The sequence below is a fragment of the Diabrotica virgifera genome, chromosome 6 (genome assembly GCF_917563875.1).
Source record: "Diabrotica virgifera virgifera chromosome 6, PGI_DIABVI_V3a".
Taxonomy (NCBI): Eukaryota; Metazoa; Arthropoda; class Insecta; order Coleoptera; family Chrysomelidae; genus Diabrotica; species Diabrotica virgifera.
In genome coordinates this window covers 185,928,260-186,216,617 of record NC_065448.1, presented here as the reverse complement: position 1 = coordinate 186,216,617, position 288,358 = coordinate 185,928,260, and the positions used below count along the sequence as shown (strand labels likewise).

General features: G+C 33.8%; 1 protein-coding gene across 1 annotated transcript; it reads left to right on the top strand.

Moving 5' to 3' along the window:
• The first annotated feature begins 46,238 nt into the window (after positions 1–46,238).
• On the top strand, positions 46,239–283,929 carry LOC114324586 (uncharacterized). The gene is made up of 6 exons (XM_028272452.2): positions 46,239–46,923; positions 175,750–176,218; positions 196,579–196,723; positions 215,523–215,976; positions 226,169–226,550; positions 276,580–283,929. The coding sequence occupies exons 1-6, from the start codon at positions 46,374–46,376 to the stop codon at positions 276,722–276,724; spliced, it is 2,145 nt and encodes a 714-aa protein (XP_028128253.2). The 5' UTR covers positions 46,239–46,373; the 3' UTR covers positions 276,725–283,929.
• Positions 283,930–288,358: the final 4,429 nt, after the last annotated feature.

Sequence of the window (288,358 nt, the reverse complement as noted above, 5' to 3'; positions counted from 1 at the left end):
CATCAATAAAGGCCATCAAAATAAATACCACCTCAAACGCAAATAGAGCCTCCGCCAAATGCAGATGTAGGTATTCTATAATGTTCATTATACCACTCTCTCCTCGTGTCTTCGAAACCAAAATTTTACCATCGAAATTTTTTATACGATATTTAGACTCATCTATATATAAACAGTTTCTCCATTCATTGATTGTTCAGTTGCGGTGCTCTTCAGTCCATAGATAGTCTTCTCAATTTGCGATTTTTCCTAGTTAGTCATGGATGAGATGAACATTTTGTAACGTTACAAACGTCACATCTTTGATATTTTATTTTTAAATAATTATTTTACTTACGTTAATATGAAATGGACGCATAAGGAGAGAAAATCTCGGTCAGCTCGCCAGAGGAAAAGACATACAGAGAAATATGATCACCGCTCGTATAAGGATAAATAAAAGGAAAAACCGTCGGATTCGTTCAGCATACCAAAACGACGGCGGAAAATGGTCGTGATAACTCACCTCTTATACCTCGTTGTTGTTTATTATTCTTCGATCAACGCTCCAAGAATAACAATCAACTAGGCTTTTCGTTCCGACTTCTATATCGTCCGAGACGGTACAAAAACACGTTTTACTTAATTCATTGGCGTACTCTAGACGATAAAATTATATTATCGTATCGTCACAAATTATAACTATCTTGGTTGGTTGAAATATTATTTTCGAATATTATTTCAATTAGCTGGGCTAGTCAATCGCGGTTTTCGCTTCAATGCTTTTTGCCCTTGAGGCCGTTATATGAAACCTTCTTCTAACGGTTTGTTTTGAAATTATTCTTCCAGTTACGCGATGTTCTGTTGATGCATGCGAGGAGCAGTAGGTACCTATACGATAAGGCTACACCGTTTTTGACATCCAAACTGTATGTACAGCTTTGTGAAAGCTCCAAACCTTGAGCCACTTCACGTTGTATTAACCCTTCGTTGAACCACCTCAAAATCTGTTATTTGGACAATATCTAAACGTCTTCGAGGCATAGTTGTTTATAACTAATTTATAAAAATACCCCACTAATTAAAAAAACTGAACCCAAACTATGTTAATATCAAAAATGAAAATATACGACTTTAATATTCAACTTTTTGCTGACCAGATAGTAAAAAAGGAAAAAAGAACGGATGACAACAATAACAAAATTTATTTTATTTCGTTTAAAATTGATAACAAAGTCGCGGTATTAAGGGGAACGGAGCAAAATGCAAAATTTTGACGCATGTCAAAATTTTTAATGTATTTTAAATGTATTCATTTTTTTTTCGAATCCTGAGAAAAATGATAAGTATTTTTTAAAAATCTAAACGCAGAATGAGAAACTACTGTATTACCGAGGGCTGAAAGTCCCCTAGAATAAATAAAAAATGTCTTTTGAATGAAACATTTGCAATTAAAAAATTAAAAATCACACTAAATTTTCTGTTTTAGTTTCACCTGTGTAACTTATATAAATAAACATTATAGAAGTTTTCAGGGACTTTCGGCCATCGGTAATAATGTAATATTTCATTCAGCGTTTAAATGTTTCAATAATATTTATTAGTTTTCTCAGGATTCGAAAAAATGAATAGATTTAAGACACATTGAACATGCATCAAATTTGACATGCGTCAAAATTTTGCATTTTGCTCCGTTCCTCTTAAATTAATATTTTTGTAATTACCTTTGTTAAATTTTTATAAACTTCGACTATCTTTAGAGTAAAATAGTAGGTAGATACCTACTTTGATCCTTATAAATTGTTGAGCACTGTATTTCATTAATATTATTATGATTAGTATTAAAAATTTTAAAGTCACTTAAAATCCTAGATTTTATCTGTTGATGTCAATTTTGTTAACAAAATGAAGCTTTTTAAAAAACTAGACTAAATCTTAACCCTCCGTTACTCGCACACGGTGCATGAGACCGGCCCTCTAAATAGCTTCCTATAACTTTGATTGTAGTGGAGATTTTGAATTGCTGCTGCATATACCTCTTCAGTCATCAGTCAACTGTGTGTGAAGTCCACGTGCAGTGTAAAAAAGAGTATTGTTCTTTTATTATTAGGCAACACCTATATTAATTAGTAATGTAATTAAAAGTAGTAAGTTTTAATTAGTAAGGTAATATAAGATCTTTTTCTTATTTTTAATGTTTATATATTTGTTTACTAAACGCTTTTCTTTAGTTCAATCGTTTGTGTTAAATCTTTAGACGTTAATTTGACTGCCTTTTCTTCAATACAAATGAATGAAAATTTGCAGACATGTGCATTCGCGGGAACAATACACGAATAGTAAATAAAATTTTTTTATGTTTATTAATAATTGTTTAAATAAAAAAACGATTTTAACGGAAAATGCTTAAAATCTCTTGATATCTTGAAACTTTTACAGATTGTAGCTAATTATATGAACTATACATAATTTCACTTTTTACGTCACTTGTTTACGTTATGCTTCATAAATAAACAATAAAGTTTCAAATTGTTTGCCGATTCCGACTACTGTTCATGTTTGTACATCATATGTTTTATACTTATTTTAATAAACATGACGATATATTTCGAAAAGTGTAAGACTAAAAAGAAAAAAGAAAAAAATATAAAAAAAGTATTTTTAAGAAATGCTTTTCTTTAGTTACGAGTGACTAAAATTAAACATATTATAAAAAATCAACTAAAAATCAAAAAATAAAAAAAATTGAAAAATCTAACACATTCGTTAAAGAAAAGCGTGGTGCGAAAATCGTTTATTCGATGAAGACGCGCCCCGCTTTTCTTTGATTAATGTGTTAGATTTTTTAAATTTTTTTTATTTTTTGCTTTTTAGTTTGATTTTATTATAATATGTTTAATTTTAGCCACTCGTAACTAAAGAAAAGCATTTCTTAAAAATATTTTTTTAGTTATATTTAGATATGGATTACGAGAAGGAGACGCAAAGATTATTAAAATTATTTGAGGAAGTATCGACTGACGAGGAAACGTATGAAGATGATGATGAACAAAGTTCCTTTTTGTTAAAGTAATATAATGTTGACACATTTATTAAATAATATAATTGTACACAATTTGGAAAAAAATATTTTTTTTCAAATTTTGCTGACCCATATTTTTGGAACCGGTCTTTTGTACCGTGCGCGAGTATTTGATCACAAAAAATTTTATTTTAATATTTAAAAAATTTAAAAATAATACAGGCAACACGCACATTCCTTAGTTCTTCCCACCTGTAGGTAAGTACACTACGGTTTCCAGGTCGGAGGTTAGCGGTCTGCTTTTACATATTGTTCTAAAACTCGTTAAAACTTAAAAATTCTTTGAATGTAAAATTTAAGGTTTTGTGTCAAAATTTATAGATAATTAATAAATTGGTAAATTTGTATTTAATTGCTAAAGAAAGCGTGTTCTTATGACTCCATCTATTGGTCTGTCTATATAAATGAAAACGAAAAAATTGTGAAATGTTGTGTAGAGTTCCAACAATAACCTTATGAACGTCTATTATAATCTCACAGATGCCGTAAGAAAGCACACACTCATTTATAGAATTTTATTGACTCAAAATTATAAAAAAATAAATTAATCACAAAGGACAACTGGATTTGTCATTGCTACCCCTAACATAAAGTGAAAAAATAATTGAAAAGTACAATAATTATTATTATTAGTTTAGGTATAGATGTTACCGGCCAAACCCGATTTCAGGAAAAACTAGTTTGGCCTAGGCCAAACTAGTTTGTCCTAAGCGCGTTAGGATAAACTAGTATGGCCTATGCCAAACTAGTTTGTTCTATCGCCCGTAGGCCAAACTAGTTTGTCCTCGGCCAAACTAGTTTATCTTGATACACACTTCAGGCCAAACTAGCTTGGCCTAGACCAAACTAGTTTATCCTGATATAATAAGGACTCACACTTCAGGATAAACTAGTACGCCCTAGTCTAAATCAATTTAACCAAATCAAATTAATTTAGCGAACATGTAAGGACTTTTAGATGCGTTGAATTCCCAAATCACGTCCCAAAACAGGGATGGCAAAAAGATTTATACATCAATATATTGTATCTTAAGATACATCGAATGAAGATTTTGATACATGCTATAAATCAATATATTCTTGTATAATTAAATAATATAAAAAATAATAAATAAAAGGATGAGGTTTTCTCCAAAAATTAAAAGAAAAGATACACTTACGAATAAAATCGAGTAATAATTTATATTGTTTTCACCAATGTTGAAAACATGTAAAAAAGTTGAATTATCCACTTCGGTCTGCCCGTCCGTTCGTCCGTCTGTCTTACTGTCCGTGAACTCAACTCCTCCGTCATTATACCAGGTATAATGACAAATGAGTTGTCAAATGAAAGCTTATAATACAAGGATGGTACTAAAGGTGAGAAATTTGACCCAGGCTGTCTGTCCGTCTATCCGTCCGACCGCGAGTATAACTCAATATTATTGTTTGTTTGTTACGAATAATTAAAATTTTAATAAAAATGATTATTTTTCCAAGAACAAAGTATTTTATTCAATTTATTATTTATATTAAGCCGTACTATTTCGCTGAATAACTTTCTTCTTGGCTTTTTCCCATTATGAGTTTGCGTTTCCGTCTTCCGTAGCACTCTATTCTCCCAGTCGCCATCTCTGAGGTCTCTATCTATCATAGCATTTCCTATGTGAGTTTTCCATCTCACAGCAGGTCTTTGTCTCCGTCTTATTCCCCGCGGATCCCAGTCCAGTAATCTGTTCGGCCACTTGTGCTCCGGCATTTTTTATACATGCCCGTACCATTTCAGGGCTCTACTTTTACTACCACAACTTTTTGTAATTGAGCATTCTACTTCTATTCTGTTTCATATTTCCTCTGTTTTTATTCTATCCTACCTGGTGATTTTTAGACACCTTCTCATAAACTCCAATTCAGCTGTTCGTATTTTATTTCGAATTATTGTTGTCACTGGCCATTCTCCCCCTCAGCACTAAGGTTATAAAGTAAATAATTCTTTTTCTCCTAGTTGCCGCAAACGTGTCACACCTCTAGAACAACACAAGGGTCGTGACGTGACAGATAACTACTCAACTACAACTACAGAGTCGGCCAGGGCGTAAATTAGTTTAGCATTATAACATTTTTAACTCGTTGTGATTGTTGAAAAAACTGAACCACACTGAACTGTGATATTATGTAGTTGTCACAATCATTGTGACACAATGGTAATAAATTAGTTGCCCGTATAACTAAAGGTTGTAACATCGTAATGTCAGTCGGGGTAGGGGACGTTGGCCGAAACAACTGAAAATGCTCTCAGGCAACGTTGTATACAGTGCATTTGTTTGTACTGACAACCAATGCGTCGAAAAATTGCTACTTGGGTATGCCCTGAAAAATCCTCTTTTGTTTTCTTTAGTTAGAGTGTTCTTCCATATCATTCCCTGGAGTGCTTTCGTGGCTGGTTTTCCACGTACTATTTTCATTTATATATCTTTCATAAAAGTGCCATCTCGGTTTATCATTTACCCTAAATACTTAAAAGTCTTACAACTCTTAATACGGGATGTGCTCATTTTAAAAAATACTTTGAGAGAAGGAGAAGGATAATAATAATTATTATAAATAGTGCAAACAAAAGCAATAACCACTAAAAGCAAAAGGTTGTTTAACGGTAAAAAAATAAAGTTCCTGTAATATTCTATCTTAGGTCTAATTTTAGAATTTTCAGGTCGCGCGACTTACGTAGTCAGAACCGACGGCTTTTTGGGTCGAAGCACGGTGGCGCCTCAGTTAATACGTTGACTTGTAACGGGTAGTTCTTTCGGACAATAGACTCGGTAAAACGCAGGTTTAATTAAAATGAAAATAAATTCTTTTATCCCAGTATGCAATAAAATCAAAATAACAACAATATTCTAGTCTTCGTTCAGAGCCACCATGGCGGTCATCTGTAAAAGAAAAACAAAATTGTTATTACTAAAACATAATATTATCAAAACACGGTACCAATGTTAGTACAAGAAGCAATCATTGAATACATAATTACACGCGATTCCTCAATTCGGAATTAAGTTATTTAGGCGAAGCAACGAGGCACTAAAAGGCCCAAAACCTAGGAATTTTGTGCAGTACGATTAATTGTCATGCAACTCTTCGCATTTGATTCAAGAGAGTGTCAGGCAATTTTTTGAACTAAATTGATCTCCGGCAAAAATTTTTGTGAATGAGAAAAGGCATTTTCAAAGTGCATCTCGAAGACATGGAAAATGAAAAATTTAGAACTCCGGAAATATTGACGGAAATGAGTTCAATTTTTATATTTGGGGATTTTGGAGGTAACTGAAAACGATGACGGTCATGACGGCGATGGTCTCCGAGGTATCTGGTGCCCAGGGTGGAACTCGTCGCCTGGGACGATCGAATAATTCGCGAAATGAAGATTGGATCGAAAAACTGAAAAATACGTGTTCAATATTTTTCAAAGATCTATCGAATGACACTAAATACGACCCCCCCCCCTTCCTAACCTGGAGGTGGGGTGGGGGTAACTTTAAAATCTTAAATGAAAACCCCCAATTTTTATTTTAGATTTGGATTTCTTACGTAAAAATAAGCAACATTTATTCGAGACATTTTTTCGAATTGTGGATAGATGGCGCTATAATCGAAAAAAACGATTTATCGTGATACCATAGGTAAATTATAGAAACGGTCTAATATCTCGAGAAACACACTTCCAAATCAAAAACCAAAAAATAAGTGTTTAATTTTTCAAAAACTATCGAATAACATCAAACACGACCCTCCTCTCCACACGCTGCCTGGAGGTGGGTGGGAAGTAACTTTAAAATCTTAAATAGGAATCTCCATGTTTTATTGTAGATCTGGATTCTTCATGAAAAAATAGGTAACATTTATTCGAAACATTTTTTAGAATTGTTGATAGATGGCGCTAATAAATAGTGTTTTTCCGAGTATAGCGCCATCTATCCATAGTTGGAAAAAATGTCTGGAATAAAAGTTACTTATTTTTACGTGAGGAATCCAAATCTGCAATAAAAATGGGGGCTCCTATTTAATATTTATTTTAAAGCTACCCTCACCCCACCTCTAGGGGGTGGAGTGGAGGGTCGTGTTTTATGTTATTCGATAGGGTTTTGAAAAATATTAAACACGTATTTTTTGATTTTTTATTTGAAAGTGTATTTCTCAAGATATTAGACCGTTTCTAGAATTTACCTATGGTATCACGAAAAAATTGTTTTTTCCGATTATATCGCCATCTATCCACAATTTGAAAAAATGTCTCGAATAAAAGTTGCTTATTTTTACATAAGCAATCCAAATAGGCAATAACAAATGGGATTTCCATTTAAGATTTTAAAGTTACGCCCACCCTATCTCCAGGGGGTGGAGTGGGGGGTTCGTGTTTAGTGTCATTCGATAGATTTTTAAAAAATATTGAACATTTCATTTCCGTCAATATTTCCTGAGTTCTAAATTTTTCATTGCCCATCTCTTCGAAATGCACTGTGAAAATGCATTTTCTCATGCACAACAATTTTTGCCGGAGATAAATTTAGTTCACAAAATTGCCTGACACTCTATCGAATCGAATGCAAAAAGTTGCATGACGATTCATCTTACTGCACAAAATTCCTAGGTTTAATGCTTCGTTGCCTCGTCTAATTATATTATATACACATACATCGACTAGCCCCTAAACTAGAGTTGGAAGCAAGCGCTTACTGCACGATTACAAACGTCACGAGCAATTATTCAATTCAGAATCGCTCCGCGGCTGGCTTCGACTCACTTCGTCTCAGGCCAATGGGTTTTTCACTAGCTCAGTTCGGTATCTTAAACCGGTGAGTCGCAAGGATTCCGGTTGGTTCCAACTCAATTCGTTGGAACCCGGTTGGAGACCGGCTAGAGACCATTGTAGCTCAATTCTCTAGCTGGAACTAACTTTGTCATCCCGATCGTTGTTTTATACCATTTCGGGCGAACCCATCTCTTAACACTCGCCCATGGTGGTGGAAGCCTAGTGGGCCGGCGCGCGTTAGATGCGCGTTCGGTATCTGCTGGCAAGCTGAATGCCGAGCTAAAGGCCCATCCTTACAAACTGCCAATTACGAGATAACTCGTAGATTCTGTTCTTCTTAAGGAGACCAACTACGAGTTATCTCGTCCTGTGTTTTCTTGCCATTTTTGTTTAGATACGATTAAACTTGCAGCCTAGTTACCCCAGCGAGCTACCCCAAATTTTTCTAATCTTTAGGGAGGATCAATAGTAGTGTAAATTTAAAATCTCGACTGAATTCCGCAGTTGAGTTAGCCGCCACTTTGGATTTAAACGAGAAATGTTCTTGCTCAATATCTCCGCCATTTTCAACTTTTCGACAAAAAGTGTTGGAACTCATATTGTTGAAAATGCGATTTTCTATAATTTCGTTTATTATAATTTTTTTCGTGCGGTCGATATTTTCCGAGATATGGGGGAAAATAGTGACAGCATAATTATTGAATTACCTCGTTTACTATTAGTTTTACAACAACAATGTACCTATACAAAAATGAAGATTTATACGACTTTGATCTCCTTCATTTTTATGCTAAAATTAGTAGTTAAGATATATCCGGTATATATGTATCCGGTAAAGGCGCGAGCGTAAGACCTGCATGATTGGTTTTATAGCAATCGTTTTTGTTCAATAACTCCGCCATTTTCAACTTTTCGAGAAAAAGTGTCAGGATAGAAATTGTTGCAATAAAGATTTACTACAATTCTTCGGGAGAACCAGCGATGGATCTACAAGGGGGGAACGGGGAAATTCCCACAACAGGCTCCAAAATTAAAAAAATAATTATGGAAACAAAAATATATTAGCTGACATGAAACTTAAAATATCGACAGAGACATTCAACCAATAAACCCCTTTGGTAAATAAATTAAGTGAACTTTATGTACGTAAGTTGTTATTTATGTCTTTTATGTAATTTGGTTGGTGTTTCATTGGAAGTTTCAAAAATTGTATAAAATATAATTTTCCTTATTTTTGTTTATGTACAAATATGTCGTAAAGTTAATAAAAAACGAGACAATTCAATAATTATACCTCCCCTCCGTTTCCACTATTTTCCCCTTTACTCGAAAATATTGATGATTGAGAAAAGTGCCAAGCTTCTACACCATTGTTGCCTTCAGGTTTTGATGGGACTAGAGGCTGAATTGAATCTATAATAAGTACTCTTCGACATTTGCATTTTGTTAGACATAGAATTGTCAATGTAGTAATCAGCAACATTGCTGGATTTCCAGCCCCTATGGCGTTTAAGAGTTAAAAGGTCTACTCCTGCATTTACTAAAACTGTAGCCGATGACCTTCGAAAACAGTGGCCCGTATATAATTCTGGATACGGTATTTGCAAGAATTTCGCTATATCTTTTGCCATGGTGCCAAATTTATTTATCCCCACGGGCTGTTTCGCGCAATTACCATTTTGGTAATAAAAAAAACGTGTTTCGTCAATTCATGGTCGAAGCTTCGCACATGTTTTATAAATATGGTACAATTTCCCTGTCACTGTAAAATTTCTTTTAGTATCAGGCAATTTTACTAAAAGGGCTGAATTAAGATCTTCCATGTCATTAGTTTTTAATTTGCGAAGTTCATCGCAGCGGCATGCTCCTGTACATCCAATAGGTAACGCAGCCTATAAAATCAAAACAAAAAATTTAATCTTGATAAAAATTGAAACATTTTTTGAACATACCTTTATTAGCAAATACTTTTCATCTGGTGTGTTTTTAATGAATTGCTGAATTTCTTCAGGGGTTAAAGTTTTGGTTTATTTCCAGTCCAGATTTTTCAGAGTTTAGGAAATCCAGATATCCGTTATAAAAAGGCTCGTAGTTTCGCATATTTTAATATGTCCACAGAGTTTTTAATAGTTATTGTACTAGCTATTGTACTGCATGGAGTACTGGGACCATAATGTTGAAGATTTTAATTTTCTTGACAACTCTTCGAAGTACACAAGCAAGGTATTTTTAGAAAATGAATTAACTTTCTCTTTTATTCTCCAGTCCATGAAATTCCAGTAAACGATTTCGTAATTTTCTCTTGAAATGCTTGGAAACAAATGATTGCAAACATCGGATACTTTCTCCACAATATTTTGGGGGTGTAATTTCAAATTCAAAATCTTCGTCATATTCCATTATTATTAACACAAATAATGAGAACTGCTTTTAGTAGGTATGAAATATTTTAAGACACGCTTGGAAAGTTGACAACAATAATTGTGTTTGTATTGGGCATGTTACCGTGGAAACGGCGATATGTTTTTCTATGGATGCTATACAATGTGCAACTTCTCTCACTACTTACATACATTCAAAACGAAAAATTTATCACGCAGTGAGAAAAGTCGGCCATTGCAGTGAGAAATATTTTTTCTCACGGGTTCTCCTACGGTTTTAAAAACATATGATCGCCGTTTCCATGGTAACTTGCACACTACAAACACAATTACTGTTGTCAAACAAAAAGTGTTGCAGCAAAACTTACCAGGAACTACGTTTCAAAACTGTTCAAAAATAACTGATAATTAGAATTTTAAATAAATAACGTACCTATATAAATTCTAAGAATATTAAATACCTACTATAAATTAAATACTTTAGTTGCAATGTGGGGATAAGCTTTCATGGTTGGTCACTTCGAGTATGGAGCAGCAGGCCTACGCCTTTCCGAAGATGACTCCAATAAGAGCGAAAATCGTCGGTTCAGAGTGCTGGACTGCGTTCCGTATTCTAAGTGAAAAATAAGATTGTTTTGCCTTCACATTACAACTGAATAAAAATGGTATACATTTTTATTTTTATTAGTATTGCTCCTATAGAGTAACTAGGTCCATTTTCCGTTGGAACTTTACCAAGCTGCAGACGGGGGTTGTGAATTGCATAGTGTAGAATTCCTTTCCCACTGTCTTCACTGCAGCATCCATCTGGCTTGCGGATCTCCAATTTGTGCCACATGAAGGTCGTGGTAGAGGACCTACGCAAAGCAACAGGACCAACGTAGCGTTTCAACTGCCAAGGCTACCACCATGCCCAGAACGCGTGCCACAAGGAGCCCAAGTGTGTGAAATGCGGCGAGGATCACCCTACAAAGCTGTATAAACGAGCTAGAGAAGTAAAGGCGACATGTGCAAACTGCAATAGAAGCCACCCAGCCAACTACAGAGGATGCCCTAGATGCCCAATATGGGAAAGACCACCACCACGAAGGCCACAACAACAGACGCCCAGAAGACAACAGGCAACCGGGGTATCCTACGCCCAAGCCACGCAAGCAAACACGCAACACACACAAACGCAAAACACCCAGCGATCCCCCAAGACGAAGACTACCTAGTCAGAATGGTAACCAACATAGTGACTAAGGTAGTCCAAGAAGTTATCCTAGACACTAGGCAGACACAGAACTAATGCAGGCAGACAGGGGATACTTGAGGATAGGCTCCTGGAATTCGGGCGGCATATCAACAAACCAGAACATCATGGATGAACTCGCCAACAGATACGAGACGGACATCGTAGCAATACAGGAGACTAAGCTTACCAACAACTTTAACCTAAAGTTCCCTGGGTACGATGTATACACGAACGACCTCACAAGAAGATCAGGAGGAACGGCCATCCTAGTCAAGAAGGGAATTAAACACACCAGATTCACGACTCCACCACTGGTAAACATGGAGGCAACAACAATAGAAGTGAAAATGAGTCAAGGCGCCGTCAGAATAACATCAGCCTACGTAAGACCGCAAGACCCATTAATGGACGATGACCTAGATGCGTTCCTAAACATCGCCGAAATATCGATAATAATAGGAGACCTAAATGCGAGATCCCCAACTGGAACGATATAGCTACGAACAGAAATTGTCGACTATTAAATAGCTACATAGAAAATAACGATGAAACAGTGGCAATGGGCCCAGAAGAACCAACAAACTTCCCAGGAAATGGACTTCCATCCCACATCGACATAGTGGTGGTAAAAAACCTAGGACTACAAGCAGAACTAATCACCCTAAACTAAGGAACTACAGACTACAGACCACAACCCCATTCTACTAGAACTAGGAACATAGGAAGAAACAAACCCGCAGAAAAGAATAAAATAGAAAATTAAGTGGACAAATTATAAAAGGTTAGTGAGTGAAGGAATAAATACCGTGCCAGTTATAAATAACCCACAACAAATTGAAGAAAAAGTCCTAGAGCTAGAAAACATCATCCAAGATGCAATTAGAAACAGCACAACAGAGAAAGAACTCGAGATCCACACGGGAAGGTTCAAAGACATACCACAAGAAGTACAAGACCTGATAAGGGAAAAAACAGAGCGAAACAAATAGCCAGAAGAACAAGAAACCGAGTAGACAAAACCTGGGCAAACACATTAAACAGAGAGGTCAAAACGGCTCTTCGACAACACCGCAGCGAAAAATGGGACAACTTTGTACAAGAGATGGAAGAACTAGACTCAAACATGAAAAATGTTTGGAAGCTCCAGAAAATGAAAAGAAGCGGCAGAAAACTCATCCCCCCATTACATGGAGAAAACGACATGGTATATACCACAGAAGAAAAAGCAGAGGTGATGAGGTCCACACTCGAAAGAGAATGCAGGTTATACTACCACCCAGACGAGGACGTAGACTTCATGGAAGAAGTCGAAGAGCAAGAAGAAAGACCAGAGGATCCAGAGAACATCATCCCCTCAACATCACCGGAAGAAATAAGCGAACATACAAAAAACAGTTCACCGAGAAAAGCGCTTGGTCTAGACGAAATAACAAATAGAGCCCTAAAGTACTTGCCTATAAGAGCTATAGTGTATTTTACAAACATACTGAACGCGATACTAAGATATAAAATATTCCCGAATAGATGGAAAGAGGCCCATGTCATTATGATTCCAAAACCTGGCAAGAACCACACATTCCTGTAGAACTACATGCCAATCAGCTTACTCCCAGCGATCAGCAAGATAATGGAAAGAATTATTCTCAGCAGACTGCAAGCGGAAACAAACAGATTAGAGATAATCCCAGAAGCTCAATTCGGCTTCAGAGCAGAGCACTGCAACGAGCTACAAGTACTCAGGTTAACTGAGTACATAGCAGCTGGATTCAACGATAAGCAGTACACTGGAGCAGCATTCCTGGACGTAAGCAAAGCTTTCGACAGATTATGGCATAAGGGGCTCATATATAAAATGCGAGGTTATGGGTACAGCGGGGCGATGACGAGGCTGATCTCCTCGTACTTAGGCGGCCGGAGTTTAAGAGTTCGAATAGGAAAAGTCCTGTCCAGGCTCGGAAGCCCGGAGGCTGGAGTACCACAGGGAGCGGTCCTGTCACCTCTGCTGTACACAATATACACCGCTGACACATAAAGTGGAAGATAGACATCAACTCCGAAAAGACGCAAGCGTTACTATGTAAGAAAGGAAGACAACAGCCAGAAGAACAACTGACGATGCAGAACAACCCCATCGACTGAAAAAATGAAGCTAAATACCTGGGAGTCATCATGGATTAACCTTCCAAAAACACGTAGAAGCCACAGTCCAGAAGGCCAACATGGCAAGAGCAACATTAAGAGGACTCACAGGCAGAAAAAGTAAACTAAGACTAAAAACGAGGTTAAGACTAATAAATAGCATAGTATTACCGGTATTAACATACTCATCTGTCGCATGGGGACAAGTATGTAAAACTCACAAAAAGAAGATACAAGCGGTTCACAACAGCAGCCTAAGAGAAGCAGCCTGAGTCTCGAAATATGTCGCTGAAAGATTCCTGTTCAGAGAACTACAACAAGTGAGAGTCACCGAAATGATGACAGACAAGGCGAGGATCAAATTCGGGGAACTAGAGCACCACCCAAGTCCCATACTGCGAGAGATGTTAGGGTATGACGCTTTTCACCGATGCAAGCACAAACGTCCTAAACAACAAATAGTGGAATAAAGCAAAGTAAATAAAGTAAATAAAGAGAGACATAAAGAGAAAGAGAAATCAAAGTGACTAAGAATATAAATAAGTAATAGTAGATAGTTCGTAGCTCGAAAACACCAAGTGCTGAAGAAACACGTAACCAAAGCGTAGGTCCAACATCACGATCAGGTAAAGTCAGCCCTTAGAAAAATAGAAGGCGCAAGCCCCAAAAAAAATATAAAAAACAAAAAAAGGCGCAAGCCACCAAAAAACATAAAAAAAAAATAAAAACAAAAAATACTTGAGCACCAAGCCATTGGACTGAGCTCAGTGGGGCTTGGTACAATGACTGGAAGCCCAAGCAAGCAATTTTAGTTCCGCGGATAAGTAATCAGAAGATAAAGGAATAGAGCGCTTCACGCTGGCCTAGTTTTGAAATCGATTAGGGCACCACATTGGTTTCTTATTACCCAGGATTCCATTGTGAAGAGCATTTGGCTACGATAGTTGTACCCCATCGCGCATCAGCCTGCTATGGAAGGGGGGGAGGGATGGCCTGGGGCATTGGAGCGAGGTGGGGTGATCCCTGTTTTCACTCGGGTCAAAACACCTCGCCCCAATGAATTGTTACACCCGAATGTACTCTTTTCGATAGGGTAAACATCTCCAACAGGTCGGGTATCAAATTACTTGCTTGCTTGCCATCTGGCTTGCATATTGTAGAAGCCTTGGAGGTGTCACCAGGGAAATGGATCAATAAGTTTTCAATTTAAAAATTTTTTAGTAATATTTTTAATATTTTTCAATATTATTAATGTTGCTATTAGGATTGAAAACTTTACCTACCCATCAGTATTTAATTCTTGGTGCTTTTGAATATGATAAGCGTGCATCTTGTTTTTAGATAGAATGTTTGGAACAAAGTAGTAACTAAGTTCTTGTTCATTGGAAATACTTCTTATACTTGTATGTGGGTTTTCTGTAACTGCCATCAACACACTCATTTCGTTTTCCTCTGTCACACTAGTTTTTTTTCGTTCATGTTTTTCATAATTCACTGAACCAGTGCGGTTAAATCGATCTTTCAATTTTTCAAATGTATCTTGTCTAGGTTGCCGCCTATCTGGAAACCGTTCTTGATAAATTTTAGCTGATAGTAATGAATTTTTATTGCATTCTCCCAAAATCCAGATCATATCTACCATTTCGTAAGTAGTAAAATTCATTATTGCTAATTTAAATTGAATTAATTACTAAATTACTAAATAATAATTGTTACTAATTTACGGTGTACCCTAATACTGAATTAATTAACAATAATGTCAAACTGTCAGTTCCTGACAAAACAATCATGGCCAACTCACAATAATTATTGGTAAACGTTAAAATATCTGCCAAATTAATACTTTGATGGAAAAATAAAAATATCTAGAAAACTGATAACTTTAGTTATAGGACGTACTTTATAAAATTTAAAGTACAATAGTATGTAGTACTTTTCGATAGATATATAAAATACAGGGTGTTCTATTCAAAATTACCAAGAAAATAATGTACTTGCATTTTAACTTACCCTGTATTTGATTTAACGAATATTATGAAAACGAATATGTTTTTAATTTTTAACAAGTATTAAAAAACTACGGTTGCAATAGATCGATATTCCTATACTCCTTTTTAATTATACAGGCAGTTAAACTTGATACGATTTTCAGGTAATATTGGTTATAGCTTTTTAAATACCCGGTATAACATAATCAAACTTTACATTGCTGTGATGTGGAAGTGAAGCAAATTTCAAATTTAAAATAAAATACAGGGTGTTCCATTTAAAAAAAAATAAATTTAGTCTGCCACCATCTTATGGAACATCCTGTAAGATTGTAACTAATTTTAAAATGTGGAGTTTAAAGCTGCCTATAATCTTTTACGTCTTTTTTAAACTGCAATAAAGTTTTTTTGTAATTTTAACTATAACAGATATACTGAGCTTCCTCACACTAATCAATTACCCTGTATTACAATTTTCTTTAGTAGATTTTCTTGTTATTTCTGCTACTTTATTTCTTTTCCACATTATTCTTGTTTAAAGTAATTACAATTATTTTTAATAAAATAGGGGATTTGCACATTTTTTTATTACATAACAATGTTCAGTTTTGTTTAAAAAATACGATTTCCAAAATTTCACGCCTTAAAAACTCATAATAACTTAGAAGTACAAATTTAAAATCTTCTGTGTATTTAAACCATTTCAAATGACCCAAAAAGCGTGCATACACTTGGGACGTCACATCATTATATTTTATAATGACGTTTATCTTATGTCATTGTAATAATAAATATATATGTCTTAACAAAAACGCTCAAATATTAGTCAGAAATAGCAACTATCAAAATATTTATAAAACTGAGTGTCATAACGAATGCCAAACCTAATGAATTAATGGCGAGGACATCAAATACTATAATGATATGACGTCACGACCAATAAGGGCGCGTTTTGAGCTGCCTGCTATAATTTGAATTTTTTCTCGATTTTACTCGTCTTTAGGAAAACAACGAAAGACAAAAAAACTTTTTTTTTCGTTTGATAATATTTTAAATTATGTTCTGTTGTGATTTATAGCATTTTTTTCGAATTTAAAATTTTATGCAAGTTCCCTATTGTTTTAAAGCATTTAACCAAACTTTACCTTAATACAATATTTAAGTGAATTTATTGTCCTGCTTTCCTAAAAACCGTTAGTCCTTTTATTGGACCTACTTCATGTGCTGAGTTGATATTTTATTCAGAAAATGTCACTAAGAATGTTGTACGAATAACAATTACTGTCGTCTTTATGTGATGAATTATCTTGACATTCTTAGAGTAAATACGTGTGAAGTATAATCAAATAAGTTTACATACATAAAAATGTATTAGTCAGCCAATGTCTTTAGTTGTTTGATAAAATCCGCTAATCGAAGTAAAATACATACAGTATTTCTCATGATCATCTTTCAGTGCATCACAGTTTTTCGATTTCTTTCTAACGCATTAAATTGTATGTGACAGAAAAAAAGGCACGTCGGTGATTACATTTCGTCGGTGACATTTTTATAACATTTATTCTAGTTATTCTAGTTGTCGATAGATGGCGCCCTAATAAAAAAATATTTTTTTAATTAGATAATAATATTACAAATATAATCTGTATAATTTATAAGACTATACAAATCAAAGAAAATACCATTTTATAAATGCAAGAAACACTTTTGATTTGTTTTTATTCCAAATTGAAAATAAAATGTGACAACTGTCAGATTTAACTAAAATGTCATGTTAGAATAAATGTCATAAATGTGTATTATCACGGACTTACCCTTTTTCCTATCATTTGTTACGCACTGAAAAATGATCATGAGAAATACTGTAACACTTACATATTCGTATTTTCTTAAGACCTGCACTTTTGGAGTAATATTTTGTTGTATTCCGAAACACTTCATAAGATTAACGAGTCAAGCAATTTTACCGGGCCCCTTCTTCTTATTAACATGCCTTATCAAGTTCACTTGACTTTAGCGATTAAGACCGATGTCAGATTATGCGTTTTGACCGGATGCGGTGGAGACGCATCCGTTTCCAACGCAACCGGACCGACCTGTCACACTATGAGTTTGCCTGGTGCAGTTAGTAAGCGCGTAACGATGTCTCAAAACGCATCCGTTTCCAACGCAACCGTACCGATCTGTCACACTATGCGTTTTGACCGGATGCGGCGGAAACGCATCCGGTCAAAACGCATAATCTGACATCGGCCTAACATGGCAAGATTCCGTTTTCTCCGCATTTTATACGTCACACGTATATGACGCTGAAGATCATGCTTGCAATCATTTGAAGAGTTGCTTCTGCTCTGTAGATAGAGTTGGACAAGTTTGACTTAATTTTAAGTCAAACTTAAGTCAATCCTTCTGACAAACAAATCAAGTCAAATCAAGCTGGACAACGGTTACAGGTTTGAAAATAGGGCTTTTCATCGACTGTCATTTGTTTCGAGCTTCTGTCATGTGTCACATAATATTAATATATCTACGCCATACGTCTTTGGTTTGTATCATTCCAGATACCAATAACGTATGACGTAGATATATTAATATTATGTGACACATGACAGAAGCTCGAAACAAATGACTGTGAATGAAAAGCCCTATTCAAACGATTTGTCAAAATTTATCAAATATACTGTTGGTGGCCCGTTTTACTTCAAATTTATCAAATACTATGGAAACATATTTCAAAATAAAACTATTAATTTATTTTAAGTCAAAATAAAAATACATTGCGCCGCGTAAAATTCATATCAGCTCTTTTGTAGCTGTAATATTGGATGCGCCACTCATTTACTGCGTTTGGCGGATTTTTAGCAGTGTCTATCGAATGTCCACTAGATTTTTTTCTATTTAGAACAGATTGAACACAAATATTGGGATAGCTGGAAAACGAACTCAGATTGCCCGATCAAGTTTAGTGTCGTAACCACTGGACCATTTCGGGAATAATGGTTAAATGGATTATACTTTTGGAGCTCGTTAACTTCTAAATGGTTTAACCGATTTTGATCACTAAACATGAGTTTCAAACGTATTGACAAGAAGTGTTTGGTGCACTCAAGGTGCACCAAAGAAATTTTATATTGGAAGCTGTTATCGGATTTAGTGAGCTTAAAAAATAATTTTTCCCATTGAAAATGGATTTGTTCATACTTATGAGTCTCCAACTTAAAACTTCGAATTTTCCCTGATATAAGGTATATACCAATAGACGCTCCTGGAGTTTTCCTTCAAACGCTCGGATATTGGCGCAATTTGTATGTGGAAATTTTAAGTAATTGTCGAAACACCAAAATTTTCCAAAGTTCAATTTTTCAGTTTTTCGGCTATGCTGAGCAGTGTGGATGTCCGCTCCTGACATAGGCGCCATTAAAAAGCTGAACTCAAGCTCTATCTATTTGCTGGATTTGCGGTTTTCCTATATCTATTTGAACCTGAGATACAATTACCCAAAAAATATGACCTGTTGTACCTACCCAGTTGTATAGCTGGCTTATGAGTGGTCAAAAGTCACAAACTACAGCGGATCTGAATCGACCCCACCCCCTGTTGAAACATAGAAAAAAATTCAGATCGGTGTAACTTTTCCACACACATACATACATACATATCCACAAACATTTTCCCCTTTTTAAATAAAAATTCAGTGAAATTTTTGAGCTCGGTAACTTTTGAATGGTATAACCATTTTTCAAAATTAGACATGCGTTGTAAAGGTAATGATAAATACGAAATTAGAAAGTCGCAGATGTTGGACTTAAATTTTCGAAATGTTTGAGAGTTTTGGGGACGAGATCGAAAAACAGACCCCAAATCGGAGAGCCGTAAAACCCCCACCTGTGAACCAAAATTGATGGTTGACATATGGATTGACGAGTCTTTTTCTAAACTTTCAATTAGGATTTTGTCCATTTTTCAGTTCAGTCAGGTTGACAAAATCGAAAACTTCACGTAGGTATAATATAGTGTCGCATGTAGGGGAGGTGCGTCTCACAGGCGAGAACTACCGTTCTCTGGCATAGCGTGGCTGCATGATATTCCCGACGTAAAACCTTGTTGTTCTGCTGCTAGTGTTAATTAATTTCATTCAGTTTATTTGTTATCACTTTGGTTATTGATTTTAGTGTTATGTGTGAAAGACATATTTAAAGACCTTTTGAATGTTCCTTAGCTCACAGTTCAAGGACAGAACAACGCCAGGGGCCTTATGCCATACGTGTATCAAAGAGGCAAATACATGCGTCAAATGCAGTAAGTATATTATGTACCTAAACCAATATGCGTAACCAGGGGGGTTTTGGGGTTATAAACCCCCCCCCCCCCCCATTTGGATGTACTGTGAGCTCTATACTCTTAACACCATTATGAGTATTCAAAGGTGTTGCTGACAAATCAAGCCAGTTAGTTTGATGTTGTAACTCATCCCCCTTAGGATCATCCTAGTTACGCCGTTGCCTAAACCACGCGAAATCTGAGACAGTTTGCGTAAATTCTACAAACCATATTATGTAGTTGTTCCGACACACAGTGATTCCAAATGCTGAAAACGTGGTCATGAGGCGAAAAAAGGAGTCCCTATTTAGGGATTTTCATGTTTACAGTTGTTTTCTCATACTATCGTAAAGTCCTAATACGCAGGTATGGGAATCAGACTGGATATATTATGGTTCACAACTCAAGGAGTGAGGAACTGCAGGAACTTCAGGAATAAGTGGGCCATGTCCGGGGTTATTTTGGTCGGTAGAGAAAGTGAAAAAGAACGCGTATATTGAACACGCTGTAAAACGTTTTGTAGTTTATCAATTTTATCGCTGTAAAGCAGATTCTTCCTTTTTAAGTATGTAGTAATGTAAGATATAACTTAAATCAGCATTTATTAACAATAAATAGCATAAATTTGTCAATGCATAAATAGTAAATATACTTAAAATAATTAAAATTTTGTAAAGGTGCATTCAAAAAGTACAAAAATCTGCATAATTCTGCTACTGATGTTTATTAATCTTAAAATATGTATTAAGACGATACAGAATCACTTTGGCTTAGCTACCTATAACTATCTATGCATTGCTGGCAGTTGTTTGAATACAAAAGTGGGAAATGACGCATATTACATGATTCTGGCGATTGTTGAGTATGTATGGGCAGTTGTATTTACATAAGTAATAGGTTTTGAATATTGTACTTCATAAAGAAAATATATTGGTAATCAGCAGTTTCAAAAGTCCCTTATAATATAAAATTTTAAACAAAAATGCTGCTAAAATAAAATTTTCGAATTTCTTTCGTCCATATTGGATCCGCCATTTTGTTTAAAAAAGAAGTAAAGTTAGATTTATAATCAGCGACCTTAACCTACCAAACTTGATAAAAAATTTTACTTTTTGATTGATATTTTCAATTTCTTTCCGCCATTTTGTTTTTCAGAAAAAATAATGCCAGATTCGTAATCAGCGATGCCAAAAACCCTTAAAAACTAAAGTAATTCCAAAATGTATATACGATATACGCTTTTAAAGGTTCATGTCCACGTTTTCGGTATTTGGAACCACTGTGTGACAGAATAAATCAGTAGGCGTATTTTGTAGTTCTGTTTATGCTTTAAGGCACGTATCCAATGCCTAAGTACTCCAATGGATACAGCATGTGCTCTTCTACATATAAACCGCCACTGATTGGATCGCCGAGGGTGAGCGCCGAGCGGGAGCACCAAGCAACGTATCCACTATGTGGAGCAGCTACACAGAGCACGGAGTAATAACGTAACGGACACGTGCCTTTAGATTAAACACAGGATCCACTTAACCCCGGTCAGCCTTTTTCGTAATATTTAAGGTCAGTCTCACGATGAATATACATAATCAATCAATAAACTTTACAGGGGACACATTTAATTAATGTTTTTTTTATCAACAGTTCAGACATAAGTAGGTTTCCGTAGAAAAATCGTCTGCGTTAAAACAAGTTTAACCACCAGTGATTTTCAAAAACATGGAAAAAAATTAGCATGCGTATTTAAAAAATTGATTAATATTTATAATAATACGTTTATGACGTCTTAAATCGGTCGTTAAGAAATTTCTAACATTAATTTATTAAAAAAATCTTTGAAATGACGTATGGGGTCTACATACCTAATCAAACATCTGCCTTACGGTTTTTGAAATATTTGTAGTCAATGGCAGTGAGAAAAATCAAACAATAAGTTCGCGACTGCATTTGTTACATCATTATGTTACTAAGTTACAAAATCGAATGAACGATTGAATCATGTTCGATCGTGACATAGAAAGCGACCGACTGACCATCAACAAAGTGTCACATAAAATTAAACCTATCCAATATTTGAATAGGTAAATGTTTTTATAGACCATAACTTAACACTTTTTAAGAGAGTTTTATTGTTCTAGGTGCTAAAATTTTAATTGATCTATTGTGATCAGAAATTTATATGGATTGGTCCGGGGGACAAGTATAATAGACCAGGGCATTTAAGAAAAAATAAATCGGTTTTTAGTACGTGCTTTAAAGGTAAAATATTGTAAAACTTCTAAATTTTAAAAGAACCGCTTGAATTGACATGATATTTGGCATACACATAGCTAACAAGTCAAAGAAAAAAAGTGATATTGTGCCGATGTGTGCTTTTGCCCTAGGGGAGAGTTTCACCCCATTTTGGGAGGGAAAATTATATGTTCGAAATAAGTCCGGAAATGGATAAAATGACTAATTCTAAGCAACTTTTGTTCTATAAAGTTTTTTCACCAAGTTAATACTTTTCGAGTTATTTGCGAGTGAATATGTTAATATTTCTACAAAATAACCACGTTTTCTGACGGTTTTTCGCAAATAACTCGAAAAGTAAGTATTCGGTCAAAAAAAAATCTTATCAAAAATATGGCACGTAAAAAAGTGAAAAACATGGTGTATATATTAGGTCACTATACCTAGTAGAAGCAGAGTTATACCTAATGATAAATATGTTCATATTCGTCAAATTCCAAATCGAATATTTTAACGTGCCATAACCAAAAAACGAAGCACTTTTTTGGGGAAAACTCATTTTAACTTTTTTATAGTGTTTAAAAAATGCTTATTTTTAATGTTGTTCTGAAGCTATTTTCTTGTGGCATTTTTATAATCAAGTATATTCAAATGGGAAATAAGCCTCAATTTTATCTAAAAATGATTTTATTAACGTTTCGACGCCCAAGTCGTGTGTCGTTGTCAAAATACAAAATAATACTAAATAAACAAAAATGTTGTTGCTTAGTAAAAAATTCTTCTAATAATTTATTATTCTGACTCATTTATATCGGCAATTCAGACACGTATTATACATTTTAAAGTAGACGACTTTAAAATGATATTGCCAATATTGATGAGTTGCGTTCCTGGGACGACTTTACTAAAAGATAGTTCATTCGATTACATGAAATCAATCCCAACTCAAGAATATCCGCCACAAAAAATCATAGCATGTGATCTGTCTTTAAAAAGACAACCAAATGCAACGGTGGCACTGAAATTCTCGCGTTAGAGATTTCATAGTAAATCACGAGGGAAAACCAGGAAAAACCTCGTGATACTATCCCGACATCGTAAGTATTTGGGTTACATTTAGTTTACTCTCAAAACTAATACCAAACTCTGACTTGATATTTTAAATTTTAAATAATACTAAAATACTAAATATGTACTAACTCGATATGTTACTGATTTACTATTTTATTAACGTCGAAACGTTAATAAAATCATTTTTAGATAAAATTGTGGCTTATTTCCCATTCGAATATACTTGATTATGCTTATTTTTGTTTAAAAAAAAATTTTTTAGCATCAAACGTAAACAAGTTTCGCTCAAAATAAAGATGGTCCCTTTTTTTGGTAAGAAATCGGAAAAATCACCCCCTAATTAGTATTTCAAATGAACTTAATTGTTACCATTTCACAAGTTTTTTACTCGCGTATGTATTGATCATATTATGATCTGTAAGTTTCATCGGTTCAAAGTCCTTATTTTTGAAAGAGGGCTTGATCGAGTCACTTATCACGAGTGTATGCAAATTTAGAAACACCGGATCTTAACCAAATTTGTCTTACAGAAAAACAAAAAAATACAAAATATTTAGAAAAGTAAAGCCCACTTTTATTATTGTATAAGATTTTTGGTATCTCTAACAATTTTTAAGTTATTTTGAAAAAAAAGCATTTTTTTCAAAATTAAAATTCTTAAAAATTTTATTTTAAAACCAAATTTTTTTAAAAATAAGCACTTTGAATCGATAAAACTTACATATCATATAAACACAACATAAGTAAAGTAACTTTTGAAGCGGTAACGACTAATTTCATTAATTACTAATTGGGGGGCGATCTTCCTGATTTTTTTTTTGCCAAAACAAAAGGGACCAACATTATTTTGAGCGTAACGTTACATTTGATGCTAAAAATTTTTTTTATAAAAACGGAAATAAAGCTATTTTAAACACTTTAAAACAGTTTTAATCTCTTTTCCCCAAGAATGCTTTATTATTTGGATATTTCACATGGAGTTATTCTATTTGGAATTTTTCGAATATGAACCTATTTTTCATTAGCTATAACTCTGCTTTTGCTAGGTATAGAGACCTAATATATACACCGTTTTTTTCACTTTTTTATAGGCTTCACTTTTTTACTTTCGACAAAATGCTTACGTTTTGAGTTATTTCCGAAAAACCGTCTAAAAACGTGGTTATTTTGTTAAAAAATTAACATATTGACTTGCAAATAACTCGAAAAGTGTTGATTTGGTGAAAATACTCTATAGAACAAAAATTACTTAAAATTAGTCAGTTTATCCATTTCGGGACTTATCTTGGACATATATTTTTTCACCCTCGAGATGGGATGAAAGTCACCCCCAGGGCAAAAGCACACATCGGCACCATGTCACATTTTTTCTCTGACCTGTTAGCTATGCGTCTGCCAAATTTCATGTCAATCCAAGTGGTTCTTTAAAATTTACAGCAAAACCGTGAAAAAATGTACTATCGATTTGAAATGTTTTGAATTGTGTTCGGCATGACGTCAGCTAAAAAGTCTATAATGGCGGATATTCATAATTGCATGTACAGTGCATAAAATGCATAGAAAAGTGCATGTCAGGGGCAAGGGCCACATTTTGTTAGACGGAGGTTTTTGGAGTCGTTGAACATGAATGTGCCATCAGAATCGACCCTCAGAGCACCTGGTGTCCAGTGCTGCTGCCAAGGCACGTCATCTTCTGGAGTTTTGAGGCTTTTCAGAATTAAATTTATACAAATGGATTACCCGGGCGGTTTTTGATGTTGCTTAAAACGAATACGCCCTTAGAACCGACACCTGGAGCACCTAGTGTCTAGGGTTACGTTATCTTCTGGAGTTTCGAGGGATTTCGGCTCTAAATTGATGCAAACAGATTACACGAGGGGTTTTTGGGGTTACTGAACACGAATACGTCATCAGAACCGACACTTAGAGCACCTAGTCCCCAGGGTGATTGCTATGCTCGTCATCTTTTGGAATTTCGAGACTTTTCGACACTAAATTGATACAAGCAGAGTACTCGGGGTACACTCTTGACCCCCGGAGTACCGGGTGCCCACAGTCACTGATAAGGTACCTTATCTTTTGGCATTTCAAAGGTTTTCGGCCTTTAATGGATCCAAATAGATCACTAGATGGTTTTTGGATTCGTTGAATACGAATACGTCATCAAAACCGGCCCCAGACCACCCATTGCCCAAAATCACTGCTAAAGCATGTTATCTTCTAGAACTTGGAGAAATGTTGGGCACCAGGTCCACCTCGGGTCATTTCTGATGGCGTATTCTTGTTCGGCGACCTCAAAATCCCGAGTAATCTTTTTGAATTAATTTGTTGCCAAAAACCCTCGAAACTTCGGATGACGTGTCTTAGCAGTGAACCTGGGGACTAGGTGCTCTGGTGGTCGCTTCTGATGGCGTATTCGTCTTCAGCGACTCCGAAAACCCCCGAGTAACAAAATTTGGCCCTTATTATACTTATTTTGACATGTTGATGCACTTTTCGATGCATTATATTAACTTTAAAGTGCAACTATATATATTTCCACTCATTTTTCTAATAGTAATTCTTCTTCTAGTAATTTTTTTCCTGGCATCATCCTGAACACAATGCAAAAAGTTTCTAGGTTCTGTATTTAAAAATTGATTTATTTTGTGCTAAATTGTCTTTGAAATAGAAGAAATACCAGATGGTTAGCTGACTTCTATTTTAATTGCATTTAAATAATAAGAAATAATTATAACATTAAGAAAAAACGCAAAACAATGTATAGATCATAAAACAATAAGATAAGTGAGCCCTAAACTCAACTTATTTATAAAAATTATACACAATAATTATTGTGACAGTAGAACCCCGCAAATTCGAACCCCGCTAATCCGAACGTTCGGCAAATTCGAACCAACAGAAAGTGATAAAAATTAAAAAATTAAAGACAACAACTTAAATACTATGTTGTACAACAAGAGAGAAATATGTTGTTTTCTCACGTGTCTCTATACTGCACTTTTTCTATGGATGCGTTTTTGTCAAGAGTTCAAACTTCAAAATTAAATAATTTAGGTGCTTTTATGTAGATTATATGCCAAAATTGAAATAAAATACATAATATACATACACATATGTAGGTATTTAATATTCTTAATTTTTATATATACTTTTATTCATTTAAAATTATAGTTACTAGTTATATTTGAACAGTTCTGAAAGGTAATTCCTGGTAAGTTTTGATTTGACAAAAATATTTGTGTTTGTATTGTGCATGTTACCATGAAAACCGCGATTCTACATATGGAATCCCTGAGAAAAAATATTTCTCACTGCAATGGCCGACTTTTCTCACTGCCTGAGACATTGTTTGTTTTGAATGTTTGTAAGTAGTGAGAGAAGTTGCACATTGTATAGCATCCGTAGAAAAAAGATGTTTATCATACAGACACAGTATAAAGAGGAACAGTAGAACTACTCTCCGAAACATTGGAACTAAAATCTTTTAACGTGCATGGCGACCGCGCAAGGTTCCCAGTCGCTAGACTACCACTCTTACATTGCTAGTCGCGTAGAAACGTACGGGTTTTAACAGGGAAAACCCCACCACTGGTGAATTACCAATTACATACTGCCTATATTACTTCTTGAGATCAAAGTGCCAACATAGAAGAGGTTTTACTGTCCCTCTTTATACTGTGATACAGAGTAAACCTAGAGAAATGAACAATGTAGGATTAATAGGACTTTGACATTTAAAATGTTTTAAAATGAATACGTTTTTATAAGTAGTGCTTATAAAGGCTAAACATAAACTTAGGTGTTGGTCGGTTCTCTTGTAGTCAACTTAAGTTCAAAAATCTTGCCCTCACTGTTACGAGAACGTTTGCAGCCCTAAAGCACATTCTTAAAGAAGACAGTCACTTTCTTCTGATGCATGGAGATGTAGCGACTTGACGCAGCGATGTTGAACCATTTACGCATGAACATTACATCGACCAGTAACGCAGCAGTGTTATGCTTCACGTGACGTAGAGACACATCCAGAGCTTTACTAGCATCTGCGTGTGTCACTCGATCTGGCATTGAAACTTCTTTCTCCCTTTCTTCATTTTCATTAGGGTTTCCTTGAGGTTGAACTAAGTCTACAATGTCTTCATCTGTAAATTCTTTTGGTCACCAATTGTCACCAGCGTCAATACATTCTGTAATTGCACTTTTTTCTTCGTTTTCACATCCTGGAAGTTGTTGTAAGACTTCTAGGAGATCATCTTGTAATGGAGATTGGAAAAATAAACCTTTTTCAAATTATAAATCTGGCCACAATTTCCTCCATAATTTTCTAATTAAAGTCTCAGGGCAGTTGTCCCAGGCCTCAGCCACCAAATAAATGACATCTTTAAGATGATTTTTTTTATCAAGTTGTCAGTAATGAACTTTCCTCACCTTTCAATAGTAGGGCTCTTTTGCGAAGCCCCACTTTCTTAATGAATTTCGAAACGGATGGAACAACTTATTTTTAAAACCATTCCTTAAAAAGTGCTATATTCATCCATGCTATCCTTTGGGCCCTATAATAAACAGGCAAAGCGTTTATGTTATTCAAAGCTCGTGGTTTTTTAGATTTGCCAATTGACCGTTAACAGTGACATTAATCTGAGATGAGTTGGAGAGGGATAGAGTGACACAGGTGCACCGACTCAAAATTAACGACAACGAAAGCTTTGAATTATTATAAGTCAACTTTAGGATAATCCGAACTTTTTGGAATCCGAACAGTCTGTCCCCCCAATTAGGTCGGATTTGCGGGGTTCTACAGTATTTACAAAAAATGGATCCTAGCAACACACATTTCGGATTTCGCAATGGAGTGCGAACTAGATAGACTTTATTCTGTTTAAATTGTATTAACGCAACGCTGTTTGAATGTGAATAAAGATGTGTCTGCCTGTTTTATCGATTATGAAAATGTGTTTGACAGAGTAGGGCACGGCCATTTCATGATAATTTTTTGAATAATAGAAAACTTATAATTAATATAATCAGACAGCGCACATAAAAATTGATAACACACAATCTGGGAACAATAAAATTAAAGGAAGTACGGTAAGGTAGCATTCACCATTGCTATTAGTTAGCTTAAATTTGGTAGGTTACCTACCTAGATAATATGCAAGAGGTACTAGAAAACGAAACTGCTGGCGTTGGAGTAAACAGAATCCATATTATTACCTTGTGCTATGTAGATGACACCCTGATAATAGAGAAATACCGCAAAGGCATTTTTATCGCACGTTAATAGCGGAATACGCTATTTTGACATGTACTCAAGCGCAGAGGGAATGATACGCTAATACCGGATAACGTATCAAGCTATTTAGGTCAAAATAATGGACAGTAATAACGTTAACGCTAATTTGACATTATTTGGGATGAAACATAAAAATAGTTTATAGAATACAAATTTTATAAACTAAAAACTGTGAATCATCTTGTTTCCTATGTTGAGAAACACGTTGCCTTCTTATTTTGTATACAATAGTAAATACTTTTTGTGGTTAGGATATTAGTCATTCAGATATTTTATATTATTTTAATACTAATTATTTATATTTATTGTTGTTATCATTAAAATTAAAATGCAAGTCAACCTGCTCAATATTGAAATTCAATTTTCAATAAAAACATTACAGTATTCCTCAACGTTAATTTCTAATTTCCATTTTAATCCCAATAGTCGGTTGTCATAATAACGTTAAGCCCCACGCCCAGAACATTTGCGATAACTCTTGATGCCTGTGTTGAAATAGACCATTATCCGTTATTTACGTCTTGACACGCTATTAACGTTTGCCTTTGCGATATCTCACTAATGGCAGAGGAGGTTGAAGATTTGCAGAGAATAGTCTAAAAAGTTTGCACGATATACGGCTTAAATATGAACTTGCACAAAAACAAGTTTCTAATATTTACCAAAAAACCAAATAATAATGCCCAACTTATTACAGATGGCTAAAATATCGGGCGTTTATACAGTGAGCACGTAAAAGTTGGAATAAATTAATTTTTTCGTGAATAGGCAATTATGGAAATTAATCCCGGAACAGGTCGATTTTATTTTTAAATTATCATTTTTTGGCATATATATCATACTAGTGACGTCAACCATCTGGGCGTGATGACGCATCGATGATTTTTTAAATGGGAATAGGGGCCGTGTGATAGCTCATTTAAAAGCTTATTAAATTATCTACTCAGTAATATAAACATAAATATAATTATATATACAGGGTGTCCAGATTTTTTTTTAATAAAATATTAATTGAGACAAAAAGAAGAATGCATGTAATTAATCTAATATAAATTTTACTGCTGTCATAAAACAGAAAAAAATGTTTATTTGACAAATAAATATTGTTCTTCGCATAAATTCAATAATAAAGCTGCCACCACCTGCCTCTTGGTAATTTGAACATTTAATTTAAGTGAAAAACAATGTATATTTGTAAAATAAATATTTTTTCCTGTGTTCTGACAGCAGTAGAATGTTATTTTGCATTAAACAAATTACATACATTCTTCTTTTTGTCTCAATTAATATTTAATTCAAACAATTTTTTGGTCACTCTGCATAAATAATTATGTCAATGTTTATATTAGTGAATAGAGAATTGAATAACCTTTCAAATGAGCTATTACACGACCCTTATTCTCATAAAAAATTATCGATTACGTCATCACGCCGATGTATGGCGTCGATGGCAAAAAATCGTAATTTAAAAATATAAATCGTCCTGTTTCGGGATTTATTTCCAAAATCGCTAAATCATAAAAAAATGAATGTATTCCAACTTTTACGTGCTCACTGTATAAAAAATATAAATATCTTGGAACTTTGATAAATAAGTCATTCCGAATGCTTGTGTGGTAGTTCATGAAAAATATAAATAAGTCAATGAATTGGCTGCACTACTACTGGAAGTAGGTACTACTTCCTGTGTGAAACAGAAGGCTTCCAGATAAGAAGAAAATAAATGGTTCTATTCCTTCGTTGCTCCGATTTCACACAAAAATATATTTACTAAAAAACGGCTCATTTCAAATGTAGATTAATTAACTACATTTAAGTGGCATAAAGGATATTCATGTTTCAGCACCAAAATGGTTATAAAAAGGTTTTAATTTGTAATAAAATTCATCTTTCAGTAATGAGATTTATAGAACTGGACACTATAATTTTGTTACTAATAAAATTATTACCATTTATTTTATTATAAATTATAATATTTATGTCTCTTTTAAATTTTTATTCTAAGTAAGCTGTTTTTTTAATTATTTATTGAAAGTATAAATTTATGTATAACTGTAAACCAGTCACCTTTACTAAATTTGTTTGTGGTTTCTTACCACTAACTGTAGTGTGTTGCTGTTATTAGTAATAATAATTTCAAATTAAGCATATGAAAAATTAAATTCGGTCAAAGTAAAATAATACTATATTTATTAAAGATTAGTTTATTAGTCCAGCAGTTTTAAAACTGATGGGTTTGTTTTTTAATATATCCATGACATTAACAAATAAATGTAATCCTCCGTTTTGTTTGTTTCAGTTTTGTGTTAGTGTAGAGTCTAGATCAGAGGTTCTCAATCTGTGGTACATGTACCACTGGTGGTATATATCATTATTGGCGGTGGTACACAAAACAAAGAAAAAATTAAAATAGTAGTACTTTGTAAGTATTGATAATACAATTTAAAAATATGGGTGGTACCAAAAATAATAAAGATAACTGTAGGTGGTACATCACTCAAAAAGGTTGAGAACCGCTGGTCTAGATGATTCATGAGTCTCTTAAATCAGTATTTTATTGTGACTATAGCTCAGATGATGATTTAAAGCCATAAGACCAGGCGCGGATCTAGAAATTCATAATAGGGGGGGGACAGACTTACCTCAAATACAGTGAATCCACAGCTACCGATGTTTCGGTACATCTACCGAATACCTGTCAAAGCTACCGATCTACCTAATTCTCCTTTTTTTTCTACCGAAAAATCAAAATTCCTAATTTTCAAATTAATCTGCCTAATTTTTTTTTCTACCGAAAAATCAAAATTATTAGAAACTTTTTTTAGCGGATAGATTTGGCAACAGAGTTTAGTCAATTTTCAAGAATTGTTGAATTGCTTTTACTAGCTTATGACACAATGTGCTAACCAGCAGATACGGATTTATCGATATCAATTTTATGATCAGTCATTTGTCCTTTTATATCATGATTTTGGGAGTAAAATGTATCTACCTGAATCTGAATAGTGAATACTGAAGGATTGTGGCTTATTTTGATATAGAAGATAACTGCAAACTAAAAATGGTATTTATATTAAAATCTTAAAACAGGAGAAATTTATTTTGCACCTTTTTAACTTACAGTAGTTCGACATAACTAAAGAATATTAAAAATTTTTCTCGTTCTCAATTGCTTCAATATCCGACATTGTTTTGTGTTAAACGATTATAAAGTGTAAAAAATCATGTTTTTGTCTATAAAACATTCCTTATAGATTTTAGAGAAAAATGTTTCAAATAAAAAATATTCTAGATATGTAAATATGTAGTTTTTAATTTGAAATACATAAACAATTGGAGATAATTGCAAAAAACCCTTATTTTTGCAGTAATTTATAAATGTTAATAACTTATAAATATTAACAAAAATTTTTTAACTTATTTAAACAATTATACAGCATTCAAATAAGAATATTTGTATTGTGAATGTTAATAGTTAATACACGTGTGGTAAGTTTTTTAAAAATTTACAACAGGAAAAAATATGTAGTTATATTTTATTATAAATAAATTAATTCCTAATGACAAAACTAAAGCATCCTTGATATTTAGTATTGCGTTAGTTAGACGGCTCTACTCGAGTTACCTTGAATTAAAAAAAATTAAGAAAATTGCTCTATGATACCTAGAAAGCCGAGAAAATAGATTTTTTTTAAGGTATACCGATTTTGAACTTTGAATGATTTTTCTGATGAATGGTGATTATTGATCAATGCATGATGACGAATATAGTTTATTGAAGATATTCTTCTTTAGCGGCGAATCGATTGAGGGTAAAATTTGATTGATCCGCGCGCATGCGCACACCAACAGTATGGTATTAGTTGTTATACGGGCTCTGATTGGGTGTTGAAATTTTGAAATGATCTGTCAATAATTGTTCAATATGGATGTTATCGGTAAACAAAAGAAAGAAGAAGAAGAAGAATGTCGTGGATGCGGAATTTGAGAGAGTGGTTTGGCTGCACCACTAATGAACTTTTTAGGTCAGCTGTAAACAAAGTCAAGGTAGCCTTGATGATTTCCAATCTCCGATAGGAGTGGCACAAGAAGAAGAAGAAGGTAAACAAAAATATTGTATAATATTAGTTTTTATTGATGTGTGGACAGAAATAAAATCAAATTTATAATTATAGTCACTTTTTAAACAGTTTTGAAAAGCCGCAGGTACGTAATTCTAAATGTTTCAGTTGGAAATACCTAATAGTTTCAATACCTATCTATTTGGAAAATGTAAACAAAATAATGTAGTTACCTATTAGTAGGCAATGCTTTAATTTACATAATCTGATTACGAACAAACTTTCTACAAATCTTCATCTCATATATCGTTTTCTTACTCTATATTTTGTTGTATTTTATTTCGACAAAAATCAAACTAATAATTTTATTAAGTTCATATACATTTATGGTGTAAACGATTAGTTTGTGTATATTCCCACATGACGTATACGAGAGTTTGGTGCAGTTTGAAATGGCGTCAACTTTCGTACGGCGCGGTAGACGTGAAGTGGGTTCAAGCCCCAAGCAAGTTATTATTTTTTAATTTTTTTTTATAGATTTTATGATTGTAAGTATATTATTATATAATTTTTGAAGATATTCTTCTTTTTTGAAAGTGGTAGATAAGAAAGTTAGTTTGATTTTTAACTAAAATAAGTACAAATAACCTTTTAAATATATTTACTTCGTTTAAATTACCTATTATATAATAGAAAAATATCTTCTTAGGTGCGTACAAAGTACACACACATTCTTTTTTTTTTAATACTGGTACCTAAAGTATCATTTTTTTGCAATGTGATAGCAAAAGAAGCAAAAATGAAATCTAAAGAAATTTGACGATTTCTACAGAAAAAAATAGGAGCAGTCTCCCGAAATTTTGTCCACGACCTGTGGAAACACTGCTCAAATATTATATTTTCCAGATTTAGCCATACGACTCACACTTACTCTAAGTATAAAATACACTTTATAATCCCAGGTACCTACAGTATCAAAAGGATTGATAGACAATTCACGACTATCAATCTCACTGGTCATTCTTTACCATAAAGATTAACCTTTCTATCATCAATGGGTAGGTACGCATGGGTTATCTAGTAAAATACAAATTTTTATACCTTTATTGTATCGCAAATTTGAAACGTGACTTTTCATGAGATAAGGTTTATACCTAGTGTAATGTATTTGCATTTTAAAATATTATTTTTGTTATTCTTAGAATTGAGAAAAATATTTCCGTTGTTTATGGTTCCACCGGTACCCAAACAAATGCGCTTGCGATTATTTTTCAGAGAAGGGTATTTTATTAGGTTTTATGCTTTTTTCAATTCTTTGGAAGCGGTTGTCGTGTAATTTAGTGTTGTACTGATGGCTTAAAGCTTAGAGTTTACAGAAAAAAATAATAAATAATAAAATAATACTTATAGACTAAATAAAATAGGGGGTCCATGGACCCGTTGACCCCCCTGTATCCTCGCCTGTATAAGACTAATATATTTATTAAACATGTTTTTGTTCTTTAAGTGCCTTCTCCCAATCTGAGGTTGGATATCATCATCATTATCTTTGTTCTATCTACCGTTGCTCTGAAAAGTTCTATAGAACTGCTTTTACACAAGTCCTTTAAATTCTTTAACCATGAATCACTCCTTCTTTCTATACTTCTTCCTCAACTTATCTTCCCTTTATTATCAGTCTTAGCATTTCATTTCTCTCTCCTCTCATTACATGTCCCAGACGTTGTAACTTTCTTATAATTATTATTCTCTTTATTATTTCGCATTCTTTTCCCATTTCTCACAATATTTTCGTTTTCTTCTGTGTCCATGCTACTATAAACATCCAGCTCTAACACTACATTTCAAATGACTGTAGCTTATTGATGTGTTCTTGCTTCAATGTTCAGCTTTCACGTCCATACTGCAGTATCGAAAATACTAAACAAGTACTATTTGAGAGATCTTCCTCGCAGTTCTAATCTAAAATCTTTGTTGCCGAGAATTATTTTCATTTTTACAAACGCATTTCATGCTATTTCTATCCTGGCTCTTATTTCTGTTGTTTGACCATTATTGTCTGAAATTCAGGTTCCAGTATTTGTATTTATCAACCCTGTTTATCGGTACATTTCCCAAATGTATGTTTGTTTGTATACCTACATATTTATAAGTTTGTATATAGAACAGGCGGGTCTGTTTTGAGGTGGATGTGAGAGGTGGCATTCGGATTTTTGTAGATAAAGTTAGATATCAACTTCAATAATTATAATTGATTTATGCTCCTTCTCAAATATGCCCGGACCGTTAATAAAAAATTTAAATATTTAAAAATTTCGAAAAATATCGATTTTCTTCTACTTTCATTGCTTATAACTTTAAAACGATTCATTTTGGAACAAAGCCGTAGGGAAAGAAAATAAAGATAATTGAATTTTATATAATATACGACTGGCTTAAAATGTCTTAAATTTTTACCCTTTCTGCGAAATAGCAATAAATAGAAAAAAGGGGGCAAAAAATACTATTTTATTCAATGTTTTTCAACCACTTTGGTTGCAGTTAAAACCTTCATAATTCGCTTAAAAAATTCTTTCCACATGCTTAAACCGTCCATCAAATTTCATTAAAATCGACGTAATAGATTTTGCATAATAATTTTGCAATCTAAATTTTTTTTTAATTTTTTAAAAACTTTTTAACAAAAAGTTGAACAACTTAGAACTTTGCTAATTTTTTTACATATAAAGAGGTTCTCCACCTATCTAATACACTTTACAGAATTAAAATCGGTTTATTTAAGCGGCCTCAGCACTGTTTTAAAGTTATAAACAATATTTTGGCTTATTAAAAAATATAGTGAGGAGGTTTGAGTTGGAATAAATTCATTTTCTTGAGAATGGATGACTCTGGAGATAAATCCCGAAACAGTTCGATTGTTATTTTTAACTTATAATTTTTTGGCATAAATATCATACTAGTGACGTCGTCTATCTTGTTGTGATGACGTTATCTAAATATTTGAATTAATTTTAAAAAAAAAATAATTCAAACCCTGTATAAATAATTATGTTAATGTTTATATTAGTGAATACAAAATTGAATAGCCTTTCGATTGTGCTATCACACGGCACCTATTCTCATTAAAAAAAATCATTGATTACTTCATCACGCCCAGACGGATGACGTCACTAGTATGATATATATACCAAAAAATTAGAATTTAAAAATAAAAATCGACCTGTTTCGGGATTTATCTCCAGAGACGCCTATTCTCGAGAAAATTAATTTATGCTAACTCTGCCAACTGTTTATAAGCCAAAAAATTGTTTATAACCTTAAAACAATGCTGAGGCCGCTTAAATAATCAGATTTTATATCTGTAAAGTGTATTAGGTAGGTAGATAACTTCTTTATATGTAAAAAAATTTGCGCCAACTTCTAAATAGCCTACTTGTTCTTCAGAAAGTTTTTAAAAAATTTGAACTTTAAATAAAAATTGATTAAAAATTTAGTATGCAAAATCTATTAGGTCGATTTTAATAAAATTTGGTAGACGGCTTAAATATGCTATAAGAATTTTCTTAGCGAATTAAGAAAGTTCTAAGTGCAATTAAAGTGGTTGAAAAACGTTGAATAAAAACAGGCTTATTTTGCCCCCTTATTTTGTATTTATTGCTATTTTACAGAAAGGGTAATAATTTTAAGACATTTTGAACCAGTCGTTTATCATGCACAATTCAATTATCTTTATTTTCTTTCCCTACGACTTTGTTCCAAAATGAATCGTTTTAAAATTATAAGCAAAGAAAATAGAAAAAAATTGATGTTTTTTGAAATTTTTAAATATTTAAATTTTTTTAATAATGTTCCGGGCATATTTGAGATGGAGCATAAGTCAATTATTATTGTTGAAGTTGTCACCTAACTTTATCTGCAAAAATCCGGATACCACCTCGCACATCCAAAAATAGACATTTTTTCACAGATCCGCCCTGGTCTAATATTATTATCATGTATTTGGTCTTTTTTTACTCATTCTTGGTCCATAATTTTCACAGAATCTGTTTTCTTTGTTTAGCAGTAATTAGAGCTGTTCACCAGAGCTTGCCATAATCACGGTGTTATTTACATATCTTATGTCGTTAATAGATCTTCCGTTATTTATTATTCCTTTACTTTAAAATAGTAATGATTCTTGAAAAATGGCTTCACTACATACATCAAATAGTAATAAAGACATAATACATCCCTACCTAAGTCGTTTCCTGATTTCAGTTTCTGGAGTGGGCTCATTATCTATGTAGTACAATTTTGCTCCTTGATTCCAGTGAAGGTTTGTTATTATTTGTAAGCCTCTTTTGTCTATATTTTATGTCTTTAGAATTTTGACTAACTTTTTATGTGTTACTTTGTCAAATGCTTTTTCAAAATCAACGTAACTAACATGCACATCCACATTAATATCCATGCATCTTTGAGCTAGCACGTTAAATGTAAATAACGCCTCTCTGGTTCCTAGTCCGTTCCTGAACCCAAACTGACTATCATCTATTCTTTCTTTCAGTTTTTTTATTCATACGACCATGTATTATTTTCAGGAATAAGTTGAGAACATGCCTTATTAATGATATTATTCTGTATTCACTACAATCTTTAGCGTTTGTATTTTTAGGGGTAGCACAAAGGTGGAGAGTAACCATTGTTTCCGTATGTGTCATGTTTTGTAAACTGTGCTAAACAAGTCTACCCTGCATAATGCCTAAGGTTTTATCATTTATGCATTTTAAGCTTTCTACTGGGATTTGATCTGGACCTACTGCTTTACCATTTTTGCTGTTTTAATTTCGTCTTTTAATATCTTTAAAACCATATCATTTTCTACTTCTACTTCCATCTGTTCTGTTCTATTGTCTTTAAACAATTCATTGGGGTATTCTGTCCATTCCTTTAATTTTTCGTTACTATTCAACAAAAGTTTTCCATTCGTATCTTTCAGTATTCTCAGTTTACTTTTTCTATTATTTTGAGTTAATTCTATAATTTTTTTATGTGTGTTAAAACTACCATGTCTTTTCTGGTAATCTTCTATTTCTGCGCATCGTTCTTTAAACCATTGTTATATCGATTGCTGAATCGTAAAGATATATCCATTAAATGTTTTCTGTTTTCTGTGACTATGCCAAAACCTTTGATTGTGTAAATCATGACATTTTGATTTAAAAACTAAATTTCTATCGAATTCGAGGTATTTCTTTGAATTGGTTTAAATCTTACTTAAATAATAGGAAACAACTGGTTAGAGCAAATGATACTGACTCTAGTCTCAAAAATATTGTATGTGGAGTACCACAAGGTTCAGTATTGGGTCCTCTACTTTTTCTTATCTTTATAAATGACATCACTAAGTTAAAAATCGATGGAAAAATTTTTCTTTTTGCTGATGATACCAGTATCACTTGGAGCAACCCAAATATTGCAACTCTTCATGCAACTATAACTTGTGATTTTCTTACAATAAAAACCTCGTCTGACTCTAATTTACTCTCCTTTAACGTGGATAAAACGGTAGCATTATCATATAAAGGTGCTCTTCAACCCCTGCTTGCGAATAACAGCCAGATCTCTACCGTTGATTCTGTAAAATTTCTTGGTATGCCATAAGATCTGTTTCGAAGGAACTCAATTTAGCATCTTCTAAAATACCATATTTTTCTTTGTTCGAGTCTCATCTTCGATATGGTCTTCCTTTTTGGGGGTCTAGTACAGATTAGAATAGAATAGAAATATGCTTTATTGTCATGAAAAATTTAACAATTTTATAGACAACGCTTACAAGAATCATAAATAAAAACAATAACAAATACAATTTACTAAAATTATACAAATCGTCAATATAAATAAAACATAATAAAGTCAAATAAAAATCAGTAACAATCTATTGCAAAATTAAAAAAAATTGCAAATTGCGTAATCTACCTTAAGAAATTTAATAAGTAATTTAATAAGTTATGCTGCTGCATATGACACTCAAATATAGATTAAGATTCTACTTATACATAACAATACTGTAATTTCTTAGTTATTGGTTAAGAAACTCTGCTATTGAATAATATGGTCTTTCAGATAAATAGGCTTTAGTCATTTTACGGAACTTGGGGAAAGATGTTGCAGATTTAAGTTGTAGAGGGAGATGGTTGTATAGTTTTTTTGCAGAATATAATATAGATTTCTTTACTAACTCACTGGACGGGATCGGTAAATAGATGTCAAAAGTAGAATTTCTGGTGGAATAGTCATGTCTAGGTCTTTCTGGAAAAACATGTAGATGTTTACGAATTAAGCAAACAGTTTCTAAAATATATAAAGAAGGTAATGTTAGAATTCTGTGATCTTTGAAGTAGCTTCTGCAATGTGTTGTTCTTCTGAGGCCAAACAGATATCTGATTGCTCTTTTTTGCAATTTAAAAATAACATCGGATTGGGCAGCTGTACCAAAACCCCAAAAAGGCAGACCATATCGAAGATGGGACTCGAACAATGAAAAGTATGTTATTTTGGAAGAGGCTAAATCCATTTCCCTAGAGACAGATCTTATTGCAAAGCAAGCTGAGGATAGTTTCTTGCTTAACACATCGATATGAAGGGACCATTTAAGGTTGCTATCTAAAAAAATACCAAGAAACTTTACAGAATCAACGATACTGATCTGGCTGTTATGACGAGGTAAGGGTTGAAGAGTTTCTTTATAGGGTAATGCTACTGTTTTATCTACGTTAAAAGAGAGTAAATTAGAATCTGACCAGGATTTTATTGTGAGTAGATCAGAAGTTATAGTAGCATGAAGAGTTGCGATATTTGAGTTGCTCCAAGTGATACTGGTATCGTCAGCAAAAAGAAAAACTTTTCCATCGATTTTTAAACTAGTGATGTCATTAATAAAGATAAGGAAAAGTAGAGGACCCAATACTGAACCCTGCGGTACCCCACATACAACATTTCTGAGACTAGAGTCTGTATCATTTGCTCTAACCAGTTGTTTCCTATTTTCCAAGTAAGCTTGAAACCAGTTCAAAGAAATACCTCGAATTCCATAGAAATCTAGTTTTTTTATCAAAATGTCGTGGCATCAAAAACAGTGGCAGCGTGGAGATTATTGTTTAATGCTTGATAAACCTCATGTAGTACAGAAAACATGGCATCGGTGGTACATTTATTATTTAAAAATCCAAACTGATTTTGTGATAAAATCTTGTTATCAACGAGAAAGGACATAAGTCGGGCTTTTAGGAGTCTTTCAATAATTTTGGAGAGTACCGGTAGTAATGCAATAGGTCTATAATTGCAGGCAATAGATTTTTCACCACCCTTATGAAGAGGAATAATGATGGCCGTCTTTAGGCACTCTGGAAATTTACCTTTCTCAAAAGAATCATTTATTAGAGAGATGAGGACTCCCAACACATTGTCTGGGAGATTTGAGAAAATTTTTATGGATAGTCCATCGGTACTACAGGAAGATTTGCTTTTGATACTATTGATTGTTTGGATCAGTTCAAATTTACCAACCGGTCTTATAAAGAATGAATTCGAAACCTTTCCTGAATTAGGGAGATAGGAAATGGGATCTTGTTGTGACACAACTGGGTCATAATTTCTGGGTCTAGAAGGGAAAATGTTTGAGCTGTGTGAATTTTATTTCGAAGATCGTTTATTATGGATCAAGTTTCTTTTGCAACACTTTGGGAGCTTCTGAGACGATTTTGATAATACAATTTTTTAGCCGATTTTATAAGTTTTAAATAGATTGCCCTGTACTTGGTGATATATTCAGTAACAGAGACGTTGGTAGTAAATTTCTTGATATACAGTAGTGAACGCATGTTTTTGGCTGATATGCGGACACCTTTGGTAGTCCAGGGTTTGCGATGTTTTTGCTTAATTGTGATTAAAGGAAATGCTTTATTGAAGATACAGACTAGCTTATTCAAAAAATCACTGAAATTATAATCGACGTCCATGGAAGGAAAGTGCCACTCAGAGGTTAAGCATAAATTTTGGAATTTACGAAAGTTCCGACCGGAAAAAATCCTGCCTAAACGTCGAGTTTTCGAGGAGGACTTGCTAAAGATGTTAAACTTCGTATAAACCGCTTCATGATCAGATAGTCCCACATTAACAGTTGTAGCGCAGACATCAAGGGGTGAGAAATCTGAGACAATATAATCAATTATGGTAGATGAAGTTTTTGTAATCCTTGTAGGAAAATCAATGTGCATTGATAGACCATATGATTCAAATATGTTGACTAGGGATATTTGTGTAGCACAAGCAGCAGCATAATTAATGTTGAAGTACCCGCATAAAATTTTTCTGCTTTTATGGGGCAGGTCATCTAACAAATTAAGCAGGTTCTGAAAAAATAGTTCCCCGGAAGAGTCAGGTGATCTATAAATGCAAATAATATAAAGATTAAGGTTCTTACTGTAAACTAAGGAAAACTCAAAGAATGCTTCACTTAATAGAAAGTCATATTTTGTTACCAGAGAAAAATCATTATTTGTAGAAAGAATTAGGGTGCCTCCATGAGCTGAACTTGGACGGTCATACCTAGCAATAGTGGAATATTTTTCTACAAAAAAAGGCTCGTTGACTTCAAGCCAGTGCTCAGTAACCGCAACTATCGGTGGAAACCCTAATTCCTCTAGAAACAGAAATAATTCATCAGTTTTATATCTTATAGAACGAATATTAATCAGAACCATGCTAAAGTTGTTATCACTAAAATAATTTGAGGATTCTAGTCCCTCAGAACACGTCGTGATGTTTAAAAATTTCGTCTTGGAGAGGCAGCGGAATAGTAGTTTCGGTGGCATTCCCTTGATTTTTGCAGGTGAATAATTCTTTCCGAAGTTAGAAAAGACCTAAAAGCAGCAAGATCAGCGTCTACCTCATCTGCACCAATTCCATAAGCATCATTAAAATCTAGAAGAATTTTTCGTAGATCTTCACTCTTTGTAGGAAGTCCTTCGGAAGCCAGAAACAATTTAACACTTGTGTTGGTATACCCATCATAAAATACTGATGCAGGTTGGTCGTATAAATAAGCAAGATGAAGTTTAATGGCCTTTAAGATATCCGGTTCCCTTAATCTGGCTAAAAGATATCGACTATTAGAGTTATTGGTTAATCTAACTCTTGGTGGGGTCAATGGATCGAGATTAGTCGATGGTTCTATAGTATCTTTCTTAATGAAATTAATATGGGTATGGAACGGATTCTTAGTTTTGCAAATTTCGATGGCCTGTTTGTCTGTTTGTATGTTTGTGCTCTGAACTTCATCTTTGTTGTTGCATAAACTGCTATGTGAATTTTCCAGGCTAATAGGACTTCTGATATTCTTCGGATTCTTATGTGACTCAGATGAAAGCGTTGGTTCGGAATATGAAGATTCGATAGACCATTTAATGTTTACACCAGGTGGCCAAATGATTCGATGTGTTGTATTGTCGAAGTCTAAAGTAGATGAGTCGGGTAAGGAGATATTGTGAGGACTAACGTGTATTTGTCTTCTGAAGCTCAAAATATAATTGTATTCAGGAAGATTTGAACTGATTTTTTAAAAAGTGACTCGGGAGAGAAGATTAAGTCCTATTTTTTGTAAATAATCAATTAACAAACTGTGTGGTATAGTGGGACATACGTTTGATAAAACGATACGTTCGGTTGGAGAAATCAGTCTTCTAGCTTGTACAATATTATTCTCGATTTTTATTTGTCCGTGCTTTTGCATAAATTAGTCCACCAGTGAATTGCTTGAAAGGTACATACATATCCCATTGTTCGATAATCGAGACGAAAATATAATATTTTTTGTTTGAATTAGATTGCCCAACGGATTAAATAATTTTGCAGCTTCGTATTTTCTAAGGCGCTGAAGACAATCGCTTGAAACTTGGACGGGAAAGGTGTAGAAGTGGCCGATGAATAGGTCTTATTGGTATTTGTCTGCAGTTGTTGTACATGTTGCGAGTCAGAGGGACTCCGAATGTTAGGTTCCTTTTTTAATTTTAACACGAGACATGTGTTCAAAACTAATACGGACCTTCTTCTTTTTCACGTGCCATCTCCGCGACGGAGGTTGGAAATCAATACGGACCTGACCAGTATTTAATCAGTAACAAAACTGGAGTAAATTGTACCTTTATATCGTACTTTATTGATGTTAGTAAATAAGAATTAGCCAAAACTGGTTTATTACCTTATATTAAACAAAAATAATACGATCAATTCACTTACTGGTGTTGTTCTGAAGCTATTTTCTTGTGGCATTTTTACAATTTTAACTATTTATAATGGGAAATAAGCCACAATATTATTAAAAAATGATTTTTATTAACGTTTCGACGCCCAAATCGGCTGCCGTTGTCAAAATACAAAATACTATTAACATAAACAAAAATGTCGCTGCTTAGTAAAAAAATTCTTCTAATAATTTATTTAATTTGACTCATTTATATCGGCAATTCAGATACATAATATGATACATTTTAAAGTAGAAGACTTTAAAATGATATTGCCAATATTTATGAGTTGCTTTCCTGGGACGACTTTACTGAAAGATAGTTCATTCGATTGCATGAAATCAACCCCAACACAAGAATATCCGTCACAAAAAAATCATAGCATGTGATGTCTTTAAAAAGACAACCACATGCAACGGTGACATTAAAATTCTCGCGTTAGAGATCTCATAGTAAATCACGAGGGAAAACCAGGAAAAACCTCGTGATACTATCCCGACATCGTAAGTATTTGGTCTTACATTTAATTTACTCTCAAAATTAATACCAAATTCTGACTTTACTATAATTTTGTTTAAATTATAAATAATATCAATGATACATGGATATATCAGTAATACTAAAATATAAAATATGTACTAACTTGACTATTGACTTACTAATTGTGGTATTTTCTTTCTATTGACTTCCTCTTTCAGTATGAGTATCCACATCCTACTGCATTCCACCGAGGAATTTGCGACACAATTGGTTTCGTTTAGCATAATTAGAGCCGTTTCTTTGATTTTTCTCTTTTTACTATCTGTTTCTTTCAGGACTATACTTGAATCTCTCCACTGAACTCTATGTTCATTATCCCATGCGTGTTGACATATTTGAGATCTATCAAATTCTCTATTTTTAATATAAGAGTGATGTTCACTTATTCTAACGTTTAATGGTCTTGATGTTTCACCTATATAAAACTGTTCGCATTCACAAGGTATTTTATAAATACAATTATTTGTCCTTTCTTGTTCATTGTTAGGTTTAGTTTTAGATAGAATAGATCTCAATGTTTTGGTTGTTTTGAATGTTGTTGAAATGTTGAATTTATTTCCTATTGTTTTAAGTTTCTCGGATAGTCCTTTTATGTATGGTATTGATATTTTCCTCGTATTATCTCTTGTGAATGTTGTAGGATCCCGTTCTATGTTGTTCTGTTCCATTCGATCCAATCTTGACAATTCCTTATTTATTAACGATAAAGGATAATCATTTTTTAATAAAACAGATGTTAAGAATTGTTTTTCTTCTAAAAATGAATTTTCGTTAGAACAAGTAATTTTGGCCGTATCATATAAGGATTTTATGATTCCCTTTTTAACGTTGATGTTGTGATTTGATTTTGTAATTGAGATATCTGTTGGTATGTGTTGGTTTTCTATACACTTGAGTCTCATATCCAGTATCCTTCTTTGAGACTAAAACATCGAGGAAAGGTAGGGTGTTATTATATTCCTTTTCCATTGTAAATTTTATTTATGAATGAACTATCTTTCAGTAAAGTCGTCCCAGGAACGCAACTCATAAATATTAGCAATATCATTTTAAAGTCTTCTACTTTAACTTTACATATTATGTATCTGAATTGCCGATATAAATGAGTCAAATTAAATAAATTATTAGAAGAATTTTTTTACTAAGCAACAACATTTTTGTTTATGTTAATAGTATTTTGTATTTTGACAACGGCACCCGATTTGGACGTCGAAACGTTAATAAAAATCATTTTTTAATCACTATTTAATCATAAATAGTTAAAATATCACTTACTGGTATCTACTAAAATTGTCACTAAACTATTTATAAATGAACTATTACTTTTTCTATACAAAATTTGCAATTTTGTTAAGACCAGAAATAAACACGCCATTCGGTAGGTCGTTCAGGGCCGGACTCCCACAATCTTGTATTGTTCGCTTCCGTTTGCTTATTTTTTGTGTTTACGTGTTTTTAGTAATTTAGATGTGTACTGTGCATATATATTTCATGTTATTTTAATTATAACGGAGTTTATCTGTAAGTATACCGTATTTTATTAATTTTTACCATATTCTTCGGCTAACCCGGATTTGCGATAACCCGGATCGACCGCGGTCCCGATTAATCCGAGTTCTCGAGGTTCCACTGTACTTGAGTATATTAAATGAAAGTCAACGTACCGGTGAAGAAAATATGGGAAGCTAGGATACAAAAGAACAGAAATAGAGGAAGACATAGAGAAGATTGGAATACAGTAGTCGCTAAAATCATTCAAAGGAAAGGGAAAGTAATAGCAGCAGCAAGCAGATTAGCATACAACAAGAAACAATGATTAATATTTGTACACACGTGAAAAGACGGGGTCTCATATATACACCAGGGTCTCATATATACACCACACAACTAACATGACTATTCTCCAGAGGCTAAGAAAAGACAAAGAAATTATTAACACCGTAAAGAACACAAAATTGGATTACTTTGGCCACATTATGCGCAGTGATAAATTTCGACTACTACACTTGATTATACAAGGCAAGATTGAGGGCAAGACAGGCCCTGGACGTAGACGTATATCCTGGCTGGTCAATCTTAGGAAGTGGACTGGTCTAACGTCAACTAATCTATTTCGAGATGTTCTAAATAGAATAAGATGGGTCAATGTGGTCGTCAACATCTCCAGAAGATAGGTACCTTTAGAAGAAGAAAAGACGTGTCAGTCCCGACAATGAAAACTAAAAGGGACTCAAGAGACTTATAAAATATATATACTTGCATCATACTTATGTAAGTACATAATTTTGATCAACCCTGTAGAAATAAATATTCGAATAATACATCGTTGCAAAGCCGATTAGAAGATCTTTCAAATGAGGTATAACTTGACCACGGTTTGTATTTAAAAAAATATATATTTCGGAATTAAGCCTGATAACGTAATTTCCAACACATAATATATGTTGAACATTACATCGCCATCAAATATTGCTATAGCAATTATTATGGATGGCGATTTAAAAACTAAAATTGATGTAGGTATAAGATTTTTCTTAGTCATTTGTTTCTGAAATAATTAATTCATTCCACACATTTGCATCATACTGTATACGCGATAACATTTTAACATGGACAGGAAGACGGATAAAAATCGCGGTTTACTTCACACAAAAATTCACTCAGACAAAGCTTCCAATGAATGATTAGCCTCGCCTAAGTGCAAATTTTATTAGCAAATAATCGGCCAGACAATATTGAATTCCAAGAACAACACTTCACATCTTCAGCCAGTACTCAGATAGAAAAAGAGGGGTATCACACTGGGTAAGTGTGTCAAGAAATGATAAAGTAAATAGCCTCTCTTACTTCAGTTCTCGAAGCGAACCGGTCGGTGAAAGAGCGCGCCAAAGCGTGCCCTGAATATCATGCGGCGATCGTCTGCAACGCTGTGAAGCGAAAGTGGTCATTCAAAGTTTAAGTACTCTACAATCAAAGACAGCATGTTAAGCTACCTCATAATTATTGCAATAGTGTCAAATGCTCAAGTTTTCGGATCTAATAGTACTTTTAACAATGTTACTGCGCTTACGGCCGGCAATGACTTGTGGTTCGGATTGGTACGGGACTGTCAAGAACCGACGGTATCTTGCATTAAGAACAGTATTTATAATTTTCTTAAAAATACCTTCGACTACGACCGTGACTTGAATTTTACTAGTTTTATGAAATTTTCGAAAAACAACATCATATACAAGACCCCCATTAACCAATCTATAACAACGGGTATCGAAAACAACTTCCTAATTGGAGACGAATCACCTTTTGAAGAAATATCTAGATCATTAAAAGATCATTCCAAAAAGTTCTTGATGACGCATGATCTGGAACTTCAATTGCCAGATCCCTTTTTTCTTGGCGCCACATTAAAAATTTCACCAAGAAATGTTGACGAAAGTGGTACTATGCTCAATCTACAGTTGATTCCCAAGGATCTGAAGAGATCAATAGGAGAAGGACGAATATTGGGAAATCTCATTGGAAAAATCATCAGTAAGTATTTTGTTTTTAAAGCATGATATTTGCGCGCCATATTTGGTGGGGGTAAACGTTTGTTTATAGTCTTCTCGATAGAGGGCAATATAGAAAGTAGTTTAAAATAAATTGGGTTGTCTGATGACATCTTGTCTTGTTTTAAAACAACTTTTATGTCCATTTGTTTTTTTTTGGACAATAAAGTAATTCAGTTTTACACTTTTCAGCGATGTATTGCCTTTTACTGCTTGTTTTTAGAGATAAGCTATTATTATCAGATACAATAAAACTGTCAAATACATTTGACTATCCCCAAAAAAAATTATTATTTAATGACATTTTTGGAATAAAACGAGTTGAAATGTGCGTACAAGGTACCATAATAGTACCCAGGAGCGTCATTTGAAATTTTGATAGGGGGGGGGGCAAGCATTATATATACAATACATTTATATGCTAACATAATACAAAATTGATCTATTTTTTGTAAATTTCAGTCATTTTCAGGGTCGGGGGTGGGGGGCAAATGCCCCCCTGACCCTATCAAATGACGCCCCTGATAGTACCTTTTGAAGTGAATATTTTGATTATCCCTAGGTATTATTTCTTCTTCATATGCCTAATCCTTTAAGGACATTATTGGCATTGGCGATCATCATGGCCCATTTAACTCTGTCTGCAGTGGTTCTGAAGAGATATATTGTTGTTTTTCCTCTCCACTGCTTTAAATTTTTCAACCAGGACGTATGTCGTCCTCCTGGTACTCTTTCCACTTTCGCCTTCCTTTGTATACACAATCGCATCAACTCATATTTTTTATTTCGTATTATAGTAGGGGAGCAAAGTATGCTAAATGTGCAGTCACTCGAACTTTATGGGGACCTGAAGAGTAGGTCCTAAAACCAAAAAAAGTTAAGTAAAGTTTTCAATTTTAGTGGGCGCTTGCCATTTTTTAATTTAATTTTCCATTTCCAGCAATCGTTTTTTCCGATTATAACGCCATCTATACATAATTCGAAAACATGTTTCGAATAAAAGTTACTTATTTTTGCGTAAGAAATCCAAATCTGCAATAAAAAAATGGGGGCTCCTACTTAAGATTTTAAAGTAACCCCCACCTCACCTACGTGGAGGTCGTGTTTGGTGCCATTAGATAGATTTTTCAAAAATATTGAATAATTGTATTTTACAGTTTTTCGATCTGATGTTCATTTCGCGAAATATCGCGGGATTCGTATTTAAAATATTAAATTTACCCCCACTCCTCTCTGTGGGAAGTCGTGTTTGATATCATTCGATAGATTTTAAAAAAATATTGAGCATAAATGTTTTAGTTTTTCGATCTGTCATTCAGTTCGCGAAATATTCGCTTTTTTCTTGTGAAATTTTGGGACTCACCCATTTCCTTACGCCCGGCCCAAAACGTCAGATTTTTTAAATATACACTCTTTTGGATGGACTTATCTTATCTTAATCTGACAATTTCGAGTTTTTTTAAGGATAGATTTTTTCTTTCGGGCCCCCCTTAACGAACAGCCCTGTGTTAAGAGCCAATATATGGTAGAGGTACATCTGCAGGGTACCAGGCTTCTCCCCATATGCTAATCTGATGCGCTCGAGTAACTGCAAAAATTCCCACTTGGGCTCCACTACCATTAGGTATGTGACCAAACTAGCTTATTTTTCTTTACTTCATAGTTTTGAGAATTTAATTTTTTTTCATCCTTCTTAATGTTTTCGTGTTTGTTACGCGTTGTGTCCATATTTTCCATATTCTTCGATAACACCGCATCTCAAAGCTGGCAAGTCTTTTTTCAGTCGGGTCCGTAATTGTCCAGGCTCCAATTCCATCATATAAAAGGAGAGAAATACGTAACATCTACATACTCTAATTCTAATTTCTATTCCTAGTATTCCATTGCATAATACTGTTTTCATCTTATTGAAAGCGCTTCCGGCCATCTCAATGCGTAATTTTATTTCAACGCTGCTTTTCCAATTGTTCACGTAGCTCACATCTAATGTAATTGTGTTTGGGTAAGTCAGGGCCGCGTTTAGGTCAATTGACGCCCTAGGCAATTCTCTAGTAGCCGCCCTTCAAGCATGTACCATTTTTGCTAGAAAAAAATTGCAAGAAGATTTTTTTATTTAAATAAGAATACATAAAAACTTTCATTTCAGTTCGATCACATCAGATTTCTTTCTTGATTTTTCTTTGGAAAAATCATCATAATGTCGTCATAATTTATCGCCATTGTTACGTCACTTTCTATGGACAAAATCGACAAACTGTTAAGAGGTTCTTGCGTCATACTTGATCGGAAATTATTTTCATGACTTATTTTAAATTCTTGACATTTTCGAAAATGACCTTTCATCGGACACGTTGGTTGGCAACTTGGAGGCACAAATAAATGCGCAAAGCAATATCAAAGTTAGGGAAAATATCTTTCAATCCACTCTTCTTTAAATATTTAGATATGTCAATTATTGGTGATTGTATGATTGTAGGTATCTGATGATCAATGATGTAGGTATCTAATATTAGTGCAGTGAGTGAGGGTATTAGGCTCCGAATTCCATCCTACTGCTTCAATTTACTTGATATTTTCACTGTAAGTAGGGAATAGCTCCAGAAACAAAGTCTACGCTATATCCTATGACGCTTTTAACTTAGGGGTGGTTTCCACCCGTTCTCGGTGGTGGTTTCCACCCGTTCTCGGGGGTGGAAATTTTTTTTATCAAACTAACACCGGAAGTGGCCATAGAACCTAATTCTAAGCAATAACTGTTTTATAAATTTTTTTGAAAACTCAAGACTTTTTGAGTTATTCGTGATAAAAAATTTGCCATTTTCATTGAAAAATGACACTTTTCGGAGACGGTTTTTTTGGGAATACCATAAAAATTGTGCATCTAACGAAAAAAGTATATAAAACATTTTTGTAGTTTATGAAAAATCAGAGAGATTCATTTTTTCATAAATCTTCTAGTTTTAATAAAAAAAGAGATGGTAGGTGAAAAAAGATTTCATTTGTGCATGCTCAAATCGGCTCAAATTGTCGATTTTAGGGGTACGAAAACTGTTAAATGTCGGTTACATTCAAACTAAGCGATATATGGTACAAAAATAACTTATGCCTAATGTATTTTAAGTAAGGAAAAATGAGAAGTGTATTTAACCCCTCATCCACCAGAATTTAAATGCATCGTTTTTCTTCTACAATACCTTCTACTCTCGTGTTATTTCTATATTCAGAAAGTTATACGGTTTTAAAATGAATGGTTTTTGAAAAGAATAAGTTCAAATTATAGAGCGTATTTTTAATTTTTTTTTTTTTAATCTTCCTTTTTCTCCATGTCATTCGAAAGTGATAAGAGACACAGTTTTCTTACATAAGTAGGTTTTCTTAGTACTTACAAAAGATACTGATAGCATTATACCCTTAAAATCGAGCATTTATCTGTTATTAAGTTGAACACACCCATTTGAGCATGCACAAAAAAAATTTCTTTTCACCTGCCATATTTCTTTTTATGTTATCACTAGAAGACTTATGAAGGAACGAATCTCTTTGATTTTTCATAAGCTACAAAAATGTTTTTTAAAGTTTTTTTCGTTAGATGCATAATTTTTAAGGTATTCGCAAAAAACTATCCGAAAAGGCGACATTTTTCAATGAAAATGGCAAATTTTCAACCAGGAATAACCCAAAAGGATTCAGTTTAAAACAATTATAGAACAGTGCCCCGCCGCCATTGCGGTGCTGCCGACGGCCCAATAATCCCTAAAATAATTTACGACTTTTGTCCTTTTTTAATGAATAATGTTAAGAAAATGCAATTTGTCTTCTAGAAATGAATGCCCACTTATATTCCATTGATGGATGTACTATGTAAGTACAATGTTATTCGATTTTAATTTTTATACACAAATATTTTTTGTACAGAATTTTTGCCGCCCTAGGCAACTGCCTATATTGCCTAATGGATAAAGCAGCCCTGCTTGCAGTACTTTCTGTAAAATTTTTCGTTTAACGTAGATTGTTTTGTCGTCAATCTTGTTCTTACTGACAATCATGATTTTTGTTTTTGTTACCTATGTTCAAAGCCATTCCATACCTCTCGCAGTACTGCATAGTGTAATCATCCAAAAATTTGGAACCTTTCTCTGCTATCCACAAGGAGTATTGTATTGTCTGCATATTTGAGTTAGTGATCCACTTGTCTCGTTAATTGATATGTCTTCGTTGATGTCTTCTAGTGTCTCTTTAAACAACTCTTCTGAGCACAAGTATAGAAGATAGTACACATCCTTCTCGTAGTCCTCTTCTTATTGGAATTTCATTAGATTTTTGTTGTCTACTCGAATAATGGCTTTATGATATCATTATTTTGTAATGATTCATACATCATGATCATCTATTTATGTGTTCCGTATTATGTTTGTAAGATTTCTGTGTTGAATTTTGTCGAAGGCTTTCTCAAAGTCAACCAGACATATCAATACGTCACAGTTTTCTGTTACGCTGTGAATCTAGGTCATTCAAATTTTAAGTACTCTTTAATCAAAGACAGCATGTTAAGATACCTCGTAATTATTGCAATAGTGTCAAATACTCCAGTTTTCGGATCTAATAGTACTTTTAACAATGTTACTGCGCTTACTGCCGGCAATGACTTGTGGTTCGGATTGGTACAGGACTGTCAAGAACGGACGGTTCATTAATAACAGTATTTATAATTTTCTTAAAAATACCTTCGACGACGACCATGACGTGAACTTACTAGTTTTATGAAATTTTCGAAAAACAATATTATATACAAGGCTCCCATTAACTAAGCTGTAACAACGAGTATCGAGAACAACTGCCTAATTGTTCAGTCATCCCAAAAAGTTCTTAATGACACATGTAGAATGATCTGGAACTTCAATTGCCCGATCCATTTTTTCTTGGCGCCACTTTAAAATTTTCTCCAAGAAATTTTGACGAAAGTGGTACCATGCTCAATCTACAGTTGATTCCCAAGGATCTGAAGAGAACAAGTAGGAGAATAACGAATACTAGGAAACCTTATTGGAAAAACCATCAGTAAATAAGTATTTTGTTTTCAAAACATGCGCGCTGTATTTGGTGGGGTCAAAGTTTGTTTATAGTCTTCTCGATAGAGGGCAATATAGAAAGTAGTTTAAATTGAATTCGGGTTGTCTGATGACATCTTGTTTTAAAACACGTTTTATGTTTATTTGTTTTAGACCATCAAGTAATTCAGTTTTACACTTTTCAGCGATTTATTGCCTTTTACTGCTTGTGTTTCGAGATTAGCCATTACAAGATACAATAAAACTGTCGAAAATGTTTGAATATCCTATTTATAAATTATTTAATGAAGTTTTTGGAATCAAACGAGTTGAAATGTACATACAAGTTACTATATTAGTATCTTTTGAAGTTATATTTTGATTATCCGTATTTCTTCTTCAGCTGCTTAATTCTTTAAGGGCATTGGCGATGTCTGCAGTGATTCTGAGAAGTTCTATTGTTGTTTTTTCACTCCACTGCTTTAAATTTTTCAACCAGGACGTCTTTCTGTTCTCTTTTTTCTTCCACTTTCCTTGTACCGATAACCAATCGCATTAACTCATATTTTTTATTTCGTATTAAGTGACCAAAGTAGCATATTTTTCTTTCCTCCATAATTTTTGAGAATTTAATTTTCTTTTTTCATCTTTTTTAATGTGTCCGTGATTTTTACTTGTTTTGTCCATGATATTTTTCACATTCTTTGATATCACCACATCTTCACAATTAAAGGCCGCGGTCCCATTGTTCATTTAGCGAAGACTTTTCGGTCTTTTGCAACATGGAACAATCAAACTAACTAAAACATACATTTTAGTAAATACATACATATTAACCATACCTGTTTATAGACCTAATACTATAACATAATAACTAAACCTAATGGGGAGTTATAAACGCTTCATTCTGTAATTTGTTATCTTGCAGTTCTTTAATTTTATTTAAACTACATTGCTCTCGTAGCATGAGTTATTCGCACTTTTTATTTTCACATATCTTTGGATTGAATACCCATTATGACATTTAAAAAGTTGAAAATATTAGGATTTGGGTAGTAAAAACTAGAATTTAAAACACACTGAAATGATTCGCATGCATTTCAAGTGCGGCACATACTATTTGTAGTACTAGCCCTTTCTGGGGAAAACCTAGATTCTTCCAAATAGTTTTTAACTATGAAATCAGTAAAATTCTTTACGCGTTTGTCATCCGGGATTTTCACAAATAATTCAACTTCCAACTTTCGTTGACTGTAAAAAATCAATCCAAAAAATGATTTTAAAAATTTCCCAGTATCGGAATTTTTGTCATTATATTCAGAAACTGAACCTAAATTTTGGATTTTGCGATACCAAGCTCTTGACACATTACAATCGACAACCAGTTATTTTTTATTCAGGCCATAATGCTTTCAGAACATTGTGAATCCATGTTCAAAATCTACATATTATGATATTTTTTGGTATTAATTTTAAATTTAACGACCCACATTTTTCCTCGAATATGCGAAAAGAATTGAAATAAGTGTCAGTATTTTTATTAGACAAAAAAGCGAAAACTACTGGTACATGAGAACCGTTTTTAATGGCATTTTTTTAAATGGATCACCCTATCTATAATTATATTTTTTTTTGTCTTATAAGTAATTTCAATTGTCCTTGAACTGTCGCCGTTTGAAAACTTGCCTTCTTAGTCCAGAGAAATAAGATTTTTCTCGTGACACTTTCCCCTCCAGGCCGAAACCAAATTTTTTGAGTAGTATGGACATCTATATTAATAACCTTTATGTTTCCTGCAGCCGATTGTGATGATATACAAAGTTATAAACAAATGAAAATCAATAAACGGTAAATTTTCGCTTTTTTCGTCTATAACCAAAAAGTTAAGCATCTTAAACAAATTTGAGAGTAAGAAAGTCATAAATAGTCTAAAAAATTTCAAAATGGCGTTTGCTGAATATGTCTATCCTTATTGGTTGCTTAGAAAATTGCAAAATAAATCATAAATTTTGAGTTTTTTTAAATGTTCATAACTTATGTAAAAATTAACCTAGAACCTTCTTGTTACACGAATTTCTGAGACTTCTGGTGCTTAAACTATATTTTAAATTTCAAAGCAATTGGTCAAATTAATATACTGACTTACAGTTTTTGCAACACTATAAGTCAGAAAATTATGAGGTTACAGTAAGACTTCTGACAGTTTATGGAAGAAAAACATTTATACTATTGACGTAATTAAAAAAAAATGACAAAAAGTAATTTTAAACAGTGTAAAATTATTTCGCAAAAACACGTCAATTTTTTTCTTACTTATAAACAATTAGAATAACTTTTTAACCGTTACCCGTAGAAAAATTATTTTTTCATATTTGGAAAGACTGAATTTTTATACACATTTTGAAAGAAAAACAATTGTCCTAGGACAATTAGGGACGAAGTTAGCCCACCCTTTTTTTAATTCACATGTTTTTGCAAGATAATTTTGCAGTATTTCGAATAATTTTTGTCATTTTTTTAATTAAATTAATAGTATCAATTTTCTTTTCTCATAAACTATCCAAAGTTTTAGTGTAACTTCATCATTTTCCGACTTATAGCGTTGCAAAAAAAATTAATTTGGGATAAACAAATTAAATACCTTTTAATCTATTTGACCAATTGCTTTGAAATTTAGGATATGATTTAAGCACCAGAAGTCTCAGCATTCCGTGTAATAAGAACGTTCTAAGTTAATTTTTACATAAGTTATGAATATTTATAGAAACTCAAAATTTATGATTTCTTTTGCAATTTTCTAAGCAACCAGTAAGGATAGACATATTCAGTGAACGCCATATTGTAGTTTTTTATACGGTTTATGCGTTTCTTACTCTCAAATTTGTTTAAAATACTTAACTTATTGGTTATAGACGAAAAAAGCGAAAATTTACCGTTTTTTGATCTTCATTTGTTTATAACTATGTATATCATCAAAATCGGCTGCAGGAAACATATAGGTTATTATTATAGATGTCCATACTACTCAAAAAACTTGGTTTCGGTCTAGAGGGGGTTGTGTCACCAACAGGATATTTTTATCCTTATTTCTCTGAGCTATCTGGACACTTTGAAGGTTGAGAAAATGCAAACCGTTTGACTTAATCAAAACGACTTAAAAATATAACTAAAATATTATGTATTTTAAAAATTCGATATTGTTTATGGTTTATTACAATGTCAGTATATATTATTGAACTAAATAAATAGAGTTAAATAATAAAAAAACCAATTTCGCAAAGAAGTGCAAGAGTCTTTCAGGTTGGTCTTGATCTTGCGTAGTCTTGCAAGGTTCGGTCTTGGTCTTGGTCTTGAATACCTGGTCTTGGTCTTGGTCTTGCAAACCAAAAGGCGGTCTTGGTCTTGGTCTTGCTGCAAGACCAAGACCAAGACCAGTCTCGCTCATCACTACTCTCCAAAGTGTCTCGGATAGGTCGAACGGTCGAGGAATTGTTTCATATAGCTTCCAACCGAGAAACATTTCATCAGTTAGTTAATACGACGATAGCCAACGCTTGAAAACAAGCACGGCACACAAAGAAGAAGATCTTCAGCATCCGTCCATGAATCCACATTTCCAATGCTTCAATTAGCTTCATGGTCGATATTTTGGTGTCCACATTTACACTTCTGCATCATACAAAAGTACAGACCAAACATAGCACTTAACCATTCTTTGTCTTAGTTCCAAGGTGAGATGTTTATTGGAAAGAAATTACGAGTTTTAAAAAAAAAAAAAGCATTTTCATAAACGTAGTTTTAGTGATTGCTATTCTGCGTTTTATTTCTATGTCTGGATCAACTTGGTCCATTATACAGTTCCGAAATTTATTTCTTTTTGTAAGTTACGACTAAGTATGTATTTTATATAATATACAAATATATTACTATTTGTACTAAAAATTGGCAATTCTTAACGGTCTCGGCAAAACCCATTTTTTATATTCCAAAACTTTATTTTTTATTAGAATGCTGTCATTTAATAAATTTTTCCTAGTTTTCTGTACAAATAATAAATGTTAGTTAATAGGTATGGTATGTCTCTTGTGACAGCTTCCATGAGTCCATTCCGTCCTAAGAGGCTGGGAATGTATCTGCTTTTCCCTTAGAGGCACAGAAGATCAGGCACAGATGGAGTCACAGTTTCAGTTGGTGTGAACATTTTCTTCGGATCTGTTATCTTGATTTCTGAAAAACCTTGAGGTTTTGTCTTTTTAAAATGAACTAGTTGAACAGTTCCCTGACTTCCATAATCCTCAGGCGCGGGTTTCTTTTTTATCCGAGGAATGGATTGCTTAGGAGCTACTGCATGTTTTGGTGCAATAAAAGAAATGCCACATATGACGTGAAAAGTGTAGTATTCGTCGATTGTATGTACGTTAAAATCAGCGTATTGCATTTTAATGCAATACTTACGTATGCACATTTTCCCAATCAGTGGAAAGTAGCAGAGATCATAATGTTACAAAAACCAGGAAAAGACCCCAAAGAACTGAACTCATATAGACCCATTAGTCTCTTACCTATAATATCTAAGCTATTTGAAAAAATGTTTCTACGTCGATTAGAACCAATAATAGAAGAAACAAGATTAATTCCAAAACACCAATTTGGTTTTCATAGCAAACATGGAACAATAGATCAAACACATCGTATAGTCAAACAAATCAGCAATGATCTAAAAAACAAGAGGTACTGTAGTGCAGCTTTTCTAGATATCAGCCAAGCATTCGACAAAGTGTGGCATACAGGACTCTTCCATAAGCTGAAGAAAAATCTTCCGTATCAATATTATTTAATTATAAAATCGTATCTGACAGATCGCTTTTCATTAGTAAAACAACAAGATGCTCGCTCAGAACTATTTAAAATAAAATCCGGTGTCCCACAAGGTAGTGTACTTGGTCCCTTACTATACCTGTTATTTACTGCTGACCTACCTACAACTAGATTGACAACAGTGGCAACATTCGCAGATGACACAGGTATTATCGCATCTCACACAGACCCCCAAGGAGCTTCGCATAACTTACAAGCCCACTTAAATAAAATAGAAAAATGGTTAAAAAATGGAAACTAAAAGCTAATGAAACAAAATCGACCCACATGACATTTACCATGCGAAGAGAGAGCTGTCCACCAGTATACATAAACAACAAGCAATTATTACAAGTAGATATAACCAAATACCTGGGCATACATCTAGATAAAAGGCTAACATGGAGAAAACACATTTTCACCAAAAGAAAGCAACTTGGACTCAAACTTCAACAAATGTACTGGATTCTGGGTAGACATTCAAGACTGTCAATTGAAAATAAATTAGTGGTATACAAAGCCATACTTAAACCCATATGGACCTATGGCATACAGCTATGGGGCTCAGCCAGCAAATCTAACTTGGAAATCATACCACGTTTTCAAAATAAGGCATTAAGAACCATAGTAAACGCTCCATGGTACGTCCCCAACGCAATAATAGAGAGAGACCTGAAAGTTCCCAACATCAAAGAAGAAATCAGAAAATACAGTGAAAAGTATGAAGAAAGACTTAGTGCGCATCCAAATAATTTCGCGAGTGAATTATTAAACACGGAGGGTGAAGTTCGCAGACTTAAGCGTTATAAACCAACTAACTTACCAAATAGATTTTAGATGAATTAGAACTATTTTAAGTTTTACTTTATTTTACCAGTAGTACTATCTATACATTTGTTGATAATTTAGAAAGGAAAGTTTTCATTGGAATTCTTACCTACATGTCATAGCGTAAGAAAATCATAACTTTAACTGATTGTTCCTAACGGAACAGATTGTTAAATAAATTGGAGTAATAAAAAAAAATCAGCGTTATTTTACACCTGCTGTGTAAAGCACGGCAGGTCAATTTTCTGCGGATCGCCTGCGAATGCTGACACTTCCAGGCGAACAGCTTCTGTATAGGGTGAACAAAACCCCAAAGAAGAAACTACATCAACCTATTTTCTTAAGCCGTACTTTTTGTAGAGAAAATGGCCAACCCTGCAAGGAATGGTGAAACCAACTATGTATCTGGGCCTTACTGCCGCTACAAGACTTTGAGCAAGCGCATTGCTTATCTGGAAGTGTCAGCAATCGCAGGCGATCCGCAGAAAATTGACCAGCCGTACTTTACACAACAGGTGTACGAAAACGCTGATTTTAACCCTTTCTATGCCAGGCCTTAATTTGCATGTTGGTCTCTAAACCCCAAAGGTTTTTCATGCTTATAGTCCCATTGCCTTATATATACGTCGCATATAAATAAACAAATAAATCACCGAAACATGTTTTTAAAGAGTTTTTTTTACCCAACTTAAACGTTTTTTTTTTTTTCAAAAGTACTCATCAGAGAGCAGAACCAACTTGAAAATATGTAACTAACTTAAAAGAAATAATGTAATGTAAATTAACATTAAAAGTTTTCTTTTGTGTGGTGATCCTCAAAACATGACACTACGCAAAGGCCGACTGCGCATCTTGCACACATGTATTTTGATTCGCTTTTTTTTTCTGGTCTTTTCTGTGGCTACAAACGCTTCACCTTCTAGCTGCTACCTATAAGCGTTGCCACCAGTGCTACAATATAGCATATATCTAAAATAAGTGAACAAATATATACGGCAATGGGTCTGCATGACCTGTCTTAGGTGCCAACATTTTGAGGCTTCGGGAACAATATCTAACATTTTCGGACATATTCCTACGGCATTGGGACATCAATGAGTCTAAAATTTTATAAGCAACGCATATTTTCGGCTTTGGTAAATTGAGACCATAACACCTTGAACGTATATATGTTACAGTTCAAGTTGATTATCCAGTTGGAGTTGACTCCAACTAGTTGGAGTCAACTCTAACGGCTGGTTTCAGTAAAAGTTGATTATAAATATAAAATGAAGATTTATATTCAACATTTACTAGTAAAAGTAGACTCCAACTAGGAAAAGTATACTCTTCCCAATGCAATTTATTAAAAGTTGATTCTGATTCACACAAACAGCCGATTCTAGAAATTAAATGTTACTGAATATGTTCAAATTAGTCTAGGCTGTATCGTCGCCCCCGTTAGGTAAATTACTCCGATTCGAATTTTTTGCACAAACTTACTAAAAAAGAGGTCCTTATACTTTATAACAAATCTACTGGGTGCCAGGCAGTACCTTTATCGATAAATTGTTTAAACCATTTTTTTTAGACAAATTCACAAAAATAATTTTTTCACTTCGAGTAATTTTTTTTAGATCATTTGGGTTATTCTGAGCAAAAAAAGGTATTTTGTGATTTTTCTCTAAAATTGATTGTTGTCGAGTTATACGCGATTTAAAATTTGAAAAATGCGAAAATAGCTATTTTCAAGGCTTAATAACTCGGATAAAATCCATTATTATGAAAGTCAGAAAGTGACCAAATCAAAGTTTATAGCCCCCTCTACAAGATCCAGCAGAAATTTTTTGTCACTATTTTATTACTAAGCTTTATCTATTAATTATTAACAATGAGCGCTAAGTGCGTATTGGGCGGCCGTCAATGGTGAGTGCTAAAGAGATGCACCATTCCGGCCGTCCAATGGTGCATCTCACTCGCACTCACATTGACGGCCGCCTCAATACACGCTTAGCGCTCATTGTTGATAATTAAAAATAATATCTTATTAATGAAATAATGACAAACATTTCTTCAGGATCTTATAGAGGTAGCTTTAATCTTTGATTTTTTTTAGTTTCTGTTGTATTGAACACTTTGTTGTATTGAAAGAAAAATGTTACTTTACCTGCCGCGATTATTAATCAAATTAACCGAGATTGAATGTAAGTGGTCAATGGCAGCAATCGATTATTTATTTTTTTTTTTTATTAAACTTTGCAAATTTACAATCTGCTATTAAAAGCTATTAGTAAATGTGAGTATTGCAAATACATGAGAGGAGAAGTTATCCACTGATAACACTCCCAATACTAACACTAACAAGTTTGATTATTATAATTTGAAAGTAAAATTGAAATGAAAATTAAAATTAAACAATAAAATCTGTTGGCCAATGTCTTTTCAATCTTCGTCTGACTTCTGGTTGGAGATGTAGTTGTCTTGCTTCCTCGTTGGGGTGGGCTGGCAGATGTTCTAAATAATTTCTTGTTAATCTGCTGATTTCGTCTTCAACGAACGGTATACCAGAGTCGTCATGCAGTGTTTTGTTACTAACGTACCACGGGGCGTTGAAAATCATTCTGAGTATTTTGGATTGGATTCTCTGAATGATTTTGGTATTAGAAGGCTTGGCACAGCCCCATAATTGCACTCCATATGCCCATATAGGTTTTATTATGCACTTATACAAGAGAAGTTTATTTTCTGTAGATAACTGCGACTTTCGGCCTATTAGCCAATTCATTTGACGTATTTTCATGTTGATTTGGATTTTTTTTGCCAAGATGTGTGCTTTCCAAGTGAGCTTTTGGTCAAGTGTCATTCCCAGGTATTTGACTTCTGTTTTTACTGGTAGTAATATGTTGTTCAGTGTGATTCTTGGACATACGATGTTCCTGTTGGTGAATGTAATTTGATTAGACTTCGTATGGTTAACTTTGATTTTCCATCTATTCATCCAGTCTTGTAGTAGATTCAGGTGTATTTGAAGGTTTCCTGATGCTACTTGGGGGTCATCATCGATGGATATTATGGCGGTGTCATCTGCGAACATGGCTACTGTGGTCGTATTTGTTGTTGGAATATCAGCAGTGTATATGAGGTACAGGAGGGGACCCAGGACACTTCCTTGAGGAACACCGGATTTTATGGGATAGTAATGAGAGGTTTCTGTAAGGAATTTGACTTGGAAGTGGCGTTCTGTGAGGTATGATTTTAAGAGTAGATAGTGAGGAGTGGGAAAGGATGACTTAAGTTTATACAGGAGGCCGTCATGCCAAACACCGTCGAATGCTTGTTCTATATCCAGGAAGGCAGCAGTGCAAATTTTTTTTTTCTTCGAGGCATACATTAATGTTTTTAACAATTCTATGACATTGTTGTAAAGTTGAATGGGCTTCGCGGAAACCAAACTGGTGTGTTGGGATCACTGAATCAATTTCGATGTCTTCTGAGATTCTTTGGAGCAAAAGTCTTTCTAAAATTTTTGACATTATTGGAAGTAAGCTGATTGGTCTATATGAGGTAGTAATATTTGGTGGTTTATTTGGTTTACTTATCATAATTATTTGTGCAAACTTCCAGTTAATCGGGTAGTAGGTTAATCTTATGATACTATTATATATCATTGTTAGTAGGACAATTGCTTTTCTGGGTAATTTTTTTAATATTAGCCCGGTGATCATGTCGAAGCCTGGTGCTTTGTAGTTATTGCATCTAGAAATTTGTTCTTTCACATTATTAGGAGTAAAGCATTTGATTGGTAGCATCATTGGACATGGAGTATCTAAGAAGTTTTTAACTTGTTCTTCGTTATTATTATTATTAACTTCAGGTGCACTAAAAACGTGTGAGAGATGTTCAGCAAAGATGGACGCCTTTTGTTGTTCAGTTTTTCCCCAGCTTCCATCGGCTTTCCTTAGAGGTGGTATGTGTTGTGTAGGCCTCTTGAATGATTTCGTTGCTTTCCAGATACTGTGGTCTTCTTTTGATAGGCTCTTAATGAATAGTTCAAATGTATCATTCCTCGCGTCTTGGAGAGCAGTTTTAAGTTGTCGTGTTAATCTATTGTATTTATTTTTATCTATAGGATTGCGACTTCTTTGCCATATGCGCCTGGCTCTTCTTTTTTGTGCAACAAGACGTTTTATATAAACGGGTATGTTGGTGTCACTTGGTTCTTTGTCATTCTGACGGGGGGTAGCTATTTCAGCGGCTGCATGTATAGTTTGGGTTAGAAGAAGCACAGCATTATCGATATCATCTGGTTGCTTTAATCTTATATTTAAATTTATATTTTCATTTATGTAAGACTCGAATACATTCCAGTTGGTCTTTGATGTTGTCAACTTAGGGATATTCGGACGTTTTATAATTTGCGTAGATAGTGTGACAATTATGGGGGTATGGTCAGTGGACAGATCCCAGGATGCTTGTATGTCAAAATAATTTAAGGCCATGTTATGGAGGATAAAGAAGTCTAGTAAATCTGGGATTTTGTTTAGATCTGTTGGCCAGTAGGTGGGTTGCCCTGTAGATACGTAAGAGCTGTTTGTGTTAGCTATGGCTTGTCTGAGATTTTTTCCCTTTGTTGTACATAGTCTTGAGCCCCAGTCTGTATGTTTGGCATTCCAGTCACCTCCAATTAAGAATTTTTTTGATAGTTGTTTAAAGAAGCCTTCATATTCTGCTGTGGTGATATTATGCCTTGGAGGGCTGTACATTGCCGCAATGTCAAAGGACCATGGTTGAGAACTGATACAGATTACTGCAGCTTGTATTTTTTCCGTCTGATACATTGTTTCCTCATAGTGTGGTATGGTGTTCCGTACAATAATAGCAGCGCCACCGTGTGCTGTGCCATCAGGATGGTTGGTGCTGTAAATAGAATAATGAGGGATCTTGAACATCGTTCTGTCAGTGAAGTGAGTTTCCGATACGAGTAGAACATCAATTTTGTTATGTTGAAGAAAGTTAATAACTTCTGTTTTGTGGTTGCCTAGGCCATTGGCATTCCATTGTGCAATTCGTAGTGACTTAATTTCCATTACTGAATTTATTTATTACTGTGGAAAGCATGTTTAAGATCACGCTATTTTGATTTATTAGTTGTGAAAACATAGTTTTGAATTCATTAAGGAAACTCTTCATCATCTCTCCAATGTCGTTGTTTGTATTGTTTACATGTGTTCCACTTGTTATTTGAGCGTAAGTTGCGTGATTTTGGTTGTATGAGGTCGTATTGTTATGTTCATTATTTACATTTGTTCCACCTGCTGTTTGTGTGTAAGTCGCGTGGTTTTGAATGCTATTATTCTGTACATTATATCTGTTACTCGTATATTGCAATTGATTGTTCGCTACAGTGTGCGATGATACTACTCTTGTCCTGTTTCTACTACTAATTAGCTCTTTATATACCGTGCATCCTTTGTAATTTGCGGTGTGTGCTCCATTGCAGAGAGCGCATATGGCAGGTGTGTCCCTAGGTTTTTTACAATCGGCTGACATATGGTTGCCTCCACATTTGACACAGTGATAAGGTCTATTGCAGTATGTCTTAGAGTGCCCATACAATTGGCATCTAGTACACTGGACAATATTATTCTTTTTATACGGTGGCTCGATAACTATTTTCGCGTTGTTTATAAATTCAATTTCATATATTTTTTTATTATTTTGATTAGGTTCTATATCGACGTAGAACATCATTAGAGGGTCCTTACTTACTCTGTGTTTTATATTTACAATATTGCGTACTAAATGTCCATGTTTTTCTATTTCACTTTTTATTATATTAATGGGAACTGTATGATGTAGATTACGAATTACAACTCTGTATGCTCTATCCTCTTTCATTTGGTATGTATGATGCACAATTTTTTTGCTGTTTAAATGTCTTACCAGTTTTCGGTATGTTTCACTGTCCCGGGAATTTAATTTTATTGTGTGGTTCTGTAATGCTGTGCAATAGTATGTCTCTGCTGTTGTTACTTCTGATAGATTATTAACCATTTTATTGTAGTCAGTAACACCATATATAAAAATTGGTGGGGGTTTCGAGACTGCTGGAGTTTCGTTGGTATTTTCTGTACTGTTATTGTTGTCTTTTTCGTTATAATTTTGTAGAACCTGAAATTTATTGCTGATTACTACCGTGTCTTCGTTTTCTGTTGGTGTCGGGGAATTTATTTTACGTTTTTTGTTATTATGTTGTACAGTTTGCCATTCGTGGATGTCCGATGACTCCATGTCGCTGATTTCCCCTGAAGATTCTTCGCTTTGTAATGTTTGTGTCATCTCAATAGAATCGGAAGCTTCATTTTGAGGTGTAGCTAATGTAGTATTTATTTTAGGATTATATTGACAGTTTGAGGAAGATTGTGATACTACTTGGTTAGGAACATAATATATAGTTGTTGGTGTGTTGTTTAAAATTTGTGTTGAATTTGGTTGTGAATTTTGTGGAAAAAGGACATTTGGGCATTCTGGTTGAATTTGCTGTTGCTGATATTGAACATGTATAGGTTGACCATTTACAGTAGTAGTATAAAAAGGAACACTCACCGATAAATCTGGTGGAGCACTCATTTTAACTGTTAAGTCCGAATATTTTAATTTTTAAATAGTTTATAAATAGTATATCCACTTAATACACGACAATGACGATAAAAACGAGGCCGGAGCCCGTTTCTTATCACACTATAAACTTTCGCCTAATTCGTATCGATGTTTATAGGTCGAGAGTCAAATGAATACTGATTATTTATTTGAGTGAAATTAAAATTTATTTATTTAATTATTAAAAATATTGAACAAAATTTATCTTATTATTAATAAAATTTATGTCAAAAAGTAAAATTCTGTAGTGTTTCGCAATTATATTCATACAAAATAGATTGTTACTTCAGACACACTTTAAACCCTTCATGCACTGCTATCTATATTTACAATTTTCACACAATAAAACCTTTACATAATATGAGATAGAGTAGATAAAAATTATTTTTGTGAATTTGGTTAACAAAAATTGGTTAAACAATTTTTCGACCGCGGTACCGCGTGACACCCTGTGTATTTGTTATAAGGATTGTTATACGGATGTATTTCTTTGAGTAAGTTTGTTCAAAAAATCGAATCAGAATAATTTACCTAACGGGGGCGACGTTACAGACTATACTAATAAATAGTTGAAACGGTCAAAACAAAGAAACGCACACTCATCAAAAATGCACTTGAGATTCTCGTATAATCAACATTTAATGAATCGATCCAGGAAGAGTCAACTAGTAAAAGTTGATTTAAATTTTTAAAATCAACTTTTACTGCTCGTTTCAGTTGGAGTTGACTCCAACTAGTTGGAGTCAACTCTAACTGAGAATCAACTTAAACTGTAACATATATACGGCGACTGGGAATACAGACCTTTTTTTTCAAAAACATATACATATATGCAGCGTTGGGACAGAAAGGATTAACGTACAGCTGGTTCCCAAAAAAACTGATACGACTCTTAGTAAGATTTGATCATTTTGAGCAGTGTATGATTGGTCTGACATTATATTATATTTATTATGACAGACAAATAATAAAATAAACAAACAAACAGCCATTTTTTGAGGTTGAAGTTATCTGACAAGAATGAATAACCATTTTCAATTTCGTTGCAAAACGAAAATACAGCCGAACCATATTCTAGTCCAATCAGAGAGTGCTGCAAGCACCTCTACCGGTTTCGAAACTTATTAGTCTCTCATCAGGATGCACATATGCTGCTCTCCCTGATCCAACCAAAACAAACCCCAACGTGCAGTCCCGGATTGCAACGAACGAAATGGCATAGATGCCCTAGCGGCAACTGCTAGCAAAAAGACTAAGTTTTCAATCTAATGGCATATAAAACAACATAATGCTATTCTACATCCCACCAGAATGAAAACAATGGGAACCTTCTCTGGTTACACCTCCGAGGCTTCTACAATTTGCAAGCCTTACGGATGCTGAGACTAAGGAAGATGAGGGAATTCTACAATTTACAATTCACGTCCCATCTGCTCAGCGCGGTAAAGTTCCAACGAGAATGGTTCCCTTCATACTCCACACAGAGTAAATGTAAATCAAAAATGAATAACCATTTTCAATTTCGTTGCAAAACGAAAATACAGCCGAACCATATTCTGGTCCAATCAGAGAGTGCTGCAAGCACCTCTACCGGTTTCAAAACTTATTAGTCTCTCATCAGGAGGCACATATGCTGCTCTCCCTGATCCAACCAAAACAAACCCCAGCGTGCAGTCCCGGATTGCAACGAACGAAATGGCATAGATGCCCTAGCGGCAACTGCTAGCAAAAAGACTAAGTTTTCACTCTCGTTGGAACTTAACCGCGCTGAGCAGATGGGACGTGAATTGTAAATTGTAGAATTCCCTTATCTTCCTTAGTCTCAGCATCCGTATGGCTTGCAAATTGTAGAAGCCTCGGAGGTGTAACCAGAGAAGGTTCCCATTGTTTTCATTCTGGTGGGATGTAGAATAGCATTATGTTGTTTTATATGCCATTAGAGTGAAAACTTAGTCTTTTTATCTGACAAATTTTAAGATTTGGCAGTGACAGTGACAGTATGTAAATAATAAGTTTATCCTTCAAAATATAATAAATTAAATATAATTAAACTCATATTCATTATATCACACCTCATCAAAAGCTTTTTACAAGAATATAGTCAGAGATTTTGATATGGCTTAGAGCCAGACTACATCAAGATCGCCTATAAATCGTGCTGGTAATTGCCTTTCAGCGAGACCAAAAACAAAAAGAAGAAGAAGAAGAAAATACACTGCTCAATTTTATACAAAATACGGTTTAAGAGTCGTATCAGTTTTTTTTGGAACCAGCTGTACATACAATCGACTGATACCACGCTTTTTACGTCATGGGTGGCATTGCACCAAAACATGCAATAGCTCCTAACCAATCCATTATCGGCTAAAAACTAAACCCGCACCTGAGGTTTATGGACTTCAAAGAGCTGTTCAACTAATACATTTTGAAAGGACAAAACCTCAAGGTTTATCAGAAATCAAGATCCGAAGGGAATGTTCACACAAACTGAAACTGTGAACTGTGACTCCATCTGTGCCTGATCTTCTGTGACTCTACGGGAAAAGCAGAGATATTCTCGGTATTTTAAGATGGAATGGATTCATGGAAGCTGTGAGAAGAGACATACCATATTCATATTATGAACTAACGTTTATTATTTGTACACAAAACTAGGAAAAATTTATCAAATGACGGCATTCTAATAAAAACTAAAGTTTTGGAATGTAAAAAGTGGGTTTTGCCGAGAGGGTTTTGCACTTTAGACCGAACGGTTTGTCTAAAAAAAAAAGTAAATAGTGATATTTGTAGATAATTTTAAGTACTTATATTCTGTTAACAGACCATTTACTAAAAGTTAATAGTTTTCGAGCATTTTTGTCCGCAAACCTCTTATTCGGATTCAGCAGCCCAAAATCCATATATATTGTTATATTTCTATTTGATATGAAAATTAAATTTTGATAATTATAAACAAAATTCAATTTAATATAAAATATTTTCAATTTTCTCAACCACGGGCATATAAATTTAGAACAACCTGTATACAACAAATTGTTATATTTAATTTTAAGAAGTGATTAGAAGAAGCATACGAAACTCGGGACAATGCGCTTAGAATAAACAAAGTGAATGGCGCGTACCATTATCGTTGTTCGCGGAAGGTTCGATCATTAGCCTATGCTAAATAAGACTAAAGTGAAATCGATAATAGGTCATTATCGTTGTTCGCGGAAGGTTCGATCATTAGCCTATGCTAAATAAGACTCAGTTGAAGTAGATAATAGGTCATTAAATTTTGTAAATAGTAGAAAGTAATTTTAGAATGGGAATTAACTATTTTTTTTGGTAATCCATTAAGCATATTTAGAAAGATTAAAAATTGGTTTTGAGGAAGACTGCGAATGAGAGTTGGTGGTGGAAGGTTGATTTGTGAATCTGGAAGGGATATTTTGAAAGTAGGTGAATGACTGAAAATAGAGGCAGAATGTTTTGAGCTGTCGAGAAGTGAAGTCCAGTAGTAGACGGTAGTGTACGGAGAGTGAGAAAGCCGGTGTAGTTCCGTGAGTGTGGAGTATCTATCGTGGAACGAGAGGTAGGCCAGGTTGAGAGTAAAAGAACCTCCTTGAGCCAAGAGTGTCCCGGTAGCTGATTGCAGATTCGAAAAAGGTAGAATACAGCATCACGACAGAAGCAGGAACGAGAGCTATACGAGCTAGTTTTCAAAGGAGAACATTACTGAAAGCCAGGACGAGGTTTTGATCGCAGCCAAGGATAGCAGGAAACGGGTCTTGTGTGAAGACATTCTCAGTTCACCAGAAAAAGGTCAGTCTCATTTGTTTGGACATGAATGTATGGGTTTTTCGTATTAAATACCACATTATAAATTGAAGAACATAATAAATAATATCAGAAAAGCTTCATCAAACTTAAATAGAATTGTTGCTAATAAATTCTAATAGTTAAATGTTAATAAAAACTTTCAATTGGAAACCAAAAGGAAATAAGATTCCCATTTGTAAATGTTATGTTTAAGAATAATAAGATCTAGCAAATATTAAGCAGTGATTGCCATTTAAATAAAATAAACAATATTTTGATTATAATTGTAACCCATATGTGTGTATTATTTTACTCTTTTCTTTCCTATCCCGATTAGGAACCATTGAGAAATACTTAGAAGCCACGAGAGTAAGTAATTAATTTTATAATTCGCCCTGAGATTGAAAACATATTGATATGTGATCTGGTTAATTAATTAAATTATTATTAATGCATTGATTAAATTAAATGACAAATAAGAATATTATCTCATATCAATAATCAAGATCACATCAATATATATAATGAAAGAAATCAGAACTACCCCAAAACTTTCCCACTAGCGAGCTCGTAGAGTACAAATTGACTAAATCATTTGTGTTTGGGTTTATTTTAATGCCCATTTATTCTCCTACGTCGTAAATAAGTTCAAGCAGAATTTGGAGATCTTTGCAACGTCTTTCTCAATAAAATGAATTATTTTATGCTTTTTAAATAGATTTGTTTGTGATTTTTCAAAAATTATAAGTTAATCTTTTAATATTCTCATAAACTCAGCCATTTATTTCTCGGCGGAGAAAATAAAAAAAAAAGAAAATATTCAAATACAACAATCCTATGTTTTTTATATACCTATAGGTACAAATAGAGAAAATAAATTCCGTGCACTTTCTTCTAACCGAGCACTTGCATTTTAAACAACCGTTAGCATGATTAAAATTCGTTTTTGTACTACTCCAATTCCAAAAAATGTGACTATACTATGGCTATGGACCATGAATTTAAATTAAAGAATTACTCTATATAAGCTCGCGGCAATATTTTAAATAAAAATGGAATTAGTTCCAGCAGGGAAATTCACCGTAGTGTGTCTACAAAACGTTATGGACCAAGTATGTGGTTTACTCATGCATCATAATGTTTATAAACTTGGATCTTGGATTACTTATTCTTAGACTTTTCTGATGGATATTACCATAAAGTTATGTATTTTATAGTGTTATTTTAAAATCCTTTTATGAAGGTATATAATAAAACAAAATACGCATTGAAAAAGAAACTTCTTCGTCATGTGCCGTGCTCAATTATCGAGCGTTGGCTATCTGCTCGATTATCGAGCGGTATCAACTTGGCTATAGCAATTTTGTTGACAGCAGCTCGAAAAAGGGATGCAGAGGATCTGTTAAACTATTCTCTCAGGTTTCTAAGTCATGCATGATGTTCTTCTTCAACCTGGCCCTCTTCTTGCGTCTACCTTGCCTTGTGTTATTAAATGGAGTATATTATATATCTCTGGGTGGCGAATAACATGGCCACAAAATATGCAAGCTTGCGATTTTTAACCGTTCTGACGACTTCCGTAACTTTTCCCATCAGATGCAAGACAACTCCGTTGTGATCTCTACCTATCCACCCCACTTATTAATGGAATTCTCCGATACGCCCAGATTTCAAAGGCTTTCAGATTCTTGAGACGTGTATCGGTTAAAATCCAACCTTCGACATCATACAAAAGAGTAGAGAACACATAACATCTCACTAATCTAATTTTTAGATTAAAAGTAATATTTTTTTTGCACAACAGTTTCTTCATCTTAAATAATACAGCTCTGGCCTTTTCTGTACGTCTTATAATTTCTTTGCTCATGTCCCAGTTCTCATTTAGATTACAACCAAGATAGGTGATACTGTTAGTTCTCTGAAGTTGTTCACCATAAGCTGTTACCACTTCCGGTTTTATTTTCGTTTTACTGACAACCATCACTTTTGTCTTTGCGGTGTTTAGCTTGAGTACATATTCATCACACGTTGTGGAAATCCTCCGAATCAGATGTTGAAGTTCTTCGTAATTACTTTCAATTAACACCGTGTCATCAGTGTATCTCAAATTATTAATATTTACACCACTCGTTTTGATAACACATTGAACGTTGTCCACTGCTTTAAACAAACTCAAATATATGTTAAGTATTCATCATCATCATCATCATCATTTGGCTCTACAACTATATGTGAGTCTTGGCCGCGTTTACTATTTTCCTCCATTGTTGTCTGTCCTAAGCAGCTATTTTCCATTGCTGTACTCCCATTTTGCGTAGATCACTGCCATCGGGCCTTTCCCAAAATGTGGCGTTCAGAAGTCTTTCGTCACTCGATCTTAGCACGTGACCCGCCCATCGTATTCGGTTTGCTTTAATGTAGCGTACTATGTTTTTATCTCCATATATTGTCTGGAGTTCATCATTGTGCCTTGTTCTCCATTCTACTGTTGTATCCTCTCTGCAAGGCCCATAGATAGTCCGCAGTATCTTTCTTTCAAGTACCAGTAATTTTGTCGTTTCCCGCTGGTGCAGAGTCCATGTTTCGCTTCCATACGTTATTGTGGGACGAATTATTGTCTTATATGCTCTTATTTTTACTGGCCTTGAGAGTATTTTTAATTTAAGTAGGGTCATTAATGAGTAATATGCCCTAATTCCTGCAATGATCCTGACTGTCACGTCCTTTTCGTATTTATTTTCAGATGTTATGATCGCTCCCAGGTACTTAAATTCTTTGACGACTTCAAAGTTGTATTCATTAATTGTTATGTTTTGTTTAACCCTTGGTCTTAGGTTCTTCGTAACCACCATGTACTTGGTCTTGTCCTCGTTGACCTTAAGACCAACTTCCTTCCCGTTCTCGAATAGGATGAAAACTTCTTTTGCATCTCTGGTGGATTGTGCAATCGTGTCCACGTCATCCGCAAAGGCCAATAGTATTTTTGATCCTTGGGTGGCAAATCCGTTTGTTAGTTGTGGCTGAGCTTTCCTTACTGCATGTTCCAGAGCAAAGTTAAACAGCAGGAGGCGAGAGGATCTCCTTGTCTAAGCCCGGTGTCAATGAGGAATTCCTCCGACGTGGTGCTGCCAATTCTGATTCGTGCAGAAGCGTTCTCCGTGCTCACCTGTGCTAATCGTACCAGCTTTCCAGGTACTCCCATTTCTACCATAGTCTCCCACAATGCTTCTCTGCTAACAGAATCGTAAGCTTGTTTACAGTCCACGAAGATTTGGCGTACATCGCGGTTGAATTCCCAGTTTTTTTCCAACACCTGGCGTAAAACGAAGATCTGGTCTATGGTCGACCTTCCCGGTCTGAATCCGCTTTGGTACTCGCCTATTATTTCCTCTGCGTATGAAGTTAGTCTTTTAAACAGTATTATGGATATAATTTTGTATGTTGTATTGATTAACGATATTCCTCTATAGTTCCGACTTATTTGTTTGTCTCCCTTCTTGTGAATAGGTATTAAATGTTAAATATTAGTGGGGACAAAATGCAGCCCTGCCTTACGCCTTTTCGTATTTGAAGCTCTTCAGAAGTGTCCCGGCCAATTCTGATGTTTGCACGTTGATGCCAGTAGAGATTTTTAATCAAGCGTAGGACTTTATCATCAATACCTACATCTTGAAGAACGTCAATCATTTTAGTATGTTTTACTCGATTAATGGCCTTCTCAGAGTCAATAAAACACATATAAACCGGATTTTCGACATCTCTGTACCACAATCTAAAATATTAAATAGTGCTTCCCTGGTTCTAAGGTTATTTCGGAGCCCAAATTGTGTGTCACCAAGTTATTTTTCTATTTTTATGGTACATCTTAAGTGCAAAATTCGTAGAAATGTTTTTAAAACATAACAAGAAACACAATAATTATTTATGCATACAACGCAGAAGAGGAATTTCTCTCAGAAATAGCACAAGAAACGAGATTAAGAGGAAATGAAGTCCAGGATATGGTGAGATGCACACGAGCACAATGCCGCGAATGAAGAGGACATATGGTTTTTTTATTTTAGAATGAAACTAGGAAGAATCGCAAAATGTACAAAAATACATAAACCCAATATAAAAAGACCACAAGGCAAGGAAGGCTCCCGAAGGGGATTATGACAACTGGGCACCAATAACAAAAAAGTTGGGATGATAAAATAAACAGGAGCAAGTCCTACAAGAAGAAGAAAAAGAAGAAGAAGCATATAATGCAAGATTAGCAATTGCGAGAAAAGTGATTTGGTAATGTCAGCCATATTTGTACTTAAGCTGTATAAATCTCGCTTCAACGTATTATTTTACGTGATCTGTCCTTCTATATTTGACTTTCCTATTTGTAGTTCTTAATTGGCTTCTATCTAATATACAGGGTGTTCATAAACTCTCCCGACAAACGAAGACCGGAGATTCCGCAGATAATTTTAAGATATTCGAACCCAATTCATCTAGTTCGAAAATGCTTCCTAAGGAGCTAAAGTTCTTTGAAGATGACGTCTTGTAATTAGTTTTTTTTTTAAATAACTCCAGAACGCTTTTATTTAGAAAAAAAACTGGTACGCCTATTTATCTTCCAGAGATAAATCGACTTTATCAATTGCGAATTTTTAGTACCGGTCATAGACATCTGTTTTAGGTAAGGAAACGGTTATTTTATTATTTTTTATTTTCAACTTTTAATTATTTTTGACACTGGATTATTAAATTCTAAGGTATTCCCATACTAAACGCAACTCCTGCTTTAAGTCGGTAGGATGCACCGTTTTCTAGACAAATCAATTTGAAAATTTTTCGTTTTTGAATTTGAAAAAAATTTGAAAAAAAAATTCTAAATAAAATGGTGTATTTTATCGACTTAAACAAGACTAACTTTTAGTACTAGAATACCCCATAATTTAATAATCTATTTTCAAAAATGCTTAAAAATTAAAATCGAAACCGATAAAGCGTTAAAATGACCTACCCAAAACGGACGCCTATGACTGGTACTAGAAATTCGCAATAGATGGAATCGATTTATTTGTGGAAGATAAATAGGTGTACCATTTTTCGTTTTTCTAAATTGAAGCTTTGTGGAGATATTTAAAAAAAAGCTAATTACAAGACGCCAAATTTAAAAAGGCCTAGCTCCCTTCATTTTCGGACTCGAGGAGTTGGGTTTAGAGTTGCACAAGTTTGACTTGACTGTTTAAACTTGACTTGAGTTTGACTTAATTTCAAGTCAAACTCAAGTCAATCCTTCTGACAAATATTTCAAGTCAAGTTAAACTGGTCCATCGTACAGGTTTGAAAATTCAAACTGTTTGTCAAACTAGTTTGAAAGAGTTTGAAAAATAATTTATTTAGTAGATACACTTTTTTGTCGAGATTGACATGTTAGTTGCCAATTAAGATAAGAAAATTAATAATACAATGAGTGCCACATAAAAGTAACTTAATACAGGAAGCGATTATAATCAAAATAGGGTCGTAAATTTAAATTTCTTGAAAATGATTCCTGAATGCTTAGAACTGCTTGCTGGCAAGTTTCGTTTTATCCATATAACTTTTTTATATTTGAGTGTTACTAGATTAAAACAAAGAATTCGTTGGATAGTTTTTTATCATACAAAGTGTAATTTAATCTACTTTGGTAGCGTTCAAGTATTACGTAACGCAAGTTGGGGGGCGGGGGTCATGTAAAACGTTACGGCGCGTTACACGGGGAGGGGGTAGGATGGTTCGAACAGCGCATTACGTAACATTGTTTTTCTAACTTAAATAAAAAAAACTACCGAATCACAATCTTCCACCTTTTCACCTTTCGTTTATATTTTACATAGAACCCCTGGATTGTAATATATTGCCCCCTCACGCTCCGCTCATGTTACAATAGGACAAAATTGTATTCAAGTGAAAAAATCTTAAAATTTGTATTTAGCAGATCAAGCACAGTAACATGTGTCTCAATGGACAGCTCAAAATAAAATGATTTGGAATTTTTATGACTTTCTTTTATTAAAAAAGGCATTTATTTATCTTAGGGCCAATTCGAAAAAACATGTGGTACCAAGCTGCTAGTTCACTCGAAAATACAATACAAAAGTATTGCTGTATTCTGTATATTCGTTGGTATTTCTTTAAAATTCAAAACTAACCATTGGGTTATTAGACCTGGATCCTGCGTACCAAAAAAAAGTTGATTAATAGCAAGCTGAAAATTTGTTAATAGCTTAACGGTGTCTATTTTAGTCGGACAAACTTGATGTACGGGAACACTGGAACGGTGGAAGTTTTAATTGTGGAACAGTTTGAAAATTTGGAACGTCAGACTACGAAAACGTCCCATATTTTTTGTCGGACATAACATCCAATTGATTTGTTACCCTTTCATTAAACTCTCATGCAAAAATCAGACTGCTATTACTAACCAACATGATTCCTGTCATTTGACATGTTCTTCATGTTCCACTCATTAAAATGCCCTGAAAGTTATCCTCCAACAACAAATTGTTCTATATGGTCCACATAATGTTAACAAAAAAGTCACACCATTTTGAGCGTCGGGTTTGGGGGGGAGAGGGGGAAGAAATCGGTGAATTCGGAGTTTTTTACGTTTTTCATCAATATTTCTAAAACTATGCGGTTTCTAAAGGATTCTACATGAAATTTAAAACAAAAAAGTCCTATACATATTTGATATAAAATCAACGGTTCCAGAGTTACGGAGGGTGAAAAGTGGAAGTTTTCGATACTTTTTATATTTTTTGGGCAATTTATAATATTATTACTGATGAAAGAAATTTTCTTTAACAGGATTGTGTTTTGTAAATAAAATTTGCTATGTCAGTGACATGTTAGTGATAAGCCCTTGAAAAAACGTCAACCTCACCACCCAAAATCATCATCAATTGCCCAAAAAATATAAAAAATATCGAACACCTCCACTTTTCACTCTCCGTAACTCTGGAATCGTTGATTTTATAATAATTATATATGGACCTTTTTTGTTTTAAATTTTATGTAGAATAATTTTGTATAGAACATTGTTTACGCTAAAGTATAGTTTTAGAAATATTGACGAAAAACGTAAAAATCTACTAATTTACCGATTTCTCCCCAATCTCCCCTCCAAACCAGACGCTCAAAATGGTGTAACTTTTTACTGAACAATATGTGGACCATATAGAACAATTTGGTGTTGGAGGAAGACTCTTACTTTGGATGTTTGGGTTAGGCCTTTTTTTGACCAGTTATACTATACTACCTCGGTAACTTTGGAACCGTTCATTTTAGAAGGATTATGCATTAGGCCTTTTTTATTTCAAATTGAATGTAGAACATTTTTGTATAAAAGGTTGTTTATGCTAAACCTCATAGTTTTAAAAATATTAACGAAAAACGTAAAAAACTACGAATTTACCGATTTCTCCCCCCTCACCCCTTCAAACCCGACGCTCAAAATGGTGTGACTTTTTTCTGAACATTATGTGGACCATATAGAAAAATTTGGTGTTGGATGATAACTTTCACTTTGGATGTCTGGTTTATGCCATTATTTGGATCAATTGTATCATACTATAAGTCGCTATAAGCTTTCTTAATAATTATTATCCTAACTGGCGCGTTTATTGCGTTTTATTTGTCTGTCTGCGGTTTAAATATTGTATCAGCCAATACATTTCTATGTTTATTGAAATTTGTCAAAAAAATTTTTTTGGACCTTGTTGGGAGGGGGGATTTCCCCTCCCCCTCCCCAACCCATTACTCCCCCCCGTTGATCCGCCACTGAACAAATAAACACGTTGCGTAATATTCAAACTTTTCAAACTGTTTGAAGATGTTTGAATTCAAGTCAAACCTAAAGATATCGAAATCAAGTCAAGTCAAACTTTTTTATACAAAAAGTTTGATTTTCAAGTCAAGTCAAGTTTGTTGAGTAAAATCAAACTAGTTTGACTTGATGCATCTCTAGTTGGGTTAAATTATCTTCAAATTATCTGAGGAATCTCCGGTCTTCGTTTGTTGGGAGAGTGTCTATACATCCTGCATAATTATTTTTTTCTATCTGTCGTCTTTCTGTCTTGGTGGTTGTATTTTTAAATTATAGAACTTTGACTGTTTTAGGGTGTTTTAATATTTTCTTTGATGTTATTTGTGTCTAACCCATCTTTATCTGGCTGAATGACTATAGTCCAAGCCAAAAAAAACCCATCTTTATACGTGTAAGCAAAGATAGCCTGGATAATCGCATTGATTAGGGATTTGATGAAAATATCTGAATTGGGGGGACACTGAATTAGAAATGTATTTGTTCCCGGTGAGTATTAGAGGGTTTTTAAGATAAATATGATGTTATAACGACTAGTGTTGTGACAAATCTGTATGTATTTAGGTGAAGCTAGTTTGCAGTAAACAGTATTTCAATTAGAAGGATGTATACCTGCTAACAAATTATTTGATAAAACTGTATCTTAATTCTATTATAAAGTCACTTGTATTTGAGTAGTAACGTTAAATTTCTTGAGGTGAAGATACTGAATAGCAGGTATAATATTTAAGAGTACAAAGGGATTAACAATACATAGATTACTTTCTATCTATATGGCAAAATTTAACCACACTATTCAAATACCGATGATTTTGCAATCAAGATACTGAATAGCATGTATAATATTTAAGGGTACAATAGATTAGAAATACATAGATTACTTTCTATCTATACCGCAAAATTTAACCACACTATTCAAATACCAATGATTTTGCAATAAGCTTAAGACTAAGGTTTTATCAAATATCTTGATAGGAACTAAAATTTCATATTGAAACATCGTTTCTAATTCTGAACAACTTCTCAGGTCATAAAAATTTGCAGTATTTTGATAAATAAAAGTACTTTGCTCTGGAGCAAAATTCATATTTTTTTACACACCTCGTATAAAATTGATAAAATTTGATATGATCGCCGCAACTCTAGAGCTAACATAGCATTTTATGAAGAACAACTTTTTTTCGTAAACTTGATAATAAATAAGTTTCCCATATGGTTCCAAGTTGCGCAGTCGTACCTACATACTGTATGAATCCAAAGTGAAACTTTTTATTTTCATTTTTATTATTATTGTAAAACTTATTTTTTCATTAAAAGAATAAACTTCGATATTTTTTATTGGATTCTACTTTTTTTCTTTTTCAAAATTGACCATTTTGGATCCGCCATTTTTAAATTTAAATTTTCAGTATTTAATTCAGATTCAGCAACCTCTTAAAAATAACTATTATAAATTAGTTAAAAATTGTTCTTTTTTTAGTTCTTTTAGAAAAAAATCCGTCATTTCGGATCCGCCATTTTAAAATTTAAATTGTGTCAGGTTCCGCAACCTCTCAAACATAAATATAATTTATATTTTGTAAAAAAATCGGATTTTTTTTGGAAGTATTTGTTCAATTTGTTTAGGCAAATGTCCATTTTGGAACTGCCATTTTGAATTTTCAAATTGTAATATCAGATTCGGATTCATCATAAATCATAATCAAACACAAAATAGCGAGGTTGAATCGGGTTTACGTCTTAGCGTAGTAAAAAAAAACAATTTATAAAAAATAACAATAAAAAAAAAATAATAAAAAAACAAGTTAACAATATAAAAAAAATGCAACAAAAATACAAAAAAAAATAAAAAATTACAAAAAAAATGAACAACCAAAACAGAGTATTATTTAGATAATAATTGTAGATCATAATGTTAGTTTGTTATGTATTTAGAGTTAGAAATACAGAAAAAATTCCTCTGATTGAAAAATCTTATTTGTTTGTTTTTAAAATAACAAAATGTCTGGCTAATTGGCTCGGCCAAGGCCATCAAATTCACACAAAAAAAAAGACAAAATAGAAACATTTTTGATCAAAGAAAAATTTACTTGTCTCTGATAGTTTCTTTATAAATAAGAAATATTATTAAAATAAACATATTTGATTGTTGAACATTAATAAACAATTAGCTGCTAAATCTGTGAGTATTGCTTTTTACTTTAACATAAATATTAACTAAACAAGTAATTGGACCTCGTAAGTCCTAGGTTTTCACCCAAAGTAATCGAAAGTAAAACTAGAAGTTGATATTTCAAATCTTCGTGTAACTTTACGTCGATTGATACACGATTTCACTAATTTTAAGTCATTTTTACTAAATTTTGGGTCATCATTGTTACAGTAGAAATGACTTCAAAACCAGAACTAAACATTCAAACTCAACTTTTCAATACGCTTCCAATATATGTGCTACATATAGGTACTATTTCCGTGACCATAATGGCACTTCTTATTAGAACATTTTAACCGAAAATTATATAAAATCCAAAGTTTTACATTTGTTCTCATCTTGCTAAGGCATGTCGAATTATATATCGCTTATACTATTTCGATGACTTTAAAACACTACTTACGGTTGCAACTCTAAAGCCGGAAGTCCAATGTCAAATTTCTCATCTTTTATACCATCCTTGGGTTATAAGCTTTCATTCGACACCTCCTTTGTTATTCTATCTGTATTAATAACGGAGGAGTTGTATTCGCGGACAGACAGATAGACGGACAAACAGTCATGAAACCGGAAGTACATATTTTTTCTCATCTTGCGAAGGCGCGTCGAATAATATATCAGTTGTACTATTCCGGTGACTTTAAAATAGTACTTCTGGTAGCATTTCTATAACCAGAAGTCCTAGGTCACATTTCTCACATTTAGTACCATCCTTGGATTATAAGTTTCCTTCGACACCTCATTTGTCATTCTATCTGGTATAGTGACGGAGGAGTTATATTCGCGGTCGGATAGACAGACAGGCAGACAGCTTAGGTCAAATTTCTCACCTTCAGTACCATCCTTGGATTATAAGCTTTCATTTGACACCGCATTTGTCATTCTACCTGGTATAATGATGGATGAGTTATATTCGCGGTCGGACGGACAGACAGCCTAGGTCAAATTTATCACCTTTAATACCATCCTTGGATTTATAAGCTTTCATTTGACAACTCATTTGTCATTCTACCTGGTATAATGATGGAAGAGTTATATTCGCGGTTGGTCGGACAGACAGCCTAGGTCAAATTTATCACCTTTAATACCATCCTTGGATTATAAGCTTCCATTTGACACCTCATTTGTCATTCTACCTGGTATAATGACAGAGGAGGTATATTCGCGGTCGGACGGACAGACAGACAGACATCATCATCATAAATGGCTCGATAATCCGTTGTGGATCTTGGCCTACTCACAAAGAAGTCGCCACTCCTGTCGATTCCTGGCAACTTCCCTCGATCTTCTGACTCCTACAATTTTTAGGTCTTCTTCCACATCATCAATCCATCTTCTTCGTGGTCGTCATCTACTTCTTGTGCCCTCTTGTTTTGAAAATGTTAATCTCTTAGTGTATTCGTGGTCTGACATCCTAGCAATGTGTCCAGTCCCATCTAAGTCTCTGCACTTTAACGAATTTCACAATATATGGATCGGTGTATAACTGATACAGTTCAAAGTTGTTTCTTCGACGCCATAGCCCATTTTCATTTACTGCCCCAAAAATATTTCCAAGGATTTTTCTCTCAAAAATACCAAGAAGACTTTCATCACTTTGAGATAGGGTCCACGTTTCAACTCCATATACCAAACCGGTCTTATTAAGGTATTTTATATATTGAGCTTTACTGCACGTTTTATATTTTTATTATTTAAATGTTTATGAAGACCGTGAACAGCTCTGTTTGAAATTGCTATGCGTCTTTTTATTTCATCGCTTGTCGTGTTTATTAAGTTTACTAGCGATCCAAGATATGTGAATTCCTTGACTTGCTCAAAGGTGTGATTGTTAATTTTAATTCTCTGTTGGATATTTCGTGAGTTTTTAGAACCCAACATATATTTGGTTTTTTCCTCGTTTACCACAAGTCCTAATTCACTTGCCGCGTCCGCAAGCTTTGTAAAACACTGCACCATGTCTCTCAAACTTCTGCCCACTATAACTATATCGTTAGCGAATGCGAGAATTTGCGTCGATATATTAAAAATAGTTCCATTCATTCTAATATTTAATTTTCTGACTGCCTTTTCCAAGGCAATATTAAAGAGGAGACACGCCAGCGCGTCTCCCTGTCTTAGACCATTATTAACGTCAAGGAACGTAGAGTTTTCTCCTTGAATTCTAACGCACGAGCTTACGTTTTGCATTGTTAGTTGGGTCAACTTAATAAACTTAGGTGGGATCCCAAAGTATATCATTGCTTTATATAATGCGCTTCTTTTAACACTGTCATAGGCTGCTTTGAATTCGACGAAGAGATGGTGGGTATCTATGTTATATTCTAGTGACTTTTCTAGAATCTACCTATGTGCTTGAATTTGATGAATAGTTGACTTTCCAGCAGTGAATCCGCATTGGTATTGACCTACAATATCCTTTGTAAAATGTTTAAGTCTTTCAAACAATACATTTCCGAAGATTTTATATGCAGATGCTAACAAAGTAATGCCTCTATAGTTCTTACAAACAAGTTGAGCACTTTTTTTATGCAACGGACATATTACTCCCTTCAGCCACTCTTCTGGTACCAATTCCTTCTGCCATATAAGAACTATCAGTTTATGTATTTCTGCAAAAAGTTTATCATCACCTTTTTTAAACAGACGGACAGACAGCCTAGGTCAAATTTCTCACCTTTTGTACTATACTTGGATTATAACATTTCATTTGGCACATCATTCATATCAACAGACAGAGAGACGAACTGAAGGACGTGGATAATTCAAAGTTTTCACATTTTTTCAAAACTGGATGAAAACAAAAAAGGTTTTAGAATAATATAAGCATGTTTGACTTTTTCAAGAACAATGCATGTTTTTGATCTACATTGACTCCACTAATATAAAAAATGCAAATTTTTAATTAGTATGAGTAACATGTGATTCTCGGATATTAATCAGAGAAAGTGGTCGGTTAGGAATTTCCTGACTCAAGTCCGTCAGCATAAGTAAACCAGATTAAGTCACTGACACACAATCTGCTTAAGTTCTTCATCGAGTTAAATGGGTGTCGATCACGTGTCGATTAAAACAACTAAATACATTTTGTTGGAGAATGTGTGAAATTTATTGAAGTTTAAGATTTAAAAGATATATTCAATATTTTTATTACCTATAATACCTATAATATTTTTTTGAGCATTTTTTATTAGTCGTTAAAATGTTACAGTCGTTTAAAGTATCGTGATATCGTGATCCTCCATTTTTTTTTATCTTCTGTGATTTTCGCGCATTCTGACAGCAGAACATCAATGTTTTAATGTATTTTGGTGTTCTGCCTCTACTTCTTTTGCCTCCGATCTTTCAATATATGATAAGCTTATCAAGATCATATCTTCGAAGAAGCACCCTGAGTCTATTTTTATTCTTTTACTTACCTTTTCAGTTCCTTCATGACGTTGATTGAGTTTCATCCTTTTATCTTTTTCTTTGAGTGTACAGTGTACAGCTCTCTGTGGAATGCACAAAAAAAATGATAAGATCCACATAATTTTTATTTGGTAGTTGTCAGAAATAGTAGAAATAGTATGTCATCTTTAATGACCAATAATAATTAATAAATAAATTATTATAATACATACTGGGAGATTTTAATGCTAGAGTAGACAACAAACCCTCAACACAAAAACATAACGAGACTTTTAGAAACGAAAATAGAAAACTTCTACACGAATAACAAACTTAGAGTATCTAAACACCACATTTTTACCATACTGACCAATAAAAATATACATTCAGCAACACCTGCGGATAAAGATCTATGACAGGTTATGTTATAACCTAAAGAGATACACATTTATCAAAAATAATCGACGTAAGATGCCTCAACGCTGTCGATGTTACTAAGCACCGAGCATTGGTGCAATCCTACTTTCACCTGAAATTTATCAGTTTCTCCCACACCTGTCCTAACACTAGTCGTTACTCTCTCATACATATCTCTCACAATCGTTACATATTCGCCAGGGACTCCTTTTTTATTGAGTGCCCACCACAGAATATCTCGAGGAACTCTATCATATGCTTTTTCAAGATCAATGAATACCATATGAGCGTTCCATCAGTTGCCTTACAATGAAAATTGCATCTTTTGTTGATCTGCCCTGCATAAAGCCAAATTGATTATCGGATATTTCGGTTTCTTCACGTATCCGTCTATCAATTACTCTCTCCCATATTTTCATGGTGTGGCTAAGTAGTTTTATAGCCCTGTAGTTTGTACATTGTTGTATGTCTCCCTTGTTTTTGTAAACAGGTACTAATATACTGCTTCTCCATTCGTCTGGCATTCTCCAGACGAACTTCCATAATTCTATTAAATAGACTTGCTAGCCAACTTATTCCTGTCTCTCCCAATGCTTTCCATACTTCCCCAGGAATATCATCTGGTCCGACTGCTTTTCCTTTCTTTATTTTTTGAAGCGGGTGAGCCACTTCCTTGTTTGTTATTCTGGTAACCATTGCTGTTACTGTCTCCGTTAACTCCACAGCCTGTCTGTCAAATTCTTCATTTAATAAACTGTAAAAATACTTTCTCCATCTCTTTTTGACATCCTTTTCGTGAATAAGTATTTTATTATTTTCATCTCGGATACATCTAATCTGATTAAAATCCCTTGCTTTCTTTGCTCTCTGTTTGGCTATTTTATATATCTTTGCTTCGCCTTCCCTGGTATCAAGTTGATCGTATAGGTTTGAATACGCTTCTGCTTTAGCTTTTGCTACTGCTACTTTCGCTTCCTTTTTGGCGACCATATAGTTTTGAAGATCTATGTCCGATCTGGTTTCTTGCCACTTTTTAGATAATTTTCCCTTCTCTTTTATTTTTCCTTGTACTTCATTTGACCAACACCAAGTCTCTTTATCCTCAAACTTCTTTCCTAACGTTTTCCCAAGTATTTCAATAGCCGTCTCTCTAATAAGATTGGCCATTTTTCTCCAAATTTTGTTATCACTTCCTTTCATGTTTCAACATATTTTTCCACTATTCTTTCCCTGAATAGACTTTCTTTCTCATCCTTTAGCATTCACCACTTGATTTTTGTGGTCCTCTCCGATATTTTTGTTTAGTTTCGCTTTTTACTTCGATGTCCAGAACAAGCAGCTTATGTTGTTGGCTTACTGTCTCATTACGTCATCTCTTACAAAAAATACCCATGAACGTTCATGGGTATTCTTTTATTTTTCCGACTGTAATCTTGTTTTACTCCATATTTAATAGGTACCTATACCTATCCAGCAGGCGCGAAAACAGGGAAGGGGGGAGTCAACGGGTCCATGGACAACCCTATTGTATTTAGTATATAAGTATTTTTTTATTATTTATAATTTTTTCCTGTTAACTTTAAACTTTAAGCCATCAGTACAACACTAAATTACACAACAACCGCTTCCAGAGAATTGAAAGAAGCCATAAAATATAATAAAACACCCTTCTCTGAAAAATAATCTGCAGGCGCATTTGTTTGGGTACCGGTGGAACCATAAACAACGGAAATATTTTTCTCAATTCAAAGAATAACAAAAATGATATTTGAAAATGAAAATATATTACACTTGGTATAAACCTTATTTCATGAAAAGTCATGTTTTAAATTTGCGATACAATAAAGATATAAAAATTTGTGTTTTACTAGATAATCCATGCGTACCTACCCATTGATGGTAGAAAGGTTAATCTTTATGGTAAAGAACGACCAGTGAATTAATAGTCGTGAATTGTCTGTCAATCCTTTTGATACCGTAGGTATCTGAGATTATATAGTGTATTTTATCCTTAGAGTAAGTGTGAGTTGTATGGCTAAATCTGGAAAATATAATATTTGTTATTTGAGGTAAGTCTGCCCCCCCCCCCTATTATGAATTTCTGGATCCGCGCCTGCCTATACAGATTATATTGAACACAGTAGGGGAATTTGTAATGCGGCACTCTCACTTTAGGTACATCTCTCACAGTTTCCGTCAGCTCACTAGGTCAAATTGACAATAAATTCAATGAAACACACATATTGGGCAATAAGTCCCGGATCTAACTAGCAAAACAACAACCTGCAGAAGCAATTCAAAGCCCCATTCATGCATGTTTGTCTTTGTTTTTCAACATCGGACACGGTGCATTGTCTCAGTGAAACAACAATTTTGTATTCAACAAATGAGGCCTTTCTTTGCGATTTCGCTGTTCAAATTCTCCAAGAAACCAATATAGTGGTCGCTTTTGATTGTTTCTCCAAGTTTGAAAATAGCCAATAATAGTAGATTATACCACGAGTCAATAATGATGGCTATTATTCCCGAGGAATATTTACGAACCGAGCCGCGTTAGCGGCGAGGGAGTAACATTCCGAGGGAATGAGAGCCATTATTGCGAGTAGTATGCTCTACTTTATCTACGACAAATTAATTAATTTAAGATTTTTAATGAACAACTTTATTTGTTAAAAACATTAAAATTAGTAATAGTACAATTAATAAACTGAATTGGTTGAGAATCATCATTAACTTTAGTAGAGTTTTTAATACAAATATTTGGGATCTCGATTGCTGTAGAAGAAGAAGATGGTAAATTACTGTTTATCTCTTTAGCGATAGTATCTGCTGTAGTCCAGATCAACGTCATGGTTTATTCTCAACATAGATTTAATCATTGCATAGAATGACCATAATGAAGACGGTTTATATTTTGCACTTAATTCAGCGAAATAGGCCAGCAGAACATTTTCGGAAAATGATTTCGCGTTGTTTCGAACACGCCATTCGTTGAAGGTTGCGTACGTTTTATTATAAATGGATTTCGATGTTTCAGGTATTAAGGTAGATGCTGTTGCTGTAGCTAGTTCTACAATTTCTGGTGGTGTACAATTAAAAGATTCTTCATTTTCGTCCATCTCAACACAAACTGTCAAATATACTATTCGTTTGACAGTGACACTTTTTGAGGTTGATTATTTTGTTTCCGTGGTGAATTTTGTGATTGTTGTGCCAGAGGGATTACTAGCTATTAATCCCGCATTATTAATCCCTAAGGGATTATTCATTATATTGCAAACACCACAAGTATAATACATATATTATGTATCAGTCGTAGATAAAAATATTAATTCCTTGCCGAAAACAAAATATAGAGACCATAATACACGAGCGGGGCACCCTCAAAAAAGCGCTTAGTTGTCGAGATATTGACCACGGAGGGTGAATGGCTAATTTTATTCATACTTTATATTTTCGAGGGTGCTGAAAACGAAAATGAAGTTATTTTGAATTTTATGTAGGGGAACATTGTCAAGAGCGCAATTTTAACCTAAAAATAAAAAAAAAATGAAATCACGTTTTTTTGCGTTTACCTCGCTACAAGGTGGGGAATATTGTCAATATTGCAATTTAAATATTAAAATCAGAAAAAAATATTAAAATTGAACAGAGTTGTAGCGAGGGAAACGCAAAAAACGTGATTTCTTTTTTTATTTTTAGGGTAAAATTACGATTTTGACAATGTTCCCCCAAATAAAATTCAATATAAACCTCATTTTCGTTTTCAGCACCTCCAAAAATATAAAGTATGAATAAAATTAGCCATTCACCTCTCCGTGGTCAGTACCTGGTCATTTTAGGGGTATCTCCCGCTCGCCTATAACCTTTCCGTCGGTTTGTTGCGTCTTTTGTCGCTAGGACGACTTTCTCTGGGTTGCCCATTCAAATGACTACCGATGTGATTCCGGGGTAAGGTGACGGATCCGTGTTTCATCTATTTTGACATACCGATGCAAAAACTACGTAAGTCCAAAGACTTATTTCGTATGTCAAAACACTCCCAGATTCATTAATCCGTTGTTGTGTTTGTTCTGGTGTGAGAAATATATTATGTTGTTTTCATTTAGTGTTGATAAAATGTTTTCACTATGTCACTAATGTCTAGGCTTACCATAGGTCCCGGTTTGACCAGGACGGTCCCGGTTTGAGATCCCTATCCCGGCGTCCCGGCCGGTTTGCATTAGTGTCCCGGTCAAACTTGAACAACACCAACACCCCGGCCATTGACCAAGGATCATCTAAAGTGCTCGAAACACAATTCCAGCAAAAGTGCATTGCAAGCTCATCTACCATAACATAGTTTTTCAAAAAGGCCTAAGCCGTAAATTAACTTTCCATTGCTGCTAAAGAAACTACTTTTGCATTCCATAGAGCAATGCAAGATATAACGTTTTAAAACATCTGATTGCTCCTCAAAATTAATATCGAAGCTGTTTGATCCAAAATTATAGTCTGCGGTACCAAGTGCGAAGCGATCATCACGAGACTGATCGCACCGATGCGCGATGGCAAGAGATGAACTACACAACGATTTAAAAGAATGAAATTTTTTGAGCATTTCAAATGATAAATCAAACAGTCATGATGTTAAATTGACACTGATAGTTGTTAAGTACTTTGCACCTGAGGGAGGTATATCTGTAAAGTTACCCGATTTTGGATCTGTCGCCGCAGAAACGTCTGAAATATTAGCAAAAAACACGAAATAAAAAACAAGGTGGCCGCTTGCTGTGGTGATAACTGTAATAGTAGTTTCGGAGAGGTAAACAGAAGAGGCACCAACAACATTTATTCCAGGCTCATGGAATGTATCGGCTTTAACATAATAGGTATTGGTTGCAGAGCACACATCGATCACAATACAATCCAACATGCAATTTATGGTCTAAGAGCCGAAATAGAGGCTATCGTTGTAAAAATATACAAATATTTTTGTAAATATACCGTACGCGTTACAAACTTAAAAGAGCTTTGTGAGAAAGTTGACATCGAGTACAACAAATTAGTTAAACATGAAAATGCAAGATTTCTGTCTTTATTACGAGCTGTGGAAAGGATCCTACAGCTATATGAAGGCCTGAAATCTTATTTTCATGATCAAGTGAACTGCCCTCTAGCATTGCGACAGTTCTTCACAACAGAAATCGGAGCACTTCACTTTTTGTTTGTGATCGGACAGGTAAATGTATTCAACAAAACCATTTAGTCAATGGAGAAAACTAACTCAACTGCGACAGATGTAGGTATGGAGTTGACAAAGGTAGAAACTAATCTTTAAGACAGGATGAAAAAAAATTTCTTCCAAAAGCAGCTGAACAACTCTTAAATAAATTGGAAGATTCCTTAAATGTCGAAAACTTCATAAGTCACGTTCACGCTTTTTATAATCGCTGCATTTCCTATTTAAAATTATGGGAAAAGAGCTTCGACGGAGCTGAAGATTTTGAGTGGATCTGCTTGAAAAATGAGCTTAACTTCAAAAACCTCAATCGAAAACCCAAATAATAATTGATAAACTATTTGATGAGGTGTTATTAGCAAAAGGCTTTTGCTAAAATTCTAATGAAGCTAGTTACTCCGAGAAATGGGTCCAGCTATTCACCTATTTTAACAACAGGCATTGAGGTGCCAAACTTAAAAAAAATTGTGAAGTTTGCTTTGTTTAACCGGTATTCTAGCGCAAGTGGAATTTTTTCATTAAAAAATATGGTCTGACGATCTAGTCCTGTCGCCAGGGGGGTGTACAACGGCCTTCTTAATTCAGATGGACTTACCTAAGTTTTTTTTTATGTATTTTGGCCCGTAGAATACGAATTTTTTGGGTAACAGTTGATCCGGATGTCGATAAGATTGTTATAAACAAAGAAGTTGAGGAATTACATGACAGCGATTTCTCGCAAAAAAAACATTTTTTTGTATTTTTTGGGTCATTCTAACCAAAAAATGTTCCTACAAGTTTTTTTGTAGGATGCATAGTTTTCGAGATAAACGCGGCTGAACTTTCAAAAAATCGAAAAATTGCAATTTTTGAACCCGAATAACCTTTGAATAAAAAATAAAATAGCAATTCTGCTTACCAGCTTTAAAAGTTTGAGTAAAATTATATCTGTTTTGAATATTTGCATTGCTACAAATTTATTTTTTGGTTGTTAAAAAAAGCTATAAACACATAGTGTTTCCCGTGCCTAATACATGCGTTTTAATGCATGCTACGTAGAAATAGCCCCGCTTGCACTCTTTATCTCCTCTACCTACTCGTTTGATTTTAAATGAGAAATCATTGAAAACATCACTCAAGCAGTAGGTGTTTATAGCTTTGTTTTAACAATAAAATAATAAATTTTTAGCAATACAAATAATTAAAACCGATATAATTTGACTTGAACTTTCAAATGCGGTAAGCAGAATTGCTATTTTATTTTTTAATCAAAAGTTATTCGGGTTCAAAAATTGCAATTTTTCAATTTTTTGAAAGTTCAACCCCGTTTATCTCGAAAACTATGCATCCTACGAAAAAAATTGTAGGAACATTTTTTGGTTAGAATGGCCCAAAAAATACAAAAAAATGTTTTGTTTTGCGAGAAATCGCTGTTATGTGATTCCTCAACTTCTTGGTTTATAACAATCTTATCGACAACCGGATCAACTGTTACCCAAAAAATTCGTGTTCTACAAGTCAAAATACATAAAAAAAACTTGGGTAAGTCCATCTGAATACAGGAGGCCGTTGTACCCCCCCTGGCGACAGGACTAATCGGGGAAGGATGGAAGAATGCGTTGTAAAAGCCTTGCTAACGTGCAAATTTAATTTAAACATGTCATGCAGTGAATTTTATGACAAGCATGACAAAAATATTCTGAAGAATGCGCATACTAGTGAAAAATATGAAACAAGCCTGAGCGAATAATAAAACTGGAGAAATTTTTAGTGTTTTTTGTATTAATTCTACTTTATCTCTTTTTGTATTGCATTTCAAATGTGAAAAATACAAATTAAGAGAAAAGCAAAACGAAAATGAGCCCTTTCTTCTTCTGCGTCCCGGTTTGGCTCTTTGTAATTATGGTAAACCTACTAATGTTACTAGAGAGAGTTGAAGATATCTGAGAAGTTTGGACTTTTTTGACCTATACAAGTTCATAACACTTTCATATAGAATTTAATAATTTTACTGCCTCTGTATGGCAGCATTAAAATTGGCTGTAAACTTTGTTCTTTACAGCCGTCAACAAACAAAGTATCGTATAACAGATTTATAGTAATTGTTCATAAAACAACGTAATTATACAAGCTTTATTTCACTTGTTTAGATTTATTACAATAGTAAACTCCGTGTAATAATAATTAATTCTAGTAGAATGTTGTTTGAAATTTAAAATGATGTTGAGTCACGTACTTTTAATTGCCGACTAAGATTAAAAATTTATATTAAATTAAATAAACGTTACGGGACGGGACACAATATACGAAATAATAAATATGATAAACGCTTTCTATGTAGTAGCGTTGATTGATGTATTGGGGCATATTAATGTTTCAATCAACGGTAGTAGCCCTACAAAAAATATGATGGACAGGTCGTGGCACTAAAGACTAGTTATTACTAGGCTTACCATAATTACGAGGAGCCAAACTGGGACGCAGAAGAGGAAGAGGTTCATTTATATTTTTCATATTTGAAACGCAATGCAAAAAAGAGATAAAGTACAATTAATACGAACAACACTAAAAATTTGTCCAGTTGTATTATCCGCTTACGATTGTTTAATATTTGTTCACTAGAATGTACATTTTTCAGAAAATTTTTGTCGTGCTTGTCATAAAAATGGATACGCGCCAACTCGTAACTTTTAATGACAAAAATTTTCAAATCAAAATTTACACCGGCCAATTCGTAACTTTTCTATTATCTGACCTGCCAACTCGAAACTTTCTTCAGGTGAATTCGAAATCATTGATTAAATCTAATACCTTAAATCTAAACCGAATGTTTCTTTTTTTTATTTAAACAAAAATGACCCTGCATCAACTACTAAGAGTTATTAGCAGGGGGTACAAACACAAATTACAAGTAATCAATTTCTTACAATGTATATGTAACTTAAATATATTCTATTAAATACTGTAAAATTTAATGTCTTTTAAATATTTCAGCACTTGGTTCAACTGGCAGCTTAGTAGATCCTTCATGTTGGTAGAGAGGTTATTTTTTTTTTCTTTCTTGGGTGTATGTTTTGCATTCTAACAGAACATGTTTCACAGTGATTTGGATCTTGCAGTTGTGGCAGAAAGGGATGGCTTCTTTATTTATTAAGTGAATCGAATGTTTCTTGGTTTGCTTAAAAACATTATAGGTCTGGATCCCGCGTATGAAAAAAAAAGTTGATTAATAGCAAGCTGAAAATTTGTTAATAGCTTAAGGGTGTCTAATCGGACAAACTGTGATATATGCGAAAACTGGAACAGGGAAAGTTTTAATTGTGGAACAGGTTAAAAATTTGGAACGGTCAGACCACGAAACCGGCACGTGTATTTTGTCCGACAGAACAGACTTAAACTCTTCGAACAGAGATTAAACTCTCATGCAAAAATCAGACTGCTATTTATCACCAAATGGGCGATTTAATGAGTGGAACATGTAGAATATGTCAAATGACAGGAATTATGACAGGTGATAAATAGCATTCTGATTTTTGCATGAGAGTTTAATCTCTGTTCGGAGAGTTTAAGTCTGTTCCAGTCCAAACCATTCTGACCATTCCAAATTTTTAACCTGTTCCACAATTAAAACTGCCCCTGGTCCAGTGTTCCCATATATCAAAGTTTATCCGACTAGACACCCTTAAGCTATTAACAAATTTTCAACTTGCTATTAATCAACTTTTTTTCATACGCGGGATCCAGACCTATTATATTTGTATTATATTATGTACCTATAAAAAATAGCAAAAATTGAAATATCTTAATAAAATAATTGAAACAATATAACAGTGTTGTAACACGTGTTATAAATATTATTTCCATCAAGTATAGCTCTACACGAGCTTGGTTTTTATCAAGTATGTAATTGTAAATTCAATATTAAGATGTTTGGCAATGATAAATTATTTAAATCCATCTGATAATTTAAAAGCAAAGAGATTTTCCATATGTTTATTTCAAGTCTAAAAGATTATATTTTTATTAAGTTACGAATTCACCGGTAGTTGATTGGTTACCGAAAAATTAGCTGAGGGCCAGAGTTACCAATTACGAATTCACCGGGACCCATAAAATTCACTGCATGACATGTTCAAGTTGAATTTGCACATAAGCAAGGCTTCCACAATGCATTCTTCCATCCTCGTCAGATCGTCAGACCACATTTTTTTCATCTGTGAAAAAATTCTTTCCACTGGCGCTGAAGTACCGGGTAGACACATAGCAAATTCCACAATTTTTTTAAAATCTGTCACCTCAATGCTGCTTCTAATGGGTGAATAGCTGGACCCATTTCTCGGAGTTACTAGCTTTATTAGAATTTTGGAAAAAGCCTTTTGCTAATAGCACCTCATCAAATAGCTCATCAACCATTATTTGGGTGTTCGATTGAGGTTTTTGCATTTTATTTATATTTTATGCTGCTTTTTCGATTTCATTCCAGTTAAGCCCATTTCAGATCCACAAAAAATCTCCAGCTCCGCCGAAGCTCTTTTTCTACAATCTTAAATACGAAATGCAGTGCTCATAAAAAATCTTCTATTTATTTAGTTATTTAGCTGTTTGTGGAAGATATTTTTTCATCCTATTTTTAAGAATACTTTTTAACTTTGTCAACGCCATACTGTCGCAGTTGAGCTAGTCTTCTCCATAAAATAAATGGTTTTGTTGAATACATTTAACTGTTCGAGCACAAACAAAAAGTAAATTGCTCCAATTTCTGTTATGAAGAACTAACGAAATGCGAGAGGGCAGTTTATTTGCTTGGGCAAGTAAACAAGATCTCAGGCCTTCGTATAGTTGCAGGATCCTTTCCACAACTGGCAATATAAAGACAGAAATCTTATATTTCCATGTTTCACTAATTTCTTGTACTCCATGTCGGCTGTCTCACATAACTCTTTTGAGTTTGTAAGGCCTATGGGATATTTAACGCATAAGACTTGGTGTGCGCTGCAACCAATGCCTTTTATGTTAATGCCAAAACCTTCCTTGAGCCTTTCTTTTTCCAAAATAGATGTTGATGGTGCCTCTTCTGTTTAACTCTCCGAAATTTCTATTACAGTTATAACCACAGCAAGCAGCCACCTTGTTTTCTATTTCGTGTTTTTTGCTAATATTTTAGACGTTTCTCTGGCTACAAATCCAAAATCGAGTAACTTTCGGGTACTTAGGTACAAAGTACCTAACAACTATCAGTGCCAATTTAACATCATCTCTGTTTGATATATCTGTTAAAATGCTCAAATAATTGCATTCTTTTAGCTCGTTGTGCAGTTCATCCCTTGCCATTGCGCATAGGTGCTATCAGTCCCGTGATGATCGCAAACATCTTCGATATTAATTTTGAGGAGCAATCAAATGGTTAAAACTTATATCGTGCATTGCTGTATGGAATGCAAAAGCAGCTTCTCTAGCAGCAATGGAAAGTTCATTTTCTGCGGATTAGGCATTTTTGAAAAACCATGTTATGGTAGATGAATTTGCAATGGCACTTGTACTAGCCTTGTGTTTCGAGCACTTTACATGGTATTTGATTAATGGCCGGGGTGTCGGTTTTATTAAAGTTTGACCGGGACACTAATGCGAACCGGCGGCGACGCCGGGACAGGGATCTCAAACCGGGACGGTCCCGGTCAAACCGAGACGTATGGTAAGTCTAGTTATTACGTGTGTTATAGATGCTACAATCACAAATACATTTGATGTAGCATTTTTCTTTAATCACTGACCAAGAAATTTTATCTTCTAGGTAAGAGGTTCTGTAAAATGAAATTGTATAATATATGCTATACTTAAGGCCAAGGCCAGACAAGCGATAATTTACAGGCGCCGTAAGAGCAGTAAAATGAAGCGCGAAATGGTTCCCACGGTGAAAGTAGTGGATGGCCAGACGAGCTGTAAAATATCGCGCAGCTATATATCAACATAGGATAGGACCCATTTTTGGAGCTTTAGGCTAAGACCTTTTAGTCGAGATTTGGGCCTGACGAGGCGTTGGTTGACTAACTCCTATTTCATCTACAATTGGTGGAGGAGTTAGTCAATCAATGGGTTTACTGCTCTTACGGGGCCGTAAATTATCGCCCATGTGGCCTTTCGCTTACTTTACGGCTCTTACGGCGCCGTAAATTATCGCTTGTCTGACCTTAGCCTAACTAAATAGCTCAGTCGGGATAGCATTTGACCTTCCATTACTAGCTGCCCCAAATTTTATTTTTCTAATCTTTAGGGAGGGTCAATATTAGTAAAAATTTAAAATCTCGACTGAATTCCACCGTTGAGTTAGCCGCCATCTTGATTTTAAACGAGAACAGTTTTTGCTCAATATTTCCGCCATTTTCAACTTTTCGACAAAAAGTGTAGAAACTGAAATTGTTGAAAATGTGATTTTATATAATTTCGTTTATTATTATTTTTTTCGTGCGGTCGATATTTTCCGAGTTATGTGGGGTAAAAAAAGTGACAGAGCATTATTATTGAATAGGGTGTATCATAATAAATACTCAAATAATGAATTTTCGAAATTCAAACTTTCAAGTTGATAAAAAGTTGCCTCTTACATTACTCTTTCAGAGAAAAAAAGTTTTGGTTTAATTAAAACATATTTAGGTCTCCCGGAATCGACTTAAACTTTAGAATTTTTTCTCAAAAATACCATTTTTGATCTTTTTTAAATTTTATATTTTAATTGTCAACTTAAAAAAAATTCAAACTTTCAAGTTGATAAAAAGTTGCCTCTTACATTACTCTTTCAGGGAAAAAAGTTTTGTTTTAATTAAAACATATTTAGGTCTCCCGGAATCGACTTAAGCTTTAGAATTTTTTCTCAAAAACACCATTTTTGATCTTTTTTAAATTTTATATTTTAATTGTCAACTTAAAAAAAATTCAAACTTTCAAGTTGATAAAAAGTTGCCTCTTACATTACTCTTTCAGGGAAAAAAGTTTTGTTTTAATTAAAACATATTTAGGTCTCCCGGAATCGACTTAAACTTTAGAATTTTTTCTCAAAAACACGATTTTTCATATTTCTTTTTATTGAAAATTAAATTTTATACTTTTATTGCCAACTTAAAAAATATTAAGTACGTGATAACAGTGAACAATAAAAATTAGGATAATATCTGTAACTAAGCATAAAGTCACCCGGAATCTTTATGGAAATCTCAATTGTAACAACGAAAAATCGAGGTATTGTCGAAGCGAAGATCGGTGGAATATGCGCATTTTATCAATGAAATTCGATATTTTTAAGATATTCCAGAAGCCGCTACAGATAAAATGTTTTAACGACCTATTCATCATTCAGAATTACTCAACGGATATTAGTACAGTTAAAATAATTAAGATGATAACCGGATAACATTGATTTAATGAGTAAAATTTAGTTTTTTTTTACTTTAATGACAAAAAAAGCAAGCCCATTAGCAGAACCCAATTAAAAATTATTTTGCACATCATATTTGAAACATTATTTGTTTGAAAAATCTCATTTTTGTTGGCAAAAAAATATATTAATTTGTTTGGACTAAATTACAGTTGTGCTTATCTTAAAAAGGATATGTTACTATCAACATTCGCACAGTGTTGCCAAGCTGAATTTTGTTATTTTGGGTGTAAATTTTTTCCACGGATCTCCGAGGGTACTATACGAAATTTATTAAAGAAATACAAAAGTTTACTTAAAGTTTACAGATAAAAAGTTGACAAAGAAAATCTTTAAAATGGTTCTTTATTTATCTTGAAGGATGTTGGCTAAACAAATCCAGTTAGCCTTCAAAGCCACAGGTATTGTAATGCTTCTTCGATCTGGAACCAAGGGAATTTGTTAGGGCGAGTGTCAGACTGTAATTATAGTACTAATACTAAATTAATATTCAAAATAGAATGCTGTGATGTAATCCTAAATAAGTATGAAATAAATCTTACCTGTAATTTATTTTTGCAATACAGCTGTTAGCAGATGTATACTGTCGCTTAGTTTCAAATTTAGGAAGATACTTTCTGTCCAATAATCTTGATCTTATAAAGCTTGAACGCCACAAACGTGCTTAGAAGCTGCAGTAACTTCCTTTACAACCCGTTCTACCGCTTGAGTGTGAAGTGGTATTTTGAACTCTTTTCTATCACTGCTTCCTGAATTAACAATCATCTCAATCTCTTCTTTGCTGAAGTCAACTATAAGTGGTGGTTCTGTAACTGTGGTGGATTGCCAGTCAATGAGATCGATGTAGTCTTCTGCCTCAAAATTAACTTGTGGTGGTTTGAAGACTCGATGTGCCCTTGTTCCTGTCTGTCGAGCTTTTTCTATCCGTTTGCCTGCCAAAGCTCTTATATGTTTTCGAGAGTCAAACAACATCCCTAAAAGGATGTGTTCAGGATGAGCCATAAAGGCATTTCTTTGCAAGGAAGACTGAGCCACAGCCTTCAGTTCACTGTCTAAAAACTTGGTGCACTGTACGATGAAGAAAAAGTGTTGTGATGCGTGGATAATTTTAGGATGACATTTTATGGTAAACCATGAGGTAGCATAGACTTTCATGACGAACTCAGCAAGCTTTCTAAGTTGTGGGGTTGGTTCAATAGTTGAAATATACAGACGTAAGATTCTATTTGCTAATGTCAGCCACCGGGCGTGGGACAAGTTTCCGGGGTTTCTACTGGCCAACTCAGAGGGACATTCACCTTTGACTACAGCCTGACATATATCCCAAAGGTATTTCTGGTCCGTACTTAAGTCTTTACTATCGACTTCTGGGAAGATGCTATCTATTTTGTCATAATTAACAACCGGGAAGCCTTGGCAGTTGGTCAAACCTTCGCCTATTGGCCCACTGAATGATGTTGGTCCTGTGGTTGGACCGTCAAGACCAACAAAAACTTTCCTCAGAGGCAATTCGTTTAAGTGCAACATACATATTACTACTTGGACCGGATGTTGCAATGCACGTTCAAACAACAAAACTGCTCCTTGCGATGTTCCAGTATTCGTTGCCGTACCATCACATCCAAGCGCTTTGATATTTGAGTTATCAATGGAGTTATCACTCATGTAACTTAATATTGATGATACTATATCTTTGGCAGATCCACTGTTTGGAGTAACTTGACCGAAATATGCTGAACCTGGTTCCTCGACCAAAGATATGTGTTCTTCTTGTATGGTTTTACGGACAGATTTCCCACGTACAATTTCTTTGATTATGGTTTCATCCTTCCTACCATCGAAGTAAAGAGCAATTATTTCGTTTGTGCGAGTTGAATTAATACTTCGGCGGTACTTTAACCTTTCACGAAAAATCTTGGACTTGTCAATAACTGCGGCTTGGTTTTCTGGTGATATGACATTCAAATCTTGTAGAAGAGCACTTGATAGTTGAGTACCTGCTCTGTTTGAAATGCCTCTGCGATCACATGCCCTAGAAAACAATGACAGATTCACTGGCAGGCCTTGTTTTACTTTCACGCTTGGACTTTCAATTTTGTTTCTTAGAGGAGTTATTTTAGAACCTTGAACTTTTTCATCAGGCCTACTTGATTCTTCTTCCATGGATTCATCATCAGAGTCACTACTAGAATATCCACATTTATTAAATCAGGTGGAGTAGTTAGTTCCACATTCCTACTTAATTTATATTGCAGGGACTTTTCCTTCCGTTTGTTTCGTTTTTCAATTTTTTTAGTCTCTGCTTGGTCAATTCCTCCGATAATCATCATCCTAAAGTTCCGTTGGTCTGTCAAAAATGCATGTTCTAATTTTGGTACTTTTCTTGGAGCTGGGCACAAACATTTTTGTCTAGTTCACTACATTTGCATGAACAAATATCAAAAAGACTATTATCAATGTCAGATCTAAACTTTTCAACTGCAACTTTAAAACTCTTGGCATTTTTTGTATTACAACCTGAAGATTTTTTAATCATTTCACACCTCTCATGCAATTGTAGAATCATAAAAACAATATTGTTAGTAGATGAAACAGGTATTGATGATTTTTTCCAAATTTGCTCTAACTTATGTGTCACTCGCATTGCAATTAACTTTTTCTATGGTTGGTAGCATCCTTCAGATTTCAACTGATTTCTCACCCATTTAAAATACCTCAGCACGTCACTTTTAGTAGGTAAAACATTAATATCACTAATGTCAAGAGGCTGTCCGACTATAGGAGCTTCAGTGCATTTCCTCGTTGTGTATGATTAGATGTATTAGAATTTTTTTTTACTGTTTCTGATTAATGTCAAACTTGAATTGAATATGAAAATTGTGATATATTTAGGGTAATTCCGGGTTACCTAAATAATTTAACTCAGAACCAAAATGTTTACTATGGATAAATTAAATGTAAAATACACATTTTTTAACTTGATTACATCATTTGTAATTTATAAACTGTGTAAATTATTTTTTCAAAAACATATTTTTTTACAAAAAATTATAAACATTTTGTACATTCCGGGAGACTTAAATATTGTTGGAATTCAAAAAGATTTTTTTTTGGTAGATCTATGATGGTAGTAACAACTTTTTATCAACTTGAAAAATTAAATAATAAAAAAAAAATTTTGTGATACACCCTATTATTGAATTATTGAATTATCTCGTTTATTATTAGTTTTACAACAAATATGTACCTATACAAAAATGAAGAGAATTAAATTTTGTACAATTTTGATGTTCATTTTTTTGATAAAATCGAAATTTAAGGTAGTACGTATGCGGTAAATTTGCGAGCGTAAGACCTGATTGATTTTATAGCAATTGTTTTTGTTCAATATCTCCGCCATTTTCAACTTTTCGACAAAAAGTGTAAGAACTGAAATTGTTGCAATTACGATTTACATTAATTTTATTGAGAGAACCAGTAGCTTATCTGCAAGGGGGGGATGAAAAAATCCCCCCAACAGGGTCCAATATTTAAAAAAAATAATTGAAATATTAAAATATATTAGCTGACATGAAACTTAAAATATCGACAGACAAACTTAAGCAATAAAACCCGCTAGTTAATAAAATTAAGTGAACTTAATGCATATAAGTTATTATTTATGTATTTTATGTACATAGGTTTGGTTGATGTTTCATTGGAAGTTTCAAAAATTGTATAAAATATTTCTCTTTATTTTTGTTCATGTACAATGATGTCGTAAAGTTAATAATAATTGAGACAATTCAATTATGCTTCCCCTCCGCTTCCAATATTTTCCCCCTTTACTCGGAGAATATTGATCGCATAAAAAAATTGTGCAAAAGGAATTGTAGGAAACTGCATTTCCAGCAATTTTAGTTCCTATCATTTTTGTCGAAAAGTTGAAAATGGCTGAGATATTAAGCAACAACCGTTCTCATTTAAAATCAATGTGGCGGCTAATGCAACCGCGAAATTCAGTCGAGATTTTAAATTTACACTACTAATGATCTGCCCTAAAGGGTAGAATTAAAAAAATTTGGGACAGCTCGGAAACAAGATTCAATTTAATAATTATGCTCCCCCACCACTTTTTACTATTTTCCCATGCAACTCGAAAAATATCAACCGCATGAAAAAAATTGTTAGAAAGATAGTTATTGTAGGAAATCATATTTTGAACAACTCTGGTTGAAAATGGCGTAGAAACTGAACAAAAACAATTGCTATAAAATCAATCAGGTCTTACGCTCGCGCCATTTCCGCATACGTACTACCTTAAATATTAATTTTTAGCAAAAAATGAAACAAATCAAAATTGTGTAGAATTTAATTCTCTCTATTTTTGTTAAGGAACATTTTTGTCGTAAAACTAATAATAAACGAAATAATTCAATAACTATGCTCTAACTGTCCGCCATAACTCGGAAAATATCGACCTCATAAAAATATTGTAAAAACAGAAATTATAGAAAATCACATTTTCATAAATTTTTGGTTCGTATACTACTTGTCGAAAAGTTGAAAATGGCGGAGATATTGAGCAAACACAGTTCTGGTTTAAAATCAAGATGGCTGCTAACGCAACGGCGCAATTCAATCGAGATTTTAAATTTACACTACTACTGACCCTCCCTAAAGATTAGAAAAATAAAATTTGGGGCAGCTCCTAATGCAAGGTTAGGCCTGTTATTCGTCTAACCCGACTGGACTAAAAAGTATCAAATGTGAAGTGTCCGCAGGACTAGATTATACCTACGTCTAAACGAATATTTTACCGTGAAAGATTGAAGTCTCAAATCTCAAAACTTTACTTACGGTAACTGTTATCATTCTTTAAGTTCTTTGGTGTAAGATAAAAATGTACCTACTTACTGACTATCATTATATCTCATTTACACCGGTGAATGTCGTTATTCAGCATGGTGTATGTTAAAAAGATACATTTTTGGTCACATAAAACTAATAAAACATATAATATTTTTTGAGATTACGATCTGCTAGGTTGCGGATTTTTACGACCTTAAAGCATTTACCACCTTCTTCTGATAAAAAGATCAGCGGATCAGCTTCAGAAGCATTTTGATTATCCATGTTATTCTCATTTGAAAAACGATCATCAGTATGGACACTACCTAAATTTTATTCTGAAGTATTAACATGTGCTTAAAGCAAGTGGTTCTTGAATTTGAGTATTTGAAATCTGCTCGCTTAAAATACATATAATTTTGAAATTGATAATGTATCACACTTTAAATAGTGCTATTTTTTAAAAGTAGCTAAATACAGCAAAAAATTTACTAAACTAAGTATGAATACATTGTTTTTTGTATTTATAGGCCTTAACCACACTTAAAAAATTCATAATTACCTCCTTCAAGAAACTTCGTTTATTCAAAAATAAAATAAAAATAAAAATTCCATTTTTATTCAGTTGCAATGCGAAGGCAAAACAATCTTATTTTTCACTTAGAATACGGAGCGCAGTACAGCACTCTGAATCGTCGATTTTTGACTCTTATTTGAGTCATCACTTGAGAGAATGGTTTCAAATACCAGAAGCTGCGAACATAATACATGCGGCACAAAACAGAGAAACCTATTGTTTGATGGTCGCCAACCTTCGGTAGAAGACGGCACATAAAGAAGAAGAAGATTTGAGTCATCATCGGAGAGGCGTAGTCCTGCTGCTCCATACTCGAAGTGATCAACCATGAGAGTTTATGCCCACACTGCAACTGACATGAATGGATTAGGTGACTAGCGTCATCTGGCAATTGAAAAATGAAGTAGTTTTCAATCCTAATAGCAATATTAATAATATTTAAAAATATTAAAATATTAAAATACTGGTAAATTCCAACGGAAAATGGACCTAGTTACTCAAAGAAGTAACGACCAATATAAAAATAAAATAAAAATAAAAATTCCATTTTTATTCAGTTGCAATGCGAAGGCAAAACAATCTTATTTTTCACTTAGGGTACGGAGCGCAGTCCAGCACTCTGAATCGACGATTTTCGACTCGTGTTGGAGTTTCATCGGAGCAAACGTAGGCCTGTTGCTCCATACTCTAAGTGGCCAACACTGAGAGTTTATCCCCCATACCACAACTGTCGTGAATGGACTAGGTGACTAGCGTCATCTGGCAATTGAAAAATGAAGTAGTTTTTAATCCTAATAGCAATATTAATAATATTTAAAAATATTAAAATATTACTAAAAGATTTTTAAATTGAAAACTTATTGGTCTATTTTCTTTGTAACACCTCCAAGGCTTCTAAAATTTGCAAGCCAGATGGATGCTGAAGCGAAGAAGATAAGAGGGAATTAAAAAAACTTACTTCATTTTTATTTTATTTTTATGTTGGTCGTTACTTGTTTGAGTAACTAGGTCCATTTTCTGTTGGAATTTACCAGCTGAACAGACGGGGTCGTGAATTGTAAGTTTTTTGAATTCCCTCTTATCTTGTTCGCTTCAGCATCCATCTGGCTTGCAAATTTTAGAAGCCTTGGAGGTGTAACCAAGAAACTAGACCAATAAGTTTTCAATTTAAAAATCTTTTAGTAATATTTTTAAATATTATTAATATTGCTATTAGGATTGAAAACTACTTCCTCTTTCGTTTATTCAGTTAGGCATGTCGAGTCGAGTCGGACAACTTTTCTTATCCGGAAATTGTTCGGGAGGGGGCATTTCGTAAATGTAGAGGTTCCTAAAGTTTGGTAACTGGATTACCCTTAAAAAATTGTCGGACAATATTACCAGTTAATTGTAAATCAAGCAATCTTCAAAAATCAGCTGTGAGAACATAATTTTATGTCTCCATAACCTTGCTGTGTTTTGAGCGGGGGGGGGGGGGCAAATATAAAAATATGATAAAAGTTTTTAAAATTAATTGGTAATATTGTTCGACAAATTTTTGAGGGTACTTCTGTTGCTTGTCAAACGTCGAAAGTTTAGAAACCTCTATATTTACGAATCACCCCCCCCCCCCCCCGCAGTTTTCTGTAGTATTACAAAAGTTGTCCTACTCGACAAAGCTTAACTGAATAAACGAAGTCTCATGAAGGAGGTAATCATCTTTTTTAAGTGTGAGCCCAAGGACTATTAATTTATTGACGAGAATTATACATAATTTCAAAATATCACCTTGTATTATTCATAATAGACCCTACATAATATAGTTTCTTAAGATCAGGTTGTTAAGGAGCTTTTCAAAAAATAAAAATACACAAGGTTACGTAAAATATACAACATTAAAAATATAGATGATGGACTATCATAGACTTGCGTGAATCACCCTGTGCATTTAAATTTATGTTTAAAAAGCACACATTTAAATTTAAAAATTGACGTATACCAGCGTTTTTTATAATTTCTTAAAATAAGGACCAAAACAATTATATTCTATGAGGGGTTTTTACACTGTATAGCATCAAATATTCACCTTAACCGTAATATTCATAATATCAGGTTAAGGAGCTTTTCAAAACATAAAAATACACAAGGTTACGTAAAATATACAACATTAAAAATTGAGATGATGGACTATGATAGACTTGCGTGAATCACCCTGTGCATTTAAATTTATGTTTAAAAAGCACACATTTAAATTTAAAAATTGACGTATACCAGCGTTTTTATAATTTCTTAAAATAAGGACCAAAACAATGATATTCTATAAGGGGTTTTTACACTGTATAGCATCAAATATTCACCTTAACCGTAATATTCATAATATCAGGCTGTTAAGGATCTTTCAAAAATCTAGAAATATACTTAAGGATGTTTCATTAATTAAAGCTTATGGACTATGTTAGGATTGCGTTAATCATCCTGTACATTTAAATTTATATTTAAGGGGAAAGGCGCAAAATCTCACCTGTCAAAATTTTCAATGTATTTTAAATGTATTCATTTTTTTTCAATTCTTAGAAAACTCATAAATATTTTTGAAAAATTTAAATGCGAAATGAAAATTACATTATTACTGAGGGTCGAAAGTCCCTGAAAACTTCTATAAAGTATATTTTAAGGAGTTACGGGTGTGAAAATAAACGAAAAAATTTAGTGTTATTTTTAATTGCAACTCTTCCATTAAAAAGAAACTTTTTATTTATTCTAAGGGACTTTCGGCCCACGTTGATACTATCAAAAACAATAATTGTTATACACATAGGAGCGAAATGTTGCTAAGTCAGTGACGTTCGATTTCTTGTTATAAAAAATTCGATTTTTAGTAGTTCCAATGTGACACGAAATCTAGGCACGGGATAAAAAGTTTATTTGAAGAAAGTTTATTTTTTGTCTTTCTTAATGGCGGTACAGGCTTCTTTTTGCAATATTTTATTTGGTTATAGAGTAATTTTCACATACTAACATATTTCTGAAATTGGGCTCTGTACCGCCATTCTTTATTATATTACGAATATGTGTGCCAAATATCTCGACAAAATATTCAAAATTACAGCCGCAATCTTGTAACGCGTTTATTGCTACCTGTTGATCGCTACTGTGTGCTCTTAATATTATTATCAATTTTACGAGTCATAGGATTTTAAAGATTAAAAATCTTGAGTGGCTTCTTCAATACTAATAAGTATAATGACTCCTATGCCGCATTAATGATTTAAACGATTTTTATATGAACTCATAGGTTACTTAAGATATTAAAAGTTAATTTCATAAAAAAAAGTAATAGACAGCTATATTATTGACCTACATTTCAATAGACAAATATACAGGGTGTTTCCTTAATAATTGGAAATAGTTTTAACTGTAGATTCTTGAGATGAAAATATTAAGGTTTAACCCAAATTACCTAGTCCGAAATTGCTTCATAAGGGAGCTAGCGCTCTTTGAAAATAATTTCTTGTACTTAATTAGTTTTTTTAAATAGCTCCAGAATGCTTCTATCTATAAAAATTAAAACTTGTACGCGTATTTAACTTCCAGAGATAAATCGATTACATAAATTGCGAATTTTTGTACCGGTCATAGGCGTTCCTTTTGGGTAGAGCAACGGTTATTTTATCGCAAAACATTTTTGTATTTAACTAAACATTTTGGACACTGGATTATTAAATTGTGAGGTATTCTAGTACTAAAAGGTATTGTTGCTTTAAGTCGGTAGGTTAAACCGTTTTCTAGAAAAATCGATTTAGGAAAATCGAAATAAATCTGACAACAATCGGTTTAGGAAATTTGAGACATTAAAAATTACCCGTTTTTAAGGTGGTGCGTTAATTTCTTGGAGAAGTGTATAATATCGTTAAAATAATATTTCGGTATTTTTTTTACACAATATCCGGCATTATGTGTACTTTTGTCTCGTATCATTATCTAAATGATGCTTTTAAATAATAGCCGCGCTTTTTCGGCAAATTTTGTTTAGCCGAGTGACCTCATAGCACAGTCAGAATAAACAATACATAATAGTCTTACTATATGTATATCGATAAAATTTCTGGTGTTTGGATTCCTAGAAAACTAATAATGAAAAAAATTAATTACTTATATATTTATTAAGTATTATTTTCTATTAGCTAAGGTGACACATTTTTAAAAAGTTTGTATACGATATTCAATATTACTGTAGGCGTCGCAACGCAGGAATGCTATGTTATGATTAGAAGACAACTATTCTCAAATCCTGGACAATTAATTTCAGAGCGAATAAGTCGGCTGCTGGGAAAGATTGTACAAAATATTTTATTTTTAAATTATAATAATGACCTCTGAGTACATGTAAATTGTGTCAAGTATAATGCGAATATAATCTTGCGAAACGCAAGAACAAGACCAAGACTGCAAGACCAAGACCGATTTTGGGCAACACTAATAAAATTAGATCAGAAAATAAACTTTACCTTCCTTTCTACCACCTCTTCTGTAAGATGCTGTACACAAAGAATTTTTTTTGTAGTAAACTGTCCACTATTTTTTAGAGTTTTTGTTCAATCTATCTATTCTCTTTACCAATTCCGTATACGGACATTTTTTTGTGCTTGAATTGCCAAACAACGAAACATAATCTTTTACTAAAAATAATTTGTTTCAATCCCTTTTTGCGTTTTTAGGAATAACTTACGATACATAACATATCGGTTCTCCTCGGATGTTCGAATCCGTTTATTTGAGAAACACCACATGTCCAGGACTTGTGGGGCTTCTCAAATAAATATATATATTTTAACCTAGCGCTGAAACTGTTTATGGGTCGGACATGTGTGATTTCTCTTTAAACTATGAGTCTATATGAGAATATATTGTTAAGCTGAAAAAGTCGAAATGTCATATTTATGGACATGTGGGGTTTCTCAAATAAGCGATTCAATTCTTAAAATAATATTTTTTGATAATGATTTCCGGAGAGGAAATCGCAACGTCATAACGTATGGTCCTAAAGTTTTGGGAAAAATTTCAAAAGCATATAACTCTGACCACAATAATCTTATATTTTTATTAAATTATTCAACAATTTAACTTAACTGTCCTTATTATAAATCAAAATTCAAATGTCAGAAAAGGGACCATTATTTTCGATTTGCCTAATAATTCCCCTGACACGTTGCATCATCCTTTGGACGACCTCGGCGTCAATTTCTCTAATTTTTGTATATATGCGGCGTCTTAATTGTTCCTGATTTTGTGCTTCTCATTCCGTTATTGTAGACTTTCCGACTTAATATTGCCCAGAACTCTTCAATTGGACGAGCCTGAGGTAGGTTGGGGGGATTATCTGCTTTCGGTACAAAGGTAATGTTGTTAGTTTCGTACCAGTCCCTTATGATCCTCGCGTAATGACATGAAGCAAGATCTGGCCAAAAGACTATTTGATCATTTGCATGATGTGTGTTCACAAACTGAAGCAATTTAGAGAGACATCTTTGAATATAAATATTTGCGTTGAAGGCTTCGCCTCGAACAACACCAATGTAGGGCTGTGAGATAAAGCCAGCCTCAGAAATTGCACACCATACCAAAATTTTGTCCTCAAATTTTTTCTTACTTTTGAATTTTATTTCATCAGGTACATTTTCGTAATCGTTCGTGTAAAACCCATCGTTACCCTTCATCTCAGAGTTGGACAAAGTAACATATTTTTCATCGTCCATCACGATCAACTTGTTGACGAAATGCACTCACCTTAACGCGCGGAAACATCTCGGAATTCTCTCTAATTGATCCTCTGTGTATTTTGGAGCTTTCACTCTTTTCCGGTAGATAATATTGTTACTCGATAGGGTCCTGTATACTGTAGTCTTTCCAACATGAAATCTTCTGGCAAGTTTTCGCTGTGAGACCCCAATTTTGTTCTTAGCTGCTTCAATCAGTTTGCCTCTCTTATATGGTTCAAAATCCGCGGTCGGCCACTTTTACCCAAGTTAACACATGGTATCCCTTCTTCACATTCTCTGATTGTGCGATAAATTGTCGATTTGCTTATGTTTTGATCTCGATAAATATTAACAATATCTCGTTTCGACATTCGCCCAACAATATTATAAACACCATGACGAATATCAATTTTATAAGACATTTTGCAGAGCACAAACCAAAATATTCTGCTTTGTTTATTAAATGTCAATAACTGATGACATTTCAATTCCATGGCCTTCTTTGTTAAATGCATTTTGCTTCTCATTCAGACCAGGTGAAATTTTTCCCAAAACTTTAGGACCATACGTTAGTTAAAAATGTAATTGTCATTACAATCAACTGTGACTTAATCCCATATAATAATTCAATAAAATTGTGGTTTGGCTAGGAAAGTTTTGGGGTAGTTCTGATTTCTTCCATTATATATGTATTTTGGCTGCTGAATTCGAATATGAGGTTTGCGGACAAAATTTCGTGACCGAGCATTAAAAAAATAGCGAAAAAAGCGTAAAAATTTCTGCTTTTTCTCGCTTTTTTGCTTGAAGCTCGAAAACTATTAACTTTCAGTAAATAGTCTCTTAACAGAAATTAAAATACTTAAAATTCTCTACAAATATCAATATTTACTTTTTTTCAGACGAAAACACTTTTTACATTCCAAAACTTTATTTTTTATCAGAATGCTGTCATTTGATAAATTTCTCCTAGTTTTCTGCACAAATAATAAATATTAGTTTATATGGTATATCTCTTGTGACAGCTTCCATGAATCCATTCCATCCTAAGAGGCCGGGAATGTCTCTGCTTTTCCCTTAGAGCCACAGAAGATCAGGCACAGATGGAGTCACAGTTTCAGTTGGTGTGAACATTTTCTTCGGATCTGTTATCTTGATTTCTGACAAACTTTGAGGTTTGGTCCTTTTAAAATAAATTAGTTGAACAGCTCCTTGACTTCCATAAACCTCAGGCGCGGGTTTCGTTTTTAACGGAGGAATGGATTGGTTAGGAGCTGCTGCAAGTTTTCTAGCAATACAAGAAATGCCACCTAGGACGTAAAAAGTGTGGTATCCGTCGATTGTATGTACGTTAAAATCAGCGTTATTGTACGCCTGCTGTGCAAAAGTACGACAGGTCAAATTTCTGCGGATCGCCTGCGAATGCTAACACTTCCTGGCGAACACCTTCTGTATAGAATGAACAAAACCCCAAAGAGGAAACAACTTCAACCTATTTTCTTGAGCCGTACTTTTTGTAGGAAGTGTCAGCAATCGTAGGCGATCCGCAGAAAATTGACCAGCCGTGATGCAGCTTTACACAACATGTGTACGATAACACTGATTTTAACGTACATACAATCGACGGATACCACACTTTTCACGTCATAGGTGGCATTTATTGTATTGCACCAAAACATGCAGTAGCTCTAGCCAATCCATTCCTAGGTTAAAAACTAAACCCGCGCCTGAGGTTTATGGAAGTCAGGGAGCTGTTCAACTGATACATTTTGAAAGGATAAAACCTCAAGGTTTATCAGAAATCAAGATAACATATCCGAAGGAAATGTTTACACCAACTGAAACTGTGACTTCGTCTGTGCCTGATCTTCTGTGGCTCTAACGGAAAAGTAGAGACATTCCCGGCCTCTTAGGATGGAATGAATTCATGGAAGCTGTCACAAGAGACATACCATATAATCCAACATTTATTATTATACTCACGTATCGAGTACTAGGAAGCAGATTTGTTGATCTTTACCTCGGTGAATTGATATGTTGTGGAGTGCAACTATGTAGACTCCCCATGTCTCTACACTCATCACCCTTTTCCTTGCAATTTTTAGAAGGATGGGGAATAGGTATAAGAGAAAATCTGCTTCCGAACCAAGAAATCCAAAGATTTTATTATTTTTAAACATTTATTTGTTTAAAGATGGAGTCTTTTGGGTTTCGACAGTTTGTCCAACATTTATTATTTGTGCATAAAATTAGGAGAAATTTATCAAATGACAGCATTCTAATAAAAAATAAGTAAAAAGTGGGTTTTACAGAGACCGTTAAAAATTGGCAATTTTCAACTTGCACTTTAGACCGAAAAGAAAGTAAATAGTGATATTTGCATTAGAGAATTTTAAGTACTTTAATTTCTGTTAACAGACCATTTACTAAAAGTTAATAGTTTTCGAGATTTGAGCAAAAAAATTAAAAAATCAAACATTTTTCGCTTTTTTCCCGATTTTTTCAATGTTCCGTTAAGAAATTTTGTCCGCAAACCACATATTCAGATTCAGCAGCCCAAAATACATATATAAAGAAAGAAATCAAAACTACCCCAAAACTTTCCCACTAGGGAGCTCGTAGAGTGCAAATTGACTGAATTATAAACAGAACATTTATCTGAGACATGCCAGAAGAAAATAATTTCAGAAAATTATGAAATAATTTTAACTAAGTAGTTACTAAGTTGTATTAACTTCCTAACGTCCAAATGTTACTTACAATTTGACGACCAAAATAATCTGAAATTGCATAGGTAGCATTGCATCCTCTTCACGCTCATTGACCTAGAAGAAATTTCTAATTATTTCACTTCACAGTCAGTCTTACGTACATACTTCCAATTCTGTGCTGTCTCGTGAACACGTTGCATTGTAATCTCTCAAGAGCGACTATTCTCGCCGATATCCGCTAAACTCTTTATAATTATTTACTTTCGACTGGAGGTCTAATTAAATAATTAGACGGGATTCTTTGATACGATTTTTCCGCTCGTATGAGTTATAAAAAGTGCATTATTATCTTTTCCGTGTGGAGAGAGCAGATAGCGTAATCGTCCGGTGAGCTTGTATCGGAAGTTTATTTTGTTCTTGTTTTTGGAGTAAAGATGTAACTGTTTAATAGATAATTAAACAGACAAGCTAATTATATTTGAGACATACGCTAAAACGAATATTTTTTACTCGTAATACCGGGTGTCCACTTATATTATCCCCCATTTTAACTGCCTATAACTTCTACGGCTCAAGACAGAAATATGCGGTTTTCACTGTAATGTTTTATTTTAGTAAAAGTTTTGTCTGAATGGATTAAGTTTTTTATATCGCTTCCAATTACGAAAAAAAAAATTCGCGGATTTTTGAAAAAACTTTGTTGACTTTTTTTAACGGAACACCCAGTATATTTTTTTGTAAATTGGAAGAACGGTCATTCACCTATCCATCGATATAAGTTTTTTAAAAATAGTTGTCAAATGACTGAGTAATTAATTTTTAAAATGACAGGTGCAACGTGGATATCACATAACTAAATAACATAACTAAGCAAATTGATATTATGTTATGTGATTTCCACATTGCATTTCTCCTTTTAAAAATTAATTGCTCAGTCATTTGACAACCGATTTTAAAAAACTTTATATCGCTGGATAGGTAAATGACCGTTATTTCAATTCACAAAAAGATATACTGGGTGTTTCAATAAAAAAAAGTCAACAACGTGTTTTTTTCAAAAATCCGCCATTTCTTATTTAAAAGCGATATAAAAAATTCAATCCATTCAAATAAAACTTTTACTAAAATAAAACATTTCAGCGAAAACCGCAATTTTCTATCTTGAGTCGTTTAGAAGTTATATGCAGTTAAAATGGGGGAAAATATAAGTGGACAAGTTATAGGCAGTTAATATGATGGAAAATAAAAGTGAACACCTGGTATTTTAAATACTTAGGAGTCTGGATTACGGAAGATTTAAATCGAAATCAGAAATCGATCAAGAATAGAGCAATAAAGAGCAGCCTTTTTGAAAATGAGGAAATTTATGAGAAACCAAATACTCAACCTGAAAATCCGATATCGGATGGTAAAATGTTTTATCTACTCTATTCTTCTTTATGGTGTCGAAGCCTGGACTGTTAATGTTAACTTAGTGAGAAAGGTGGAAGCTGTTGAGATGCGGTTTTTTAGGAAAATTTTAGAAATACCATGGACCGATATTACGAACGAAATGGTGTTGCAGAGAATGGGAAGACACACAGAAATTTGACCACCATTAAAAGGACAAAAACAGCATATTAGGGGCACATACCGTCGTCGTGACGGCAAAACTTACTAAGTCCACTTTTATTAAAATTGAGGTCCCTGTCCTAATCAATTCACAATATCAATTTTCATAGTCTGGCAGAAATAACCAAGTCCTAGAAAGTACGTAGAGATGGTTGCCATTATCATTTTGTTGTCAGGTAGAAGCCACTAAATGTTCGTTTTCTGAGATCTGTCGATTTGGACTTAGTGACTTTTGCCGTGACGACGACGATACTTAGAAATGATAAGTACGAGTTACTACAGCTGATTATGAAGAGTAAAATCGAAGGAAAAATGGGTCCCGGTAGAAGATAAATATCCTGGCTGAAAATCATTCGCCAACGATCCGGAATAAACAAACAGACGCTATTCAGAAAATCAGAAGATAAAGACGAATTTGCAATTACTATAGCCAACCTTCATTAGTGTAGTCGGCACTAGAAGAAAAATAAGAATATTTATAATGTTTTAGAGCCAATTTCTGGAATTATATTAATTATATTTTATATATTAATTATAACCAAGCAAGACAATCTTCTGTTAAATTTAAACCGCTACTTTTTAACCGCAATCTCTCCTTCAATCTCCGTTACAGAATGGTTAAGTGCTATGGATGGTCCATATTGTTATACGACATGGAGACATGACTGTTGAAAATCCTCCTCCTCTATCTTTTCTCCTTCGTAAGGATGTAGTGGCGTCATGTAAGTCGTTTGACTACTTCTGTCCAATTGCCTCTCTCCTGCGCGTGTTGTTTTGCTTCGGAGAATGAGTAACCAGTCATGTTCTTTATTTGGTCCGACCATCGTAATGACGATCGTCCTCTGGATCTTCTGCCTTGTACGTTGCCTTCAACTATCATTCGTTCCATGCCTTCTCTTCTTCTAGTTATATGTCCAAAATATCTAAGTATATTTTGGTTGAGAGTTGTGCTGAGTGTAGTTTTTATGTTAAGTTTGGCTAATATTGAATTATTTGTACGATGTGCGGTCCATGGTATGCGCAACATTCTCCGGTAGACCCACATTTCAAATGCCAATATTCGTTTTGAATCTGCTTTTTTGATGGTCCAAGTCTCTGAAGCGTAGGTGGCGATAGGAAATATTAACGCTCAAACAAGGCGTAATTTTGTGTTTTTTGTAATGGCAGTATTCTTCCATATTTTTGTGAGTTTGGCTGTTGCTGGTCTGGCCATTATGATGCGTCTACGGATCTCGTCTTCGCATCCTCCACTGTTAGTAATAACGGAGCCTAAGTAATTAAATTGTCTGACCACTTCGTAACCTGACAAGTTTCTTATCTCCGTTTGGTTGTTTCTGATTCTATCATCTATCCGAAGGAGCCATGCTCACCTATCGTTCCTTTCAAATGTTCGTCTAGTTTCGTTCTTCCTATTTGTGCGTTCCAATCTCCTATTATCATCATTGGTTCTTTCTTAGGCATGTTAGAGATGGTTTCATGTATTAGATAGTATGTTTCTTCTACTATATAGTCTGTCACTTCGGATGTTGGCATATATACCTGTATAATGTGCATTTGGACTGGTTTAGCGTTTAGGGTTATTTTATTATTCGATCATTTACTGGAAGCTATTCATGTACATATTTTGACCAACGTTTTTGAATTAACACTGCTACGTCTTTTTGTCCTGATTTGTTAGCTCCTGAGATGAAAACTTTATAGTGAGTGGCTTTCCAATGTCCTTGGCCTTCCCAGTGTGACTCAGATATCCCGCATATATCTATCTTCTTGATCAGTTCATTTTCTAATATATACAGGTTACCTGGCTCTAGCAGTCCTCTAACATTCCATGTTGCGATGCGGTTTTTTTTACATAATGCCAAGTTTTATCTTCCAGTATACCATTTCGCAGATATTGCCTGGTCGTCCACAATCATCTGGGCGGTCGCCCATTTCACACTATTCGACCCGGAATCGACACGGTGCCGGTTACTAACCGGATTGCAAAGCACAGAATTTCCTTGCCTATTCGTCATTTCATAATGCTCCCTGGGAAGATAATCAGGTGGTTTCCCGTTGCCGGCCTGATCGCATTATTGCACAGTCCCAGTGCGATAATGACGTAGCTTCTGCCCTATGTCATGCCCTCAGTTGATCCGTGGGTACTTATTCGGTTTAACCTTATTCGTACCTGTCCTGCATATCTACAGGAACGTTTCCTATCAGCCATTGGGACGCACCTTGTCGGGGTTGAGGACATCCCCCTCCCAGTCTGTTTTCCGTGAACTACTGGAAGAGCCCCTACTTAGTTCTGAGCTCCTCCCCGACACAAGCTAGGACCGCCATGGTCGGTCCAAACCGTTGAAAATATCTTCCATTAATAAGTTGGAGGCCTGCGAAATGTGGACCTTGCGAAGAATTTTCCGCATACCATGGACAGATAGGATGAGAAACGAGGAAGTCTTAAGAAGAGTAAATAAACACTGAAAGATAATTGCTCAATATCCTGAGAGGAGAGAAATACGCAATCCCTCAACTAATCATCCAAGGAAAGATTTTAGAGCAAGAGAGGAGTAGGTCGCAAACAAATATGGCTGCGAAATATAAGGAACTGGACAGTCATAACTAATACTGGCGAATTTTTGCATGCCAAAATTAGTCTGAAAAATTCTACTTCTAGATCTTGTAGCCACAGCAAGTGTGTGGTTGAAAAAAAAAACTACACTTAATGTAGTATATATTAAATTTCATAAATATTTGATTACACGCTTTTTTTACGAATTTTATGTTATACGAACTACTGTGTGATATTATTCTATCATGTCCAATACGCCGATGACATTGTTCTCATAACATACGACTTCAAAGAAGCTAGAGTTATGCTACAACAACTACAGCAAGTAACACAGGCAGTCAGTTTAAAGATAAACTACAGAAAAACAAAAATGATGACCAATCTCTTCCCAATCAAATGAACTAATAGAAATCACAGAACATGTGAAAAAATATGTGTATTTGGGTCACGAAATAAGGTTAACGTGAGACAACCAAACATGCGATCTACTCAGAAGAATAAGTTTAGGCTGCATTCATAAAAATGAAACAGGTATTTAAAACACATATAGCAATCCATTTAAAAAGGAAAGCTTTTAACCAGTGCGTTCTATCAATCCTCACATACGGAACAGAAACGTTAACCTTCACAAAAACATCAGCCGGAAAATTAAGAAGTACTCAACGCAAGATGGAGAGATCCACGCTTGGAATAAGCTTAAGGTATAAAGTAAGAAACGTCGAAATACAGGGCGAACAATAACAGACGTTTGAAGCAAATGTTGGGCTGCGACAGGGAGATGCGGTGGCGTGTCTCCTCTTCAACATAGCTCTGGAAAAGGCGGTCAGAGGTGCACGCATAGACAACAGAGGAAATATTTTTAATAAATCATCCCAAATTTTGGCATATTATGCCAATGACGTGGCAGATGACGTGGACCTAGTTGCCCGCACAACACGCAAACTAGAAGAAATGTATACCACCTTCTCAAATGCCTCAAAAAATATGGGCCTGAACGTAAACGAGGAGAAAACTAAGATGTTGGCATCAACATCCAATAATAGAGCCAGAAACATCGGTCACCAATTCACTGTTAATAACTCTACCTTTGAAGTGGTGGACAAATTCACATACTTAGGGTCCCTGATCACTAAGTAGAACGTCATGACGGAAGAAATCAAGCAAAGGATAATTCTAGCGAACAAATGCTATTTTGGACTGAGTAGAGATATAAGAAGCAGAAACTTAAGCCAAAAACAAAAATAACCATATACAAAACCCTTATACAACCAGTGTTGGCATATGGATAGGAGACATGGACCGTCTCCAAGGCAGATGAAAACCTTCTGCTTATATTTGAACGAAGGATCCAGAGAGGAATATTCGGTGGCATCTGTGAAACTGGTATTTGGAGGAGGAGGTACAACTACGAGGTATACCACAGATCTAAACATATATTTGGTGACAAAGACGTCGTATCTCTTATAGGAATATTAAAACTAAGATGGGCAGGACATCTAGCAAGATCACAGCATAACAACCCTCCTAGAAGAAGCCGTATGTCACAACCTGTGGGAAGTAGAAATAGGGGTAGGCCAAAACTTAGATAGAAGGATGGTGTACACGAGGATGGGAGAAAAATAGGCGCAGCAAACTGGCAACGGTTGTCAATGGATAGGACTGACTGGCGTAATAGACTTGGGAAGGTTGAGGCTCTTTCATAGGGCTGTAGCACCATTGACATTGATGATGATGATGATGATAAAGTAATAAACGAGGAATTTCGTAGACGAAACGGAGTGGAAGATATAGAACATAGGTACTGCAAGGCAAAAATGGATATGGGCAGGATATGTTGCAAGAATTAAAGACTACAGATGGATAAAAAAATTGCTTGAGTGGAGACCACGGGCGTGGTTTTGCAAGCGAAACAGAGGAAGACCCCCCCACACCATATGGACCGACGACCTCAAAAGAATTGTGACCAATTGGATAGCAGAGGCGCAGAACAGACGAAGATGGAACTATCTGGAGGACGTCTATGTTCAACAAGGAAATAATCAGGCTGATTGATAATGATGATGATGATGATGATGATAAACTTATGATGATATTGTAGTTATTGTTTTGGATAATATACATAAATTTAACTTTAGGGGCACAAAAGTAGAAAAATCTATAAACAGAAAAAGAAACGTTTATACCGAAACATGTGTCGTATGTACACTGACCCGCACAAAAACCGGCCATCCCACAAAATGGGTCATTTTTGATGTCTCGAATTTCCAAAACCTGTTGTCCGATTTTAGTGATTTTTTTAATATGTTATAGCCGTTTTTATCAATATCGCTGTAATAATATTGTTACTAGACAGGTAAATTATCATTGTATACCGGACGTACCAATAAAACTGTGTGTTTTCTCAAAGTTCACCACATCCTGTGGAATATTCTAGCATTTATAAAATACTGAAATTAAAACCCAACTATAGCCTCACGTTTTCTTAACATTATGTTTTTTGACTCATTCGCTTATGCTGGATAATAAAAAAGTTAGTTACTTTAACAACTAGCCATGTTCTTCATCAATGCAGGGTGTTTCTAAATAAGTGCGACAAAATTTAAGGGGTGATTCTGCATGAAAAAATAATGACCGTTAGATTTACAAACATATATCCGCAATTGCTTCGTTTCCGACATACGGGATGTTGAATTTTTTCTTTCAAACTGACGATTTATTTATTGCTCTAAAACCGGTTGAGATATGCAAATGAAATTTGGTAGGTTTTAGGAGACAGTTATTGCACATTTGTTGACATGCAATTAAGAATTTTATATTCTCCATTGGCGCGCATGCGGGTAATATGACGGGTAATATTACCCGCATGCACGCCAATGGTGAATATAAAATTCTTAAGTGTATGTCAAAAAATGCGCAATAACAACCTCTTAAAACCTACCAAATTTCATTTGAATATCTCAACCGTTTTTTTAGAGCAATAAATAAATCGTCAGTTTGTAAGAAAAAATTTAACATTCCGTATTTCGGAAACGAAGCGTTTGCGGGCATATGTTAAAGCAAACGGCCATTATTTTTTCATGCAGAATTACCTCTTAAAGTTTATCGCACTTATTTAGAAACACCCTGCATTGATGAAGAACATGGCTAGTTGTTAAATTACTTAACTTTTTTATTGTCAAACATAAGCGAATGAATAAAAAAACAGAATGTTAAGAAAACCTGAGGCAATAGTTGGGTTTTAAAGGCAGTATTTAATAAATACTAGAATATACAGTAGACATTTCAGAATTTATTAGCGGCCGTACGCAGGCAGTTAACTTAGGAGGTGTTACTTCCATTGAAATAACAGTTCCATCGGGCGTGCCGCAAGGCTCTCATTGTGGCCCTGTTTTGTTTTGCTTGTTTCTGGTTGATTTAGTAGAAAAAATTAAAAATTGTAGTGTTCTTATGTTTGCTGACGATGTAAAACTGTTTAGAAAAATTCAATCCTGGGATGATGCTGTTATACTACAGGAAGATCTTAAATCTTTTTATGATTGGTGCAATTTAAACAGAATGTCACTTATTATAAACAAATGTCATAAAATGACGTTCTCGAGGAAAAGAAATCCAATTACATTCGTTTATTATATTAATAACTTGCCATTAGCCTCTAAAAATGAAGTATCAGATTTGGGAATCTGGTTAGACACCAAACTGTCATTCTCATGCCATATCAATCAAGTAACAAACAGGGCGATGAAAGTACTGGGATTTATCCAACGCACATCTGTAGACCTGTCTTTGTTCACATTTAGAAAACTTTATTGTGGTCTCGTTAGGCCTATTCTAGAGTTTGGATCAGTTGTATGGTCCCCATCATACAACTGTTACATTGAACATATTGAAAGAGTTCAAAATAAATTTTTGAGGGTAGCAGCTTATAAGAGTGGATACAGGAGAGAGGAATATGACTATCAGTGGGTAAGAGATAGTCTAAATTTACCAACACTTGAGTCAAGGAGGACATTGTTAGATTTATGCTTCCTACACAAAGTTATTAATGCTTTCATAGATTATCCTCAATTGATATCACTTTTTAGTCTTAATCTAGTAGAGAGAGTCTAGTCTTATCCTAGTAGAAGCAACAGACAATCAGAAATCTTTTCAGTGCCATTTCACCACACTAATTTTGGTATAAATGAACCGACTACACGATTGGTTCGGAGTGCTAATAGCCTGCCAAGACAAATGGATATTTTTGACTCCAAAATTGGTTTGTTCAAAAAACAACTAAGGGGTATCTTACAATAAGTTTGTTGTAGTTCTGTATTGTTCTTACAATATGTTTGTTTGTATTATTCTGATGTGTTTATTATTTTAATAATTTATTATTGTTGAGGTGTAACTTGTAAAAGTCTTGTTGTGTGTAAAACTTGTAAATGGATGCCGTAAATAAATAAATAAATAAATAAATAAATAAATAAATAAATAAATAAATAAATAAATATTCCACAGGGTGTGGTGAACTTTGAGAAAACAACACAGTTTGATTGGTACACCTGGTATACAATGATAATTTAGCTGTCTGGCAACAATATTATTACATTGATATTGATAAAGAATAAATTTATAACATATTAAAAAAATCACTTAATCGGACAACAGGTTTAGAAAATTCGAGCCATCAAAAATGACCCATTTTCTGGGGTGGCCATTTTTTGTGCCGGTCATTGTAATTAATTAATTCTTAGAATTATAGAAACAAGGATTTCGGTATTCAAAAAATCCAAGAATGTTTTATCATTGATTATAGACACGGATATCCGTGTCTATAATCAATGGTTTTATAAATTATAATGTTAATATCATGTTTTGCTACTATTTATAGTTGTTAACGTTACGTTAAATTTAAATATGAAATTTTATTTTTTTTACAAATATTAATTACTATCTTGAAAGGGGTCAAGCTTAATTAATGACTTTAATTAATCTAATTTGTGGATTACTAGTTCTATAATCCAATATTTGATTTTCCCACTATCTTTCAGTATGACCTATTGGTGAAAGTTAAGCACAAGTCGTCTATGTTTTAGTGTATCGCAGAATGTAGCTACAGTTGCATTATAATTATTTATTTGCCTCGGTTCATTGTGTTCATTGGTTAGGTTGTGTTTGTCAAATGATATAGTTTTTGAAAAGACAGAGTGAATTAATTACTGATTGTTTTTGGTAAGTGGCGCTATTTTTTAGCCTTTTGTTTTAAATATTTACTGTAAAGTATCGTCAAACAGTTTTTTTCTCTAGCTTTTGTTGACAATAAATCGATTGAAGCACTATTCATTACTTCCATGAATGAGTACCAGGAATCGAACACTCATCATCACTCATGATTAAAATAATCAACTATTTTCAATGGGAAATAAGCCACAATGTGACAAAAAAAAATGATTTTATTAACGTTTCAGCGCCCAAGTCGGGTGTCGCTGTCAAAATATAAAATAATAGTAAATTAAACAAAAATGTTGTTGCTTAGTAAAAAATTCTTCTAATAATTTATTTAATCTGACTCATTTATATCGGCAATTCAGACATGTATTATACATTTTAAAGTAGAAGACTTTAAAATGATATTGCCAATATTGATGAGTTGCGTTCAATGAGTATCGATGAGGATAGTATCACGATAGATATCATTTACTATTGAGTCTCTAGCGCGAGAATTTTACTGCCACCGTTGCATTTGGTTGTCTTGTTAAAGACAGATCACATGCTATAATTTTTTGTGGCGGATATTCTTCAGTTGGGTTGATTTCATGTAATCAAATGAACTATCTTTTAGTAAAGTCGTCCCAGAAACGCAAGTCATCAATATTGGCATTATGATTTTAAAGTCTTCTACAGTCCATCTAATTTACTTACCGTTGCACGTCATTATCTACGCCAGAGATCTTAGTTGACATAGTTGCCAAAGTATAAAAAAATCCTGAATCCATTTTATATCACATAGATCACATAATTATTTTAAACGTGGATTATACAACAAAACAAATTAATATTCAATGTAAATAAGTAAAAACTTAAGAAATAGAGAACAAGAATTAAGTTATAATCTTTTAAGATTTGCAGTGCAAGCGTTTTTGCACTGCATTGTTAATAATTAAAAAACGGCTCCGAACTCTTGGCATGAAGCCGGTAGGTTTCTTTGTATTGTATGTCTACAACATCAACTAAAAAAGTTTTCAGATACCTTGATTATTCCAAGTCGTGATAAAATTAGGTGAAATTTATATTTTTATAGTAGAGGATGTTTTTATAGTAAAGTAAATAATAAAAACAGTAAATATAATAAAACAGATACTTATAGTAAAGAACATAAACAAATATGAAGTGTCATCACCGCAACTGTCAAATAAATGTTACCAATTTATTCTAAAATGTCACCTTCGTTCGATTACAGTTACAGTGTGATTCGAGTAAATGTGCTTCATAAAAACGCTTTATAATACATTTATACAAATTAAATGAAACATATTATTGTGTATTTCTTTAGGTTAACATTAATAGAAATCTTCAAATATTATTTCTACGCGTATATAATAAAATATGTCTAGCGGCTCTAATTCCAGTGTATTCGGCAACGTGATTCTAAAAAAGAACACACCTAGCGCCTAAATATTTCGTATTGGTATCATGCGACGTCACAGGCTATGACGCGGATGACGTGCAACGATTAGTAAATTAGATGAAGTATACTTTAAAATGTATAATACATGTCTGAATTGCCGATATAAATGAGTCAGATTAAATAAATTATTAGAAGAATTTTTTACTAAGCAACAAGATTTTTGTTTAATTTAGTATTATTTTGTATTTTGACAACGACACCCGACTTAGGCGTCGAAACGTTAATATAATCATTTTTTTTTGGTAAAATTGTGGCTTGTTTCCCACTGAAAATAGCTGATTATAAAAATGCCACAAGGAAATAGCTTCAGAACAACATGATTAAAATAGGTAATTTTGCTTTTTAAAATGATTACAATCACAGAAAACACCAAAAATACTGCCAAAAATAAGCAAATGGGCCAATTTGACAATTCAATATTTTTGTTTCTATAGTTACAAAACCTGTATTTTTGGTGGCATCGCGAACATTTAAGTCAAAATAAGAATATGTCTATTTGAAAACTGTAACATATTTATTTTAATCTAATATGTAATATTTTCGGAAAAATAGTATGTATATCTTGTAGGAAAAGCCACATTCCCGGACTCTGTATTGCCTTGTCTCCGCTTGCGCCTCGACGGCAATCTTTACATCGTCCGGGAATGTTAAGCTTTTCCTACTAGGTACAAAATGTACTACATATTATTGTAGTCTTTTTAAAAATAAATTAATAAATATTTTCTTGTTTCCCGCAGCTTCTTACACCAATCAAGGGTGTCGTGAACGGTTCCCATTCTTATTTTTCTTTTCACTTTTTCCAGTTCTTCCAGTCTTTCGACTACTCTTTCATCAAGTGATATGTTTTTAATTTTCCTGCCTGCACCTATTATCGGCTATATGCATGTCCTTCTTATTTCTTCTCTTTCGACTTTTAGCATAGCTTTTGGATACTCTCAACCACTGTGTTATCCTCCCGTTGTCTATTGTGTTGATTCGCCCATATAGGTATAGATTATTTTTTATTTTTAATTATAGAACTGTTTCAGTTATTCGTTAATATTTTTACGTTTTATTTGGATCAATTTTGACTTTTAGTTTTAAGTTTAGGATTTTTTTGTTTACGTGTTTTATTTTTATGCTCCTGGAGAAGAACACACAATATCTGAAGAAACAAGATGGTCAAGGGAAATAGAAATAATAAATAAATGGCAGAATTTTGAGAGTATGGTCTTAATTTTCATATAGAAATGCAGGATCTTATTCTTTTAAATGCCTTATCCAATCTGACCAGGTTTGATTCATTCTTCCAACAATGGTTTTGAATAATGTGTAGCTTTATTTATTTTTTCCTATAATTCGCAGTTTCTTGAAAGAAATTTGTCTTAAATTATTTTTTTTATTTCCTTTCTGCGTTTTCTTTCTATTTTTGAGTGCTTCTGAGTGATGTGTTTCATTATAATACCTTGAAGTCTATGTCGTCAATATCAGTCTATCCCCTCTATCGTTTCTCTGACCAAGACTATATTTTCAAACTACTTGATCTACGGCTCATTCTCTAACTTTCGCATTAAAATCTCCTAATGGTAGGGGAGCAAAGTATGCTAAATGTGCAGTCACTCGAGCGCTTTGGGGACCTATTGGGTTGTGAAGAGTAGGTCCTAAAACCAAAAAAAGTTAAGTAAAGTTTTCCATTTTAGTGGGCGCTTGCCATTTTTTAATTTAATTTTCCATTTCCAACAATCGTTTTTTCCGATTATAACGCCATCTATCCATAATTCGAAAAAATGTTTCGAATAAAAGTTACTTATTTTTACGTAAGGAATCCAAATTTGCAATAAAAAATTAGGGCTCCTATTTAAGATTTTAAAGTAACCCCCACCCCACATCCATGGGGGGTCGTGTTTGGTACCATTCGATAGATTTTTAAAAAATATTGAATAAGTGTATTTTACAGTTTTTTCGATCTGATGTTCATTTCGCGAAATATCGCGGGATTCGTATTTAAAATATTTAATTTACCCCCCACCCCTCTCCGTGGGAAGTCGTGTTTGGTATAATTCGATAGATTTTTAAAAAATATTGGGCACATATTTTTTAGTTTTCCGATCTGTCATTCATTTCGCGAAATATTCGCTTTTTTCTTGTGAAATTTTGGAACTCACCCATTTCCTTACGCCAGGCTCAAATCGTCAGATTTTTGAAATATACACTCTTTTGCATGAACTTAACTTACTTTATCTTAATCTGACAATTTCGAGTTTTTTAAGGATAGATTTTTTTTTCGGGCCCCCCTTAACGAACTCCCCTGTGTTAAGAGCCAATATATGGTAGAGGTACATCTGCAGGGTACCAGGTTTCCCCCATATGCTAATCTGACGCGCTCATAATAGGATCTTAATTTCACGATTCTTAATCACTGGGAAGGTTTCATCTAGCTGTTAAAATCGCTCTAGTTCTTCTTCTGTCTTCTCTGCTGTATCAATGTTGGCTTGTATAATGTTTCTATTAATTTTTCCAAGCAAATGAAGGAGTATGACTCTTTCGGAGACCGGAACAAGTTTTAACAAAGTTCTTATCGAAACTCTCATGCCTGCGGTTAGGATCTATATTATCACCGCATAAGTAGTAAAGAGTTATTCCACTAGTATTGATTATTCCTGGGCGGTTCCATCACAATTCGCTTATGCCGAGGATATCGATGTTATGTTCATTTCCTGAATTAGATTTTATAGTCTGCGTGCCGCAAATAGGCTTCCATACAGTGGAACTCGGACATTTCGTATAGAATTTTTGTATAAGTTCTTCGTCCTTATGTCGCTTACTGTGATGAATGTTGGCGATGATCACGGCAATCTTTATTTTATCTGTATCAGTGCGAAAAAGCTGCACAGATGTTGTGTTGAACCAGGTTCTGAGGTTCATCAACCAGGATATTCTTTTTATTCATGGGCCTCGCTTTACAAATATTTTTTCCACCTACCTCTACCGAAAGTACACTTTTCCGGACCTGATTGTAGGGAGCAAAGTTGTACTTTTCCTCCCTAGGGAGTAAAAGTGACGTCATTCATGAAATATAACTTATTGACGCCCTGTACAATATCTATTTTCTATTACGTACGTATCTATACATTTTAACGTTTATTTATAAAACACCCAGTATTTTGCAGAATGGTAAAAAACAGTAAATTGTTATTTTGATTTAACAATGTTTACATTAATAATTTGACTTATATTTGACAGTTGACAGTTATATTGTACCTACTTGTTAGTTTTAATTTTAATAAATTTTGTTGGTTAGTTACATAAATAAATTAAGTAAAAATGAAAAATGACTTGTTATTAATTTGAGGAAGGTGGAAAAACCATATGTATAACATGGGAGTAAAGTGCCTTTTCCTCCCTTGAATGATTACTGCCCTCCGCTACGCGTCGGGCAGTAAACTTTATTCTCGGGAGGAAAAGTAGCACTTTCCTCCCTTGTTATACACATAGCTATTTCCTTGCAGAATGGCTTATAGCAGGACATTTTGAGGTTCTTCTTCGTCCTGGACTGCGTTTGCCTGCTATTTTTCCTTGCATGATATTTTGTAGCAACCTATATCTGGGACCTCTCATTACATGTCCGAAATACTCCAGCTTTCTCTGTTTGATGCTTTTTATGATCTCAGTAGTCTTACTGAGACGTTCTATTATTGTGGAGTTTCAATCTTCTCCACCCAGGAAACGTTTAAAACTCTTCTATAGCACCACATTTCGAAAGCCTCAAGACGATTTAAATCGATTTTATCATCAAGTATTCTCCAATATACATAAAGAAGGGCAGGGATACCTAGCATCATTATATACCTTATTAAGCTCTTATATGGAGATTAATCATACTCCTTAGTCATTTAAGGCATGTCACGGTTTAGAGACCGTTTCTTTTGGTTCTTTCAACATGATAACAAAAAATTTACGGACGAATGTCCGAATTTGAGAATATAGTGCGTTAGTTTTTTACTTGCGCAAGGCGCACAAGACACAGCGACACAAGTCACGCAGGGCAACACACGCCACGATTCTGTATCGTGTGGCCAGCAATGCACGTCCGAATATTAAGAAACAGCGCAGCGTAGGCCACGAATAGCCACCAAGAAAGATGCGTCGCTCAGTGTTCGAGATACAGATTTCGTGTGCGTGCGTGTTTGTTAGAAAAATTCAGGAAGCAGGAACTATGTGAATTGTATGCCAATATGCGTTCAGCCGACTCAGACCATGAATTTCGTGCAATATGTTGTTTGTGCTGCCTTGCGTGTCTGAATGTGCGCCTTGCCTTAACGTTGGAGTACCAGTAGTCCTTCGTAGTAATTGTTTCGGTTTCTATTAGAAACCGATTTAGGATCATTTCCTTTGCGCCTAATAGACGGAGCAATAAAGCACTAAAATCGGCCTTACCTCCGAAAAAAAAAGACGGATCTTAATAATTCCTTTTGCATTCGATTCGTGAATGCGACAGGAAACTTTGTGAACCGGAGCCATGATATAATATTAAAAAACTGCATAGAAAAAATGCATTCTTAAAGTGCATCTCAAACAGACAATAAAGAAAAATCAGAACTCGTCAATTATCAGCGGAAATCAGTTCAATTTTGTTACTCGGGTGTTTTTGGGGTCGCTGAAAACGAATATGACGTCAAAAGTGATCTTTGGACTACCTGTTGCCAAGAATACCTACTGTTTACCTCGTCATTAAAAGTAATTAAAAGAGTTTTCGGTAAATTCATTGAAAAAATAGTCAAAAATCAATTCTCAGGGGGTTTTTGGGGCCGCTAACGACGAATATGACATCGAAAGTGATTTTCGGAATACTTGGTGCCCAGAGTACCTACTATTTAGCTCTCTTGTGGAGTTTTCGACAAAAAATTTATTAAAAAATTAGTCAAAAATAATTACTCGGGGATTTTTGGGGTCGCTAACGACGAATATGACATCGGAAGCGATCTCCGGAATACCTGTTGCCCAGGGTACCTACTTCTTATGGAGTTTTCGGCAAATTCATTAAAAAATTAGCCAAAAATCATTACTCGGGGGTTTTTGGGTCGCTGGTGACGAATATGACATCGGAAGTGATCTACGGAGTACCTGGTACCCAGGGTACCTACTGTTTACCTCGTTTTCTAGAGTTTCCGTCAAATTCATTTAAAAAGTAGTCAAACATCATTAGTGACGAGAAAACAGTAGGTACCCTGGGCACCAGGTACACCGGAGATCACTTCCGATGTCATATTCGTCGTCAGAGACCCCAAAAACCCCTAAGTAATGAATTTTAACTAATTTTTTAATGAATTTGCCAAAAACTCCAGAAAACAAGGTAAACAATAGGTACTCTGGTTACCAAGTACTCCGTAAAGCACTTCCGATGTCATATTCGTCGTCAGCGACCCAAAAAAAACCCGAGTAATGATTTTTGGCTAATTTTTTAATGAATTTGGCGAAAACTCCATAAGAAGTAGGTACCCTGGGCACCAGGTATTCCGGAGATCGCTTCCGATGTCATACTCGTCGTTAGCGACCCCAAAAACACCAAAGTGATTATTTTTAACTAATTTTTTAATAAATTTTTTGCCGAAATCTCCACAAGACGAGGTAAACAGTAGGTACCCTGTGCACCAGGTACTCCGGAAATTACTTCCGATGTCATATTCATCGTAAGCCGCCCCAAAAACCCCTAAGTAATGATTTTTGATTGATAATGATTTATTACAAGGATACCAGATAGTAAACACCTGCGTCTATCTCGGGTTCAGTATAACTAACAATGGTAACTGTGAAGGAGAAGTTCGGAGACGTATTGGCATGTCAAAAAATGCGATAAGTCGCCTAACTAAAGTTTGGAAAGACAGATCTATCTCTCAAAATATCAAGATGAGACTGGTGAATGCCCTTGTATTCTCAATATTTCTATAAGGAGCAGAGACTTGAACCCTTCGCGCATGCGAGCGCCAAAAATTGATGCCTTTGAGATGTGGTGCTGGAGAAGAATTCTGCGCATACCTTGGACAGCTCATAGGACAAACGTTTCCATTCTAAACCAACTCAATATTAAAAAAAGGCTGTCCACAATATGTCTGCAATGAATTCTGCAATTTTGTTGTCACGTGGTTCGCAGAGGTGACGACAGTTGGAGAGATTAATTGTTTCTGGAAACGTTCCGGCGAGAAGATCAAGAGGACGATCACCAACTAGATTGTCTGACCAAATAAAGCATTCAGCTGGAAACTCATTGTACGAAGCTCTTAGAGCAGCTGAAGATAGAGACCAATGGAGAAACATTGTTAGGAATATTGGAAGAAATCATGATCCTCAGTAATGGGGAAACGACAGAAGGGAGAAATGATTTTTGACTAATTTTTAATGAATTTGCCGAAAACTCCACAAGACAAGGTGCACAGTAGGTACCCTGGGCACCAGGTCTTTCGGAAATCACTTTTGACGTCATATTCGTTTGCAGAGACCCCAAAAACCCCCGAGTAACAAAATTGAACTCATTTCCGCCGATAATTGACGAATTCTGAATTTTTTTTATTGTCTGTTTGAGATGCACTTTAAGAATGCATTTTTTGTATGCAGTTTTTCAATATTATATCATGGCTCCGGTTCACAAAGTTTCCTGGCGCATTCACGAATCGAATGCAAAAAAAATATTAAGATCTGTCTTGTTCTTTTTTTTTCGGAGGTTCAGTGCTTTATTGCTTTGATTATAGTTCTAGTACTAGTGGTCGCTGCTGCCACTTCCGTTGAATTCAGTGTACCGAATAATATATGTTGCATCTTCATCATCATTGTGGTCTCTATCCGTTGTTATACCCCACAACCACTTCTAAAGCTCGTTTAAAAGCGATAAAATCTATAGCCCACTAGTTGAAATTAAGCCTTCATTATTACATGTTTTTTTTTTTAATTTAAATTTGTAAAGCAACTCTAGTGCTCGTATTTATAGTTGAGCCTCAAGACGTCGTCGATTGTAACATTTTTGTGTAAACTGAACACACATTTGATTCAAGGTAGGTCTTGAGACTCGCCGAGGTCTTGAGACTCGACTATGAATACGGGCATAGGTCGATGTTATAGTCCAGGGGTCACCAATTAGCGGACCGCGGTCCGCATCCGGACCGTGGGCTAGTTTTTTTACGGACCGCGATTACATTCAGAATAGAGTGTTTTACAATTTTTAAAATATTTGGCCATGAAATTGTGTACTATGTTAGGCTCAACTTATGGGTGCGAAGCCGTTTTTGAAGATATTCTTCTTTAGCGGCGATTCGATTGAGGGTAAAATTGTACATAAATCTGCGCGCCTGCGCACACAGACAGCATGTAGTTCATTGCTAATCTTTCAAGATAGGTATGTATGTATCTGTAACCGTGCAAATAAGTCATTAAAAGAATATATTAGTGTTTTTAGTAAATGTATTATTTATTATAATTCTTGTGTTTTTGGATTTGTGTTTCTCTGTAGTAAAATAATAAAATATTATGTAGGCATAACACTTTTACACTATTTGTCGCCGTGTTGTGTTACCATTTGATCCGAAACTTACACGTCAATTACAAGGACCTCGCTGGAGTAGTTGGTAGGGCGTTAGCTCCGAGATTGGAAGGACGCGGGTTCGAATCCTGGGCGATTCATATTTTTTTTGAAGTTATACTTCTTTACCGGCGATAGAGGGTAAATTTTTATATGGGAAAACCTAGCGACCGGGCGCATGCGCATTATAACTTTGTTCTGATTGGATGTTCAAATGACATGTCAAAAATTATTCAATATGCGGTGGCTGTGGCACAGCTGTAGTTAGATTATTTATGGTTGTTGCGTTTTAAAATTTGTGTGAAAAGAAACAACAAACAAAAGTTAGTTACCTATACTGCCTTTTTAAATAGTTTTCATATACCTATTTGGACTTTTGGACTATTTTGGACAAGGAAAACTCATTCTAATTTGGTAAGTAGTTTTTATTATAATCATATTGTAATTATACATTTGGATTAGGTTGAAATACATACATTTATTTTCTCAAGAATGCGGATTTTAGAGAGAAATCCCAAATTAGGTTCGATTTTTATTTTTAAATTATGATTTTTTGGCGTAGATTTATTTATCTAGTAGGTATGTAATGCTTTGATTTACATACTTAATTTGATTACCAACAAAAGTTCTACCAATCTTCATCTAATATATTGTTTTCTTACTGTTTTGTTATATTTTTATATTTTCTTCCACAAAATTTATCTACATAATTTAATTTTCAAAACAACTGTCAAACAGTAAACCGTTCAGTTACCGTATTTTTCCACATGATAAATAATGTAGGATTGGACGAGTGAGTCAACGCTTCGATTACGAGTCAAAGCGGCACGAAATTCAAGGGTTCAATTCCCAATGCAAGTTTTATTTTTTTATTTTTTTATGCATGTTATGATTGTAAGTATATTTGTTATTAATTCTTTTTTCAGAAAATGCGTATTTAAAATTTTTGCCAACAATTATTATCGTTCAGAAATCATTTTTTCTTTGTGGCATTTTTCAATGTGTTTGTGTGCGTTTTATTCTTTTATTTTTTTAAATTTTTGGTATTGCCTTAAAAATCACATAATATGTAGTAGAAGTATAACTTCTTACGTGCGTACAAAGTACACATACATTCTTTTTTTTATTTTTGGTTGTTTTAATAAAAAAATTTTGAAAGTGGTAGATAAGAAAATTAGTTTAATTTCCAGAACACTTCTATTTAGAAAAACAAAAATTGGTACGCGTATTTATCTTCAAGATATAAATCTAATATATCCATTGCAAATTCCTAGTACTGATCATAGGCGTCCGTTTTGGGTAGGGCAACGGTTATTTTATCTCATAACTTTTTTATCTTAAACTTTTATGCATTTATGACACTGGATTATAAAATTGTGAAGTATTCTAGTACTAAAAGGTACTCTTGTTTTAAATCGGTAGGACACACCGTTTTCTAGAACAATAGATTTGAAAATTTTTCGCTTTTTGAATTAAAAAAGAAAAATTAAAAAAAAACTGTTTAGAAAGACGAAAACTGGTACATTTATTTATATTCCAGAGATAAATCGATTTCATTAATTGCGAATTTCTAGTACTGGTCATAGGCGTCCGTTTTGAGTAGGTCAACAGTTATTTTATAGCATAATTTTTTTGTCTTGAATTTTTGAGTATTTTTGACACTAGATTATTAAATTATGAGATATTCGACTACTAAAAGTTACTCTTACTTTATGTTGGTAAAATACTTCGTTTTTTGTTGAAAAGTTCTTTCAATTTTTTTTCAAATTCCAAAAACGAAAAACTTTCAAATCGATTTTTCTAGAAAACGGTGTGTTCTACCGACTTAAAGTAAGAGTACCTTCGAGTACTACAATACCTCACAATTTAATAATCCGGTGTCAAAAATGCATAAAAGTTAAGCACAAAAAAGTTATGCGATAAAATACCCGTTGCTCTACCCAAAACGGACGCCTATGACCGGTATTAGAAATTTGCAATGAATGGAATCGATTAATCTCTGAAAAGTAAATAAGCATACCAATTTTCGTTTTTCTAAATAGAAGCGTTCTGGAGATATTTAAGAAAAACTAATTACATGACGCCATCTTCAAAGAGCTCTAGCTCCCTTAAGAAGCATTTTCGGACTAGGTGAATTGGGTTAAATTGTCTTAAAATTATCTGAGGAATCTCCTGTCTTCGTTTGTCGGTAAAGTTTCTGGACACCCTGTATAATAGAAGAATATCTTCTTACGTGCGTACAAAGTACACACACATTCTTTTTTCAAGAATGAACTTTATTAAGACTCGGTAGGTACCTGGCTGATGTGAGTTCTTTCAGTTTTCTTCTGTATTTATAAAATAAAATTTGACTTATGGTTTTGTTTGGAATAATTACTTGAGAATAATAATTATGATTGGGATCCAAAATAATACCTAACTTAATCCTAATCACCGTAAAAACCTAATAACCGGATTTTACTCCAAAAATAAAAAACCGGTTATAACCGGGACAAAAAAACAACCGATAAAACCGGTTATTGCAAAGTAAAAAAACCGGTTTTAGGTTAAAACCGGTAGGTATTTCCCATCCCTAAGGTACAGCTCTCAGCTAACAGATGAATATCTCAACTCCCTAATTAAAATCAGTTGCACTAAACTCATTCCAACCTTCATACAGGTTATACATTTTTTTTACATAGAAAACAATTTTTTAAACTAATTAAAAATTATGTTTTTGCCCCGAAAAATGTATTTCTAGGTTTTCTGGGTGATTTTGAACAATAAAAAGTGTTTTGTCATTTTCTCAAAAGTTGATAGTTTAGAAGTTATAACCAAGTTAAAATCTAAAAAATGCGAAAATACACAAATGCATTTTTGAGGCTTGAAAACTCACGTGTAAATTAATTATTACTGTACAAGTGCCTAAATTGAAGCTTATAAATTCAATTTCAAGATTCTAACGAGTAATCGGGGCTTATTTCAATACAGATCGTTGGTTTTTAATGGTTAATCGTCGCCCGTCGCACTTTATGGTGCGTATATATATTATACATACTTATGCAAGAAATTCCCAACAAGTACTTGACATATATTAAAATTTTATAACATATTTTTATTAACATAGTTTTTTTTAAATAATTTATTAATACATTCAATTAATTATTGCCAATGTGCTAATTAAATACGCCAATCATATAGTACGATACGCACCATATTATAGTGCGATATGTACCATATAGTGCGACGCGCCGCCGCGGCGGTTTACGGCGAAAGTTTACGCGCATAATTAACAATTAAAAACAACGGTCTAAATTGAAATAAGCGCCGGTTACTTATCAGAATATTGAAATTGAATGTTTAAGTTTAAACTTTAATTTAGACACTTGAGAACCTCAAAAATATGAATTTACACATAAAATTTCAAGTTTCGAAAATGCTTATTTTTCCATTTTTCAGATTTTAAATCGCTTAAAACTCGAAATCTATCAACTTTGAGAAAAATGAAGATCTTTTTGTTTAAGATGACCCAAAAATGCTAAAACTATATTTTCGGGGGCAAAAAAGGTGATATTTTGAATTAAAAAAAAATATTAAACATTTTCTTCTCAAAAATTTCGCATGGCGCCCTTCTGATTTATCTTTTTGTTAAGAATCCGCAAAGAATCCGAATCAAAACAACCAGACAGAGGCAACATTAATCCGGACCCCGGAAGTGTCATAGGTTTTCGAAACGGACTCTCAGAGAATATAATTGGTGACCCCTGTATAGTCGATTCGCTAATCTGAGACACAACTGTCTACAATATAAGCACAACAAAGAAGCACTAGAAATAAGCAGGCACGAGGAGCATTCCCAAATCATGATTTGGGAGTGGTCCTCGAACATTCAACGTGTCTTGTTTATTTTTATACTTAAAGACATGGCTTCCCTGCTCAAACAAACAAACGTGGTACTTATCAGTTTGACTGGCACAGACCGAATGTCAGTCAAACTGATAAGTACCACTTTCGTTTATTCAAGCAGGGAAGCCATGCTGCTGTTTAATTATAAAAACCTGTCACTATCGACCTGGTGCTGCTTTACAAATTTAAATTTTAATCAAAAATCATGTGATATTGAAGTCTTAATTTCAACTAGTGGGCTAGTTTCAATTACTCGCAGAATGTCACTGATGATGATCTGATTAGATCGAAAACGTTCTGATGCTTTATTTCATGTAAGTTTTATAACTATGGTATACAGCCAACCATCCTGTATTCCGAGGCAAATGTTCAGGTTTCGTAACAGTGTGTTTTTTCCGGGAGTGGGTTGTCAGTCCACTGCCCAACCTTCCTCCTTTATCCAGACTTAGGACCGGCAGTGGTGACTCCTGACCACAAGCGGAGTGTGTCACCACAGGCGGAGTGACCAACCGAACGGTTTAACTGGCCGCTTATGCCGATGATATTAATATTATGAGTAGAACATCAACAGGAGCACAGGAAACATACGCAGAGTTAAAAACACAAACAAAAATGTTAGGTTTGGAAATTAACGCAGAAAAAACAAAAATAATGACTCAGACGAGAAGAAATATAGTCCCACAAAACATTACACATGAAGATGGCATTGAAACGGTTGGAAAGTTTACATACCTGGGAGTAGAAATATATGCCGACGGATCAGAAAACGGAGAAATACGGAAGAGAATAACGCAGGCAAACAGAGTTTGTTTTGCCCTCTCCCATATATTTCGGTCTTAAAGTGTGCACCGAAATACAGTGATGAGAATCTATAAAACTTTAATTCGACCAATAACATGCTATGGTAGTGAAGCCTATTAGGTCCTGAAAGAAACATCCAAAAACAAACTCGACACATTCGAAAGGAAAGTACTGAGAAGAATACTAGGACCTGTGAGGGAAAACAGAATCTTCAGGAGTCGATACAACAACGAACTTTAACAACTTTATAAGGAAGCAACCCTGTCAGGCTAGACCGGTTGGACAGCCAAGAAAACGCTTGGAAGACACAGTAAACAGCGACGCACAAGCTTTTTTAGGAGTCCATGTATGGAGAAGAGCAGCCACAGACAAGCAAGGGTAGAGGCAAAAAATAAAGGAGGCCAAGGCTCAATTTGGGCTATAGTGCCGTAGAAGAAGAAGAAGATACAGCCAACCACTGGGACTTTCCCTTTAATTTTAAATCAATATACCTTTTATAAAGAATTTTTAAATAAAAACTTTTGCCATTTTTGGTATATAGTTGACTACTGGAAATAAATTTCCTTGTGCATTGATTCCCAAACAAATATAATATTTAAAATAAAATAATATGAATAGTGACCGTACGGATACTTATTCCTAGATTGGAAATCGTCGCTAACTAAAAATTCCTACTTTCAATTAAAAATCGTGTTGTTTTCGCACGTAATTATGCATTCTGTTTAAACAAACAATATTGAATGGAACGAGGACAAGAAGAGGTGCTTCATGCGTCATACAAGTTCTACTTCTTAAAGACACATCTTAAAATAATTATATATGCATACATAACATAGATGCAGAAGTTGCAAATAACAAACGCTTAACGTTTTTTTACTATGATGAAAATTATAAATGACTCTCATTATATATTTTATTGAAGTAATTTTAATTAACTGTGTGAAATATTACAGTACATGCCAGAAGATGTATGAACAACTAGTAATTACACGATTAATAGTTATACGAGACATATATATTATGTACATTTATTTCATTGTTTAACGGAATTAATATTGGTTATTTTTAATTATATCGCTAATAGCTAAAATTAATTGTGATTAATGGAAAGAGAGATAGAATACCAGTACGTTGCAAATAATCATCAATCGGCTCATCGGGTACACTGCTGGACATAGGCCTCACTCAATTCTTTACGTTGCTCTATTACTCAGTCTGCTCCTATTACGTTGTAAGATCTCTCCATCTAGTTCGTGGTCGTCCTGGACTTCTGTTATAGTATCTGGACCTCCTTTCCATGGTTTGTCTTATCCACTGTTCATCTTGTGTTCTAGCTAAGTACCCTACCCATTTCCACTTAGCAGCGTGATTATTTGTATTACGTCTTGAACTCCTGATCTTTGCCTGATTTGTTGGTTTGTTATGAGGTCTCGATGGCTCACGTCTAGCATTGCAGGTTTCACGCCTTGTTGTGTGACGTGTTAAAGTCTTTGCTCCACAAGATTTTATGGGCACAACACATTGGTTATATATCCTGCGCTTGAGACAAATGGGAATTGTACTTTTTAGAATGTGGCTGGGTTTGCAAAATGCTACCCACGTCAATCCTATTCGCCTTTGTATTTCATGTATTTTATTGTCTCTGCTTATTTTGATTTCTTGTCTAAGATATTTGTTAGTGTCTGTTTGTTGTATGGTACGGTATGCGCCAAAACAAGGGACACTGAAATCAATAAGCCTATGAAATATAATCGCGTCATATGAAGCAAGTGACAATAGTTGTCATGGTATTTTTAAACATTGTTTATTCTAACAAACTGTCAAAAAGATTCGAAATGGTGCTTACAACGCAAGAAAAAATATTTATTATTGAGTATTATTTCCGCTCATATGGGAATGGACGATCAAATGGACCTAGTTTGTTAATGGTTGCCAATCAATTTCATCCACTTGATCTAACAACTATTGATGCTTACGTATGGGGTATGCTGAAACAAGCCGTTTTTACAGACAACCCACCGGCAGTGGCGGCTTGTGGCTTTAGGGACAGGGTCGGCAAGGTTTTTTCTCCTCAGATAGGTATGCCATCTAATTAAAAGGCTTCAATTTCATAGAAGATTTTTAATTTTTATTTTTTTTTTATTTTTTTTTGTTTTTTTTTGTAAACCTGTTTATAAATTAACTCTAGTCTATGTTGTTTCGAAGTAGCAAAATGGGTTATAACGTTATTGTAAAATTTATTATTGTTTTGGAGAGGTTTTAAAAGTTTTTTTCTATTGACATTTGAGACAAGTTTGACATTCTCTCTTGTTTCATGGTGTTTCGACAATACGTTTTGACTTTTTTGAGACAAGAGAAATCCCGTTCATTTGAGGCAGAATTTGCCCACATTTGAGCACAATAATTTATTAAATTCGGGAACAGTTTGTTGTACCTAATGAATTGCAGTATATAAAATTAAACATATTTTGTAACTTATCCCACCTTCCGAAAATATTTAGATCAGCATATAAAACTGTTAATCCATTTTCTTATTTTATTTGAATAAAGAATGATGGATAATTTTTAATGAACTTGTCTAATAGATATTTTAAAAATTCCTTGTAAACAATAATTGAGTTATCCTTCCGCTCAAAAAGGTCCGGAACATTGCTTAAATAATCAAAATGTCAAAAAATTAAGAAAAACTTCGATTTTTTTCTTCGTTTTTTGATTTTAACTTTCAAAGTATTCACTTCTGAGAAAAGTTACACTGACATAAAAGTTGGGTAACCAAATTTCCTACAATATAGGATTGGCTAAAAATTTTAAAAAGTGTCATCCTTGTTGCAATACAGCAATAATTGCGAAAAAAAACATAAAAAATAAGTATTCGCATTTTACGTTTTTCAACCATTTATGCTAACACTTACGCCCTTCATATTTTAACCAGAAAACCTTTATGATATAATAAAACAATAGTGTAAATTTCATTAAGATCGATTCAAAATATTTTGCAAAATAAAGTTTGCAATCTAGCTTTTGCAAAAAAAATTAGTTTTTCCAAAATGTTGCAGTACTGACAATAAAGCAGATAGCAAGTTGAATTTTTTTAATTATAGAAGAAAGGTACGGTATTCTTCTATACGTAAAAATAAATTCAACTTGCTGTCTGCTTTATTTTCAGTTCTGCAACATTTTGAAAAAATTAATTTTTTTGCGAAAGCTGGAGTGCAAAATTTATCTTGCAAAATCTATTGAACCGATGTTAATGAAATTCACAGTATTTTTTTATTATATGATGTAGTTTTTCTGGGTAAAACTATGAAGGTCTTAAGTGTAGTATAAACGGTTGAAAAACGTAAAATGCGAATACTTGTTTTTTATGATTTTTTCGCATTTATTGCTATTTTGCAACAAGGGTGACAATTTTTAAAATTTTTAACTAATCCTTTATTGTAGAAAATTTAATTACGCAACTTTTATGTCGGTGCAACTTTTCTCGAAAATGAATACTTTTAAAGTTATAATCAAAAAATGAAGAAAAAAATCGAATTTTTCCTTTATTTTTTGATATTTTGATTATTTAAACAATGTTCCGGACCTTTTTGAGTGGGAGGATAACTCAAATATTCTTAAATGAGTTATTTTCAAGCAATTTCTGCAAACAAATATGAGTCACCTCTCAACGTCCAAATTAAATCTCAACGTCCAAGTACGTGTTTTGTTGCCGTTTGCAGATCACCGCTGTGCTCGGCAGATTGTTTTTCTGCCGTACTTGTCATTCAAATAAATACGGGGAATGTATAATTGGTTGCCTATCGGCTAATATTCCATAGCGTCTTATTACAAGCAAATGCTCAACTGAGTACGGCTAGCCGAAGCGGGCCATGAATTCACACAATCGCAGTCGGGTGTATGGCTGACTAGGATCCTTAATTTGAAAAGTCTCTTACGCACAGCGCACAGGGATCACTTAACGTATCAGATCGTTCGAATTCTTTTAAAAACAATGAATAAAATTTAGTCTGTATTATCTCACAGATATTTTTTTTATTTCACAGAAACGAATATCATCAACTCTGATTAACTTATATATTTAAAAAAATCTATAATGTGTCCATAAATGTGTGGGTCGGCACTGCCGACCCTGCCGACCCTGACCAGCCGCCACTGCCCACCGACAACTATTGATGAACACCGTGAAAAAATTTTGACCTTTTTCAGAAGAATGCAGCAGCCTATTTTTAATAACATGCTAAGCAATCTTGTTAAGCGTTATGAGTACTGCTTGGAATGAAATGGCGAGCAATTTGAACACATATTGTATGGAAGAAAAACTTAAAATTCGCAATATTTGAAATGTTGTTATTTAATTTTTCATGTTAAATAAAGCTTTAGTTTTTCAGTGTCGTTTGTTTTGGCGCATACTGTACTATTATTAATATTTACGCTAATTACGAGATTTGTCAAAAATTTACTTTTCTTAAAGTTTTAATGCTGCTCTCTCAGACAGAGTTTTAAGCGAATATCGCGAGTTACCGAGAACAATCATTTTTGGTGAAATATTGTCTTAAAGTCTTACTCCTCGTATTTTTCTGTTTTCGTGTAGTCGTTACTTTGATTTAGCGTTATCATAGATGTTTTTGATTAGTGACGTATACCTATAATAGTATATTATTCTGTGCTTTAATGCTTACAGAACTGTTTCAAACTTTACAGAATCAAAAGCTTTCTCGTAAACGATAAATGCAAGGACGAGTTGTACTTGGTAAAAGATTGGTTTAACAAAAATGTAGATCCATAAATTAGGATGGTGATCTTACTACCATTTAGAGTTTGGAGCGTAATAAGCAATGTAATAAATTACAATTCGAAGGACCTCCTAATAAAGTGGGAATAAAAAAATACAAGCATTATAGACCAGGGCGGATCTGTTTTGAGGTGGATGTGAGAGGTGGCATTCGGATTTTTGCAGATAAAGTTAGGTGACAACTTCAATAACTATAATTGACTTATGCTTCTTCTCAAATATGCCCGGACCATTAATAAAAAAATTAAAATATTTAAAAATTTTGAAAAATATCGTTTTTTTTCTATTTTCATTGATTATAACTTTAAAACGATTCATTTTGGAACAAAGTCGTAGGGAAAGAAAATAAAGAAAATTGAATTTTGTATAATATACGACTGGTTTAAAATGTCTTAAATTATTTTCTTTTCTGCAAAATAGCAATAAATAGAAAATAAGGAGGCCAAAAAGAGCGTTTTTATTCAATGTTTTTCAATCACTCTGGTTGCACTTAGAATCTTTATAATTCGCTTAGAAAATTCTTACAACATACTTAAACCGTCCATCAAATTTCATTAAAATCGACCTAATAGATTTTGCATAATAATGTTGCAATCTAAATTTTTTAAAATAGTTCAAATTTTTTAAAAACTTTCTGACCAAAAAGTAGACCATTTAGAAATTTGCTAATTTTTTTACATATAAAGAGGTTCTCTACCTACCAAACACACTTTACAGAATTAAAATTGGATTATTTAAGGGGCCTCAGCACTGTTTTAAATTTATAAACAATGTTTTGGCTTATAAACAAATACAGTGAGGACGTTTGAGTGGGACTAAATTCATTTTCTTGAGAATGGCGACTCTGGAGATAAATCCTAAAATAGATCGATTTTTATTTTTAAATTATAATTTTTTGGCGTAAATATCATACTAGTGACGTCATCCATCTCGGTGTGATGACGCAATCTAAATATTGGAATTAATTTAATTCATTTTTTTTAATTTAAACCCTCTATAAATAATTATGTTAATGTTTATATTAGTAAATACAAAATTAACTAGCCTTTCGATTGAGCTATCACACGGCACCTATTCTCATTTAAAAAAATCATCGATTACGTCATCACGCCCAGATGGATGACGTCACTAGTATGATATAATAATATATTATACCAAAAAATTAGAATTTAAAAATAAAAATCGACCTTTTTGAGATATATCTCCAGAGATGCCTATTCTCGAGAAAATGAATTTATGCCAACGCAAACGTCCCCACTGTATTTGTTTATAAGCCAAAAATTATTTATAATTTTAAAACAGTGCTGAGGCCGCTTAAATAATCCTATTTTAATTCTAATAGATAGGCAGAGAACATCTTTATATGTAAACAAATTGGCAAACTTCTAAATGATCTACTTTTTCTTCAGAAAGTTTTTAAAAAAATTTAGATTGCAAAATTATTCTGCAAAATCTATCAGGTCGATTTTAATGAAATTTGGTGGACGATTTAAGTGTGTTGTAAGAATTTTCTAAGCGAATTACGAAAGTTCTAAGTGCAACCAAAGTGTTTGAAAAACATTGAATAAAAACAGGCTTATTTTGCCCCCTCATTTGGTATTTTTTGCTATTTTGCAGAAGGGGTAATACTTTAAGACATTTTTAACCGGTCGTTTATCATACAAAATTCAATTATCTTTATTTTATTTTTGTACGACTTTGTTGTAAAATGAATCGTTTAAAAGTTATAAGCACATTTGTTTTTCGAAATTTATAAATATTTTAATTTTTTATTAATGTTCCGGACATATTTGAGAAGGAGCATAAGTCAATTATAATTGTTGAAGTTGTCCTGCTAAAATTCAAATGCCACCTCGCACATCCAACAATAGACGTTTTTTCACAAATCCGCCCCGGTCTATTAGCAATATGTAGTTTAATGACTAACTTTGTTACTATGTATTACTAAATTAAGATTTTTGTTCAAAGTTCTTTCGTAGAGTTTATATATTTAAACCTCCTATTCTCTGTCCAATTTACACTAGTCCGCGAAATACAAACTAAGAATTAATAATTTAAATTAATAGCAGCGTCCACTCTGGGTGGATCCTAACTTCTTACTAACTACATTCAACTTGTAATTGCAATGCCTACCAGAGAGTTGGTGAGGACAACTTCAAAATTTCTATTAGTTTGAAAAAACTGCATTTTGATGTTTGCTACACGGGATTTCCTGGGTACAAGTTTTCGATGGAAATAAACAAATTTTGAAGGTAAAAATTATTTTACTAACAGCGGTGTAACAACACTTAATAAATTTCTTACAGAAAGTACACAATGCTCTTTTCAATTATTATCTTTGTGGTATGCAAATGGTCATTTAGGTGGTATTCTCTTCATCAAGATTTTTAAAGTTAGCAGTATCACTTTTCTAATGTAAAAAACTATTACTGGATTGCTCCAGTCTTTTGGAATCGTACTCATAGGTAAAACAGTTAGCTTACTGATTTTAATAGTATTTTTTCTTCTGCTTTGATTCTCTTAATAACGAGTCTATCATCATTAAGCGATGGATGGTTTTTCATTTCCTTTAAATCTGCTATTACTTCTGGCAGTGTGATGGGTAGTAGTATTTCTGGACATACTGTATATTATAGAACATATGCCTTTAAGCAAGGCAATATAAAACGTGACAAAAATATTATCATTATTTTGTTAACACGTTGAACTATAGTAACAACTTTGGAAATTAATATATAATGCGATTAACCACAGTAATTATTACATTGGAAATACTAAACATAACTCTGCTGTCTACTAGGTCTGGATCCCGCGTATAAAAAAAAAAGTTGATTAATAGCAAGCTGAAAATTTGTTAATAGCTTAAGAGTGTCTAGTCGGACAAACTTTGATATGGGAACACTGGAACAGGGGAAGTTTTAATTGTGGAACAGGTTAAAAATTTGGAACGGTCAGACCACGAAAACGGCACATGTATTTTGTCCGACAGAACAGACTTAAACTCTCCGAACAGAGATTAAACTCTCATGCAAAAATCAGACTGCCATTTATCACCAAATGGGCGTTTTAATGAGTGGAATTTTTGCATGAGAGTTTAATCTCTGTTCAGAGAGTTTAAGTCTGTTCTGTCGGACAAAATAAATGTGCCGTTTTTGTGGTCTGACCGTTCCAAATTTTTAACCTGTTCCCCAATTAAAATTGCCCCTGTTCCAGTGTTCCCATATATCAAAGTCTATCCGACTAGACCCCTTAAGCTATTAACAAATTTTCAGCTTGCTATTAATCAACTTTTTTTTCATACGCGGGATCCAGACCTATACAGGTTGAAAATAATAAAATTAAAGTTAATAAAATAGCTTCAGAACAATATACAGTAACACTAAATAATGCAGCAATTTATGATAGAGAGAAGCAATTATCTGAAAAAAAAAAGAAATAATAATGATGTCAAGAATACGGACATTGTTTAATTGAGTAATATTAAAAAATCAATATAACGGCCGAAGAAAATTCCAATGCATGCCACAAACAGGCATTCACTCAATCATCGAACACCTGTGTCAACCTTTTATCCTTCTTAATATGGATTTGTGCTTAATTAACAATTGTTTGTACGCGGAAATCCAAATCTAAACGAAATTTTATTATAGAAAGGAAACGGTAATATAATAAAATAATAAAACTAAAAGTTTGGGAAAAACTGTCAAGTTTATAGTTTGAAATTTCCATAAACGGCAATGATCACTTTTGTATAACTTGTTCCTTGAATGGGAACTAATCAATTAGAAGGTATTTATCAGAATTATTTGGTGATATCTTTAACATTTATAGAAATGCAGACAACACATTTAAATATTGGGCCAACTTTCCATTACCTTTTCGTGAATAAAACCAGAAGTTCATTAAAGTAGTGATGTAAAGTATCAAGTATGGTGCTTTCTTACAATCTACATTTTTTACAAAGTAAGCATTAAGTAATATTTATGTTGGTTAACCTGTTAACCAGATGATGATGATGATGACCTGTTAACATGTGGCAAACATACTGGGTTGGGATAAAATATGGAACCAAGCAAATATCTTTGAAACGAAAAGAACAATATTTATGAAACTTGGCATGCAAGTACAGTGACGAAAAAGGCATCTGTTGCCATATTGTTTGTTACTACTCCACTTCCGGCTTCACCGGAAATACCCTTAACTTATTTAATTTAAATGGGACACCCTGTATATTTTTGCGGATTTTAAAAGAACTTGTTATTTTTAATTCATACATACCAAATTTGGTAGTAAAAATTTGTTAAAAAGTGTCTGTAGATAATTTTTTGTATTAATACAACGTAGTAGGAAATAAACGAGTACCATCTATACTGTATACTAAAATTGTTGTTTACATGCACTGCATGACTTATTTGAATTTAGTATAGTAGGTAAAACTGTTACTGAACTAATTGACAGAAAAAAGTTATATTAAAAATGGTTCATTTAAGTGAAAAATATCGTATTGAAATATTAATGATAATCGGTTATGGTGAATTTTCATTTTTTGGAAGTGAATTTTCCAAATCGATGGATTGGACGTAGAGGATCCGGGACGTAGGATATAGCCCGCTCGTTCTCCGGACCTCAACCTGTTAGATTTTTTTTCTTTGGGGTTATCTAAAATCACGTATTTACGTTAGGCGACCAACATGCTTGCAGAATTTGAGACAAAGAATAATTGATGAATGTGAACTAATACGAGGAGAAATCTTGCAAAAAGTGACTCACGAATTTATTTATAGGCTTGCAGTTGTCAGGTGAAAAGCAAACATTTTAAACATTTGAAATTATTTTTTTTTATTTTTAATATCATTGGTCTAACGTAAATAAATTAACTTATTTTTTAACTGTAAATAGATTTATTTCTTGTTTTAATAGTTTTTTCTCCCAAACTTGGTATTTATGAATTAAAAATAACAAGTTCTTTTAAAATCTGCTAAAATATACAGGGTGTCCCATTTAAAGTAAAGAAGTTAAGGGGATTTCCGGTGAATCCGGAAGTGGAGTAGTAACAAAAAATATGGCATCAGATGCCTTTTGAGTCACTGTAGTCTAGTAAAATAAAATTACACTACATGTAAATCAAAATGTAAATTCGTACAGGTTGAAACACATTTTATATCAAAGTTTAGGTGGGTACAAAAGATATTTTCAAAAAAGTATCCAAATCATACAAGGGGATCATTGTTTAAATAATTAAAAAGGGGTCATTTTTGCAAAAAAATTACTTTTTCAACTGCTGAGGTCATTCAATTACTAATGAAGGTCTATAGTAATATTTTCTGCAAAGTTGAAGGCTAAATCTGTCACATAAGACTTACCAAATTAAATTTGACCCCCTATTTATTTAAATAATTATACATAAAACTTTAAAAACAAATTTGCAAAAAAATATTTTTAGCGTTTTAAATAAGCACTATAAAATATCTGATTTTACAGGAGAAGTTGTGCTATGTTATCAGTATTAATAAAAAAAAATTGGTCCAAAAATATTTAATATTTTTTAAGATATGGAATTTGTTTATCAAATGTTATTCTATTTTCAATCGCAAAAACGCGGTTGTTACCAAAGAAATATTCACCTGTATTAAATCTTATTATTTTTATTCTTATGTATATTTTCGATAAATGTATTGATAAATTCAGATTTTAATTAAACTTCCCCCTAAAATGGCATTTGAAAATTATTCAAATTTGTTTGTAATTTGTTTTTTTAATAACGTCACGGGTATTAAATATTTTGAAATGCCGTTTCGATAATTGGGTTTCTGGTAATTTTTCACTAATTAACAAATATTTTTGTCTTTTTTTCCTCTTCTTTTTTTTTCTTGGAATTATATTACTATGGGCCCTTTTAGAGTTAAGTTTCATTAAAAATGTCGAATCTCTAAGTTGTAGATTCTATACCTAAAAATATTAAGATTGGTCTAAAATCACTTAAATAAAATGTGACTACTTACTGAGTTACAGGGTGTTTTATTTAAAAATTTCAAAATTATTTTTACCAAGTACTTTCAAACTATTTGACGTATCCTTATCATACTTGGCAGAAAGTGTGGGTACTATACAGTCTACTAAACTGTGATAAATAAAAGTTTCTAGCTACTTCCAGAGGCGTACGACATGGGATAGTTAATGGTTAACCCTTCCCAAATTCTACGCCACTGAGGTAATTACTATTTTAGCGAAATTTTTCGATTCTCCAATACTTTCTAAGTAAATAATATACTCTTTACTGGTAACGATTAAGTCATTAGTTTTCGAGATATTGGATGTTAAAAATGAAACGGCATAGTTATTTTGATTCATTCATTCATTCATTTTAAACTTCCAATATCTCTCAAACTGATGACTTTATCGATACCAATAAAGCTACTTACATACAAAGTATTGGAGAATCGAAAAATTTCGCTAAAATAGTAATTCACTCAGTGGCGTAGAATTTGGGAAGGGTCAATCATTCACTATCCCCTGTCGTACGCCTCTGGAACTAGCTAGAAACGTTTATTATTAATCACAATTTAGTAGGGTGTATAATAGCCATACTTTCTGCCAAGTATGATAAGGATACGTCAAATAGTTTTAAAGTACTTGGCAACAATAATTTTTAAATTTTTAAATAAAACACCCTGTAACTCAGTAAGTAGCCACATTTTATTTAAGATATTTTAGTTAAATCTTAATATTTTTAGCTCTACAATCTACAACTTAGAGATTCGATATTCTTAATAAAATTTAGCCCTTAAAGGGCCCGTAGTAATATAACTACAAGAAAAAAAAAGAGGAAGAAAAAACGACAAAAAAATTTTGTTAATGAGTAAAAAATTCCCAGGAACCCAATTATCGAAACGGAATTTCAAAATACTTAATCCCCGCGACGTTATTAAAAAAACAAATTATAAACAAATTTGAATAATTTTCAAATGCCATTTTAGGGGGGAGTTTAACTTAAATTTAAATTTATCAATACATTTATCGAAAATATACATAAAAATAAAAATAATGAGATCTTAAGCAGGTGAATATTTCTTTGGCAACAACCGCGTTTTTGCAATTGAAAATATAGTAACATTTAATAAACAAATTCAATATCTCAAAAAATATTAAATATTTTCCGACCAATTTTTTTTTACTTAATACCGGTAACATAGTGCAACTTAATCTGTAAAACAAGGTATTTTATAGTGCTTATCTAAAACGCTAAAAATATTTTTTTGCAAATTTGTTTTTAATGTTTTACATACAATTATTTAAATAAATAGGGGGTCAAATTTAATATAGTAAGTCTTATGTGAAATATTTACCCTTCAGCTTTGCAGAAAAGAATCCCATTGACCTTCATTAATAAGTGAATTACCTCAGCAGTTAAAAAAGTATTTTTTTTGCAAAAATGACCCCTTTTTAATTATTTAAACAATGATCCCCTTGTATGATTTGGATACTTTCTTGAAAATATCTTTTGTACCCACCTAAACTTTGATATAAAATTTGTTTTAACCTGTACGAATTTACATTTTGACTTTTTTTTATTTCATTAGGCTACTGTACTTGTATGCAAAGTTTCATAAATATTGCTCCTTTCATTTCAAAGATATTTGATTGGTTCCATACTTTATCCCAACTCTGTATACATTAATATGCTGCTCTTAATGTTAGTTTATTGAACTACTATTGGTTGTGGAAAAAACATGATTTGTACTGCACTTGTTGTTTATGGGCCATTCCACGAACATACGCCTGTTTTGAATTATTTCGACAACGAATATTTTACTGTGCAACATAAGAAGTACGAAAGTAAATGGCGCTAATAATTATTCCAATAAACAACAATGTAATTTGCAATTTACTTTCGTTCTTCTTATTGTGCACAGTAAAATATTCGTTGTCGAAGTAATCCAAAACAGGCGTATGTTCGTGGAATAGAGTCTACTTATAGTAGATCACTAGGCACTTTAAGTTTTAACCTACATATTATGCATCATACGTTTCTGCATCAAATTCCTTGCTTGGTGATTTGGGTGTTCCCGAAATCGGCCCTTGCATTTTTTTATTCGATATGTAATTTTTATTCCTTTACATAAGTTATATCTGCATCTCGATTTATTTTGGGATTGTTTTCCTATTATCCAGTATATATGTCTCACTTTATGATCAAGTTCTGTTGGAAAATATGTGTTTTTCCATGCCAGTTTTACATCCAGATGCATCTCAAGGTACTTTATATCATCTTTGTATGGTATCTGTTTGCGGTTAATACATGCAGGGGGGCAGACAAGTCAACAACATTGGTTGGAGAGCACCTGAGGGCCAAAAAGAAAGACCAAGAAGGAAATGGAGAGATGCAGTAAAGGAAGACGTCATCAGTGAATTGGGAATCAAGATTGGAAGCTGAGAAGAACAGAAAACGATGGAAATTATCTATCTAACAATGGGCCTAAAAGGTCTGTTAACGCTATATACAATATACATACATACATACGCACAGGTGGACAGGTTACTCTACGGGTTGTAAATGTTACATGTATCCACATTTGTTCACCTTTTCGACCTTATGTATGTTATTTTGCAGGAGTTCTGATGCGATGTGTGGATTCTTGTTGGAGGATAAGCTGGTCGTATCATATGTAAATGTAGTAGAGCTCCATTTTCCTGGCCCCTTTTGATTTCCCGGTAATCGGGAGTCGGTAATTTAGATTTCCCGGGAATTCCCGGGTGTCGAGAAATTTAAAATAAAAAGAATAAATTGTTTTTTAAATTTTTAATCAAAATTAAACGCAATTAAGTAATATAAAATGGTATAAATTTGATTTTAAAATTTTTTAGAAAAATTCAAATATTTAAAAGAAAATTCAAAATTTTAAAAGAAATTTTAAAAATAGAAAAATTATTTTGTGTTTAATCTGTATTTTCCTTGTTTTTATTATTGAAATATGTTTTAAGAAAACATAAATGGTTCAGTATTTGATCTTTCAGCTGGCTCATTTTTGTACAGAAATTTGCTGAAATTGAAAACGCACGTTCGCTTTCTGTTGATGTACATTGTACATAAGTCTGATGCTTTTTAGTGCAGTAAGTAATTTTTTAAATGTCCGGTCAGCTGATTTGAATTATCATACAGCTCGAGCTCTTGTTTAATGACATGTTCAAGATCAAGATCATCATTATTTGAATTCTTTTGAGTACGCACAGCACAGCTATGGCAGACTCAATTGCAGATAATAACTCTTTTTTTCAAATCATCAGTATTGGTATCCGACTATCCGATGACACTGATAAGTCCGTATCACTTTGAAAATAAAAATTTTATCAAATCACTGACTACCTAATTGATTTATTGTTCTATCATTAGATAGTGGCAAATGTCTGTTTTCAGTATTGTCCTTGTTTTGAACATATCGCATCAAAATGTATACGATTTGATAGTGTTAATTTTGAAGAATTGTGTTGCTTAATGGCGAGTCTCACTGTTTCTACTTCTGAATGATTAAAACTTTCTTCGGTTTTATTTTTATTTTTGTGGGAGAGTCACATTCACTGTCATAACGACCACCATCATTTTTTTTTTAATAAAACATCTAAAACCTCAAGATGAATAGCGTGATGGAAACACTGTTGATGAAGCTTGCACAACTCTCGTCCAAACTTTATTATGACACTCGAGTTAGCAATATATCCGCTCATAATTTAAAATAAAATATTAAAAAAAATCCCGGGAAATCTGTAAGAATTCCCGGGAATCGGGATTTTCATTTTTTACTGATTTCCCGGGAAATTTGTCCCGGGAGTTTCCCGGGAATGGAGCTCTAAAATGTAGCTATTGTTGTAGTGAAATAGGCAGGTCGGCAGTGTAGAGGACAGACCCCACTACAGTCCCTTGTGGGACTCGCGCTGTTATGGGACTCACATGTGTCAAGTTTTTATTCTGCTTAATATGGATTTGTGCCTAATTAACTATTGTGTGCGCGCTAAAATCTAAATCTAAACGAAATTAGTACTTTCATAATATTTTAGAAAATAAAAGTTAAGGTTTGGTAAAAACTATAAGTTTAAAATTTAAAATTGCCGCAATCATCACTTAACTTGTTCCTGAGATGGGAACTAATCAATTAGAAGGTATTTATAAGAATATAAAAATGATTTGGTGACATTGTTAACGTTTTTAGAAATGCGGACAACACATTTAAATATTGGGCCAACTTTCCATTACCTTTTCGTAAATAAAACCAGAAATTAATTAAAGTAGTGATGTAAAGTATCAAGTATGGTGCGTTGATGATCAAAAATTCATGACATCAATTGAAAATAGACAATACATAAACACAAATTAAAAAGGTACTTCCTTATATATAATTTTTTAGCTTTTACTGTTATTTTATTGCAAATCTATTGTTCATTTTTTTATAACCGATTTTGAAGGTGTACAAATAGTTATTTATGAAACAGTTCGTGAAATATACTTTTTGCGAACGCACGCGATGTCTAGAGCACGAGCGACAACGGAGCGAGTGCTATACATTGCGTTAGTTCGCAAAAAGTACTTCACGCACAGTTTCATACAATATTTTATCTACGATAAACAAATAAAAAACTGTAACTCTTCGTCACTGGAATTCATTTCTATTCTACAATTTTTAGAACTTTGACATTTAAAGATTCTAATTTCTTTCAAACCACAAAACTGTCAAAATTTTTGTTTTAATTTATTGCTCATTATGTCATCACCATGACAACGCGAAAGTTAAGGATATTTGATTATATGAAAGTGTGTCAAAAACAGTGCGAAAAAGTAAATCCCGTTTAAAATACATTGTTACTTCACGCACTGCTATCTACAATAACAGTTTTCACAAACTAGAAACTTATACATAATATGATATAGAGTAGATAAAATGTTTTTCATATTGATCGCTCTGCTCTTATATTCTATGTCTGTTAATTTTTGATGTATTAGTATTTAGTTTTTTATACTTTTTTACCCGTCTTCTTATTTTTTTTATATTCTTTCATGTACACATGACTGTATATGTTTTGCAATTTGCCAATGTGCCTCCAATAAATTGTGGTTCCATCGTTTTCGTGCTCTTTCCACTGATCGTCTTCCTATTGAGAAATCACCTCTCACCGCCTTTACTACTCTATTTATTGCCTTTCGGCTTATATGATCATTCAATTCTGTCCTTGCCTTTCTTACCCAATCCCTGATGTTCTCTATTTTGTAAGTCTGTCTTATATCTGTAGTTCTAGCTCTATACCATAATACAGGGGTGGCCAAACTGTGGCTCGCGAGCCACATGTGGCTCCTTGAAGGATTATTTGTGGCTCTCAATAAATGTCCCCGAATTATTTTTAATTTCTGTGTTACATTAAATTATTGACACCAAATATAAAGGTTTCGCGAATCGAGGGTCAAATCTATTGTTGGCCTTTGCTGATAATCTAGGTGCAGTCGCTCATTCTAAAAGAGATGCGAGAGAGGTGATTTTATAAATCAAGGAAGAAGCAGGTAGTCTGGGCCTTCGAATAAATAAAGAGAAAACGAAATACATGCTAGTAACCCAAAATCCAAGACCAAGAGTTAGGCAGGACATAACTATTAATGACCACAACTTCGAAGTAGAAAAAGATTTTAAATATCTAGGGGCGGTAATCACAGATGACAACCACATGTAAATAGAGGTCTCAGCAAGGATAGCTGCGTGGAATCGAGAATTATACTCCCTATCATCATTATTAAGATCTAAGCTGCTGAAATAACAATCTAAATTAAGATTGTGCATGTCAATTATTCGCTCATTTATTACATAAATATGGAAGTGAAACATGTACTCTACATCAGCGAGAAATAAATATGCTGCTGGTTTTTGAAAGAAGAGTTCTCAGAATGATAATTGGCCTTCAAAGAGATGAATTGACAGGAGAGTGGTACCGCACAGTTGAATTGGTGACTGCGTATGGTACTGAAAACATCGTCAGATATATAAAAGCCAACCGGATAAGATGTGCAGGCCATGTGGTAAAATCAGAGGAAAGGAAGAACAGTGTTTTTTGATAAACCAAACTTTAGATCAGTATAGACCGTCCCAGACAAAGATGGAAGGATGATGAAGAATCGAAGCATCCTGAAATAGTCAAGGCTGCTTGAAGAATTATTTCCATATTTGAAACAACTATGTAAACCCTTTTATTTCATCTTAAAATTCGTGAAATCCAATCACTGAGAGAAAAATTTAATACCATTTTTACACTTTTTATTGTTTAATTGCGGCTCGCGAAAAATTAGAATTTTGAAAAATGGCTCGGACTATCAAGGAGCTTGGCCACCCCTGCCATAGTACTTTAACATAAATTTTTCTAAGGGTTTTCATCTCTGCTCTTTCTAGTATCTTTTTGTTAGCACTGTGTCTTGTTTCTGCTGCGTATGCCATTATTTATCTAACAGCTGTTTTGTAAATTCTGCCTTTAATTTCTTTCCCAATATTTTTTTTCTGTTTGCTCTCTTCAATTGATCTTCAACTTCTCTTTCGACAATTCCGTAGATAGACAGTGTGATGCCCAGATAATTAAACTCAATCACTATTTTTCTGACCATCCACCTCTATTTCACATCTTAGTAGGTTTGCTATTACAACCACGTATTTTGCCTTTTTTGTAACATTAACATGTTAAATTTTCTTACATTATTAGATTAAAATAGTTGTATATTAGCATACGTTGTAAATTATTTTGACTTTGAGAAATTAACTTTTTTTGTTCTTAGTTTTTTTCTTATGTCTTATCCCATTGCCAGCCTGAATTGGGTCAATTAATTCTTCTTCTACTTTTACTCTTATTGTGTTGGTCTGGTATATATTTTCGTTGGTTTCGATTATTACCAGATATATCTCTCTTTCATAAAATAAGTGAATAATTATGTCCTTTCATTTTACCCTGCCAAATGTCATCTTTTGATCCACGAAGCACAAATATATCGGTTTGTTTAATTTTAGTATTTTTTTGCAAGTGCCTCATTAAAAATCTAGCATCGGTGCATGAAATTCCGAATCTATTGAAGAGATGTATTATGATGTTTGATCTCCATTCTTCGTAGGTAATAGGCTGCTTGATTGAAATAGAACAAAACAGAATACATATGTGTTTTCGATGAATTTTAATATTTGTTTGTTCGCTATTATTTTCTCTCTTAGTGATTTTTATTTAACGCTTCCTTTACCTCTTTCTCCTAACTGTTTATTTCTTCGTTTGTCGTCACTTCTGGTGTTGGTGGTTCCTTATAGTCACGATTAATAATCATCATCATTATCTTTGCCTTATCACTATGCGGGGTCGGCTTCACTAATTTCATTTCTCCATACAATTATATCTTGGGTCATATCAATATTAAACCCCTTTACTAACATATCCTGCCTAATCGTCTCCCCCACGTCTTCTTTGGTCTTCCTCTCCTACTCCTTCCAGGAATCTGCACTTCAGCAATTCTTCGTATTGGGTGATTAGCGTCTCGATGTTGAACATGTCCAAACCATCTCTACCGCTCTCTCATTTTAGCATCAATTGGTGCCACACCTAGACTTCCCTTAATATACTCATTTTTAATTTTATCCTTTTTTGTCACTCCACTCATCCATCTAAGCATTCTCATTTCTACCATATGCACATTCGTTGTTCCTCTTTCTTTTTCACTGCTCAACATTCAGTTCCGTACATCATAGCCAGTCTTATGGCTGTTTTATAGAATTTTCCCTTCAACTTCATTGGAATTTTCCTGTCACACAGCACACCACTCGCTTCTTTCCACTTCATCCATTTAGCCCTAATTCTACTGCATGTATCTCCATCTATTTCTCCATTACTCTGTAATACCGATCCCAGGTACTTAAAACTATTGCTTTTAACAATCAGTTTACCATCCAAAGATACCATTTTATTTGTAGTAACTCCATCTTTAAATGAACATTGCAAATACTCTGTCTTTGTCCTACTAAGTTTTAAACCTTTTTCCTCCAGAGCTTGTCTCCATTGTTCCAGTTTTTGTTCTAAGTCTCTTTCATGATTTCCTACTAACACGACATCATCAGCATACATTAAGCACCATGGAATGTTACCCTGTAGTTTCGCTGTTATCTGGTCCAAAACTAATGAGAATAAGTACGGACTAAGCACCGAGCCTTGGTGCAATCCTACTTTCACATGAAATTTATCAGTCTCTCCCACACCTAACACTAGTTAGTCTCTCCCACAATAACACAGTCCTAGCACTAGGGGATTGCGTATCGTTTTTGTTAGTTCGTTTAATTCTTTTGAAGTGTGTTCATTAATGCGAATATGTACCGCAGCTTATAATATACGTTAGTTTTAAGAGGAAACAGTAGCGATCAACAGGTAGCAAAAGCGCCTTCCATTTTTTCGAGATATTTGGCACACGTATTCGTAATATAATAAAGAATGGCGGTACAGAGCCCAATTTGAAAAATATATTAATATGTGGAAATTACGCTGTAATTAAATACAATATTAAAAAAACGAGCCTGTACCGCCATTAAGAAGAACAAAAAAATACACTTTCTTCAAATAAACTTTTTTATCCGATGCCTAGATTTTGTGCCATTTTGGAACTACTAAAATTTTTTTATTTCATTAGTAGTTCCAAAATGACACAAAGTCTAGGCATCGGTTTAAAAAGTTTATTTAAAGACAGTGTATTTATTTGTTCTTCTTAATGGCGGTACAGGCTCGTTTTTTTAATATTGTATTTAATTACAGAGTAATTTCCACATATTAATATATTTTTCAAATTGGGCTCTGTACCGCCATTCTTTATTATATTACGAATACGTGTGCCAAATATCTCAAAAAAATATTCAAAATTACAGCCGCAATCTTGGAACGCGTTTTCGCTACCTGTTGCTCGCTACTGTTTCCTCTTAATTCCAAAGTCATTATAATTTATTTGTTGTGTTTTGAGGACATTCCTTAAATGTTTATGGCGACAGACTTGATCGAAAGCCTTGTTGTAATCTATGAAAGATACGTGCATATTTTGGATAACATCCAAGCATCTCTGTATTAGTATATTGAATGCAATGAGAGCTTCTGTGGAACCTCCGCCTCTAAGGAATCCAATTAGGGTTTTCTTCAATGCCTATATCAAGTTTTTGGTAAATTCGTCTGCAAATAATCTTTAAGAACGTTTTAAGTGTGTTAGTGCCAGATTTACTGTGCCATGGTTTGCTGCATTCTCTAGTGTTTTTCTTTTTTTTGGGAGACAGTTATTGTTGAGGTCAACCATTCTAGTCTACATTAATGGGCCGTTAAGCTAAATTTCGGACTTTGTTATTAGTTCAGATAAATAAGGAAAATAATACCCTGTTGGTGACACAACCCCCTCCAGGCCGAAACCAAATTTTTTGAGTAGTATGGACATCTATATTAATAACCTATATGTTTCCTGTATGGACATCTATATTAATAACCTATATGTTTCCTGCAGCCGATTTTGATGATATGTATAGTTATAAACAAATAAAGATCAAAAAACGGTAAATTTTCGCTTTTTTGGTCTATAACCAAAAAGTTAAGTAATTTAAACAAATTTAAGAGTAAGAAACTCATAAATTGTATAAAAAACTTCAATATGGCGTTTGCTGAATATGCCTATCCTTATTGGTTGCTTAGAAAATTGCAAAATAAATCATAAAGTTTGAGTTTTTATAAATATTCATAACTTATGTAAAAACTAACTTAAAACGTTCTTATTTCACGGAATGCTGAAACTTTTGGTGCTTAAATCATACCGTAAATTTCAAAGCAATTGGTCAAATAGTTTAAAAGGTATTTAATTTGTTTATTCCAAATTAATTTTTTTTGCAACGCTGTAAGTCAGAAAATCATGAAGTTATACTAATACTTTGGATAGCTTATGAAAGAAGAAGATTTATACTATTAATTTAATTAAAAAAATGACAAAAATAATTCTAAATACTGCAAAATTATTTTGCAAAAACATGTGAATTAAAAAAGGGGTGGGGGGGGCTAACTTCGGCCTTAATTATTGTCCTAGGACAATTGTTTTCTTTCTAAATGTGTATAAAAATTCATTCTTTCCAAATATGAAAAAATAATTTTTCTACTGGTAATGGTTAAAAAGTTATTCTAATTGTTTATAAGTAAGCAAAAAATCGACGTGTTTTTGCAAAATAATTTTACACTTTTTGAAATTACTTTTTGTCATTTTTTTAATTAAGTCGATAGTATAAATGTTCTTCTTCCATAAACTGTCAGAAGTCTTACTGTAACCTCATAATTTTCTGACTTATTATTGCAAATAAAATGAATTTTGGATACACAAATTAAATAACTTTTAAACTATTTAACCAATTGCTTTGAAATTTAAAATATAATTTAGGCACCAGAAATCTCAGCAATTCGTGTAATCAGAAGGTTCTAAGGTAATTTTTACATAAGTTATGAATATTTATAAAAACTCAAAATTTATGATTTATTTTGCAATTTTTTAAGTAACCAATAAGGATAGACATATTCAGCGAACGCCATATTGAAATTTTTTAGACGATTTATGAGTTTCTTACTCTCAAATTTGTTTAAAATGCTTAACTTTTTGGTTATAGACGAAAAAAGCGAAAATTTACCGTTTTTTGATTTTCATTTGTTTATAACTATGTATATCATCAAAATCGGCTTCAGGAAACATAAAGGTTATTAATAGAGATGTCCATACTACTCAAAAAATTTGGTTTCGGCCTGGAGGGGGATGTGTCACGAGAAAAATTTTATTTCTCTGGACTATATACTTCTGGCCAGAACGCTCTTGGCCGTATTTTTTATCATTAGTCGAAATCGTTGTTTGGTACGTTGTTTGGTAAAGATATTCAATCTTTTCTCTTTTCTATGTATTTTATATATTTTCTTCTTTGCCCGATCATAAGTATTTCAAACAAGATTTGTTCGTAATATCATATTATCATAATTGCTCTTAAACAAATTTTTTCTTCTTTTATTGTTATCTTTATCAATTACTTTTCTGCTGGAATGCTAATATCTTGTATTATTTTGTTCATATTTTGCTTTGAATTTCTTGTTCCTCGAATTGCTTTTCTGTAGTTATTGTTTGTGTTTTTTTAATTACTTTTTTCTAAAACCTTTTATGTACCATTTTTATATTTTTTATAGAAATTATCTTCTTCTTTAAGTGCCAATCTCAGCGACGGGGGTCGGCAATCATCACAGCTATTCGGATTTTAGAGACCGCTGCTCTGAAAAATTCATTTGATGTACATATATACCATTCTCTCAGGTTGCGCATCCACGATATTCTGCGTCTTCCTATGCTTTTCTTTCCTTGAATCTCTCTGCTTTTTGAAGTTGTATGTCCACGTGTAATATGTCCGAGATATTCCAATTTTCTTGCTTTGGTAGTGTTTAATATTTCCATTTCTTTATTCATCTTTCTCAGTTCCTCTTTGTTTGTGAGGTGTTCTTTCCACTATATTTTCAGAACTCTTCTGTACAGCCACAGCTCGAACGATTCTAGTTTTTTAATTGATGCAGAATTCAAGATCCAAGCTTCTATTCCATAAAACAAAGTCGAGAAAACGTAGCACCTAGCCAACCTAACTCTTAGCTCCAATTGCAAGCTTGTGAAGAGCCCTTTTCTCATTTTGTTAAAATTTGCTTTAGCCTTTTCTTTTCTGATTTTGATTTCCTGTAAGTAATCTCCTGTGGAGTTGATCAGTGTTCCAAGATATGCATATTGGTCGACTCGTTCGATATTAGATCCGTTTATAAAGAGATTTTCGTTATTTCTTTGGGTTTTTGATATTCTCATAACTTTGTCTTCTTAAAGTTAATTGTTAAACCGTATTCTTTTCCAATATTTTCAGCTAAGATGACAGTGTCATCCGCTCATCTAATGTTATTAATGTGAACTTCATTTACCTTTATTCCAGCTGTTTCAACATCAAGAGCTTTTATTTTTTAAATTATATCAAACCAATATTCTACAAAAATCTCACACTCTGATACAGTGACGCTGCTTCGTTCAGTTTAATAGTGGATCCATATTGAATAAACTATACCTATCTTTATAAAAAAAAGCAAATTAGACGATTACAATGTATGTGCTACTTGCAATAAATTACCGCTAATAACGAATTTAAGCAGCTCTAATCTAAGCAGTACTGCTTTAATTAGCATTTTATTGCTCCTAAACATAATACGTGCATTACACTTATGACTTTGACCTAAAGTAGAACTCGTGCCACATAGCAAGAAGATAAATGGTCATTGTCATTACATCGCGATCTGTCTTATCTTCTACACTGAATAATTTGTAAAAGAGAAAGACTTACGCAGACATTACCTAAATTAGCATTATGTAAATATTTCCTTATTAAATTCTAACTTTATTAGATTCTTCAACTGGACGTTTTAACAAAAATTAATCAAATATAATATTTATTTTATTTTGTCAGATTCACTCTTACGATACAAGGCTCTGTTTTGTTAAATTTTAGAAGGGGTTCAATAATAACGTGATGTATCTAATATAGGTGTGCTTAAATGATTGGGCTATAGGTAACCAAGTCCATCAAAATTGTCACTGAGAACTAACCTTTTCCTTTTTCCCTTTTTACGTTGTAGTTTAGCCTTTCGGCTACAGCCTAAATAAAAAAATAAACTTTTATTTTGTGTTGTATCTTCGTTTTGTCTTCAGCAACAATAATCTGAAAGTTAGAAATTCATAGGATGTATAGAAGCCGCTTCAGTTCTAAATGTTTATAACGAAATTTGCCCGAAATTATCTTAAATCCGAAGTAAGAGGTCTAAAAATGTTTTACGAATTTATTTACGGCAGAATAGGAAAATATAAGCTTTGAGAAGGAGAGTTGATCTAGAATTAACTTCCTACGATTTTTTTTTTCAAAAAGTTATGGTCTTCGACATTTGACCTCTCGGGATAAACAATTTATAATATCTAAGCAACAAGTTCACCAATTAGGCTTTACAATTTTTTATGTTTAGAATTAAAAGATAATTTTTGTTAAGCCTTTAAAGAATAAATAAAGTTATTTTTACAATAAATATTGCAATTGCAAAAAACGGCCATTTTGGAACTTCCTCAGGCTGTTTTGCAGTAAAAAATTAACGAAATTAAACCTACCATAGCTCAAGTTGTAGGTTTTTAATTTAGTATAACTTTCTATTTAAAAATTTTTCTTTAAAATGAATATCATAAGCTGCACAATTAAAAATATTTGAAAATTGCAAAGGGTACCCTTTACGGGGTACCCCGTTAAGAAAGGCAAAATGCCCTCACTCCCAGAATTCAATTTTATTAATTTTTTTACGTTCTATGCAACTAAAAAATGAGATAACGCGGATTTTTAGCTCGCCACCCCCCTTACCCCTCCCCCCACAGCCAAAAACGTAGATTTTTAGATTTAATTTTTTTTAGTTAGGTTCCGATTGATTTAAAAATTTCAAAAAATTCACAAGTGTAGCTGAGGCTTTTACAAAACATGTCCATTTTTTATGGACCCATATGTCGAGTGTACATAACCTCAAATTTTTTTTTAACTTTTTAAAACCTATAACTTTTTTTTGGAAGGGGCTACAGGTCCAATTTTTTTGCAATTTGTATATTTTATCAAAAGCTATCTCTTTGATTTTTTTCAGGTTTTTCCGTCAGGTGCGCCATTTTGAAAAATTAAGAAAACTGTTTTTTTAGGGGGTTTTTGAAGATTTTCTCCATTTTATAGACTGCAACATAGATCAACTCAAGGTTTTGTTAATAGATTATGTATAATTTAAAATAACTGAGTATATTAAGATATTCAAAAATTGGGCGAAACACTTTTAAACCCCCCCAAAAACCATGTTTTTTTAAAGTGGTGTAAGAATTTTTGCGGATCTAATTATATTTTTTTTGGTCGATACAGCCTGAATATTTTTTTTATTTTTTTTACGTTCTATATGGTTTAAAAAAATTAGGACTTACCGCAATTTTAGCCCACTTCCCCTATTCCCCCTCCCCCACAGGCAAAAATATCAATTTTTCGATTTTTTTTAAGTTGGTTTGCAATTAAAATAGGAATGTTATTCTGAAACTATTTCTTTGGGGCATTTTTGTAATTAACTATTATAAATGTTCATTTTTTAGTTAAATTGTGGCTTATTTCCCATTTAGAATACCTACATAGTTAATAATTATTAAATTATAAATTACAAAAAATTCACACGCACAGCTCAGGCTTTTACAGAACATCTATTTTTATGGACCCGAAGGTTGAGTGTAAGTACATATTATAACCTCTTTTTTTGTTTTTTAATACGTATATTTTTTTGGTGATGGATTTATGTCTATTTTTTTTTGTGTTTTGTGTTTTGTGTATTTTATCAAAGACTATATTTCTGACTTTTTTCAGATTTTTCCGTAAGGTGCGCCATCTTCAAAAATCCGCAAAACTGGTTTGTTCGGTGGTTTTTAGGGATTTTCTCCATGTTATAGACTTCAAAATAGATTAATTTAAGGTTTTTTTTATAGGTAATGTAGGTATAATTTGAAATAACTGAGTTTTTAGGGATATTTTATATCATTTGCTATTGAATAAACTTAAAAACAACCTGCTAGTTTTCACAATCATAAACTTGTCAGGATGGCACGTTTCACAATTAAAATTAAATTTCACAATTAAAACTTCCCCTGTTTCCATACCTACATCAAAGTTTTTTCCGACTAGACACCGTTAAACTATTCAGATATTTTCAGCTTGCTTTTAATCAAAAATAATTTCAAATTTTTGCAATATTTTTATATAAAGTAAAGATGTCATTGTGATATCTTTTGGGTAGGATACAAAAAACAAAAATAAAACAGAATAATCAATTTAAGAAAAATACATTATTTTAATATATCCTACTTCTTGTCGTTTTGTGAATCAAAACATTTTGTTCTTTGTTAGTGTGTATTTAGTAGGTACCCTAATATTACCTTCCATTATACATATTCTAATTATTCAAACATGTGCTTGTACCATCTACATAACCTATATCTCTGCTCTGCCTATTATAATGTCATTTTGATTCACGTTTACTGCTACGTAAAACACCATAAAAAGAATAAGGTTTGTATTACCAATATATAGCTCCGTATATACTCGTAGAGTATTCGGAGAATATATTCGTTGGTATAACACTTCAGTTCTAAAGTCTTCATCGCTGTCTTCGTCTATTACAGGTATAATATCTGTATTGTCAAAGAGTTTTTTAAGATATTCTGCTGGCTTGATGATTTTTGTAAAATATCTTCCATGCGATAAATATTATATTATGGCAGCTAATTACATGCGAACAACAGCCTATGGTCATGTTGCCGTTTGCGCAACTCGCATCTACAACAGTATCTATCGTTTAATGTTTTCCGAACATCTTAGTTTGGCTCATAATGCAAATATTCCATGCTGCACGCTTGTCCCCATTAGGTAAATTATTTCGATTTATTTTTTTGCACAAACTTATTCAAAAACAGGTCCTTATAACAAATCCACATGGTGCCAAGCAGTACCGCGGTCGGAAAATTGTTAAACAATTTTTTAAACGAATTCAAAAAATCAATTTTTTCACTTAGAACAAATTTGTTTTAGATTCTCTGGATCAACCTGAACAAAAAGGTTTCTTGTGATTTTTCTATAAAATTGACTGTTGTCAAGTTACATGCAATTTAATATTTGAAAAACGCGAAAATGATATAAGGCTTAATAACTCGATTAAAAATTATTATTATGAAAGTCATAAAGTGACCAACTCAAAGTTTAAAGCCCCCCCCCCTGCAGGAGCCTGAAGAAATTTTTGTCATTATTTTATTACTATTATTTTTAATAATTAAAAATGAGCGCTAACCACGTATTGAACCGGCCGTCCGCGAGAGAGATGTAAATTCATTGGACGTTTTAAAAAAATATCGATTGGAAGTCAAAAATGCGTTTTAAAAAAATAAAAAAGGAATTTTGAGGTTATATGTATTGTACACTCGACCTACGGGTCTATAAAAAATAGATATGTTTTGTAGAAGTCTTATAAAATTTTTAAATTAATTGCAACTTAACTAAACAAAAAAAATAGAAAAATTGACTTTTTTGTGGGGACAGGGGGAGGGGGTGGTGGGCTAAAAATGCAATTAGTCACATATTTTAATCACATATAACGTAAAAACATGAAAAAAAATATTCAGGCTCTATCGATCTCAAAAAAATATAATTAGACCAGCAAAAATCCTTACAAAACTTTAAAAAAACATGGTTTTTGGGGGGTTTAAAAGTGTTTCACCCAATTTTTTAATATCCTAATATACTCAGTTACTTTAAATTATACATAATCTATTAACGAAACCTTGAGTTGATCTATGTTGCAGTCTATAAAATGGAGAAAATTCCCCAAAAACCCCCTAAAAAACAGTTTTCTTGATTTTTCAAGATGGCGCACCTGACGTAAAAATCTGAAAAAAATCAGGATAAAATACATGATAAAATACACAAAATGCAAAAAAAATTGGACCTGCAGCCCCCTTCAAAAAAAAGTTATAGGTTTTTAGAAAGTTAACAAAATTTTTGAGGTTATGTACACTCGATCTATGGGTTCATAAAAAATGGACATATTTTGTAAAAGCAACAGCTACACTTGTGAATTTTTTGAAATTTTTATATCAATTGGAACCCAACTTAAAAAAATTAAATCTAAAAATCTACGTTTTTGGCTGTGGGGGGAGGGGTAAGGGGGTGGCTAGCTAAAAATCCGCGTAATCTCATTTTTTAGTTGCATAGAACGTAAAAAAATTAATAAAATTGAATTCTGGGAGTGAGGGCATTATGCCTATCTTAACGGGGGGTACCCTTTAACACTGTCATAAAAAAAAGCTCCTAAAATTTTTGTTTACATTTTAGTAGAAGTTATTCCTGACATCTTCCTTTACAACACCTGATAGGTTTCAGAAATTCATGATTTATAATACGTTTTTTCACCCACAACCTGGGGTATAACTTAAAGATGGCATTAGAGGTGAGAAATTAGAGCTTGTACTCCCGGTTCCAGAACTGCAACCGGAAATACTGTTTTAAAGTCTCTGAAATAGTAAAGGCGATAATTATTGGACATCAGCATAAGCAAGACAAGATCAAATATATATTTCTAATTTTATGTTAGTTTCGGTAAAAAGTTGTCAACCGGACGTGCCACATTATAGTCACTGAAATAGTAGTACTACTTCAGGGTAATAAGCTAGAAATAGACCATGTTCGGGACACACAAAGATCCAGGTAGCTGACTACTTTTTTAGTTATTGTATACCTATAGGATGAAAACCTACCTGTTTCCTGCCTAGAGTTCGCGTCCATTTTTTAATTATTAACAATCTAGTGCAAAAATCGCGATTTTTTCGATTTATTGCACCCCATTTAAAATCTAAATAGTTGAAATAAAATTACAAAATTTAATTTTTTAGAACATTAAAAAACCTTTTTGTGCAATTTTTTTAAGAAAAAATACAAATCCTATTCTTTAAAATGGCATTAATGAGATTGCTTAATTATTATAAACAAATTAGCTGTGAATCAAAAAAAACATATGGTTAACTTTGTCCCAAATGAACCCAAGCTAAATTTTTTTATTTGAAAATTCGTGTTAAAATACTACCTTTTCGAATATATCGACGCTGCCAAGCCAAAACGGCATAAACGCCAAAATGACCACTTTTTAATTAGCTGCACCAAAAAATAGGATTTTAATTTCCGCACCAGACAGTCAACGCGGTATAACCCCAGACAAAGTGAAATACGGGTAATATTGGTTTAAAATTTTTATAAACGCCAGTCTAGTCACACACATGAACACCGACGTGAACACCGATTGACATAATCGCCAGTGCCCGTAAGATTATCATTGTGTACAGTTCGGTCCAGTAATAATAGTAAAGATATGTATTTTTACAATTTTTATGGATAAGTAACATGATATTACTTACCTCTGCAATATTTTCAATTTGTATTGATTTTTGAAGCGTAAATACACTGAAATTCTCTAAAAACTATGAGGCGTTTATGCCAAAACCAAATATTTACATCGTGGTTGACACAAGTGCCATTCCTCAATGGTATTCTTATGGAAGTTTCTTATTTAAAAATTGCGCAAATAAAAAGTTTATTTTAAAATTTTCTATTGTAACTTTGTACTAGTGTGATGAACAATTCATTTTGTATTACAGCATATAGTCCAAATCAATTTTATATAGCTAAAAATGGCGATCGATTTTTGGCGTTTATGCCATTTTTTGTTGCAGATGAATAGCAGAAGTAAAAAAATAATGACCTTAATAAATGACAATAAAACATATACCGAAGCAGTAAAAATGATATACAGACTGACAATAATTCCCCTATATTCCTCTTAGAGGTTTATGATATTTATAATGCCAACATTGCGGAAGCTTTTAGCAATGACATTATCATCTTTGAGGAACCACCAGACGTTGCAGTAGAAGAAAAAATATTTAGTCACGATCTCACATCATGTTTCAACTTAGCAGCAGATAATGGTTTGGGTGCCGGTATAAGTAGTGATCAAAATAAGGAAAATACAAGCAATCAAATCAATAATGATGTTGAACCAAATATTGACTGTGATTATGAATTAGAATCCGCTATTATTAGATATCCGCTCCTATTTGCGAATTATTTACTTTTAAGTATTTCATCCTAGCATCAAAAACATGTTTAAAGAATTTAGGGTATTGTTTTTAACTTAGAATGTATTTTTGGTTTAAAAAAATAAAGCCTATCAAAAATCTTCCTAATTTCATAATTTTTCTGGTTGGCATAAACGACAATTTTTAGTTTTCGTTTTTTTTTTTCATTAATGGCATATATCCCTTTTAAGCGCCATGTTGGCTAACCTTACAATGATGCGATCGACACAAACGCCAGAGGTAAGTTTGGCATATTCACCAATATTATATCTTGATTGGTCATAAGCGCCATTTTCTAGTTTTTAATTTATTTCAGACAGTATTTTCAGCTACATTCATGTTCGCAAAATATTAAAATTTGAAAAAAAAATCATCAATTTTTTTGAGTCACTATGCAGATAAGCAGAATTGGTAAAAATAAAAATAATCAGTTTTTTGTGTTTCCTGAAAAATCAAGTTAATATCGTTTATGCCGTTTTGGCTTGACAGCGTCGATATAATAGTATATTGTACAACAAGAGAGAAAAAAGACATATTTCTCACGAGCGCAGAAGTTTGTTTCTCACGAGCCGAGGCACGAGGCGAGTGCCGCAAATCAAGCGAGAGAGAAATATGTCATTTTCTCTCGTGTTGTACACTGTACTTTTTCTATGGATGCGTTTTTGTCAAGAGTTCAAACTTCAAAATTAAATAATTTAGGTGCTTTCAGGTATATTATATGCCTAAATTGAAATAAAATACATATTATACACATAGGTATTTAATATTCTTAATATTTATTTACTTTATTTATTTAAAATTATAATTCACATTTGAACAGTCTTAAAAGGAAATTTTTGATAAGTTTTGACAAGTTTGTACATTTTGTTTGACAATAATAATTGTGTTTGTATTGTGCATGTTACCATGGAAATGGCGATGATATGTATGTAAACCGGCGGTGAACCCGTGAGAAAAAATATTTCTCAATGCAATGGCCGACTTTTCTCACTACCTGAGAAATTGTTCATTTTGAATATATGTAAGTAGTGAGAGAAGTTACACATTGTATAGCATCCATAGAAAAAAATATTGTTTCTACGGACAACATTTTTACAGTTATTCTAAATGTTTATAAACTACAAAATTTCAAAAATTTGGCATTAGGATTTTTGACTATATTAGTCATTTTGTTATCTTTTTAATACATTTTGTTACTATCACTCTTCTACTTTCATTTTGCATACTCAGAATTGCCCTGTTTTCATTATTTTCTGTCTTATCTTATTGCAAAATAAAGGTGTCTGGAATAAACAAATAGAATAACTCTTAAACTAATTAATGGATCGGTCTCAAATTTAGAGGGTAGTTGGAACTTTGGGTGAAACACTAAGGTAGTTTTAGTAAAAGTTATTAACAAATAACGATTTTCACTTATTTGCAGTTTGCGTAGCAACAAATTAACTTTTTAACTTTCAAAAATCGGCATTTTCAAGGTTTTTCAATATTCTAAAAAACTGAATTGTGTAATTTTATGTCAACTATTTAGCTTTTAAGTGGAGTGCAAAAAATCTAAAAAATCGCGATTTTTGCACTAAATTGTTAATAATTAAAAACGGACGCGAACTCTAGGCAAGAAACAGGTAGATTTTCTTCCTGTAGGTCTACAATAACTAAAAAAGTAGTCAGCTACCTGGATCTTTGAGTGTCCCGAGAAAATACTTATTACTCTAGACTATACATGTATTGTACTATTCCAGCGATTGTACTATTCCATTGATATTTACCATATTATGATAAATATCAATCGACACATATCGAAAAATGGATCTCGACTATTTAGTTCCAGTTTTGATATCATTTCTGCTTAAAAAATTATGATGACAACTTAGAAATCTGTTAAATGAGCTTCAAAAACGATATCCAAAGACAAGAGTGTTTTCTGAACACCAGGAATATCTTAGTTTATTACGTTTTGATATCTAAAAAGGCAATTTTACGGGTTTCTTCATTTGAGATGGTTTAAAAAAAAGTTAATTTCAGTATATAGCGATTAGATTTTTAGGAATAAATCATAAATTAAAAATTAATTTTTAGGCCAGCAAATGAAGCATTTTGGCTCGCAATTTTTTCGTCCAGCATGTATTTACTTGATATTTTCACAGAAGGTAGGGAATAGTCCAAGGATCATTTTTTATATCATGCCGCTGTACGCTAAAACCTTCGGGGTGGTTGTCACCCCAGCTCGGGGGTTGTAATTTTTTTACATTTTAACTGTATTTTTTATTTATTTACACCTTTTTTGAGAATTTTTTGAGAATAACTTGAAAAATATGCATTTAATCAAAAAAATGTAGATATCAAAGTTGTATTTTTAGTAACACAAACCAAGTTATTTTTCTATAATATTTTTACGACCAATAGGAACCGAGATAGGGAATGTTAAAGGTTAGCTTTCTTCGTCAAATGCATAATTTGAAATATTAAAAGCTAAATAACGGGAAAACTTTGCATTTCTCGAGGAAAACTTAGATATATTTTTTTTCATTCATACAATTAAACCTTTCAAAAAAATAATAAAAAGTTTCTAGCATAAAAATTGAGCGACTTATGATCAGAAAATAGATCGGTACCTGCTATTTTCTAGTGAAAACAACCCCCTAACTACCAGCCTAATTACAAATTGGTCTTCACCTTTCTGTGATTCCATATATATTTGCATTATAAATGCACCCAAGAAGTTTGACCTATTTAAAAGGCCCAATTTTAGAAACATTGGAGTTTAAAGAAAAATAAATTTTTGGCAATTTCGTATTTTTCACCTTTTTCTTCAAAATATCTCCGAAAATACCAGAGATACAAAAAAAATAATAGACCACTAAATTGTAGCTTTTTTAATAACTAAAATTTATTTATGTTCATTACAGTGAATAGTTAGCAATTTATAGCTGTTTACAACCTCTATTTACGAGCAAACACCCCCTTATTCGAGCCTTTTAAACCCACCCCAATTAAAAACTAAGAAATCTTATGGAATTTAATTTACACGGTCTTATAGCTCTTCAAAAATCCTACAAAATCATTTTTGAATAAACTTTTTATCGCCAAAAATGAAAGAGCTATGTTTATAAAACGAATTTTTGTTTTCGAAAAATTTGAATAGTCCGCTTATATAACATTTTCAATGTATATAATACCACCGAACCGGTTCGTATACTGGAAGATGACTAAAAAACTATTTGTATTTGTATTTGTATTTTAGTATGGTATAGTTAGACCCAAACCCAGACATCCAAAGTGAAAGTTATCCTCCAACACCAAATTGTTCTATATGGTCCACATAATGTTCAGAAAAAAGTCACACTATTTTGAGCGTCGGGTTTGGGGGGGAGAGGGGGGAGAAATTTGCAAATTCGTAGTTTTTTACGTTTTTCGTCAATATTTCTAAATCTAAGCGGTTTAGTATGAACAACCCTTTATACAAAATTGTTCTACATTAAATTTGAAATAAAAAAGGCCTTATGCATAACCCTTCTAAAATGAACGGTTCCAAAGTTACGGAGGTAGCATAGTATAATTGGTCCAAAAAAAGGCCTAACCCAGACATCCAAAGTAAAAGTTTTCCCTCAACACCAAAATTGTTCTATATGGTCCACATATTGTTCAGTAAAAAGTTACACCATTTTGAGCGTCCGGTTTGGGGGGGAGATGGGGGAGAAGTCGGTAAATTAGTAGTTTTTTAAGTTTTTCGTCAATATTTCTAAAACTGTGGTTTAGCGTAAGGAATGTTCTATAGAAAAATGTTCTACATAAAATTTAAAACAAAAAAGGTTCTATAGATAATTGTTATAAAATCAACGGTTCCAGAGTTACGGAGGGTGAAATGTAGCAAGCAAGCAAGCAATTTGATTTAACCCGACCTGTGGGATTTGTTCACCCTCTCGAAGGAGTACATTCGGGTGTAACAAGTCATTGGGGCGAGGTGTTTTGACCCGAGTTATACAGGGATCACCCCACCTCGCTCCAATGCCCCAGGCCATCCCTTTCCCCCCCATAGCACGCTGATGCGCGATGGGGGCACAACTATCGTAGCCAAATGCTCTTCACAATGGAACCCTGGGTAATAAGATTCCACTGTGGTATCCTAATCGAATGCAAAAAACTAGGCCCAGCGTGATGCGCTCTATGCCTTTATCTTCTTAATAACTTATCCGCGGTACTAAAAATTGCTTGCTTGGGCCCCGAGTCATCGTGCCGAGCCCCACTGAGCCCTGTTGGGCCCTGCTGGGCCCCGCCCGACGACTCGATGCTCTAATTTTTTTGTGTTTTTGGTTTTTTTAATTTTTTTGGGGGCTTTCGCCATTTTTTTATTTTATATGAATTTTTTTGGGGGCTTAAGGCCCTTCTAATTTTCTAATATTTGCTTACCTTGGAGGTGGTCGTGGTACTTGGACTTCGTGGGTAACGCTATCTTCGGCACTTGTTTCGAGCTACGAACACACTACTATCACTTATCACTTTTAGTTTATCCTATAATTTGTTGTTTCGGGCGTCTGTGCTTCCATCGGTGGAACTCGTCGTATCTTAGCGTCTCTCGCAGTATGTAATTTGGGTGATGTTCTAATTCTGCGAATTTGACCCTTGCCTTGTCTGTCATGGTTTCTGTGACTCTCACCTGTTGGAGTTCTCTGAACAGGAATCTTTCAGCTACATATCTTGGGACTCTGACGGCCTCCCTCAAGCTGTTGTTATGGACTGCTTGGATCTTCTTCTTGTGTGTATTACATACGTGTCCCCATGCGAGAGACGCATAAGTTAATACCGGTAGGATTATACTATTTATCAATCTTAACCTTGTTTTGAGTGTTAGTTTACTTTTTCTGCCTGTGAGTCCTCTTAGATTCGCTCTTGCTATGTTGGCCTTCTGGACTGTGGCTTCTACGTGTTTTTGGAAGGTTAATCCTTTATCCATAATGACTCCTAGGTATTTGGCTTCGTTTTTCCACTCGATGGGCCTGTTCTGCACCCTCAATTGTTCCTCTGGCTGCTGTCTCCCTTTCTTGTATAGAACCGCTTGTGTTTTCTCTGAATTTATGGCTATCTTCCATTTGATACACCATGCTTCAATTTCTTCTAGTGCAGTTTGTAGGTTGGTCACTGCTATATCTGCGTTTCTATGCTTGGCCGCTATTGCTGTATCGTCGGCGTAGAGGCTCATGAGGGTACCTGGTGTTCTAGGTACATCTGCGGTGTATATCGTGTACAGCAGGGGTGACAAGACCGCTCCCTGTGGTACTCCAGCCTCCGGGATTCCGAGTTCGGACAGGACTTGTCCTATCCGAATCCTGAACCTCCGGCCGCCCAAGTACGACGAGATTAGCCTCGTCATCGCTCCGCTGTACCCGTAATCTCGCATTTTGAATAGGAGCCCCTTGTGCCAGACTCTGTCGAATGCCTTGCTTACATCCAGGAACGCTGCTCCAGTGTACTGCTTATCATTGAAACCGGCTGCTATGTACTCGGTTAGCCTGAGGACTTGTAGTTCGCTGGAGTGCTCTGCTCTAAATCCGAATTGAGCCTCTGGGATGATATTTAGTCGGGTTGTTTCCGCTTGCAGTCTGCTGAGGATGACTCTTTCCACTATCTTGCTGATCGCTGGAAGTAAGCTGATTGGCCTGTAGTTCTGTGGGAATGTGTGATTCTTGCCAGGTTTTGGAATCATGATGACACGGGCCTCTTTCCATCTGTTTGGGAATGTCTTGAATCTTAATATTGCGTTTATAATATTTGTGAAATACACTATAGCTTTTCTGGGCAAATATTTTAGGGCTCTGTTGGTTATTTCGTCGAGGCCAGGCGCTTTTCTCGGTGAACTATTTTTGATATGTTCATTGATTTCTTCCGGTGATGTTGGGGGGATGAAGTCCTCTGGGTCTTCTGGTCCTTCTTCTTGTTCTTCGACTTCTTCCAGGAAGTCGTCGTCTTCATCTTGGTGGAAGTTCAGTCTGCATTCATCTTCGAGTGTAGTCCTCATTGCCTCTGCTTTGTCTTCTATGGTGTATACCATGCCGTATCTTCCATGTAGTGGGGGGATGGGTTTCCTGTCGCTTCTCAGCATTTTCTGGAGCTTCCAGACATTTCTCATGTTTGAGTCTTGTTCTTCCATCTCTTGTACAAAGTTGTCCCATTTTTCGCTACGGTGGAGTTTTAGGGCCGTTTGGACCTCCCTATTTAAAATATTTGCCCAGGATTTATCTACTCTGTTTCTTGTTCTTTTTGCTGTTTTCTTTGCTCTATTTTTTTCCCTTATCAACTCTTGTGTTTCTTGTGGTATATCTTTGAACCTTCCCATGAATATCTCGACATCTTCCTCTGTTGTGCTGTTTCTAATTGCCTCTTGGATGATATTTTCGAACTCTAGGACTTTTCCTTCTATTTCTTCTGGATTGTTTATTACTGGCACTATGTTTATTCCTTCACTTACTAACCTTTTGTAGTTAGTCCACTTTATTTTCTTTTTTGTTCTTTTTGGCGGGTTTGTCTCTTCCCATGTTCCGATTTCTAATAGGATGGGGTGGTGGTCAGTTGATCCTTCGTCCAGCGTGATTAATTCTGATTGCAGTCCTAGGTTTTTGGCTACAACTAAGTCGATGTGTGTCGGAAGTGCGTTTCCTGGGTAGTGGGTAGGTTCTTCTGGGCCCATTGCCATTGTGTCTTCGTTGTTTTCTATGTATCTGTTTAGTAGTCGTCCATTCCTGTTCGTAGCTCTGTCGTTCCAGTTGGGGGATCTTGCATTCAGGTCTCCTATTATGATGGATGGTTCGGCGATGTTTAGGAACGCATCTAGGTCATCGTCCATTAAAGGGTCTTGTGGTCTTACGTAGGCTGATGTGATCCTTATTGCGCCTTGCCTCATGTTAACTTCTATTGTTGTGGCTTCCATGTTGACCAGTGGTGGAGTAGTGTAACTGGTGTGTCTAATACCCTTCTTTACTAGGATGGCCGTTCCTCCTGATCTTCTAGTGAGGTCGTTCCTATATACGTCGTATCCAGGAAACTTTAGGTTGAAGTTGTTGGTCAGTTTTGTTTCCTGAATTGCTACGATGTCCATCTCGTATCTGTTGGCGAGTTCATCTAGTATGTTCTGATTTGTGGTTATGCCGCCCGGGTTCCAGGAGCCTATCCTCAAGTATCCCCTCTCTGCCATTAGTTCTGTGCCTGCCTGGTGCTGAGTATCACCTCTTGGACTACCTTAGTCACGATGTTTGTGACCATCCTGACTAGGTACTCTTCGTCTGGGAGGGTTGGTCGGTTGGACGGTGTGTTGTTCTGCGCTGGTTGGTCTCCCTGCGTGGCTTGCGCGTAGGATACCCCGGTTGCCTGCTGTCTTCGGTTTGGTGGTGGTCGCTGTTGTGACCTCTGTGGTGGAGGCCTCCCCCAGGTTGGGCACCTAGGACATCCTCTGTAGTTGGCTGGGTGGCTCCCATTGCAGTTGGCACACGTTGCCTTGACTTCTCTGGCTCTCTGGCACTGCTTTGAGTGGTGTTCTTCGCCGCACTTCACACATCTCGGGTCCTTGTGACACGAGTTCTGGGCGTGATGGTACCCTTGGCAGTTGAAGCACTGCGTCGGTCCTGCTGCCTTGTGTAGGTCCTCTACCACAACTTTCATGTGGCACAGGTTCGTTACCCGCTTTGCTTTTTCCACGTCTTCCTGATCCAGTGTCATGACAAACATGGGTAGTGGCCTCCTTTTCCCTACTCTCGTAGACATGTTACGTGCTGTGTGGCAGGTTATTCCATATTGGTTTGCCATGTCTTCTTGGATTGCCTTCTCGGTGGTATTCGTGGGCAATCCTCGTAACACTAATTTTGGTTTCCTGTCTTCGTCGAGTGGAAAGGCTATCCATTGTAGCCTCTTTTTCTCTTTGGCGGCGTATGCTTCTGCATATTCCTCCACTATCCTTGTCATCTTTCTGTAGTCATCCGGGCTTTTAGCCTGGATGAGCGTCTCTCTGCCACTTCTGGAGATTTTGTTTGTGGTGATGATGCCTTTGCCCTGGGCTATGGTAAGAATAGCCCCTGTCTCGCTGACACTCTGTAACTTAATTACAGGCGGTTTTCTGTATGGTGTTACCTGGTTTTCAGGTAACACGGCTTCTTCGGCGTCTTCTTCGTTTTGGTTTGTTTCCATTGACACTGTATCAGTTTGACTGGAAGCGGCAAGCGCGTCCCTATCTGTGCTCGTGGATGGAACTGGTTCTTCGGGGAGGGGTAGCTGTACCTGGGGAGCTAGTTTCATGGCTTTTTCTTGGTTGGACGTCCATGTGGCGTCTTCCTCGTCGGTTAGTGTCACCAGGGGTGGAAACTCTTCCTTTCTCTTTTTCCTCTGTTGGGTGGACGCCTCCTTCGTCGAGGTGGTAGCCTTCTGGCTGGGTGGTCGAGTCTGCTCGGTGGTCATCTTTTTGGTGGCAGGCTGCTCTACTGGTGGTTTTTTGTCCGTCTTTTCGGGGTTTTTCTTCTCCGGTTTCTTTGCGAGTTGTTTCTGGAGAGCTATCAACTCGTCGAATCTGGCATCCATCTTTTCGCTCATTCGTCGAATCTCCGTATTCAGCTCTTTGATCTCTGCCTTCTGTTGTGCGATCACCTCTTCATATTTTTTGTTGTTTGCATCAACGTTTGCTGCAAATTCTTTCATCAGGGTTCTGAGTCGGTTGATTTCTTCGTTGGCCCTTGTCAGCTCGTCTTCGCTGGCGGCATCCTCTTCAACCCGCTGACGTTTGGTAGTGCCCCCGCCTTCGGCGCCTGGGACGTCTTCGTCCATGTCCTCGACTTCCTGGGTGGCCTCGATGTTCTGGGAATCCTCGACTTCCTGGGTGGCTTCGGTGACGTTCTCGGTGGTCTCGACGTTCTGCGTGGAGTCCTTGCCTTTTGACTTCTTTTTCTTTTTTCTTGTTCTACGATTTTGGATCGTAAAACCGTCTTTTCCATCTTCCTGGTCGCTCGAGTGGTCATCGCTGCTCTCTTCAGGGTGCTGTAACAGGAGGGACTCTTTAGAGTCTGCATATCTTGGCGGGGAAAGCGCCTTGGATCTGGGGGGTGACCGAGATCTGACTCGTGTCATCTTTGGTTGGGAGCGGTAACCTAACTTTTAGAAGAAGCCTTTTTTTCAGCCGATTGGCCCGACACCACATCGACTTCAGGGTTGGCTCCCTGCACAACAGCGCGGTAGTTCTCGTACCTAGACAGAACTAGGTACGGGATCCTCTTGATTTTCTCAACTCTCTGACCTTAGGGGCCGGGGCTGCAAGATGTATTCTAAATAACTACACCTTGCAGTGTCGAGGCACAGTGTTTTAAACTGTACCCATTCCTAACGGAGGCACAGAGAGTATCCCGTAGCGGGCTCACGTCGAGCCCGCTATTGCTTATTCTGCTTTCCAACCCTTGTTTGCAATGTCTCAGAAAATTCAATGAAATCAAACTTCCTGAGTTTCACCACATCCAAGAGGTTGGCTTTTGCCTCTGCTTCCACGTCTTCGCGTCTAGCGAGAGCGAGCGCTCTAGTGTTGCTGTGCTTACATTCACAGCCGTACTAAGAAGTACGTTACACCAAAGCACTTCCCTCTCCTCGACTTGTTGCGCTGCTGCTGCTGCTCGTCCGCACTCTGCACGTCTTGTCTCTTCGGCGGCTACCGCCATGCCACATTGTTTGATTTGCTTGTCTAGATAATGTTTAGAAGAAATGCGTTCAATGTGCTTCCCCGTTTAGGATTTTGTCCTCTTCAGGGTTTGAGGTGAATGTATTGTGTTGGCAGCAAAGCAAACAGTCCGAAAACCACACCGGGGCAAGCGCCGTGTCCTGGTGTTCTTGGATCCTGGGTTATGCCAGACGGTGTTGTCCAGAAGGCCAGAAGTCAACAGAGAAGAAAGTTTGATGGATTGGTGTTGGTTCCATAGACATTTACGTGTACTGTCCGTGCTTTGCTTTCGACCAAGCTCCCTAGAAACCATTGTACAACGACAGGCGAACCTGCGTCCCTCGTCGGCGGTCAGGAGGTGGCTTTGAGCGCAGCGTGGACAGTGAGCGTTCGAGTGGAGAAAATAGTTGCGGCTATTTTCTTGGGACGAACAGGTATAATTGTGCAATGAAGTTGGGAAACCGCAAAAAACCAACTTCTCCCTGTTCGGGGTAAGGAAGAGGAAATTTAGAGGTGGGTACGGAAGGCTAACGGGGTAGCCTCAAGGATGTTTTCGTACTCTACCGGGAGTTCGTCAATGCATGTTTGCATTAGAGCGGACGGTACGTGAATCTTTTTGCGTTTGGGCTTTCGGTAGAGTACGTGGCCGGAAGATGAACAGGAACATTTGAGAGATTCTTGTGTGTCGGAAGGGGGGCCGTTGATTACTTTGATTGTGAAGTTCCTGTTCAGAGAGTTTATTCTCTCGGTGATTTTGGGGATGTTCGAGATGTTATGGATTTCGTTTGAGGGATATCGCCAGTGCTCATAGTTACATCTACGCAAGACTCTGCGCTCCGTCCTCAACAACCTCTCTTGTTTTTGTCTTGAGCAAAGAGAGTAGATACATGATTTGTACTCCATGACGGGTCGAATAAAGGTCTTGTAAGTGTGAATGAGAGTCTTCTTGTGTGTCTTGCCAATTTTTCCCGAGAGAGCGTTGAGAAGTCTGGCCCTGTTCCTTACCCTATCTAAAGTTGCCTTTAGATCTGCGTCCCAGTTGAGAGTCCTGGTAAACAGTACTCCCAAATAGTTCACAGTCGGGCTAACAACAAGCCTTTCTCCCAACAGACTCAGAGGATATTGGTCGTCTTCATTGCGAATGATTCTATTTGACACAGTAGGGGCGCGAAACACAATTGTTGTTGTTTTGTTCGCGTTGAGCGTGACTCTCCACTTACAACACCATTCGCCGACACCGTCCAACAGAGCCTGTGCTCTTCTGAAGAGGAGTCTTGGGTTGTATCGAGAGGTAGTTGAGAGCAGAGTCGTGTCGTCTGCATAGAGAAACAGCCGAGCACCTGGGATATTTTGGTTAGTGATGTCGCTGTTGTAGATGATGTACAACAGCGGCGCTAGGACTGAACCCTGGGGAACTCCAGCTTGTGGAGTGAAGGGGGTGGACTTTTGATCGCATATTTTCACTCTGACAGTACGGTTGTGGAGGTAGGAGTGTACAATTTTGGTAAATTGCAATGGAAGCCCGATGTCCAGAAGTTTCCGAACAAGCCCGTCGTGCCAGACCTGGTCGAAAGCCTTCTGCACATCCAGAAATGTGGCTATGGCGATAGAACCATCGTTGATGGTTTGAGTGACTTTGGTAGTGAAATCTATTAATGCATGTTTGGTAGATTTACCTGACTGGAATCCATATTGGAATTTTGGTATGATATTGTGGTTTTCGAGAAAGTTATTGAGCCTCTCCTTTAGGATTAGCTCAAGAACTTTACCCAGAGTATTGATTAATGAAATTGGTCTGTAGGATTCCACGTCGGTTGGGGGTTTGCCTTTTTTCAAAAGCATGATGGTGTTGGCCACTTTCCAAGGAGTAGGAAAATGGCTGTTTTTGAGACATGCATTGAATATTTTAGTTAGAAGAGGGATGATACTCTCTGGAAGTTTTTTGAGGCACCTTCGGTTGATGCCATCAGGTCCGGGAGCGCTATTTTTGCCGATTTGGCAAAAGCTCTCCGTTTCCCTGTCTGTGAGGGGGTCCATGATAGGATCATAGACTGGAATGTGGTGGTTGAGAGTAACATTTACAATGTATTCTGTGTTGAATTTAAATATGCGATCAAAGTTCGGGTTATCTGGCGTTTGAAAATTGTTTTGAAGCGAATTTTTGAATGCTTCGGCTTTCCCTTCTGGGGAATTGACTATGTGATTGTTGACCAACAGATGAGATGGTTGAGATAATTTTTGTTTTGTTAGGACTTTGAATTTTTGCCAGAATTTACCTCCGTCTCTGTAGTCCAGTTTTGAGGTAGTCTCTTCCCACCGGCGAGCCGTTAGGACAGATATCTCCCTCTTTATCCTGGCACAGATTCGGTTGTACTCTGTTTTGATTAGTGGGTTTCTGTTGGCCTTGTATTGACGTAGAAGACGTCGTTTTTGTTGAATTTTGGCAATGATGTATTGTGGAAGTGCCGGTGATGTATAAGTTATTTGTTTGAGTGGAATTGCGTGCGTGATCGCCTCAGTGATGAGGTTCTCGATATTGGTTGCACTGGTGTCGATACTATCGTTAGTATCGAGTTCGCCTAACATTGGGAGATTTTGTGTGATGAAGTTTTGGAATTCAGTCCAGTTAGCGTGACGATAGTCTCTTATAGATCTTGGAGGGTTTGGTTGTTTTGGAGTGAGAATGTCGGTGTCGACAAGAAGAGGTACGTGGTCTGACGTTATCGAATCGCCTATGTGGCATCTATCCCCGAACCGATCCAGAATGTTACTAGTAACTAGGATGTGGTCGATAATAGAGGCCCCATTGGCGTTCAAAAACGTGAATTCAGTGTTGGTGATTCTTGAAATGGGAAGGTCTAGTAGATAATCCGTGAGGCGGATGCCTTCTGGGTTTTGATGGTGATCACCAAACTGTGTATGTCTACAATTTAGGTCACCCATCAACACAGCCTTGCCGAGCCTCGAAAAGTACTCTAGCAAATGCCTGTTGAGTGGTTGACCCGGGTGTTTGTAGTAAGAGACTATCGTGAGGGTTTCGTTGTTGGGGATGTGCACGTCAATTGCCAGGAAGTCCACATCAGGTGGACGAAAATTTTGTGGGAATGTGTGTGTGTTGTGCGGCTACCGAGAGACTACTGATTTTTGAGGGTGAAATGTGGAGGTTTTCGAGACTTTTTATATTAACCGATTTCTTCCCCCTCCCCCCCCCCCCAAACCCGACGCTCAAAATGGTGTGACTTTTTTCTGAACATTATGTGGACCATATAGAACAATTTGGTGTTGGAGGATAACTTTCACTTTGGATGTCTGGGTTTTTGGTATAATTATATCATAAATATTGCCCAAACAATATAAAAAGTATCGAGAACTTCGACGTTTCACCCTCCGTAACTCTGGAACCGTTGATTTTATGACAATTATGTATAGAACATTTTTTGTTTTAAATTTCATGTAGAACATTTTTGTATATAACATTGTTTACGCTAAAGCATAGTTTTAGAAATATTGACGAAAAACTTTCGAACGAAAGTAAACTACTAATTTACCGGCTTCTCCCCCATCTCCCTCCCAAACCGGACGCTCAAAATGGTGTAACTTTTTACTGAACAATATGTGGACCATGTAGAACATTTTGGTGTTGGAGGAAAACTTTTACTTCGGATGTTTGTATTAGGCCTTTTTTTGGACCAGTTATACTATACTACCTCCGTAACTTTGGAACCATTCATTTTAGAAAGATAATGCATAGGGCCCTTTTTATTTCAAATTTAATGTAGAACAATTTTGTATGGAAGGTTGTTCATGCTAAACCGCATAGTTTTAGAAATATTGGCGAAAAACTTTAAAAACTATGAATTTACCGATTTCTCCCCCCTCTCCCCCCCAAACCCGACGCTCAAAATGGTGTGACTTTTTTTGGACATTGTGTGGACCATATAGAACAATTTGGTGTTGAAGGATAACTTTCACTTTGGATGTCTGGGTTATGCCATCTTTTGGATCAACTATACTATACTAGGTATTTGTACATATTTGTAAATTCGTATTTTTGTGTAAATAAATGTTTTTGTAATTCTTTAATTCTACTTTTTTTTCTGTATTCCTAGATGTATTAAATTATCTATTTATAAAAATTGCAATGTTATTAAGGGTGGTTTTTAAGGGTTGAAATATTATGATATTATATCCTTTAGCATAAAACAATCATCAATCAAAACCAAATTTTACCCATATTAAAGTTTACAATGTTTTTATATAATTTTTGACAATTTACACCCCTAAAAATAATCAACGCCGTTGAGCATGATATAGAATATGAAGTACAGGGTGAGATGATCCTAATCCAAAATTTTTATATAAATCGATGCAAGCCGTAATTATTCTTTTAGGATAAGTCAATCAATTTTTTTATATATAGCTCCAACAAGGGTGGTTGTAAGGGTTGAAATATTATGATATTATATCTTAAAACATAAAACAATCATTATGTAACTAATAAGAACCAAATGTTGACAATATTAAAGTTTAAAATGTTATTTTATATTTTTTTACAATTAGGGGTAGTTTTCACCCTTAAGAAACCAAAAGCGTACAACGGCTCAATATAGAAAATAAACTCGAGGATGTAATGAGCTTAATCCCAAATTTTTGTACAAATCGATTCTGGACGATAAAATTGCGAGGTTTTGCCATTTTTTCAGTTTCATTTCCTCGACTATTTTTGTTTTGTATCTGTTTCCAGATTGGAAGCTGTATTCCAGGAAAAACTTTTGGCTAACTTAGGCTAACTTTGGCTAACTTTTGGCTAGACAGATTTAATTAATATTTAAGATGTAGAAAAATAATTGATATTCTGTAACAGTAGATAATTTTTTCGAAAGTTTGTTTAATATATGATAAATATAATTTAAATATTTGTATACATATTTAGTAATATAAATTGTTTTTTTTTTCAGAAAAGTACATCACAGACCGACTGCTATATGCTCTCTTGGCCATATTAGTTGTAATCAAGCTTCTAGCAGTCAATGTGATCTTCTTCCTGCCTTCAATGTTGGGCGTAGTGACAGCAAAAAAGCTAATCGTGAAAGTCCTGCTCTTCCTCTTCCCAGCCTTACATCACTTATTTAAATTATGTGAATACACGCCGTATGGCGCCAAGCATCACATCCACAAACATCAAATTGCCCACATCCATCAAGTAGCTGGAGGATACCATCATCATAAACCTCATGTTGAGGTTTATGACGAACATCCCCACCACCATGGTCATGGTCATGAAATTGATCATCATAGTCATGACTATGGTCACGGCCATGATCATGGTCACGGTTATCCTGAAATAGATCATTATTCGGAATTTGCTCACAAGGACGATACAAATTATGGAGATGATTCTTACCCGGCTGCTTCTTACGAAAATGAGTAAGTTTTAATTTATTTTACATTTTTTGTTATTACATAATGTGATCCGTCAAAATCATAACCGAAGGCCTTAATGGCAGGAAAAGATGCCAGGTCAAAAAAAACTTAAAACGCGTTATATTTATTTGTAAAAATGACTTTTAAATGGAGTTACGTGTGACCTTTACAATTATGTCGAATGATTAAACGGTATACTGTTACGGTACGTTAAAATATTCTATTTGGTATTTGACGAATATGAACCTATTTTTCATTAGCTATAACTCTGCTTCTACTAGGTATAGTGTCCTAATATATACACCATGTTTTTCACTTTTTTACGTACTATATTTTTGATGAGATTTTTTTTTCGGCCAAATACTTACTTCTTGAGTTATTTGCGAAAAACCGTCTGAAAACGTGGTTATTTTGTAGAAAAATTAACGTCATTTTATAAAGTCACTTTATAGTCAGCGTTGGCCTAAGATGGTTGCTTAAGTTTCCTGGTAGGATTTCACCATGTTCCCGGACGTTATATCTTGTAACATCGGCGTTTAGCCTGTTTAATATTACTTTTAAATAATGTAGATCGAATTATAAATTCAACCATTGTTTGGTTCTGGGGCTATTTAGCAAGTATTCAAATTCACTGATGATGGACCGATAGGTCTGAAAAAGTTCTGAATTGGACACACTTTATTCAATCCATTGGGATTTTTTAGATTTTAATAAATATACCAATTACATAGAAGTGGTTTTTACTTCATGGTAGAGTTTTTGAAAAGAATATATTACTGTTTTTAGTAAATATATTTATTATAATTTTTGTGTCTTTGGATTTGTCTTCCTCAGGAGTAAGATGAGTATTATTAAAACATTTTATTGTATATTAAAATTTATTATACTTCAGCTTCTCTGTTTGTTACCGTGAATTATCATTAGGTACGTCCGAACCGATACAGACACAGTCCTCGTAGCGTCACTGGCGAAGCGTCCATGTAACCATTGTTACCATTGGTAACAGTTAAAATTTGTAAATTAATATTTTATGACTACTATGAAATAATTCCATTAATATTTTTTAAAAATAGAAATATTTGTTAATAGTATCTACCTAATTCAGTAAAATAGCCAACTAGACGCACGAAAATATCAGCGAGTTTATGCAAAATCGGTTGCACGTTATTATAATACGCCCTTACCACAGTATAAGAGGTTTCATATTTATTATAGTGTGCCCTTACCGTGCGCCGCGCCGTTTACCACTTCTGTGAGTGGCAACGATAGTAGGATCTTTGACTGGATCGTCTCTGAAAATTTTGCGGGGACGATGGCTCTGATACCGCGTATTGGTGTTACCAAATTTTAATTTGGTGACGCTAGGTAGGGCCGGTGTCTATCGGGACAGAAAATACCGACCGTAAGAATATCAGACTTAATAAATGCAATTTTAATTATTATTATAATTATAGGTAATAATTATAATTCCATTTATGAAGTCTGTTATTCTTAGAGCCGGTATTTTCTCGATTAAACTCCGATTAGTTAACCGTACCGGCCCTTTGGATTCGATTATTCCATAATATGCATTATTAATTATTAGTTTATAACTGTACTTGCTTATTATACAGATAATATATCTATACCTTTTTATCCTATATAAATCATATTAATCGATTTTAATTACTTGTCGAAATATATTAATTAACAACAACATTATTATAATATGACATATAATAATATTGATTATACAGTACATTGTAGTGTATAATCAATAAAATAAAAATTATTTAATATTTTAGGCTAAAAATGACAAATGAATGTACTGATTAGTATACTAATTATACAATTTGGATTTTTTAATAAAGTATAAAGGTGATATAATACATATTTTACCTAAAAACAACAAATATGTTTTTAGTTTGTAGATACTTTATATAATTTCTTAAATTTTTAATTTTTTAATTCTATTTCATCTATTTTTATAATAGACCTGGATCGCGCGTACCAAAAAAAAGTTGATTAATAGCAAGCTGAAAATTCACGGTGTCTAGTCAAACAAACTTTGATGTATGGGAAAACTGTATATATAAAAATATTTATAAAATACATTATTTATATAGATAATATATAATATATCTGGTATATATTTAATATCTGGTTTTGGTAACACTTTAGAAAAAGTCACGCGTCGCCACTGCGTAGCGTATTTGGTATAACATTCGGTTAGAGATCGAAAGGTCTTGAGTCCGAGTCGGAGTTGACCGGCCTTCCTGTTGACAAAACTTTCCAATATGTAGCCGTGTCTTATTCGTTAAACTTCAAAAATCTAATCTGCTTTTGAACACAATCTTGGTATTTCCTTTCTATATATTATTCTGTCTTTTCTCCATTTTCTCCATGTCAACATAATGATTTGTTATCCGCTTCCACACATGAGCTCAATGTTTTCACATAATGTGCCTACATTAAGCATAGCTGCATAAAATATGACTTTCTTTCATTAAATCTTTATTTAACGATTTTGGGGGCTTTCGCCTTCATTTTTCCGTCGTACTCCAGTATTCCTTACGTCGTAATTACCAAACTGACCGAAACATCTTGAGAGCTTACCCAGTAACCCTTTTCCTATATCAGACTAAATTTAAATTGTATTTTTTTAGTTTAAGAATGACCACTCACACACTTTCAACAACTCCGAGGCACGTTCGTCAACTCCGAGGCACGACTGTACTTCGGAGTTGATTGCTTCGGTGTTGATGATTTCATACATTTTTAATTCTACTTTCTATAAATATTAAAAGTAATTCTGCTTTATTCATCGTGTGTCAAAAAAACTTTATAGCGCATACTTAGAAGAAAAACATATTAAAAAATTAGCAAAATTAAGCTTTTATGAAGGCTTCGGTGTTGACTGTATAAAAAAATACGCTTAGCTTAAGACACCTTGAAAAATTTTCTATCGCTTAACGATATTATGCTCGTCCACTTTCTTCCACAATAATTTCGGTTAGACTGAAGCGTTCCTCTCTTGTCAAGCTCCCTGCCATACAGTATAGTGCAGTTTTACCTAAATTTTCATATATTTTCATGAGGCCTCGGTGTTGATGCACAAAGTTGGTTACAGTTTTTAGTAGTAAATTTTCATGGTTTAATTTTAAAAATGAAAGGTATTAATGTGACAGTTTTAAATTACATTGGGTTTTTAATTAATTATTGATAAAATAATCTGCACTTTTGTAACATTTCAGTGTGTAATACTATAAAACAGATCAAAAAATAAGATGGGTTACAGCCTCGGAGTTGATATTTTGACATTAAAATTGCAAGAAATGCTTCTAAAAATATTTTTTCTAAATTAATGTTAAGTGGCGTACATTCATCTATTGTATAACTTAACTTTGGCAACACAATTTGAAACACAGTATCTAAAGGACTTAAGAAAAAAGCGAGTTGCACAATATGCCGCTTATTTTGGCGAACCACCCATAAGTATTTTTGAAAATTTTTTTGGCAGAATGAGAGATTACAATATTACCGATGTCCCAAAGTCCCTGAAAACTTCTATAATGCTTATTTTATTAAGTTACAGGGTTGAAAAAAAAAAAGAGAAAATTTAGTGTGATTTTTAATTTTAAATATCTCATTCAAACGAAACTTTTTGTTTATTGTAAGGGACTTTCGGCTCTCGGTAATAATGAAATTTTTAGTTCTGCGTTTAAATTTTTCAAAAATATATAATACTTTTCTCAGAATTCGAAAACAATTAATGCATTTAAATAGCATTTGACCAAGATTTTGCGCCTACCCCATTAAGTGAACAACATGTCTTGTTTAAATGTGAACAGATTAAATACTAAATTTCATTAATCTTTTAAGAATAGAATAAATAGTCCTTATAAACACGTAATTCACTGAAGTATGTCAATTTGGTACACTCGATGATCTATTCACTTTTTAATTAAAATAAAGGTACTTTCAGATAATAATTACGGACACTGCAATGCTTACACTAATTACAAATCAGAAAAATTATGATTTCGTTCTAGAGAAATCACTTTATGCATTTCTCTCTTTTAATGCTAGGAATGCATAATTGCATTTTCTTGATTATTTCATTCATAGAAATTCTGACCAGTAGCCAATAGAACCTACAAAACTATAAATTTCAGAGATTATTTTTTAATGATTTTAATTTCCCATCGTGTGTGATATTAAGAATAAATAAGAAAATAATGCTCCAATTTGTTTTTCAAATTTGTTGCCGTTTGGCAATAGTCACTCGAGCCCTGTAGTGCGGCCGATATGTGAGATAATTGCACATTTAATGATACAAGCATATAATTTGGACTACATATATAGTACACATATATAAAGGTTCATATTTAGATATGAGGCCATCTCAAATTTTGCCTTTTACAAAAATGGCGGTCATTCAAAATGGCGACTATACATATGTGTTTAATAATACCATAACTCTTGAACGAAAAGTTATATTTCAACCAAATTTGGTATATAGGTTCTTTTTTTGAATTACAAGATGGTTGTGGTAAACCAGAAGAATCGGTTTACGAAAAGTTGTGTTTTTACTGGTTGTTTATGTAAAAATATGTTTTTTTTTAATTTTTTCCCTCTGTATATATTAATTTTTCAAAAAGGTAATACCGCAATTGAAAAGAGCGTAAAAATATTTTGTAGAAAATATTTTGAACTTTTTAGTTATGTTAATTATCATTTAATAAATGCATAACGTATCTTCACATGTACCTATGTGTGGCAGATTCGTGCAAATATTATAAGAATTATTGTGAATTTAATGGTAGAATCATTTAATTTGGACTACATATACTACACACATCAAGGTTCAAATTTAGATATAAGGTCATCTCAGATTTTACCTTTTACAAAAATGGCGGGCATTCAAAATGGCGACTATACATATGTGACCAATAGCACGATAACTTTTGAACGAAAAGTCTGATTTCAACCAAATTTGATATATAGGTTTTTCTTTTGATGAGTAAGACCAAGATCTTGAACCGAAAAAGTTGATTTACCAGAAGTTGTGTTTTTCCTAATTTTTATGTAAAAACATGTTGTTTTTTACCAATTCTTTCACCCTGTATATATTAATTTTTCAAAAAGGCAATACCGGCGGTGAAAAGAGCGTAAAAATATTTTTTAGCAAATATTTTAAACTCTTTAGTTATGTTAATTACCAATTAATAAATGCATAACGTATCTTCACATGTACCTATGAACCTATGTGCAGCAGATTCGTGCAAATAATATAAGAAATATTGTGCACTTAATGCTAAAGGCATATAATTTGGATCACATACACTACACATACAAAGATTCAAATTTAGATATGAGGCCATCTCAGATTTTGTCTTTTACAAAAATGGCAGGCATTCAAAATAAATCTGCCGCACATAGCTACATGTGAAGATACGTTATGCATTTATTAAATGGTAATTAACATAACTAAAAAGTTCAAAATGTTTCCTAAAAAATATTTTTACACTCTTTTCATGACGGTATTACCTTTTTGAAAAATTAATATTTACAGGGTGGAAGAATTGAAAAAAAAAAACAACATATTTTAACATAAAAAACAGTAAAAACACAACTTCTGGTAAACCGATTCTTCCGATTCAAAACCTAGATCTTACTCATCAAAAAAGAACCTTGGTGCCAAATTTGGCTGAAATCGGACTTTTCGTTCAAAAGTTATCGTGCTATTAGTCACATATGTATAGTCGCCATATGAATGCTCGCCATTTTTGTAAAAGGCAAAATCTGAGATGGCCTTATATCTAAATTTAAACTTTTGTATGTGTAGTATATGTGGTCCAAATTATATGCTTCTACCATTAAATGAACAATAATTCTTATAATATTTGCACGAGTCTACCACACATAGGTACATGTGAAGATACGTTATGTATTTATTAAATGGTAATTAACATAACTAAAAAGTTCAAAATATTTCCTAAAACATATTCTTACGCTCTTTTCAATGGTGGTATTAACATTTAAAAAAATTAATATACACATGGTGAAAAAATTGAAAATAAATTATTTACATAATATAAAATAGTTTTACATAAGAAACCAGATAAAACATAAATTCTGGTAAACCGATTCTTCCAGTTCACGATATCGATCTTGTAAATCACAAAAGGAACCTAATATCTAGCAAATTTGGTTGAGATCGGACTTTTCATTCAAAAGATATTGTGCTATTAGTCACATATGTATAGTCGCTCATTTTGAATTACCGCCATTTTTGTAAAAGGCAAAATCTGAGATGGCCTCATATCTAAATTTGTACCTTTATATGTGCGGTATATGTGGACCAAATTATATGCTTGTATCATTAAATATGCAATTATTATAATATTTGCACGAATCTGCCGCACTACTGAGAGCTCTCATGTCTATTGCTAGACCAGTTTTCAAAAAATTGTGTCAATATTTTCAATTTATTTTCACTCTTTTGTAATATCAATGTTGATTATTTTTTAATTTTAATTTCCAATCGTGTAGTAAGATTTTTCATCGCGTGTTTAGTTCTGTCCAATCAAATTATTACTATATCAGGAACATTATAGATTATAGATACACTATTATACTGTGAATAAATGTAGGTATTTTGTTTCTGTTTAATTACAACAAGTTTCCTAGTTTTGCCAACTGTCACAATTAAGAAAATAAACCATAATAAACTTTTAGTTTTGCATCTAATATCAAGTGGTCACGAGGACAATATAAATCAGAAAATTTAGATGCTCGAGAGTACTTCGATAATATTATTTCATTTCTGTATTTATAAATAATTTTTACTAATTTGATTGATACCTTCATCTGAGTATTGGTCAAACTGTGCAGGTCACTTTGAGAAGTTGAAAAACATTAATTATTGTGATAAATGTCACTGAATATTTATTTACAAGACCTGAATTTTGTATGTCAGTATTAAAAAATAATATGTTGAATATCACACGATAGTAAGGATAAGTAAGAAAAAAGAATGTGTGTGTACTTTGTACGGACGTAAGAAGTTATACTTCTGTTATATAATTTCAACGAAATAAATATACTTAACGGTTTATTTGTATTTTGTTTAAATATCAAACTAACTTTCTTACTACCACTTTCTTTTTTTTAAACAATACCAAAAATAAAAAAAAAGAATACGAATCGTCCGGAATTTGAACCCGGGACCTCTTGATCTCTGGTCCAATGCTCTACCAACCAAGCTATAAAGCCCCGTCTACGTGATGTGTCGGATATAATTACACATCACGGTGACAAATAGATCAAGTGAAGTATAAAAATGTTATATAAGATATTTTATTATCTTACTCCCGAGGAAGACAAATCCAAAGACACAAAAATTGTAATAAATAATTCATTTACTAAAAACACTAATATATTATTTTAAAGACTTATTTGCGCTGATACATACATAACTTGAAAGATTAGCAATGAACTACATACTGTCTGTGTGCGCATGCTCCCAGAATTATAAAATTTCACTATCAATCGTAAATAAGTATAACTTTAATAATGATCCAATTTGTTTCTCAAACTAGTTGCCATTCAGCCTTAGTCACTTGAGCCTTACGGGCTCTCGTGTCCATTGCCAGGCAACAAGTTTTCAAAAAATTGTCGCATTATTTTCAATGTATTCTCACTCTTTTGTGATATTAATGTTTAAAATAGCCGAGTCTGGAAACCTGCTATACAACCAAACAAAATGTGAAAGTCAAGGTATTTTATAATTCGGAATAGTCTTTTCTTAAGTATTTTTTTTTTGGAATCCTAACCCTGGATGGGCCTTTGCCTGCCTGGCTATAGCCTTCCATCCAGTGGTTATATCTTCTTGTCTCGGAACATATCCCAGCATAACAACTTCTGACTTTTTACAAACCGTACAATATCGTGGTGCCTTTGCCTGAATTAACTAATTTCGTAGTTTCTTCGGATTCTTCAACTGCTGCCCTCCTCTTACATCGGAATATATACTTTTCTCATTATCTTTTCCTACAATGTCTTAAGCTGCTATTCATCTCTTCTGTGATTACCCGAGGCTCACATCCATGGGTTACTATATGGGTCTACTGAGTGTTTTGTAACAGTCAACAAAAATATCTGAAACCGCCAAGGTCAGACCGATCAAATACTTTGGTTACGCAATGTTGTCATATCAATCGGGTTTCACAGGTTTATCGGTTTTTTATTTGGTACCCGTTTCACAGTAAAATTCCGTTCTACTTCCTCCTGCATTTTAAACTATTGTGTATAATTTCACGGAATTGTGCACTTATTGTCCTATTGGTAGGGGAGCAAAGTATGCTAAATGTGCAGTCACTCGAGCGCTTTGGGGACCTATTGGGTTGTGAAGAATAGGTCCTAAACCAAAAAAAGTTAAGTAAAGTTTTCCATTTTAGTGGGCGCTTGCCATTTTTTAATTTAATTTTCCATTTTCAACAATCGTTTTTTCCGATTATAACGCCATCTATCCACAATTCGAAAAAATGTTTCCAGTAAAAGTTACTTATTTTTACGTAAGGAATCCAAATCTGCAATAAAAAATGAGGGCTCCTATTTAAGATTTTAAAGTAACTCTCCACCCCACAACCGTGGGGGGTCGTGTCTGGTGCCATTTGATAGATTTTTCAAAAATATTGAATGTGTATTTTAAAGTTTTTCGATCTGATGTTCATTTCGCGAACTATCGCGGGATTCGTATTTAAAATATTAAATTTACCCCCCACCCCTCTCTACGGGAAGTCGTGTTTGGTATCATTCGATAGATTTTTAAAAAATATTGGGCACGTATTTTTTAGTTTTTCGATCTGTCATTCATTTCTCGAAACATTCGCTTTCTTCTTGTGAAACTTTGGGACTCACCCATTTCCTTACGCCCGGCTCAAACCGTCAGATTTTTGAAATATACACTCCAATGCATGTACTTAACTTACCTTATCTTAATTTGACAATTTCGAGTTTTTTTAAGGATAGATTTTTTTTCGGGCCCCCCTTAACGAACTCCCCTGTGTTAAGAGCCAATATATGGTAGAGGTACATCTGCAGGGTACCAGGTTTCTCCCCATATGCTAATCTGACGCGCTCGAGTAACTGCAAAAATCCCCGCTTGGGGTCCCCTACGATATATTTCACAGCACTTGAAATATTCATGTTTTTTTAAAAAATAATATACATATTACCTACATAAACAACAATATATTGCAATATCGCAAAACCATTAATTTCGTGCACAATGCATTTTAAATTGATGTTTACTCCTTGCATCAACGCGTTCAACTGAATTCCCCTCTCCTTGATTTGCTACCTGAGTGACCTTCGAGGTTTCAGATATTTCTGTACAATAATTGTACTATGACCGAGCTACTATCTACACGCTAGAGAATGTTCTTGAACCTTCGGTTTTCTTCTAGTGTGTATAATATATTTTTCCGCAAATCGCCAGGAAATTTTGACATTCCTGTCAAAATTTCTTGAAGAAAAAGTCAGGACTTCCTTACTGTAAGGAAATGTCATTTCCTTACTGTAAGGAAATGATATTTCCGTACAGTTGTTAGTGTTCTACATAAATGATAGAAAATTATTAATAATCCATAAAACGTCTGTATGCATTTTCGTACTTTTCTCTTGATTTCTTTGGCAATAATTCTAATGAAGCAGTATTCACTGCCTCAACCAGCTCTGGAGGAGTCCCAGGAATGGAAATTTCATCATCACTTATCATTTTACTTTCGAGAACACCAGCAATTAAATTTATAAGCGTCAAGTTTGACAATTCAACCTCAATATGTTTCCATAGTAACCCAAGTAATTTTATTAGGAATTTCAAAGCACCATTTATTTGGGAATAAAATTATCGCGTTTTTTTTAAATCAATCAATATCTGTCGAATTTTAAACGATTTGCGGAAAAATAGTATGTTTACCTCGTAGGAAAAGCCACATTCCTGGACTCTGTGTTGCTAAGTCTCGGCTTGCGCCTCGACTTAGCAATCTTCACAGTCGTCCAGGAATGTTAAGCTTTTCCTACCCGGTAAACAATGTACTATTCCAACAGGTAAAGAATAAAAAATGCAAATATTGTATACAAGAAGTAATAGCTTTTAAAATATAACAATTTTTATACAGGGTGTTTCATTGGGAAACGGAAATACTTTAATTGTGAATAGAAGTCACCGAGGCGGTTCTAGGTATACTAAATTTTTTGCCTACCGACTTTTATATCCGAGTTACAGGGTGTTTTATTGATTTTGCTCATTTATTTCCTAAGCCATAACTTTAGAACCACCCTGTATATTTTTTTAATAATTGGTACACATATCTTCCATTCAAAACCCAAACGACCGACATACTAATCACAAGAAAAATCCAGGTCCGTATTCACAAAAAATTATAAAATAATTGTGACCTTAAAACAACACCCTGTGTATTGAAATTTTGAAAATCTGTTTGCATATTTGAAAAGAGCACAAAAAACTAAGTCTAATAGGTCGCTTTGATTTTTCGGCCAGACAATTTTTTGACTTTAATTTTGAAATTATATTGAATTTTTTTAAGAACTCCACATTACAAAGCAGCTATTATTAACTTTTAATTATAAATTATTAAATTTATTGAATAAATACTCATTTTAAAATTAATCAATATTTATTTACCACATTGGAAAGACCCTATTATTAATCACAAGGAAAATCCAGGTCCGGATTAACAAAAAAACATAAAGTAATTTTGACCTTGAAACAACACCCTGTATATTGACATTTTCAAAAATTGTTTGCACAATTGAAAAGACCACAAAAATCCGAGTTTATAGATTCACTTTGATTTTTTGTGCAAAAATTTATTAACTTTAATTTTGAAATTAAATATATTCAAATTTTTAAGAATCCGGAAATTAATAAGCAGGTTTTTAAAGCACTTTTATTAATAAATCATTCAAGTTAATGAATAAATACTAATTTTAAAAATAATCAGTTACTATTTACAGCATTCGAAGGACTTACTGACTAATCACAAGAAAAATCCAGGTCCGTATTAACAACAAAATACAAAGTCATTCTGACCTTAACAAAACACCCTGTATATTGAAATTTTTAAAATAAGTTTGCAGACCTGAAGAGAGCACGAAAAACTAAGTTTAATATCCCGCTTTAATTTTTTGTGCAGACAATTTAATGACATTACTTTTGAAATTATATCGAAATTTTTATTATGAGTTCCCAGAGTTCTTGAAAATTTCGACATAATTTCAAAATTTAATTCATTAAATTGTCTGGCCAAAAATTGAAGCTAACGATTAAACTTAGTTTTTTGTGCTCTTTTCATACCTATGTGCAAACGGATTTTGAAAATTTCAATATACAGGGTGTTGTTTCAAGGTTACAATTACTTTATATTGTTTTGTTAATCCGGACCTGGATTTTTGTTGTGATTTGTAAGTGGGTCATTCGAATGTCGTAAATAAGTATTGATTATTTTTAAAATGGGTATTTATTTAATAACTTTAATAATTTATTGTTAAAAGTGCTTTAAAAATCTGCGTTTTAATTTCAGTGTTCTTGAAATTATCAATACATTGTCATTAAATTTCCTTCACGAAAAATTAAAACAAACCGATAAACTCAGATTTTTGTGGTCTTTTCAAATGTGCAAACAAATTTTGAAAATTTCAATATACAGGGTGTTGTTTCAAGATCACAATTTACTTTATTTTTTTTTGTTAATCCGGACCTGGAGTTTTCTTGTGATTAATAATTGGGTCGTTCCAATGTGGTAAATAAGTAATAATTAATTTTAAAATAAGTATTTATTCAATAGCTTTAATAATTTATAATTAAAAGTTAATAATACCTTCTTTTTAATGTCAGAGTTCTTAAAAAATTCAATATAATTTTAAAATTAAAGTCATAAAATTGTCTGGCCGAAAAATTGAAGCGAACGATTAGACTTAGTTTTTTGTGTTCTTTTTAAATATGCAAACAGATTTTCAGAATTTAATCCGGACCTGGATTTTTCTTGTGATTAGTATGTCGGTCGTTTGGGTTTTGTATGAGACACATGTGTACCAAATATCAAAAAAATATACAGGGTGGTTCTAAAGTTATGGCTTAGGAAAGAAATTGGCAAAATCAATAAAACACCCTGTAAGTCGGTTATAAAAGTCGGTAGGGAAAAAAATGTAGTATACCTAGAACCGCCTCGGTGACCTCTATTCACAATTAAAGTATTTCCGTTTCCCAATGAAACACCCTGTATAAATATGTCCTTTTTTATCATAATATGGTGAAAATAATACTGTGATGAGTGCGCTAATAACCGGCAAAATAACGCAAAAGACTTAAAACATAATACGTTGTGAAATAAAAAGACATAAAACTAGTAGAGGTAGGAAATTACCAATAGAAACCTATTAAAATTACATTATATTGATAGCTTCCACCTTTAGACGTATTGGAGGAGTTTGGGAACTGCCAATGTGACAGGAGAACTTTATAAAATTCTCATGTGGCAGTTTGACTCGGATACGTCTAAAGGTCGGAAACTATCAACATACTGTAAATTTGTAGGTTTATATTGATAATTTCCGAACTCTACTAGTTTCATCTCCTTTTATATCACAACGTATTATGTTTTCCGTCATTTTGCCGGTTATTAGCGCACTCACACTGTATTTTAAAAGTACACTCTACAATATTTCTTACTTTTTAGAATTATTTTAATACCATAACAATAAGTTATTTAATACTTACGAATTGGGTAAATTGTTTTTTACAGCGCTTGCAGAAATTATGTCCAAACAATGGGATTAAGAATCTTTAGATTTATTATAGATAATATCCTGTATCTTGTAAGGATGGCTCAGGAAACGTAAGACGTAGCGATTACATGTTTAGTTGTGTTTATGTTTTACAATTAGTTAAATGCACTAATTTGATGAGTAGATAAAAGCACCCATGAAATAATAACATTTTGTTCATTATTTTATTATTAACAATTTGTGTTGACTTTTCCAGCAAAAATTTATTGTATCGAAATAGCAATTTAGAAACAAAATAAAAATAAAAATAGATGGTTTCGTTTTGATTCAAATCCAGTATCTGGTCATCTCCTGACACGTGTCTCTAGGTATACCCGTTATCAAAGAAGCTTTGCAAGAAGAATGATTTGAATCAAAACGAACCGACTGGTCGATAAATGTATTTAAATATTATACCAGGAATATGGTTAGAACGACCTCTAACGGGGAAAGATGAAATGAAATTAAATGAGTGTCGATAACGATTCAAGTAAACTGTTCACCCACGTATAAAAATACCAGTCGGGCGATGCTTAGGAAAATATTTCACTAGCGCATCTCAGTTTACTTGTCTGAACCGCCATCATTGTGTACTCTATTACTGAGTATAGTGTAGAACAAAAAAATAGACGGTTTTGTTTTGATTCGAATCGAGTCTCTTGCCATCCCCTGACACGTGTTTTTAGGTTTAACCTTTATCAAAGAGGCTTTGCACGAAGACTGATTTGAATAAAAATGCACCGACTGGTCGGTAAATATATTTAAATATTTATATATAAATAATACACCCTGCACCAACACCCCAACAACAATACAGGCCAACATATGCGCAAGTTGCCAGTGACAATAATATATTATCCATTCTTCAAAATACAATTACAAACCAACACCAAATAATGAACTAAATGGCAGCAGAAATAAAATCACTTAGAGAACAACTGACACAACGAACTAATCTCTTAATTAGAAATGGCCCAATTGTATAAAATTGCCCTTTGGAATGCAAACGGCCTTGCCAAACACAAACAAGAAGTAGAAGTATTTCTTGCGCACAACGACATTGACATTCTTCTAATATCAGAATCCCACTTTAACAGTAGTTCTTACTTTAATATTAAAAATTATTTAATGTACCACACAACACATCCAGAAGCTGACAGGATAGCCAGAGGAGGAACGGCAGTGCTTATTAGACACCAAATTAAACACTATGAGTTACCTAAATTCAGTAAAAACTTTCTACAGGCAACCAGTATCGTAATTGAAGATTGGCTAGGTACATTAACAGTATCAGCGGCATACTTCCCACCAAATTACCCACCAAATAAACAAGAGATGGAAGAATACTTCTTGTCTTTAGGTCACAGGTTCCTAGCAGGAGGTGATTACAGTGCGAAAAACATAGCATGGGGCTCAAGACTAACAGCGCCAGGTAGAGGTAGAGTACTATATAACATCATCCAAGAACTGCAATTGAGTTACCTATCTACATACACTCCAACGTAATGGCCTAAGGATCCAGCTAAAATACCAGACCTACTTGATTTCTTCATAGTTAAAGGCATAGGAGCTGGTTACCTAAATGTAGAATCAAATCTAGATCTTTATTCTGATCACACACCAATAATAGCACAAGTTAGTGCCACAATTATAGAAAAAGAACTTCCTGTAATGCTGTTGAACAAGAATACAAATTGGGAACAATATAGAAACAAAATTAATGCAGAAATTGACTTAAAAATATCATTAAAAACAAAAACAGAAATTGAAACTGCAGTAAATCAATTAACAAACATCATCCACACTGCTGCGAAAAATGCAAAACCAGAAATATCAAATCACAAAAAAAAAATCAACAGTGCCCAGTAATAATAAAAAAGAAAATAGCTGAAAAAAGACAACTCCGAAGGATTTGGCAGCGTAATAGACACCCGACAAACAGGATAAATTATGACAAAGCTTCTAGAGAATTGAAAGAGCTTCTTAACAATATAAAGAATGCATCATTTAACGAATACTTAGAAAATCTGACAAGTACAGAGGATACAGACTATTCGTTATGGAAAGCGGTTAAGAACTTAAAAAGACAAAATGAGCAAATTCCTCCGATTCGTAAAAGAGACCGAACATGGGCACGCACTGACGAGGAAAAAGCAAATACCTTTCGAGAATATCTGGAGGAAGTCTTTCAACCTCTTCCATCGCAAAATACGCCTGAAATAAAAGCTAAAATCAAAGAAACTCTTGAAGCTCCATATCAAATGTCTCAAATTCCAAAACCCTTCAAGGTCAAAGAGGTACATGAGACAATCAGAAGAAACTTAAATCCAGATAAAGCTCCAGGGTTTGATCTGATCAAAGGCCGTCTTATTAAAGAACTCCCAAGAAAAGAGATTGTGCTAGTAACAACAATATTCAACGCGGTGCTACGATTAGGACACTTCCCTGCCCAATGGAAAGTTGCCGAGCTTATACTTATTCCAAAACCTGGAAAACCAATAAATGAAGTAACATCATACAGACCAATCAGCCTGCTGCCAGTCCTTGGTAAACTCCTAGAAAAGCTACTCATAACCCGACTGAATCCCATAATAGAAGAAAACCACCTGATTCCTGAACACCAATTCGGATTCAGAAAGGATCATAGCACAATTGAACAGATCCACAGAGTAGTGGACGAAATAAATGAAGCATTTGAGCAAAAAAGTTCCTGCACGACTGCTTTCTTAGATGTGAGTCAAGCCTTTAATAAGGTTTGGCATGATGGACTACTATTTAAATTAAAAAAATCACTCCCCCACACACTGTACATTATTATGGAATCCTACCTAAAAGAAAGATATTTTACTGTAAGGTACGGACAGTCAACATCAGAAATCACATTGATAAAGGCGGGGGTACCACAGGGCAGTGTTCTTGTTCCACTTCTCTATCTTATGTACACAGCTGATCTTCCAGTAAGCAACCAAACAATCACAGCTTCCTTTGCAGATGATAAAGCGATAATGGTCAAACACAAAGACCCAGTCATAGCCGCAAGAATTCTCCAATAACATCTAGTGAAAATTCAGGACTGGACAAGAAACTGGAGAATCAAAGTCAATGAAGTAAAATCAGTGCAGGTTACATTTACCAAATGCAGAGGTACAGTGCCACCTGTTACACTAAATGAACAAGATCTGCCTCAATCTGACAGCGTTAAGTAATTAGGGATGCACTTGGATAAAGGACTGACCTGGAGAAAGCACATTTTTAACAAACGAAAACAACTTGGCTTGAAACTCAGCAAATACTGCTGGCTATTGGGAAGACAGTCAAAGCTTAGTTTAAAAAACAAATTAATTGGTGTATAAAGTAGCCTTAAAACCAATATGGACATATGGTGTACAACTATGGGGTACGGCTGCAAACTCAAACATAGAGATATTGAAACGCTTACAGTCGAAGGTACTACGGACCATAACAAATACACCTTGGTTTATACCTAACAGAGAAATCAGAGACGATCTTCAAGTAGCCACAGTAAAGGAGACAGTGAGTGAATACAGCAGCCGCTATTTGGTAAAATTAGAAAACCACCCTAATAATCTTGCACTAAACCTGCTGGATAATTAATAGTGAGCAGACTCGGAGACTGAGGAGGCACAAACCACTGGAGCTACCACATAGGTTCTAAGCAGCAGTGAAGTGAAGTGTCGTGCAGTGCAGTGCAGTGAACTACTTACCCTTTCAGGGCACAGTTCAATAATTTAGGAAGCTAGTGTATTCTTTGTTATCACTGGATAACAAATCCAAATTTATAACACCCATTTCAACAAACAACTAACATGCTTATAATTTTTTTATTTATTGATTGCATGTAGTGAATAACCTATAATAAAAACAAATATTATACCAGGTGTATGACTAGAACGACCTCTAACGGGGAAAGAAGAAATAAAATGAAATAAGTGTCGAAATCAGTCTTCCCGCAAACCCTCTTTGATAACGGTTAAATCTAAAAACACGTATCAGGGGATGGCAAGAGACTCGATTTTATTTATTTTACACTATACTCGGTAATAGAGTACACAATGATGGCGGTTCAGACGGGTAAACTGAGATGAGTTAGTGGAATACTTTCCTAAGCTTCGCCCGCCTGGAATTTTTATACCTGGATTAACAGTTTACTTGAATCGTTATTGTCACACATTTCATTTCATCTCATTTCCATTTAGAAACGATTATGAAAATCAGTCCCCCATGCAAGGATTAGTATAGATAGAATTGCAACTCACCTATTAAACCAGAAATTTCGGTTGTCAATTCCGATAAAATTCTATAAAAGGCATTTACTTGCAAACTATGGGAACTAGGGCAATATTTATAACGAATATCATCCTACTCCTCTATCTTTTCTCCTTCGTAACGATGTAGTGCCGTCATGTAATTTGTTTGACTAGTTCTGCCCCATTATCTTTCTCTCCTATGCGTGTTGTTTTGCTTCGGAGAATGAGGAACCAGTCGCGTCCTTTAATTGGTCCGACCATCATACGGAGAGGTATTCCTCTGGATCTTTTGCCTGCTACGTTGACTTCAACTAACATTCGTTCCATGTCTTCTCATGTTCTTATTGTAACTAATAACTAATGTATTACTTATCTATTATTTTTCTTTCAGTAATAAAAATTTTAGAATTCAGAGTGATGATTTTTGCGATCCATAAACTTTTTTTAGTCAGATAAAAAGTTAGGTATTAATATTGTCTTTCTTTTTCTACTGAGCTTTTGCAATTGTTATACACATTAACTCAAAAAACAAAATATTAGATGGTATGTTTTTAAAAGTCGTCTGTTATAAACCGTAAGTTTAACTCTACACCAAATAGTCGGTGTATCACTGTAATTTTCTTTGTGGGAGTTATGTTGTGTTCAGATACATGCTTTTTTAGATTGCGGACAGTCCTTTTTTCAACTCCTAAGACCAGCTATGGACTGAACTATTTTGTAGCTGATCTTCTTTTAGCGTGTTTATCAGCTTTGCCGTTGCCGTATATTCCTCATTGAACTGGCATACCAGCCTAGAGATTACTTTAGGATTCGTGACGAACCTTATGTTTCTAAGAAATTTGGAGTTGGAATATCAATTCTAATGAAAAATATTAAGAATGCAAGGCTGTACATTGTTTCTTAATCTTGAATCTCTTGATACATCTAACGAAGATGATACCTTAGTATTTGTGCCTAGAAAACCTATAAGTGGTTTTGAACAAAACTGATGTACTACGTATATGTATTCAGTATAAACATAAAGAAGAAAAAACTTATGATAATTAGCAAGAAAAAAGATAACGCAAGATCAACTCTACGTCAACCAAACCTGAGTAGAAAGAGGGACGCACTATACCTACCTCGCCACCATAATAAATGAAGAAATGACCATCAACCAGGAGACAAGAGCACGCATCGGAAACACTAGATCCACCTTCAACAGAATGATGACCTTTTCCAAAACTGATAAACTCTTTCTTGATATAAAAATAAGAATACTGCCATGCTACGTCTTCTCTCTACTTTTTATGGTGTTGAATTGTGAAGATTAAACGAATATATCATCATCTTGGTGCTACAGCCCTTAGAGGGCCTCGACCTTCTCAAGCTTTCTACGCCATTCTGTTCTGTCCCTTGCTTGCATTTTCCAGTTGCCGACTCCGATATTCTCGGCATCCTGTGTTACCCCGTCCATCCACCTCAGCTTTGGTCTACCCCGTCTTCTCATTCCCACGGGTTGCGCTGTTAGAATCTTTTTTATCATGTTCGATTCAGGGGCCCGGGCTACATGTCCTGCCCACTGCAGGAGGTTTCGCTTAATTATAGTGATAATATCTTTTCCACCAAACGTATGCTTGTAGATATTCTGCAGTTCAAAGTTATATCTACTCCTCCATATTCCGTTCTCACAGACCGCTCCGAATATCTTACGTAGCACCTTTCTTTCAAAAATCGACAGAGCGGATTCATCTGTTTTAGTTAGCGTCCATGCCTCTGATCCATATGTGAGAACGGGGACTATCAATGTTCTATACAGCCTTATACGAGTTTTTTGAGACAGGCGTTTGTTAGCTAAGTACTTTGATAGACTATAATAACACCTGTTTGCAATTATTATTCGTCTTTTTATTTCCGCTGATGTGTTATTATTGGGGTTAACCGATGTCCCTAGATATATGAACTCTTTGACCGCTTCGAAGTTTTGGTCATTGATGATTAGATCTGCGTCAATATTTCCAGCTCTTGTGTTTGTGTTAGTCGCCATGAATTTTGTTTTATTTCGATTTATGTGTAACCCCATTTGTTCTGCTGCTGCTACTAGCTCGGTTAGGATTTCCGCAGTTCTCGCTCTGGTTCTTGTTATAATGTCCACGTCGTCTGCATATGCTAGAATTTGGACAGCTACATTAAAAAGTTGACACGCCAGCGCATCTCCCTGCCTTAACCCCCTATGTATTTCAAATGGGGTTGACGAGTCGTTTTGAATTTTTACTGCTGATATCATCTTCGCCATTGTCATTTTTATCATACATATGAGTTTTTTTGGAATTCCTAACTCATTCATAGCGTTGTAGAGACTTGGTCTTAATACACTGTCATAACCAGCTTTAAAATCGACAAAAATATGGTACGTAAACGAATTTATTAAACTAATATATGTGCAGAAAATTGAAGGAATTTGAGTTGTGGCTCTAGAGGAAAATACTCTAGATCCTGTGAACTGACCGAGTCACAAATAGAAGAGATATTAAAAAGAATGAAGAAGAACCGAGATGTACTGACCACCATCAAATCTTGAAAGCTACAGTACTTTGGATTCATTATGCGAAATAAATCCAAATATGCCCACCTACAAGCCATCCTTCTTGTGGGAGGAAAAATATTTGGATAACGAAGTCTTTAAGAAAGAATCACATCCTGGTTAAAGAACCTCTGAACTTAGTTTACTTTCATGCAAACTTGGTTCACTTGAGGTGATTTCCTCGTTGCTTGTTTTCGAATAAAATCAAAAGGTTCAAACAACAAAATTTTGAAAAAATGAAGTTTTCAAACAAGACAGTTGCTTTTATTTTCTCTAAGTAACTATCATAATGCCTGGTAGCACCAACAAATCTTAAGCTCCAGCTTAGCCAAGCTCAGCTTATAGATAGGGAAGTTTTAATTCTCACCTACACGTTGCACCATAATTTTTTATTCTTATCTATGCAACCCACATGGCAATCCATTGTGGTTAGCTGAAAATTGATCTAAAACTCATTGGTACAACGAGTATGTTTCGTAAGCTAAACTTAAGGCCCGTCTTAGGCTTAAGATTTGTTGGTGCAACCAGGCATACGACATTTTTTTATTTCATTAATAATACTGCATGATTTGTTTGATGTAAAATACGTTAAACTTTGCTTTTTTGATGAAAATATTGCAGTATAAACGTAGATCTTTTTTCGTAAAATTGTTCACTATAAATAATGTCCTATAAGTTAATTTTCTTATTTATTTTAGAGTCTACCACAAGGATCCAGATGAAAGCGACAATAGTCTGTTTGGTTCAGGCCATTCTTCCAAACGTCCAAAACACGGTGGGAAGAAACCCATGACGGCAACCGAAATTGAAAATATGATTCTCCGAGCAGAAAAGGAAGCCTTGGTGAGTTTCTTTAAAAATCATAGTTTTCTACACGGAAAAATAAGTTTTATCCACTATATAAATATAATTGTATCTTTCTGATAGTTTTTTTTTTATTTTATTCTGGCCTTGGTTCAGAACCTTTAGCCACGTAACTACATATAAAATTATTATTCTTCGTTCATAAGTATAAAATTGTCCAGTATGCACTTAAAAATAAAAAATAAAAAAAAATAAAGCTTACAAATAACAATGCCTACGTACTATGTTAATAAATACAACTATATTAATTTTTTTTTCACTACGGTAAGAACTAAAACATACATAGGTTACAAAATAATATAACTAATTACAGTAAATATCTCATTCATACATTACATAATACAAAAGAAATACCTATTCATTCAAACGATTAGTTTTACATTCACACTTTTAATTTAATTGTTTGAAGAAATGTCATAATTAGTTTAAAAATTTTAATGTTATCCACACTTAATAGCACATTTAAGTCTAGGGGAGTACTTAAACCTGCTTTCAGCAATTCTTGTAGCAGCCACATACTTGCATTGAGATTTAAGGGACAGTTGAAAAATATATGATTTAGATTAGCTATGCTAGTTCCACAGTCACATCTGCCTGTTGGGAGAACTCCGATTTTATGTAGATGCTTCGGGAAACATCCATGATCTACTTTTAATCTTAGGATGGTCGACACTGTATTTCCGGACTGGGACGTTTCGCCGTCGCCGTTTCGCCGTCGCCATTTCGCCGTCGCCATTTCGCCGTCGAGCCACTTCGCCGTCGGCCGTTTCGCCGTCGAGCCAGTTCGCCGTCGGCCGTTTCGCCGTCGCCACCCCGGCATTGGTTAAGTTTACAAGAACGTGATAACATACTAACTTTTTTTATACTAAATGTAGCAAGAACGTGATAACATACTAACTTTTTTTATACTAAATGTCAGTGTAAATAAAATGGTGATGTTGCTAGTAAAACCAAGTTATATTTTCTTATTCAACTACACATTGTTTTCGTCTGAAAAATAAAATATTTACAGATTTCAATTTCAATTTTTTTTACTGCATCAAAAATAATAAACTTCATTATGCAAAAGTGATAGTATATAATCGTTCGAAAACCATTCAAAACTTATATACAGGTAATGATCATCCCGAAATTATAAGTACGAATGCTAACAACGAAAGGGCGACGGCGAAATTGCTCGACGGCGAAACGGCGACGGCGAAATGGCTCGACGGCGAAACGGCGACGGCGAAATGGCGACGGCGAAACGGCGACGGCGAAATGTCCTAGACCCCTGTATTTCTACTTAGTGCAACAACTTTTTAAAATTGGTTAACAGCTACTGTTGGTTGTAATTTAAACAAATTAGTGCCTGTACTTTCACCGAACTGAATCCAACGTCTATCCCATTTACATTTAATATGCTGTTTAACGTATGCAAAAAGATCACATGTGTTAAGTTCTTCAATCAATATTTGAGGGTACTTTAGTGGATTTTTAGCTATTGAATCCGCAATACTATTACCTAATATGTCTGAATGCCCCTTAACCCACACAAATTTAACACTATATGTTGAAGCTGATAATTTTAGTAATTGTTGCACAATTTTTAATATAAATATATTGCTGTTAATTGTGACTTTAAAGTTTTGTAATGCATTTAATACTGATAGTGAATCACTGCACACAACAATTTTGTTCCATTGTTTCTCACAACACCATTCAAGAGCTTTATATATAGCACATGCTTCGGCGGAAAAGATGCTGGATTGATTATTTAGAGTAAATACTTTTTTGAAATTTATTTTTGGTACAAAGTAAGCACTTGTTATACAGTTTACTGATTTTGACCCATCTGTATAGATCGTGGTGTAATCTGAATAATTACTTAAGATTTCCTTGAGAGTATTATGACAAAATTTAGTTTGGTATTTAGGAATAATAATATTTGTAGATAGAACGCTTGTTAAGTGTGGTATATCCAATGATTCCCAAATAAGGTAGCAAGGGGAGTTTGTTAAATTAAGTTAATGGCAAGTTACAAATGCTGTCACTAGTAGTGGAGAATTCTTTTTTGCAAAATGTGTAGATGTTAAATCAGCTGTATTTAATTGACTAATTATTTTTGCATTATACGTGCAGCGATAATGTTGGATTAGGAAATAATTGCTTGCCAAATATTCTCTACGTAATGGGAGTGGGTTTTCAGATGCTAGAACTAGTGTAGCTTCATTTGGAGTGCTTTTCATCAACCCTAACAAATTTTTCAAAGCTTTCAATTGGATTCTATCAAGTTTACGTAAATTACTTATGCTCGCTGATCCGTACACCAAACACCCGTAATCTACAATAGATCTAATATAGGCTCGATAAAAAGTCAATCCAGTAGTTTGATCTGCACCCCACGATCTCTTACAAAGCATTTTAAGTAAATTAATACCTTTTTCGCAGCGACTAATTGTGTAGTTAATATGTTGAGTCCAAAGCAGTTTTCTGTCAAGTATGACACCAAGGTATTTAAATTCCGAAACAATTGGAATAGTATTGCCCTGTAAGCATACTGTGCAATCTCTAATAGGGTGTTTTCTAGAAAAGAATACTACGGCACACTTTTGATACGAAATATTGAAGCCATTTAACCAAGTCCAGTTATCAAGGTTGTACATTATATGTTTCAGTTCAGTAGTACATTCCATATATGTTTTCTTCTGTGAATAGATGACAATATCATCAGCATACTGTAAACAGACAACATTGGGAGACCATAAATTGTGCAAATCATATGTGTACAGATTAAAAAGAAGTGGACTTAGAACAGCTCCCTGTGGAATACCCTTTGATGTAATCATTGGTCCTATGATATTATGACCTGCTCGAATGGATACATTTCTGTCTTTATATAAGTTTGATAGTAAATATGCCATGCATTTTGGAACACCAAGAAATACAAGTTTATCGCAGAGTATATTCAAATCAATATTGTCATAAGCACTTTCTGATAGTTACATATATAGATATTTACTATTTTTATTGGGAACTCGCTGACCTGACAGACGTTGTCCTATCTTAGCTGTAAAGTCAACAGAATCAAAAGTCAAAATGTGAATAGAATATGACCCGTGTCCGGAAATTAATATATGGTGTCAATTTGACACATATTAATTTTGTGTTTTTGACTAAATTGTGGTGTTCCGTCACCACTTATTTGGCCTGTTTTTTCCTTCAAATGCCTGCCCTGCTCTTAATATCTTTGATAGACCAAAATTGTTGAAAATGTTATGTGAAGTGAGATGTTATCATCAGAATTTATTCTGTCTTGAGTCTTGAGTGATACTAGGTACTTGAGTGGTATTACTTGCTTATTCCGGGATGCAGAATACGTTTGAAAAACGCTTAAAAAGCTGAAAAACAGAAAAACTGCAGGTAAAGATGGAATCCCAAACGAATTACTAAAATAAGTTGGACCAGCAATGACAGAAAAATTAGCAACATTAATTAACAAAATTACAAAATAAATAAAAAATCGGAAGAATGGAGAACGAGCGAACTTAATTCTACTAATTGAAAATGTATTACGTAAGTTCTTAAATGCTACAGAGTAGCAAGTTTTTAAAGTTTAGCAGATGAACAACAGGGTTTTAATGCTGGAAAATCGTGTACAGATGCAATATTCGTCATAAAGCGAGTTACTGAGAAATCACTATAGTATAATACACCAGCGTTTCTATGTCTGATTAACTTAAAGAAAGCATTTGACGGAGTAAGACTCAAAGATGTATTCCATCTTCTGTATAATAGAGAAGTTCTCCTGGATATCATAAAACTATTAAAAACATCTACCAAATCATCAAAATGGAATTTGGACTGGATGGACAACTTAAAGAACCTATAGACATAGGCAGTGAAATAAGACAGGGAGACTTATTGAGCCCTATGTTCAATTGAATTATGAATGAAATAAAAAGCATCAGAAAGAAAGATCATACAGAATGGGAAACACAGAAGTAAAAATACTCTGATACGCAGACGGCGCAATATTGATAGAGCAATATTGATGATAGTTTACAAAGATTAGTCCACAAATTTAATATAAGGGCTAAATAATTCAATATCACAAATTTGTCTCAGGAAACTAAAACAATAGTAATAAGTAAAGAACCAATCAGATGTAAAATAAAAATCGATGGCATCGGTATTTAACAAATAATGGAAATAAAATATCTTGCAATTACACTATCGAGCTATGGAGACCTAGATAAACAGCGAGAAATCAGGTACAAAAAGCAAGGCAGGATGCTTTATTAAGACTATATGGCGAAACCGACATATTATCATTTATCTCCTTCTTCTTCTTTTTATGTAGACATGACTCTGTTTTTTAATGTGCCTCCAGTAAGTTGTCATTCCATCTTTTTCGCGGTTTTCTCACTGATCGTCTTCCTATTGGGGACCCGTCTCTCTCCGTTCTTACTACTCTATTTGTTGTCATTCGGCTTATGTGGTCCTTCCATTCTACTCTTCTGTTTTTCACCCAGTTATTAATGTTGTCCATCTTGCATCTTCGTCGTAGATCTGCACTTCTTCTAGCTCTATCCCATAGTGTCTTACGATAGATTTTTCGCAATGTTTTCATCTCTGCTGTTTCTAGCATTCTTTTTGTCCTTTCAGCGTATGTTATTATTGGTCTGATGACTGTTTTGTAAATTCTGCCTTTCACTTCTTTTCCGATGTTTTTATTTCTCTATACGCTCTGAGCTTCGCTGGTGTCGCTCCTAGCGGACTACTAATTCAACTTTCACCAGTAATTTTTAAATTTATTATTTAATTGTTATCGCTTAATATTTACAACGCAAAAAAGTAATTAAATTGTAATCGATTTTTTTAAGATTTTACTATAATCATTTTGACATTCTATTGATAAAATATGAATTTCTTACTTCGGATACTTTCACAATTATCGTGTAGATGTCGCTAAGATTAATAGATTAATTTATAAATACATATTACGGAACATTAAAAAAACTTAAATTCAGTATTTAAAACGTAGGTATATTTAAGGTAAAAATATATAGACAAGGCGAAAACGGCGGGTTCGAAGGGAAAAATATTCCCATGAGATTCTTTTGTATAATCACATTCGTGAGACATCCCAGAATAAGGTTCAAGAAGTCGCCCAAGTGAAAAGTGGGCCAATTTTTTTTAACAATTTTTTTTAATCAAATTGCAAGAATCAATATTTTTGGCCCGAACAATTTTTTCTTTAATTTTTTGGACCATTCTGGACAAAAAAGGTCTCTTATAATTTTTCTCTAAAGTTGATTGTTTTCGACTTATAAGCAATTTAAAATTGAAAAAAACGAAAAATGTAGATTTTTAAGGCTTAATAACTCGGTTAAAAGTTATTACTATGAAAGTCAATATATGACTAAATCAAAGTTTGAAGCCCCCCCTACAAGATCCTGAAGAAATTTTTGTCATTATTTTATTACTAAGCTGTTATTTTTAAGTAATAATAATAAGCGCCATGCACGTGTGCGGGGCTGTAAATGCTGAGTGCGAGAGAGAAGCTATTCCAGCAGTCCAATTGTGCATCTTACTCGCACTCACATTTACAGCAGCGTCAATACGATACAACCACTCATTGTTATTAATTAAAAATAACAGCTTAGTAGTAAATTAATGACACAGATTTCTTCAGGATCATGTAACGGCGACTTTAAACTTTGATTTAGTCACTTTCTGACTTTCAAAATAATAATTTTTGACCGAGTTATTAAGCCTTAAAAATGGCCATTTTCGCGTTTTTTAAATTTTAACTTGCTTATAACTCGAAAAAGATCAACTTTAGACAAAAATTATAAGAGACCTTTTTTGTCCAGAATGGTCCAAAAAATCTAATAAAAAATTAGTCCGGGCCAAAATATTGATTTTTGCAATTTGATTAAAAAAAAATTGTTTAAAAAAAATTGGCCTACTTTTCTCGTGGGCGACTTCTTGAACCTTATTCTGGGATGTCTCACGAATGTGATTATGCAAAAATATCTCATGGGAATATTTTTCCCAACGAACCCGCCGTTTCCGCCTTGTCTAATATACCACAGCTTTGACCAACTAATATTTTTTATAATTAATGTTTTTAATTTTAATTTTAAATTAATCACTTTGAGATTTATGTCAAATTTCCGGTAAAGGTTTTACAGACTTGTCACTACTAGCGCTCGCGAATTTGTAAATATCCCCTGTACGTACGAGCTCACAGCGTATACTGTTTCATTCAAACAACCTGTGGCTCTGTTTCCTTTATTCACCTGATCTTCTACTTCTGTTTCGAGCTTGCCGTAGCTAGATAGTGTGATGCCTAAATATTTAAACTGCATGACTTGTTCTATTATAATTTGACCATCCAGCTCTAATTTACACCTTATTAGATCTGCTGTTATAATAATTATATTATCAAAAAAAAACAGTAAAATCCCGTATAAAAGGTATATTTTAAGAACCCTCAAAAGGGCCACATCAAATTCACATAACCAGTTTTCGACTGGTTTACCAGTCATCATCAGTGCTTACCTAAAATGAATATAACCTGATAAAAAAGGCAAAGGTGTTGAAATTTTGACTAGGGTTAAAAAAAATAGTCGGTTATACTCACGTGCAATGTACATGCTAACCACCAAGATAGTATTATACAAAAATATGTGGGTCAAAGCCCAGTAAAAGTAGTCTGTCAAGGAAACATTGGTTTAAAATGCTACCTTAAGCCTGGATGTTTAAAATATTTTCTAATTTGCCCTAGGTAACATCTGAGATCTAGATATGACTTGTTCACATGTTGGAAGTGAGACGGCAAGTGAAAATGAAATGGTTGGGAACCTCGGAACGATGACAAGACAAACGACAGTTCCACAGGTAGTTAAAAAATAACCTGTCATATTTAAAAGTAAGGTATGCAGATTGTTAAAATTAGAAATGATGTAACAACACATTCCATTGTGAAAATTATCATTTAAAATTCATTAAACTAGTTGTTATAGTAAAAATGGAATCACGTAAATTGTAAGTGGAACTAGATAGGCAAACCACATTACACAGAAGTTTTGTGTTCGAAAACTAAATACAGTAATAAAATCTTATTATCAAGAGATCTAAGATTTAAAAAAGCAATTTTGTGGTGATTTAAAGTTATCGAATTTATTTAACTTATTAGTATTAACTGTTGGAATTTATGTAAGTGTGTAAGAAATCACAATGGGGGTGTCTGAGGTGTAAAAATGTCTTAAATAATCTAGGGGATGTATCATTAAGAAAGCTTAAACTCAAACTGAGGCGACTATTTCCTAAAGGCATCGCAGGCTGCCCATATCCCTAAGGGTCCAAAAACCAAAACCGTAATAGGATGATGACAGTAGGGGCTGTTTGGGTATGAGATGTCTGTGAGAAAGAAAAAATTAAACTGTTGATTTGGTTTTGCTAAAGATGAGTATCTATTATATGTTGGTGATGACAGATGGAGTAGGTATGGTGATAATAGTCACATGTAGAAATATAGTGGTGGGTTGTTTGCAGATGAAAATTTGTTTAAAATGGATGTTTGCGGATGATGATATCAGTAATTTATATGTATGTTATGAATGGATAAAATTGGTGAGATGGCTGAAGATGACAAAAGGATTATTGTGACTAGTAACAGATAAATTATTATAAGTGTGAATGAGAATGAAGCAGTTGAAGTGAGGTGAAAAGAAATATTGTAAATGTATTAAGAAAAAAGTTGTCGATGGAGTGGTTGGAAGTCCTGATTGAACGAAACATGGTGGTTGACACAATTCGGACTTTTTTGTTTTTCTTTGATTATTTCTAGGTCCTCGTACATGTCTAATTTTAAGAAGTCTTTCTGTGTGATGTTGTGAAGTAGAGCGATATCATCTGGGATATTCAACGTATGGTTTTCTTGTTTGAGATGTTGTGAAAAGGTAAAGGTGTTCTCTCTTTTGGTGTGTTCAAGAGAGCGAGAAGCAAGTGATCTACAAGTTCTATGTACAAGTTCTATGTAAGTAGCATCACAGTCAGAACATTGTAGTCTATAAACACCACTACGATTCATGTAATTGATGCTATCTTTGGAATTAGATAGAGATTGTTCTAAGTTGTTGGATGCTTTAAAAGAAATTTGGATGTTGTCTACTGATCTTTTGATAATGTTCGAAATATCCCCAGATAGCCTATCTTGGTGAAAGGGTATGGAAGCATAAGTAGGTTTGGTTGTCGAATCCCTAGGGAACGCAGCATGTCGTAAGACCTTAAGCTGTCTTTTATGAATGAGTTTGTCTATGATGTGTGGATCGTAACCGTTATTAAAGGCTATTTGACGAAGTATGTTTAATTCTTTATTGTAATTAGATTGTTACAGGGGAATGGTTTCAAGGCAAGGCGGTGTATGTAACCGCCTTGAACCGCCGGTGTATGTAAGTTTGTGTGACATAATGTGGTTAGAGGATAGAGGTACGACATGGTGAGTCTGTGTCGGCTTCCTAAAGATACTGAAATCGAAGTGGTCATTTAATCTGGTAATAGTGAGGTCAAGAAAGTTAATTGATTGGGATGACTCTAATTCCATGGTGAATTTAATATTGGGATGGATTTGATTAATTTTAGAAAGTAATAAGTCAGCTGTATTTGAGTTACCTGAGATGATCAATAAACAATCATCAACATAACGATACCAATGTAGAATTTCAGGATTTTTCATGATATGTATGGATTCTAAATGATCCATAAAAATATCAGCTAAAAGAGGAGATTGGTAACTACCCATGGCTAAACCATCAGGTTGTCTGTAATATTTATTGTTGAATATAAAGAAGTCTTGAGCTAGACAAAATTGTAATAATTGAGTAATTGAGTCAGTGGTGGAAATGGTAATGGAATTTGCTCTTAGAAGAGAGTACACCAGATTAATAGTTTCTTGTTTTTGGGACTGAAGTAAAAATATTGCTGACATCAAATGAAAGCATGGTAATGTTAGGGTGAAGTTGGATTTGTTGGAGAATGTTGACAAGATGACTTGTGATTTTGACAGAGAAACGAGGGGTGAAGTTCGTCAAGTTGTTAATAAGATTGAGTATGAATTTTGAAAGAATGGAAACAGGAGTGTTTATGAAGCTAACAACTGGACGAATGGGGATTATCTCTTTGTCTATCTTAGGTAAGCCATACAGTGTTGGTGTTAAAGGATTACTAGGTATTTTATAGTAAGGTGCAAATTGTTCAGAAAAAAATTCGGTAAATGGTTTGAGGTTATCTTTGAGTTTGTTAATGAATTTTTTTGAGGGATCTTCTGGAAGTGACACGAAATTATTATCAGAGAGAAAAGTGGTGACTTTGTCAATATAGAGATTTTGGTCTCGAATAACCAGACAATTGCCTTTGTCTGCCTTGCTAATTATTAAGTTATTAGATTTGACTTTATTTTTGATGGAATTAAGGGTTTTAAGATGATGTTGACGTTGCTTGTCAGAAAATTGAGGAAGGCTAGAGTTCAGAACTGTGTTCTGAGAAAAGACAGGCACATTAATAGACGATGCGTTGTTAGAAGTCGTTAATGACAAATTAGTGGTGGAATTGTTAGAAAGTAAAATGTATTTATGTTTGAATTTATTAATAGTATTGAAACAGGAGTTTCTGATAGAAGTTTTTTAATTTAATGGGACGATAATGGGACGAATGGATGATAATATCTAGCTCAATTGAATGACTCTAGAGGTCTTTTTCAGAGACCTTTCTCGGAAAGGAGTATTTGAGTCCTAGATGAAGTAGATCTAATTCATTTTTGTCAAAGATAACCGTAGATAAATTTTTTAAGTCTGGGGTGAAATTTAAAATTGGAAAATTTAGTGTTGTTGTTACTGTTTCTATTAGATAAATGAGGCTTTTTGAGAATTAAATTATTGAGTTTAGATTTTAATGTGTTGAATTTAATAAAGGTTACTCTGTCAAGTCTGTCCTGAACATCATTCAGAAAGTTACCCAATCTATCAAAGCCTAAAGATATAAGTAACGAGTCATATGTTACCTTGAGCTTACAATTGATGAAGTTGAGCTTGCTATAATGGTTACAAATCTTCTTTTTCAAAATTTTCCGTTGGAATGTGTTCTTTAAGTTGACTGAAACATTTTTAGGTGTTTTGACGATGCAAAATTTTGGAAAAACGTTGTTATTAATACATTGGGAGATGAGCCATATATCTAGCTTGAGAGTACATCTTTTGGTGGCTAGATGCATGTATTGATTAGCCAAGTTGACCATACCGTCAAATATAAAAAATACACAAGTAAAAAGTTTTCCTGTAGTTGGCTGTATACCATGTGATACAAAAAAAAACAGTAAAATCCTGTATAAAAGGTATATTTAAAAACCCTCAAAAGGGCCACATCAAATTCACATAACTAGTTTTCGACTGGTTTACCAGTCATCATCAGTGCTTACCTAAAATGAATATAACCTGATAAAAAAGGCAAAGATGTTGAAATTTTGACTAGGGTTAAAAAAATAGTCGTTTATACTCACGTGCAATGTACATGCTAACCACCAAGATAGTATTATACAAAAATATGTGGGTCAAAGCCAAGTAAAAGTAGTCTGTCAAGGAAACATTGGTTTAAAATGCTACCTTAAGCCTGGATATTTAAAATATAGAAATAATCAAAGAAAAACAAAAAAGTCCGAATTGTGTCAACCGCCATGTTTCGTTCAATCGGGACTTCCAACCACTCCATCAACAACTTTTTTCTTAATACATTTACAATATTTCTTTTCACCTCACTTCAACTGCTTCATTCTCATTCACACTTATAATACTTTATCTGTTACTAGTCACAATAATCCTTTTGTCATCTTCAGCCATCTCACCAATTTTATCCATTCATAACATACATAAAAATTACTGATATCATCATCCGCAAACATCCATTTTAAACAAATTTTCGTCTGCATACACCCACCACTATATTTTTACATATGACTATTATCACCATACCTACTCCATCTGTCATCACCAACATATAATACTCATCTTCAGCAAAACCAAATCAACAGTTTAATTTTTTCTTTCTGGGTCTCGTTCTTGTTCCTTTTTCACTAATTTCCTCACAGACATCTCACACCCCCCCCCCCCCCAGCCCTACTGTCACCATCCTATTACGGTTCTGGCTTTAGGACCCTTAGGGATCCGGGCAGCCTGCGATGCCTTTAGGAAATAGTCGCCTCAGTTTGAGTTTATGCTTTCTTAATGATACATCCCCTAGATTATTTAAGACATTTTTACACCTCAGACACCCCCATTGTGATTTCTTACACACTTACACAAATTCCAACAGCTACTAATAAGTTAAATAAAATCGATAACTTTAAATCACCACAAAATTGCTTTTTTAAATATTAGATCTCTTGATAATAAGATTTTATTACTGTATTTAGTTGTCGAACACAAAACTTCTGTGTAATGTGGTTTTTCTAACTAGTTCCACTTACAATTTACGTGAATCTATTTTTACTCTAACAACTAGTTTAACAACCAAAACCAGAATCAGAAAGAAAAAAAACTAGTTTAATGAACTTTAAATAATAATTTTCACAATGGAGTGTGTTGTTACATAATTTCTAATTTTAACAATCTGCATACCTTACTTTTAAATATGACAGGTTATTTTTTAACTACCTGTGGAACTGTCGTTTGTCTTGTCATCGTTCCGAGGTTCCCATCCATTTCATTTTCACTTGCCGTCTCACTTCCAACATGTGAGCAAGTCATATCTAGATCTCAGATGTTACCTAGGGCAAATTAGAAAATATTTTAAACATCCAGGCTTAAGGTAGCATTTTAAACCAATGTTTCTTTCACAGACTACTTTTACTGGGCTTTGACCCACATATTTATGTATAATACTATCTTGGTGGTTAGCATGTACATTGCACGTGAGTATAACTGGCTATTTTTTTAACCCTAGTCAAAATTTCAACATCTTTGCCTTTTTTATCAGGTTATATTCATTTTAGATAAGCACTGATGATGACTGGTAAACCAGTCGAAAACTAGTTCTGTGAATTTGATGTGGCCCTTTTGAGGGTTTTTAAATATACCTTTTATACAGGATTTTACTTTTTTTTGTATCACATGGTATACAGCCAACTACAGGAAAAATTTTTCGTTGTGGATTGTTTTTTTAATTATATGTTCATTTGGATGAAATCAATATATTTATTATAGAGTCAGTTTTAGACCAATTATGGCATATACATCAGAAACAAAACTCTACACAATCACAACAGAAAACTAGAAATGGCAGACCTAAGAGTACTAAGAAGAATTACAGGAAATAAGCTGAGAGACCAAAGAGAAGTGAACACATTAGAAGAAAATGTAACATAGAGTATGTGATCGAATGGGCTAACAAAATGGAAAAAAAAGAATGGAATAACCACATAAGCAGAATGGGGGAAACAAAATAGCAAAAGATAATTTACCAATCAGTAGAAGGAGTATCGGCCGAGCGCACAAAGTGTGGAGTGACAGCCTATCATAGAGTTATCAATCCACCAATAAACAAGTAGAATTGCTTATATAGAGGAAGAGGATAATAATTATTATATTAAAACAAAATCAATGGGAAAATACCCAGTAGCTGGCTGTATACCATAATTTAAAAAACCATACAGAAGTAAAAACTTCGTGTGTACAATGGTATAAAAAGTTTATTAAAAACTATTAAAAGTCATCCAAAAGGATTTGCAAAACGTTTTCGATCTAGATCAGATCATCTTCAGTGCCTAGAACGAAGTATTTCCACGTTAGAATGAATGCAAAAGGTTAAAATTGTGACTAGTTGAAGAAAAAATGTGGTAATATTTACGTTCTGCTTAGTACATGGAACTATCAACCTTATGAAATAGGTAACATCGATAAATATGGTTTACATGATAACTATATAATATTTATAGCGACTCCAAGTCAATGTTAAAGATTAAATGTGTTAGGAGTGCTCAAAGGGGAACATGGTTCCCTGCTCGATAAAAATCGTGGTTCTTGCCAGTTCAATGGACACAGACCAACAAAGGTGAAGGAGATGACAATCCAATTATTAGACAGAAGCGACATGACAAGACAGGTAGTTAATTTTTGGTTATGAATTTAAAATAGTGTTGTTTAGAATTTAGATTATTAGTTAAACTTAATGTAGATTAATAACTGTATTAAAGTGAAATTTAAAATTATAATAAATTAGATTTTAATGAAAAAATCGAAAAGGCTACTCTCTGTTACAGAAAGAACTGTTGTTAATGTTAAATTGATAAAAATATTACTCATAGTAGAGTCAGTGACGTCACTGATGACAGTTTTGAAAGAAGACGAAGTTTAATTTAGTTTGAAATAAAAAGTGAAAGAAAATTAATTCAATGTGAACAACTTAAAGACCTATAAAAGTAAGGTACATAGTAATGTTGTAAAAATAAAAGAGTAATGATATAAAAATAAAAAGAGTATTGTTGGTTGCCTATTATTGTGGTTGTAATGGTTGTTAACACATTGAAAAAATATTTTAATTTAATTTATTATTAATTAATTATTGAACTGATAATTTGAAATCTATAGAAGGTAATGGAGTAAACAGATTGAAATGGATGAAATATATAATACTGTAAAAGATTTAACGAGAGCAGAATAATTGGCAAAAGCAGATTGAAAACAAGAAAAGTTGGTTGCCTGATATGATAGTTTGAAAAATATAGTTTTAATTAAATTACTGAAAGAAAAGTATGTACCTAGTTAATGACAATGACCTAAAAGATATTAGAAAGTCAGATAAACTAAAATTATGGTTTACAATAATCTAGATAAAGAGGGAATAACATGATTGTTAATATCAGAAATGTAAAGTAAATTATGTGTCAAATAATTGTAATTTTGAAACGGAATAGATGAAGTTAATGAGTTATAACATAGGAGGCAACCAAACAAAATCGTTAGCGTATGAGTGTACATTGGAATGATTTATCATTCTCGTTAAATCTTTTACAGTATTATATATTTCATCCATTTCAATCTGTTTACTCCATTACCTTCTATAGATTTCAAATTATCAGTTCAATAATTCAGACAGTAAATTAAATTTAAATATTTTTTCAATTTGTTAACAACCATTACAACCACAATAATAGGCAACCAACAATACTCTTTCTATTTTTACATCATTACTCTTTTATTTTTACAACATTACTATGTACCTTACCTTTATAGGTCTTTAAGTTGTTCACATTGAATTAATTTTCTTTCACTTTTTATTTCAAACTAAATTAAACTGCGTCTTCTTTCACAACTGTCATCAGTGACGTCACTGACTCTACTATGAGTAATATTTTTATCAATTTAACATTAACAACAGTTCTTTCTGTAACAGAGAGTATCCTTTTAGATTTTTTCATTAAAATCTAATTTATTATAATTTAAATTTCACTTTAATACATTTATTAATCTACATTTAGTTTAACTAATAATCTTAATTCTAAACAACACTATTTTAAATTCATAAAAAAAAATTGACTACCTGTCTTGTCATGTCGCGTCTGTCTAATAATTGGATTGTCATCTCCTTCACCTTTGTTGGTCTGTGTCCATTGAACTGGCAAGAACCACGATTTTTTATCGAGCAGGGAACCATGTTGCCATTTGAGCACTCCTCTCCTAACACATTTAATCTTTTAACATCGACTTGGAGTCGCTATAAATATTATATAGTTATCATGTAAACCATATTTCTCGATGGTACCTATTTCATAAGGTTGCTAGTTCCATGTACAAACAGAACGTAAGTATTACCACATTTTTTCTTTAACTAGTCACAATTTTAACCTTTTCCATTCATTCTAACGTGGAAATACTTCGTTCTAGGCACTGAAGATGATCTGATCTAGATCGAAAACGTTTTGCAAATCCTTTTTGATGACTTTTAATAGTTTTTAATAAACTTTTTTATACCATTGTACAAACGAACATTTTACTTTTGTATGGTTTTTTTTTAATTATTACATATATTAATTATAAATATATTTATAAAATATAATTTATAACGGGTGTTCTGGTTTCTATGGCACGTCGTATATTTTAATCTAGGCATATTTTTTAATTTCCTCATTATTATTCTAAGTTGTCCGCTTTTAAAAAATTTCATTGTGGTAGATTAATAATAATCGTAGTCAAATTAAAAGTAGGTGTAAAATACGTCTAGGTTCCGTCGTCTGTAAAAACTGGTTGGTAGTGAAAGTATAAATAATAAAAATGTGACGGCTATCTCGAAAGTGCAATTGACCATAAAAATCGGCCACGGAATTAAAAGTGGTTCATTTACTATCATTAAAAAGATCTTTGCTTTAAATAATAACAGAACATTTTAAATATAGCTATAAACCTTTTGAAAAATAATAAGTGCTAATTACAGGTTTGTTGAACGGAAAACTTTTGGATAGTTATCAAATAATGATCCACATGTAGGTCAAGATATAGACCAAGTATATTACACGTTTATATTCTAATTAAAGACACTAATTTAAAATATTTAGTTCGATACATGCTTAAGAAAGTTTTAAATGATGATAATTATTGTATAAAACTCATTCACAATGACACTTTCTTAATTTTTTCTAATCTAATCCCCTTTACTTTTATAACGTTAAAATCAACGTCTGTTTCTGATAGAATATTGTTTTCCCCCCTGTGTGACTCAATGGTAAGAGAGCCTACCTTTGGATGTGAGTTCGAATCCCAGCTGGTTAGGACATTTTTCTTTATTAAAAATTAATTAACGAAAATAATTTTTATCTTTGCGAAATCAGTAATCACCGGAGAGATATTTGCAAATCACCGGAGTGATTACTGATTACAGTATACTTTACTAAGTAATAAGACATATACTCAACACACACACACTACAAATTACACTATCTACAAAATCAACTCCACCATGTCAATGGCCATTAGTTGTAGTCATTTAACCCTTTCAGTCATGTTGGGTACAATTGTACCGATTCATTTGAATGCATATATAGTCCTACATAAATCTGTAACTTAAACCAGGTTAAAGAAATTTAAATTCTATAAATAGGTACTATACTTTTGCCTTTAGTATCCAGATAGCGTTTGCATCGTTTTATTCTAAAAGAAACTAATGTTCAAAAGGAATATGGCGACAATTGCATTGTGGGTAAGGGGTAAGTTTACTTGTTTCTTCAAATATCTTAAAATGTTACTTCTTACTAACTGACTGTATTTTATTGAAATTTTACTTTTTCAAATAGAGAAGTGTAGGTACCTCAACTCCAATGGCCACAATTGTACCCAAAATGACTAAGTGTTATTTTTATTTTCAGAGCAAAATTCCCAAAAAAATATTTAACGGAGAAGGAAATGCTAGAAGAGCTAGAAAAACTATCCGACATAGAAGGATATGTTAGTGATGACAGTGATTGCGAGCTTTCTTATGTTTCATATCATACGCGCTAATCTTTTAGATTTGTTAGGTACTTTTGAGTACAAAAGAACACATAATACTTTTTATATATATACATGCTATATTTTTGTTAATGACAAAAAGTGTTATAAGAACTATTCATTTTATTCAAAAAATATGTTTTCTTTTCTTAGCCAAAAAACATTTTTACTGAGAAAAATACGGTACTGACACGGTTACGCTAAAAAAAAATTTTTTTTTTGTTTTTATCCTTTTTCGTTATATTCATTTAACATTGGACTGTGTTTTATTTACGTCAATTTTCCATTTTATAGTATTTTTAGTAGTAGTAATATTAGTCATGTTGCCAGAGGGGTACAACTGCCTTCTTTTTTTCAGATGGACTTACCCAAGATGTTTTATGTATTTTGACCCGTAGAACACGAATTTTTTGGGTAACCAAGATCTTGGGTTGATCAAGAACTTGAGGAATTACATTACAGCGATTTTTTGCAAAACAAACCTTTTTTGTATTTTTTGGGTCACTCTAAGCATAAAATGTTCTTACAAGTTCTTTCGTAGGATGCGTAGTTTTCGAGATAAACACGGTTGAACTTTCAAAAAATCGAAAAATTGCAATTTTTGAACCTGAGTAACTTTTGATTCATAAATAAAATAGCAAGTATGCTTACCTTATTTGAAAGTTCAAGTCAAATTCTATCGGTTTTCATTATTTGCATTGCTAAAAATTAATTTTTTTATTTTTAAACAAAGCTATAAACACATAGTGCTTGAGTGATGTTTTCAATGCATCTCTCAATTAAAATCGAACGAGTAGGCGCGCCTACAAACATGCAATTTCTACGTACCATGCATTGAAATGCATGCATTGGGCACGGGAAACACTATTTGTTTATAGCTTTGTTTGACAATAAAAAATTAATTTTTAGCAATGCAAATAATCAAAACCGATATAAGTTGACTTGTTCTATCATATTCGGTAAGCAGAATTGCTATTTTTTTTTAATCAAAAGTTATTCGGGTTCAAACAATGCAATTTCTTGGTTTTTTAAAAGTTCTCAAAAACTGTGTTTCCTACGAAAAAGCTTGTAAGAACAGTTTTTGCTTAGAATGTCCCCAAAAATACAGAAAAATGTTTTGTTTTCCGAAAAATCGTTGTTATGTAATTCCTCAAGTTCTTTGTTTATAACAATCTTATCGACATCCGGCTCAACTGTTACCCAAAAAAATTCGTGTTCTACGGGTCAAAATACATAAAAAATCTTGGGTAAGTCCATCTGAATAAAGGAGGCCGTATGTAGCCCCCCTGGCGACAGGGCTATACAGTGCGTCCATAAAGTAACGCCTAAATTCGTTATTTCGCAAACCGGCGACTTTAAGGAAAAATACCGAAACAGGTCGATTTTTCATATATTTCATACTCGTGACGTCATCCGTCTGGGCGTGATGACGTAATCGATGATTTTTTTAAATGAGAATAGGGGTCATGTGATAGCTCATTTGAAAGAGTACAATTCTCTATCCAATAATATAAACATTAACATAATTATTTATACAGGGTGTTCAAAAAACATTTTTTAAATTAAAATAAGTGAGACAAAAAGAAGAATATATTATGTAATTTGTTTAATTCAAAATACATTTTACTACTGTCAGTAAACAGAAAAAAATTTATTTGACAAATAAACATTGATTTTCGCTTAAACGAAATATTCAAACTGCCAAGAGGCCAGTGGGTGGCAGCTTTAACATTGAATTTAAGCGAAAAACAATATTTATTTGTCAAATAAACATTTTTTTCTTTTTCCCAAACATTTGACAACAGTAAAACGTATTTTGAATTTAATAAATTACATACATTCTTCTTTTTGTCTCAATTATTTTAATTAAAAAAATGTTTTTTTGAACACCTATAAATAATTATGTTAACGTTTATATTATTGAAAAGAGAATTGAATACCCTTTCAAATGAGCTATCACATGACCCCTATTCTCATTTAAAAAAATCATCGATTACGTCATCACGCCCATATGGATGACGTCACTAGTATGATATACATGCCAAAAAATCGGAATTTAAAAATAAAAATCAACCTGTTTCGGAAGTTTTTCTTAATGTCGCCGGTTTACGAAATAATTAATTTATGCGTTACCCTTTTTAGAGAGGTATGTTTGTAAACGAGAGTTTTTTTAGTACAAATACAACATTTTATATTTATCAAACAAAATATAAAAGTTATCGATAGTTTCTAAAATCTTATTATTTTCGTTGTTTTAGATAAAAAATCGTCTGCAGAAAGAACGCCAACGAATTCACGAAGAAAACTTGAAATTGCAAGATCAGCTAAACACTGCTCTTAAAATACAACAAAAACTAAAACTCCATGCAGCAGTAGCTACAGCAAAGTTAAAACCAGGTAAAAAGAAACCTCTTCACCTTCTCGCTCCACTTATTCCTCCACCGCTGCCTTCCCCAGTTAACCAGTATCCACAAAACTCGTTTGCAGAACCTCCAACATATCTGCCAGATGTTGCCAATTCCGTTCACCTTACAGAAAACTCACAACCAGGAGAGTTTGCTGAACCGCCAACAAATTTTGTAGCTCCTACTTCGAATTTTGTAGCACCGCCTACTAGTTTTATAGAACCAATTCCGCCAATAAAATCTAGTGTTCTAACTCCTGGGATATTAGGAGCTGGACTACCAGGAGAAACTGTGCAAGCAGTGCAAAGTAAGTATACTTCTGGGTAATGTTATTGTATTCTTCTTCTTCTAGTTTCATGACCGTTATAAATAGTTGGATGATGTAGTCCATGTTCCTACCATTATCTTAGATTTTTCAGCCATAATTTTCTTCGTCTACAAGGACCATTCTTACCTTGGATCTTTCCCTTAATCAGCAGATACAAAAGTCCATATTTTCTAGTATGTTTCATGAGGTGACTATTCCAGCTTCCGTGTCTTTATTATATTTACCAGTTTACTCTGGGCTAATTAGCAAAATTCATGGAAAAGTTATTTACCAGCAATTTTATTGCTGCAATCGAATTATAAGACCCTATATATTAACAATATAGGTATGCAAAGTCCGCAGAGAGTGTGCTACTTTTTTTATAAACAAAATGGCGCCGACAAATCGTATTTTTTTCAATTATTGCTCTATAACTCCGAAGATTTTAACTTTACAACAAAAACACTCAAATAAAAATTCACCGCAATTAAATTCTGCATAGAGATATGTTTTTCACGATTTGCTCCGACAAAAGTTTTCCTCGGAAAATGCGGGTTTTCCTAACAAAAACTATAATTTTCAAATAAAGTTTTAGGTAAGTAATTATTAATAAATAATTAAATAACTTAGTGACATCAAAGATTTCTTGGTATAGATTGTAATTCCAGAAGCCGGTGAAAATTAAACGAATATTTTAGCAACAATTCAATTGTTAATTAACAATTTACGATCGCAATAATAACCAAAATAATCATGATACATTGATCAAACTTATAAAGATTATAAAGATGAGATGCTTGTTTAATATTTTATCGACAAAATATAAATTTTTCTTTTTTTTTGCATAATCTTTAAATTTTGAAAAAAAATAGTTATAATACGTTGGTCTAATTAATAAAGTACAAAGAAAGGTTATTTACCAGCAATTTTATTGCTTTAATCGAATTATAAGATCTTATATATTATTAATATAGGTATGCAAAGTCCACAGATAGTGTGCTACTTTTTTTATAAACAAAATGGTGTCGAAAAATCGTATTTTTTTAAAATAATTGCTCTATAACTCCGAAGATTTTAACTTTACACCAAAAATACTCAAATAAAAATTCACCCCAATTTAATTCTACATAGAGGTATGTTTTTCTCGATTTGCTCCGACGAAAATTTTCCTCAGAAAATGTGGGTTTTCCCAACAAAATCTCGAATTTTCAAATAAATTTTTTGGGCCAGAAATTATTTATCAATAATTATATAGCTTGGTGAAATAAAAGCTTTCTTGGTATAGATTATAAATTCAGAAGCCGGTTAAAATGAAACGAATATTTTAGCAACAATTCAATTGTTAATTAACAATTTACAGTCGCAATAAAACCAAAGTAACCACGAGACATTGATCAAACTTAGAAAGATTATAAAGGTGTGATGCCTATTTAATACTTTGTCAACACAATATATATTTTTCATTTTTTTGCATAATCTTTAAATGTTTAAAAAAATTTGTTATAAACAAATTAACATTTCTTAGAAATTGTTTATTATATTCTAATTTTAAAAAATACCTAAAATGCGTATTTCATAGGTCTTGAAAATAAATGCTTTAAAAAATTTTTCCAACAATTTGCAAAAAAGTTAGGAAACAGCAAAATAAATATACGATATCTCCATTGTTTATAATTTGTTTTAATTGTTTCAAAGCTTAAAAGTGAGTCTATGGTACAATCTAATTACTCATAAAGAATGTCAAAAATTAGTGCCATGGTTATATTTTAATCAAAGATTAAAAATACTTTTTTTTGTAATTTTTAGCGCGAAAGTAGGCTTGATACAGAGCCGGAGATAAATGTTCACTCGAAGCGACTGACACGCTTAAACTCGCGCGAGTTGTGTATGTAGGCGGGTAGCTACGGTACTGTATTATTTTACGTTCGCGCGTGTAAATTACAAAAAAATATATTTATAATCTTTAATTAAAATATAACCATTAAGCTGAAAATCGATATTGTTTTATAAATAATTAGCTTGTACTTTAAACTCACCTCTACGCTTTGAAAGAATTAAAAAAATTATTAACACCGTAGTAATAGTATGTTAACTTTGCTGTTTCATAACTTTTTTGCAAATGATTGCAAAAAAGTTTTAAAGCGTTCATTTTCAATATATTTGAAATGCGCATTTTAGCTATTTTTTAAAATTATAATATAATAAACTTCCTGAGAAACGTTAATTTGTTTATAACTTTTTTTCAAAACATTTAAAGATTATGCAAAAAAATAAAAAATTTATATTTTGTCGACAAAATGTTAAACAGGCATCTCATCTTTATAAGATTTCAAAGTTTGATCAGTGCATCGTAATTATTTTGGTTATTATTGCGAGCGTAAATTATTAATTAACAATTGAATTGTTGCTAAAATATTCGTTTAATTTTCACCAGCTTCTGGAACTATAATCTAAACCAAGAAGGCTTTGATGTCACCAAATTATTTAATTATTGGTAAATAATTACTTATCTAAAACTTTATTTGAAAATTAAAGATTTTGTTGGGAAAACCCGCATTTTCCGAGGAAAATTTTCGTCGGAGCAGATCGGGAAAAACACGTCTCTATGCAGAATTTAATCACGGTGAATTTTTATTTGAGTGTTTTTGTTGTAAAGTTAAAATCTTCGGAGTTATAGAGCAATAATTGAAAAAAACACGATTGTCGGGCGCCATTTTGTTTATAAAAAAAGTAGCACACTATCTGAGGACTTTGCATACCTATATTATTAATATATAGGATCTTATAATTCGATTCCAGCAATAAAATTGCTGGTAAATAACTTTTCCCAAAAATGGCCTATTCTCCGATAATCAGCCCAGACTAGTTGTTTTGTTTGACGACCCAGGTTATTCTTATAAAGCAGGCCGCGCACTGAATCGGCTCGGACCAGTCGGCTTGGCTAAGAGCAATCGGCAGATTTTGTTATACATGGAAATAATAAATGAGCCGCCGTGCACCCCTAAAGAACGTTCGACTCGGAACGGCCACATCGTCTCGGCTTCGGCAGAGAATGATAGCAGAGGCAAAAACCGCGGAACGTTCCGATGCCGTTGTGTATTTTAGCAAGGGCTGGGAGTGTGCTGTGATTATTAGTAGTATTTTATGCATTGATTGGTAATACACGTCTGGTTTTTAAAAAACACATTATGGCTAATTTGTAACATTATTGTTAATGAGGAATTAATGAGAAATTAATTGTTAACGAGAAAGTTTTCTTGTGGTGAGACGGGCATTAATAACTAAAAAACAATGTTTCAAAATGAAATAAGTCCAAAATACTTATCAAGAAATGACAGAATAAAGTTTGAACTTGCATTTATGTACTTCGTAATTTCAAAAATGATATTTTTTTATTTATGGTTTTGAACCTTAAAAATCGTCATCTTTCGTTCTTTTTTCAATTTTAAATTGGTTATAACTCGAAAACGATCAACTTTGAATAAAAGGTACAAAAGACCTTTTTTCTTTGGAATGATCCAAACAATCTGAAACAATATCTGCCCGGGTCGAAATTTGTTTTCAAATTTATAAAAAAAGTAATTTTTTAATTATTAATTAATTATAGTTAGATCAACATTAGATCAGGCACCCCCTGTTTTTTGTAATTGATAACATGCTAAATTATATATCCAATACTTTTTATCCGATAGCTAGGTGAAGTTCGACCTTACATCGTTTATAGACCAATCAAGTTAGTAAAAAATAAGCCGTTTTTCGACATAATTGAAAAGACGAGGTTTGACAGTTGAAATGTGTAGTATGAGATATTACAAAAGGGCTACCATCTTGGGATTCATCAATTTTTTAGTGGAACAATTTTTAAATAAACAATTAAAACGTCACACTTAGTTTTGTGCTCATAACTTAAAAACCTGTTTATTTAGAGATTTGACGTTCACAGGTAACTTTTTTAGAATAAAAAGATACATCGAATGAGATAGGCTAAATGAAAATCGGTGAATAAACAAAAAAGTTATTGCAAAATAGACGACAAAATCATTGTTTTTTAATATTGTTAATAACAATTTTATTGTTTATTAGAATATGTTTAAATATACCTAAACTTGAGGGCATTATGGTGTTTGAATGGTGTGCAAAAAATGGTCCAGATCTGTTTAATAGTTTTCGCAAAATTGAATTTGTTTATAAATTTTTTTGAAAAACGAGCTAATTTCTGAGGCTGGTCCAGTTAATATAGCTGAATGTATCTCAATAATCCGGAGCTCATTTCCTTCGTTAAGATGGGTACTAACAGCCTATGAAAAAAAAAGTAAAAAAAAATTACATATACGTACACAAAATTATTTTTTAATAAATAGCAGTTTTTAAGCTTATAAACAATTACAATAATTTCGTAGAAATTAGATCAAGTTAAATGGCAATAAAAAATACGGACAGCTGGTTAAAATACACAACTTCTAAAAAAAAAATTTTAGGTCGTACAACCCTTGGGGTCTGAGATAGCCCCTTTTTTTGAAAAAATCGCTGTTACGTTAATTAACAACACTAAGATCTGAAATTAACCAATATTTTATAAGAAAAGTCAAAGTTTTTAACAAAGTTTTTAGCAAGAAAAAATGTTAAAAATTGATTAAACAGTAGTGTTATAAACAAAAAGTATTTTGCGTTCCGACTAAGTAAAAAATAGCGGGCGTAGTCGACTGACTGAATAGTGCACGCGGTTGACGACCGGCAGCAACTCCTAAAATTACGTTATACCGACCACAAACATCAACTTTAAAGTGAATAACAAATTTTCGTCATTCCTTATGTTTTCGAGGTCTCCGAATCCGAATATGGAGTTTATTTTTTTCTAGAATTAGTGGAACATGTTCAAAAATCAAATTTTATGCCAAAATGCGATAAATCAATTTTGATGATTTTTCAATTTTAACTCACTGTATTTTTGGTCGCTGTAAATATTTCCTTTTGAAAATTTTACTGTGCTATCTTTGAAGCATTTAGATAACAGTGAGATTTGTCCAAAATGATTAAACACATTAAAAGAGAAGTTGTTAATTTTTAAACATTTTGTCGTCAGATTTCGTTAGTTTCATGCTTACTTAAAAAAGTTGAGTGACAAACTTTTAGGTTTATAATTTTAACTAACACAGAAATAAAATATAATTCATGAAGAAGTTTTCCAAAAAAATTTAATTTAAAATATGCAATAGGAAAAATGTTATGCTACTTTATAGACGAGCTGAAAAAATGCCCCTTTTTTTTGAAAAAATCACTGTTACGTTAATTAACAACACTAAGATCTGAAATTAACCAATATTTTATAAGAAAAGTCAAAGTTTTTAACAAAGTTTTTAGCAAGAAAAATTGTTAAAAATTGTTAAAACGGTAGTGTTATAAACAAAAAGTATTTTGCGTTGCGACTAAAGTAAAAAAAAATAATGGGCATAGCCGAATGAGAATAGATTTGCGGACTACCATTCGCTAGCGCTAGACCGGTGCAGCCCATTTTTAACATTGACAGTATACTGGATTTGAAGCTTAATATTATATTTAAATTTTTTGGTAGAAACTTGCTTTTTATGAATATCATTATCTTGCACATTTATTTAGTAAAATTATATTTTAAATAAATAAATTTAAAAAATGACAATAAAAAGGCTACTTAAAAAAGGTTTATACATCCCATTAGCTGCTTTGTTTTGGATAATTTTGCAATGAAAATAAGATAAACATTATTATTTTAATGTGGTACCATAGATAAAAAAATAGTAAACTTGGTACAGTAGAATCCGATTGGTAGGTATAGGCCATTTTTTATTCTCTATTTTGAATCCGTGTGTAGTCCAGGCTGTATCATCTACCCCGTTAGGTAAATTATTCCGATTCTTATTTTTTGCACAAACTTACTCAAAAAAAAAGTTCCTTATAACAAATCTAAAGGGTACCAAGAGCTACCGCGGCCGGAAAATTGTTTAAACAATTTTTTCATTAGTTTTCTGTTAACTTATAAAAGTTGGGTGACAAACTTTTTAGTTTATAATTTTAAGCAACGCAGCATTAAAACATAGGTCCTGAAGAAGTTTTCTGGAAAATTTCAAGTCAAAATATGCAACAGAAAAAAAGTTACGCGACCTTATAGACGAGTGGTACTCCCAAAAAAAAACGCTCATTTCTCGAAATATCAACCACACTGTGGTGAATGGCTAATTTTGGTCTTACTTTAGGTTTTTGATGGTGCTGAAAACAAAAATGAGTTTCATTTTGAATTTTAGATGGGGAAACATTGTCAAAATCGAAATTTTACCCTAAAAATAAAAAAAATGAAATCACGTTTTTCTTAAAATTAAAAGTTACACCACCTTTTTCCTATAAAACATTTTGTTCTCTGTACTCTAGATTTTAACATTAAATTAATTGAACAGCTAAATTTCAAATTTTGTCACTCAACTTTTGCGATTAAACTTTGCAGTTCAAGAATCTGCACCTTTTATTTCAAACAATTTATAACTTTCTTTATAGCAAGACAGAAATATTGAATCAGGTCCCATTGTCTTCAGAATGGTGAGAAATATATACTATAAAAATTTCAGAAAAAAATATTACAATGGAACTGAGTTGTAACAAGTTAAACGCAAAAAACGTGATTTTTATTTTTAGGGTCAAGTTACGATTTTGATAATGTTCCCCCACGTAAAATTCAAAACAACCCTAATTTTCGTTTTCAGCACCATCAAAAATATAAAGTACCTATTACCAAAATTAGTATCAGTATCTCGAGAAATAAGCTTTTTTTGGGGTGTGCCAGTGTGCCTCTCGTCTATAAAGTCACATAACATTTTTCCTATTGCATATTTTAAATTAAATTTTTTTGGAAAACTTCTTCATGAATTATATTTTATTTCTGTGTTAGTTAAAATTATAAACTAAAAAGTTTGTCGCTCAACTTTTTTAAGTAAGCATGAAACTAACGAAATCTGACGACAAAATGTTTAAAAATTAACAACTCCTCTTTTAATTCGTTTAAACATTTTGGATAAAGCTCGTCGTTATCTAAATACTTTAAAGATCACACAGTAAAATTTTCAAAAGGAAATATTTACAGCGACGAAAAATACAGTGAGTTAAACTTGAAAAATCATCAAAATTGATTTATCGCATTTTGGCATAAAATTTGATTTTTGAACATGTTCCACTAATTCTAGCAAAAAATAAACTCCATATTCGGATTCGGAGACCTCGAAAACATAAGGAATGATGAAAATTTGTTATTCACTTTAAAGTTGATTTTTGTGGTCGGTATAACGTAATTTTAGGAGTTGCTGCCGGTCGCCAACCGCGCGCACTATTCAGTCAGTCGACTACGCCCGCTATTTTTTACTTTAGTCGGAACGCAAAATACTTTTTGTTTATAACACTACTGTTTAAACAATTTTTAACATTTTTTCTTGCTAAAAACTTTGTTAAAAACTTTGACTTTTCTTATAAAATATTGGTTAATTTCAGATCTTAGTGTTGTTAATTAACGTAACAGTGATTTTTTCAAAAAAAAAAGGGCTATCTCAGACCCCAAGGGTCGTACGACCTAAAATTTTTTTTACAAGTTGTGTATTTTAACCAGCTTTCCGTATTTTTTATTGCCATTTAATTTGATCGAATTTCTACGAAATTATTGTAATTGTTTATAAGCTTAAAAACTGCTATTTATTAACAAATAACTTTGTGTACGTATATGTAATTTTTTTTACTTTTTTTTTTTCATACGCTGTTAGTATACATCTTAACGAAGAAAATGAGCCCCGGATTATTGAGATACATTCAGCCATATTAACTGGACCAGCCTCAGAAATTAGCTCGTTTTTCAAAAAATTTTATAAACAAATTCAATTTTGCGAAAACTATTTAACAGATCTGGACCATTTTTTGCACACCATTCAAACACCATAATGCCCTCAATTTTAGTTATATTAAAACATATTCTAATAAACAATAAAATTGTTATTAACAATATTCAAAAACAGTGATTTTGTCTTCCGTTTTGCAATAACTTTTTTGTTTATTAACCGATTTTCATTTAGCATATCTCATTCGATGTATCTTTTTTTTTCTGAAAAAGTTATCTGTGGACGTCAAATTTCTAGATAAACAAGTTTTTAAGTTATGAGCAAAAAACTAAGTTTGACGTTTTGATTGTTTATTTAAAAAATGTTCCACTAAAAAATTGATGAATCCCAAGATGGTAGTCTTTTTGTAATATCTCATACTACAGATTTCAACTGTCAAACCTCGTCTTTTCCGTTATGTCTAGAAAAAACCTAACTTGATTGGCCTATTAGACTAATTTATTTTAAATGAAAATTGGGATAATTTAGAGTGACCGCTAGCCTTTCTTCAGGAGATATTGAAAGGGGTAATACCTCAATGAGTTCATAGGATTTAACACTAGACATTCGAAAATATTTGAAAACATTTTCGTCATCTTCGAATAGGTCGGGAAACAAATGATGAATTCAATATCTTGGTTTTTGTATATCATTGCACGCTAAGGCAATCATACCATCTCTTCAGAATCTGATGAACTAGAACTCATTTTTAAAATGACTGAAGTCTAGATGACACTGTTGCTGACACGAAACTGCCGATATGCCCATTGCCGATTGCCGATGCCGAGAACGCCGAGGTGACCGAGCCAGTGTCCGGGTACTATCCGTTGCAAGATAATTCGGATGGAATTCCCTTGATTAAGAGACTGGGCCGATATCAAGCACAAAATGACTGTACTCTCTTAATGCTGTAACGAATAGTCACCCTTAGTCTTTCGTTAGATTAGGTTCAATTTTAAATATATCCAAAGTTTAAAGGTACTTTACCAAATGATAAATCTGATTAAATCCGAAATATCTTGCAACGAATAGTACACTTTGCCGATCGTACCGTTCCGAGCCGACCGATGCGAGTTGACCGGTCCGAGCCGATTCTGTGCGCGACCTCCTTTAGTCGTCTGTATACCCGCATCTCAAAGTCAAATCTTCCAAGCGTTTAAGCATAGCCTCACGTAGATTCCACGCTTCTACTCCATGCAGAAGGACTTAAAAGTTATAGCAATATTATGTCATTTGAACGTGAAGGCTAATACTAAGCTCGTGGCTGCAAAGTATCTTTCTCATTTTTAGAAAAGTATCTCGGGCTTGTTCTGTTGGCCTTTATAACTTGCGGTTGGACACCAGATCTCACTGATATTACTGCCGAGATATACAAGTTTGCTTTACTGTGTCCAGGATGGCATTCTTCGACTTTTATACCTTCTATCCCGTATATAATTTTTTTTTGCTAATTATCATATATTTAGTTTTCTTTACGTTGAGTTTTAGTCCATACTGATCATAGGTTTATTTTATGTTGATTCTAAGTCTACTCTGTCTTTTTCTGCCATTCTTCTCGGCAATTACCCTGCACTAAGGTATTATCGGCATATTTAATATTTTTTACATAAAGGATATTATTATTATTTTATATGTTTCTTCGGTTCTCTTAAATAACTTGTGTAAATTTATTGAGGGTATCAAAAATGAGTAACCATTTTCAATTTCGTTGCAACACAATACTACAGCCGCATCATATTCTAGTTCAATCAGAGAGTGCAGCAAGCAACTCTGCCGGTTTCGAAACTTATTATGCATATGCTGCTCTCTCTGACCCAACCAGGACAAACCCCGGCGTTCAGTTACGGATTGCAACGAACGAAACGGCAGGGATGCCCTAGCGGCAAATGCTAGCAAAAGACTAAGTTTTCAATCTAATAGCACATAAAATAATACTAAAAGTTTTACTCTACATCCCACCAGATTGAAAAGATTCGCTTCATATTTCTGTATACCTTCTATCTAGTTTTTATGATATTCTGTCCACGTTTATTCAATAACTTTTGTTAAATAATTTGTTTGCTAAATTATTGACTTCAGGCCTCGGTGGAGATCGGCATTATAAAAAACTACGCTATCATAGTATTTTATTTTGTAATAATTTATGTATTATTATAGTGTATTTTCCAAGCATCCTGAGTTCAATGGTCATATGAATTTCCGAATTTGTTTATAGGTCATAATTTTATTTTTATTTTAAATAATAACTATAACTTTAATAGGATTATGTATAGATTAGCTACATCTAAAATTTTAATGTTTATTAGGTTTCCTAAGTCAAAAATCAGTACAAAACCAAAAAGGCATCTTCCCAGTGTACTCAGTGCAACAGACTGAACAATTTGAAGTACCTGAGTACACGAAAAAAGTCAATCCACAGCCAGTCACAGAAAAGCAAATTGTGGTACACACCCAAAAGGTAGCTAACAGCCGAAAATCTGATCAACTAACTCCAGAAGAAGAATTATATCAAGCAGCTTCTATAACTTACGACTCATTTTACAGCCCTATTTTAGAGAAAATTGACGGTGTGCTACACTCTCTTGGTTTTGTAGAAGAACCGTGCAAAGAGAGATTAATTTGCAGTATGTACAAGAATCCAGAGAAGTTCAGTCCTCACAGTAATCTTATTTCGGCGGAGTTATCTAGGTAAGTTTATATGCTTATAGGCGAAGCAATAAAGCACTAAAACCGGCCTTACATTCGAAAAAAATCAAGGACAAGGACAAGGCGGATCTTAATAATTATTTTTGCATTCGATTCGTGAATGCGCCAGGAAACTTTGGGACCCATAGCCATGTAATAATATTGATAAACTGCATACAAAAAATGCATTCTTAAAGTTCATCTCAAACAAACAATAAAAAAAATTCAGATCTCGTCAATTGTCGGCGAAAATGAGTTCAATTTTGTCACTTGGGGTTTTTTCGGGTCGCTAAAAACGAAATTGACGTAGGTGATCTCTGGAGTACCTGGTGCCCAGGGTACCTACTGTTTACCTCGTCTTCGGGAGTTCTCGGAAATTTCATTAAAAAAATAGTCAAAAATGTTTACTCGGAGAGTTTTTGGGGTCCCTAATGAGGAATATGACATCGGAAGTGATCTCCGGAGCACCTGGTGCACAGGGTACCAACTGTTTATCTCGTCTTCTGGAGTTTTCGGCAAATTCATTGAAAAATTAGTCAAAAATCATTACTCGGGGGTTTTTGGGGTCGCTGACGACGAATATGACATTGGTAGTGATCTCCGGAGTACCTGGTGTATAGGGTATCTACTGTTTATCTCGTCTTCTAGAGTTTTCGGCAAATTAATTAAAAAATTAGTCAAAAATCATTACTCGGGGTTTTTGGTCGCTGACGAGGAATGTGACATCAGAAGTGATCTCCGCATTATCTGGTGCCCAGGGTACCTAATGTTTACCTGGTCTTCTGGAGTTTTTGGCAAATTGATTAAAAAATTAGTCCAAATTCATTACCCGAGGGGTTTTTGGGGTCGCTGACGACGATAATAATATTGGAAGTGATCTCAGGAGTACCTGTTGCATAGGTACCTACTGTTTATCTCGTCTTCGGGAGTTTTCGGCAAAGTCATTAAAAAATTAGTCAAAAATGATTACTCAGTAAAAAAGTAATCTCCGAAGTACCTGGTGCCCAGTTTACCTACTGCTTATCTAGTCATCTGCAGTTTTCGGCAAATTCAATAAAAAAATTTTTGCTCGCTGAAAAAGAAGATGGCATTGAAAATTATTTCCAGAGTACCTCGTACCTTAGATACCTACTTTTACGTCAGCTTCTGGAACTATTAGATACTGTGCCACATACTGTGCCTTGGTGTTAAAATGGCCAATGTCAATTTTTGCGTTTTGTTTTGTCAATATTAAATTTGAAATGAAGCTGTACGAAAAAGTAAAATATTGACATTGGCCGTTTTAGCACCAAGCCACAGATAGGTATATTTTAAGCGAGTGATCATATTTTTACTTTGTCTATTCTCTACTTGTTTTCATACGCAGTGGTACCATCGATTTTATAAAGATTCATCAATGCTACCAGCAGAATTTAAAATGCCAAATTAAAAAAAAAGGTGTTATTTTTTAAAGATATCAAATGGAACTCTATGACGTAGAGGTTGCTCATAAGATCGTTTTAGTTATTAAATACGTTCTTATCGAACACAAAAACCCCCAAGTTTTGATTAACTATTTATCAAAAATAATCGAAAACTCCAGGAGGCGAAATAAACAGTAGGTACCCTGGGTACTCCGGAGATAACTTTCGATGTCATATTCGTCGTCATCGACCCCAAAAAGCCCTCGAATAATGAATTTTGACTAATTTTTTAATGAATTTGCCAAAAACTCCAGAAGACGAGGTAAACAGTAGGTACCCTGGGCACCATGTACTCCGGAGATGACTTCCGATGTCATATTCGTCGTTAGCGACCCCAAAAACCCACAAGTAATTATTTTTAACTAATTTTTTAATGAATTTTCCGAAAATTCCAGAAGACGACGTAAACAGTAGGTACCCTGGTCACCAGGTACTCCGGAGATCAGTTCCGATGTCATATTCGTCGTTAGCGACCCCAAAAACCCCCCGAGTAATGAGTGTTGACTAATTTTTTTAACGAATTTGCCGAAAACTCCAGAAGGCGAGGTAAACAGTAGGTACCCTGCGTACCAGGTACTCCGGAGATCACTTACGACGTCATATTCGTTTTCAGCGACTTCAAAAATTCCCGAGTAACAAAATTGATCTCATTTCCGCCGATAATTGACGAGTCTTAAATTTTTTTATTGCATGTTTTAGATGCACTTTAAGAATGCATTTTTTGTATGCAGTCTTTCAATATTATCTCATGGCCACGGGTCTCAAATTTTCCTGGCGCATTCACGAATCAAATGCAAAAAGAATTATTAAGATCCGTCTTGTTCTTTTTTTTTTTCGGAGGTTCAGTGCTTTATTGCTTCGACTATTATAGATTATTAGTACGTTCTTTAAAGGTAAAATATTGCAAAACCTCTAAATTTTAAAGAACCGCTTGGATTAACATGAAATTTGGCATACACATAGCTAATAGGTCAAAGAAAAAATTGATATTGTGCCGATGTGTGCTTTTGCCGTAGGGGTGAGTTTCACCCCCTTTTGGGGGTGAAAAATATATGTTCGAAGTAAGTCCGGAAATAGATAAAATGACTAATTCTACGCAACTTTTGTTCTATAAAGTTGTTCACCAAGTTAATACTTTTCAATTTATTTGCTAGTGAATATGTTAATTTTTCTACAAAATAACCACGTTTTCAGACGGTTTTTCGCAAATAACTCAAAAAGTAAGTATTTGGTCGAAAAAAAATTCATTTCAAAAATATAGCACGTAAAAAAGTGAAAAATATGATGTATATATTAGGTCACTATACCTAGTAGAAGCAGAGTTATAGCTAATGAAAAATTGGTTCATATTCGTCAAATTCCAAATCGTATAATTTAACGTGCCATAACCATAAAACGAAGCACTTTTTTGGGGAAAGCTCATTTTAGCTTTTTTAAATTGCTTAAAAAATGCTTATATTTTTGTTTTTTAAAAAAAATTTTAGCGTCAAAAGTCAACAAGTTACGCTCAAAATAAAGTTGGTCCCTTTTTTTGGTAAGAAATCGGGCAAATCACTCCCTAATTAGCATTTCAAATGAACTTAATTGTTACCACCTCACAAGTTTTTACTCGCGTATGTATTGATCATATGATCTGTAAGTTTGATCGGTTCAAAGTCCTTATTTTTGAAAGAGCTGTAGTTAAAAGGGCTTGAACGAGTCACTTATCACGAGTGTATGCAAATTTAGAAACACCGAATCTTAACCAATTTTTGTCTTACAGAAAAACAAAACAAAAATATTCAGAAAAGTAAAGCCGACTTTTTTTAATGTTTAAGATTTTTGGTTACTCTAACAATTTTTAAGTCATTTAAAAAAAACATTTTTTTCAAAATTAAAATTTTTAAAAATTTTACTTTAAAACCAAATTTTTTCAAAAATAACCACTTTGAATCGATCAAACTTGCAGATCATATAAACACATCATAAGTAAAGTAACTTGTGAAGCGGTAACGATTAATTTCATTTAAGTTGCTAATTGGGGGGTGATCTTCCTGATTTTTTTTTGCCAAAACAAAAGGGACCAACTTTATTTTGAGCGTAACTTGCTTACATTTGATGCTAGAAATATTTTTTATAAAAACAGAAATAAAGCTTTTTTAAACACTTTTAAACACCACAAAAAAGTTGTAATGTGTTTTCCCCAAGAATGCTTCATTATTTGGACATTTCGCATTGAATTATTCTATTTGGAATTTTTCGAATATGAACCTATTTTTCATTAGCTATAACTCTGGTTTTGCTAGGTGTAGAGACCTAATATATACACCGCTTATTTCACTTTTTTATAGGCTATAGTTTTACTAAGAATTTTTTTTTTCGACAAAATGCTTACGTTTTGAGTTAGTTGCGAATAACCGTCCAAAAACGTGATTTTTTTTTTTTGAAAAATGAACATATTCGCTTGCAAATAACTCGAAAAATATTGATTTGGTGAAAAAACTCTATAGAACAAAAGTTGCTTTAGATTAGTAAGTTTATCCATTTCGGGACTTAGCTTGGAAACATATTTTTTCACCCCGAGATGGGGTTAAACTCACCCCCAGGGCAAAAGAACACATTGGCACCATATCACTTTTTTCTTTGACATGTTAGCTATGCGTATACCAAATTTCATGTCAATCCAAGCGGTTCTTTAAAATTTACAGCAAAAACCGTGAAAAAATGTACTGATGCTTTTATTTGTATACGTTGCTGATTAATATGCACTATAAACATTATACAGTATAGTGCAAATGAAAGGAATAAATTCGTTATTTCGTAAATCGGCGACTTTACGAAAAAATTCCGAAAAGGTCTATTTTTATTTATAAATTATGATAATTTGGAATATATATCACACGCGTGACGTCATCCATCTGGGCGTGATGATGTAATCGATGATTTTTTTTTAATGAGAATAGGTGTCGTGTGCTAGCTCATTTGAAAGGTTATTGAATTCTCTATTCAGTATTATAAACATTAACATCATTGTTGATACAGGGTGTGAAAAAACAATTTTTTTATGTTAAATTAATTGACAAAAAAAGAAGAATGTATGTAACTTATTTAATTTAAAATACATTTACTACTGACAGAAAACAGGAAAAAAAATGTTTATTTGAAAAATTAACATTGCTTTTCGCTTAAATTAATTGTTCGGACTTTCAAAAAGCAGGTGCCTAGCGGAAGCTGGCTTGAACATTGAATTTAAGCGAAAAGCAATGTTTATTTTTCAAATAAACATTTTTTTTCTGATTTCGGATAACAGGAAAAAGTATTTTGTATTAAATAAATTACATACATTCTTCTTTTTTGTCAATTACTTTAATTTAAAAAATTATTTTCGTACACCCTGTATAAATAATTATGTTAATGTTTACATTACTCAATAGATAATTCAATAACCTTTCAAATGAGCTAGCACACGACCCCTATTATCATTTAAAAAAATTATCGATTACGTCATCACGCCCAGATAGATGACGTCACGCGTGTGATATATGCTAAAATATCATAATATACAAAATAAAAATCGACCTGTTTCGGGATTTTTCCTTAATGTTGCCGGTTTACGAAATAACGAATGTATTCCTTTCATTTGCACCATACTGTATATACTCTTTACTCTGATGAAACTTAGAGTCAAGGTCCTAATTTATGCATAAATAATATAATTTTTCTACAACCGTGTTAAAAATGCAATTTTTAGCACTCCATACGAGCGTTAAAAATGCTACTTTAAGGCACTAGTGCTTTAAAAAAATTTTAAGGCACTGCAGTTCGTATTGACCGTATGGGCAATTTTGATGTAATGTCAAAAAAATATAAAAATGGAATGTCAGTCAAGTTCAAGTAAAATTTTTTGTAGATATTGTCCTGTAATTACGTTTGTAGAAAAAATATTGTATGATATGCGTGTTAAAAAGTACATTTTTAAGGCATTCATGTGAATTGCAGAACTCGCTATCGCTCATTCTGCAAACTTTCACATGCGTGCCTTAAACGTGTACTTTTAACACTTATATCATAAATAACTATTAAATTTCCATTTATGGAAACCAAAAGGTTTTTTTAGTCGTCCACAAAAAATAATTTATTTATTCGAGATTCCAAACTACAAACCCATAAAATAGTTGGTTAAAATATCCGTTAAAACCGTTGTTCTCCAATTTGGTAAGATTCCTTGTAAAAGACAGTGTTGCATAATTCCATTATAAATTAGATATATTAGTTTCGATAAAATTCTTGGTAAAATAATTATTAAGTACTTATTGTAAACATTACACAGTGTGTTGTTTCGTATACATATACGGTGAGATAGTTTATAAACATAATCTAACCTTGCGCGATAGTAAACTTATACCTTCAGCAAATTACACAAAGTCTCAAGACTCGAAATGGAATGAAATAAACATCGTGGAATGAAGTAAACACTTCTGTTGTATGTAGGTATATGAATTTATTAAAATTCTTAAAATTTATCCACAAGGAAGTGGAAGTACAAAACGTTTTCGGTCAAACTGACCATCATCAGTGTAAACCTGGAAATAAGTGAACCACTTAGATTGAAATGCAAAAGGGTGAAATTTTGACAGTTAAAAATAGAAAATGTGGTTACTTAACTTAAATGTTAAAATATTTTCTATTTTTAACTGTCAAAATTTCACTCTTTTGCATTTCAATCTAAGTGGTTCACTTATTTCCAGGTTTACACTGATGATGGTCAGTTTGACCGAAAACGTTTTGTACTTCCACTTCCTTGTGGATAAATTTTAAGAATTTTAACAAATTCATATACCTACATACAACAGAAGTGTTTACTTCATTCCACGTTGTTTTAACGAGGGTATACAGCCAACTACAGGGTTTACCATTTTAAAGTTTGAAATAAACATAGCTTCACCTAAAATTATGCTCATTTTCGTAGTTGATTTTTTCGAGAACAGATTAACGGATTCCGTTTTTTTTATTATTTTAGATTTTTATTTCTTAATTCCACAGTTGGGCAAAGATTTTATTCACTCAAACTTTTTTTTTGAACTTATGCCGGATGGAAGAAAATATATGTTTTTCTGATGTTAAGTTTGAGATAAACTTTAGGGCGGACAAGATGTGTCTTTTGTGTGTCTTTATATTTTATTTTTTGAATGCCCCTGATATCTATAGAAACAAAGAAAATAGACGGTTTTATTTTTTAACATGATTTGTTTTAACGGAAATAAAACTAAATTAACAATAAAAAATAACAGTTAACAAACCTTTAAAAGCAGAAAGGCACACAACGTTAACAATTCTGGTCGACACCTTAAGAGTTATTTGTCGACCAAGTGAGCAGTATGCACAGCGCAACATAGTAGAGACGAGATTGTTTAATGGAGGCTTTGTGGTGTTTGGGGGTACTCGAACTCTCTCGTGCGCTACCGATCGCAAGGGACGATAGTCTTACAAGACGAGGAGATTTGCAACCCTAAACGCTCCGTCTACTGAGCTCAATGCATTCAAACTCCTTTCGCGCCACGTAAAATCAATTCTGATTAAGATAGACCAAAGTGGTCAAAGTTAATGTTAGTAATTTTTTGTATTACAAATTATGCAGTTCAAGTGCTTGTGCTTCAAAATAAAATAAAATAAAATTACTTAAACTCACCGTCTACTATTACTTCAACGAAACAATTGAATCTTGCTTCGATGAAGATTTAATAATCAAAGTCTTTATAATCAACAACTTTGTTTCTCGTCTTATGTAGAGAACAAGAGACAACCACAAAGTACACTTGTATCCTGGTGGAGCGTTCTACATACAACAACTTTTTTGAATTAAATAACCATTTTAGGAGAAATGTTTGTCCAATAATAATTATTTACTCTTAATCTATATTTAGAAAATTTTAATTAGACACAGTCTGGTAAAACCAAAGAATTTAAGGCAATACAGATAGATCTCAAAAAAAGCGGATCTTCTTGCCAGGGAAGGGGCAGAAGAAACATTTATACATCCAGAACCTGTCGTTGGTATAGCAAGAAGCATGGCTGAAAGAAGAATATCGGACTGGGTGGAACGGATGAAACGTAACCACAGGTACGAAAAAATGGGTCTCAGAAATTCGAAGACTTTTATACATTAACCTTAGGAGAAGAGATCCAAGACCTGTCGTAGGTCTTCTAATACTCTATCGGCTCAAGGGGTACATGAACGAAATCGGACTGACAGAAATTGAGAATTACGTATTCTGTTAGGCTGATGAAGATACGGCAGAAAACGATCTTGAAATTGTCCGGAGTTGGATAGGATAAAACTTAACAGATTTGAGGATTATCAACTGAAGCTCTACGACTTTGTAGAAGTGTCCCCCGGGTTATAATAGTAGAACTGGAAAATTCGCCAAAACTAAACCCAACGTAGATCTGCTCATATCGTCTGAACAACCATTAGGTCAGAGAAAAATAAACATAACATGGCGAAGAGAATTATTAGATAATTATACAGAACCAAAATACGTGAAAGTAAAAAAATTGGGATTAGAAAATCCTACATTTAGAAGTGGCTGAGAAGGCACTAAGAGGACAAAAAGACACCCCAATAAAAACAAAATACGTAAACTAACTGGAAAATGGTGGGGAGCTCAGTCAAGTGTGCTAAGAAAATCAGCTATAGCATTTTGCTTCCTCTACAGCAGAATACACGGCATGTCCCAGTGTAGATCAAACTTAAAAAGATGTGCTATACAGAAGATACCAAGTATGTGTAGTTTTGTCCTTCGCATTGCTTTTCGTTTCATTGTTGTTCAATGAAAATATGAGATAACTAAACAGAAAAGATATGCATGCCAATATAGAATTATAATATAAATAAAGAAAATAATAATTATTTTTAAACAATTACAAATTTTATAGTCCCTATATTAGTTATGTATTCCTTATGGGTATAAATACTACAGATAGGTATGAAGAAAATTGGCAATGCAACTAATTTCAAAAAGGAAATATAAAGTATTACTGCAATGAGTTATAAATGAATTCATTATACGTTTCACTTATCCCACTGATGATATTTTACAATCGCTAAATTTTCCGCAAAATTGCATCTAATTTTACAAATATTCTCCATTTTAATCGTAAATATCACCACACTTTCTCCAGATTAATATTTACCCAACAACATCCGGAATCTTGAGGTATACAGAATTTTATATCGAAGAACGGTACTTCCAGTTAATTTGCAAATATTGGTTCAAAGAGAAACGAAAAAACCAGTTTAGTGAGAGGCATCTGCTGATGTATCATACGTGGACGGTAACATAATTATTCAGTTATCAGAAACAATAAAAATAGTCCATGTTGGGCGGCCGCAACCGTAGGATAAATTTTCTAATTCGGTTTGTTTGCGGATTCCTCTTTAAAAATGTCCCCTTCAAGGGGAGGGGGTATGGTTTGAACTCAACATTTCAATAACATTTTTGTGATGATTTAAAACCGTGGTACAATTATTTTATTTTTAAATTAAATAAATAAGCTTATTAAAAACAATACAAAGAATGTTTAAAAATATTTTGAGGGAAAAATATTGAAAAATATTCTCAGAAAACGGTAGCAAATTTTTAATAGACACCTCAAAAAAAATGGATTTTGCTGTGAACATCACTCGTCATGGATCGTAACTGAATCATGTGAAAAAAAAAGAATGTGTGTACTTTGTACGCACGTAAGAAGTTATACTTCTATTATATGATTTCAACGAAATCAATATACTTTAAACAGTTTATTTATATTTAATTTAACTATTAAACTAATTTTAATACTTACTACTTTCCAAATATTTTTATTAAAACATTACCAAAAATTAAAAAAATAAAAGAATAAAACACACACAAACACATTGAAAAATGACACAAAGAAATGATTTCTGAACAATAATTGTTGCCAAAAATTTGAACTAAATACGTATTTTCTGAAAAAATTATATTATAATATACTTACAATCATAAAATGTATAAAAAAAAATAAAAAAAAATGGTAACCTGCATTGGGGATCGAACCCGCTTCCCGTCGATCCCGCCGATCGAAAATCGAAGTGCTTTCCCATTGCGCCAACTTCGCGAGTCTGTCATGTGGGAATATACACCAACTGAACATTTACACCATAAACTTTTTTACATTAGTTATTTATTACTTATATGAATTAATCAAATCAGTTTGATTTTTGTGGAATTAAAGGAATATTTTGTGGAATAACAAAATATTAGGTGAATATCGGTAGAAATTTTGACGGTAATCAAATTATGTATATCATAGCATTACATACTATTTTGGTAGATTCATTTTACATTTTTCAAATAGGTAGGTACCTACCTATATAATTTTTTATTAGGATACTGAAACATTTACCATTATTACGTACCTGTCGCTTTTAAAAAACTATTTAAAAAGTCACTACAAATATAAACTTGCTTTTTTCTCTGCCATCACAACAATAAAAACTAATATACACAACATTTTTTTATCCATAATTTCCATATTGAACAATTATTGACAGATGAGTTTAACATCCAGTCAGATCCCGTATAACGTTTGAGCGGCTAATACCATACTGTCGTTATGCGCATGCGCCAGGGAATGTAAAAATTAACCTCGTGCCTAAAGAAGTATAACCCCAAACAATTAAAAAGATTTTGTTAAGTTATGAGTTTCTCTAGGTAACGCTGTCGAGTTTTTTTAATTTAAACGATTTTTTGGTATCACTCAGAAATTAAAAAAAAAACTAAATTCTTTGTAGCAAAAGGGTGAAAATCAACATATTTATTATTTTTAAAGAAAAAATAAGCATAAAAACAAATATATCTCGACAGCGTTACCTCAAGAATTGTCTAAAGAAAATCTGTGCAAAATTTCGGGTGGATTGGTCTAGTAATAATTGAGTTACAATGTCCACCACCTTTGCAAAAGCAGTTTTGAGAAAAACGCATTCAAAGTTTTGACAACTTCGTATTCGTTTTCTTATTTGTCTGTCAAATCCCAAAATAATGCACACCGGAGTATATTTTTGAATCGCGGGGTAATCTACAAAAGAGAAGGGGAACAGTTGTTAAACGTTTTTCACTACGCCCAAGCGTGCTGGCGCGAAACCGCGACAAAATGAGTCGAAAGAAGGGGAATATTCAACATACTGTGTCTTTGGTAATTTTACTCCGAACAATCTGAAATTTCAGAGGCTATTCTTGAAGTTATGCACATTCATTTAAAATCATAGGCGCAAAATTTCGGGTCAATGCTTTTTAAATGTATTTATTTTTTAAAGCCTGGGAAAACTAATAAATATTTTTGAAAAATTTTAACGCAGAATGAAATACTACATTATTATCAAGGCCAAAAATCCCTTAGAATAAAAAAAGTTTTCTTTTAGAAGAGATATTTTAAATTAAAAATCACACTCAATTGTCTCTTCTTTTTCAACCCTGTAACCTACAGAACATTATATAAACATTAGCCTCTAATGTTCTCAGGGAGTTTCGGCCCTCGGTAATAATGTAATCTTTCATTTTGCCTTTAAAGATTTCAAAAATACTTTTTTGTTCTGGAAAATATTTTTTTTATATTTTTTGGTCCATTTTAAACCAAAAAGGCCGCTTTTCAATTTTCTCAAACGGGATAGTTTTAGAATTATAAGCAATTTAATATCTGAAAAATACGAAAATACGCATTCGAAGCTGAAAAACTGGTATGTAAATTATTAATTATTACCATATTTTCGTATTTTTTCTTTTTTGTTTAGAATGGCCCTGAAAATAAAAAAAAAATTTGGAGCAAAAAATGATGATCTGTTGAATTTGTTTTAAAAAATTGTTTAAACAATTTCTGTCCAAAAATTTTGCCCGACACCCTTCTGATTTGTTTAAATATCTTTGAATACGAATTTGCAAAGAAACCGAATTAGAAAATTTTTCATCCGGAAGCGGCCTCACGACATGGACTAAAAGGAGAAAATTTAGTAGATATGTAAATATATGTGTGTAGCAATAAATATTCCAATTAAAAAAATGGGACGGTAGTTTACCATTCTATTTCAACTATAGGATTGCGTAATATGAAATAAAACAACTTTGTGATGAACTTGGAAACAATAATATTATTTGTAAACAGAATTTAGACACACAGGATGGTAAAGATATGTAGTTACTTAATATAAACTCAAAATATAGCTACCTACATGGTATTGTAAGATACATAGAAAATTAAAGTAATAACTATTTACCCCTTTTGTTTATTTTAATTTTCTTCGTAACGATTTTCGGTAATAATAAGCAAAGCTAATATACAGAGTGAGTTCAAATATAAAAATAATAACTATAAACAATAATACACGTACACAACAAATATGACAGCCTTTTTTATCGTTACGTCTTGGACAAATATGGACCAAATTGAATATCGAAAAATACATTTCTGAGGATTTGCAGTAGGTTTTTTAGATGGATATCCCACATAATCTTAAACAGATTCCCTTAACTTTTTGGGAAGCAACATAACAATTTTATGATTCATTCTTTGTTAAAGTTTGTTTAGTAGTAAATGGTTGGCTTCAATTAAAACATCCTGGGTTAACCGATAATAGTATAAAAGGCCCGGTTTCAGGTAAAATTTAAATATGTTTCATTTACATATTTCAGGTAAAAATTTTGTGGATCCTTTGCTTTATTATATGAGTACCGTCTAGTCAGTGTTAATCGTCAAAAGACCAACTCTGTCTACCTCATTCGCTTATTGCTCCGGACCGGTCTTAACAATGAGCCAAGTCAGATTTACGACCGCACTAATTGAAGTCAACAATTTTCTGCTAAACAAACTTTACATTATAATCTTGTACTAATGCACCTGAAATGCTAAAAAGTTTTTTTCGTCAGAATATTTTAGTCTGGACGAAACCGTTGTGTGGACTCCACCTCCATCTAACATTCCATAAATAAATTCCCATTGGCCATATTTTTGTTTTTCTGGCAACGGTTTCATGGCACAAAATTGATCGAAGTTATCGACGACCTCTGTGGTGATGTTTAAAACTAGAATTATATCTATTTTTTTGGTCATTATATAAACTTCGTCTAAAGAGTGCAGAAAATTTATCAATAGAACGCAAGATAAAAGCTGAGGACACAATTTCTGATCGCTTCATTTCCATATATCGTGTAGGCATTTACCTTTTTTTTTATCTTTTCTAAGCATTCCACTCACTCACTCACACTCGCTGATCATCCCAACCCCTAGGAACTTGTGTGTACTGCTGCTAGTCAACGGGACCCACATGTCCGAAAATCAGACCGGTCACGCTCCAAAAGAGCAAGTAATTTTGGACCGGTACCTATCTGACCCCCAGGTTTTTCCTCCGCCCCTCCCCAACGTGTGACATACGCGGGGAGGCTTATGATCTTTACGTCGGGTGTATTTGGGAAAAGAATCACCCTCCGTTTTATCATGGTTGTGGTTAGGCCACCTCACTGTAGGGATAGCTTGATAGCTTTTCTCCCTATTTACTTTACTGAGTTTACTTAAAGTTTTGGCATGGACAAAAGGGACTTACGAATAATAACAAACCTTTACTGGAATCAAAGAGCACAGATTGTAATAGGTAACGAACCCAGTCCAGAAATTGAAATCAGGAGAGGAGTTCGGCAGGGATGTATTATGTCTCCATTACTCTTTAATGCATATAGTGAAGCCATTTTTGAAGAAGCATTGCTATCTCAAAGTGAAGGAATAATAATTAACGGAAGATCTATTAACAACATAAGATATGCAGATGACACAGTGATTATGGCAAGCTCTGCTGAACAACTCCAACTACTACTAAACAAAACAAACAATTTCTGTGAAGAATATGGACTAAAAATGAATATAAAAAAGACCAAATACATGATAATAACTAAGAAAACAAACATACAAACAAGCATACATTTGGGAAATGTACCGATAGAAAGGGTTGATAAATACAAATACCTAGGAACCTGGATTTCAGAGAAAAATGATCAAACAACAGAAATAAGGCCCAGGGTAGAAATAGCAAGAAATGCGTTTGTAAAAATGAAAACAGTTCTCTGCAACAAAGACCTTAGCTTAGAACTGAGAGTAAGAGCTTTGAGATGCTACGTGTTCTCGATACTACAATATGGACTTGAAAGCTGGACATTAAAGCAAGAACACATCAATAAGCTACAGTCATTTGAAATGTGGTGTTACAGAAGGATGCTTAAAATAGCATGGACACAGAGGAAAACGAACACGGAAGTACTGCGAGAAATGGGTAAAGAATGCGAAATAATAAACACAATAAAAATAAGAAAGCTACAATACCTGGGACACGTAATGAGGGGACCGCCATATGAAATGCTAAGACTGATAATACAGGGAAAGATAAGAGGCGGAAGGAGTATAGGAAGAAGGAGAGTGTCATGGTTAAAGAATTTAAGAGACTGGTTTAGATGCAGTTCTATAGAACTCTTTAGAGCAGCGGTGGATAGAGTAAAGATAGTGATGATGATATCCAACCTCCGATTAGGAGACGGCACTTGAAGAAGATCTCGAAAATGGTTCAAGATATCGAAATGCAGCTTTCAGATTTGGAATCAGGAGACAAAACTACATACGAATCCATCGGTAGATCGTCTCTATGTATTGCAAAGGCGGAGACGCACAAACGATCGAATGAACGAACGGACTTTGCGAATTTATAAACAAGAACAAAGTTTTCTTGAAAATATGCTGTTGGGTCGGTATGTTTTTCGGATGATTTATATAAGTGAAATTGTCGACTTTAGTCTGTGTTATTTGTATTGCATAAATGTATCCCTTAACCATAACGGATGATATTGAATATTTCAAATGTCTGCTTCGATAATCATTATAAGGAAAGTTAGGGGACTTTTGTTAGGGGGACAATGATTTACAGAACGTAATGCAACGCCTTAATGAACGCCGTCATGAGTATGGACTGAAGATGAATTGAAAGAAAATTAAATGCGTGATCATGGCTAAATCAGCACATACAAACATCCAAATGACTATTGAAGATACTGTAATTGAGAGTGTGGATAACTACAAATACTTAGGAACATAACATTGATAACATCAAATGTAGACCAATCCAACGAAATTAAGACACGTGTTGAAATAGCACGTGCATCATTCATTAAATTTAAAAAGTTTCTTTGTTGTCGCGATAAAAAGTTAGAACTACGCCTGAAGATGCTTCGGTGTTACGTGTTCTACTATTTTTTATGGCTTGGAAGCGTGGACATTGAAACAAGTCAATTTGAATAAGTTGGCCGCCTTTGAATTTTGGTGTTACAGAAGAATCCTATGAATATCATGGATTCAAAGAATGTCAAACGTGAAAGTAACTAGAAGGATAGGAAATAAACCGGAAATAATACTAACTATCAGAAGACGAAAACTCGAGTACTTGGGACATGTGATGAGAGGGCAAAATTACTCATTATTACAACTTATTTTGCAAGGCAAAATCCGAGGAAAGCGAAATGTGGGAAGACGAAGAACATTCTGGCTTAAGAACTTACGGGAATGGTTCTAATGCAGTAGTGCAGAGCTATTTAGAGCGGCAGTCAACAGGGTCCACACTACCATGATGATTTCCAACCTTCCATAGAAGATGGAACTTAAAGAAGAAAAACGGGACTTTTAAACTGAATGGCTTAATTATCTGCGTGGGCCGGTTGTTCGAACGCTAATCAACAATGATCACTATCAAATATTTAATTACTGTCACAACTGTAAATGTCAACTTTGGTTGGGTTGCTGAAAACATAATTGGTTATAATTATGAGATTAGTTAATCAATTAACATAACAATTATTAACATAATTGATTAACTAATTTGATTTTGACAGTTTTGACAGTAATTAAACATTTGATAATGATCATTTTTGATTAGCGTTCGAACAACCGGCCCTTAGGGCCGGTTGTTCGAACGCTAATCAACAATGATCATTATCAAATATTTAATTACTGTTACCAACTGTCAATGTCTACTTTGTTTGGGTTGCTGAATTACAATTATGAAATTACTTAATCAATTATGTTAATAATGGTTATGTTAATTGATTACCTAATCTCATAACTATAATCAATTATGTTTTCAGCAACCCAATAAAAGTTGACATTGACAGTTTTGGTGACAGTAATTAAATATTTGATAGTGATCATTGTTGATTAGCGTTCGAACAACCGGCCCTTAGTCTAACAAATCAATGGTGTGCTTTTTGTATTAGTCGAGGCATTGAAGCACAAAAATAGGCCTTACTGTCGATTTTTGGCGCAGTAAGACGGATTTTAATGCAGTTTGGTGCGTTGGATTCGTGAGAATGTCAGGAAACTTTGTGAACTAATGTAATGAATAAGAAATCTCAAATTGCATTTGTGCATAAGAAAAGTGCATTTCATAAATGCATTTCGGTAAATAGTGGAAAAAATTGACTCAATTTTCTTACTCGGGGGTTTTGGGGTCGCTGAAAACGAATATGAGGTCGGCGAGAGTGTACAAACTACCTGGTGCCTGCAGCGGGTATAATAAATGTCTTCTTCTGGAGTATTGTGGTAATTTATCATATAATTGGCTTAAACTCATTACTCGGGGGTTTTTGGGGTCGCTGAAAACGAGTATGAGGTCGGCGAGAATGTACAAACTACCTGGTGCCTAGAGCGGGTGTAATAAACGTCTTCCTCTGGAGTATTGTGGTAATTTATCATATAATTGGCTTAAACTCATTACTCGGGGTTCTTGGGGTCGCTGAAAATGAATATGAGGTCGGCGAGAGTGTGCAAACTACCTGGTGCCTGCAGTAGGTGTAATAAACGTCTTCCTCTGGACTATTATGGTAATTTATTAAATAATTGGCCCAAACTTGTTACTCGGGGGTCTTTGGGGTCGCTGAAAATAAATATCGCAACGACTAAATTCTAAATTCATCATTTAAAGCAGTTTGAATTAAGGCGCAAGTGAATGATGTGGTTTTGCCTTGAGAGAAAATTACTAGATACAGAATGTACTGAATGGCTATTGTCAAAAATAAAAAGATTGTCATTAAAAAAATTCTTTTTAGGATTGTCAGCATTTAAAAAGGGTATATTTACAAACACAAATTTGGCTGCATGGAGAGGACAGTAACATGAACCCAACCGATTGGGGATGGGAATTACAAAATAATGTACCAATTCCAGTTAGAATGACTCAGCCACCTGGTCCTCCATACATTTTAAATTTAATATTTTGTAGTTGTAAGTCAGACTGCGGCAACATATGCGGGTGCAGGAAGCATGGGTTAGTTTGTAATTTAGCCTGCAAAAATTATGCAGGCTCTGATTGCACAAATATTGCATTGGACTCGAGAGAGGAAGGCAATAATATAGAAGAAGATGATAATGATAAAGAAAATGAATTTTAAAGATAAATTACGATAAATTTTGTATAATGAACTTTTTTAACCATAAATATATTATAATAATATAATTTATAATAAAAATACTACCCTTTTCGATCACTATAGTTACATCTAAGAAAATAGATTACCCCAAAAACCCCCGAGTAACGAGTTTAAACTAATTATATGATAAATTACCATAATACTCCAGAGGAAGACGTTTATACACCCGCTGCAGGCACCAGGTGGTTTGCACACGCTCGCCGACCTCATATTCGTTTTCAGCAACCCCAAAACCCCCCGAGTAATGAGTTTAAGCCAATTATATGATAAATTACCATAATACTTCATAGGAAGACGTTTATGACACCAGCTGCAGGCACCAGGTACTTTGCACACTCTCGCCGACCTCATATTCATTTTCAGCGACCCCAAAAAACCCCGAGTAATGAGTTTAAGCCAATTATATGATAAATTACCACAATATTCCAGAGGAAGATGTCTATTACACCCGCTGCAGGCACCAGGTAGTTTGCACACTCTCGCCGACCTCATATTCGTTTTTAGCGACCCCAAAAACCCCCGAGTAAGAAAATTGAGTCAATTTTTCCCACTATTTACCGAAATGGATTTTTGAAATGCATTTTTCTTATGCACAAATGCAATTTGAGATTTCTTATCCATTACATTAGTTCACAAACTTTCCTCACATTCTCACGAATCCATCGTAAACATCAACCCCTCGGCCGAAATTACCCCTGTCATAAATGGTACCCCCTGATTTATGCAGGTAGGCCAAGGGATTACCGGCCGAAATTACGCCCACCGAATCCAACGCACCAATCCGCATTAAAATCCGTCTTACTGCAAAAAAATCGACACTTCAATCCTTCAATGCCTCGACTATATGTACGCATCAACAAGATACAAATTGTTATGATGATCGGAAATATTGGAAAATTATTTAATTTTTCAAAAAGTATTGCAGTGCTGTAGTTTTGACAGAACAGTGGAATTAAAGAATGTCATTGGCACGATTTGTCACATCAAGTACTCCACACAACTCCATCAAGTACTCCACAATACAAAAATTTAGTAGTATTTTTTATTAGAAACGGTAATACGTAACAAAAAAGACACATATTTTGCTTAGGGCTTAGAGTATATTAAATTTCGTACCCATTTAAAAAAGAAAGAAGAGCTTAAAAATGAAATTTTTATAAGATCAAATTAAATAAAAAAAAAACAGTGTGTTCGACATATCAGCAAACACAACATCTTGGTAAACGAACAAGAGTAGGTGACCGGGATATTCTTTATTATTTCCTTCTTTAATCTTCCGCAATGGTCAAGGTGAATTCGATATTTAGTTTATAGAGAGTGATGTTTGTGACTGTTGATAAACTTCGTAAATGGAAACCTTTATAATTTGACATAATCGATATTTAATAGCCTTTAACATATTTTACAGTGTGTGTTGAAATTGTTTTTAGTGATAGTATGATCTATTCCAATGGACTTCTCCAATCGAACTAATTGAAATATATGCAAATATTTGCTTTACTGCAAGATATGGTCGAAAATATACTGAAAACAGACAGTAGGTTTAGATTATAAAATGTCATGTTCATTACCAATTTTTTCCTGTTCTGTTAGAAGATGTAATCCACTATTCCTAGTTGGATATTTTTACAAAAAAATAGGTTACTGAACTATGTATTTAGAGCAACATGGTCTCTGCGCAAGAAATACGAGTAAATAACTTTTAATTGAAGTAAAAACTCCTTTAAGTAATTGTTTTAAATTTAACCAAGAATTAAAAATTCTGAAAAATCCAAATGGATTTAATCATTTTCGGACTTATCTGCCCATCTTCAGTGAACTCATTGCACTCGCTATATAGTCACAAAACCAAACAGTGGTTGGATTAAATGTGTACTCTACATTATAATAGTGGAAATACCATAACTAGTGTTGCCCAAATGCAAGATCAAGACGAGACTTAGACAGTCTTGGTCTTGGTCTTGCGCCAGCACACCTGGTCTTGGTCTTGGTCTTGGTATTGCGCTCCCGGTCTTGGTCTTTGTCTTGGTCTTGCAGCAAGAGTCTTGCAAGTCTCGCAGTTGCTTATTAGCCTATTGCATATCTTAGAACAACATAACACAGAGGTACATTTTAAGCTTGAATATCATAGCCATAGTCAAGACTAGCCCAATTAATAAATATCTTAACAACTGACACCGGGTGGGATTTGAACCAACTATCTAAGTGATACCTGCATATATTCTAACTAGCTAATAGCTAAAGTTAAAACTACCTCTTAAAATCCACAAAATTTCATTGGCATATCTCAACCGGTTTTAGAGCGATAAATAAATCGTCAGTTTGTAAGAAAAATTTCAACACCCGATAAATAAACGTTTATGAAGCAAACTGTCATTACTTTTTCGTGCAGAGTTACCCATTAAAGTTTGCCATAGTTATTGAAAAACATCCTGTATTAATGAATAACTTTTTTATTATCCAATATAAGTGAATGAATAAAAAATCATAATGCTAAGAAAATATGAGGCTATAGGCTATAGTTGGGTTTTAATTTCAGTATGCTATTGCATGCTTGAATAATGCTAGAATATTCCACGGAGTGAGAAAAACCACAGTTTGATTGGTAAACAAATTGACAATAGTTGACCTGCCTAGCAACAATATTATTACGTAAAGTAAAGAATAAGGCAACATAATATTAAAAAAAAATCACTTAAATCGGACAACAGGTTTGGGGAATTTGAGACATTAAAAATGACCCGTTGAGGTGGTGCGTTAATTTCTTGGAGAAGTGTTATCGTTAAAATAATATCCGTCATTGTGTGTACCTGTACTTTTGTCTGGTATCATTATCTTATGATACTTTTAAATAATAGCAGCGCTGTTTCGGCAAATTTTTGTTTAGCCGAGTGACCTCATAGTAGCACAGTCAGCATAACCAATACATAGTGGTCTTACTTATGTATATGTATAAGTACCGATACACCATTTCTGGTGTTTGGATTCCTAGAAAACTAATAATAAAAAAAATTAATTACTTATATATATTTATTAAGTATTATTTTCTATTAGCTAAGGTGACACATTTTTAAAAATTTGTATACGATATTCGATATTACTGTAGGCCTCGCAACGCATGCAGGAATGTTATGTTATGATTAGAAGAAGACTATTCTCAAAACCTGGACAATTAATTTCAGAGCGAAGAAGTCGGCGCTGGGAAAGGATGTACATACAAAGTATTTTATTTTTACATAATAATAATGACCTCTGAGTACATGTCAAATGTGTCAAGTGTTTTTTTAATGGATATTTTCATTCGCTCTGTATGTTTATGATATTGTTCGTAATTCGTAATGCGCATAAATCCAATTTTCAAAATTTTTTTTTACAATTTTTTTTGTTTCTCATAGAGTATCTAAGAATATAGCCGAACTTATATACTCCCTAAAACCACCATCATTTCTAACTGCAAGACGCAAGAGTCTCGCAGGCTTAGTCTTGTTCTTGCTCAAGTCTTGCATGGTAAGTGTTGGTCTTGGTCTTGCTAAAATTAGGCTGTCTTGGTCTTGGTCTTGGTCTTGCAAAACAACTGAACAAGACTGCAAGACCAAGACTGATTTTGGGCAACACTAACCATAACAAACCCAGACGGTATCGCAGAGGTGTGGAAACAATATTGTGAAATACTATTCTCTAACAACGACCCAGACCATAATACAGAGAAAAGAAGTTATGAAAAAGAACCGCAAATATTGAAATCAGAAATTGAGTCGGCAATAAAAATCGGCGAAAATGTAGAAAAGCACAAGAAAAAGATGGAATAACAAGCTGAAATACTCAAAGAACTGGGAGAACCAGGGACGGAAGTAACGCTCAGAATTTGCAATGAGATCTGGAATACCGGAAAGTGGCCAAATGACTGGGGTAAACTCACGTTTATTCCCATATATAAAAAAAGGTTCTCCGACAGATTGCAGTAATTACCGTACAGTAGCGTTGATATCTCACGCGAGCAAAGTACTTTTAACAATCATCAATGAAAGATTAAAATGCGGATTTGTCCCAGGTAGAGGAACAAGAGATTCACATTCTTAACAAGAGAGGCACATTCTTAATATTCGTCAAATTATCGAAATATCTGGAGAGTTTATCATAGAAACATATTTGTGCTTTGTTACTCCAAGGCCTGCGATAAAGTAAAATGTGATAAAATGTGGCAAAGACTTAGGGAAATGGGTAAGCCAGAACATCTAATCTATTTATTACAAGAACTTTATGTAAATAACACCGTTAATGTAAGAGTTAATAATGTGTTTTCGAAAAACTTCAAATTAATATCTGGAGTGCGACAGGGATGTATAATATCCCCATTCTGTTCAATATATATAGTGAACACATTATACGTCAAGTTTTTGAGGAATGGCAAGGTGGAGCAACCATAGGAGGAAGAAACATCAAAAACCTACGTTATGCTGATGACACTGTTATATTGGCGTCTTCACCAGAAGAACGGGAAGAAATTATGAAACGGCTAAGAACGGTGAGTAGGGAACATGGTTTGAAAATAAATATACAGAAAACCAAGGTAAAGATCATCAGATATTTACCTTGGTTTACGATCGAATCAGAAATAACCAGACGGAGATAAGAAATTTGGCAGGCTACGAAGTGGTCAGACAATTTAATTACTTAGGCTCCGTTATTACTAACAGTGAAGGATGCGAAGACGAGACCCGTAGACGCATCATAATAGCCAGATCGGCAACAGCCAAACTCACAAAAATATGGAAGAATACTGACATTACAAAAAACACAAAGTTACGCCTTGTTCGAGCGCTGATATTTCCGATCGCCACCTACGCTTCAGAAACTTGGACCAGCAAAAAAGCAGACTCAAAACGTATAATGGCATTTGAAATGTGCGTCTTCCGGAGAATGTTGCGCATACTATGAACCGCATATCGCACCAATAATTCAACATTGGCCGAAAATAACATAAAAACTAGACTCACCACAACTATCAACCAAAATATACTCCGATAATTTGGAGATATAACTAGAAGAAATGAAGGTATGGAACGAATGATAGTTGAAGGCAACGTGAGTGCAGAAGATCCAGAGGAAGATCTCCACTACAATGGTCGGACCAAATAAAGAACATGACTGGTTACTCATTATTAGAAGCAAAATAACACGCGCAGGAAAGAGAGAACTGGACAGAAATAGTCAAACTAGTTATATGACGCCACTACATCCTTACGAAGGAGAAAAGATAGAGGAGGAGGACATTATAAATTTGTAAAAATATTGCGACTTAGTCGATGACCATGGACTACTTTCCAGAAACATGTGTTTGCTCTTATCACAAATGGTCGCATTACTCCTGTAGTGATACTTTGATAAGTTAATTTGAGCCTGGATCTAATCTACCGCTAGAGACGGTCGACAAGTATAAACACTTCGGAGCAATTATTACAATACATCCCGAACAGGGAGAAGTTGGTTTTTTTGTGGTTTCCCAACTTCATTGCACAATTATACCTTCTCGTCCCGAGGAAATAGCAGCAAGCATTTTCTCTCACTTTAACGCTAACTGTCCATGCAGAATCCAAAGCCACCTCCTGACCGCCGACGAGGACTGCAGGCTAAGGCTAGCCTGTTACAGTGTACAATGGTTTCTAGGGACTGTGGCCGAGGGCAAAGAATGGACAGTACACACATATGTCACACTCTGGAAAGAACATATTTTCCAACTCACCCTTTCTTCTCTGGTCTCTGATAGTCAGATGGACAAACACCGTCCAGTATCCTGCAAGCCACACAACACTCTGCCCCAGCGCTTTTTCGGACTGGTTGCTTTTGCGGCCTATTTTCCACACCATTTATTTAACTGCATACCCTGAAGAGGACCACAATCCTAAACAGGGACAAAACAATGTATTCCTCACGAAATAAATGTATTTTTTACCTATCCCAAAACGTACATTGAGGTATAATATAAACGTATATTATAAACTCACAGTTAGATCAAAATGAGGAGATAAATAGTGGAGTCACTGAAGGCGGATATGAGCTATTACCTCAGATTTCGTTGAACCTCCATCGATTTGCATGAAAATTGGTGAGTGGTTAGAGGATATCTCAAGGAACAAAGGTGACATGGTGCCAACTTGCGCTTTTACCCTGGGGGTGGATGCCACCCCTTTTCGGGGGTGAAAATTATTTTATTAAGAATAACCCCATAATTCGATAGAGGGACAAATTTCAAGCAAAATTTGTTATATAAAGTTATTAAAATAAATCAAAACTTTTTGAATTATTAAAGATCAAAGATTTTAATTTTTCTTGAAAAAAATGCATGTTTTTAACCAATTTTTCATCAATAACTCAAAAAGTGTAAGTTTTTACAAAAAAGTTATTATTATCAAAATTGAAGCTAATAAAAAATGAAATAAACCCCTTACTACAAAAACCTTTTATTCTTAAGCAAAAGTGAGTTATAGGTAATTGAATGTATATTTTTTTCGGCGAGTAAAAAACTCTTAGTATTCAAGCTGAAATAACGGGAAATTGATGCATTTTATAATATAAACTTATTAAACGTTGATAGCGTTAAAATTTATGCTCCAAAATTTTTTCAAAATTTATCTTTTAAAACTTTTTCCAAAAAATGTTATTGTTTTTTTTTTAATAATTCCGTTCATGTTTACGATATCAGGTTCATCTAAAAACTGTTTGAAAGTTAATTCTAAGTGCTATTTAACCACGTTGAACCTAATCTTTTGAACCCCTTACTTTTTTAAAAATAAAAGGTTAAATGACCCCGGTTGCATGGTTCCCACAGCAAAATTTAAGATTTAAACGTTTCTATCTCGGTTAGTTTTTACCCTATAGAAATAGAAAAAAAAGGTAAAATATTTGGCATAGAAAAATCTAAAATTTGTTTATATATAATTTTTTACGTATATTGAGTATTTTTGGAGTTATTATCAAAAGAATATGAGAATTACAATAATTTTAAAAATTATGATTTTTTTAAATCATATCTCTTTTTCAAAAATATGCATTCTAAACCGGTCATACTTATCGAAAACATTACTTATGCTAATATAAAGAAGTTTTTGTAAGGATTACTATAAATTTTAATTTTTGTGGAAATGGCGTATGTTTTATTTTTCATTTTTTCCTAAAAAATTCGAAACGGTTCTTTTATTTTTATTATAACTTGCTTAATTTTGACGCTATTACCTTATTCTGAAGCTCATTTGATAGATATTCCGAAGTACTTTGGCAAATGTTTAGCAGGAATATTTTATACATTGCATCGTTTTCCTGTTATTTAAGCTTGAATACTTAGATTTGAGTACTCGTCGAAAAAGTACACATTCAATTGCCAATAACTTACTTTGAACTAACATTAGTTTAGTTCTTTATGTGAGGAATGTATTCAATTTTTTATTATCTTCAATTTCGGTAATTATAACTTTTTTGTAGAAGCTTATAGTTTTTGATTTATACGTGAAAAACCGATTTAAAACATACATTTTTTACGAAAAAATAAAATTTTTGGTCTTTTATAACTCGAAAAGTGTTGATTTATTTTAATAACTTTATATAACAAATTTTGCTTATAATTTGGTCCTCTATCGACTTATGGTATTACTTTTAATAAAATAATGTTCACCCCCGAGAAGGGGTGGCATCCACCCCCAGGGTAAAAGCGCAAGTTGGCATCATGTCACCTTTGTTCCTTGAGGTGTCCTCTAATTACTCACCAATTTTCATGAAAATCGATGGAGGTTCAACGAAATCGGAGGTGAAAACCTTCAGTGACTGCACTAAAAGTAAACACAATTAAAATAAAAAAAAATATCGTATCTGGGTATAAAAAGTATCGTATACATCGAAACGATAAATACTCTCTGCTACAGGTCATCATGCAAGGAAGAGTAGAGGAGAAGAAGGCTTGGGAAGAAAGAAAAGATCTTGGCTGAGGAATATCAGAGATTTGACTAACCCCAGTGTTGAAGAAGGCACAAGAAGAAGATTTTAATCTATTTTTTTTGTCTTCACATTGCGAGTTTTTTGCCAACGATTTTTTCCTTTTCTAGGCGAAAATTTTAAGATTTTAATATGCTGCACAAACTTTATGTGCATGTTTTTATAATTTAAGATAATCCAACAGAATTGTTATACAGGTTGTCCCAAAAGAAGCGGGACGGTCGAATATTTTGCGAAATGTAGATCGGATCAAACAACTGAAAATACCTTTTTAATATTTTTCAAAAATCTGTCGAATGACATCAATCGCGATCCCTACTCCAACTGCTGGAGGTGAGGTAACTTTCAAATCTTAAATGGAAACCTCCATTTTTTATTGCAGATTTGGATTCCTTACGTAACAGTGAGCAAATTTTATTCGAGATATTTTTCGAAGTATGAATAGATGGGGCTATAATCTGAAAAAAACGATCTATCTTGATACCTAAGTAATTTATAGAAACGGTCTAATATCTCAAGAAATGCACTTCGAGAATGAATTCACACCAAATGAAATACCAAAAAATTCGTGTTTAATATTTTTCATTGATCTTAAAAATATTGAAAACGTACTTTTCAGATTTTCGATCCAATATTCGACCATCCCGCTACTTTTAGGACACCCTATATAAAAAATGTTAAACACTTAAGTGTGATAACAATATTAAAATTTTATGGTTTTATAACGAATCTAGCTTTTTCTTTTTTAGTCTACTAATTGAGTTTTAGCGTATGCTTATCCAAGAGTTCATATAATTTTTTACCTGATTTAATTAATTATTATATTATAAGTAATTTGGTACATAATGTTTCCCGCCCATTTTTACACATGAGATATTAAATAGTGATTTCTAAATATCAAATTTAGACAGAAATGGAACAATAATTAACGGTCAGACGTAGTGAAATAAATATTTATTATTTTTGCACTTTAAATTTATTAAACAAAATAAGTTATCAATCAAGTAGCACAGAAAACGACCATAAATATCGTTTTCATACCACCAGATTGACAACAGGCGGCACTTCTCTGGTTACTACCCTTGTGATTTTCAAAAATTATAAATCATACGAGTGCCGAGACGAAATTAAGATGAGGGAATTTTTAAATAATTCACGTCCCATCTGCTCAGCGTGGTAAAAGTTCTAACGAGAAAGATGCCTTAGTACTCCATAAAAGAGTAAATGAATTAAAAATGTATAAACATTTCTAATTTCTTTGCAATCCGAAAATGCAGAAGCATTATACTCTAGTTAAATCGGAGAGTACAGGAAGAGTCTATAACGGTTTCGGGGATTTTCCCCCTTATCAGTAGTCCCATATCCTCTTCTCTCCAATTCAACCAGGTATTTCGCTTTGGGTCTTTCCGGATTGCAAAGAAAGAAATCTAGAGACTTCTATCTATCTATATTTAACTAGAGTATAATGCTGCTATAGTACTAGAGCAGGAAAAGTTCGACAACGGCCCAGACATAACGGAAGATGAGGTATTAGAGGCGATAAAGCGAACAACGAACAACAAGGCAACAGGTCCTGACCAAATACCTGTAGACATAATACAGTTAATAGAAGAACAGCAAATTGGAATACTGGTCGACTTATTTAATACAATATACACTACAGGAATCATTCCCAGAGATTGGCTGCTGTCAACGTTCATATTACTGCCAAAAACACCAAATGCAAAAGAATGCCAAGACCACCGGATAATAAGTTTAATGAGTCATACACTCAAAATATTTTTAAAAATTATATACCGGAGAATACATAACAAATTTGAGCAGGACATAAGCGACACGCAATTTGGATTTAGAAATGCAATGGGAACGCGGGAAGCCCTTTTCGCTGTAAATGTACTTGTGCAAAGGTGCATGGATGTTAATCAGCCAGTATATATGTGTTTCTTGGATTACAACAAAGCCTTCAATAAGGTCAGACATAACCGCCTTATCGAATTACTTGAAAAGAAAAACTTAGATATGAGGGACATCAGGATCATTAGTGCTATCTACTACAATCAAATTGCTGTGGTAACAGAGAACAACGCCTTTTCAAATGAAATACAGATTGAGAGGGGCGTCAGACAGGGCTGTGTCCTGTCTCCTACTTTGTTCAATTTGTATTCAGAGGAAATAATCCAGGAAACACTAGAAGACCTAACCACGGGAATAAAAGTAAATGACCGACCAATCAATAATATACGGTTTGCCGACGACACTATTTTATTAGCCGAATGTCTTCGAGGATTTACAACAAATGGTTGACAGAGTGATAGACGTCAGCCAAGAAAACGGACTGTCCCTAAACACAAAAAAGACACAATTTATGGTAATCACAAAAGCTCAACAGCGCCAAGAAAGCATAACAATACATGGAGAACAAATTAAAAAGGTTGAAAAATATAAATATTTGGGTACAATAATGAATGAAACTAATGAGTACACGGAAGAGATTAAAGCAAGAATAGGACAGGCAAGAAATGCATTTTCAACAAACTGAAAAAAGTACTCTGTAGCAGGGACATTACAATTTCTTTAAAGATAAGACCGTATTAATTCTATGGGTTGGACGCTTGGACATTAAAGAAGGATGTTTCGGACAGATTAGAAGCCTTCGAGTTATGGGCCTACAGAACAATATTAAGAATAAGTTGGGTGGATAGAGTCACGAATATCGAGGTATTGAGAAGAATGGGAAAAGATAGAGAGGTTTTAAATACAATTAACGTCAGAAAACTGAAATATCTGGGACGTGTTATGAGGGGCGAGCGTTATAACTTGTTACAATTAATAATACAAGGAAAAATACAGGGTAGAAGGAGTCGCGGAAGAAGACGCATCTCCTGGTTAAACAATTTGAGAGCTTGGTTTAATTGTACTTCTGATGATCTCTTTAGAGCAGCGGTATCGAAAGTGCGAATTGCCATGATGTTTGCCAACCTTCTTAGAGGAGATAGCATATGAAGAAGAAGATAATGCTGCCGCATTTTCGGATTGTAAAGAAATTGAAAATGTTTATACATTTTTAATTCATTTACTCTTATGTGGAGTACTAAGGTATATTTCTCGTTGGAACTTTTACCACGCTGAGCAGATGGGACGTGAATTATTTAAAAGTTCCCTTATCTTAATTTCGTCTAGGCACCCGTATGATTTATAATTTTTGAAAATCACGGGGTATTAACCAGAGAAGTGCCACCTGTTGTCAATCTGGTGGTACGAGAACGATATTTATTGTCGTTTTCTGTGCTACTTGATTGATAACTTATTTTGTTTCTTGATAGATGTATCTACGACATCCGCGGCATTTCTTTCTTTGCAATCCGGAAAGACTCAAAGCGAAATACCTGGTTGAATTGAAGAGAAGAGGATATGGGACTACTGATGAGGGGAAAAATTCCCGAAACCGGTATAGACTCTTCCTGCACTCTCCAATTTAATTAGATTATAATGCTAGTAGCCAATTTTAATGAATATTTAATAATTTTTGCCGTTAGTTACCAAAATAATTAGAATATACAGTAAACTTCCTTTCAGTTTCTGACATTAATCATGATCGATTATCACATATTGCGGTTTATAGGAAAAATATCGGATAAAACTGATAGAATTGAAAACTAATCGAAATACACAAAGAAAATATATTAATCTTTGTATTTGTAGTAACGTGAAACTGCACACTTTCAGTCTACATATCCTGTAAAAAACAACTGTACAACTCTACCACTATAGACCTCCATCTTCTACGATCTAGCGCTTCTGTTTCCCATTGTTATATTCCAATCCTAGATAAATCGATATCCTGTCCTCTCCTGGTGATTTTCTATTTCTTAAATTCCTTAATGCTTCTGTTACCTCTTGGTCTTTTTGTTTATTGTTATTTTTATAATGTTTAATCTACCAATAATGTAATTTAGAGGTTTTTACACCTAATGAAGTGGCTAGTTCCAAATAGGTGTACACTGGACGTTAACACTGATGATGGTCAGTTTAGACCGTGTTTTGTAATTTTCCACTACCTTGTGGCTAAATTTTAAGGAATTTTTAAGAAATTACCTACGTACAAGTATTACCTATAAGAATATACCTACATACAACAGAAGTGTTTACTTCGTTCAAGCGCGGAAATCCTGAAAAGTTGTTGTGTTGAACCAGTTTCTGAGGTTCGTTAGCCAAGATGTTCTTCTGCTGCCTGGATCGCGGTTTCTAGATAATTTCCTTGCAGGATGGCTTGTAGGGGGGCATATCTGGATTCATTTCGCATAACGTGTATGAACTATTGTAACTTTCGAGATTTGATGGTGGTCAGTATCTCTCGGTTCATCTTCATTCTTCTGAGGACCTCGTTATTTGTGACTCGGCCAGTCTACGAAATTTTAAGGATCCTTCGATATCGGTACATCTCAAGTGCTTCCAATTTTTTACACATATCTGTGTTCAAGGTCCACGATTCAACACCATAAAAAAGGGCAGAGAAAAAGTAGCATCGCACCGTTTTTACTTCTATATCCAGAGAGAGGTGGTGGCTCTAGAATCAGGGCTCCATCCGGTTGAAGGTGGATCCAGCTCCTATCTCTTGGTTGTTGGTCAATTCTTCATTTATTATGGTACCGAAATAGTTATAGTGCTTCGATACAGGTGTTTGGTTGACGTATTGTTGACGTATTGTTGACCTTCTGTTATATTTTCTTGCTAATTATCGCAAGATTTGTTTTCTTTAAGTTTATAATTATTAAGTTAATAATGTTGACTTTAATACGTGATTTTGTTTATAAGGACTTGCAGGTCTTCTAAATTATCCGCACTTACTGCTTTTTGTAATTGCTACCGCTTTAGTAGTATAATATCTTCAACAATGTAATCGATGTTTAATGTGAAAAGATTTTGTGCGACATGTAAACTGCATAGACTGTTGCACCATTATCTTTATATTCTTTATATCATTATAGTCACTCACAAGTCAAACTTATGAGATCCAACGTCGTATAGGCTTGGAATGAGCAGCATTTGGCAAGATCCGACATATTCTAATAGGAACGCTACAGATTTGCTTCAAGAAAAAACTTTACAACCAATGCATACTGCCTGTAATAACATATGGTTCCGAAATCATATCTTTGACTAAGCATTTTACAAATAAATTGAGAATAATCAGCTATTTATAATGGGAAATAAGCCACAATTTTACGAAAAAAAGATTTTATTAACGTTTCGAAGCCAAATCGGGTTTCGTTGTCAAAATACAAAATACTACTAAAATAAACAAAAATGTTGTTGCTAAGTAAAAAAAATTCTTCTAATAATTTATTTAATCTGACTCATTTATATTGGCAATTCAGACGTATATTATACATTTTAAAGTAGAAGACTTTAAAATGATATCGTCAATATTTATGAGTTGCGTTCCTGGGACGACTTTACTAAAAGATTGTTCATTCGATTACATGAAATCAATCCCAACTCAAGAATATCCGTCAACAAAAAATATCATAGCATGTGATCTGTCTTTAAAAAGATGCAACGATGACAGTAAAATTCTCGCGTTAGGGATTCCATAGTAAATCACGAAAGAAAATAAGGAAAAAATCTCATGATACTATCCCGACATCGTAAGTATTTGGTCTTACATTTAATTTACTTTCAAAAAACGAATACCAAATTCTGACTTTAATATGTTTAAATTATAAATAATATTAATAATACATAGATATACAATAAGTAATACTAAAATATAAAATTTGTACTAACTCGATATAAAAATTAAGAATAACCCAAAGAAAAATGGAAAGAGCAATGTTGGCAATAACAAGAAGAGATATGGTACCAAATAGGATAGTGACAGAGAAGACCAAAGTGACAGATGTCATAGAAAAAATTGCCAAGCCAAATTGAGATGGGCTGGACATGTAGCACGTTTAAGTGATAATAGGTGGATCAAAAGACTCATAGAATAGAGACTTAGAGAAGATAAAAGATACCGAGGTAGACCACCATAAAGATGGATGGATAATTTTAGAAAAACAGTGGTAAATTGAATCCAAAAAGCACAAGATAGAGAACAATGGAAGAGTATGGAGGAGACCTATATCCAACAGTGGATGCAAGAGGTTGAGCAATGATGATGATATAGTCACTCAATACGGATCTAAGTAAGACTTAAGCATATAAAATTAGGATTATTAAAATTTAAGTAGGTACCTAAATAAAATCTACTAAAATAATTACTATATTTACACTCCGTTCTAAACGTATCTTTTACAGTTTTATAAATATTAAATAATTTTTACTGTTATTTCATCAAAATCATTTTAATGGATTTACAATTTCCTACCTTTCTACTTTACTGTTAATAATTTAAAACTTTCGCACATATCCATATAAAAACGTAATGTACTATTTTAGACCGACAATAATAATTATAGCAATCACATGCTAAAGCTCAGTTAAATCCATTATACACCAATTTATATAGCGCTTTCTATAATTTTTATGTCATTATCTGGTTTAAATTAAAAACTATATAACTAATCTATTCAACACACAGATAAAAAACAAAATATGTGATACAAAATATCAAAAATAACTTATATAAAAGTTTTGTGCTTTTAAAAACTTTAATAATTCGTCAAAAGCCCTAATTTAGGCGCAAAATTTTATACCAATGCTTTTTAAATGCATTTATTTTTTCGAATCCTGAGAAAACTAATGCGACATGGCGACTAACACAAACACAAGAGCTGGAAATGTTCACACAGATCTAATCATCAATGACCAAAACTTCGAAGCGGTCAAAGATTTCATATATTTAGGGACATCGGTTAACCCCAATAATAACACATCTGAGGAAATAAAAAGGCGCATAATAATTGCAAACAGGTGTAATCATGGTCTATCAAAGTACTTAGCTAACAAACGTCTGTCTCAAAAAACTCATATAAGGCTGTATAGAACATTGATGGTCCCAGTTCTCACATATGAATCAGAGGAATGGACGCTAACTAAAACAAATCAATCCGCTCTATCGATTTTTAAAAGAAAGGTGCTGCGCAAAATATTCGGAGCGGTCTGTGAGAACGGAATATGGAGGCTATGGAGGCGTAGATATAACTTTGAACTGCAGAATATCTACAAGCATACGCTTGGTGGAAAAGATGTTATCGGGTATAATATCACAAGAGAGTGAGAATAAATTGAAAATAATGCGACAGTTTTTCGAAAATTTGTTGTCTGGCAATAGACACGAGAGCCCGCAGGGCTCGAGTGGCTATTGCCCAATGACAACAAATTTGAGTAAAAATGAAGCATTATTTTCTTATTTATTCTTACTGTCGTGTGATATTCGTAAGATTATTTTTTAATACGTATATTATGGATATTTTCTTAAATGTGACAGTTGTCAAAACTAGGAAACTGGTTGCCATTAAACAGAAACAATCTACTTAGAAATATTCTATCGGTAATTTTCTACAGTTCTACAGTAGATAATTATCAGTGTAATTTTAATCTGATTGGACAGAATTTAACACGTGATCAAATATCTTACTATACGATTGGAAGTTAAAATCATCAAAAAATAATCACTATAATTAAGCAAAACCGCCTGCAGTAGGCAGGACATGTAGCCCGGGCCCCTGAATCGAACATGATATACAAGATTCTAACAACGCAACCCGTGGGAATGAGAAGACGGGGCAAACCAAAGCAGAAGTGGATGGACTGGTTAACACAAGATGCCGAGAAGATCGGAAACGGCAACTGAAAAATGCAGGCAAGGAACAGAACAGAATGGCGTAGAAAGCTTGAGAAGGTCGAGGTCCTCTAAGGACTGTAGCACCAAGATAATGATGATGATGAGAAAACTAATAAATAGTTTTGAAAATTTTAAACGCAAAATGAAAGATATGTAATATTATGTATACCGAGGACTGAAAGTCCCTGACAACTTCTATAATGTTTATTTTAGTAAAATACAGGAGTTAAAAAAAGAAAAAAATTAGTGATATATTTTACCCGATTAAAATGTTTTGCTTTCTGTTCTCTATATTTTGCTATTTGATATATCGCTTCACCCTCCGTCGTATTAAGTTAATCGTATTTTTAAACGCTTTTATGTAGTTCAATAGTTTGCGTCAAATTTTTAGATGTTAATTTGAGTGCCTTTTCTCCATTGCAAATGAATGAAAATTTGCAGACATATGCATTCGCGGGAACAATACACGAATAATCAATAAAAAAATTTTTGTATGTTTATTAATTGTTTAAATAAAAAAAATGATTTTAATGGAAAATGCTTAAATTCTCTTGTTTTTTACAATATAAAAACTTGAAACTTTTACGTGTTGTAGCTAATGATATGAACTATACATAATTTCACTTTTTACGTTAATTGTTTACGTTATGCTTCAAAAATAAACAACAAAATTTCAAATTTTTTGCCGATTCCGACTACTTTTCATGTTAGTACATCATATTATGTTTTATACATATTTTAAGAAACATGACGATATATTTTAATGTTTGAAAAGTGTAAGACTAAAAGGTAAAAAATAAAAAAATATGAAAAAAAATTACGAGTTACGAGTGACTAAAATTAAAAATATTATAAAAAAAATCAAAGCAAAAAATAAAAAAATTGAAAAAATCTAACACATTCGTGAAAGAAAAGCGTGGGGCGAAAACCGTTTATTTGATGAAGACGCGCCACGCTTTTCTTTGACGAATGTGTTAGATTTTTTCAATTTTTTATTTTTTGCTTTTTGGTTGATTTTTTTTTAATATTTTTAATTTTAGTCACCCGTAACTAAAGAAAAGCGTTTCTTAAAAAATTTTTTTCATATTTTTTTATTACTATATTCTATTAAAATGGTTAAACGAGTTAATCTATATGGGTAAAAATACTTCAAATCCCTGATTTACCAATAGGGACTCTCATAAATCAGTGATCTAAAGTACTTTTATCCATTACAGTGTGAGAAGTAGGAGCAGCTTTAAAGGAAAGGAAGAACCGTCTATCGCCTGGGAATAATAGACTCGTTATTGAGTAAATAAAGCAGGAGGAGAAATTCTATTAAAATCAATAAGCGAACTGTTTAATAAATTCTTACCGGTGGGTACGATTCCAAAAGTGGGAACAATGTGATAATAGTATTGGTACACAAAAAAGTAATACAGTCGAACCCGGTTATTGGTATAGCTTTCGTGCCAAGCAAAAGTATTCCTGTAACCGAGATATTCTAATAACCGATCATTGATGGCTAGTACTAACGTTGCGGGACCTCAAATTTCTATTCCTTATAGCGGGATATTCCTTTAACAGTTATGTATTATTAAAATAGAAAATTATAGACCCATCAGCTTATTGACACACATGTACAAACCCTTTATGAAAATCTTAACAAAGAGACTAACATCTAAACTTGATTTCTGTCAGCCCAAAGAACTTCGAGGCAGAATATGGCACAAATGAACATTTGCATACCATAACGATATTAATTAAAAAATTCATCGAGTACAACATACCACCGGTTCTTGCATTTGCCAATTACGAGAAGGTTTAGTACTGGAAGCACTAAAGCTGAGCCGAATAGATTAGAGGTATACGTCACTAATTAAAAACATCTATGAGAACGCTACATCAAGTATACGACTACAAGAAGACACAGAAAAATTTAGCTTAGGTCGAGGAGTAAGACAAAGAGGCAATATTTCACCAAAATTGTTCACGGCAGCTCTAACTCAATATTTAAGAAAAATCAATGGCAAGGGTAAGGGTCAATATATATGGATATGGAGAAAGATTAAATCTGAGATTTGTTTCTGCTTATATAGAGGATGTAGTAATCGCAAAAATCATACAAAATACGGTTTCTATGATACAGTCGCTTTAAACTCTGTCTGACGTATCAGGATTAATAATATATTATTTAGGCGTCAACGCCCTTCCGGTAGGGGGATTAATAATAAACTATGAGAAAACTGAACTTATGACAAATCTAGTAATGAGTAGAAATATAACTATTGACAATAATAGCGCCACTTAAGAAAGATCTGGCAAAACACAAGACATCCTGCAGATAAAACCAACTATAACAGGGCAGCGAAACGTTTAAAAGACTACCTATCAAGCATTAAAAATGAGAGCTTCCAAAACTATGTCGAAAACCTAACGTCAACAAAGGATACAAATTTCAGCTTATGGAAAGCAACTAAAAAATTAAAGCAACCCAAAGAACATATTCCACCGATAAGGAAACATGATGGAAGTTGGGCAAAAACAAATAAAGAGAAAGCAGAAATTTTCGCTACACATCTCGAAACAGTTTTCAAACCTCTCTCAACAAGAGAAGACACAGATGATGAAATTATAGCGTTTCTTGATGTACAAATACCATCAGATGAGCCACTGCCAATACAACATACCATCAGATGAGCCACTGCCAATACAACATATTACACCAAATGAAGTACGGTGCATTATAAAAACAGAGCTGGACCCTAAAAAAGCTCCAGGACACGAGTTAATCACTGGAAAAATTATGAAAGAACTACCGCGAAAAGGAATACTTATGTTAACCTACCTTACTAATGCCGTCATAAGACTCAAATATTTTCCTGCGCAATGGAAGGTAGCGCAAATAATACTAATCCCTAAACCTGGTAAACCACAACACGAAACAACTTCATACCGACCAATAAGTCTACTGCCTGTCATGTCGAAAATTATGGAAAAATTACTAGCTAAGAGACTAATGAAAGTTATTGCAGAAAAAGAACTTCTACTGATACACCAATTTGGATTTAGAGTCAAACATTCAACAATTGAACAGATCCACCGACTGGTAGAATTAATCCAAGACTCTTTTGAAAGTACCTAAGCAATATTGCTCAACTGCATTAATCGATGTGAGTCAAGCTTTTGACAAGGTGTGGCATCAGGGACTACTATATAAACTAAAAAGGGACCTACACAAGAACATGTATGACATACTAAACTCATACCTAAAAGAAAGATATTGCCAGGTAAAATATGAAGACGAGATAACCGGTCTACCTCTCATAAAGGCAGGCGTTCCTCAAGGTAGTGTTCTTGGGCCGATCCTGTATCTACTATTTACCTTCGATTTGCCTACGGACAATAAAGTACAAACAGCCACATTTGCAGACGATACCGCAATAATGGCGGTACATTCAGATCCCGTTGTTGCAGCAGACCAACTCCAAGAAAAACTAAATAAAGTCCAGAAGTGGACTAAGAAATGGAAGATAAAACTTAACGAATCCAAATCAAGCCACATAGTATTCACTAAATGTCATAGCGATTCTCCTTAAATATCACTCAACAATGCTCCCCTTCCAACGGTAGATACTGTAAAGTACTTAGGCCTACATTTGGACAAGAGACTCACTTGGAAAACTCATATATGGAAAAAAGAAAACATCTTGATACCATATATAGAAAATACTATTGGTTGCTCGGAAGAAAATCCCAGTTGTCGTTAAGAAATAAATTACTAGCATACAATGCCATACTCATGCCAATTTGGACGTACGGGATACAGTTGTGGGGCACTGCTTCAAAATCCAATCTAGCAATCATGGACCAGGTTTCAAAACAAGGTGTTACGAGCAATAACTGATGCGCCGTGGTTTGTAAGCAACAAAGGCATCCTACAAGACCTTCAAGTGCCAACTGTGAGTGAAGTGATAATGTCACACAGTGATAAATATTTACAGCGACTAGAAAACCACCCAAATGTGTTAGCGCTAAATTTATTGGACAATAGTCAACAAATTAGACGCCTTAAGCAAAAGAAGAGAAGTTCCATTAGATTTACCATTCTTAATTTAAGAAACACTAATTGTAAACGTAATTGTAATACTCATGTAGAGTAAATATTTATTGAAATATTTCTCTTCGCGCCATTGTAAATTTCAACAAATGTGTTTATGGTTGTTTTTTTTTTGGCTGATTGCACAGTAAACAAACAATAAAAAAAAATTGACAATAATACCCTACAACAAACAGACACTTACAAATATCTGGGACACGAGATCAAAATAAGCAAAGATAATCAAATACATAAAATACAGAGGCGACTAGGCCTAACATGGGCAGCATTTGGCAAATTAAGCCATATTCTAAGAAGTTTAGTTCCCACGTGTCTTATGCGAAAGGTTTATAACCAACGTGTTTTGCCCGTACAAACTTATGTAGCACGGACTTTAACACTGACGCAAAAAGCCGCCAATAAACTAAGAGTTACACAACGGGCCATGGAACATGCAATGCTGAACGTGATCCTTCGAGACCACATAACAAACCAACAAATCAGGAGTTTAAGACGCCATCGAAAGAATCACGACGCTTACGTGGAACTGAATAGAGCACTGCGCTAGAACACAAGATGGACAATGGACACGAAGAATGATGGAATGGAGGCCCAGAAACTATAAAAGAAGCCGAAGACGACCGACGACTAGATCAGTGTTTCCCAATGTGGGTCCCACGCCCCACAGGGGGCAATTTGGTTGTTAGGGGGGCAATTCGAAAATGGACTCGACATGAGTTTAACCCTTTCGCTACTGGCCATTTAAATGCAATGCTAGGTTTCGGTACCAAAAACGAAAAAAGCAAATTCTTAGATAATAATAAACTTAAAATTTTTAAAAGAGAACAACGTTAAAGTCTCTATGTACTGCATATACTTAATTAATAATCGTGTTTTTGATGATAGTTATCCAATTTCTTTATTAATCCTTTAATAGGAAAACATCATACTATAGGCGAGAATTTAACAACACCATCAATAGCAGCATTTCTTAACGGTTCTTGAAAAAGATGACAAATATGTAAAAACTGTGCAACTCAGTAACCATACTGTTAGCAGAAAAATAGACGAAATGAGTGAAGACATTGAAAAACAACTTGTTGAAAACATGAAAACAAGAAATTTGTCAGTGAAAATGGATGAATCAACTTTAAGAGACAGTGATGACACAGTATTGGTAACTGACGTAAGTACTTACTACAGTATTGGTATACTGATAAGTAAAGGGGAGTTTCTTGAAAAATTGTTGTTCTGTAAAAGACTAGAAAGAACCACCAATTTAAAAAATATATATAATAAGCTAAAAAAACTGCTTGTTGTCAATTATTATCCATAGGGTGATTATTATTATCCATAGGGTGAAAATTTGATAGCTAAAAACATCTCGCCTGTTGTAAATGAAGTACTGCATTCTGTAACAAAATGTCTTGGTATTATTAAAACTAACGCCAAATGTGAGGTGAGCATCTCTTCAAGCTATTTTGTGCAACGCCAAAACCCTTTGGTTACACCACTGCTTTTGTGAAGAACAAAATGAAGATCCCATGAGACTTTTACTTCATACTGAAGTAAAATGGCTACCAAGAAGCTTGAAAAGATTTGTGACTCTGTTTTGTACTTTTTGAAGAAGTTTCAACAGTTTCATTGACATCAAAAATGTGAAGTTACTGATACCGCTTTACTCGTTATTTTATTGCCAATCATCTGAATATTCTATCGGCTGATTTAAAAGAAAATATATTTGATATGAAAAAAATTGATTTTGAACATGGATGATGCAGCTAATATAGGAACATATATCAAATGTGCAGTATCAAAAAGAACTTACAGGATTGCAAAATAATGAGTCAGCTAAAAGTATATTTAATAAGAAAGCGAGGAATTAGAAATAAATATCTAAATTAAACCAAATTTGTAAGAAAACTATTGCTACCATTTCCATCTTCACATTATTTAAATGTGAATTTAGTCCTGCAAATAATTTTCTGCTAAAAGAAGAAATTGGCTGGATATAACACAACTTGAAAACTTAAGACTGAAGCTAACCAAATAAGAACCTAATATGAAATATCTGCAGCAAGCATCACGTACAAGAATATCACTAAATTAAAATAATAAATTAATATAGAAAAATCAATGAAAAATTAAATTTTTTAATATTAATAATTATATATGTTAGATAGGGGGTGCATAAAATTTTTAGAAATGCTAAAGGGGGACATAGCCCAAAAAAGGTTGGAAAACACTGGACTAGATGGACCGACGACATAAAAAGAGTAGCGGGAAACTGGCTATAAGCGGCCCAGTGTAGAGAACACTGGAAATAACTGAGGGAGGCCTATGTCCAGCAGTGGACGTCATTGGCTAATTGATGGCGATGATAGATTTTTATATGGTTCTGTTTTACCTTTTACTACTATTACTTTTGCTTTCTTTTTGCTACCATATAGATTTGAAGATCTATATTCGCAACTTTCGCAATCTATATTCGCAATTTTCCAATTGAAAGCTAACCCTCCATTTTTAGTTCTGTTCTCGACACTCTCATCTTTATATCTATTTTTATCTAGTTTTATCTAGTTATGTAGGTCTTTCGTATCCTTTCTCCTTATTTTTGGCACATGTTAATAATTTATTTTGTGTTTATTTCTTCTTCTTCTACGGCACTACAGACCAAATTGAGCCTTGGCCTCCTTTATTTTTTGCCTCCACCCTTGCCTGTCTGTGGCTGCTCTTCTCCATACACGGACTCCTAAAAGGGCTTGTGCGTCGCTGTTTACTGTGTCTTCCCAGCGCTTTCGTGGCTTCCCAACCGGTCTCTTTCCTTGCATTCTGGCATTCAGTGCTCGTTTTGGTAGCCTATCCTCTCTCATTCTTATCACATGTCCGGCCCATCGCAATCTTTGTAATCTAATGAAGTCTGACAGGGGCGTTTCCTTATAAAGTTGATAAAGCTCGTTGTTGTATCGACTTCTGAAGATTCCGTTTTCCCTCACAGGTCCTAGTATTCTCCTAAGTACTTTCCTTTCGAATGTGTCGAGTTTGTTTTTGGATGTTTCTTTCAGCACCCAGACTTCACTGCCATAGCATGTTATTAGTCGAATTAAGGTTTTATAGATTCTCATCTTTGTATTTCGGTGGACACTTTTTGACCGAAATATATGGGAGAGGGCAAAATAAGCTCTGTTTGCCTGCGTTATTCTCTTCCTTATTTCTCCATCTTCTGATCCGTCGGCATATATTTCTACTCCCAGGTATGTAAACTTTTCAACCGTTTCAATGTCATCTTCATGTATAATGTTTTCTGGGACTATATTTCTTCTCGTCTGAGTCATTACTTTTGTTTTTTCTGTGTTAATTTCCAGACCTAGCATTTTTGTTTGTGTTTTTAACTCTGCATATGTTTCCTGTGCTCCTGTTGATGTTCTACTCATAATATTAATATCATCAGCATAAGCGGCCAGTTGAACCGTTCGGTTGGTCAGTAGATTTCCTCGTCCAGTTTGCATTTGCCTAAACGCATACTCCAGTGCCAGGTTAAACAATGTTGGGGCCAGCCCATCTCCCTGTTTTAGTCCCTGCGAAATGTTAAAAAAGTCTGTCCGGTGGTTTTGTATTCGTACACATGCCTGAGTTTCATCCATTGTGGCTTTAATGAGTCTTATTAACTTGTGTGGTATTGCCAATTCAGCCAATATATAGTATAGTTTGTTCCTTTTGACTGAGTCGTATGCCTGTTTGAAGTCTACAAACACGTTGTGAACATCAATATCGTATTCCCATGCTTTGCTCAAGATCTTTAGAGGACTTTATATGCTGCACATAGTAGAGAGATTCCACGGTAGTTTTGCACTGGAGTTTGTCTCCTTTTTTATAGATCGGGCATACTATACTTTTCTTCCAGTCGTCGGGTATTTTCTCTTCTTGCCCTACGTCTCTGATGAGCGCGTGGATGTGACTTGCTAGGTGGTCGCCACCTACCTTATATAGTTCTGCTGGTATTTCATCAACTCCCGGAGCTTTATTGTTTTTCTGGGCCTTAATGGCTTCGAAAACTTCCTCTATGGTTGGAGCTTCTACTCCATTCTCTTCTACGTAGATCGTACCCATTTCATCTTCCATGTCTACTTGAGTTCCAAGTAGTGTCTGAAAATAATGCTTCCAGGTTTCTGTGACTTTCTGTTGGTCACTGATTATTTGCCCACTTTCATCTTTACATAGACTTGTTTGAGGTTTATACCCACTTTTTATCTTTTTTAGGTATTCGTAAGCCCCTCTAATTTCGTTGTTTTTGAAATGTTCTTCCATTTTTTCTATTTGTCCATTTTCATAGGCTCTCTTTTTATTTCTACATGTCTTGTCTGCTTTCCGTCTTGCGACTTTAAATAATGTTCGTCTTTCCTGTGTTCTTCTTGTTATGTACATTTTGTGTGCTTCATTTCTTTCCTCGATTGCTTGTCTGCACTCGTCATCAAACCATGCTGCTCTTCTCTCCTTTTTCTTATTTCCCAGGGTGGACGCTGCTGCTGTCAGTACTGCTGTTTTGATATTAGTCCATTTGCCCTCTATGGAGTGCAGTTCTAGCGTCCTTAACTCATTTGCGACTTCTTGTTCGAACTTCTCTTTACATTCCTGAATCTTCAGTTTTTCCAGGTCCAGTTTGTTTGTTCTTTGTTGTCTTTCGTTTCTTTTGCTGTTAACTCTGCATCTAAATTTGGTTTGTACTAAAAGATGGTCTGATCCACAGCATGCTCCTCGTCGTGTTCTCACATCGGAGATACTACTGGCTGCCCTTTTGTCTATCAGCACATGGTCAATATGATTGGTTGTGGTTCCATCTGGTGAAATCCATGTCATTTTGTGTATGCCTTTATGTGGGAAGCATGTGGAACTTATAACCATGTTTTTACTGGTGGCAAAATTTATCAAAAACTCCCCATCCCCATTCTTGCTTGTTTCATTGTGCAGAGAGTGTTTTCCTATTGTGCCATAGAACTGCGGTTCCTTGCCTATTTTAGCATTCATATCACCCATTATAATCTTGATGTCATTTTTTGGCGCATTATCATATACTATCTCCAGCTGTTGGTAAAAGCTTTCCTTTGTATGTTGCTCTTGATCTTCTGTTGGACAGTGAATGTTTATCATTGTTAGGTTGAAGAAGTGGGTGCGAATTCTCAACTTACATATCCTTTCACTGACTGCCTGGAAGTCGATGATTTTTTACTTAAAATCATTATCCACCACAAATGTGACTCCACATTCTTTGCTTCCTTGTTCCTTCCCACTATATAGAATTGTGTGCGTTTTAGTGTCCCTGACACCTTTCCCCAGCCATCTTGTCTCCTGAAGAGCAGTAATCATGATCTTATATCTTTTTAGTTCTTGCAGAAGTGCGGTTTGAGCTCCTGGTCTATTTAGCGTCCTCACATTCCAGTTTCCAAATGCATAGTCCATGTTTCGTAGCTTGAGTCTTTTCCGAAAGTTCCGTCCTGTATTCCGAGGCAAATGTTCAGGTTTCGTAACAGTGTGTTTTTTCCGGGAGTGGGTTGTCAGCCCACTGCCCAACCTTCCTCCTTTATCCGGGCTTAGGACCGGCAGTGGTGACTCCTGAGCTACTCAATTCACCCATTTGTCACCACAGGCGGAGTTTTGTGTTTATTTGGTACTCCATTATATCCCCTTTAATTATTTTCTGCTATTTTCACCATATTAAATAATGCCGATTTCCTAAAAAAACTAGTAATAGTGTAGGAAACAGAGGTTGAATCTCGCAAAATGGACACAAAACCGGTTTTATTTTTTTTTTCTAATATATCATAGGGTGCTTATTATGAGACTAACTTTTTCTTAAAAAAATTCGCCCGGGAACTCCCCTTTCACCCCTTTAGAGCGGGTAATTTGTGGTTTTTGCAAAACGTAGCCCTTCCTGTACGTTTTGCAAAAAATTTACATAACAGTAAAATGACGGGACTATATTTCCTAGTATTTATTTCCCAACAGCATATGTGTGCAAAGTTGACAAATTTTTAAAAAAGATGTTAAAAAAACTTATTTTTTCCGAACTATAATGAAAATTAAAAAGAAACCCTGCGGCAATTATTCACAAATAAGTGGCTGATTTTTTGGTATAGGTTTCATTTAAGTGCAATTGCAAATTTTTTAATTACAGGGTGTTACATTTTAAACAACCCCTTTTTATACCGTCTAAACCGCCTATGCTAGAGTAAAAAAGCTTTCAGTGATTATCCATGTACTCGTGTTATTTACAAATTTGTATAATGCACCCCCATATTTTCCCCGGAATCAGCCCAAAAAAAAGGAGGATTAATGAAGTAAATAATCAAAAGTTAATTTTGGGCCACCACTGTGGTTTTAGGGTACAAAGAAAATAAAATATCCATAGGTAATAATGTGTATCAGATAGTGTGTTCTTTTATTTTCCATAAGTACGTTATCAATAAAATAAATAGGTGACGAAAAAAAAAACAAAAACTGGAGCCCTCCAAAGCATTTCTGAGGTTTACGACGCCACTGTGCCGTAACGTTTGATCGTACGGAAAAAATGCATATAACATTATTTGTAGAGAAAATAGTGGTCTTTAATTCTGTAAGTTTTGTTTTAAAAAAATGCATAGGTAATGATAAAATCGTAAAAACATGCTCTCCAAGGGATAGGGGTAGTTTCTGCAGTTTATTTTCAAGGATATAGGTAGTTTCCGCAGGGACGTTGAAATAATCATATATATTTATGAAAAACCCTATTGATGGAGCATATGTCCATATGGGTCAAAAAGCAAAAAAAAATATTTTTACTTTTTTTTTCAACCCCCTATATTTATTTATTTTTTTGGCTACATGGGTTGCCAAAAAATCGTTTTTGGTGTCCATGCATGGGTAATAAGAAGGTGCTCAAAATGATATATGAAGCATTTTAATAAAGGGCATGGTGTGTGAAAGATTCCAAGGAAATCATTTCTTATTTAGTTCTCCTTTTTTTGGGGTCTTTTCGGAAAAAAATGGGGTGCATTATGGAAATTTGTAAATAACACCAGTACATGGATAATCGCTGAAAGTTTTTTTACTCTAGCATAAGCGGTTCAGGTGGTATAAAAAGCGGTTTTTTAAAATATAACACCCTATAATTAAAAAATTTGCAATTATCCTTAAAGGAAACCTATACCAAAAAAATCAGCTACTTATTTGTGAATAATTACCGCAGGGTTTCTTGTTAATTCTCATTAAAGTTAGGGGAAAATATTTTTTTTAAAACATCTTTTTTATTTGTCAACTTTGGGGCACCACCCCCGCTAAACAGTGGGTGATAGACATATGCTGTCGGGAAATAAATAGTAGGTAAGATAGTCGTCTTCATATTACTATTAAGCAAATTTTTTGCAAAACGTACAGGAAGGGCTACGTTTCGCAAAAACCACAAATTATCCCCTATAAAGGGATGAAAAGGGAGTTCCGGGGCGAAATATTTTAAGAAAAAGTTAGTCTCATAATTAGCACCCCTTGATATACCAGAAAAAAAAAATAAAACCGGACTTGTGTCCATTTTGCAAGGTTTAACCTCTGTTTCCTACACTATAGTCCGTCCGCTATAACTTTTCCCATGCGGTACGATTCATTTTCAATAAAATTAAGTCAAAACAGAAAGTGAAACGTACGCCGATGTGTGAAGTATATATGTAGTATACACTATACAAAATCTATATACACATCGACGTTCGTTTCAATTTATGTTTTGACTTAATTTTATTGAAAATGAATCGTACCGCTTGGGAAAAGTTATAGCGGACGGACTATATACGACAGACACATGTTATTAACTTTATCCTGTTTTATAAGTAACATCACTTCATTATACTTATTTAGCCGGAACATCACGTTTATAGGAAAATTAATATAATGTAATAATAATAGTATTACAAAAGATATATTATATTCTTAAACAACAATCAACACTTCTATTTATAGAAATACTTAGGATTACATTACAATGATTTCTTTTAAATTAATCGTCGGTTGTACTTGTTATAATTTCCATTTGAATAAGCGTTAAATGCAATTCTTTTTGCATGTTAAACTTGAGAAATCTGGTTCCGGCTATAACTTAATTTAAACGAAAACCGGATGAAACAAATTTGACTGGATTTAACCTTTAGTAAAAGTTAATGACTTACTTTCTAGAAATTCACTTTTATAAAAACAAAAGTGGACAAATGCAGTTTATGGTAAAAGTTTATAAATGGTAACAGTTTATAATACCTTTACTCCGGATATAGCTACAAAGGGGAAATTACATAACTATAAATATAAGAAAATATAAAATATGAAAATAGAAATAGTACATTGTACAACAAGAGAGAAAAACGACATATTTCTCACGAGCGCGCAGAAGTTTGTTGGCAAATCAAGCGAGGGAGAAATATGTCGTTTTCTCACGTGTTGTACACTGTACTTTTTCTATGGATGCGTTTTTGTCAAGAGTTCAAACTTCAAAATTAAATAATTTAGGTGCTTTTATGTAGTTTATATGCCAAAATTGAAATAAAATACTTATTTTACTTTTATTTATTTAAAATTATAGTTACCAGTTATATTTGAACAGTTTTGAAAGGTAATTCCTGGTAAGTTTTGATTTGACACATGTTATTTGACAAAAATATTTGTGTTTGTATTGTGCATGTTACCATGGAAACCGCTATTCAACGTATGGAACCCGTGAGAAAAAATATTTATCACTGCAATGGCCGACTTTTCTCGCAGCCTGAGAAATTGTTCGTTTTGAATGTATGTAAGTAGTGAGAGAAGTTGCACATTGTATAGCATCCATAGAAAAAAATATTTTCCAATCGACTAGTTGGCTTCAGTTATTATTATTAGTTCGTAATAATTACGATAAATTGGTATCCATATTTTGCTGTTCTTAGGAGTGTTTTGAGTTTCCCATTCCGGTGCAATCTTCTGCAAAATTTAACTTCTTTTTCTCTCAATCTTTATTATTATGCGACTTAAACCAGTGAACATCACATCGTATGGAGTAAATTGACCAAGGCATTTAGCATTAAGACCACCGAAATAAATCGATTTTTAAATACAGCGTCTAAAGACTTGCAACTTTATGCATTGTGTTCAGGATGATTTTAGGAAAAAAGTTTTCTATAGAAGAATGGGTGAAAATATATAATTGTATTTTAAATTGTATAAATTGCATCCAAAAGTATATACACATATCAAAATAAGCATATTAAGGGCCAAATGTTACTTTATGGTTTTTGGGGGTGCTTGACACGACTACGCCATCATAACCTACCCCCGGGGAATCTGGTGCCCAGTGTCACTGCAACGGTACGTCATCTGGGGTTACGAAGATTATGGGCACTAAATTACGCCACTAAACACTAAATTACGGCACTAAACACGAATACGACATCAGAACAGACCTCCGGTGCATCTGGTCCCTAGTTTAACTGCTAAGGCACGCCATTTTCTGGAGTTTCGAGGATTTTCGGTATTAAACGGATGCAAACAGAGTTTTCGGAGGATGCTTTAGGTTGCTGAAAACGAATATGTCATAAGAACAACGCCCGGAGCGCCTGGTGTGTAGGGTCACGGCATCTTCTGCAGTTTCGAGTGATTTCAGAACTAAATTGATGCAAACACATTACATACATAGATACATTACATGAGTATTTTTGGGATTACTGAATACGAATACGCCATGCCATCAGAACCGACACCAAAATCACCTGGGGCCCACGGTCATTTCTGAGGAACGTCATCTTATGGATTTTGGAAGGTATTTGGCACTTAATGCATGCAAGTAGACGATTTGGCTGTTTTTGGAATCTATGAATACGAATAAGCCATCAGAATTGACCCCTGGACAACCTGGTGCCCAATAAGGTCACTGTTAAGGAATGTTTTCTTCTGGAGTTTGGAGGGATTTTGGGCACCAGATGCACTAAAGATCGGTTCTGATGGCGTATTTTTATTCAGAAATCCCAAAACTCCCAGAGTAATCTGTTTGAATTAAAATAGTGTCGAAAAAAGTCAAAACTCCAGATGACGTGCCAAAGCAGTGAACCTGGGAATTAGGTACTCCGGTGGTTGGTTCTGATGGCGTATTTGTCTTCAGCGACCGCAAAACCACCGAGTAACAAAATCTGACACTTAATACACTTATTTTGTCAAGTTTACGCACTTTCGGATGCATTTTGTGTACTTTAACATACAATATGTATTTCCACCCATTTTTCTGTATTAGACTTTTTCCACCCGTTTTTCTGTATTAGACTTTTTTTGTATTCATCCTGAACATAATGCAAAAAGTTGCAAGTTTCTAGGTGCTGTAATTTCATAATCAGATTCGTGAGACATCCCAGAATAACGTTCAAGAAGTCGCCCACGTGAAAAGTGGATAAATTTTTCTCTAAATTTGATCGTTTTCGAGTTATAAGCAATTTAAAATTAAAAAAACGAAAAATGGCGATGTTCAAGGCTTAATAACTCGGTTAAAAGTTATTATTATGAAAGTCAGAATGTGACTAAATCAAAGTTTAATGCCCCTTCCCCTACGAGACCCTGAAGAAATTTTTGTCATTATTTTATTACTAAGCTGCTATTTTTAAGTAATAATAATGAGCGCCATGCACGTGTTAGGCAGCCGAAACTGCTGAGTGCGAGAGAGACGCCATTCCGGCAGTCCAATTGTGCATCTTACTTGCACTCACATTTACAGCCACGTCAATACGATCTAACCGTCCATTGTTATTAATTAAAAATAACAGCTTAGTAATAAATTTATAACACAGATTTCTTCAGGATCATGTAGCGGAGGCTTTAAATTTTGATTTAGTCACTTTCTAACTTTCATAATAACAATTTTTAACCGAGTTATTAAGTCTTAAAAGAGTCATTTTCGTGTTTTTCAAATTTTAAATTGCTTATTTATAACTCGAAAAAGATCAACTTTAGAGAAAAATTATAAGACACCTTTTTTGTCCAGAATGGTCCAGAAAATCTAATAGGTCTGGATCCCGCGTATGAAAAAAAGTTGATTAATAGCAAGCTGAAAATTTGTTAATAGCTTAAGGGTGTCTAGTCGGACAAACTTTGATATATGGGAACACTGGAACAGGGGAAGTTTTAATTGTGGAACAGGTTAAAAATTTGGAACGGTCAGACCACGAAAACGGCACATGTATTTTGTCCGACAGAACAGACTTAAACTCTCCGAACAGAGATTAAACTCTCATGCAAAAATCAGACTGCTATTTATCGCCAAATGGGCGTTTTAATGAGTGGAACATGTAGAATGTCAAATGACAGGAATTATGACAGGTGATAAATAGCAGTCTGATTTTTGCATGAGAGTTTAATCTCTGTTCGGAGAGTTTAAGTCTATCCTGTCGGACAAAATAAATGTGCCGTTTTCGTGGTCTGACCGTTCCAAATTTTTAACCTGTTCCACAATTAAAACTGCCCTTGTTCCAGTGTTCCCATATATCAAAGTTTATCCGACTAGACACCCTTAAGCTACTAACAAATTTTCAGCTTGCTATTAATCTACTTTTTTTTCATACTCGGGATCCAGACCTATAAAAAAAATTTGTCCGAGCCAAAATATTGATTTTTGCAATTTGATTAAAAAAAAAATCTTAAAAAAAATTGAGCCACTTTTCACCTGGGCGACTTCTTGAACCTTATTCTGGGATGTCTCACGAATATGATTATGCAAAAAAATCTCATGGGAATATTTTTCCCAACGGACACGCCGTTTTCGCCTTGTCTACTGGTCTAAAAATTAGAAACTGTCAACAATATCAGCTATTTGGTTGCCAACGTTTACGATAACTGGGATGTAAACAGCGAAATAACAATACGTATTGAAAAAGCCATTATAATCCTTCTATAAAGTAAAGAAAAAATTCTAATATAAACTAAAGATTCTCATTATTAGAGATATCATTCTACACTATAAAATCCGATTAATATGCGTCCACATTTCTACACATAGCTGTATAGCATGAGAGGCTAGACGATTACAGAGACACCATTGAAAAAATTGAGGTCTTTTAAATGTCTACCGACAAATATTACGAATACTTCGGAAGGTCGAATAAGAAATTATATAATTTTACACCGAATGAAAAAGAACACAGAAATAACAAAAACAATCAAAATTCAAAAATTACAATATTTCGGCCAACGTAGAAGATATCTTTAGAGTTATAAGAGGCCGAAGAAAAGCATCCTGTCTTCGAGATCTGCGAGGATGGTGTCAAGAGACATCGGCTAATCTGTTTCGAGCTATCGTAAACCAAGTTATTATTGCCAATATGAAAGAATGAATGAAACATTACTCAAAGAAGAAGAGGAGTAAGACAAATGCTACAACTAGCTAACTCTAGTTATCTAGTTGTAGCACGTGTTTTTCTGAAACCATTGAGCTTACCACGTAATTGCTATCTATTTATTCGCTTCATGTTAACGCAAAAATTTAAGAATTGTTAGCAGATCTGGCAACCTCTATGGCAGAGGGTGAATTTTTCACCAAAATAATGCTTAAAATATTAGCTTTGTTAAAAAGTTCACTTATATGCAACTTGGCACGACATGCGCCATTACCAAATGTTAACATTATGTTAGTGTTACAAGTTGATGACTTTAATTTATCATATTATTTTCTATATTGGAAAACAAATTTGCACCGGTTTCCTAAATAGATCAGTAGCCAAAAAGTTAGGAACAGTATTTTAGAGCTACAGAGTAAATTCCGTATTTACCAACATCACGGTAGCAGCACAAATATCTTTAAAATCTTTAAACCCGTTTATCTCAGAACTACAAATTTCGAATTACATATCAAGTTATAGTATCAAGGCGACGATAAGTTCTGATAATTTGTAGAATTTTCATGCGTTATGTGTTCTGTCCATGCGATCGTCAGTTGCATTCAGAATACTTAAGGATTTTGGGATATGTAAGGATCTCTAAGGTGTTGCAAAATAAATTTTAAATTTAATGTGTTATGATATCTTTTTGTATTTAATTTCCGGCATTCTATAGTTTTCCCGATTGTATCATTATTGGTCAAATACTAATTTTTAAATTCCTCCATTAAAAATTAAATAAACAACAGATTTACCATTGAAATTGTATTAAACATTGTATTTTTATAAATCTTTTTTTTTAGGGATCCCAAGGAGTTAAAGAAACCTACTTCGACGAATGCAGCTGTGATCCGATTCTACAAATATGTACAAGCAGCCAGAGATGGACAAGATCAGAGAGACTGTATCCGATTATATCCTTCATGCATTGTTAATACTGAAGTATAAAATAACAACGCAGACATCTTTATAATCCAAAAAAAAAACATCATACTAAGAGATGTATAGAGATAAGGAAAATTTTCATTAAGCATCACCGAGAGTTTATTATACTAAACAATCATCACACGAAGTTTATCATTGGCTAAACTCATTTTCACTTCTCTTAAAAATGCAGTCCTAACAATATATAAGCATTGACGTACTCTTGAAAATAAACATAAACTTTTGAACGACATATTGTACTTTTAAAATAGTAAAGAGATTTTGCCAAATATTTTGATAGGTTTAAGTTGGTAGGTTCTGACAAATATAGGGTGTATGTAAGGGTTGATTGACTGGTAATTTTGTGTAATATTTATTATAATAATACTTAAATACATAAAATATGTTAGTTTCAGTAAATAACGGTAAATAGATTTCAAAGTTCAATTTTGTACGGGCCGTCATGATGTAATTTCTTTTAAAAAATCACAGCTATGATTTATACATACCCATAAAAGTCAGGTTACTACGATGTTGTATCTTTCCTATATCTACTGTTATACGGAGTTGAGTCGTGGACTCTCACAGACACTACATGCAAGAAAATTGAGGCTTTCGAAATGTGGCTTTATCGTTGAATCCTAAAGATATTTTACACCGACCGCGTTACTAATCAGGATGCCTTATTAATAATACAAAAAGAAAAAGGGCTTCTAACTGTTCTAACAACAATAAAAACAGCCAAAAGGAATAACTTAGCCACTTCCTGAGCAACAGTAAATATATGGATTGCTGCAACTAAATTTACAGACGGACTAAAATTATCTTCAAAACGTTTTCGGTTCAATCAGACCATCATCAGTGAACCATCTTGAAAGTAGTTCAAATTAGCCACATATCTAGTAGGTATAATATCTTTTAGAATACATGATAAATATATTGAATTATAAAAATGCAATGACACGAGGTCGATGTTATCGGATAAAACTTTAAAGTAACTATGTATGTAAGGATGTAATATACATCCCCCTTCTCGAAAAAACGGACAACTTAGTCCAATGTTTGATACTAGCCAACTGAGTTGTATCAATGATACCAGCCTAATACCCATTATCCCGATTTTCATTAGTTTTATCTTTTTAAATGCGTATGAATGCTGCTTTTCTGCAGCAAAAAGCATATTCTTACGTGTCATGTCGCTATTTTACGTATGAATTTCACTGTGTCAGACCTGGATATTCTTAGCTATCTATATCATTTAACATTTGCCTGGTACTGAGGGCGAATTGTCTATGTTTTCTTGTCGCAGTGAAATAGTGGACACCATGATTCTCCTTATTGTTATCGTTGTATGTTCCCCTTACTTTCAACGATATGTGAAATTCTTTTAAAAGTGCCTGTCTTCTAGTGATGTTGAAGACCACCTTGACCCATTTTATTTTATTCACAACAGCTCGATATGGATCAGTTAACGCTAATCCAGTCCATTTCCTAACATTGGCTAGCCAGGATATATTATTTCTATGTCCAGTGCCTCTCTTGTCTTCAACCTTGCCTTGTAGAATTAATTGTAAAAGTCAGTATTTACTATTACGCATAATGCGACTGAAGTAAATAAATTTTCTGTTCTTTACGGTGTTAATAATTTTTCTTTGTCTTTTTTTTTAGCCTCTTAAGAATAATTATGTTAGTTGTGTGGTGTATACCAGGTGGTGAATCGTAAAACGGGCCATAGGAAACTCAATGTAAAATTCTAAACTGTTGAATTCCTGCTTCCCTAATTATTTTACATCAAAAGTCATGAAAGAATATTTGTAGAGAATTGAAATCTGTATTGAAGTCAAAAGCTAAATTTGTTCTACGATTTAAAGGCATTCCAAAATTTTGAAAAATATAATACAATTGCCACAGTAGGTATGTGTGTAAAAGTTAGGCCACACGTTACTATTTAACTGACAGTGCTCACACCATTGACTGAATAAAAAATATTTATCATTAATACTTTCTCCGCAACTGAGGGTATCTTATCAATTGTATTATTTTTAAACAATAAATGATAAAATAAAAATATTTACAGTTCAAAAATGTGAAAATAATAACTTCATTGTGACACATTATTGCACTGTATGTGGCCTAATTTTGGGCTGAAAAATTGAAAAGTGTATTACATTTTTACAAAATTTTGGAATATGTTTAATTTGTAGAACAATTTCAACAGTTGTTTTCAATACAGATTTCAATCCTCTACAAATAGTTTCAAATGTCTTTTGATGTAAAATAATTAGGTAAGCAGAAATTCAACAGTTTAGAATTTTACATTGAGTTTCCTATGGCCCGTTTTCCAATTCACCACCCGGTATATGAGAGCCTTAATATACGTCGGTAACATTACATTTCACATACTTCTAATCGTTTTATGGCTTCTTCTGTAATTCTCCAGTTTTCTACTCCGTAGAGGACTTAACATCTAAGAATTCTTATTCGTATATTGGTACTAAAAGATAAATTGCAGAGAATCTTTCTAAGACCGTTAAAAGAGCTTCTGGTTTTTTCAATACGAGTTTGTTATCTAACTGGGAGTACCGTGTAACGAGTTTCATTCGTAAAGGTGAGGTTGACATTGGAGTACGAGAAGCTGTTTGAGACGCACCGTATCTAGCGATTGCAATCCAGCAGCATTTGAGTCCAGCTGGATTTTTGCAAGATTAGCCTAAATCCAGCTGGATCCAGAGCGGATCGAGCAAAATGTTGAATCAGAATAAAAACACGATTTTAATGTTTTTTTGTCTTTATTCTAAATTTTTAATCAATAGAAACATGAATTATTTAGTTTTTTGGAAGTGAGGCCTTAAAAAGCATATTTTATCTATCGTCTAACCTACTTCGCACATAACTGCATATATATCCGGTTGCGAAGAAAGCCCTTTCGGCCTCTATGCTGGTCGGTTTTAAGGTCATCAAATAGTCATAAACCATGCACAAATGATCGCCTTTCACTACTTCTGTCTCATAAACGGCCATTCCCTTTTCCAAAATCTTTTTGTAATCTTTCAGAGGATCAGTTATTTTTGGTTATAAAGGTTTTCTCTTTTTCGTTTTAATTCAATCTCAAAGTCTTGTTCCGAATTAAAATTCACGGGCTCCGGATTAGTAGACCCATCTTCTTCCATTATGTCCTCTTACACTGGTTCCACAATCACTTCTTTATTTAAACGACTCAACAAATTTTTCATCTCTTGTCGCATTGCATTCTTTTTACTCATATGGAAAGAACCAGGATTGTTAAGTCCTTCGTCATACTTTTTTGGATTCTGTAAGTACAAAAATGTACCTGTAATTTCAGAGAGGCACGCGCCGTTCCGCGATTCTGTTGTGTAATGCTTCCGATGGATCGGCACTAAGGCTAGAGTCTTGGATATTTTAGTTTATCTAAGACAAATTTTATGGTTGTGTCGGCTGTTATTAAAGTGGACTCTCTTCTGCAAAGAGCTTCTACAGCCAGTTTCACCGGTTAAAGAGTGGCGATCAACTCATTGATTATTGACCACTGTCTATCAACGCTTAATCGATGCAAACTTTTAGGATGTAGAAACTTTTCAGCATACTGAGCTACTGCTAGCGCGATAGAATGGCAAGTTTCCGACTCATGGCTTTGAATAAAGAGGCTAATGAAGAGATTAGGTACTTTATTTCGAATGTGACATGGTTGCCGATCCACGCTGCTGGATCCAGCACGGTTTGCTGGATCCAGCATGTAAAAAAAACGCGCTGGATCCAGCTAGATTGCTGGATGCTGGATCCAGCAATTGCAATCTCTAACCGTACCCCATTAACTCCCCAGATATAAATGAGTTGTCAATAGTAATATGACATATTCGATAATGGAAATGGCCTACTAAACGAAATGAGAATCTTACGAAATATAATAAAAAGCGCTAAGAAACAGAATAAGGAAGACAAAATTTAATGTAGTATTAAATAAGAAAAGAAAATAAGAAAGAAAACAGGTGCTATCGTAAAAGTGGGCTATCGTGGTTGGGTTGGAATTTGAGGATTAAAACTTCACATTTTCAATGGCCAACTCAGTTGGCCATTGAACTTCAATATGTGAGGTTTCAATCCTCAAATTCCAAACACGTGGGAAGAGTCCTGTTTTGGCCTGGGTAATATCCAGGTATATTTTCAACATCATTGATTATTTTTATTAATATGTAATATAACACAACTGTAAACATTTAAAGGGTTTTTACCCAAACTATTTTGGTGGCTCAGGCATGCTCATTTTGGCTTTTAGTAACACTGATGATGGATTTCTTAATTCGAAAACGTTCTATGATTTAATGTAACCCTTATTTAGGGAATTTTAAATATACCTTTCACAAAAAATCTTGTATTCTTTTAATTTATGGTATACAGCCATACAGGAATTTTATTTTCCTCCTGGATTTTTTAAAATATATTTGTTTCGTTGAAATCATAAAAATGGAAGTATAACTTCTTACGCGTGAACAAAATACACACTCTTTTTTTAATATCTTTAGCAGAATTAATACACTATTTTACAGAGCTTCAAAAACCTTTGTAATTGACTAAAATAATTATACTAATTTTAACAATTTTTGAATTAAAATTAAACCCGGAAAAGTTCTAACATAAATTATTTCAAACGTCGTTTTCTCGATACTTTGCTTTTTTGACTTATGACACTGTTTGAGCGGAGGTGCGATATAATATGTACTAAATTTTATTTAAATACAATAATAAATCACATAAAATAAACATGTTTTAAAACCTACGAAATAAACCACACGAAATCTATTTACTGATTTTTACTGAATTAAATACTGAAAGTCTGGTCTACTTATCTATTAGTCATTTAATATTAGATTATAACACAGGCCTACAGTGTTTTTGGTGCCGCAGTATTTAAAGCTGATTTTGGGTATCTTTGGGGTGCTGATTCCGAATATGGCCTTAGTTTTGCTCTATCAGCTCTAGTTTTCAAGATAACATAGATCATGCCAGCTTTTATGCATTAAAATTCGAATATGCTGATATGAATATACTAAATTAAAATAAAAACCAAACCATTAAAAAACACGTATATTTTAAGCCATTTCATCATCATCGTCATCATCCAGCCCTTTGCGTCCACTGCTGGACATAGGCCTCCCTCATTTTGTCCATTGTGCTCCATTTTGAGCACGGCATCCAATTTTTTGACATTTTCTTGAGATCGTCAGTCCAACGAGTAGGGGGTCTTCCTCTACTTTCTTTGTCTAATTTCGGCCTCCACTTAAGTAATCTCTTCGTCTACCTCCAATCACTGATTCGGGCGACGTGCCCGGCCCAGTTCCATTTCAGGGTGGCAATTCGGGAAATTACATCGGTAACTCATGTTCTTAGTCTAAGTCTTAATTTCCAACTCGGTCACGAAGCGATATACTCAGCATTGACCTTTCCAGTTTCCTCTGAGCTATTTGCAGCATTTTAGAAGTTGTAGCTATCAATGTCAAAGTTTCGGCACCATAAGTCACCACAGGCAACACACATTGGTCACATGTTTTACGTTTTAAAGAAATTGGTATATCGCTTTTGAAGATGTCTTTGAGTTTTCCATAGGCTGCCCATGCCCCATGCCCCGTCTTCCTTGGTAGCGGTCCTCAATGGTTTTTATCTCTTGGTGAAGTCTCTCACCTTGCTCATTACTTATGTCATCTAAGTTTTCAGCAAAACGGTACAATTGGCTGTGAAGATAGTTGACTTTGATGCTCATATTCCATCCAAGTGATTGGAAGTCATTCAGCAAACGGTTTACCAGCTCAGCATAGTTTTCACTTTTGTGATTTCCCAGAAAATTTTTCATAATATCCACAAATGAAAGCCGAGCTTTTTTCTCTACTTCATTCATTGACCCCACAAAAGCAGGATCCTCTGTAAGAAGTCTGATCTGTGGTCCATCAAAGATTCCAACTTTAAGTTTTTCCATACTTATCTGGGGAAGCTTCCTTCCTATGTAGGAGAAGCAAGGTCCAGGGGCAATGAGCCATTATTAGATGGAGGCTGAATGGGTTTACAAGTGGTAAATGTATAATTTTAAAAGTTTAAAAATACTCTCCGAGCTGTTTTATTTCCTTATAAAATAGTAATGTAACGATAATAAAGTATTATTTCTTGCATAAATAAGGCATAATACAGTGAGGACAACAAATATATACTGAGGAATAAGTTTAATTAACAATGTACATTCCTTTGAATAGCACATTCTTCATTATCTCAAATATTAAAGCTCTAATTTCGGATTTTGCCATATCCATAAAACTAGAGCTGATACAAAAAAACGAAATCCATGTTTCGATTTATCGCCCCTAATATAGTAAAAATCAGCTTAAGGATTCACGGCACCAAAACAATTTTTTTTTCTTTAGGCCTGTGTAATTTATACCTATTATAAAAATAACTTAAAAAGGTTTATATAACTTATCGCTTTGATGACAAGGGCTAAAACTGTAAAAAAATCAATCAAATAAGATCTATTAAATATTCAAAATATTCATTGGTTTTGCTCTTGTGATCGAATACGATGTGAATTAGTTTTATAGATCTAAATCTAAGGGTTTGGGTTATGGTACTTATTTCTTAACTAGTGTGTAGGTTTAGGTTGTGTTAATTCACTATCAGCTTTGATTCTTTGAAACCCAGAATATCAGCAAATACAGTAAACCGAACCTAACTAAATAGAACTGGTTTAAAATATACTAATAAATTTTAATTATCTAGTACAAAATAATTACAATATAACAAAATAGTTACAAGCACGTCCCTATGACGATTTTATAGCAGAATGTATATTAATTTGTCTTACAGACAAAAAAACCAAATGCACGTTAAATTAATATCATCTGCAAAATTGTTCAGTAATTTCATAAGGCATAGGTGCCATCTTTCCTATAGGTTAACTCATGGTAAAGGCATATCTTTACCATAAAAAATAGTTAATAGTTAGTATTAACTAACACAGTTCAGGGCAAATATGAAAATATCAAGAGCTAGTGTCGTTATAAACTATGACATAAAGTAGTCAGCAATATATGTATTTTGAGTTAGCTTTAAGTATTTATTTATTTAATAATTTATTAACTATTTATTTCCATAATTGTAGTACTTAATTATTGTTTTTATGTAAATACATGTGATACATAATTGTAATAAAGATTTACAAAATAAAATACCATTTATTTATATAGGTACTCGACTACCCGTATGCAAAAATTGGAGGGATACAGCAGTTAACTTTTTGACCATGCTTATCGAGAACATGATACACATTACACATACACATACTACATGTTGTGATAACCAGTTAGAAAGAGACACAGTATACTGAGATCAAAAGTCCGAAAAGCATTACAGCAAGCCAAAAATAATAAAGCACCTGGACCAGATCTAATCGCTGCTAAGTTTACTTAACTTTTTGGATAAAGAAATTATAAACTACTTAATTACTTTCTTACTTTCTATCAAAATGTAAAACGAAGTAAAAATACCAGATGATTGGTTGAAGTCACTGTTTATAACAGAACCAAAAAAAATGAGGCCCACCAAATGCACCAAATTTAGACTAATCAGTTTGATGAGCACACTTAAGATAGTTTTGCAACTTACACAAAACCCAGTACTTTTTCTGTGCGAAAGTAAAATGGGTAATCACCAATTTGGATTTAGAAATGGTCTAGGAACTAGAGAGACGTTATTTTTATGCGCATTCTGTTACAAAAAAGTTATGAGTTTCAAAAGAACGTCTCTGTTTCTTTTATCGCCTCCGAGAAAGCATTCGACAGAGTACAACACGATACACTCTTCGATTGCGGGCAGCAGGACTTGACTACTACGTTATAAGCCTGCCAAAATACTTATATTAAAGTCAAGTAGCCCTCTCCGAATTGGAGATGGTCGTACTGAAAAAGAGCCCATAAAATCTTGAGTACGTACGATAGGATTGAGTTTGTCACCCAGTCTTTTGAATCTGTACTCCGGAAAATCTTTAGAGAGGCTTTAAATGATAGACAAGAGGGAGTATGACTGGGAAAAGGAGTAATCAACAATATTAGATACGCTTATAATACAGCCATTCTTGCTGAAAATTTACAAGATTTTCAGATGGATGTTAGTACATATAGTCAGACATTAGTAAATCAAGTTATCGGAGATACTTTAAAATTAATATTTTGGAATGACTAATATTTTGGAATGACTAATATAGATCAAGGTCTGCTTTCTCGTAATGGAGAAGAGATAGAACGTGTAATCCATTTTAAATGGATTTAACCACATTAACATTTATAACCAGCTCCTTGTCAGCTGGTTAAATGTACATTGTGGCTCTGATGAAGAGATAATAACCACACTTCCAATGTTCTTAAAATGATGAACTCAGAAAGTCTGCTCATAAACATCATAAATAGGAGCAAAAAGGAATACTTAGGCTATATTTTATTAGAAGACCTAAATACCATCTACTTACTTACGTCTTATAATACAAACAAAAGTGTAGTGAAAAAGATGGATTGGTTGAAAAAAAATTTCATGGTTTCATAATATTAGGCAATGGTGTGATTCCACAGTAAAAGAATTATTCGTTATACCCAGTCGTTCCTCTTTTTATCGATAGAACGAGTGGGTAATATCAAATACAAACGTAGAGGATATCACAACAAAAATTGCCAAACTCAAATGGAGCTTCGCAGGCCACACCTCTAGATAAAAAGACCAACGTTAGAATGTCACAATGCTATTGAAGACCTTACGAAGGTAGAGGACCAAGAGGGAAGACAACAGATGAGATGGGTAAGTGACATAAAAGCAATAGGCGGAACAAATTTGAAGCATGTTGCTCAGGATATAAATCGATGGAAGGAGTTAAGAGAGGCCTATGTCCATAAATGCACTATAGAAAGCTAAGAAGATCAAAGTAGCCGATAGTCAAACGTTTTAGGAAATTGTAAATATTATTACTACCAACGTCTAAATACGGAGTCAATGCCTAAAGAAGAAGATACGTGCTTCTTAATATATATATGTATCGGTTTTAGAACGTCTTTCGACGTTGTCCGATGACTAACTTCCACGTCCTTCTATCATCCCATTGGCCATCTCTAAGATCCCTTGCACTCATTGCTTTGGTTACCCCTTCCTTCCATGTCTTTTTGGGTCTTCCTCGTTTTTTGCGGTTTGGTGGTACCCACTGCATGATCTTTTTGGGCAATCTTGTGTCTTCCATTCTTTGAACATGACCATACCAAATCAACTGTTTCCTCTCAATGTCTGTTGTTAAGTAACCATCTATTCCAATTCGTCGTCTTACTTCCTCATTTCGAACTCTTTCCCTACGGGATATACCTAACGACCTTCTAAACACATCCATTTCTACAGCTTTTAATTTTTTCCTGTTGTTCTCGGTTATTCTCCAAGTTTCTGCTCCGTAAAGTAGGCTGCTTTTAATAAGTGTTTCATAGATATTGTATTTTCGCTGTATTCCTATTTCGGAGCTCCAAAGTATTCCAATTAGGCAGCCAATTGTTCTTCTAGCTTGTATTACCCTTTTCTTTATTTCCTCATCGTCTTTTCCCGTTCTATTGAAGATTACTCCCAGGTACGTGTATTCACTACAGGATGTGATTTGTTCATTATCCTCTAGTTCGATATTGGAAAACTCAGCTCCTATGGGTAGGTATTTAGTTCTTTCCACATTAATTTCCAAACCCCACTGTTCATATTCCTCCTTTAGTTTTCTTGCCATATACTGTAGGTCGTCTTTATCATTAGCTATGATCACTTGGTCATCAGCAAATTGTAAGGTATATAAACAAACCTTTCCGAGGTCTATACCCATACCGTGGCATTTACGTTTCCACTGGTTTAGTGCTTTTGCAACATATATCTTGAACAAAGTTGGTAAAATACAGCAGCCCTGGCGCAGACCCTTGTTAACTATGAACTTTGTAGATAGTGTGTTGCCAATTTTTACTTGTGATGTAGAATTTTCATATAGATTTTTTAAGGCGTTGACTAGAGTGTAGCTGATGTTAGTTTCTTGTAGTGATTTCCACAATTTAGTCACAGGAACGCTGTCGTATGCTTTACGGAGGTCAACAAACATGAGAAGGGGTCTCTTGATTGGTTGCTGATTTTTTTTCAATTAATTGTTTTAGGCAGAAGATATTATCTGTGCAAGTCCTTCCAGCGCGGAAACCAGCCTGTTCTTCTTCTTCTTGTTCCCTATATTCCATCTCAATGAGATTTCTAAGAATGCGCCCGTACACCCGGCTTAGTGTACTAGTTACCGATATTCCTCTGTAATTTGAGCAATCCAACTTATTTCCTTTTTTATGAATGGAAGAAATATACAGTAGGAAAAATGAAAGAATACCCATGAACGAACATATAAAACACGCTGTATTTTCCTTTCACCGTGTCATACAAAAAATTGGCCAGCGCAACTACATGTAATAATAATTATTACATGTACTTGCGCTGGGCAATTTTCTTTGTGACACGGTGACAGGAAAATACAGCGTGTTTTATAGGTTTGTTCATGGGTATTCTTTCATTTTTCCGACTGTACGCTACTTTCCATAAACTGTGTGGTGTGACACCGTTTATATATTTGTTCATACACTAAGTAAGTGCTTCAAAGAATTTATCTGTGCCACATTTTATTAATTCGGCAGGAATATTTTCTGGCCCTGGAGCTCTACCATTTTTTAGTTCATTTACAGCTTTCTTCACCATATCAACTCCCACTACTATCTCTTCGCCTTCAACGAATACTTCTGTTGGTGATTGGGTGGTATATTCGGCTCAACTTTCTGTTAGCAAACTCTCGTAGTATTCTTTCCATTTTTCTGTTGATATTAACTGAATAGAAGTAGTATTTCTTTCTGTGTTCTTTATTTTGTTTAAAAATTTCCACGTATCTGAACACTTCCTTCCGCCTATGTAAGTGTTGATCTCTTGGCATTTCCTATCCCACATTTCTTTTTTTGCTGCTGTTACTGCTCTCCTTGTTGTTCTTCGTAGGTCCAAATATTTGTCTTTGTCTACTTGATGTTTAGTACTTAGCCACCGTGCGTACGCTTTCTTTTTCTCCATTATTAGGTTTTGTATGTCTTCGGTCCACCATAGCTTTTTACTGTGGCGTTCGGATTTGAAACCAAGCGCTTCTTTTGCGTTTGCAATACTGTTTGCATACTGTCTATTATATTTTTGTACACTTCTTCCACGGATACATTTTGGATTATATCTTCTAATTTTTCATTTAGTCTTCGTTGATATAGTGTTCTCGTACTTTCATGTTGTAAGCTGTCCAGGTTGTAATTTGTTGTGTTAAAAATTTCTGTGGCTTCAGGTGGTTCTTTTGTTTTCTTGGATCTAAACGGAAAAACTATTTCGGACTTTACCATAAAGTGATCCGAATCACATTATACTCCTCTATATACTCTTGTAATGCACTCTTAATGCCCTCTAAAATTAAACTCACTGTAAACAATAGAATAAAACAGATGTTATGAAAAACCGTAAGACACAAATAAGATCATAACAACCATAAGACAAATAACCATAAGATACAAATCAAGAATCCACATTAAAAGAATTTTT

Excerpts from the sequence above, each read along its gene's own strand:
- LOC114324586 (XM_028272452.2), top strand. The coding sequence starts at position 46,374 with ATGTTAAGCTACCTCATAATTATTGCAATAGTGTCAAATGCTCAAGTT. Across the intron at positions 46,924-175,749 it reads TCTCATTGGAAAAATCATCA|AAAAGTACATCACAGACCGA; the intron begins GTAAGTATTTTG and ends TTTTTTTTTCAG. Across the intron at positions 196,724-215,522 it reads GAGCAGAAAAGGAAGCCTTG|ATAAAAAATCGTCTGCAGAA; the intron begins GTGAGTTTCTTT and ends TCGTTGTTTTAG.